The 273,648-nt window shown below is 41.9% G+C and overlaps 2 protein-coding genes across 5 annotated transcripts; both read right to left on the minus strand.

Moving 5' to 3' along the window:
• Nucleotides 1-77,840: 77,840 nt before the first annotated feature.
• ATE1 (arginyltransferase 1) lies at nt 77,841-243,053 on the minus strand. 4 transcript variants are annotated; one of them, XM_040254903.1, is made up of 12 exons: nt 242,429-242,613; nt 239,684-239,747; nt 237,056-237,118; nt 232,323-232,426; nt 229,792-230,037; nt 226,916-227,145; nt 224,786-224,914; nt 198,221-198,253; nt 171,217-171,398; nt 163,184-163,283; nt 124,425-124,545; nt 77,841-81,924 (listed from the first exon to the last, which is right to left on the minus strand). In XM_040254903.1, the coding sequence occupies exons 1-12, from the start codon at nt 242,532-242,534 to the stop codon at nt 81,746-81,748; spliced, it is 1,557 nt and encodes a 518-aa protein (XP_040110837.1). In that variant the 5' UTR covers nt 242,535-242,613; the 3' UTR covers nt 77,841-81,745. The 4 variants fall into 4 exon arrangements, with proteins under 4 accessions (XP_040110837.1, XP_040110839.1, XP_040110840.1 ...); XM_040254905.1 differs by lacking the exon at nt 242,429-242,613 and adding an exon at nt 242,928-243,053 and having other exon boundaries at nt 78,691-81,924; XM_040254906.1 differs by lacking the exons at nt 224,786-224,914; nt 242,429-242,613 and adding exons at nt 223,735-223,863; nt 242,928-243,052 and having other exon boundaries at nt 78,691-81,924.
• Nucleotides 243,054-258,391: 15,338 nt separating this feature from the next.
• NSMCE4A (NSE4 homolog A, SMC5-SMC6 complex component) lies at nt 258,392-271,996 on the minus strand. The gene is made up of 11 exons (XM_040254907.1): nt 271,603-271,996; nt 270,837-270,914; nt 268,195-268,325; nt 265,879-266,030; nt 263,752-263,851; nt 262,911-263,001; nt 261,912-262,006; nt 260,548-260,596; nt 259,586-259,674; nt 259,409-259,495; nt 258,392-258,552 (listed from the first exon to the last, which is right to left on the minus strand). Exons 1-10 carry the CDS (start codon nt 271,892-271,894, stop codon nt 259,421-259,423), a joined length of 1,152 nt encoding a protein of 383 aa, XP_040110841.1. The 5' UTR covers nt 271,895-271,996; the 3' UTR covers nt 258,392-258,552; nt 259,409-259,420.
• Between the last annotated feature and the right edge of the window lie 1,652 nt (nt 271,997-273,648).

Here is a 273,648-nt window from a genome sequence, read left to right on the forward strand (position 1 = left end):
AGCGACTAAACCACAACCATAAGGGCCAGAAGAACGTGGTACACGACACCACAAAGACATAAACAGCAAAATCCAGAATATGCTACCAATAAATGACATGAGAAGGGGAGCGGGCAATGGTTACAGGTTAGAAGGCAAGAAACATCAACCAAATTGCAGTGCTTGGTGGTCACACCAAGATTCAAACAGACCAACTGCAAAAGGAGGCTTCCCGGGTGGCTCAGTGGTAAAGTATCCACCTGCCAATCCAGGAGCCACAGAGACACAAAGAGTCAGACACGACGAAGCAACTGAGTACACACATGACTCCAAGGACGTCCTGGGGGGAATCGGGGGAAACTGAAACTGGACTGAGCGTTAGATGATATGAAGGAGTTATGGGGGCGTGTTATAGTATTATTGTCACATAAAAAACGAGAAGTCCTTACCTGTTACATAAACCCACTAAAGTATTTACAGGTGAAATGATGTGATACCCAGGAATGAAATATTCCAGAAAACAACAACAAATGTGGGGAAGAAAGATAAGATGGCAGACTGTTGATCATGGTCGAAGCGGGTGAGCGACACAGAGGGGTTCATTGTGCAATTCTCTCTACTTTTCTATGTGTTTGAAATTTTCTGAAATAGTTTCAAAAAGCAAACCAACCAATCTGTCTGGGTTCATAGCTTGGCTGCAGCACTTCCTGGCTGTGTGAGCCTCTCTGGGCCTCAGTGTCCCCATGCATAAAGTAACCATAAAGACAGTCCCGGCCTCATAGGCTCGTTGTGAGGATTTGGGAGGCAAAACACGTAAACCACGTTCAAAAAATCTCTGGCACATAGTAAGCACTCAATAAACAATCCACATTGATTCAATATTTATGTTCTAGCTCAAGTTCTGTATAGCAATACGTCCAGATGAGGAATCTCTGAAAGCCTTGAGTCAATAAACTCTTTTACAGACAAAGGTCTTCATGGGAATATTAGCCAGTCAGCTTGTCCTGATTCTGCCTGAAAGCAGGGGGACCTGATACACCATCCACTGTCAACAAGAAGATAATGGGCACCGTCTCCACGTGCTAATTCCAAGCAGTTGTAAAACTCTTCCGGTCCCTACTCCGTGCTGAGAAATTGGGCGCCCGCAGAATCCACAGGATACTTCTAGAAGGTCACCGTGTGCTATTTTTCTCTACTGAACGTTCACAGATGCTATGTCGCTGCTCTGAAAGCCAATATGGTCCTTTCTAGAGAAACGGTCACCACCACACAACCCCGGCCACATGGCTCTCATCCAGTGTGCCCCTGAATCAGCTGGATGCCTTGGTACACTGTGGCCCGCTTACAGATGTGTGCCTGGGGAGGCACGCACACATCTCTGTCTTCTGGAGGCCCCCACCATGGCTTTTAATGTCTGCGTCTGTTAAAGGAGCCTCCGCTTCTGCATCTGTAACACAGGCATAAAACATCTCCACTGCGTGATCCTTTGAGGATTAACTGAGTCTGCAGGCCTGTGAAGCCCTCACTCCAGAGAGGAGTCTTGGTGACAACTAGTATCTTCTCAGAGGCGATTCCTCCTACTCCTCACCCTCCTCTCTTGCTCTGAGAAGAAACCCCTCACTTCGTTCCCCATCGGCCTTCCCTTGGGTGCCTCCTTCTCTCTCCCCCAGCAACCAAGGAGGCACCGTGGGGGCCAGCATTTCCCCCAGCATGTCCGCTCGGCCGTGTCCTGGAATCCGCACACTGTCCCAACAGCCTGGCAGCCCCTGGCCCTGTCCCGTCTGCCAAGTTTGAAGAACAGAAACTTTGAAAGAGGCTTCAAAGCGGTTCTCTCCACCGCTGACCACTAGCCACTCCCACCTCCACTCACACTTTAAACTTTCCAGTTGCAGCCTGGTCACATCTCGCCCTACGAGGTGTGTCTGAAATCTATGAAACCCATATGGGACACACGTTGATTCCTTTTCCAATAGCATTCCTCTTCCCCTTGAAAGAAAGGGAAAGAACAAAATATATGATTTCTGGCTCTCTTCCCTGTGTCCTGTAGGAAACTGGTGCCCCATAAACTACGAGACAGCCCTGAGGTCCAAGGCTTGGTGGCTGCCAATGGTGCCGAGGCGGAGGGGGTGACAGAGTGACAGAGTGTCACCGCTGCTGGGCCAGGAGCGGTGGGGCGCTCCTGCCCTTCTTCTCTCAGGATTGGGGCGCACATTCTCTTCTGTGTGGAGAATATTCCAGATGCCTTAATGTAGCCATGGTCTCAGCAATGCATCTGCCCTCCAGGAGACGCTGGAGCCTCAGCTGGGGAACCAGATGGTGTGGGAGCTGGTCCCTGTCCTTGCCCCCTGCAGCACAGTGCAGCCCATGTGGCAGTCACGTGACACCCAAAGTCACACGGACCGCTGACATCTGACTGAGAGCTGAAACCAAAGGCAGCGTAAGAGAGCCCCAAAGTCCCACGGTCCCGGTCCACCCCTTTGGAGCTCAGGGCTCAACCCCCATGCCAAGTGGCTGAGCACCCCAAGCAGCCTGCCTGTGCCCAGGGTGGGCAAGAGAGGTGGCCTCAGGCTGAGACCAGCAGGCTGAATTGACCACAGAGCATTTTGCACGCTGAGTCGCTGGCCGTTAGCACAGCAAGGCCATGGCCCTTCCTCTTGTCAGCCAGGCTGGTCTCTACTGCCGAGGCTCCCTCTCCTAATGTCATCAAGGAATAAGGCTTTCATACCAAAGGAATGGTGGAGAAACCCTGTTAGGAATTTTCTAGAAGCTCCTGTGAATGCCTAGCCTAGCACACACACACACAGAGACCAGGCAGGGAATTAAACACATAGGGCCTCACTACCCCAGGGGTGGCCCAAGGCCCTGCACCCCAACCTGGGAGATTGTTAGAAACACAGAAGCCCAGGCTCCACCCACATTTGCCAAATGGGCCTCTAATAGCTCACAAGGTTGGTTAGCGGGCACATTAAAGTTCAAGAAACGCCAGTTTATGACACTTTTTGGGTTCCAGCCAAACCATCCAAGGTTGCAGTCAGCTCCTGGTGTGATATCGTTTGAGAAGTTGGCTCCGTCCTCAAAGCCACTGGGGAACAGGATGTGGGGGGAGGGGTGCAGAGGAAGCTCTGTCTCTGGTATGAATCTTGTTAAATCTGGACCCCAAACCGGTGAGCAGAGCCCAACTGCTCTTCGTGTCTGGGGCTGACAAGGAGGTGCGAACGCTGTGATTTGCATCCAAGCAGCTGCATGTCGTGATGCTTAACTCCATACAAGACAGGTGCCTGGTTCCTATCTCCAACCCATGCAAGGAAACTGGGACAGTCCACCCAGCAGACAAAACAAGCTGGTCACGTTTCTGTACTGCTTTTCCCAAAGCACTAAATTATAATATAAATCAGCATCATAGTCTTTATAACTATGTCTTCACAGCTTTAGTTATTGAAAATTTACCATTAACCAGAAACTTTATGCAATTAACTCACAGAATTGCCCCAGGAACTCTCATTTGTGAACCCATGACCCCAAGATGGGTCGTGCTAAAGTCAGTGCATAGAACATGGGTATTAAGTCGCTTCAGTTGTGTCCGACTCTTTGCGACCCTATGGACTGTAGTCTGCCAGGCTCCTCTGTCCATGGGATTCTCCAGGCAAGAATACTGGAGTGTTGCCATTCCCGCCTCCAGGGGAATCTTCCCAACCCCGGGATCAAACATCTCCTGCATTGGCAGGTGAGTTCTTTAGCACTAGTTCCACCTGGAAAGCTCATGCCTAGAACCTAAGGAAGCTTCTAAGGAACACCGAAGAGTTCCCCGTGGCAGGTACTGGTAAAAACAACCTGGGACTCAAAGCTGGACACTAACCATGGAGAACAGATTAGAACCTTGAATGAGGGACTTCCAAAGAAGGTGGTCTAATGGCTAAGACTCCACACCCCCAATGCAGGGAGCTGGGTTCAACCTCTGGTCAGGGAACCAGATCCCACAAGCCACAACTAAGAGCTTACACACCACAACCAAAGATCCTGTATTTTACAACAAAGATAGATGATCCCAAGTACTACAGCTGAGACTTGGCAGAGCCAAAATAAATAAATAAATATTAAAAATAAGAACCTCGGATGTGAAAGGCAGCAGGGACCCAGGCCGCATTTCCTCTGCAAAGGGAGGGGCGTGTGAAGCCCTGTGAGAAAAGGTCTCCCCCGGTTGAATCTGTAGGCAGGCTGAGCAGAAAACTGCCTCCTCCTCCATCCCTGGGGCTGACCCCCCACTGGCCTCTTAGGTCCAGTTTCATTTGGGTTCACTGGGCGTGTGGTCAGAAGGGATCTTCACCCACTCCTGACACTCACTTTTTCTCCTCGGGGGCTTCTCAGTGCCCCTGAGGGAAGTGACCATTCACTGGGCTCCCTGCAGAGGGAAAGGAGCTTCAACCAGACCAAGGTCAAGAGCCACATCTCAGGGCATCTGCACGGAATGTGATGTTCCAGGAAAGTGAAACTTCTTCACACAACCTTTCTAAAATGCCGCTAGACTGGATAACCGGAATGTGGTGGTCCATACAGAGGAATATTAGTCATAGAAAGAAAGGGAGTCCCAACACCTGCTCTGAAGGTTTGGAAACATTATACTAAGTGAAAGAAGCCAGGCACAAAAGACTGAAAATTAAATGATCCTATTTATACAACAGATCCCCTGCAGAAGGAAATGGCAACCCTCTCCAGTATTCTTGCCTGGGAAATCCCATGGACAGAGGAGCCTAGCGGCTACAGTCCACGGGGTCACAAAAGAGTCAGACACCACTTAGCAACTAAATAATAACAACAACAAACAATATACAAACACCCAGATAAATCCATAGAGATGGAAAGCCAATTACCCGTTGTCGGGAGCCAGGGGAGGGGAATGGGACTGACCACTCATGGGGGCAGGGTTTTCTTTGGGGATGATGAAAATACCTTGGAACTTAAATAGCACAACATTGCAAATGTATTGAAGGCTGCTGAAATATACTTTTTCAAAAGCAGTTATTTTTATGTGACTTTCATCAATAGAAAAAGAAAATGAAATAAAAAAGGGCCAGAGGCCAGCATTGTAATTGAAAAGGGTGTTTGTCTTTTTTGGATGAAAAGGCTTCCTGGCTTTGGCTCCTAAGAGCCTCTCCCTAAGCCCCTTACCAACACCCTCCTTAGTAATTCACGACCTTGTGTTCGGACACCCCTGAGGCAGGAAAGATGGAGGAAAGGCGGCGGACTTGAGGGTGTAACCTTGAGAAGATATCTCGTGTCCCCAAGCCTCAGTTTCCCCCTGTATAGAGTGAGGGTAATAGCGTTGGTTCCATGTCCTTCCCAGGTGTTTATAAGGATCAAATGCCACAGGAACTATGTAAGGCACCCGAACGCTCTGTGTAATGACAATAGAAGGTTTGCCGTAAAGCAGAGAACCAACAGCGATCCTATTGACTGTAGGAGGAAACCTACACAAGTGGACCTCAGCCCTTAGTGGACCCTAAGAAGCCATTTGGTCGACCCCCCAGCCTCCCGTGCAGGTTCTGGGACTCTGATGCATTCACTAACTCAAAAAGCATCCAGGGTGCCAGTCCTGGGCCACAGACTCTCGCAGAAGATGCAGAAGAAAGTGCACAGAAATCTCTCCCCTTGTGGAACTTACCTTCTGATCTCAGGGATGAGCAGCTGATACACACGTGCGAACACGCGGCTTCATCACTCTGCGCTTCCCCACTCACACCTTCACTGGCGAACAAGCAGGAGAGACCACTCTATGCTAATTAAAGAAGAAAGGGCCCTGCTGGGGGCAGCGCAGGGTATTCACATGGAGCCACTCAACCCACCTGCCCATGCCCCTGAAGTGCCGCTCTTTTGAGACCTGCATTGTTCCCTCAGGTGGTGTCACTTAAAATGTAGAGGCTCTGCCAATGGACACTCAGGTTGCTTTCGTGTCCTGGCTGTTGTAAGTATTGCTGCAATGAACCCTGGCGTGTAAGTACTCCATGTGTATGGAGTCACATCCGTCAGGTCCTACTCTTTGCAACCCTATGGACTGGAGCCTGCCAGGCTCCCTGTCCATGGGATTCTCCAGGGATTGATACTGTAGTGGGTTGCCATGCCCTCCTCCAGCAGATCTTCCCGACCCAGGGATTGAACCCATGTCTCTTATGTCTCCTGCATCAGCAGGCGAGATCTTTACCATTAGCACCACCTGGGAAGCCCGCATGTACACTCCTATGTATAAAATTGATAACTAATGAGAACCTATCGTATACCACAGGGGACTCTACTCAGGGCTCTGTGGTGACCTAAAGGGGAAGGAAATCAAAAAAAGAGAGGACATATATATACATCTATGACAAACCTAGACATGTATTAAAAAGCAAAGACATCACTTTGCCAATAAAAGTCTGTATAGGCAAAGCTATGGTTTTTTTCAGTAGTCATGTACAGATGTGAGAGTTGAACCATACGAACCATAAAAAAGGCTGAGTGCCGAAGAACTGATGCTTCTGTATTATGGTTCTGGAGAAGACTCATGAGAGCCCCTTAGACTGCAAGGAGATCAAACCAGTCAATCCTAAAGGAAACCAAACCGGTTAACCCTAAAGGAAATCAACCCTGAGTATTCATTGGAAGGACTGATGCTAAAGCTGAAGCACCAATCCTTTGGCCACCAGATATGAAGAGCTAGCTCTTTGGAAAAGACCCTGAAGCTGGCAAAGATTGAAGGCGAGAGGAGGAGAGGGTGGCAGAGGCTGGGATAGTTAGATAGCATCACTGAGTCAATAGACATGAACTTGAGCAAACTCCAGAATATAGTGGAGGACAGGCAAGCCTGGCGTGCTACAGTCCATGGGGCTGCAAAGAGCTGGACATGACTTAGCAACTGAACAATAGCAGCAATAGGTATCCGTGTGGCTGATTCACTTTGCTGTACAGCAGAAACTGACACAGCAGCGTAAAGCAACTACTCCAATAAAAAGTTTTTAAAAATGAACAGACTTCATGAAACTAGGAGCCATAGCCTTGGTGTGAACTTGTTTATCAGACTATTGATTAACCCAGGAAAATGGAAAGGGGTTGGTAGGTAAGAGACACACACAGGTGTGAGGCAGAGGCAGGGCCCAGAACAAGAGGTCTGGGCCAGAGTATAATGTCCATCCCTTCCTGGCCAACTGGGCTCAACGATCCAGACTCGCTGGATCTCCACGAAAGCCAGGATGCTCAGCCTGGAGAGGATCAGGGTAGACAGAAAAGCACGGGGCATCCTCCTCCAGCAGGAATAAGGGCAATAAAGACCCCTGATTATGCCAACGTGACATGAGGGAGAAGACAAGAAGTCACCAGCTCCGGTGGCTGCATCGGCCCAGATGAGCTCAGCTCAGCCAGATAACTTGTTCAGTAAACAAGTTCTTGGGCCAAGCCCCAAGCCCATCCATCTCCTCAGCAGGATGCTAAGGGTGCTGGGAAGCAAAACAGGTACATTTTGATGAGGAGAGGGAGGGAAAGCAGAGGAGGCAGGGATGCATCCGAGGACAAGGCGTGCAGGGTGCTAGGCTATGAGCACCGGCCAGAGAGGAGTCGGTGTGAGGGCTCAGGGCTCTTGAGCCGGGGACACGGGGCAGTAGGCATCTGCTGTACAGGCTGGAAGGTTGCAGATACCAGGAGAAGAAGGCAAGCGGGGCGAGACGGCGGGAGAGAAAGAGAGAAGGGGAAGGGAGGCAGGAAGGACTGGGATGACGACAGGACCAAAGTCCAGAGAAGCAGCCTGTGCCAGCCCGGTGAAGTCCGGCTCTGTCCTAGGCCTCCCCACCCGCCCCAAAGCCCATCAATGCCTTGTCTGTTTCAGGTACAAGCTCCGGCCCCTCCTCTGCTGCTACTGGGGCGCTCAGAGGCCTCGTGTCAGCTGGTACCCCACGCGGCGGGATACAGGGCAAGGAGACAGCCTCTCCCACTGGCACCAGTCACTGCAAAAAAAAAAAAAACGACTGGTCACTGCCCCTTTGTGTGGGAACAATAGGGCCCCTCCGGCCAGAGAGAGGAAGTCTCGGGACAATGACCTCCCTTCCCCCACTTCCTAGTCTGCGTGGAAACGTGGGGGTGGAAGTAATCTAGTGTCGTGCAGTCTCAGCGGCTTAGTGGCCCGGGCCAGGCCAGGTTCTTGCTGTACATAGTCATCACCTCTGACACCTGCCCGCCCGCCCACCTCCTTACGCTGCGTCCACGCCACTCCCCAGCCCGATGTACTCCTTAACAGTCCCCTCATCACCACGGGTACCACCTCCCTCTTCTGGAGGCTGAAGTCCAGGGTCAGGGCATAGACAGGTTGGGTCTCCCCTGGGCTGCAGATGGCACTTTCTCTCTGTGTCCTCTGAGCTCATCCTTGGTGTCCCTTCCTCTGCTCATAGGGACACCAGTTCTCTCGGATTAGGGCCCCACCCTTACCCATAATTATTATCAACGGTGGCTCAGGGGTAAAGAATCTACCTTCAGTGGGTCGGGAAGATCCCCTAGAGGAGGAAAAGGCAACCCATTCCAGTATTCTCACAGGGAAAATCTTACGGACAGAGGAGCCTGGTGGGCTACGGTCTGTGTGGTCCCGATGAAGAGTCAAGAGTCGGACATGTCTGAGCGCAAGCACTTAACCATATTTACATTTTTAAAGGCCCATCTTTAAACACAGTCACACTGGGAGTAAGGGCCTCAACATAGGGATTTGGGGGAGAAATAGTTCGGTTGTAGCAACATCTGTCTGCAGCACCGGTGTCTCCCATCACCTCCCCAAGCTTCTGAGTGTGGCTTACAGAGTTCCCTCCTAACGGGCACCTTAGCCTTGCCTCCTGTTCTGTTCTCCTCAGAACTTGGCACTGCTCTGACTCTCTTTAGAATACAACCTCACTGGAAATGGAGAGTGTATCTCGTGGAGCACAGAATTCCCAGTTCCTGGAACAGGCCTTGGGGCTTAGCAGGTGCTCAATAAATATCTGTGGAAGGAAGGAAGGACTCTCCCCCTTCTTTCCATATGGATCTTGCTCTTGCATGCCCCCCACCTCCTCAGAACTCTGAACTCCACTCATGCTGTTCCCTGGGGCCAGAAGACACTTCCGACCCCTCCTTTGTCTATAGCATTCAGCCCAGGAATTGCTCTCTCCGCAGCCCCTGCGTGGACTCAGAGCCTTGGTGCAGGGTGTTGGATGGACCATGCTGTTTTGAAGTTTTCTGCTTATGCACCATTGTTTTGTCCAACTAGACTGGGAACTTCTCATGGGTGGGGCTGTGTCTTCCCTATCTCCACTGATGGAGTTTCCACGCTAGGTGTACCCAGTACCTAGCTCAGAGTCTGGCTCCCCAAAGCAATATAAATCTTTTCTGATGTGTATTAAGCGTAGACATCATGCTTATCTGCTCCAAACCTTTATCCTCTTGTCTATTTGTTTCTCCAACAAATTGTTCTTTAGTACCTACTACAGAGTGTCTAGTCCTGGGGTCTCTGAATTCAGAAAGTGTGTGAACTTAGATTGGAAAAAATGGAATCTTTCATTTCACGAACCTAGAGGTGATAGTTAGCACTTCCGTCAATGATGAATGACGAAAACAGTAGTAGTATCAGACAATTGTCACCAGTAGAAATCTCAGTTTCATATCAGATTATAATTGTTGCAGATGTTGTAAAATAGCATTTACCCTCATCAGTACCTTGAAATGTATTAATTACAGTAGTTAATACACTCATATTGAATTTCCTTATTTAATAGATTCATAAAGAAGCATGTATGTTATACACAGTTTTACTGCTGGGATACGTTTTTGTATACATTTTTACTATCCTATACAGTTTTGGCTTCCCTGGTGGCCCAGTGGTAAAGAATCTGCCTCCCAATGCAGGAGACGCGGGTTCAGTCCCTGGGTTGGGAAGTTACCCTGCAGAAGGAAATGGCAACCCATTCCAGTAATTCTGCCCCGAGAATCGTATGAACGGAGTAGTCTAGCGGGCTACAGTCCATGGGGTCACAAAGAGTTACACCCGACTGAGCACTCACGCATACATTTTTAACACTGGGATAACTATTTCAATTATATTTTAATATTCTTATTATTGGTTGTGTGTTTGGCCACATAGCTTGTGGGGTCTTAGTTCCCCACCAGGAACTGAACCCAAGGCCACGGCAGTGAAAGTGCCCAGCCCGAACCACTGGTTTGCCAGGGAACTTCCAATATTCTTGGTTTTCTTTGTAATCTTCTGTGGGGGTTCTTTATGCATTTAAAAACATCCTTCTGAGAAGGTCACCAAACAGCCCAAGGAGCCCCTGGGGTTGGCCCACCTCTAGGATGTAGGTGTCCAGCAGTGAACAAGACCAAACAAACACCCCACAGAGCTACACTCCTGGGAACAAGACAGAAGGAACATGCGCACAAATGAATAATAGTGTAATTTCACATCGTGACAGCTACTACGAAGAAAGTAACTGGGGTGGGGGAGGAGGGTTGGTGGTGCAATCAGGAAGGGCTCCTGGGGGTGGGCGAGGCAAGATACTTGAACAGAGACCTCAGTGAACCTATGGGCAGTACAAAGAGCTGTGGGAAGAATGACCTGGGCACAGGCCACTGCCAGTGAAAAGGCCCCGAGGTTAGGCCCGAGACGGGCCTGTTGAAGTGAGGCTGGAGGAGGCCAGGGCAGGGATAGACGTGGAGAAAGGGGACTGGCCAGGCCACAGGACTCTGTGAGCTGGGTAAGGAGCTGGGCAGATGGAAGTTAGTGAAGGAGCCATTGTATGCCTGCAGCCAAGAAACAATGGAGGCTGGGAACAGAGGGAGAGCCGGAGAGGGCATGAAAGGTGGTTGGATTTGGAACAGCTTTTGAAAGCAAAGATGACGGGACTTCTGATGGACTGCAGAAGGCAAAGCAGGGCTGGGAAGGCTGAGAGAGAGGAATTCAGGCTACTTCTTGGTTTGGGGCCTTAGCAACTGGGTAGATAGCAGTACCAAGATGGAAAAAACCAAGGAGAGGAGCAAGTAGGAGCAGGGTGGCCCCTAGAACCCTGCTCCGTCTGCACCCCAGACAAAAATCCAAATCCCGTCGCCTGGTTTTAAATCCCCCACAACTGGGACTTCTCTGGTGGTTCAGTGGTTAAGAATCCTGCTGCCAGTGCAGAGGCACAGGTTCAGTCCCTGGTCCAGGAAGATTCCACGCGCCCCGGGGGCAAGCAAGCCCACGTGCCATGCAGCTGTTGAGCCCACGCTCCACAACTAGAGAGGCCGCCACAATGAGAAGCCCACGCGCCGCAACTAGAGAGTGACCCTCGCTTGACATAACTAGAGAAAGCCACGCCCTGCAATGAAAGCCCAGCACTGCCAAACAAAATTAATTAGGTACATAAAAATTTTCAAAAATCCCGCACAACCTGAGCCCCACTTACACGTCCATCCTCACCCTGATTTGCTCTTCAGGCAAATACGCTGCAGCATCCAAGTCTGTCTGCCCACCATATGCCTCACAAGGGCCACTGTGATCCCGTCCACTCTCATCCTATCTCCCCCAGTCCTCTGCCTCCCACGTGAAAGTCCAGATCCGGCAATTGCTCACTGCTCTGAAACACTGCCCTGTCGAGTTCTCCCCACTGGGTACCAGCCTTTGCTGATCCTGTTTCTTCCGTTCCCCTTCCAAGTGGGGTCAGACCTGAGAGGGGGGGCCAGAGCAGCGGACTCCCTGTCCTGTGCTCCCCACAAAGCACTCCAGTTCCAGGGCTAGTCTCCACGTGTCCTTGTCCTTAATCTCTGAGTGTCCTTGGCTCTGCCAACAGCTGGAGTCATTGGTTTTGAAATCTTTGCTTGAGATTGAATAACATGAACAGTTAGTTTAGAACGACTGATTTATTATGAAATGTGACATTTTAAAGTATCTGTGAATTTCTGGAATTCTATTAAGGACATTCCAGAGCCACTTTCATCAGAAAATTTACCGTTGATGTCTTCTCAAAGCACAGGCAGATGCCAAATGAACACAAACTTGGTTAGAGTTTCATAACTAGCTTTCAAGTCAGGTTGGTAAGATGGAATAGAGGTGTGTCCTTATAAAGCCACGCTTGCACTTCTACGGCTCCCTCAAGGTAAGGGACAGGATGGATGGTTTCCCGTGTCTCTAAAGTTGGTTTCGTTGGCTCTGCTCCAACCACAGCAAGTCATTCAGCAGTTAGCACCGTGTGCTGTGCTGTGCTAAGTCACTTCAGTCGTGTCTGACTCTTTACGACCCCATGGACTATAGCCCCCCAGGCTCCTCTGTCTATGGGATTCTCCAGGCAATAATAGCAGTGCGTAATCACAAATGTGTCTCTGTTTCCCATAAGCAAAGCAACAGGCTTTGCATTCTCTGCGTGGACATTTCCACTTGCCCGCCAGATTAGAAATGTGCAGCTTGGGCTTCCCTGGTAGTCCAGTGGTTAAGAATCCACCTTGCAAGGCAGGAGGCATGGGTTCAATCCCAGGTCTGGGAAAATCCCAGATACCAAGGAGCAACTAAGGCCAATCATCACAACTACTGAGCCCGCGTGCCACAAGCACTGAAGCCCACGGGCCTAGGGCCCCAGCCCCACAGCTAGAGGAAGCCTGAGCACAGCAACGAAGACCCAGTACAGGCAAAAGTGCATCAATAAATCTCTTTAAAACTGAGAGCAGCTTTACCTGGTGACACGCATTTGTCTTTGATGGGGGTCAGGAGGGGGGGCGCTTCTAATGAGAAACAGTCCTGGGAATATGGCAGAGGCCACGTTTCTAACAACACAGTGGTTCCGACTGGCTTTCAAACTCTGTAGGCTTGCAGGCCACACCCATGGAGTCACAGTCAGACACGAGTTATCGACTAAACGCAGCAGCATGAGAAAATGGGAGAGGAAGAAACGGTTCTGACGTTCAGAGAACCATGCAGCTGCTTGGTAAATGATGACTATTAATAATATAAAGCACAGCCCAGACGGCCTTTGGTAGACGGTCAGCACTCCAGGGCCATATCCGAAGAGGTGAAGGCAGGGTCCCCGTTAGGGCAGCCATGGGAATAAGAGTGCCAGGAACTTTTCCCACGGAGAGGCACTAGGTTGGTCTTTTTTTGCCACTCACTCCTGGAATATTTCACAGGCCCCTGTGTTTGCAGCTGTGACCTGACATGCCAGCCCCGCAAGGCCTGTCCTGCCTGCCCAGCAGTGCCAGGGTCGGGGGGCGGTGGGGCAGGGGAGGAAAGTGCGTATGTGGAGAGAAGGAGGCACTGATGAGTGTCAAGGAGACCAAGGGAGAGTTTGCAGGCTGGATAGATTTTTGCGGATTATTGATTCTGGAAGCCCGTTTGCAGATTTCATTTGACGGCTGGTCCAGGAGGGCTGTCCGCAGCGCGGAGCTTGAAAGAATGAAGCAGAACACTCGCTAATTCCTTCTGTGGCTCTGGGGCCATCGGGCCATGCCAGCCCCTGATTCATCGACCACAGGGCTCCTGTGGTTGATTCATCTCCACATCTCTGCCCCCCGAGGCCTCCAGGGGCAACCAATTCCCTGCCCGTGTTACAAGAGTGTGTGAACAGACCAGGCTGAGGCCAGTTACGTGTATGATAAGTCTTAATGCTATGCGTGTTACCTGCATTTTTCTCGTCTGCATAAAAATGTACTTCTTGGTATCAAGAGCTGGATAGGGCAGTAAGCTGATCACTCTTAGGAACATTTTTGTTATTGTTCAGTCGCTCAGTCGTGTCCGACTCTTTGCAACCCCATGGACTGCAGCACGCCAGGCCTCCCTGTCCATCACCATCTCCCGGAGTTTACTCAAACTCCTGTCCACTGAGTCGGTGATGCCATCCAACCATGTCATCCTCTGTCGTCCCCTTCTCCTCCTGCCTTCAATCTTTCCCAGCATCAGGGTCTTTTCAAATGAGTCAGTTCTTCGCATCAGGTTGGCCAAAGCTTTGGAGTTTCAGCTTCAGCATCAGTCCTTCCAGTGAATATTCAGGGTTGATTTCCTTTAGGACTGACTGGTTTGATCTCCTTGCTGTCCACCCCTCCAAAATAGGTGTCAGTCATGGCACGAGGCCATCAGCCGCCAGTCAGAAAAATGAACTGCATGGCCAGTCATGCTGTGGTCAACCCAAAATCTAGACCCAGATTCCCATGATCTCCTGTATGTATGAAGCAGGTTCAGATGAAAGGCAGCCAGAGTCACGAGATCCATTCCAGGTTTTACCTGCAGACTTAATGTCAGTTAGAACATCTGACTTGCCATCATTAAAGAAGTTTTTTTTTTTCTTTAGTTAACCAGACCAACCCTGCCACCTACTAGCTGCTTGATCTTGAGCAACGAAACCTCTCCTTGGCTTGTTGTCACCATCTGGGAATGTCCCCTACTTCATAGGATTGCTGAAAATCTTATGTAACTGACTCTAAGGTAATGATTACTGAACCATAAGTGAGCTAAGGAAAAATGTCATTCAATGCATGACACAAAACTTTCTCATTGCTAACAACAGGGGTGGGCAAACTGTCAACCTGCCATCTATGTCTGTACCATCCATGAACTAAGGATGGCTTTGATGTTTGTAAATAGTTCCCCAAAACACAATAAAACACAATAAAAGTGTCATTTTTCATGACACTGGGAAATCTTTTGAAATTCAGTTTTCAGCGTCCACAAATAATAATAGGATATTGACACATATAGGAACACAGTTTGCCCATTGGTTTGCATGTTGTTGGTAATGGCTTTTGTGCTACAACAATTGATTCGTTGTAACAGAGACTGGCCCACAAAGCCTAAAATATTTATGATCTTGTCCTTTGTAGAAAAGTGTTGCCAATTCCTGGCTTAGAATGTTTATTTTATACTTATTGAGAGAATTCTTTTAGACTTATTTGAAAGAAGAGTTTTTAAAATCGAATACTGCATTCTTGACGAAATGAGAAGTTTAAGTTAGAGAATTGAACAGGCCCAAAAATTCCTAAATCTTCTCATTCAGAGTCTTATTCTTCTCAATTATCTTCTAACCAGGAGTTGTCTGCCTATGTTTTTCCATACTGCATTATTCTCTGTGCTTATTGGAGACACAGTATTTCTCAAAGTCTTCATCCTGGTAAAAGGCAGCTTTTCCTAAAAGACTGCTCCTTGTTATCTCAGGGATTTCTGTCTAAGCCGCTGACCCTACAAGGATTGATATTCACGTAGCTTCAGTTGGCTCTGTGATTGATTGACAGGTAAGGTCAAATCATGCCAATTTTTTTTCATGTTAACCATGTTTATGTTGAGGGAATGTGCACATTTGAATCTACACAATACGAGCTTTGCCACATTTCCAGGCCTGGAGGACTCTTCAGTATACAAAAGGTTTCCTTACCCTATGTCATCCCTTGTCCCTGTCCACGAAGAAAAGTCAATCAGATTCCTTGGTTGCAGGACTTCCCTGGTGATCCCGTGGTTATGAATCCGCCTGCCAATGCAGGGGACAAGGGTTCGATCCCTGGCTGGGAAACCAGGAGCCCATATGCTGTGCGGCCACTGAGCCCACGTGCCCCAACTACTGAGCCTGTGTACTCTGGAGCACCACATCTGGAGAGAAGCTGGCACACCCCCACGAAGACCCAAGGCAGCCAAGTAAGTTAATTAATTAAATATTTTTAAAAAGGATTCTTTGGCTGTAAGCAACAGAACTCAGCTCCAAGTGATTTAAGGGGTTATCTGGAAGGATGGAGTTGTTCACAGGACTGAAGCCAAGACTGAAGATTCATATCTTGGGACAGACTGGAAGCAGCTCATACCTAGGCAAGATAGCAAGGTGTTCCTCTGGACTTGGCTTGGAGTTCCTTCCCTGTGAAGCTGGTCCCTGACTCCCAGCTGGGTCAGGGGGTCCTCTTCTCTGAAGGGACTTTGTATTGTCCCTACTTTTCACATTGGGCCATTTCTGCTGATTGACCCAGTTCCTTCATTGTATTAGTCAGGGTTCTCTAGAGAACCAATAAGATATGTGTGTGTGTGTGTGTGTGTGTGTGTGTGTGTGTGTGTGTAGAGAGAGAGAGAGAGAGATACCTTAAGAAACTGGCTCACAAAATAATGGAAACTTGCAAGTCTAAAATTTGTATGGTGGGCCCTCAGGCTGGAGACCTAGGATGAGCTAACATTGCAGTTCACATCTGAAAGTTGTCTGCTGGCAGAATCCCTCTTGTACCAGGGAAGTAATCTTTGTTCTCTTTAGGTCTTCAGCTGATTGGATGAGATCCCTCTGCATTGTGGAGGGCAATCTGCTTTACCCAGAAAATGAAGTGAAAGTCTATCAGTTGTGTCCTACTCTTTGTGACCCCATGGGGGTCGACAGTCTCCTCTGTCCATGGGATTCTCCAGGCAAGAATACTGGAGCGGGTAGCCATGCCCTTCTCCAGGGAATCTTCCCGAATCAGAGATCAAACCTGGGTCTCCTGCACTTCTGGCAGACTCTTTACCATCTGAGCCACCAGGGAAGCCCACTTTACCCATTGTCCACCAATTAAATATAAAGCTCATTAAAAAAAAAAAACTCTCAGAAACCTCTAGAATAATGTTGGACCACATATCTAGGCACTGTGACCCAACCAAGTTAACACTAAATTAACCATCACTCTATACTCTTGTTGTGGGCACTTCTCTGAAAGCAGAAACCGGGAAAATTTCTCACTTCATTGCTCTGGTAATTGTGAGCCAACTACGTGTTTGCTAAAAATAATGAATGAGAAGAAGTGCTGTGTGGCAGACCAAGGGTTCAGACGTCTGTGTCTGGGTGTCAAAACAGGGAACAGTTCCTGCGAGAAGAACTTGGAGAAATCTTCACGTGAGGGGAGGGCTGGATCTGGACTTCAAAGGATCCTTGGGGCTTGGAGGGGCAGGAAGCATCCATCCTAGCTGGAAGGGGCGGATGGATGTACTCAACAGCTACATATCAGCTACATGCCTGCCGTGTGTGTGGGCTGTGCAGGCAGGACCCCTGGGGAGGCTCTTGGGCAGAGGGGAGAGAGATACAGGAACAGTGGAGGTCAGTTTCTGGAAGGCCTTCACGTAGGCTGGGAAAAGTCCCTAGCTTTTATAAACAAAATCCTGTCCAAGGCTCTTGAAGGTCTGTTTGGTTACTCTGGCCCCAGCTTTTCACAAACTGGGGGTGGCCAGTTTACAGAGTGGATATCCAGGAGCTGGTGGTCTCAGCCCTCTGGGTGGTTCCTGCCCTGGGATGAGACTTTCAGGCCTGGACAAGGAGAGCACGGATGCCCACTCCCACTGCAGCCTTGGAGAAAGCAAAGGCGAAGGAACAGCTCCCGACACGAAGGGCTCCCTGGGCAGGAAGGTGCTGTGCTGGGCAGCCCGGCGGGCAGCCAGCCTGCCTGCTGCTCTGAAGTAGCCGGGAATTTCCATGGGGAGAGCCAAGAGTGGGAGCAGCCCTCCGAGAGTCTCCTCCAATGGTTTGGGCAGCCAGAATGCGTGGTGCCAGGGCAACACTGATGGCGTGACCCAGAGGAGTCTCAGCATCAACACTTGGCCCAGGTGGGGGTCCTGGCCACAGGTCAGCAACAACATCGGCGGGCGCAATATAGCAGGAAGGCAGAGCTGAGTTCCGGAGCGGAGAGGGGAAACCCACATCCGCTGGGCCAGCGGTTCGTGCGGGCGGAGAGATGGGGGCTCCAGCTCCTTTCTCTGAGAACAGCACCATCTTTGTGCTCCTTCCAGAGTCCTGCTGTTCATTAGGGGGCACAGGGGTCAGGGAGCACAGGTACGGATCCCTGGCTCTCCAGGGAAAAAGTTTATTTTCAAGGGAAATGTGGTTTTATGGAACAAAATGTTACACCTGCTGGTCCAATTCAAACGAGAAATGACTTTTTTCAGCAATGGGTAACATTAAAACTCTCCTCCTTGGATGCCCTTACTCTGATGGCCGCACTAGCTAAGGTCTTTCTGTGTAAGGTGGAGGCAATCCAAACTCATGGGACACACGGCACCCATGTGTGTAGCATCTTGGCCCTGGGGAGCCCCGCAGAGCCAAGCTCAACAGAGAAATGGTGGGAGGCTTTATAATCTGCACCAGCTAGAAAGTCACAGAACTCGTCTCTTTGGCCTTGAAATATCACCCCAGCCAACACTGACTAAATCTCTCCTCTGCTCAAGACATCGAGCCATTCTGTTTTCAAAGTTTTGGTTTTGAAATGATTTCAAGCTTGCAGTTGAAAGTTACAAGAATACAGAGGACTTCCACACACGCTTTACCCCTAATTATCCGTTTTTAACATTTTGGAAGTCTTTTCTTACCAGCATCTTTTTTGTTTTCTCTGAATAACTTGAGAAAGGTTGCGGGCATCCATTCCTCTATCCTTTATACTTCCCCTTGTATTTTCCAAGAACGAGGATATTCTCTTAGGCACCATAGCACAGTTCTCAAATTTGGGAATTTAACATTGATAGAATACTATCATCTAATCTACAGTCCATATTCCAGTTTTGTCCATTGTTCCAACTGTATCTTGTATAGAGCTTTTCCCTCTAGTTCAGAATCCAGTCCCAAACCATGCACTACCTTTAGCTGTCATGTGTGCTTAGGAACTGGTGACTCAACCACAGACAGGATGCGGGGTCCTGTCTCTAACATTCATAGGACCTGGTCAAGACACTAGAAAGTGAAAGTCGCTCAGTCGTGTCTGACTCTGCGACTCCATGGGCAATATACAGTTCATGGAATTCTCCAGGACAGAATACTGGAGTGGGTAGCCTTTCCCTTCTCCAGGAGATCTTCCCAATCCAGGGATCAAAACCCAGGTCTCCCACATTGCAGGCAGATTCTTTACCAGCTGAGCCACAAGGGTAGACTCACAATCTATAGCCCTAAACATTTAAAGGTTGTTCCTTTTTAAAAGATGTTTTTGATTGAACTTCATGGCATGCGTGATCTTAGTTCCCTGACCAGGGATTGAACTCGTGGCCCCTGCAGTGAAAACATGGAGTCTCAACCACTGGACCACCAGGGAAGTCCTTAAAGGTTATTCTTGTAAAACACTGTTAGTTAAAATACATTCTCTCCTCCTTCCTTGACTTCTGGAGCAACCTGGAGGTCTGTGTTTCAGTGCAAAATTCTTGGACACCTTAGGGCTCTGTGCTGGAACTGATGACTTGGGAAGAGCAGACTCGTATCTCTGCCCTGTAGCCTGTCTCTGCCCTGTAGCCTGTCGCCTTCTCATACACTCCAACTCTATTCTACACTATTAGGAACCTTGTGGGCACATGAGTGTGGTCAGCCCAGCCTGCATGTCCAAGTTCCATCCACACCCCACAAATGCTGCCCTTGGACCATGACTTTAGCTCAGGGCAGCACTGAAACCACCCCCTCTCGGGAGGGTCCACACAGAGAAGAGGCCTCCTCAGGTCCATCTGGGCCTGGCCACCTGGGCCGTGACCCAAAAGGTGGGGGAGGCATGGGCTCCGAATGGGCTTGTCCCCAGACTCCTCGCCCTGTGGAGAGGGGCACAGATCAAAGAGCATCAGAGCAGGGCCCTGGAATAGGGACCCCAGGACAGGGCTCCCTCTTCCCTGGGTCTAAGGGTGGTGCTGAAAATAATAGAACCTGTGTTTCTGAGCTTTGAGTTGAACAGAAAAGATACACAGACGATTGTAACCCTATGAAGTCAACGCTCGGGCAGAGGTGAGTCTGCACTGTTATCATTCACTTGGGGCTCTCTTTTCCCTTTGACCCAGCAGTCTTTACCTACTGCTGTCTTATGGAAGCAACTTTGTCATTTGAGTTTGAATACTTGTGTATGTATCATTGCCATCTTTGATGGTAAAAATCATGCTTTTTTTCCCTTCGCATTTCTCAGCACTTGGTGACTCGGTGACTGTCACAGAGTAGGTCCTTAGAAAATGAGGAGTGGATGAATGAACATGTGCACAGCTGATTTACTGGAAGGACAGATAAATGGATGGTGGATGGGTGGGTGGGTGAATGGATGGACTGATTGGTTTACCCAGAGGTGGATGACAGCACAAGAAGATGGGTGAATGGACAGCTAGATGGACAATGAGTGGATGGAGAGGTGCATTATTGGATGCCGTATGTATTTATGGATAGACAGATGCGTGGATAAATGGATGGACAGACAGATGGATGTTTGAATGCATGGATGATGGATGAAGGGTCAACCTCTGATCTTTCTTGAACGGCAGATCAAGGGAAGGACAGCGACAAGTATTGTCAGTCCTAGGAGGAGTCCTGAGGTGGTTATGGGACTGGCCAAAGTCATCAGAGGATGTCTGCAGCAGAGGTGGAAGGAGAACCTAACGGTCCTGTCTCCTAGAATCATCACTTTTGACGTGAGATGGGGCAGCTTCCATCCTGCATGCATTGTAAAGCCTGACACCCCTCTCTGGGCTCGTACGGAACATGCTGCCAGTTACTGGCTGGTAACTGTAACGAGCCTATTCTTTTTGTTCAGCCCAAGTAGCCTCCTCCTCTGCGATCTTTTCTGATCACCCCCTACTCTCCTGGACACCCACAGTGGCATTGAGGTCTGTTACCTTGCTCTCCTGAACTTCCATTTAACACACACGACCTTGTCATCTTTATTCTCTCTGTCTACCTGTGCCCTGTGTTTTATTTCCTCAATTAAACAGGGGCTGTGATGTCTGTCCCTGCAGCGCCTCCCAGGAACCAATCACGTGCCCTGGGCAGAGTGACCCCTCGATAAATCTTTGATGATTGAGCTGCGGAACCAGTCACGCTGAAGCACTTTATAATGCCATGAAATTGGGTCATCTACAGTTAATCTCTCCAAGTTTTCATGCGAAACCTCTTGCTTACATGCCTAAGAGTTATAGCACTTGAAAAAAAAATTTATTTCTCATTAGCCATCCCTGCCGTCTCAGCTTTCAGCAAAAACTTAGGGCGTAAAAGCCAATTTACCACATGCTCCCAAACGATTCACAGATTTGAAAGAGCAACAAAGGCTGGGACCTGGCCACATGCAAGGGAGAAAAAAAAGACGGCAAAGAAGATTAATTGCCTTTGGAAATAAAAGATAATCGCTGAGAGCACAATGATAGTACGTGCAAGTGGGCCAGCATTTGCAGAAATACCATATTAGTGAGAGCTGGGCAGAAGCCGCCACTGTGACATCAAAGGGTTGAGTCATGTGGCTGGTGACTGGGATGGTGGGGGAAGCCTAATAATAGTCCTGTTCTTGCTAGCTCTGCACATTTTGGCATCAAAATGTCCCCACCACAGGTTGCCCCTGGGGAGGGTGGCAAATAGCCAGGTGTCTCTTACCCGGAGATTTGCTCAGTTGATGGGGTTTCTTGAGGGTTGGGGAGGGCCTTTGGGCCTGGCAGGGAGGGGTGGCTAGTGGCTGGGCATTTGACTCTGAAAGAGAGCAAGAGAAATCGAAGGAGAGAGAGGGAGAGAGAACACACTCCACACCCTCCGGATTTCTCCCAGATCTCCGGGCCAGGTGCCCTGGCCCTCCCACGCCTTCCCTCCTGCGGGGACTGGCAGCCAGCTCTCCAAAGAACAACCAGGACAGGAAATGCAGCAGGCCCGCAGCTGGGTGCTGGAAAGCTGGCCCACAGGAGGCTGAGGACTGGAGGAAATTTGTTTTGGATGTGGGACCCAGATGGGGTAGGGGTGGGAGGGGATGGAGCGGAGAGTGAGGCCAGATAAGAAGATGCTGTGATTTAACTAGAAAGGGAGCGAGGGGCCGTCTGGGGCTGAGAGTGTTAGATCTCTCTCATCATGGCTGCAGAGGCACCTTTCCTTCTGCCGGGATGGTGTGCACGTGCTCTGCAGACCAGCTCTGCAGGGAACATCAGGATTCTATCGGTCTCTGGTCTCTGACTGCTCCATGGCAGTGGCTAGCTGCACACGGCTATTGAGCCCTTGAAATGTGGCTCACCCTAACAGAGATGAACCATAAGTAAGTGTAAAATATACATCAGATTTTGAAGAACTAGTACGAAAAAAAGAATGTACAATGTTGGTGGTGGTGTTCAGTCGCCCAGTTGTGTCCGACTCTTTGCAACTCCACACGGTCTGCAGCATACCAGGCTTTCCTGTCCCTCACCATAGCCCGAAGTTTGCCCACGTTCATGTCCATTGCATTGGTGATGCCATCCAGCCATCTCATCCTCTGATGCTCTCTTCTCCTTCTGCCCTCAATCTTTCCCAGCATCAGGGTCTTTTCCAATGAGCTGACTGTTCAGATGACCAAAATACTAGAGCTTCAGCTTCAGCATCAGTCCTTCCAATGAATATTCAGGGTTGATTTCCTTTAAGATTGACTGGCTTAATCTTGCTCTCCAATGGACTCTCAGAAGTCTTCTCCAGAAGCACAGTTCGAAGGCATCAATTCTTTGGCACTCTGCCTTCTTTATGGTCCAGCTCTCACAACTGTACCTGACCACTGGGAAAACCATAGCCTTGACTATACAGACCTTCGTTGGTAAAGTGATGTCTCTATTCTTTAACACACCATTTAGGTTTGTCATCCCTTTCCTGCCGAGAAGCAATTATCTTCTGATTTCATGGCTGCAGCCACCATCCGCAGCAATAATAATTTTTGTATTGATTATATATTGAAATGATACTTTTGCATGTGTGTGTCCATGCTAAGTCACTTTAGTCGTGTCCAGCTGTTTGTGACCTCATGGACTGTAGCCCACCAGGTTCCTCTACCCAAGTGATTCTCCAGGCAAAGAATACTGGAATGGGTTGCCATGCCCTCCTCCGGGGATCTTCCCAACCCAGGGACTGAACCCAAGTTTCTTATGTCTCCTACATTGGCAGGTGGGTTCTTTACCACTAGCACCATCTGGGAAGCCTGATGCTTTTACATACATGGATTTAATAAAAGATATATTAATTTCACTGTTTCTTTTGACTTTGTTACATGTAGTGACAAGAAGTTGGAAATTTACATATATTTCCATTGGGCAGTGCTGGTCTACAGCCTGTTCACCACCTCTGCCCCCTCCGTTGATTCTGTTGATTCACCTCTGATGATTCTGTTGAATGCAATGAATACCTGAGATGCAGGAGACTGCTGAAGATAAAAGCAATGCTCTCAGAATGTGACTGCATTTAGAATCACCTGTTGAGTTCTTAAAAATCCTACCTCTCGGTGTTACACTGGACGAAATTAGAGAAGAACAACTAGTGTAGGCTATCAGTTATATTCAGAGTCTAAAAAAGTACAACAGACTAGTGAATATAAAGTGGTGGGGAGAGGGAGGCGGGGAGGGGCAATACAGAGGTAAGGGCATAAGAGCTACAAACTAATATGTGGGAAATAAATGACAAGGACAGATTGTATAACATGGGGGAATGCAGCCAATGTTTTATACTAACTATAAATGGAGTATAACCTTTAAAAAGGGTAAATCACTCTATTGTACATCTATAACATAATATTGTATATCAACTATACTTCAGTTAAAAAAATTAAGTTTAAAAATAAAAAACCCTCTTGGCTGCAGCCAGACCAACTCTATCAGAATCTGTAAACCTGATACCCCAGGCATCAGGGTTCTTTTAAAGCCCCTTAGAGGGTTCCAACATGCAGTCAGATTGAGAACCAGGGGCTTACTATAGGGCCACTGCCCTGTAGGGGCTCAACATCAAGGGGGACAAAGGGCTCTGAAATGCTATTGTGGAAATCTGCCTGAGATAATTAGTCAAGGCAGGAGCTGCCAGGGCCGTGGAAGAAAGGGGAAGACCAGCAGCATGTGTCGTGGGGGCTGAGAGGGACTCAGAGATGGCGTTGGCTTGGGAGTTCGAGGTTTGAGGGGAATGAAGGGTGTGGGCGGGTGTCCAGGCAGAGAAGATGCCTTGGCCAAGTCACAGAACAGGAGAGACCCCGAGAAGAGGGGGTCAGCTGGAAAGACAGAGAGAACTTCCAGCCGTCTAGAGCTCCCAGAGGAGGGGAGGATGAAAGCTGCAGAGGCTGGAGGACCAGACGCCGTGAGCCCTGGAGACCCAGGGTTCAGGAGTGGGTATCCAGGAGAGGCTCTGGGTGAGGGAGTCGTGTGCTCAAACCGTGATTTCCAAGGCAACAGATTTGGTGACAGGTTTTGTTGGGAAGAGAAGAAGGCTGGGAGGGCCACACCCGGCCTCTGCCTCTCCATGGCCCCTGCTGAGGCGTGGCTGGCCAGCCTGGCTGTCCAACTAGACGGTCACCGCTTGTGGGTGGCCCTGCCCAGGCCCGATCGTAGACAGGCCCACGGCCAGCATTTGCTTAATGAACCAAATGGTCAGCGCTTCCGAGCCTGCTAGCCGTCTGCTCCCACCTGGCTGCCAGAGGAGCCAGGGAGGTAAGGGCTTCCCTTCAGTTTGCCGAATTCTCCATCTTCTCCCTCCAGGAAGCAGCTCTTGAAGGCACTGGGGTTTCCATGGGGTCATCTGCAGGGGCCAGCAAAGGGTCCAGGCAGTTCCAAAAGCCAGCCTTACGACGGCCTTCTTGCCCTTCCATGCTGTGGTCCCCAGCCCGCTGCACTCGGCCCGGCTGGGGAACTTCCATTTCCATTTTCCAAGGCTTCGCCGCTGGTCCCCACAGGTAGCAGGCCTGGGCGCGCTCACCCCACCTCTCTCTCTCTCAAATTCTTGTTACTAATATGTAACAGTAGCTCATCCTGCCACAAAATAACCTCTTAGAGTCTTCTGTGCTTGATTTTTAGGTAGTTAAGACATGAAGCTGCTGAAGGCACCTACCTCTCTGCTTCGAGTCATGGAAAAATTTGGAATGGCATCGAATGGGTCTCCACTTCGGGATAAGTAAGGACCATTACAAATAGACAGTGGGCTCCTTGGGCTGCCTCAGTGTCCTGCAGCCTGGTGGCTCTGGGCTGGCCCAAGGAAGCAAATGCCAAATACCGGAGTCAACATGATCTTTAATGAAAGCTTGTAGCTGTAATGCATGGGCTGGGTTCAAAGAAACATCTATTAATTGTGGATCTTCTGCTAAAGCAACCACTCCCCCTTGCAACAGGCTTTCTGCCAAGGAGACGCTGATCATTTCTTGAATGGCAGAGTTCCTCCAAGAACACCTGGTTTTCTTTCAGAACGAGCCTCAGCCTTTCCCTCCAAAGCTGGTCCCTCTGCCAAGCTGTCATCTCCTTCCCTGGGCCTCCAGGGGCTGAGCAGATACCAGCCCAGGGAATTAAGTCCTGGGGGATGCTCATAGGATGTGGCTTAAAGACTTAAGTCCTTGCTGACAATGCTAAAACTGCCTGCCTCTCTTGCTCTCTGCCAGCCAGGCCTCTGGCTTTTCTTTCTTCCTTCTCCGTCCTTTCAATGCAATGACTGCTGTAAGCAACGTAGCAGGCTGCAGGGAAGAACTGAACTTGAACCCACTAAGCTGTGGGAAAGAGGAAAGGCATCAGTGGGAAGGTTGGGATGGTCAGTTACAACAGGGTCGGGGCGGTCTGCAATTCCACATGTCCGTGGTCTACAGAAACCTAGAGGTGGAAGGAGTCAGTCGTGCTGTCTGAGGGCCAAGACACAGTGTGATAAATAACCAATTGAATGTCAGGTCCCACTTGCCCCAGGGAAGGAATTTAAGTCAGAGAGAATATAGTTAATTTAGTGAATTTCCCTTGACGAGATTTGCATATGTAGCTGATAAGTGAGGAGTTAGCTTGGAGAGCTGTAAGTGGTTAACGGAATTCACGCAACAAATAGCAGCCCCCTCATCCAAAGCCACGCATACACCACCCCCTCCCCCCTCCAAAGCCAGGCATACGTGCAAACTGAAGGGATGCAAAATTCTCCCTTTGGTTTCAGTTCCCTCACGTGTCTTGCTTCCTGCTCTGTCAATTCAGAGGTATCTGAGAGTATCAGTTATGTTCCCTGCTACAGGACACAGTGTCTGGCAGACAGCGAGTGCTTAGTCGCTCAGCAAGTCTGACACTTCGTAATCCTCCAGGCTCCTCTGTCCACAGGGATTCTCCAGACAAGAATACTGGAGTGGGTGGCCATGTGGTTCTCCAGGGGTTCTTCCCAACCTAGGGATCGATCCCAAGTTTCCCACATTGCAGGTGGATTCTTTACCAATTGAGTCACCAGGACCAGGAACGCCCCTGGCAGACAGTAGTTGCTCAATAAACATTTTTGAATGAATGAGAGAGGTGAGCTGTTATTCTCAAGGGACTCCCAGACCCGTGCATATAAATAAAGCACAGCAACGCTGCCTGGGAAGTTCGGGACTAAGGATGTGATAGCAGCAGCCTCTGAAGGACGCTGCGTGCGCCATGGCTCTCCAGGTCTGCGTTGTCAGATTGGGCTCCTGTTCCTTTCCCACTGGGATCTGCTCATTCTCTGAGCAATGTGGAAGGCTGCCTGGAGGAAGAGGTAGCTTGTGGCCGGGACCAAAGTCACAGATAACAAAGGAACATCAGAAACAAGAAGGATGTCTAGGGGAGGGAAGGGGATGAGCCAAGGCACAGAGGTGCGAAAGAAAGGGTCAAGGAAGGAACCTGGTTAAGGTTTCAACACGGTTCCAGCACAGGGTAGTGAGATAGAAAGTCAAGGCAAACCAGGACAGCCCCGGCCCTCCCATGCTGGAGACAGCAACCTGGGCACTTACAGGGCCAGCTTGACCTAAATTCTGATTCCACCGTTTGCCAAAGAACTACCTTCTGCCACGTGTCTGAGCCTGACAACTTGTTCAGTCTCTTAGCTCTCCCCGTGTATCCTGGGGTGAATGGGGTAGGGAGGTTGGAGGGAACATGGCCTTGTTTGCTATAAAAGTCCTGAAGATGCATATTTGGGAGAAAGAGAGGGAATATTCTATGGAAATAGTCTCTATTGACTTTATGACCCTCTACCCTTCCCCCATCTCTCTCTCTCTCTCTCTCTCCACACACACACACACACACACACTTTTGATGACTTTGCACACAGAAGGTGACTTTTGCTGGCCTCCATGCAGACCGATTGCCCACTCTTGCCAGCTTTCTTGGAGCTGAGCCCACAGCAGTAATTTACAGCAGGAATTGTGGGAAGTGCAGATGACACCACCCTTATGGCAGAAAGTGAAGAGGAACTAAAAAACCTCTTGATGAAAGTGAAAGAGGAAAGTGAAAAAGTTGGCTTAAAGCTCAACATTCAGAAAACGAAGATCATGGCATCTGGTCCCATCACTTCATGGGAAATAGATGGGAAAACAGTGGAAACTGTTAGACTTCATTTTTGGGGGGCTCCAAATCACTGCAGATGGTGATTGCAGCCATGAAATTAAAAGACCTCCTTGGAAGGAAAGTTATGACCATCCTAGATAGCATATTGAAAAGCAGAGATATTACTTTGCCAACAAAGGTCCATCTAGTCAAGGCTATATGGCTTTTCCAGGGGTCATGTATGGATGTGAGAGTTGGACTGTGAAGAAAGCTGAGCACCAAAGAATTGATGCTTTTGAACTGTGGTGTTAGAGTAGACTCTTGAGAGTCCCTTGGACTGCAAGGAGATCCAACCAGTCCAACCTAAAGGAGATCAGTCCTGGGTGTTCATTGGAAGGACTAATGCTGAAGCTGAAACTCCAATACTTTGGCCACCTGATGCAAAGAGTTGACTCACTGGAAAAGACCCTGATGCTGGGAGGGATTGGGAGCAGGAGGAGAAGGGGATGACAGAGGATGAGATGGCTGGGTGGCATCACCAACTCGATGGACATGAGTTTGAGTGAACTCCGGGAGTTGGTGATGGACAGAGAGGCCTGGCGTGCTGTGATTCATGGGGTCGCAAAGGGTCAGACACGACGGAGCGACTGAACTGAACTGAAGACAGACACATAATGCACCGCTCCCAGGCAGGGGGGACAGACTCCCCGTCCCAGCTCAGGGGTGGGCCAGAAGCAGGTGGGTAACATCAGGAGGGAGTGAGATGACAGCCCCGGCCATCTCCCTGCGGACCCCAGCCTGAGGGGAGCCGGCCAGGCAGGACGCACATCTGAAAAGGAGAGGATGATGCCAGCCACAGCTCTGAACTAGAGGCGCACACTGAGGCCACCTGTCCTCAGGCTCTGGGCTTGTCCCACCGTGTTGGGAGCCCAGAGCGGAAGCAGGCCCCTGGGCCATGCCCCGAACAGGGCTGAGCAGAGACTTAAGTCCTTGTGTAGTTGGGTGGGGTCGGAAAGTTTCCTGGGATGCGGCCAAAGGCATGGGCAGGTGTAGAGGCTCCCTCCTCCCCTATCCTTCCCCCTCCTCAAATGCTGTGAGTCAGGCTTGTCCAGGGAGGGGCCAAGGGAGCTTCTCTTCCCAGACCCGCTGCTCCGAGCAGCTAGGAGCTCCTACGCTGTTTTGGAAGGACACCAGGGTGCCGGAGGGGCAGAAGGGGAAAACAACCCCCCTTCGTGGGTACCGCTTTGACTTTTATAGAACAGCCCAGCTGCCAGGCTGCTCCTGCAAAAACAGGTCTAAGGGAGTGGAAGCAAATCTGAGCCTGGAGCAAAGGGGCTTCTTATCATCCCTAATGTGACAGGCCCTGCAGTCACTGAGCAAGATGTAACCATTCCTTGAAGAACATCGGTGGCAAGGGTGACATTAACCAGGGAGAAGCCAGGATGCTTTTCCTGGCGGGGTTCTTCAAATGGCCCATATTCCAGCATCAAGGCTGCTCACATGCTCGCCGGCCCGAGATGCATTTGCCTACCCATGTGAGAGGATGTCTGGCATGAAAGGTACAGCCTGGGTTCAAATCCTGACCATTGCTGCGTGACCCTAGACTACTTACTTGACCTCTCTGTGCCTTGATTTCCTTATGTGTATAACAGGAACAATAGTTCTGGCCTGATAGGGTATTACGTGAGTTAAAGGAAATAAGCATTTAATAGGCTCAGCATACTGTCTGGCACATGCTGGGTTCTCCCAAAAAACCACCTTGGGAGCACACAAGCTTCAGACCAGGGTCTTCCTGCTGCTTCCTAAAGCAGCACTGGGGTCACCTTCCTCCATCAAGGCCAGAGAGTATGTGTCTTAGCTCCTATCAGAAGTACTGCCCTCCCTGTGCTCAGGGAGCTTAGGGTCCAAGACAGGAGCCCTTCAGGAGGAAGATTACAGCATCCACCTTAGGCCCTAACGCAGCCGCACCACTTGAGAACCAGTCAGTCAGACTGGAGGTTAAAATTCAGAGGCACAGCCTGCAAAAGCTGCCCAGCCATCTGTGGGGAAGGAATTACAAAAAGTAGATTTTTTAACATCTGAGCCACCAGGGAAGTGTTGGACTTTCCTTGTGGCTCAGATGGTGTAGAATCTGCCTGCAGTGGAGACCTGGGTTCCATCCCTGGGTCGGGAAGGTCCCATGGAGAAGGGAGTGGCCACCCACTCAAGTATTCTTGCCTGGAGAATTCCATGGACAGAGGAGTCTGGTGGGCTATACAGTCCATGGGGTCGCAAAGAGTCAGACACGATTGAGCGACTGACATACGTAACACACAGAGGCTGGGGCTGGGCTGTGGGGAGGACCTCGGTTATCAGCGGATCAAAGGACAGAGAGGAGCCAAAGACCGGGGATCAGGCTCCAATGGAGAAAGTGGGGGTGTTGGGGGAGATCCGCAGATTCTTTTGCGGAGAAAGTCATTCTGGCCCCTCAGGACAACAGGGGATGAAGCCACAAGAACTTGGGGTGTCATGTTTCCAGAAGCAACAGCAGACCCTAAACTCTGAAGCCAAATATGAGTGAGACGGAGGGAAAGGGACACCCGAGAGGTGACACGGTGCCTCCTGACCCCCGGCCCCCAGCTTTGGAATTTTTAGACTCATCCTCTTGACCCCTGGGGATTTAATTCCAGAGTGGCCTGTGACAAATCGCCTCTGATTCCAAGGCTTTCTAGCCAGATCTAATCCCCATGGAATCTCTATGCCCCATGTTCAGGGATTTCATGATTGGAGTCCCAGGAAGAAGAGATCTAACTCAAAATGCCAGGCTTTGGGGACAGAAATCAATTCAGATCCAGAGTCTTAGGTAGTTAATGTCTGTAAGCGGAAGGTTATAAATACACCTCCTGCAGCCTGGCCACAGAAATAGGAGAAGGCTATTCACAGGCTTCTCAGAACCCCTGGAAGATAACAGCCCCTTGTGCTTGAAGCATGGAGAAGGCGGGCAGGCCGTTTTACTGCTGCCTGAGAATTCCGTTTCCATGTTTACCACGAGGCTCATGACTCTGGGCCTCGGAATACTTACTAGAACCCCAGTCTGAGCATGACAGTCCAATTTCAGTGTCCCCTGGAAAGAATTTTCTAATACTGGCCTGTAAATGGTCTGTTGTTCACCCCAGCTCCCACGGTCCCACCTCCTGGGACTCCCCCAGACATCCATACTTCCCAGTCAAGCTCCTTTCTTGGGGTTGAGAGAAATGAATGAAATGAATGAAACAGCACATGTCAGATGCCCAACAGGGGATTGTAGGTATGGGAGGTGCAGCAGGCTCTGTGTGGGGGAGAGGAGGGAAGGGGAGACATAGGGCTGACAGCCTGAGATTTATCGGAAAGCGCTGCAAGCTCCTGGTGGCACCCAGAGATGCAGTTAACAATGTCCTGGCCTCCAGAGCAAAAAGGGGATCCCTCAGCTAGGGAAACGAGGAACTGGTGCCAAGCAGGGGGTCAGCCTCTGAAAGAGGTGAGCTCCGCCCAGAGACTGACAATAGGTCCATCACAGAGATCAGCTTGTTGTGAGCTCACAGCTCTGGGAAACAGCACAAGCCTGGAGAAGTAGCTACAGTTCCCTGGCTTCTTAAACAATGGTATTTTAAAAAAAGACCTTATTTTGAAATAATTATAGATATACAGGAAGCTGCAAGAATAGCGCAGAGAGGGCCCAGGTACCCTTCACCCTACTTCCCCCACGATAACATCCTGTATCACTCAAGTGCAACATGCAAACCAGGAAACCCAGCATGGGGACAATCCACAGCCCTGATTCAGATCTAAAACAATGGCATTGTGATCGCCTCTTGAAATGGCTCTCAGATACTGGAATTACCGGGAATTTCAGCGCTGCTCTGAAAACCGGTAGGACCCCCAAGTTGATAGTACCAATACCGGGTTTGTTCTGAAAACTCTCATTTCCCCTCTGCCATCTTTTCCTGACAAACGCCCGCTAGGGCAGGTGGAGACACTAGCCCCTCCCTCTCTTCCTTCCCTCAATTTCCCTGGAAACCAGGGAGACAAGGGGAAATCAAAGACAGAGCCAGGCAGCAGACCTATTTTTGCCTTGTCCTTTAGTGGACTGTCCTGGGCCTTATATGAACATAATCAACAGGAGGAAATGGGGTGCAGAACCTCCCAAAGAGTAGGTTGTTCGGTATCTTACCTGCCACCTTACGAGATGTCCTTGCAGTCTGCACCATCACTATTAGAGAGGCCTGGGCCTTGGTTTTCTCATCTGCACAATGGGGGGAAATAACAGAACCTGTCTTACAGCATTGTTGAGAGAAATCAGTGAAGTGATACTAGTGAAAAATTTTGGAACATTCTTGGCATGTAATAAATCTACATATGCCCTTGATAAACTAATAATAAAAATTAAAACGAAACATCTGTACATGACTTTACAGGAAACCCAAGCTAGCGTTAAGTTTTTTCCAAAGAGCCTGAAGTGAGCGCCTGAAGCTTTTTGGAAGCGTGGAGGGCTTTGATAGAGCATTTAATTTATATGAGAGATGCTTTTTGCATGTAAAATCGATTTGACATGCAAATAAACAAGAGCTGATTGAAGATTATTAAGCACATGCTCCGAATAGCGGTTGTATTTCAGAACACCTAGTAACCTTACCACCGGCCTTGTTGCCCGGTAATGACTTTCCCCAGCCCTGGTCCCTGCCCTCCCTGCTTGTGGGATGTGTAAGACTGAGCCACGGCAGGTGTGCAGAGTCATCACAGGTGTATTCCCAAGGCTGGAGTAGACTTGGATATTTCTTTAATACTTCCTCATTTCATCGTTAAAATTTCCATAGGTCCTGAAAGGACACCGGCTAAAGGTTGCTGGGGGAACTTCTAACAATGAAATGAGGATCCATGTTAGTGGTCATCACAGGACAGCCAGCCAGAACTCTGATCCCAGGACAGGAGATGCTCTGGGATCCTTGTGCAGATGGAGACCCTCGGGAAGGTCTGCGGGGGCAGGGGCTGCCCTCTTGGCTGGGCAGCACTCTCCCTTGGGCCATTCAAAGGAAGCCAGAGGATTTCTCTCCAGACCACAGCAGCCGGGGCAGGGGAATAGGAGGTTAAACAGATTATGATTTCAACAGCAGGGAGCTCCTAATAGACCCTACTCAAAGAGGACCTAGACACAAGGACCCTGTAACAAAGTCTGTCAAATCCACAGTTCTTTATTTTATTAGAGTAGCTGGAAAGGAAAGCTGAGGTTTTTTTCAGTTTTTTTTTTTCTTTTGTAAAATAAAAGTAACATAAGGGCTTCTCCAGTGACTCAGCAATAAAGAATTTGCCTGCAATGCAGAAGACACAGTTTTGATCCCAGGGTCAGGAAGATCCCCTGGAGAAGGAAATGACAACCCACTCCAGTATTCATGCCTGGGAAATGCCATGGACAATCTCTGGTGGGCCACAGTCCATGGGGTTGCAAAAGAGTCAAATGCAACTGGGCGACTAACCAACAACAACAACAAGTTACATAAAGTCTACCATTTTAATCATATGTTAAATGCGCCGTTCAGTGGCATTAATTACATTCACAATGTTAGGCAAACGTCACCATTATTTCTAAAATTTTTTCCATCACCTCAGACAGAAGCTCTGTACCCATTAAGCAATAGCGCTGCGTTCCTCCTTCCCACAGGTAAAGTAGGTAAATTTTTTATCTACTTTCTCTTTATGAACTTTCCCTCCTCTAGATTTTTCACCTAAGTGAAATCATACAATATTTGTCTTTTTGTGTCTGACTTATTTCATGTAGCATCATGTTTCCAAGATTCAGCCACGTTATAGCAGTGGCGATGCTTTTAAGGCTGAGTTACATTCCATTCTCTGGATTCGGCACATTCTGTTTGTCTGTTCATAAAGGACACTCAGGTGGTTACCACCTTTTGACTATTGTGAATGGCACGGTTGCTATGGACACAGATGTACTAGCATCTGTTTGAGTCCCAGTTTCCAGTTCTTTGTGGGACATACCTGGGAGTGGAGGTGCTGGCTCATGTGGGAAGAAAAGCTGCCATTTTTCTTCAAAGCTTTACTTGCTTGGCCCAGGTTAAGCCCTGTGCTAGTCCAACTGTGCAGGAGCCATGTCACACGGGCCATGCTGCTGGAGCTCCATGGATTAACCTGTGCTTTTTTCATAGTGAATGGCGCATACCTTGGGCTTTGAGCACAGGATGATTGAAGCGTGGATAAGATGAGGCAGGAAGGAAGTTGCATGCCTTCCATGTAGGAAGCCTCGGGCATAGAGAAAACCACTCGGGCTTGGGGGAGGCACAGAGTGGGGTTGGGGATGAAAGCACGGACACGTCTTTTCCTTAGATGTTACTTTTGTGTGCTGTGCTGCAATCAGCCTCTTCAGCCATGGCCAACTCTTTGCAACCCTGTGGAATGCAGCCCGCCAGGTTTCTCTGTCCGTGGAACTCTTCGGGCAAGAATACTGGAGGGGGTGGTCATGCCCTCCTCCAGGGGATCTTCCTGACCCAGGGATTGAACCCGCGTCTCTTATGTCTCCTGCACTGGCAGGAGGGTTCTTTACCACTAGTGCCACCTGGGAAGCCCAGACATTAACTAATTCTTGTTTTTAAATGATTGTCCTACCAGCACCATCTGACAGCTTTTTATTCCCTGTGAGTTTAAGACATGCTTTTTCACAGGCTTCGCCCACTGGTGCTCCCCTCCATGATTTAGGCTGAGGGGTTCATCTCTGCCTGCCACTAAGCAGAAACACTCTGGCATTTCCTGGGAATGGTAGTTCTTCGAGGTTGGGGATAATGACACTACCTTTGCTGGTACCCTGTGAAGAGTAAATTGGGCAATTGTTTAGAGGCACCCAGGATAGTGCCATGTGGAAGGACTCATTGAGTGTTCTTCAAGGGATGCCTGTTATTCAAGGGATAGGAAGAGAAGCCTGGATTCTGTTTCAGGGAGCTCACGGTCTAGGAGAGATGGCTTCAAGTCAAGAGTTGAGGAAAGTTTCCTGAATCACAGGAGGTGTGGCCGTTGAGCTGGATTTCCAGTGGGTGTAGATGGAGATGAAACCCAGCCATTGCAGTTGACTAAGGGATCCTGGGCTGGGGTTTGGGGGGAGCTGGCCAGCCCTGTGTCACAGCCCTGGTGCTCACACGTGTACATCAGAGTGACCAGAACTTATTAGAAATGTTGGTCCTCTATCTCCATTCCCAAAGAGTGCGCTTAGTGGGTGTAGATGGCACTGGAAGCTACTATTTTGACTGGCCCTTCAGGGGGCCCTGGTATACGTGATCCTCAGGAGTGGTTGTGGGCACTGCTGGACAAGTTGGAGGGAAGTGAGTTGGAAGAAATCCAGTTCAGTTGTGTCAAGACATCAGAAGTTCTCAAGAAAAAGTGAAGATGGGAGTGGAAATGGAGATTCAAGGGAGAGAAAATAACTTGAGACCCAAACACAGGGTAAACATTCAGGCACAAAAGGGAATGAAATTCTGACACGTGCCACAACATGGATAAACTTGGGAACATTATTATGCTCAGTGAAAGAAGTCACGCACCGCAAGGTACATCTCTACACGAAGTATCTAGAAGAGGGTCATCCATGGAGACAGAGGCGACTAGGGGTTGCCAGGAGGTGGGGGTAGGAAGGATGGAGGGATAATGGCTTAATGGGTACCACCCTGCCTCTAGGGGTGATAAAAAGTGTTCTGGAAGTAGATACTGATGATGGTGGCATTAAATGCCACAGAATCATTCAGTGTAAAATAATTAAGATGGTAAATTTTAAGAGTATATGTATTTCTCCATAGTAAAATTAAAAGGCAGCCAAGCGTATATTCACATTGATCCATTTTCTAATGAGTAAAAGGTGACTTTTTCCCATTCCAACGTGGAACATGCAATCAGTGGTCCCAATCCAACAGTGATGCATTGTATTTTTAATATATTATTTTGAAGGTAGTTGCTCGGGTCCTCTGCAGGGGACTTCTGCAAAAAAAAAAAAAAAAAAAAAGAAAGAAAATCAAGAGAACTGAGGCCTAAGCTGTAAAAGATATGCTGAAATGCACGGACACAATCTCTCTCTTTCCCAGCACACACTTGCCTTGAGGGAGGTCCAGCGTCTAAGTCGTTTCACTCTCTTATTTTTACTGGCAGGAGAGAGCGGGAGGTGGGAAGGAATAACAGCAGGCTTCAGGGCCTTCTGAGCCCAGCCAGCTCTCTGGTTCTGGTTTGCACCAAAGAGAACAGAATCCCAGGCGAAGGAGACCGGCCCCCATACCTCCTGGATGTGGTTTACAGAACTCAGGCTCGCCAACACCCCAGAGTCTCAGGGGCTGTGTCCCCTCTTTGAAGGGAGCAGAGCAACTGAATTCACCCCAAACCAAGACGGAAGGCTGAGGAACAAAACCAACATCCTGGCCGGCTCTCGTGGAAGATGCCCAGGTGCCCACGGACTCAGCCAAGACAAACATGTGGGCTTTCAGGGCAGTCTCTGAAAGCCTTGGGCACCCAGCCCTCTGTTCAACCTCGGCGCACCATCTGCATGGACGCCGCTCACCCCACGTCCCCCCGTCCCCTCTTCCCAGAGGTGGGCTTCTTCAGGAAGGACCATTGTCAGAAACACTAGGGTGGCTGTGGGCATGGACTCTGTCTTCTTTTTCTTTCCTCACCATCAGTTGCAAGCTCTCACGACAGGGTAGACTCTGATCCCGCTCTCTCCCAGCCATCCTTGGGAAAGAAAGAGCCAAGGAGAGCCAGCGAAGCCAGGAAGCGTCCATGGATGGTGCAGACTCAGCAGAAAATGGTCTCCCTGGATGTGGCAAGAAATTGTTGGTTGGGACTTACTGAGCCTTCCAGAAGGTCCATTTTAAGAACCACCATGCCTGAGCGTTTTGCTTTGGCTCCAGAAACCAAGAGAAACTCTGGCTCCTATTCATTTCAGAGGTTCTCAAGCACTCTTGAAATGGCTCGATTTAACCCTAATGCATTAACTCATTCATTCTTCACCAAGTATGCACTCCCTGTGTAGGTCCAAGTGTGGTGGGAGCCTTAGCTCAACACCAGTCTTGGTGATCCATCAAATGAAGACGCATAACATGTGTCTGGGGGAACAAATAAATGAGAGAATGAATGAAGGGATCTTCATCTTCAGGAACTTCACAATCCAGGCTGGATGGCAAAACATACACATGAAAGGTTAATGGTGTGAAATAAGTAAAATTGCAAGACGGAGTTTAGGTTTCAAGTGTTGTTGCTGTGTCGCTTCAGTCGTGTCCAACTCTGTGCGACCCTGTGGACTGCAGCCCCCCAGGCTCCTCTGTCCATGGGGATTCTCCAGGCAAGAATCCTGGAGTGGGTTGCCATGCCCTCCTGCAGGGGACCTTCCCAACCCAGGGATCAAACCCACGTCTCTTGTGTCTTCTGCATTGGCAGGCAGGTTCTTTACCACTACCGCTATCCGGGAAGCCCGTTCTATGCAATATGGTGGAGCTATTCAGATTCCAAACTTCTACCGAGAACAATCCAAATCCCAAACTTCCCAAATGGCCTCCTGAGCAGTACTGGAAAACCCAGGCTGAAGTTTCTGGAGGCCTCAGTGATTATATTCAGATGATGCAAACTTATGGACAGGAGTGAGGCTGTTGGTTGAGCGAAGAGAGTTTTAGAGGGACAGTCTGACTTTAAAGGAGTTGCAGGATTGAAATGTGGGGAAGGGATGAGATAAGGTAAGTGAGTGAGGCTGCAAAGACCATGTGCAAGTTGGGGAAATAATGAGTAGAATAGCCCAGAGGAAAAGCTGTGGAGAAGAACAGTGGGAGATGGAATCAAGAGGGCAGCCAGGGCAAGAGAGTATATCATCCTGCAGGTAAGGGAGCCTTGGAAGCTTTGGGTTGGGGTACAAGACACACAAAGCAGGTTTTAGATGTTGCACTAATGTAATATACAGGATAGACTGGAAAGAGTATGAAATTGGAGGCGGGAGACCAGCGAGAGTGACGGCCGTGAACTTTTGGCAGGACTCAGACTCCTCTGAGAACCCACTGAGACCTACAAGCTCCCAACCCCAGAAGAATCTCTGCACATACAAAAATGTGTAGATCTCACAGGATGATTTGCAACTGTAAAGCCCATTCATGGACGTTTTGGGTCCAGGGACCACAGGTTAAGTATCCCTCTGTTAGGGGAACTCGCCTTTCCGGAATGCCTGTGTGAGCCAAGCTGGGGGTTTTGAGGATGATTTTACATGAGGGTTAAGAGAGGAGAAACAGACCCTGATCGCTGAGGATTAAGCAAGGAGAGTTCGGAGAAGAGTCCACAGCAGCAGCACTGGCCCAGACCATCCGTACGTGCTGGCCAGGGGGTGGTATAAACCAAAACACCTCACAAGTGATGACACTAAGCGACCAGCCGTGGGTGTCACCCATAGCACAAAACTGTGCTAGGCACATTCTGTGGAGCTGAGTCAGGGCATGTTTCTTTAATAAACATGATGAGAGTTTGGCATTTCAAAAAGTAAAACTATCGCGCACATTGTCTTTATGTCATTAAAAGAGACATTAAAATCAGTATCACTCTAGATAAATGCTTTTCCTCAAATGTGGTACATATATTGCCCAGGGGAAAAGTGCTGTCTTGTTTTTCTGAAGAGACAAAAAATACCTACCTGGATCTTCGGTCATCGTTTCGTGTGTCCCCGAAAGATTGATGGTTTGGGGGGATATGTCTGGCGTGCATTGTGCCCAGACATTAATTAGTATATAAGAATTCATTCTAAAAGGAAGAATGACTTTAAGGTTACGTGGTTTATAGGCAAGCCCGCAAAAATGTGATAAAAGAAGACCAATAAACTAGAATCACACACACAAACACGATCAAACAGACTGGGGTCTCACTTTTAAATCTGATTTTCCCATTTTCTCCTGTTTCAGAGGCTTGGAGCACATCATTTCATAGAGAAAGAAAAACTCCTACAGAGTTTCAATCTACCAGCAAGAATCTATTTCAGTTTCATCTTCCATGAAGACCTATGTGGTCTCAGCCCACCTGAAAGGGTAAAGAAGGAGCAAGTTGTAACAAACAGCCCTGGGAGTCCCAGGAAAGGGGTAACAAGGGAACCTCAGGGCCTCCAAACTTTGAGAAGAGGAGGCCACCACCAGCTTTCTACCACGTCACTGCGAAGCCGCACAACACTGCAAGGGGAAGATTTAAAGTCGGTTCTTAAGAGAAAGTCCCCACTGAGAGAGGAGGCACAAAATGTGTCCTAGCAGCCCATTGCATTGAAGACCCAGCTCCTTTTTAAATCCAGCTTATTCAGCCAGCAGAGCATTGTGTAGGAGAAAGCCTAGGAGGCCTTTGAAGTTGGTCATGTTTCTCTAGGTGGCTCAGATTTTTCCGGGTGACCGCTTTCCGCATATCCATCATCTGCTTCTAACTTGGCCTCCAGCAAACCCTTGACTTGGGATCTACCTTGTTGCTCATTAACTAGAAGGAATGCAGAGGGGGCTTTTAGGTGCTTTCAAGAACTTCACCATTGTATCAGAGCTGATTTATGGTCCTGCTTTTACAGCTCCAACTTGGTTCAGTTTGCCCAAAGAAGCGGAGGTCACTCCCTGCACACCGATCACACATGGATCCCCAGTGAAGCACAAAGGAAGGGGAAAATCGGTCCCCATGAGGGCCATGGCTTCTCCTCCCCGCTCAAGAGTCCTGGATAAACCTGGCAAACTGGGGTTCTGCAGAGGCCGTCGCCCCAGAAGAGCCTTTTCCCTTTGTGCATTTCTTTACCTGGGCTGTGGACAGTCTGTGCAAATGCACGGTCTCCACTTGGGTGCATTGCTAAAAGAGTTTAGGGAGACACCATGCGTGACCACTCAGACACTTACACGCTCAGGCAATTGCATAATACTGAGTGGGCCAAAAAGTTTGTTCGGGTTTATCCAACTGGCACATCCAAGACAACGAACAGGTAAAGGGTACTTTGTGCTGTTGTTCAGTCGCTAAGTTGTGTCTGACTCTTTTCGACTGTAGCACGCCAGGCTTCCCTGTCCTTCACTATCTCTTGATGCTCAAACTCATGCCCACTGAGTCCGTGAAGCCATCCAACCATCTCATCCTCTGTCGTCCCTTTCTCCTCCTGCCCTCAATCTTTCCCAGCATCAGGGTCTTTTCCAATCAGTCAGCTCTTCGTACCAGGTGGCCAAAGTATTGGAGCTTCAGCTTCAGCATTATTTAGCTATTACTAATTCTTCAATAAAAAAATGAAATCACCTCCCCATCAACAGGAGGGAGTCATTTCACACTTACGAATGTTTTCTTTTCAGACGGCCTCATCCCCAGTACCTCATCTGTTAATCTCCTAACCAATATTTGCCTAGGGAGGAGTAAACAGGAGTGGTTTCTGAGAATGGGGGAAAGCAAATCTTCCCATCATCTGTCCAGGTTTCTTCTGGGTAAAATGAAAAGCTCAAGCATAGAAATCAAGTGACAGTCGAGTCGGGAAGACAGCCTATAACTGCGTGGCAGGGGGAGGGGTTGGCTGGGTTTGCAGAGGCTGAGTCTATGCTAGACTCATCTTGTTTCCCGCCATGGCTGGCACTATTCATTCCCTGACTGAAAGGTGCTTGGGATCTTCCAAAGGCATTGTAAGGAGTCACGCTTGCTCTTCTATTCCATCCATGGGAGCAGGGGAGACGCATGCCTTGTGCTTCTACTACTTTCTCTTCAAATCTAGATTTTAAACATTTGCATTTTTAAGATATGCACCACCTCTTAGCTTTATGTATTGGAGTTATTAAAAATGGCTTCCTCCTTTTTTTTTTTTTGTTGCTTTTTAATGTTTACTTTTAATTTTTAAAATTGGGTTAATTAAAACAATTTTTTAAAGCACAGCATCCGTCTCAGCCTTGGACCCTGAAGGAAAAGCGATCCCACACGCAGGACCAATTCTGCCACAACCAGCGCTCCCCCACCCCTCCATCCTAAGGCGGCAGACCAGAGCCAGCGCTGCTTATCACAGCCTTTACCTCCAGGTATGAACATCTTGAACAACTGCCCTTGTAGGCAAGTCTGAAAACTGCCTGAGCTTGCCACGTGTTGAAGGGGAAGCCAAGGGGCTGCCAGGGCCCTCCTGGAGGGCATTAAGGCACAGAGGCCAGCACAAAGAGGGCTTTGCTTGGAGAACAGACCCCAGTTCGCTTATGTTATGCCATATGCTGCAGACCCCTGACTATTTTAGATTTTTAAAATAAATAGCCCTGAGGGGAAAGCTGGCTTTACATCAACACACAGAAATTTAATTTTAACTCCCATGAATGCAGCTATTAAGAAGCGGTCCCTTTCGGGTAGGAAGGGCTCCTACCAGGCAGGGACCTTGGCTATGACTTGAGCTCATATGTTTCCAGAACGGTCCACTGTGTGGGTCTGAGAGTGTATGTTTTTAAAGGCAAAAATAGCACCTCACAACGTAGTATTTTTCACCTCTCTCTCTCTCTCTCATTCAAAAAATTCTTTCCAGACCCTCTCATCTTAAATAAGGGGACCGTGAAGGGAAACTTCCAAATGGAAAAGCATATGGCCGCCCACTCTGGGGGGAGGTGGGGCAGCAATCCCAGACCAATTGCACTGAACGCAGGGTTTGATTAAGGAGCCACGGTGCTCATCCAAACGAAACAATCACTCGGAGAGGAGTTTGGGTGGAAAAACAGTTAAAATCCACGGAGAGGAGTGGATTTAGCAACATCAATAGCTCGAGTGTCAGAGAGGGCACAAGGCATTTTTAAAGACATCTGCATGGTGGACGAGACATTCCTTCTCAGCTATGTCTTTCTGCAACATTCCCCCATTTTCGATGTTAGTGCAAGTTCGATGCTTGAAGCAGGGCACCCAAGGCTGGTGCTCTTGGACAACCCAAAGGGATGGGGTGGGGTGGGAGTGGGGGTTCAGGATGAGACAACACACATTACCCATGGCTGACTCATGTCGCTGTATGGCAAAAACCACCACAGTGTTGTAATTATTCTCCAATTAAAATAAATTAATTTTTAAAAATTAAAGCAACTAAAAGGAGATTTCCTTGCAGTATCTTTGATTTGTTTGCTTTCTGTTGAAAATACTATTTTTCCACAAGAACCTGATCTCTTATCCCATATCCCCCGTATTGCCATCTTCTCCCACACCATCCTCCAGTTTTTCAGAAATCAACAAGACATGTTTGGCTGGAGGAGCCGTATCTACTCTACTATCAGAAATCCTAGAGTCTAGACCAACCTATGAAATAACATACCCTGAATGGGTTTGGAACTTGGCTCAACCACCAAAGTATTCGTTGCAGAATACCTGTGATAAACACATTGCCAACAGGCAGAAGGGGCCCCCCTGATTTATGCAATCTCCACCAACTTCTTCTGTAACACCCACCAGGACAGGCAGAAAAAAACAGTTGGTTAAGCTAAGACTTGGAATAGCATGACTTTCATCCTAATTCACCATCTTTCTTTATGAGCCTGGACAAGCTAATTGACATCTTTGGGGCCTGACTTAACTTCTCTGCAAAACGGAGGCATTAGATGTTTTCGGTCACAGACTGAAATAATTATAACGCAAATATAACCCTTCCGTGTACATCAAGATCAAGCTTAGGAACTTGTGAGAATTATTTCCTTGTTCCCAAAACTGCCTGGCTCCAACCTGCCTCCCTTGCCCTCCCTCTTAGCAGAAAACTCCAATCTTGCCTTTGAGGTTCAAAAAGGACCTCCTTTTTTTACCCTCCCCTCTATTCACATACTTCAAAACTGGGGATATATCCAAACGCTTTCACTAACTCCTGTACGGACATCTCACTTATGACCACACTAACCCTACCCCTGGCATGGCCATGGCCTGCCTGTAAGAAAAGCTGTCTAAGCTAGATGCCTTCAAAAAATTATGTAAATAAAATCAAAATGGTACTTTCCTAGAAGTCCAGCGGTTAAGGCTCTGCGCTTGCACTGTAGGGCATGGTTTCAATCCCTGGTTGGGTAACCAAGAGCCCACATGCCATGTGGCCAAAAAATATGAATAAAGAAAAATGTTTCTTGGAAGTAATTTTTTAAAAAAGCTTCCCAGGTGGCACTAGTGGTAAAGAATTTGCCTGCCAATGCAGGAGACCTAAGACACGTGGGTTCAATACCTGGGTCAGGGGAGCCCCTGGAGAAGGAAATGGCAGCCCACCCACTCCAGTGTTCTTGCCTGGAAAAGTTGATAGACAGGGGAGTCTGGTGGGCTCCAGTCCATGGGGCTGCAAAGAGTTGGACTCAACTGAGCAACTATCGGAAAGACCCTCTGCTCAGCTGCCCCCCTGTGAGGATGTGTACAGTAACCCCTTTGTGTGTGTCTGTCTGTCTGCATGGATGCAGTCATTCCTACACCGGCTCTGAATTCCTTGGGAGATTCTAGTCTCTAACATATTTTTAAATTTCGTGTTACAGGTGTCATTGCAGAAGAGGGGTAGGGGTAGGATTAATGAGAACAACAGAAGTTGAGGGTAAGGTTGTAAAGAAAATAACACCAATTACAGCGTCTCCAGATCACAGCTCTGAAAGAGTGGCCAGAATTAAGTTGATGAAGCTTTTTAAGTCTCTTAAGTACAACTCTTTGAAACCCACTATCTTTCAAAAACATCGTAATGATCTTGCCATCATGACTTCAAACAGTCTTAATGAAACCCACAGAGAAAGGCACACACAGCTTCTCAGTGACGAGAGGAAGAGATTCCTTTAGAAAATTAACAGAAAAGTAGACAAGTCTTTGCATGTAGCCATCCTATTGCTACAATAAATTATTGCACTGTTGAAGGCTTTCATAAAATTAAATACCTCGGTAGCAGAGAAAAAAAAATGAAACCCTATCTCATTTATCGGAAGCATCAGTGGCAACTGAAATAACTCTATCCTGGGAGAGGATTAAATCTGAAACTTTCCCCAAAAATGTCACTGAAATGAAAAAAAAAAAAAAAATCTAACCTAGTGCTTCGTGCTGGAGTCCGAGCCTGCCTCGGAGATGAGCGCCCCTGATAGGCACCCCACTTGCCTGTTCCTGCAGGTCCTAACGAGATGATGTCTCTCTTATCCACCTGCTTGTCTCACATCCAGGCTGGATGACAGCTAATAGCCAGCAGTTCAGAGCAGGGAGCAGCCTAGCTGGTTTGAACTAGTTCAAAATGACACATGTAACTTCCTTATCACACATTTTGATAGGGTTGGGGGTCCCCTTACAGAGACCTGGGAAAAAAGATCTTTGCTCTAATGTTAAATGCTCAGCTTCCCCCACCCCTCCTTAAGGAGCAGATCGACCATCTCAATCTAATTAAGTTCTAAAGAAAACTTCTATTCTGATTCCCACCCCCACCCCCCGACCCCAGACTAACGAACATCAGGTAATACTAGCTCACTGGAATTTGGTTTTATTTGCTGGTCTTGTCTGGACTCGAGGAACTGTGCCTTCTGGAATTCTTTGATGACTGGTAGTCCTTTTTTGCTCAAAAGAGGCTTCACTTAAACATCTGCCTTTCATATCCATTGTGTGAAGTGTTGTGCTTGATGATGAGGCTCACAAAACAGCCTGGAGAATGGACCGAGGACTCCTTCTTTAACAAGTTTGTGTCTTGTCTCATAAGGCATTCAGGAAGACTTCTGCTTCTCGTTCTACAGGTAAGACAGTGCAGTGGAGAGGCCCAAATCTGGAAACTGCACTGCCGAAGGGCTGGTTCTCTTTTGGGAAAAATTAGCTGAAAGAGACCTTAGAGGTGAAACAGGTAGGCCTCTCCTTTTGTGAATGAAAAGACCAAGGCACAGAGCGATTTTGCCATTACCCAATCAGGTTGCGTCCCTCCCCTTCCTGGACCCCTTTGCTGGTTTCCCATCCCTCTTGCTTCTCATCTTAGCTCACTCCCTCGCCGACCTCAGCCGCCACACTGTGAAAACGCCAACCCAACACCATGGAGAGGTCGCCTGGAGGAAAACTAAGCCCCTGGCCAACAACCTCAGCTGAGCCGCAAGCCAACAGCCAGCAACAGCTGGCCAGCCAAAGGAGTGAGCCAGCCGCTGCCACGCGGAGCAAAGAGGAGCTGTCCCCACCAGCCCCTGTCCCAGTGGCAGAATCCTGAGCAAACAAATGATGGTTTTAAGCTATTTTGCTTTAGATCATTTGCTGCACAGCAATGAATAACTAACCACTCTCTGAAATGAACTTGTTCATATATTTGTTTTCTTCCATGACCTGCCTCCCCTTCCCCTGCAATCTTTCCCTTAGGACATAAGCACCATGAATTTATCTATGTTCATCATGGCATCCCCAGGACTCTCCACAGTCCCTGACCCCCAGTATGCACTCTCAAGATGTTTGTTGTATAAGTGAATAAGTAATGAATGAATGAGTGAGAGAAGTCATACAGTTTTTGACCGGTTAAGCCTCAAATCTGTGTCCTGCTCCTTTGGTCCTTAGTGGGAATGAAGTCCTAGATTTTGCCTGATTTACTCAATCATCTGTCCTTAATTCGTGAGGAAACATGCTCAAGGCTAAACATATCTCTAGTGAATCAATCAGACCTTGATTTCCTATGGATTCTCAGAATAATCATAATGGATAGTTACTGAGCCAGGCACTGCACTCAGCCCTTTCATATGCATCAACTCGTTTAATCCTGTTGGCAACCCTATTAGATGGGTACTATTGATTTTACAGGGCGAGACAGAAGAGAGCCATTAACTTGCCCCATGTCACTCAGCTAGTGATTGGCAAAGCTGGGCAGTGGGGTGGGGCAGCGAACTCTGCAGGGAGCAGGAAATGGTTCTCCATCCTGCCTGGGAGACTGAATGGGCCCTTCGCTGGTTTCACCAGCCCTGAGCATGATCATGCATCTTCCCTGGTCTTGCTCATAAAGGGCTTTAGCCTGGACTGGAGATGATGCTATCAGGGAACTCCCAGAATAGGGACAAAAGCTGGGAACGTAATGGAGCAAATACGTCATCTTCGTCTGAAGCCAAACGTTTCCAGCAGAAATCCAGCCCAACTCTTCAGACACACTTGCCTTTGGGCAGAAGCTGGCATCCAGGTGGAGGGGGCAATGTCTAGAATCCCACCCAGAGAAACTCAAGAAATTTGAGGCAGATTCAGCCCGAATGAAGCCACCTGGCTGTCTTCCATGGGCACAGCCTGCCCTGGACCACTGCCTCCTCAGTTCAGGGCTACTGGGCATCCAGCAGAATGGGGGTGCTGTGCTAGGTAACAGCATCACCCTGATTGTCATAAACACAGGGTCTAAGAATAGGAGATGACTGAAACTAAGGGGCACTGAGGGGTCCTCAGAGCCTGGATGATTTTATTTCCTAAAGGGCATCTGAAAAACCCGTGGGCTCCCATGCCCAGAAAGCAAAGATAAATTCTTTTCTTTGTCTTGTTTTCCTGCACATGCATGCACGCTCAGTTGCTTCAGTTGTGTCTCTTTGCGACCCTAAGAACTATAGGCTCCTTTGTCCACAGGATTCTCTAGGCAAGAATACTGGAGTGGGTGGCCGTGCCCTCCTCCAGGGCATCTTCTTCATTCAGGAATCTAACCCCTGTCTCCTGTGTCTCCTGCATTGCAAGCGGATTCTTGACCCACCAAGCCACCTGGGAAGCCCCTTGTTTTCCTGTATTCAAGCAGAAAGCCTAGCGAAAGGGCACCAGATAAGACGGTTTTTCCTCGGAATCCCTCGGCCTGTGGGGCTCAGCATCTTCGAACAGACGGGAAACGACCATCTGGCCTGGCACAAGCAAGAAGTTTCTGCTTCAGAGACTCACTCGTGCCAACTTGGGTGCCTTTTATCTTTCCTCCCGGGCTTTGCCCCAGGGGCCCACGTGCTCTACCTGCAGCCAGCTTTCTGAGATAGGACAGACGGACGTGCCTGGACAGAGAATGGGTTGCTCTGGGGCTTTGGGTTGCAGCAAGATATCAGTGATCAGATAAGGGAGATGTCTTGGTATGTCTGAGTCCGAGGAATAGCACCCTGTCGGGAAGGAGTGCCTGCCGCAGAGGGTAGAGTGTAGGACAGCAGGCTCTGTAGGCCGGGTTGCTCACAGATAGATGCCTGGGGACCGTGGCCCATTCAGGTGGATTCCTGAGGGTCATGAGAAAATCCTGAATTCTCTATCAATGGAGAATCTTCAGGGGAGCTGAAAAAAAAAGCATCAGACCTAGGTTCTCTTTAGAACGGCTCCATACCCTTAATTAGTAGTTTAAAGCACAAACAAAAGGAAGCAGTGATGATCCTTGTCTATCCCTGATGTCACATTTATAAACACACCATCCCGAGCCATTAACAGGTCTTGCCACATGCTCTGGAAGGACGTCAGACTCTCTTCTTTATCTCCTCCAAGCTGAGCTCAGAAAATGGTGAAAGTTTTGAAATTTTTTAGAGGTTTGAAAAGTGAAAGGAGGCTTTTAACCTGAGCTTGTTATTCTTAGCCCAGCAGAAAACTTCAGCTCTTGGGCTCCAGAAATCATCTGAATTAGGCTGAGGTCCTGGCCGCCACTGCCCAGCTGGGTGGTTCAAGCATCTCCCTTCCTCTCTCACCTGTAATCTTTTCCATCAAAGCGGACCACCATGTGGGCTACGGGGCAGGCTTCCTACAGAGCCTGCTCGGAGGGTCCGGGGTTTACTGTTATTATCAGCTCTGCATGCATTAGGTTGAGAGTGACATGCGGGCTCAGAGCACAGAATAACCTCATTCACCACGGGCCCTTGGGTGTGCTTGAAAATTCACCACTGAGGTTGGCATTACTGTGAAATTTCTAGTCAAGAGGAAACTGAGGTTCGAACAGCAAGGAGGGCTGGCCCAAGGCCGCAGTGCAAGCCAGGGGCTGACGGGAGCTGCCGAGAATAGAGGCCATTGATTTCTAGTCCCTGTTGGGGCAGATCTGCCAAGGACGGGTGGAAGGCGGGCACAGAAGTCAGCCATTTGTAGGATTATTTGCAGTTCTCAAAGCCATTCCCTCTGCCTAAGTGAAACTGAGTCCATTACTAATAATTGTTATTAACCTCAAATTTTAACTAAATGTACTCTAGTATGGCTATAATTTACAGATAAATTTAATAAATGTACTCATAACCCTAACCCTTGGACTGCAAGGAGATCCAACCAGTCCATCCTAAAGGAGACCAGTCCTGGGTGTTCATTGGAAGGACTGATGCTGACGCTGAAACTCCAATACTTTGGCCATCTGATGCAAAGAGCTGACTCATTGGAAAAGACCCTGATGCTGGGAGGGGTTGGGGGCAGGAGGAGAAGGAGACGACAGAGGATGAGATGGCTGGATGGCATCACCGACTCGATGGACGTGAGTCTGAGTGAATTCTGGGAGTTGATGATGGACAGGGAGGTCTGGTGTGCTGCGATTCATGGGGTCGCAAAGAGTCGGACACAACTGAGCGGCTGAACTGAATTTACATAAATTAGGTAAATTTCAGGAATTCTCTGTAAGAACACGTGTCTAGACTATCTCTTGTCCCCCATTTTAAAAATGGAACTTCATCCTGATTTTCACCTGGGCACATGAATACTCAGGATAGAAATTATATCTCCCTGATTCTCTTGCAATCAGGTATAGCTATGAACTTCTGGCAGATAGGACATAAGAAGTAATGTGTTGCTTTCTTCTCCTTCCTGCTTATTGGTAGGTAAATGTGATGGCTGGAGCCTGAGCAGCTATTCTGGACCATGAGGTGCAAGCTAAGGTTGGCAGAGAGGCAGAATAGAAAGAGCCAGGATGATCTTCAAGTCATCATCTTAACCTAGACTGCCTATCCTTGGACCTTAATAGGAAAGAGAAGTAAATATCTATGTCATATTAGTTCACATTACTTTGAGTTTTCTGTCACTCACAGCTAAATCTAATCTTCTCCCAACATTCTATTATTCTTGATAGAACCATCTCCAACCACCATAACTTCTCTTCGCCTGTGTGATTGTTCATCTCTCTTCATGACTTTGTGTTTGCCTTTCTCTCACACGCCTTTATTATAAGATGTCAAATAGCACGTAAATGGCATGTAAACCCATGTGGCAGTACTGTAATCCTTTACCAAGTGCACCAAAGTAATTCTCCTTCAGAAATTTTTGTGGTCTTAAAAGAAAGTAGCACTGGAGGTACCTAAATGAACAGGCAAGAAGAATCCATTTACTTTGATTCTTGGGTTCAAGAGTAGTAGCCCGAAGGTTTCCATAGTACTTTCAGAAGAAATGAGCAGAGCCTGTTAAGAATATTCACTATGTCCCCAGTCAGAACCAAATCATCTTTGCCAAGAAGTCTGGACAGTTTTCGTAGGTTTAATGTTTGTGCTTTAAAGACTTCTGATGAGTTGAGTGAGAAATCATCAAATTTCTTAGAAGAATTTTAATCTAGTTTTTATAAACCCTGTAGAAAATGTCCACTCATACCTTGTACTATGAGCTGAGAGTGAAAGATGGATGTGTCAGGTCATTTTACTGATGGGACTGAAATTCCCAACCTTCTCTCAGTCTTACCCTGCTCCCCCGAGAACCATATATCTGGATGTACCTGCAAAAGGAATAAAGCTATCGGCATTCCCCCTTTATTTCTGGATTACTGAAAAAGAAATGTTGTACTTCTGAAAGTCCATACAAACATCGAGGGTATTTCATGCTGCCATTTTACCCCTCCCCCAGCCCTCGGGCCAGTGGGTGGGGGGAACAGCTCTTACTGACCTCACTGTCTCCTTTATAGGGACAGGCTGCTTGGCCCTCACCCCGATGTATGCCTAGAATTTTCCTCTAAAGTATTGCCAAGAAGGTGTTTGCAATTTTCCAAAAGGGAACCCTGACAGGAATTACCAGAAGACACTCACCAAAGTAAACTAAAGGAAAAATAGAATTCAAGAGCTTAAGACATTTCAAGTGCTGTGACCATTTATCATGAGCTGACTGTGCCTGGAAGGAGCAAGCACATAAATACATAAATAGCTCCTTGGGCATCACAATCTCGCCACAATCCTTGAATGTGTGTGTGTGTGTGTGTGATAATTTGTTGATAACAATTTAGATGAATGCTTTAAAAGACCCAAAAACTTTCCTGGGAGCTAAGTTCTACCTTGGACTCAAAATTTAATTTTAGAGTTCAGTTTTTAAGCTGACACTTACTCATCTGGTGACTGTGTTTATGTCTCAGAGAGCAGTCTTTGGAGCCTCTTGGAGAAAATGACAAGGCTGATAAAAGGGTAAGAAAATATGACCTAAGAAGAAAGGCTCACGGTCTGCTTGATTTATTTAGATCAGAGAAGACAGTGTGAAGGAAACCTTGACCACAACCCACAGGCTTCTGAAGCCTTCCCAAAAGACAGCGTTCTCGTGCATTCTCTACTTTGGGAAAAGAAGTGAAAGTGTTAGTCGCGCCATCATGTCTGACTCTTTGTGACCCCATGGACTGCAGTCCACCAGGCTCCTCTGTCCGTGGAATTTTCCAGGCAAGAAATACTGGAGTGGGTGGCCATGTCCTTCTCCGGGGAATCTTCCTGACCCAGGAATCAAACCTGGGTCTCTCGCATTGCAGACAGATAAAGGATTTGGAGCAAGAATGAAAAGTTAAAGCAACAATGAAGGCATAATGTCCTAACCTGTGGAATCATTAGTCAAGGAACAGGCTACCAAAAAGGCAGCCATTTCTCATTTTCTGCCCACCTTCTAAAGAATGGAGGCACTCCCCCAGGCACAGGGTCTTGTGAGATCCAAGCTGAGGGTCTTAAAGGGTCTTGTGGCAGAAGACCAGTTTACCACCAAGCCTAAGATTTCATGCCCATCTCCTCGGTGGCTTCTTCTTGAGGTAACACTGTGAAGTCTCTGCAGGAGTAGAGGACAGGGGCTGAATGGGCACCTGGCATTATTACAGTCTGGGCGTGTGTCGTAAGTTACTTCAGTCGTGTTCCACTCTGCGACTCTATGCACCATAGCCCACCAGGCTCCTCTGTCCCTGCGGTTCTCCAGGCAAGAATACTAGAGTGGGTTGCTGTGCCCACCTCCAGAGGATCTTCCTGACCCAGGGATTGAACCTGCATTGGCAGGTGGGTTCTCTACCACTAGCGCCACCTGGGAAGCCCACGGTCTGTACCACCCCAATTTTTATCCAAGCTCAGAGCTCCCTCCTCCAGCTATGTGGCTGTCATCAACCACCACCAAGATGGTGCAGCCTTTGTCTGAAAGCATTTATTTTAATGGAAAAGAAATACTATTTGGTAAATGCAAGCAAAATGCACTGTTAAGCTGAAAATATTCCATTTACTCCAATATCTTTCTGGAAAATGATCACTTGGATAACTCGCCTCAAGCCCTATAAACCCCAGAGAACAGGGCAGTTTCAGGGCCTTGCAAATGGCAGCTTCTTTCCCTTTTATTCCAAGTATAAATACAACTTGGGTTTGAAGAGCAAGCCGGGCTGGGAAAGCACAGTAACAGCTGATACTATTACGAATACCTAAAAGTGAGGAAATTCAAGGTTATGATTCCCACTGTCACAGTAACTCAGCCACATCGTGCAATCTGTTTGTAACGTGTACTACTGAACGTCGTGTTAACTTTTATAGCCACTATTACATATGTGTAATGTGAAAGGGTTACAGCGGGAACGGGAGCCATAATTCTGAATTTTCTGATATTTATGACTTTCAAGCGAGTTTAAAATGGCTACTCTTTCTCATTTGGGTTTCTAGTTCTGGTTGTATCTGTTTTTCATTGGCTCTTGGATTCTCAGAACCACTCTGGCAGAGTCTTCATTTCAACACAGATATTGATGATTTAACTTCTGTTCAAAGAATCATCGTTCTACTCATTAAGTCCCTATCATGGGCAGAGATGCAGGAGACGCAAAGGTGTGTGCCCTGCCTGTTAGTGGTTTCTCCATCGCTTGAGGAGTTACTCCACAAAAAGTCATCATAGCAAACAGCAGGGCCGTGATACGTGCACAAAAGGAAGACAGGATTTTCTGAAAAGGGCTTTAGACTTCATGTAGGCTGAGAAAGGGGAGGGAATGAAAGAGTATTAACCCCCACAGCGCAGCAACATGCTAAGCAGTTTATGGAGAGGATATTTTATCCCGCACATGTTTAAAAAAAAGGCATTATCCCACTTCACAGATGTATATGCTGAGGCTCACACAGCTACCTAGTGGAAGCAGGGTCTGAACTTAAGTTGGAATAACTAAAATCTCATGGTCTTTTCTACCATCACAAGCAGAATTTCCTACCACCCCAAACTAGGTCTTAAAGAATATGTAGGGTTTTTTAAAAAATTCTTTCTTTCCATTTATTTAAGCGCAATGTATTTGATATTAAAAATTCAGGATACACAGAAAATAGAAAGCAGAAAAAAAAAAGCTGTGCATGACCCAACTACCCAGAAACTGCCACTCTGAATATTTTAGTGTCTTTCCCTCAAAAATTATTTTCTGAACAAGAACTTTTTGTTTGCTTACTGTTTATCAAACAAGTATTGTTTTTTTTCTATGAATGTGTGTTCCTTTGTTATTTATCATACACTGTTCCAGGTGGGGAAAATACAGTAGGTGGGTGAGAGGTGAGAGCTGTGGTAGCATCAGCTACAGGTATTGTGTGTGCATGTAATCACATGTATGTATGTATGTATGTATGTATGGGTCTGCATGTATACATAGATCTGTGTGTACATATTTATCTACAGATGAATGTATAGATGTGTATGTATATTCATGTGTGTATATATTCATCTGTTAAGCTGCACTTGCTTTCCAGTTTGACTGTATTACCCCCACTCCTGACCAAAAGCAGCTTAAGAAAGCAATCTTCGTACTCATCAGTGTCTTCTCTTACTAAGCAAGCATTCTGAAAGAAATTCCATAGGAATCAGATTTTTCCACATTGAATCCAACTCTGAACGCACCAAGAGAGTCTGCTATTTGATGTATCTTTCACATAGACTTCAGCAATGTATACTTTGTAGAAACACAAATCATCATCCTTAAACTGTCTGTTTTCAAGTCCAAGTTTGCTACATCTGGTCTGCTTACCGTTGGGGCATGCCTACCCCCTTGCACTTCAAACTTTGCTCACTCTTCAGAGCAGGTGGAGCTAGGGTTTCCCTTGTTTACGTGTGCAGGTGGGAGTGGCTGGGCAGAAGATAGTAAAGGACCCACGGCGGGATGTTCCTGAGCCCTCAACCACTGGGACTCCCAGGATGCAGAATGAGAATGAGTCCATCGATGCAGTGCTGCTCAGCCAGAACAAAGAATGAAATAATGCCGTGCAGCAACATGGACGGACCTAGAGATGATCACACTGAGTGAGTCAGAGAAAAAGACAAACACCCATGTGCTATCACGACATGCGGAATCTAAAATAGGAGACAGATGAGCCTTATCTATGAAACAGACAGACTCACAGACGCAGAGAACAGACTCGTGGTTGCCAAGGGGGGGGGGCGTGGGGAAGGGATGAAGTGGGGGTCTGAGGTTAGCAGATGTAAACCATTATATACGCTGCTGCTGCTGCTGACTTGCTTCAGTCGTGTCGGATTCTGTGCAACCCCATAGACGGCAGCCCACCAGGCTCCCCCGTCCCTGGGATCCTCCAGGCAAGAACACTGGAGCGGGTTGCCATTGCCTTCTCCAATGCACGAAAGTGAAAAGTGAAAGGAAAGTCGCTCAGTCGTGTCCAACTCTTAGCGACCCCATGGACTGCAGCCTACCACGCTCCTACGTCCATGGGATTTTCCAGGCAAGAGTACTGGAGTGGAAACCATTATATACAGAAGGGGTAGATAACAGGTTCTACTGTATGGCACAGGAAACTATATCCCATACTCTGCAATAAACTATAATGGAAAAGAATGTGAAAAATAATATAGATATGAAAATACGTATTTGGAAAAGAACATATGTATATATCTATATATTTGAATCACTTTGCTGTACACCAGAAACTAATGCATTGTCAATCAACTATACTTCAATAAAATAAATTTTAAAAAGAAAAAAATGAATGTATCATTTTGATATTTAGCACAGAAGTTTTACAAAATAAGGCAAACAATTCATAATATCTGCTCCATTAAACTTGCCAATAACATGTATCATTGAAGAAGGATAGTAGGATGGGGGAAAAGGTAGGCCACTCGCAAGGGAGTTGACAGAGACCCATGCTAAATTTTCTTTAACGACAGGGTCTTTGGTTAATGAGCGTGACTTTTGTTTCCTGTCCAGAGAGAGAAAGGGAGAGATTTTGGCCTGTGATCCAGGTTGGCTTTGCTGGGTTGTCATACCTACTTCTTCTAAAACATGCGTCAACAGCTTTAGTAGAACTGGAAAATAGTTTGAGGTGGGATGGAGAGTCGGCTAGTGCTGTTAGAATGACACAGATTGGGCAGCTTAAGCAACGTGGTCCTGGAGGCTGAAAGTCCAGGGTCAAAGTGCGGGCAGACTTGGTTCCCTTGAGGTCCCTCTCCTGGGCAGATGGCCGCGTCCTCACATGGCCCCGCGTTTTCAGCACCCTAATGATCTCATTTTAATTTCATCACTTGTTTGAAAAAGGTCCTATCTTCAAATTCCCGAGCAGCTCAGCTGGTAAAAAAAAAAAAAAGCTGCCTGCAATGGAGGAGACCCCAGTTTGATTCCTGGGTCGGGAAGTTCCCCTGGAGAAGGGATAGGTTACCCACTCCGGTGTTCTTGCCTGGAGAATCCCATGGACAGAGTAGCCTGGCGGGTTACAGTCCATGGGGTCGCAAAGATTTGGGCACAACTGAGCGACGATGCACAGCATGGCATCTCCGAATAGAGTGGTGTGCTGAGGTGCTAGGGGTTCGGGCTTCAGCCTATGTATATGGACGGTACACATTTCAGCGCATAACAAGGACATACTGTTCGCAGTCCTGAACACAACATCCTTTGCAACTCAATTAGTTTGAGGACCAGGAGACAGAAACATCTACCTCCCAGTTCTTTCCTTCTCCCATAATAATCAACTGGCCAGAAAAAAAGGCTTGCCCTTCACATCATCCTTACCCCAGGAGCAGGGCTATGAGCCCGAAACCTGTCTCCAAGATACAGTGTCCACCCAGGGAGAAAAGCATCTCCCCTCACCCCATGTAATTAATTCTCCACACTGAAGCTACTCCCGGGTGTGGATTCCCACTGCCTTCTCCCCCCACCCACCTCTGGTCCTGGGCAGACACAGTCAAAAGCAGGTTGATGCTGATGGGTGATTATGCAGACCCATGAATTCATAATTCAAAATAAACCCATCAAAACATTTGCTCTCACTTGTAACCCCATTGTACCCTGAGTGAAAATGTTAAGACACAACAGCAGAAGAGATAAATATGGCAGACAAAAGTTTTCCCACAGCCTTTAGCCCCTTAAACATTCTAATCCCATTGAGGATATTTATGCCTGGCCAAACACGGCCACTGGGGGCTGGACTCCTGCCGTCGCCCCCTCGCAGCGCCCGCCAGGCTTTGTAGAGACCAGCTGCCTGTTGCTATGGCGATCTGGTTGCGGAAGGGCAACGCAGGGCACCCAACCCAAGTGCTTTTATAACCAAACCACATGCTTATTAAAAGAAAGGAGAAAGTTTCCATTAAAATATCTAGGCTGATTACATTCGGAAACTTAATAACATGTGTTGACTCAAATAACTCCCATTGAACTGAACCCCAGCAGGACTTAAGAGTTCACCAGGGGAACAAATATCACTGATGAAACTTGGCATCTTAACCCTGTTTAACATTTTAATTAAGAAGGGAAAATTCGGTGTCATTTGCTTTTCTGCGGTCTCTAGGAGCGGCAGGGGACACGCTTGAGAATTCCTCCAAGAGTCCGCATAAAGAAATACATCAGCTAATTAGGGATGATGCAAAACATCTATATATTGAGTCTATATGCCTTGACTTTGATTTGTCGGCCAACTTTTCTACCGCCCTTCTTTTTCCAGATGGGTTTCCGAGTGCACCTTCTTCTTTTTAATTGAGAGTTAAATTGTCGCTTGAGTCTTTTACTCCATACAGAGAGAGAAAAGTGAATACGAGAACAAACCTACAGCACTGCTCTGGGGAAATGTCCAGAATTTAGTAACTTTAGAAAGCTCTCCCCCAAGCGCTCATCTCATAGCCCTCAAAACTCATCATTTTTATTAGCATTTCCTTTTTGTTTTAGCCGGGCAGGCACCCCGGGGAAAGTTTCTTATCCAGTTAAGTAGAAAATACTGTCTTCCCTGTTTGCAAATGAGTTTGTGAAAGGAAGTTTAAAACAGCAGCCAGGCAGAGGGTCAGGCTCAAGGGCAGCGTTCATGGCTACACACACTCAACCACGCTACTGATTTGTCCTGGTGCTGGGGGAATAAAACCAAATTGAAATAAGAAAGAGCAGAGAAATCAGTTTCACCAGAAAATATGGGGAGATTTTCAGTACATTTCCAAAATCAAAAAGTAGCCAGTGGAGACCTTTTCTTCGCTTACTTTGTTTTGTTTGGCTCTGAAACAGAGTCAGTCCTCATTTTGAGTTTTTTGTTCATTTTAAGCCGGATCCTCCTTTGGACATTCCTTAATCTACAAGCCAGTCCAGAGCGTCCCCAGTTTACTTCCTGGGACCCCTCCCTGCCCCGTTTGGCCTGCTGGTTCCTGCAGGGTCCCCAGGGAAAGCAATACCTCAGCACCCCCTCCATCCCAGGGCCCAGAAGGGATGGGGAACAACTGAACTATGTGTTAATTGCGTTAAGGCGCTTTCTCTAATGAAATAGTGGCTTTCTCCATAGCAACGGTGATTAAAAGATGCAGAACGGCGGGTCCTCCAGGGCCTGTCTGTCTGGGAAGTGATTGCCACTTCACAGAAGAATTCAGTCCAGATAGAAGTTTATTGTGCACATTTCACCCAAGCTGACCACTCAGGTCACTCCCCAAAGCTGCTTTCTCTCGCCCTGAGTGCTGATTTGCGGGAGGGAACCAGAGGATATTTGCCGCCTGGTGAGGGGGTGGTGGATAGGAACTGTTCAGAGCTGGGGGTAGGGTGGAGAGAGAGATGAGATGGGGGAGGAAATAAACCCAAAGCTTGCAGCTTAAATGCACGTCTGCTCTAAAGAAGCCCCATGCTTCATTAAGCATCTTTAAAAATGCTCACTGAGATGCCCAGAGGGGGTAAGGTAAATTCCCTTTCCGTTTTTGTGCATCTTTCTAAAGCATACAGTATCCCTGTTTAATACTCTATAGGGCAAGTGATTTTCAAAGTTAGAGGGAGGAGGGAGAAATAAACATTATCTGGACTGAAACACAGAGAACAGGATGAGATAATAGTCTGGACAGAATTCAGGACCTCGGACGGATGGGCAGGGGGCATCTCTAGTCTGCACTTCTTGACCTTTCTTCTCCGCCCTAGTTCCTGGTCTCCTCTCCTCCCCATAGGTGAACCAAAAATATAGATTAAGGCTTAGATCCGCCACCAATAAGGTGCCAAGACACAAAGCTTCTACACAGCTGCGTGCTTCTGATGCACATACAAGGAAAGATGATAAAGATATGAACTAAAAGGAGCCAGGAGGCATGTCCAGAAGGCAAAGGCACACGCTGGAATATATGAAAAGAAATGAGATACAGCGGTGATTTAAAAATTCCAGACTCAAGCCTGAACTCATCCCAAAATATGTTCTCACCTTATAATGGAATCAGATTTAAGTGAATCCACGTTAATAGCATAGGCTCTGGAGATAGCCTGGGTGGGAGTCCTGGCTCTGCCCGTTCAGCTCAGTAACCTCAGCCCAATCACTGAATCCTCAGTTTCTCCATTTGTGAAATGAGATGATAATTAAAGGAGAGAATTATGTATAGCACTTACTTCCTGGCATGCAGCAAATGCTCAGAAATTATAATAATATATCATTATTACCCAGAGTAATGCTCTACTGCGTTTGCGAAACATGCTGTGATTCACAAAGTGCTTCCACTTACCTTCCCTCTTGTAATCTTCCTAACGACCCTGAGCTAGCCTGATAAGCCCTGGTTGTGCTTCGCTGGAGAAAGATCAAAGCCCTTGAACCAGGCACTGCCAGGTCAAGCAGAAAAGGCCAGATGCTGGGGACAAAACAAACCGAGAGATCCAAACTTCTAAATCTAGCCCCGGGGACTGGGAATGTTCTAGGCTAGGGGACCCAGAGGTGAACAAGAGTGAGGCAGGCCTGCCATCCTGGGTCTGACCATTTTCACAGGCCACGTCGGCAAGCTGGAGGGTGCAGGGGAGGCAGGGCAGTGGGGACTTGGCCAGGTCTAGGGAGGCAAGAAACACTTCCAGGGATGCTCCTATTTTTATTCACGAAATGTAAGAGATAACATAATCCAAGGGCCCTGAAGTGCTTAGATTTCTCTAGGAAATAAAGATGATATTTATACTGGCATAAAGTACAATTATTCACACTTTCAAAAGTGTTTGAAGAAAACTGGATGAAGGCCACAAATCTAAATATTTATAATGCCAAGAAATCTGTGCTACTGTGATTTGTTTTCTACTTAGAAAATAACTCACTTTAAAAATTACTATGCTAGTAATGCTAATGCCCAAAGTTGATAATCCTATGGGAAAATTCAAATTCTAAACAAAAGCTAACACACAAATTACTTCAGGCAAAGAAACTTCTGATTATATTCTGCACACTGACCCATTATCTGGGTATTTAATGTAAATACTCAACATCTTCCAAAGATATTTACCCAAATAGCTACAGGAGCAGAAGTGACAGATCAGTCCCTCCTGTGTGGTCATCAGCACCCCTGAAGCGTGGTCCTTCAGTGTGATCCGAGAACCCATGGCATTGCTCCATCTGTTGGAAATGCAAAATTCCAACACCCCCACCCACCGAATCAGAGTCTTCATTTTAACAAGATCCTCAGGTGATTCATATAGAGACTAAACTTGGAGAGCTGATGGTCTACACAGCGATTGCACGCGGTAAAGTGAACAAACACACGGTCACCCAGATAAAGGCTACATTTCCCAGCCTCCCTGGTGGCTGGGTGTGGCCATTGGTAGGTGAGTGGAAGTGATAAGTACAGTGTTCAGGTGCTGACCTTGGAAGGTAGGAACCTGCCTTTCCCTTCCCTCTCCATCTTTCTTGCTGGCTGGACATGTGCCGTGAGGCAGGAGATGGAGCAGCCATCCTCGATCACAAAATAGAATCTGATGCTGAGGACATCAGAGCAAAGAAGAGGACTGCATGGCTGACACTTATGCCACAGCTCTCTGCAACACGTCCGTATTTCTGCATCTTTTACAATACCACCTTCTAGCTGCAGTCAGCCTACATGTGATTTCTCATGGTTTGACTGTAAGCTTTAGCACACAAGAGCCAGATCTTACTTAGTTTTATACTCTTTACATCATCTAGTTCTATGTCTTGCCTATAACAGGGACACAAAACTCTAAGTTAAATGAATAAGCAGATGAACTGGCGAACGACGGAATGGTTTATTACCAAGAGGAACTTGCTTCCACTGGCCAAAGAAATATCTTCCACTGGCCAAAGATGGTGCTCTTGGAGCTTCAAAAAGAGTAACAACTGCAAAAGATTGAAAGTCATCAAATATGTTCAAACATGTTAAATATGTTTAAATTCAAATTTCATAATCGATATACAGAGGTATATATGGGTTAGAGGAAATACTGACTGAACCCACCTGCCCTGGCCAGGCAAGACAGTAGCCACTTGCAGGAGTTATCTTAAGAGGAGGTCCTGGAAAGGAATGTAGAACTAATAAGCTACTACCAACTGGAAGAATTCAGGGAAAGTCAAAAGGAGAGAGGAGACGCCAGCCCATATGTCTTATTAAACTCCCAGAATCCTTCTCGCTGGAATCCATCTTGGCTGAGTGGTGTGCACACTGCCAGGAAGGACCCTGAGTCAGAATGATTGGCCAGACAACCTGGAAACTAACCCTGTCATCATAAAACCCGAGACTGTGAGCCACATGGCAGAGTGGTCCTCCTGGGCTCCCCTACCCTCCTGCTCTCCCCTGGGCGCCCCTTCCCAATAGAGTCTCTTGCCCTGTCAGCATGTATCTCCTTGGACAGTTCATTCAGAGTGTTAGATAAGCCCAGTCTTGGGCCCTGGAATGGGTCTCCTTTCCTGCAAAATACGTGTGTGTGTGTGTGTGCGTGTGTGTGTGTGTTTTCATTACCTTCAGAGAAAAAGGAGCAAATTTATTACCCTGAAAACTGTAAATTAAAGACCAAACATTTATCCCTCATTTCCTGCATGACCTGTACCACAAGTACAGGGGAAAGAAGAACATGCTAAACAACACTATGGGGATGCAGTCAATAAAATCTGGACTGTGGAAAATTCTGCAGGACAAATGACCAGGTTTCCACAAAAAATAACTTGCAAGGGAAAAGATATGCAGAGAAGACGTACAGATTAAAATAAACTTAAGAGACATGTGAACTGATTGCAATGTATGGACCTAATTTGGATCCTTAGCGTTTGATTTGATTTTGAATGATTTGTAAAAAAAAAATTATAAGATAATTGAGGAAATGTGAACACTGAAGAGACATTCAGTGATGTAAAGGAATTATGGATGATTACAAAAATGGAGATATAATGAGGAATGCTAGTGGGTTGTGATCAATTATTTTAAGAGCTTATATCTTTTAAACACACATACTTATTGATGGAGTGATAAATGTCAAGTTTTACTAAAAATAATTTAGGATAGGGAGGTGATTTGGGATAAAGGGGAGAGATGAGACACTATGAGATGACAGCTGGTGAGGCCACGTGATAGGTACACGGAGATTCATTATATTATTCTAATTCATATGATTGAAATTTTCCATAGTAAAAGTTCTTTTCTTTTTTTAACGCAATAACCCATATTTTCCAAGCTAGCACATCTCTACTTTTCTATCTGATACCGAGCACCCTGAAGGACCCCTTTCCAACAGTATTGTTAAATTAATAACATTTGAATTTTTTAAGCACAATGCTCATAAGGTCAGCATTCCTACAGGGTGATAGACTACTGCCATTCCCTCTTATATGAAAGACTCTTTTACCTAAAGAAGTACCTCCTGACCAGAGATACCCTGGGAAGAATCTCCCTACACACATCCATGCACAAATGCCCGCACACACGCTCCTGGGACAGGGGTGGCGGGTGGGCGCAGAGAAGGGCAGGACAGTTCTCAAAGTCCAGCTCCTGCCTTCCAATCATCAGTTTCTGAAAACTCAACATTTCCTCCACTGAGAAACTTCATTCCTAGAGAAATGAGTGTATGTTTCACAGCAACGCTCCAGGCAATGTTTCCCAAGAGGTTTAATCCAGCCTCCACTTGGAGTGTAGACAAGGAATGGTGGTCCTCAGAGCTTCATCAGAGGCCTCCCTCCGGCCTCCAGTCTATGAGCTTCTTATGACCATTTTCTCTATTCCCTGTTTTTCCCGTTCAGTTTCCTGTGAGCTTTTGGTTAGTGCAGTCATTTTAGCCTAGGGACAAGACAGTCTTCACACCTCTAAAGTGGTGCATCTTAATTGCCCTGTTCCCTCAAAGGAACAATTTCTTGGTCACTGTGAAGCTATATGAGTTAAATAGTTTGCAACAGAGGATCAAATGAACATTCTCATTTACCTTAGGGTATTTTCAATTATACAGCTTCACCGGGGGCTCAGTGGTAAAGAATCCGCCTGCAAGGCAGGAGACACAGGAGACATGGGTTTGATCCCTGGGTCAGGAAGATCCCTTGGAGGAGGGGATGGCAACTCACTCCAGCATTCTTGCCTGAAGAATCATGTGGACAGAGGATCCTGGCAGGCTGCAGTCCATAGGGTTGCAGAGAGGTGGACACGATTGAAGCGGCTGATCACACATGCGTTTCTAATTATTGATTGGTTGTTTGGTCATTAAGTCCTGTCTGACTCTTTTTGCATCCCTATGAACTGTAGTCTGCCAGGCTCCTCTGTCCATGGGATTTTCCAGGCAATACTGGAGTGGGTTGCCATTTCCTTCTCCAGGAGATCTCCCCAGTGCAGAGATCAAACCTGTATCTCCTGCCTTGACAGGCAGATTCTTACCACTGAGGCGCCAGGGAAGCCCTTCAATTATGACAAGTTCAGTAAAGACTTTTCAATGGTCCACACCAAAAAAATATCTTTAAAAAAATGAATGAGTCTTTACCGTCTTTGTTGAGTTCTATCACTAAGTGGTGTCCAACTCCAGCAGTTTAGGAGAATGGATTTGATCCCTGGGTCAGGAAGATCCCCTGTACAAGGGAATGGCTACCCTCTCCACTTGCCTGGAGAATTCCATGGATAAAGGAGCCTGGCAGGCTACAGTCCATGGGGTCCCAAAGAGTCAGGCACGACTGAGTGACTAACATTTCACTGCCTAAATGGGCTTAATGATCAGTCTTAGACTGGAGAAAGAAGACAATAATAGAAGACATTATTGGGAAGATTGGTGAAATTAGAGCTGCTGTAGACAATACTATCGTGTCAGTTTACTTTCCTGATTCTGATCATGCTTCTCTGATTATATGAGACACACACAGAGAGAAACGCAAAATATTAGCATTTGAGGAACATGGGTAAAAGGTTTGCAGGGTTTCTTTGTTCTATTCTTACAAAATTTCCACCAGCTTGAAATTACTTAGAAAATCTTGAGAAAGGATGAGAAGTGTGAGCCCCAGGCTGGCTGGTACTAGAACCCAGTGCTTCAGCATGGCAGCCTAGCACTGTCCATGAGCTATGCTGAGTGTATGATTCCAGGAAAGGAGAATATTATTCAGCCAAGAAAGAAATAATTTCTTTTAAGGGGCAGGAGAGGAGGGTATCAAAAGCTAGAGCCATCCGCACTCTCTTAGGCCAGATGCTGGGGACTTCTATTACCAAAACAAAATAACAGCAATCAGAACAAAACAAATACTCTGCACGGTTTAATCTTTATTTTTACAGGATTTGGCAGGAGCCGTGAGGTCTGGAATGGTGGGCCTTTTGGGGAACTTTGTATTTATTAAAATGGTCTGGACACTGGTTCTTATTATTCTTTCTCTCCCTTTGAAATGGGAATGGAAAATCTCCCGATAAATGGTCAAAGGCATGGTCCAGATTTGTGTAACTGCTCTCCTAGCCTTTTGTGCTTCAACATCAGCATGTATGCCTGCAATTTACCCTCCTGAGATTCAAGATCCTCAGCTACCTACGCTTGCTGAAAATGCTGGGCTAAGTAGAAACACGGACCCTCGGTCATGTCCATAGCGAAACAAAGTTTCCATTGGAAAGCTTTGTCTAAAGGAATCTTCTAAATAGTATACATTTCCTGCATGAATCTAATTCACCCTTCTTGGAAGAGAGGATTGGTTGCCCTTAGAATTTAACATTTTGTTACTCTACAAATTCCACACAGTTTTCAGAGTTAACCTTCCTCAATTACTGAAATCCATCTTTGTGAAACACAAAAGACAACCAGGCTGCTACGTCATAATGTAAACAATTAAATTGTTTTAAATTGTGGTAAAGTACATATAAAATTCAGCATCTTAACCAATTTTAAGTATGCAGTTCTGTAGTATTAGGTATATCCACTTTGTGGTGCAGCCAATTTTGAGAACTTTTTCATCTTTTGAAATTGAAACTCTGTACCCACAAAGCCACAACTCCTCATTTCTCCTCCCCTCACTTCTTACAGCTACTATTCTACTCCCCGTCTTCCAGAATTTGATTCACAGATATCCGCATAGAATCAGATAGCATTTTGTCTTTTTGTGATTGGCCTATTTCACTCAATATAACGTCCTTAAGCTTCATTCACGTTGTAGCATGTGTCAGAATTTCCTTCCTTCCTCCTTAAGGTTGAATAATATTCCATTGTATGCATTCACATTTTTAAAAATTCATTCATCTGTGTTGGACACCTGAGCTGCCCTCACTTTCTGGCTATTGTGAATAATGCCGTAAACATGAGTGTACAAACATCTCTTTGAGCTTCTGCTTTCAGTTCTCTTGGCTATATACCCAGGAGTGGTCACTTTACCCACAAAGGTCCATATAGTCAAAGCTATGGTTTTTCCAGTAGTCATGTACGGATGTGAGAGCTGGATCATAAAAAAAGGCTGAGCACCGAAGAATTGATGCTTTTGAATTGTGGTGCTAGAGAAGACTCTTGAGAGTCCTTTGGACAGCAAGGAGATCAAACCAGTCAATCTTAAAGGGAATCAACCATGAATATTCATTGGAAAGACTGATGCTCAGGCTCCAATACTTTGGCCACTTGATGTGAAGAGCCCACTCATTGGAAAAGACCTAGAAAGACAGAGGGAAAAAGAAGAGAGTGGCAGAGGATGAGACGGTTAGATAGCATCCCTGACTTAATGGACATGTACTGTGAGCTTAGTCTCCAGTCTTGTCTGATTCTTGTGACCCCATAGACTGCAGCCTGCCAGGCTCCTCTGTCCATGGGATTCTCCAGGCAAGAATACTGGAGTGGGCTGCCATTTCCTTCTCCAGGGGATCTTCCCAACCCAGGGATCAAATCCAGGTCTCCTGCATTGTAGGCAGACTCTTTACTGACTGAGCTATGAGGGAAGTCCTAGCAGACAGGAGTTGGAGCAAACTCCGGCAGATAGTGAAGGAGAGGGACGCCTGGCGTGCAGAAGTTCAGTGCTGAAGTTCACGGGGTCACAAAGAGTCAGACGCGACTTAGTGACTGGACAACAGCAGCAACAACGTGGTTTTATTTTAAATTTTTTGAGGAACCACCATACTGTTTTCCACAGTGGTTTCACCATTCCCACCAACAGTGCACAGAGTTCCAATTTTCTCCACGTTCTCACCAAACACTTTTATTTTGTTTGTTTTATATATATATATATATATAGTAGCCATCCTAACAGGTGTGGCGTTAGAAGGTTAGCATTTAATTGAACAATAAAAGGTTGACTCAGGCAAGGAAATAACAGGAATCAATGAAAAAGCATAGAAGGCATTATCTTATCCTATTTTAGGAAGAAATGTCCCTTGCCTGTTATTCAGCAAGACAGCAGCTAGACTGGGAGACTGAAGCCAGCCAGCCCAGTAAGGGGCTACTACTGAGCTAGAAGAGCTGAGAGCAAACGGAACCCAGCGTCAAGGATAAAGATGCTAGAACTGCATCGGAGCTGGAATTGACAAGGCTTTCAAGTGATTCTGTGTTGGACACATGGGTGATCGGTCATGGAGGCTGCAAGAGGGACCACGGGGGAATTGATGCCATTTGGGGACCACGAGTGAAGGAGCAGGAGCCGGTGGAGGACCAAGTGACATGAAGGTATGGAGGTGTTAGCAAGCAGAACTGGGGCTGGAGGAGAGGATGACAGGCGACCCCATGAGCACAGATGAGGCCGCTGGAGGAGGTAAACCAGAAAGCAGGGGCTGCTGCTGGAATAAAGGACATTTATTAAGCTGCCCCACATGGAGGGTACTACCAACTACTTCACCCTGACTGGGGCCAAAAAGCCTCCCCAGCTGGCTGAAACGTTCCAGGGAAGGCATGGGGTCCTGGCTGAAGAGCAGGTGTCACCACCTGGCCACAGCAGGGATGGGGACGCTCAGGTCTTCATTGTGCAAGGTGAAACCTGCTTGTCACAGCGGGGCTGGGGACCAGGGCCCATCTTAGAACAGCAATACCAGTCCCCTGCCTCTGCCGGGGGCTCAGTGACACCTCCTGATGGTGGGGGACATGCAAAGCCCTGCACCTACTCCAACAGTGGAACAAAGATGCCAAGTCCTACAGGTGAGATGTAGGAAAATGGGAGGAATATTTACAGAGTTGAAAATACACACAACCTGAGACGCAGACAGCATTTTGTCAGCCGCATACAGAGGCAGCTGTTCTCCTTCAGAATACGCTTTGGTGACATAGACAGTGTTTCTCAGCTGTAACAGGAGGAAAGAACACGGTGAACCGAATGACCCTAATCCTGAGATTCTGCCTTCTACAGACCCATCGGCAGTTCACACTTCAGCTGCAGAAACTACCCTCGACCTGCACACGTAATAAGTATTTGCAAAGCATGTGTGTGTGTGAATATGTCTGTGTAGGCTTGCATGCAAAGCAGACACATTTGGTTTTCATTGTCCCTGGCTGACTCGAGGAGTTGTAAAAGACCCCCTTTCCCCAGAGACGGTATGCGGGCAGCTCAGACTTTTTCCGAGCAAGGCATGTGGTTTCGGTCGCTTATCCCTTATTAAAGTCCATAGGAGCTGTGTGGGGGTCTCGAACACGTGGCCCCACGTCTCCTGAGGAAATGGGGCGCTAGTACTCGATTTCGTGGCCAGGACAACACATAGCAAGGTGTCTTATTTCAGATTGGGCCCCGGGAGTCCTGATGTTGGCGACTTCCTAGATTACTCACTCCCCTGAGACCTTGCTGTCGAGGATTATGTAATGGGAGCACACAAAAGAGCTGAGTGGGGAGTGGGCAGAGCACTTCTCTGGGGTCTTAGAGCTGCTGGGCCCTTCTTGGGAGGGAGACAGAGGCCCTATCCAAACAGGATTCAGGGACAGTCAACACTGGCAGGAGCCAAGTCATCTTATACATAAGAAACGTGTAGGTGGGGATTTTCCAGCTTCACTCTTACAAAGGGGAAGAAAAACCCAGTGACACAATTTAAATAAAACAAGTATTTGCTTTATCATCTGAGACACGAATCAGTCACCTTGAATAGCATGTTTCCATACTTTGAGAGGAAGAAAGAAACGATCTAAAACGGATATTCACATATATTCTCAAAGAAAAGTACTATGAAGAGACCTTAGCTGAGAATACCTATATTATAAACGCCAGGTATATGTAGAATTTCAGATTTCTTCTTTCCCATCTTTGTTTTTCTTTCCCTCTGGCAAATCCTATGTGTTGGCCTCACCATCAGCCAGTTACGCCCCCGCAGGGCTTGTTCTTGTGTGTGTGGGAGGGGTCCTCTGGCTTTCTGCCCTGCCGCCCCCTCACACAGGGTACCCCCTTTAGGAGAGGTATGCATGCCCGCTCAGTCGTGTCTGACTCTTTGCGACCCCATGGACTGTAGCCCTCCAAGTTCCTCTGTCCGTGGGATTTCCTCGGCAAGAATACTGGAGTGGGTTGCCATTTCCTCCTGCGAGGGATATTCCTGACCCCGGGATCGAACTCGCATCTCCTGCATTGGCAGGCGGATTCATTACCACTGAGCCACCTGGGAAGCCCATAGGAGAGATTTAGGAGTCCAAGTATTCCAGCCTCCTGGTGGAAACAGCAAGCCAGTTTAGCGGATGGTAAGAGAGCATCCAGGTGTGCGGGTTCTGTGCGGGCGTGCTCCATTTCTATCTTGGGAGACGAGGATGTGGCTTCCTCTCCTCTGCTGGGGAGACTCCTCACAGGCCATCCGTCCACCCAGCGATGGCCACTCTCACCTCGTTGAAAGCGAGTCCCGGGCTTGCACACAACAGCCCGTCCGAGCCCGCCCACCGTGAGATGCCCCCTAGGCCTGTGCGGCTGTATTGCCATGACTTTCTTTCAAGTTATCTGGATTTCAGCAGAATTAAACCATGTGCTGATCCCGTGTATTGCCGCCTCCACTTGGGGTCTCAAACCGTTCCTTCTGTGGGGACCTCCTTGACCTCCTTTCCCAAAATCAACCATAGGGCAAATAAATATCAACTCTCTCAAGAAACCACTTTGCTAGCCTTTGATTTTCTTCCTAAGCATGTCCGCTGGGTTTCATCTGTGCTCTTAGCCCAACTTGCTTTCCATCTCCTGGCTTTTAGTTTATCCCCCAAGACTCTTGCCCTGGTGGCTCAGAAGGTAAAGAATTCGCCTGCAATGCAGTAGACCCAGGTTCAATCCCTGGGTCGGGAAGATCCAATGGAGAAAGGAATGGCTACTCATTCCAGTATTCTTGCCTGGAGAATCCCAATTCTTCCTGGACAGAAAAACCTGGCTGGCTACAGTCCACGGGCTCATAAAGGGTCGGATACAACTGAGCAACTAACACTTTAGCTTTTTTTTTTTCCCCCCAAAGACTGAACTGTGACTGTCTATGAACTCCAGGTGTGCACGTAGTCATAGCTTTATACACTCAACACACTATTGACCGGGGGGGGAAAAAAAGCACAATGTGAGAGTCATGGGTTGAGTTTTATTTGGGGCAAAATGAAGACTACAGCCCAGGAGACAGCCTCTCAGAGAGCTCAGAGGTGGGGGGAGGTCTGTATGTGTGTGCTTTTGGTGGAGGGGTTATGTGCAGTGAAGCACACATTTCTGTAGAAGGTTGCTGCTAGTTGCTGGGAGCAGTTGTCTCCATGACTGATTTTAGTTCTTTTCTAGCCATAAGGATACAAGAATTGGGCTCATAAAACCTTCTCCTGAAAGATCTGCTCTTCCAGTTTCCCCCAGGGCACAGAGTGCCTCATTCCTGACCGCTGCCCTGAGCTCCTGCGGGGTGTGTTGAAGGTCAGCGACTGCTGGGGTTTGTGACACTGTAGAAGCAGATGCCAACTGACAATTTTTCGTCTATGACACATTTATTGTCACTGCTTCAAAAAGCCCTTCCCTTTCACCCCATTTCAAGGGGCCTTCTGTACAACGGGGCACAACCCAGCATTCTTGCCTATCTGTTCACCTGTCAGCTGTCTGTCTCTCTCTAGCCCGTGATTCCAGGAAGACGGGGGCTCCCTCTCTCGTGTTCACTCAGTAGCAAGCACAACGCCTGGCCCAGGACAGGCGCGCCCTAGTTGTTGGATGGATATGTCCACCGAGAAGTCAATGAATGAATGAACTGTATGTGTGTGGTGTTGGGTTTGCACTGGGCTTTTCAAGAGCAAGCTGGTGGAGAGCCCTGGGCTTCCAGGAGAGACACGGGTCTGCAGTCCCAGGACGTGCTGGGTTAGTATTAGGGCTGCTTGCCCTGGAAGCACCCCTCCTGGCCACCCAGGGGTAAGGGGCATGTTCTGCTACCGAGAGACATGGTGATTTTCGGCAAATGGCACTGTGAGTGGCTCATGGTTCAAATGTCTTGAGTGACACTGCTCACACAATCAGGAGGCCTGTCCTTGAGGGCCTCAGGAGCTTCAAGGGAAAGCAGTGCCTCATCCAACGCAGGAAGACTCCATGTGTTTAGGGCAAAGTAAAGTGAATAGCAATGACATCTTCACAGGTTATGTTTCACTGCACCTCAGCCCCCCACCCACACGCTATGGAGGAATCCATGGATGCGTGGGATCTAAAGAGAAGGAGACGCTGCATTCCAAAGGCCACTTGGCCGGTGGCGGGAGCTCCTTTCTGTACTTGCAGAGCTGTGTTCGCAAGGTTTGCCTCCCATCAGGATCTCAATTAGGGGCAAGGACATCTCCCAGGGCCAAGAGTGTTCAGCATGTGTAAAAATACCCTTGTGTCCATTGCACGAATGTCTTCCCATATGCGAAAAGAATTTAAGAGGAAAAGACCAAACTAAAGAGGGATTACACTGATCTCCTTTAAGAATTTTCAACTCATGTTGTGCATTCTGTAATTTTTTTTTTCTTTTTGGTGTGTGAGCTCTAAACCAAAAACAGGCCTGCCCTCAGTACTGGGATCCATGTGCCCATTAGGCTAGGAATTCATAACACACAGCAAGCACTCTACCAACAGCCAATGTGCCCCCATATGCCCTTCCCTACTGAGACGCGACAACCCCCAGTTGTTCATGGGGCCGTTTGTGCGTTCCTTTCTCTCACTGTTCACACATGTTAAGACCCCGCAAAGTTCAATACGTTCCATCTTGGACTCTCTTCTGAGAGTGCTTCCTACATGTCTGCACGCCATGCTAAGAAACTAACTGTGAGGAGCCGATCCCACCTGGGGTCGTAGAGGCTGATCTCAGGTCCCCATGACACCTGCATGCGTTCTCCAGGGTTAAGACTAGTGTTAAGACTAATAGTAAGATGCCTAGCATGTCTTTAATGGTGTAGTAGGGTCGGAGAAGGCAATGGCAACCCACTCCAGTACTCTTGCCTGGAAAATTCCATGGGTGGAGGAGCCTGGTAGGCTGCAGTCCATGGGGTCACTAAGAGTCGGACAAGACTGAGCGACTTCACTTTCACTTTTCACTTTCATGCATTGGAGAAGGAAATGGCAGCCCACTCCAGTGTTCTTGCCTGGAGAATCCCAGGGATGAGGGAGCCTGGTGGGTTGCTGTCTATGGGGTCACACACAGTCGGACACGACTGATGCGACTTAGCAGCAGCAGCAGCAGCAGCAGGGGTGGAATGGGATTTTGTCCTCATCTAATGGGAGGTTTTTCCAAGGAGGCCAGTCCATGGCTGCCTCTACTGAAAACACATGCATCGTTCCTAGGACCCCAGTTGTCTGGGTTTTCTTCGGTCTTAAGAAAGAATTGCTGGACTTCCCTGGTCGTCCAGTGGTTAAGAATCCACCTACGGGAGGTTTAAGAGGGAGGGGACATGTGTATACCTACGGCTGATTCATGGTGTTGTGTGGCAGAAACCAACACTACACTGCAAAGCAATTATCCTCCAATTAAAAAAATTGTTTTTAATATATATAACATTCAAAAAAAGAAAAGAAAAGAATCTGCCTGCCAACGCACGGGACGTGGGTTCGATGTCCCAGTCCAGGTTGATCGATGGATCTGGTTCAGGTTCGATGTCCTTCCCTGGTCCAGGAAGATCCCACGTGCCGGGGGCCATAACCACTGAAGCTCATGTGCCCAGAGCCCGTGGTCCACAGCAAGAGAAGCCGCCACAGTGAGAGGCCCGTGCAATGAAGAGTAGCCCCTGCTCTCCAGGACCAGAGAAAGCCTGCGTGCCACAACGAAGACCCAGCTCAGCCCAAAACTTAATTTAATAAAAAAAAAGATTAAATTGCTAATCAACTATACGCCAATACAAATTTAAGAAAGAAAAGAATTGCTATTACGAAGACGAAATTCAGACACTGTAGGCGAGGTGCTGGTGAGGAGGCGGTACCAGGTCTGGACCCCGGAGATCTGACCATGTGTTGCTGGAAGGGATTGGCCATGACTGACGAGGGAGCAGACCCAGGAATCGAGACACAGGAAAGAAAGAGCTGGGGTTGGAGTTGATGGAAGGGAGATGCAGGAGGAAAGTTGGAGAAGCTGGGGCAGGTGGGGAAGCTTAGGCTTCACGCAGAAAGGAATGAGGCGCTGTCTGATGTGGGACCAGGAGGGTGGGATCAAATGGGTGGTACATGGGGCTGTTAAACTGGCTGGAGGAAGCTGGGTGGACACTGGCTTTTGCAATAATCCCAATAAGAAGTACTAAGGGCCTGCACTAGCCCCATGAGGCTGGAAACGTGGAGGGTAACACAGAAGAGACTGGGATGCTGGTGAGGCCTGAGGGTTGTGTAACGAAACCTTCAGTTCAGTTCAGTCGCTCAGTCGTGTCCACCTCTTTGCGACTCCATGAACCACAGCATGCCAGGCCTCCCTGTCCATCACCAACTCCCAGAGTCCACCCAAACCCTGTCCATCGAGTTGGTGATGCCATCCAACCATCTCATCCTCTGCTGCCCCCTTCTCTTCCTACCCTCAATCTTTCCCAGCATCAGGGTCTTTTCCAATGAGTCAGCTCTCCGCATCAGGTGGCCAGAGTACTGGAGTTTCAGCTAACAGGTATAAAATGCTGTGTATATGCCGTTTTCCCTCTTACAATCTGCCTTAGTTGCAGAAGTGTAGGGCAGTGCTTAGTAGCTCAATTGGGTTCGACCCTTTGCAATCTTTTGGATTGTAGTATGCCAGGCTTCTCTGTCCATGGGATTTTTTTCAGATAAGAATACTGGAGTGGGTTGCCATTTCCTCCTCCAGGGGATCTTCCTGACCCCGGGATCAAAACTGAGCCTCTGTGTCTTCTTCATTGCAGGCAGATTCTTTACCAAAGACAACCCAGATCTGAAAAAAGTTAAAGACATGAGAAGCATAGTTTATATAAAAAACATTGGTCTTCATGGACCATAAAAAGAAAAAAATTCACCTTTCCCCATATAATCAAAAAGGGGGGTGGGGGAAAGGCAAGGAAGTTTCTTTCTGCCCCCTGGTGGCTTTTGGAAAACTTAACGGCAAGGGCAGAAAGAGGAAAGACTGTTCCACTTTAGGTTCACCATCAACTGTGCAAACAGTACTCTAAACAAGGACAAAGACGTTCCAGACATTCAGACATTTCAGACCTTCCCCAGCACCGCTCACTTTCTGCCTGAGTCTGGCGAGTCGAGGTGGGGCCTCGGCCAGCATCACCTCTGCTAAGCGTGAGCAGGTGCTTCTCCCACCTCCTCATGGGATGGGAGATTTGGCCACTGAGATGCTGCCCCGCTTCCACTGGGGCGCTCGCAGCAGTTGCTGGAACGTGACTTGCGAGCAGAGGGCTTCTGACAAAGCCCAGGAAACAGCTCGGCTGGCCTCCGTGTCAAATCGTGCTGGCCCAGGGGTTGGGTTCACAGCTCCACACACAACAGAAGCCACTTTTAATTAGGCTGGAGAAAACGGCCATTTAATATAGAGACACTTTTTGAGGAGGGAGTCGTGGTAAAAGCTAACAAATTATTTCTGGCTCTCATCTCACTTTCCCCGACCCAGGCAGCACGCTGCAGTCCTATGCAACATCACCACTTTTCCATTCTCAAAAAAATGTGCTTTTGCTTTACCGACCTCGTTGATGATGCTTTTCGGCTCACTGTGGCTCTTTGATAAGCTGATCGGAAGAGGGAATGCCTCCTCCCAAATTTGCCTTCATGCATAGGGATAATGCAGAGGAGGGGAAAAAAAGCAGGAGCCCGTGGGGGTGAGATGAAAACAACCCCGGTCATTATCAGTTAGGCTGTAACTGGATATGGCAGCCCGCTGTGCAGAGGGGATAGGCGGAGAAGGCTGCTGGCCTTCCAGATATCCTGTTGTTTAGTTTTGTCTCCACGAGAACAAACAAAAGTGAGCATAATTGTCCCAGGCCTCAAAACCCACTTTATTCTCCCATTATACCAAGGAAGTCCTGAATAGTGGCCCCACCGGAGTGAGGTTCTCTTCGTGGGTTCCTGTGAATAACTGTTTACAATTATTTCTCCACATTCTATTGGAGAAAGGCGGCCATTAGGAAGCCTTTATCCTCTGAACATTAAGAGTATCTTTTGAGCAGACGTTGTAAGTGGATTCTAATTCCACGGTCCTGAAGACGTGTTCTCAATATCATGAATTTGGCAGATGACTGTAATTTACCCGGCAATAGAGTCTTTTCATTGCTTTAAAACAATTTTGAATGGAAATGTTTAAAATGGATTCTACATTTTCCTGTATTAGAGTATGCTGTTGTTGTTTTAGGCGCGAAGTTGTGTCTGACTCTTTTGCAACCCCATGGGCTGCAGCCTGCCAGGCTCCTCTGTCCGTGGGACTTCCCAGGCAGGAATACTGGAGTGGGTTGCCATTTCCTTCTCCAGGAGGATCTTTCTGACCCAGGGTTCAAACCCGGGTCTCCTGCATTGGCAGGTGGATTCTTTGCCACTGAGCCACCAGGAAGCACCTATTAGAGTATAATGAATGACTTTTAACTGTTTCCTTGACAACTCAGCACTGCAATCACCAAAGTCAACAATGACTGGCCTGAAACTATGTGTGCTCAGGGACTGTTGAGATGCTTAGGGTTCTCTGCCTTGGATTAGTAGGATTTACTCTCTTTATTTAAAAAATTTTTTTTTGTTTAAATCTTCTTTCTATGACCTTTCTTTTTGGTGACGTCTGCCTTGGCAAGGTGCGATGGGCAGGACAGCTGAGCAGCACACTCAGTCTTCTCTGTGGCCCCAGCGCACTCACCTGATGACGAAGGTGAGCACTGCTGAACTCAGGGCTTTGCCCAAGGCCATGCAATGAGTTAAAGTGATCCCGGAAGCTGAAACTGCTTGCCAGTAGAGTCCAGGTTCCCCTGCATGGTTTGCTTTTTTTTTTTTTTTTAACCTATTAAGGCTTCTAAAATGATCCAGGTGCTGGTGGAATAGGGTCAGAAGGTTGCTCTAGGCCTGACATAAGCACCTCCCTACCCTTCCCTGTGTCTGGACGCCCTGTCCATGGGGCCGGTGCTGGACACCCGCTGCACCTTCAGCACCGTCGTGTGCCCCTTCCACCCACTTGTCATTTCCAGATGGCGCTATCCCTTCACTGTGACAGCCCAAATTTCTTCTCCTTATGCCACATGGTCCGAGTGGCTTTCCCCGTGAGTAAAGCATGAGCCCATTTTAGCTAACAGGCAAGCCTGTTTTTTTTTCTCCTTGCTCTTTGATTCTTCACATATGATCCAGATGTTGAAGTGGCTAGATAAGCAACCAGCAGATAAGCAAGCCCCACGACCATCACTCACTGATGAGGCTGACATGTAACAGTTTCTGTACCTTAATGAAGGCAGTAAAGGCTAATAGAGACTTGGTACAATAAGTTCAAACTGTTCTCCAGATTTCTTCTCTAGACTTGGTTTCTTTATTTCTAGACTTTCCCAACAGAATCTTTGGTGACGTTAGCAGAAATACTAACAACCTCGAGCATGAGTCACCAGCTGTTGTAGGTGCCGACTGGCCATGCCTGGATGTTTCTTTGGCCTCTTAATAAATTAGGGGATGCAACAGTATTCAGTGAGTCACAAGATGGCTCTCAAGAATAGGCAGAAAACCAGGGAGACTAGAGACAGTATTTCTTCATTTCTGTAGAAATCGCCACTCACACTGTGTGGAGCTTCCAGGGGCCACTGACCAATCTCGAAGGCTCCTCTGACCTCCCTCCCCACCAGCTCTGCTCACAGTTTTGGTGAAGTGAGTCCAGATTAACTTATCTGTATCTAAGTAACATGCCTCTAGTGAAATTCTGTAAGGTCTCCAGGTTGAGAACATTGACACACAGTTTTGGCTAGAAGTAGGCTGTACTAGGGGGAAAAACTGGTAATTAAATTATCCTTAAAAATACAGTAATAAAGGAGTAAAAAATTCTTTAAAAAGCAGAGCTATAAATCAATCTAATCTGTCTTCTCAGTCCACTTACTCATGTGAGGTAACTACCAGCTGTAGATTAAACAGTACAAGAGAGATGAAAGAGCATTTATTTTTCCCACTTTTCTTTTGTCAGTCACTGCATTTTTTTTTTTTTTTTTGGTAAACTGCTTCTGGGAGATGCATTTAGATCATTTTATTACTATAGATTCTGATAAGTTTATAAATTTTTTCTATTTGAACAAAATTAACACGTAACCAAAAAACTAGAAAGATGCAAAAATGGAAATAATAAATAGCAGAAATCCTGTACATTTCTAAATTAATCTTCCATTCAAATTGTTCTTTAAAGAGACACTATCTCTGTAAATTATTGTTGTTCAGTGGTGTCTGGCTCTTTGGGACCCCCAAGGACTGTAGCATGCCAGGCTTCCCTGTCTCTCAACATTTCCCAGAATCTGCTCAAACTCATGTCCATTGAGTCAATGATGCCATCCAACCATCTCATCCTCTATTGTCCCCTTCTCCTCCCGCCTTCAATCTTTCCCAGCATCAGGGTCTTTTCCAATGAGTTGGCTTTTCACATCAGGTGGCCAAAGTATTGAGGCTTCAGCTTCAGCATCAGTCCTTCCAGTGAACATTCAGGGTTGATTTCCTGTATATAGTTTACCTTTAAATCATGACATGGTAGTTCTTAGGAAACTGACACAGCCCCAGGGTAATGAGATACCACAAATCCATACATATATACAAATGTGCTTTAGTCAAAGATGGAATAGATGGCACAGTGGAAATGAGAAACTAGGAAGTGTCAAAATACGTTGCCCCAAACAGTTAATTGTAGTCATTCCATGGTGTTTTGCCATATAGACACTTTAAACAACTATCAAATCTTAACAGTTTAAAAAAATCACCTTGCAGTAGTGCCATCCAATGGAACCTGCTTCCCTAAAGCAGGCTGTAGCGCTGTGCCCAACAGGCAGCTCCTGTGGGCTGCACTGTGACTTCCCCTCACCCCAAAACTGTACTCAAGTCCTCACTCCAGGTGCTTGAGAAAGCGACCCAAACTTATTTGGAATTAGGATCTTTGCAGATGTATTAAGGGCTTCCCTGGTGGCTCAGAGAGTAAAGAATCCCCCTGCAGTGCAGGAGACCCAGGTTCAACCCCTGGGTTGGGAAGATCCCCTGGAGAAGGGAATGGCTACCCACTCCAGTATTCCTGCCTGGAGAATCCCATGGACAGAGGAGCCTGGGGGGGTACAGTCCACAGGGCTGCAAAGAGTTGGACACGACTGAGCAACTAACACACACACACAAGATGGGGTCCTACTGGATTGTGGACCCTAAATCTGACTGGCGTTCTAAGAAACGAGAAGACACAGAGATGAGAAGACATAAAATAACATCAGAAAACGTACATGCAGGGAAGATGGCCATGTGAACCCAAAGGAAGAAACTGGGACGCGGCTGCCAGCCGAGCACACATAGGACTGCCGGCATGGGCACGGGAAGGTTCACCTGGATCCATCAGAGGGAGCATGGTCCTGCTGATACCTTGATTCAGGACTTCTATCCTCCAAACTGTGAGAAAATAAATTCTTGTTGTTTTAAGATAGCCAGGTTGTGGTGACCTGTTACAGCCGCTCCAGGAAACTAATAGGAGAGCCAGGGCCACGTGTGGCTACTGGGCATTTGAGATGTGGTTGGTGAGGCTAAGGAACGAAATTTTTATTAATTAAATAGACACCATGTGACTAGACTATTATCGGACAGAGCAGCTTTATCAGTCGAAAGACTTTTACAAATCTTAAGTATCCAAATCCTTTATCAAATTGATTCTTTGAAAACTGAGAATAAATCATACTATTACCAGCAAGCCTTAGTTAAGCAGATACTCTGTGTATATACATATATACACACACACATATATAATCTTTGCGTTAGTCAATAAAATAACATCAGACAATGAATGGTCAATAAAACAGCATCAATAAAGGTCAGCTTCCAAATTACAAACTGGTATCTCTCTGTATTTTAAAATGAGCTGGAAAACTGCATAGAACTGTCCACATACAACTGAGCTAAGAGTCTTAAGCTCTGAATCCCCCAACCTAAAATGCTGTTTTTCTTGTTTCATGATCAAAAAGCTCCATTAGTTGAGAGATGCTATTCAGACTCACTGAATACTGAATTAACAAAGTGATGAATTGGACTTCATGAAGTATTCATGAGTTCTAATTTAATGCTAATTAAAAAAAAAAAAGACCTGTGTTCAATGATTTTAAGACCCTGGCACAGACTGACAAAAGTATTAAAAATTAAGGTTCAGGGGAAAGCATGACCCCAAACCCCAGTGTTGAATTATGAAGGCTGGGAGTCCAACATTTATACTTTTCTGGAATAACTGCTCTAGCATGCAACATATAAATAATAAATAAATGTTTAAAAATTATTTTTTGCATACCGAGTATGCAAAAAAATAAAATCTAACAATGAAAGAAACAAGATATCTGTGCTAGTCACAAACAGTCTGCTTTATGCATGCCAGATGAGTGAAGAATCTCTCTTCCCCCGATATGGCTGAAATACTGACTGCCATATTGACAGGTAATTAACTATTAAAAATCACAAATGCCATGTAACATTAAGATTTGCTCTGCTAGGTTTTTTTTAAAGAAAAACATTTCTATTTGGAATCGTTTCTTCATATTGCAGGTGAAAAGATGTAATGAAGAAACCAAGCTATACAAACCTGCAAGCTACTTTGAAAGTCTAAACAATAAAAGTTTGGCATGCAAATAATACTCAACAACTTTAATTCCTGGTTTAATTGCATCAGTTAGTTTGAAAATATTTTCTGGATAGGACGGAAGACATGAATTTGACCACCAACTAGACATTCTCTGATGGTAAAGAATCTGCCTGCAATGCAGAAGAACTAGGTTCGATCCCCAGGTTGGGAAGATCTCCTGGAGAAGGGCATGGGCAACCCACTCCAGTATCTTGTCTGGAGAATCCCCCTGGACAGAGAAACCTGGCAGGCTACACACGGGGTCACAAAGAGTTGGACATGACTGAGCGACGACTAAGCACAACACAGGTATGAAAAATGCAATTTTATCTCCCTTAGAATTAAATCTTAACCAATGTACTTTTAAAAAGTAAAATACTTAGCTAAATTAAAATAGTATGGTTTCCACTCTTTCTAGGTAACCATTTTAAAGATCTCTGCTCTACAAAGAATCAATGAATTAGAACCTTAACTGGCTTTAAATAACTTTAAGTTTTTAAACAAGACATTTTATAACTGGAAATTTTTAGAGGCATGCAGACTGTAAGAATAAGAGCGTAGATCTTCCAGAAAATATTTAGCTGAGGGACAATCAGAGGAGGGGCACTAAGCTTTAAAAGCTACACATTTTCTGAACCTGCCAGTAAAGAGAAAATTCCTATCCTTCAGTGAAAGGTCAAGGGAATCAGGCAATGAGGAGTAAGAACCATGTTGCCAAGGGTTACAAAGAACTGAGAAAAGTAATTAATGTCACTCAATTACAACTCCATCCATGAGGAGCTGAAGTATTAAACTTTCTTTCTCAAAACAGTACAGACACAGTGGAATATTATGCAGCCATTTAAATGATTATTCTTCCTATCTATTTTCATTTTCACAGTAAATTAGGATGCTCAAAAATATAGATGAAAAAATTATGAAACAATATACATGCCATAATTCCAATTTCAAAATAAAACAAAATATATACATACATGTAGGTAGAAAAAAGTATGAAAGGACATACACCAAAATGTGAATGACAGAACTAACAGTGATAGGATTATGAGTGATTTTCATTTTCTTTGGTATATTTTTCTATATTGTCTAAATGTTTTCTGGTGAACACTGTCCATTTCAAATAAGAAAAACAATAAAGCTATTTTCATTCCAGAGAAAATATTAGCAGGAATTTAATAGTTAAATTGCCTGGGAAACAGGATTCTTTTTATCATAAACCTACCAGGATCCCCTTTACTGTAAAAAGACTTAAAATGTATTCTATAAATATACTGGGGACTCTTACGAACAATGAAAGCACACCTCGCTTTATGAGATATTTGTGAAAATTCCTCTGAAAACTGAAGTTTTTAAGAGAAATTAATACTTGAATTGGCTACTTAAATCTTATTTCAAATTCTTCTGCATAGAAGAACATCTACTCCCTAATTTATCTTGTGAAAATCCAGACTCTTTGCTTAAAGCAAGATTCACTCTACTTTTTATTCCTGAGAGAGAAATCCATCATGCTTTGATTTAGGAAACCAAGTGGTCTGGAATTCTAATTACTGAAAATTAAACACTATCATTCATATACAGTCAATGTCTTACCTCTGTTTTCCACATATTCACTATAGGTAAAATGTATCTAAGAATCTCAATGATGAAAACACAGGCCTTTTAAGTAATGACCAGCAAGAGCCATTGCAGATAGAAAGTTTTATTCAAGCTTTATCAAATGGACTGTTCAAAAAGCATATACAAGTGCAAAAAATGTCACATGCAATCAAACTTGTTTTGCCTTTTATAGTCACTGGTTCTCTTTTGGAAAATAACACACATTTGAGTGACTTCTAATTCAAACATTTCCCAATTGTTTCTATTTATTTCCTTCTTTAAAGTAAGCAACAATAGATACATTTTAAGTAACTGATCATCTTTCTCATCTTTATCCTACTAAAAAAAAAAGCCTATAAAATCAAACCATAGACTGTCCAGAAATCTGAAAAGGTTCATTTACATAATAAATTCCCATACATAAGAAGTCATATACAAATGATATTTGCAAAATGGATAAAAATTAGAATAAGCAGTTTGAAAGTAAACATACAGTAATAATTTCTTATCTAAATAATCAATCAAATGAATAATATATTCATCTGATAATACCCTTTCACAATATAAAAGAAAAGTGCTCAGAATACATTTTAAAAAATAAAGACAAAAGTCTCACAAAACTGAAATACTTTAAATAAAGATGGTATCATGGAGAATCTTTGCTACATTTCTGTTCCCAAGACAGGGAGGCAGGTGTTAAGCTTAATCTGAAACCAGAAACAGACTACAACATGAAGCTTGCAATTGCAAAGCTTCCAGCCTCGGGAAGATATAAACTGTCTTGGAAATGTCCCCACATGTCCTTCTTTAGATATAAGCCATGAACATAAAATCTGATTCCTCAGCTAGACTGTCAACTGACCGAGTCAAGTCACTTTCCTTGACTGTACTTTCCTAGCCCACTATCAACATTCACTCAGTGAGGGCTCCAAGGAACAAATAATTGTCCTTTGAAGATAATTTGTTCATTAGGATTGATACGGTACCTACTCAAGAAACCGACACAAGAATAGAAGACAGCCACTGAGTAGTAGTGTCGTCACGCTCTCTGGAGCCTCACCGGGGCCAACCTGGAAGGCCACCTCGGCAGCACCCCGTTCCTAGGGAGGGGGCTGAATTCTGCAGGAAGAAGCCTGAGTCATGGGAAAAAGGAAGACTCAAGCTCTCTCTTCATTTGGTACTCGAGTTGTGATCTTAATGAATTCCATCCTACGTGCTAATCACTATGGTAAGAGTAGTTTAACACAGCTGATGACGTCACCCTGGGCATTCCAATGCCCAGGGCACCAGGTGTGCACTTTACTATGTACTTTAATACTGAAATTACTTAAAATACTTCAAAAGTCCTATTTCCAAGTTTCTTTCAACTCAATAAGATTTCAGATCACTCTTACTTTCTTATGTATGCTTTTCTTCAAGTTTATTTGCTTAACAGTATCCTTTTCATGAAAGGATATGAAAAAATTAAGCTAACTTCACTTTAGAGGGAATTTTTTTTTTTTTGAATGTTCTATAGATTCTGAAGGCAGTTCTAAATAAGAGCCTATCAAATGCTCTTGGGAGACTATTTTGAAGGACAAAATTCCTTCAAAAGTATGCAAAATCCCTCACTACTCTGTCCCCCATTAGCTAAGCACCTGCCCTCGGTAGGTGTTACCCTCACACACATTCTCTGTGTGAATGAACAAATACAATTTATTTGGATCTTGAACTTCTAGACATTTGATTTTAAAAATCATTCTCTTGGGATCCTTCTTTTTAGTCTAGCTAGCTGGAATTATTTTCTAATATTTTATATCTCAATTCAGTGCATTTAGGAGAAAAGTTTAAAATCAAGCCACCAAGTTTAATAAAATGGTTTTTTTAAAAAAAGATCAGTAGAAAATGGGAAAATGGACAAAACAGGAAATGAAAAGGACTCAGTGGCCAGGCAGGTGGCAGCAGATGGTGGCCAGCTGCAAAGATGCACAGGAGAGTAAGTGTCTCTGTCTGTCCGTCACTGTCTCCAGCACAGCTCAACTATGAGGGGACGTGCCTCCTCCTTCCCCTGCCTCCCGGCACAGTGCCTACCACCTTCAAGGTGGGGGAGAGAGACTGGTGAATGAGAGAAGGACCAGAGAGACAAGACAGAGGGACACAGGGCCCACCTTTGCTGAGATTACTACGTGTGGCATCTCCTCTCTGGCTGCCAAATCAAAGAGCAGGCAATGGATGCTTTTGCCTCCTGCCCTGGAACAGAGTTCACAATGCATCCTATGTCACTAAATGCAATGCGTAGAACAAGTAGTCAGAGAAACTAATTTTTAACCAATAACCAAAGACCAGTGTCCTGAGTTCTAAGAAAATAAAAACTAGTGTGTATGTATCCTTCAAGGGGCTTAGGTCAAGGCAGGAGGCACTAATTTTCTAAAAAAAAACTCTTCCTTGTTAGATTTTGAGAAATAAAGCAGACTGCCCCAGTTTGGACAATATATAACTAGGGTAATCACATATTTTATAGTCCAAAATGGGGTATTTTGCAGAGTAAAAAGGAACATGAGAAATAATTATTCTAGGAAAAATAATCACGCCAAGACAGCAGACATGAATAAGACTGTCCTCGGTAAACAGACATTCGATGTTAACACAGCATCCTTTTTTGTAAGTTTGTACTGTTTCCTTTTCTCCAGTTTTCTGTGAAACCACGTAATGTAACATTCAGCAGTAAAGTGATACTGAACACTGAACAGCATCCCAGTTCTGATCCCTTGAGAAGATGTTTTCTAAGTGACCAAACAGAATTCCAACCTTCTTCCCCACACTTGAGGTTTTTTCAGCAGAAACTGATGTTTTAAGTGGATCTGAAGAAAAAGTCTCTTTTAATTTCTCTAACAGAACAAAAAAAGAGTACAACTGTGATTTAAATTACTTAAGGTTCACTTATACATTTTTACCTCCCAAAATATTAACAAGAGAAGTTAATCATCTCTTGTTCATGAAGCAGACATCTGAAACGATAAAACCCAATTATGAGTCGATGTCATAACAGTTTTAAAATCTTTATCATTAACCATGAGATTTTCACAAACACATATGCCACAAAATATTTTAGAAAAGCTACAGAGCCATCAAAATTAGAAAGTCTAATCTGTGGAGGGCTAGAGAGTTTCCCCAGGTGATGAACTCGCACCCTGGCACACGTCAGCAGGGCAGCGCAGGAGCGCCCAGGGGCTCGGGGGGCCGGGCAGGCGAACAGGCTGATCAGTTTCGGAACAGCAGCATCCGCTCGGAGCACGCCTGCCCCACCAGCCTCGCGTACTGCAGCACGGCCGCCTCCTCGCTCGGGCCTCTCTGCTGCTTCTTGTAAACACCGTAAGGCATTATGGCTTTCTTGTAGAACACCCGCAGGCGGTCAGGCTCCTTGCTTCGACCTTCGTCCACTGCAAGAACAAAAACTACTGATTAAATACAGTCACCTACCAGACCACTTTTCACGTCCTAATTTAAGAATACTGAAGCATATATAAGTTACGTATTAAGAAGTCCTCTCTGAGCGGCACGTTCAAACGAGGGTGTGCACTATTCAGATCAATGTGCGTATGTTAATAAATAACAAATGCCTTGCTTTCGCTGTTGCTGTTGTTCAGTCACAGAGTCGTGTCCGACTCTTTGCGACCCCATGGACTGCAGCATGCCAGGCTTCCTCATCCTCCACCATCTACTGGAGTTTGCTCAAACTCATGTTCATTGAGTCTGTGATGCCATCCAAACTTTAGGGAGAGAGAAGGAATTGTATGTAATTTAAAAAGTAGCCTTCAATCTCTTATTAGTTTATTATACATAATGAAGTTTGCAGCTTTCCAAAACCTTTCCTGAATCTGATTTAAATTTATTTTGCTTCCCAAGTCAACATGTAACTTTGCAGTGCGGGCTTCTGCTGACTCAGCAGTTTGGGCTGACTTGAGCTGGTCAGGTTGGAGCCATGGGCACTCATCTTGTGGGCAAGCGGGCAGATGCTTACAGCTTTCACAGAGATGGCCACTGTCAGTTCTCCTCTTCTTCCATAGAGAAGAATTCCTGGTTTTCAGCAGAGCAGACTGTGTCCCAGCCTCCCTTGCAGCTGGGTGTGGTTTTGTGACTAAGTTCTGGCCCATAAAACAAAAGCAGACAGGTCTGGTAGGACAGCTGGTCCAGGCCTTTGCCTCTTGAATTTTTCAGCCCTTCCTTCATTCTGCCTCTTGGAGTAAGAGTGGCACGGTAGGAGCTCTAACCTCTATCTTGAGCTTGAGGTTAAGAGCTTTCCCTCAGTCTGGCAAAAACAAAAGCTAGAAGGAACTATCTTATTTAAGACAAATTATTTTGAGTTTCTATTACTGGCAGTTGCTCTGAAGCCTAATACAGAAAACAGTGTTACAGTTATCTTTAAAATATATGTTTTTTTAAAAAATAAAATCACTGTCAGCAAGACCAGTTCTCAGAATCATTCCATGGCTGACTAAATATCAGAACCATCTAAAGAGTTTTTTTTTTTTTTTTTTTTAAATGAATCCTATCCTCAGAGATCTTGATCTGAAAACTGACTGGAATGCACCTGCACATCAGTGTCTTCTTAAGCCTGAAAGGTGGACTGAGAACCACTCTCCTAGAAAACACACACACACCAGGGTTTATGTATGCACTATGGTCAACTCAATATAAGGATATTTGCAATGCTCCATCACACTGAAAAACTGGAAGCAACACGGATGCCCACCAGTGGAGAACTGGGCAAACATGTCAGCGCACATCCACACGGCAGAACGCTATATGGCTGCTAAAAAGACAGAGGAAGATAGACAGCTATGTAAAAAAAAAGAGATGAGTTCAATATAAACAACTCTTCTTTCTATGAAAAGCCTAGTATACGCATAGAAAAAATTTGGACAAACATAGGTCAACCTGTTAACAGTCAAAGTGAAGTTGCTCAGTCATGTCTGACTCTTTGCAACCCCATGAATTGTAGCCCATGGAATTTTATAGGCAAGAGTACTGGAGTGGGTTGCCATTTCCTTCTCCAGGGGATCTTCCTGACCCAGGGATCAAACCTGGGTCTTCTGCATCACAGGCAGAGGCTTTTACCTCTGAGCCACCAGGGAAGCATAGAAAAAATCTGGACAAACATAGGTCAACCTGTAATAGTACTTATCTCTAACTATTCCCTTTGCCGAGAACCACCCCAGTTTCTACTATCACCCTCCCTGAGTCCTGGGCCCCTTTTCTCTTCAGCCGAGGGCTGGTAGTGGTTTCCTGCTACTGCTATTCTCTGGATCAACTCTCTGTGCCTTGCTTGGCTTTCAGCAATACCATTGCCTGTTATCACCAATCTCCTGAATTAAATGTTCAGTTCAGTTCAGTCGCTCAGTTGTGTCCGACTCTTTGCGACTCCATGAACCGCAGCACGCCAGGCCTCCCTGTCCATCACCAAATCCCAGAGTCCTCCCAAACCCATGTCCATCGAGCCGGTGATGCCATCCAACCATCTTATCCTCTGTCGTCCCCTTCTCCTCCTGCCTTCAATCTTTCCCAGCATCAGGGTCTTTTCAAATGAGCCAGCTCTTCGCATCAGGTGGCCAAAGTATTGGAGTTTCAGCTTCAGCGTCAGTGGCTGTGGTATACCTGGCTGGACACACTACGGTCAAAGTATGTGCTTTTCCTTACAAATATCCAACTGAAGCAGAAAACCCACATACTTTAAACCAACTAAATATTTAACATTTACTAGGCTGCCGCATCCTTTAGCATGGATTGCAATACAGGAATCTCCATCACTCAGCAATAGATGCTACTTGCACGGAAAGACCAGATTCAAACATGCTTAATGTGCTCAGTTGTGACTTTTTATGGCCCCATGGACTGAAGCCTGCCAGGCTCCTCTGCCCAGGGAATTTTCTGGGCAAGAATATTGGAGTGGATTGCCATTCCCTCCTCCTGGGGATCTTCCCAACCCCAGGGATCGAACCTAAGTCTCTTGACTCTCAAGCACTGGCAGGCAGATTCTTTACCACCAGTGCCCCCTGGGAAGCCCCCAAGTATGCTTAGAAACTAATACAAATGGAAAACTAGTAGAGATAAGTAAGACAGCAAAGGCGAGAAGAACACTGACAAAATTGCACAAAATCTTCTAAATCTAAAACCTTGAATTTTTAAAATGGAATTTTAAAGCATGTTTATATTTAACTATGTAGAATGATGTTTAATAGTTTAAACCCTTATCCTAAAATATCTTAAGACAGACATCTTTTAAGATTCAAATGTATGGAACACACTAACAAATAAGAACTTAAAAGTTTGACATGCCATTATCTTATTTTATCTAAAATGAAATGCTACCCTCTAATTTTTATCCTTTTCCAGTCTGACATATAAACATGAAAACAGAAGCTTAGGAAAAACCCACCATTATGTATAATTTACATCAACTATTTTAAAGTGCATACTCCTAGAGAACAGGAAATTTTGTGTTGTTTTATTTGTCAAAAATATATTTCATTTCTATTTACTAAGATTACAGGAAAAGCTTTAAAATTATATGTGTATAAAATTTGGGGGAAAACACTATGATATACAAGTTTTAACTACTGAATTCTAAACAGTTCTGTGATGCTGCTGAATCTATTTTTAACTTATATATCTAATTTAACTTCATTGCTGGTGTTCAGTCTCTCAGTTCTATCTGACTCTTTGCAACCCCATGGACAACAAGCATGCCAGGCTTCTCTGTCCTTCTCCATCTCCCAGAGGTGGCTCAAACTCATGTCCATTGAGTCGGTGATGCCGTCCAACCATCTCGTCCTCTGTTGTCCCCTTCTCCTCCCACCTTCAATCTTTCCCAGCATCAGGGTCTTTTCCAGTGAGTCAGCTCTTTGCATCAGTTGACCAAAGTATTGGAGCTTCAGCTTCATGATGCCCATCCAATGAGTATTCAGGGTTGATTTTTCTTTAGGATTGACTCATCTCCTTACAGTCCAAGGACCTCTCAAAAGGCTTCTCCAACACCAGAGTTCGAAAGCATCAATTCTTCAGTGCTCAGCCTTCTTATGGTCCAGCTCTCACACCCATACATGACTACTGGAAAACCCATAGCTTTGATGAGACACACCTTTGTCAGCAAAGTAATATCTCTGCTTTGTAATATGCTGTCTAGGTTGATCATAGCTTTTTCCCCAAGGAGCAAGCATCTTTTAATTTCATGGCTATAGTCACCATCTGCAGTGATTTTGGATCCCAAGAAAATTAAGTCTGTCACTGTTTCCACTGCTTCCCCATCTATATGAAATGAAGTGATGGGACTGGATACCATGATCTTAGTTTTCTGAATGCTGAGTTTTAAGCTAGCTTTTCACTCTCCTCTTTCACCTCCATCGAGACTTCTAAATTAATTTATAGCATTTTGGAGAGCCCTACAGCATAGAAATCAAATTCAATAGTTCTTTTTATTCCAAATACTTTCAAGGCCTTTGTTCTGGATTAAAGCAGTCAAATGCTCAAGATACTTAAAAAGTAGGTGTCAACTAGATGTTGGCTTCTTAATATCCTATATAATTACCACAAAAAGTGGTAATCATGAATTTTAAAATCATCTCCTAATTCCCTTCAATGTTAATATATCCAAGTCATTGGAGATGCAAATATATTTGACCTCAGTGTTCAAACACTTCGGAAGTTCATGGCATTGTGGTTACTGTTACTGTTGCTTAATATTCCAAATGCTGTATTCCTGGTGCTCTATCAATGATTCACCAGAAATAATGAGACTTAATTGAAACTTTTTATAAAGTTATTGAAATTAGTTTTCTTAATTGTCCCATATTCTCTAATTTTCTCATCACACTTTGTAAAAAAGGGCACTAAAACATACACATAAAAAGTAGCACTAAAGTGTATCTTTCTCCATGTAAAAAACAACTTAGACTGCAACTCAAATCTAGAATGTAAACTTGGAATTCAATCTACCCAGTGGTGCCAAAATATCAACCTAAGACTGCCAGTAGTTTTGAAACAGAGATCAACAAGACACACAGTAAGAGAAACAAAGAAATGATACATTATGAACATTTTAAAGCCTGATACTTCAGTAACTTGAGCAAGCTCCAGGAGCTGAAGGACAGGGAAGCCTGGTATGCTGCAGTTGACAGGGTCACAAAGAGTGGGACACAACTGAGTGAGTGAACTGACTGATTTCAGTAACTTGAACTAATTTGACATTTTCTAGGAATTAGCCATCAATGAAATTACAGAATATTCAATATATGCACATTAGTTTCTTATTTTGTATCTTTTTAATTCATGAAAACAATGCTTTTTTAGGAACTCAAATAATACAGAAACAGAGAGAGTGATGTCAGCTCTCATATACAATCCTTTCTCCTACCACTCTCCACTTTAACTCAGTAAGTTATCAATGTGTAACAATTCCAAGACCTGTATTTAAATACTTAAATACAGATTGGGGGGGGTGGTCACATTGTAGCCACATCTTGTATTAAGGCCAGAAAATCAGATCAAATACCCTCTTAATGGGTACTCTTTTTATCTCCAGAAACCACCGATGATTATTATACAAAACATTGCTTTCTGGATTTAATGGTCTGCAGTTTTATAATCATTAGTTACATCTGCAACAAAGGCAGAAAATATACTGTGATTCTCAGTATATTGTGTATAACTGTATTAAAATCTAAATTTAATACCTAAATAAGAAAAATTCTACCAGATACTTAAAACACTGAATATTAGTTGGTCTACTTACTAAACTTAAAAAGAAAATGCATCCCAAGTCCTTAGGAAACCCTCTTGTGAATCATATTTGTTGCCTGCCTGACAGATGTTAGTGTTTGTAGACAACGGTCTACATAACTAAACCCACACAATACAACAGGTCTCTTCTTAAGAGGACCTTGAAGATACAGAAAAACAAAACCATCCTGAGATTAAAGGCCATCTACCATGACCTAGTCACTCAGTCGTGTCCGACTCTTTGCGACCCCATGGACTGTAGCCTACCAGGTTCCTCTGTCCATGGGATTTTCCAGGTAATAGTACTGGAGTGGATTGCCATTTCCTTCTCCAAGGGATCTTCCTAACCCAGGGATCGAACCCGGGTCTCCCGCATCATAGACAGACGGTTTACCGCCTGAGCCACCAGGGAAGTCCAAGATAAACTGCCATCTTGTTTTGAGATGTCTTAAAAAATGTGTGCCAACAAGAACTTCTTCCATCTTTTCTTTCTCTAATGCATCACTATTTAATTCCATAAAATAAAAACCAAAAGCAATTTTGCAAACCCTTTTCTGAAATGAGTGTTTGATCGCGAGTGATACAAACATGCTGTCAACTCTGTGATGTTTTAATCTTCAAGGAAAACTCTGGTGGGCAACAAGTGCTTGATTTCCTCCCAACTTTTTATTCACAGGAGATGAACTGTGCATCTCAGGCGCTTTCAAAGGAAAAGAATCTAGAGATCAAAGCTCTACTTTTACTTCTTATGGGAATATACCTCATTCATTATTCTTAAAGAGACTTTATAACTTCTAGGCTTTCCAGAAAGTGATAAGACAGTCTATTTTCTGAACTTCACTATTTATTGTTATAGCATTGCATGAACGTGACAACATAAACATAAAAACAAGTTCCATACTTTGCAGATTTTCCTAAAGATAGTGGGCTAAATGGCAGACTCGGCAACATTAACAAAACGGAATACAGATGGGCAAGACTCTGACATGATGGAATCTGAAAATCTGAACAAATAAATACGTGACAGAATTCAATGGTGAAACCAAATTCAACTCTGTGAAGTCTGAAGTCAAATATGATTTAGAACTTTTTAAAGTGACAAGAGGTTTAAATTGCTACGGTTGAGTATGTGGGGGATGGTTGAGTACAGTTGAGTGTGTGGGGAGAGAAATTTGAGGAAGCTTTTTAGTATGGGACAGCAAAGGGCCAGGCAAGGGAATGCACAGCAGTTAAGACAGAAATCAATTGAGCTCAGTCAGCAAAGTCTTCAAGCCCATTTCGCGGGAGGCTCAAAAATCGATTTGGGAATCCATCAGGGAGAATTACACATTTTCAAATTCTATAAGGAACACTGTTGCCAGTCATTTCACTCATAATTTTTTATAAAAATGAAAACTAAGAAAACAAATCTAAACTTAGTTTATTTGTAAAAGATTATGTAATGACAGTTTCAAATATGGGAGACCTGGGTTCAATCCCTGGGTTGGGAAGCTCCCCTGGAGAAGGGCATGACAACCCACTCCAGTATTCTTGCCTGGAGAGTTCCATGGACAGAGGAGCCTGGCGGGCTATAGTCTACGGAGTTGCAAAGAGTCAGACTCGACTGAGCAACGAACACTTTCACTTTATGGAGACAGTTCTCCTATCAGACAATTCACCCATTCAGGGTGTATGAATCGATGGTTTTCCCTAGTGGCTCACACGGTGAAGACTCTGCCTGCAATGTGGGAGACCTGGGTTTGATCTGTGGGTCAGGAAGATCCCTTGGCGAAGGGAATGGCTGCCCACTCAGGTATTCTTGCCTGGAGAATCCCACGGGCAGAGGAGCCTGGAGGGCGACAGTGCACAGGGTCGCAGCCCTGGACATGACTGAGTGACTAGCACTTCCACTTTCACACCACACACTTCGCCTGTTTAGAATGCATGAACCAGTGGCGTTTAGTGTGGTTACAGGGAGGCGCAATCACCACAACAGTCCATTTCAGAGCATTTTTAGCAGCCTACAAAGAAACCCCATACCTATTAGTGGTCACTCCTCATTTCCCCCAATTTCCTTAGCCCTAAGCAATACCAATCTGCTTTCTTTCTCTATGGAATCAGACAATATGTGACCTTTTGTGACTGGTTTCTTTCATTTAGCATGGTGTTTTCAAGGTTTGCCCACATTACAGCAGTATTAGCACGTCATTCCTTTTCACTGTGAAATAATAACAGTTTTGTGGGGATATACACTGGTCCCCCTCAACTGCGGTTTTGCTGTCCTCGGTTTCAGTTACCCATGGTCAAACCACAGTGCAAAAATACTAAATGGAAAATTCCAGAAATAAATCATTCATAAATTTTCAGTTGGGCACTCTTTTAGGTTGTGTGTTGAGACCTCGCACCATCCACCCCACCCCTCCAGTCATCCATTTGTCAGGTGTATTCCACCAGCTAGTCACTTAGTAGCTATCTTGGTGCTCAGTAACCAGTCAATCCTAAAGGAAGTCAACCCTGAATATTCACTGGAAGGACTGAGGCTGAAGTTGAAGCTCCAATGCTTTGGCTACCTGATGTCTCACTGACTCATTGGAAAAGACCCTGATGCTGGAAAAGATTGAAGGCAGCAGGAGAAGAGGACAGCAGAGGATAAGATGGTTGGATGGCATCACCGACTCAATGGATGCGAGTCTGAGCAAACTCTGGGAGACAGTGAAAGACAGGGAAGCCTGGCATGCTGCAGTCCATGGGGTCACAAAGAGTTGGACACGACTGAGCAACTGAACTGAACTCTTACTTAATAATGGCTCCAACATGCAAGAGTAGTGATAGTGGCAATTTGGAGATTCTCTTACCATGGCTAGTTTATAAATTAAACATAGGCATGTACACATAGGAAAACACATGTATGCAGGGCTCAGTATACCCATGGTTTCAGGCATCCACTGCAGGTTTAGAACACCCCCCTGAGGGTTAAGGGGGAATGACTATATCCATTTTTATTTATCTGTTCAGCAGTTGATGGACATATGGGGTTATGTACACTTTTAAACTAGCAATATTATAAGTACTATTGTATGGACATTTGTATATAAATTTTTGTGCGTTTTCATTTTTCTTGAATATATACCTAGAAGTGAAGTCGCTGGATCATGTAACAAACAGTGCTCAGTCTTCTGAAGAACTGCCAGATGTTTTCCAAAGTGGCTGAACCATTTTTCATCCCTACCTGCAGGGTATGGAAGTTCTAATTTCTTTACATCCTCGTCAACTCTTCTTTTTTTCAATTGCAGCCATTCTAGTGGGTATGAAGTGCCATCTTATTGTGATTTTCATTTGCACTGGGTCAAACAAAGCAAATGACATTTTCTTTTCATGTGTTTATTGGTCGTTCATATATTCTCTTTGTATTCAAATTATTTGCTTCTAAACTGGGTTTTTTATTTAGCTCTTAGAGTTGTTTATATATTGTGGATATTAGATCTCTGTCAGATAATATGATCTGCAAATATATCTTCCCATTCTACGAACTGCCTTTTTACTTTGTTGATTATGTCTTTGGAAGTATATAAGTTTTTAATTTTGATGAAATCTAGTTAGTTTTTCTTTGGTTGCTGTGCTTCTGATGTCATATATAAGAACCATCACTGAATCCATGGTCATGAAAATTTACTATTTTTGTTCCCTAAGAGTTTTATGATTTTAGCTCTTACATTTAGGTCCATTTTGAGTTAATTTTTGTATATAGTGTGAAATGGAGAAGGCAATGGCAACCCACTCCAGTACTCTTGCCTGGCAAATCCCATGGATGGAGGAGCCTGGTAGGCTGCAGTCCGTGGGGTCGAGGAGTTGGACACAACTGAGCGACTTCATTTCCACTTTTCATTTTCATGCACTGGAGAAGGAAATGGCAACCCACTCCAGTGTTCTTGCCTGGAGAATCCCAAGGACAGAGGAGCCTGGTGGGCTGCCGTCTATGGGGTCACACAGAGTCGGACACGACTGAAGTGACTTAGCAGCAGAAGCAGCAGCAGCAGTGTGAAATAGGGGATCAATCCCATTCTTTAGCATGTGGATATCCAGTTGACCCAGGACCATCTGTTGAAAGATTATTATTTTTTGCCCACTGAACTGTTTTGGTATCATTTTTGAAAATCAATTGATCATAAATATGAGTTTCTTTTCAGACTCACAATTCTAGTCCATTAATATATATGTCTATCTATATGCTAGAACCACACAGTCTTTATTTTATTCTTTGTCAAGATTGCTTTGGCTATTTTGAGTTCCTTTAACTTTGGGGTGACTTTTAGGATTACAATAAATTTCTGCAAAAAAAGCCAGCTGTTACTTTAACAGGGACTGCATTTATTCTGTAGACCAATTTGAGGGGTATTTCCATCTTAATATTAACTCTTCTAATCTATGAACATGGAGTTCCCCTCCCCCCATTTAAGTGATTTTTTCAACATTTTGTATTTTTCAGACTATAAATTTTTTTACTCCTGTTAAAAACCTGTTCCTAACAATTCTATTCTTTTTGATATTGTCATAAATAAAATTGTCTACCTAATTTCATTTTGAGATTGCTCACTGCAAGTATACAGAAATGAAACTGAGTTTTTGTATGTTGATCTCTTATCCAGAAACTTTGTTGAACTCATTTATTGGTTCTGAGAGTTTTTTTTATTACATTCTTTAAGATTTTCTATACACAAGATCAAGTCATCTGCAAATAACGATGGTTTTATGTCTTCCTTTCCAAACTGGATGCCTTTTATTTCATTTTCTTGCCTAACTGTCTTGGGGGAAGTATTTTTTAAGGGGAAAAAACCTGCATAATCAAACTCATGATATTATTAGTTCAGTTCAGTCGCTCAGTCGTGTCCGACTCTTTGGGACCCCATGAATCTCAGCACGCCAGGCCTCCCTGTCCATCAGCACCTCCTGGAGTTCACTCAGACTCACGTCCATCGAGTCAGTGATGCCATCCAGCCATCTCATCCTCTGTCGTCCCCTTCTTCTCCTGCCCCCAATCCCTCCCAGCATCAAAGTCTTTTCCAATGAGTCAACTCTTCGCATGAGGTGGCCAAAGTACTGGAGTTTCAGCTTTAGCATCATTCCTTCCAAACAATACCCAGGGCTGATCTCCTTCAGAATGGACTGGTTGGATCTCCCTGCAGTCCAAGGGACTCTCAAGAGTCTTCGCTTACCACAGTTCCAAAGCATCAATTCTTTGGCACTCAGCCTTCTTCACAGTCCAACTCTCACATCCATACATGACCACTGGAAAACCATAGCCTTGACTAGACGGACCTTAGTCGGCAAAGTAATGTCTCTGCTTTTGAATATGCTATCTAGGTTGGTCGTAACTGTTCTTCCAAGGAGTAAACGTCTTTTAATTTCATGGCTGCAGTCACCATCTGCAGTGATTTTGGAGTCCAAAAAGATAAAGTCTGACACTGTTTCCACTGTTTCCCCATCTATTTCCCATGAAGTGATGGGACTGGATGCCATGATCTTTGTTTTCTGAATGTTGAGCTTTAAGCCAAGTCTTTCACTCTCCTCTTTCACTTTCATCAATTATAGTGACTAGAAAAACCTCTTGACTCCCAGAAACAATATAAAACTTAATGCATCAAAATGATTTTAATGAGAATGAACTCCAGATTAGTTCTGATATTACAGCATCAAAGCCCTGTAGAAGGTCGCCAGAGGAAAACAGGACAGTGCTGGATCCACAGTCAACGGTATACGAAAATCACACCAATTTTACCTCCTGCTCATTGCCATGAGGACTTTACTTATATACTGGTTACTGGTTATCTAAGTAAAATGCTAATAAAAACCTCTTCTGATGCTGAATAAAGGTTGCATTCTTTCAAATTTCTATTTATGTGTTTTGATCCTTAAATACATTCTTTAATACTTCCTTTTCCACCAATGTTTACCCTTATAAAGGCTAGACTTAAGAACTGACAAAATAATAAATGTCAATCAAAACATGTAAAATGTGCCATTACAGAATTTCTCAAAGACAAAGGGGAAGTTGGTTTGTGCAGCTGCAGATGGGTATTGAGTCAGAGCCAAAGAGGCTGCAAGTTCAGGGCTGACAGGCCCAAGCCATTTCTGGCTTGTGTGGTCAAGAGATTAGTTATGTAAAAGGAATTAAATAATATTATATAATAAACATATTGAGAAAAATGAGAGTTGGATTTCTCTGTCCAGAGCGGGGCTAGTACAGAAGAAGACTAGAACAAATTCTGCTGGGTTGGATTAGAATTGGAGGATTAGGTGAAAACTCGTGGCATTTATACACTGTACCGACATATAGACACGAAAGCGGATAGAAGTGTGTGTGTACGCATGTGTATTTCCTCGTCTGCTGAGAGGGCTTGGAAGCAATGAAACCCCAGTAGCAATGAGCATACATATTGCCCAGATCTTATTTCCCTACTTGTACTCTCTACAAAAGGTAACTAGAATTCCTTGGAGAAGTGCCTGAATGCAGAGCTGGGTCAGATAAAGTACAAGATGAGCCTGGAATACTTTGTGCCAGAAAGTAAATGCTCAAAAAATATTGGAGATATGTCAAAAGAATACAGGAGTCACCTTGAAAGAGGCGCTTGCTGGCCAAGTCTGAGACAATCTGAGCATTCAAAGTAAACAATGAAAGGAGTGGGTTATATAATGGTGGTGGTGGTTTAGTCGCTAAGTCGCATCCGATTCTTTGCGACCCCATGGACTGCCAGGCTCCTCTGTCCATGGGATTCTCCAGGCAAGAATACTGGAGTGCGTTGCCATTTCCTTCTCCAGGGGATCTTCCCAACCCAGGAATCAAACCCGGGTCTCCTGCATTGCAGGCATATTCTTTACCACCTGAGCTAAGAGGGTTATATAGTACATTGACCAAAATGTTAGGATTCCTTGAGTCCACATTGATATAAACAAGCAAATAGGGAGAAGGGACAGCTCTTTCTTATAGTAGAATAGCAACTAAGAAAAGTAGAAGTGATGACTGAAGGAGAAAAATCATATGGCAGCTATTTCAAATAAGAATCATCAATGAATGTAAAATTTGATAAAGTAAAATATTTACATTGTCCCAGAGCAACTCCCTATAAATAGTTATTTACTAAAATATACAAAATAACTTATCAAGTTTACAGAGATGGCACCTACATACTTTACAAAGTGATACAAATTCAAGCTGTGGGCTGCGAGGTGAATCAACAGTAGATGAACCCACAGCAGGTGCCCCCCCTCAGATGACACAAGAGAAACACACTATCACTCCTAGGGTATTCTTGCCGAAACTAGGGAACCTGAACCCAGTTATAAACATTTGATGAACACAAATTATGGGAGAGTCAACAAAGTAACTGGGCTGAATTCTTCAAAAATGTCAAGGTAATAAAAAAACAAGAGTACACACTAAGGAACTGTTCCAGAGAAAAGGAGACGAACGAGACATGACAATAAACACAGCACGTGCCCTCAACCTGCACTCTGGATCAGAAAGAAAAAGCAAAGTAGGTTTGTGAGTGTGTGTTCTGTGTTGCAGAGGACATCACTGGAAAGACCGGTGACATCTGAATAGGGACTGTGGGTTGGATGGTAGGAACATACCAATGCTGTTTTCCCGGCTCCGATGGTTGTACTCTATGTATGGAAGTGTACCTGTTTTCAGGCAATACACACTGCAGTATTTAAGGATAACAGCTCAATAGACTATAACTTACCCTCAAATAATTCAGAAAAAAATACAGACTATAAGGAAGGAAATGATAAGAAAAATGTGGAAACACATTAACAACTGGGGAATCTGGGTGAAGCATATGCAGAAATTCTTCATATTAGTCTTAAAATTTTCCCATAAATTTGCAATTATTTCAAATTTAAAAATTAACAAATACTAAGCTATATTATATTCTTCAGCCTCCCATCATAATCCCTCATATCTGTCTTTTTGAAATCTAAGCATTAAATTTATACTTCTTTCATTGTTAAGTTTTGTTCTAATATATTCTCATCACTCCAGCTTACTGAGGCATTTTCATATTGTCTCTTTTTTGGCAAGTTAGAGATCCTTACCAGCCTCATAGTATCTGGAAATTTAGCTATCAAGAATAACAATCTTAAGTAGAGTTCGGAAACAGGGCAAAGCAAAAGTTAATACTATTTTTAATATGTCAATATATGAATAATAGCTAATAATTTTTTTTTTTAGTTTTCAAATACACAGAATTAGTTCATTAAGGATCCATGCTGCTCACTTGGTCGGACAAATTAAGTTTTTTCTAAATCAATACCTTTAAATTCCACCATATTTGATAGCCCATGAAAGCTATTACCATGACAGTAATGACCTCACTGGTTACAAAGTCAAATTCTCAATTACTAGCTATAATAAAGTTAGCTATAATATTAATTTCAAGTGAATCTGGCATTGGGCTGATTTCAATTCCTTGCCAGGGAATTACATTAGAGACTTCTTAAAGCAGCTTCAAGCAGCAAAAACTTTTAAGAATTTCCTGGGGCATAAAATCAAATATGAAATTACAATATTTACCACGAGGGCAAACACAAATTCACTTCTCTTTGCCGAAGGTCTCAATCCAGAAATCCGCCCTCACCCTCCTTCTTGATCTCAGCTCCATCTCTGAGTCGTCCCTTAGCCTCCATGGAGGACTGGTTCCAAGACCCTCAGTAGACACGCAACTGCAAGGGTGCACGTGTTCCTTATACAAGGCATGGCAGCACCTGCACATAAGCCACGCAACCCTCCTGTATACTTCAGATCATCTCTAGATTATTTATAAATCCCACTGAGTATAGATGCTATATAAATAGCTGCCGGCGAGTAGCAAATTCAAGTGTTATTTTTTGGAACTTTCTGGAACTTTTCTACTGATTCCTTTATCCTAACTTTCAGAAAAGCTAAAGGCTCTGCCATCTGGCAAAAACAAAACTCTCTGTGACTCCTGCCTTTTCTTACAGTTACTTTAGTCCACCTTTTTTTAAAGAACGTTTATATTACTGGCCATTTCCTCACCTCCCACTCACTCCACGGGTTATTTCAACGTGTACCTTAAGTTTAGTCACCTCGCCTCTATTCACCAAGGTCAAAAGGTCTCCCCTGACCTTGAACACAAAAAACACAGGCAGTCTTCATCATCCTCAGAAAAATGTAAACTCAGAGGACTGCTTCCTCCTCCTTGAAACCCACTCTGCCTTCTGCTTTCCTGACACCACTGGCCCTGGTTATTCTCTGACCTCCAAGGAAATTCTTCACTTGACTGTTAAATGTGGGCAGTTACGCAGTGCTCTGTTCTAGATCACTCTTTCTTCTTGCTCTGTATTTTCTCCCTAGGAAATTTCATCCATGTTCATGGATTCAACTACCACTTCCAAGTTTGACCTCCAAATCCTCAGGTCCAGCCAAAACTTCCTGTGAGCCGTGGGAGACTTGATAATATTAAGTGCGGCTGAGGGCAAATTCACATTGATCAAAGCAATCCTACTTCTAGGAGTCTATCCTACATAAATATCAGCATGTGTGCAAAAAAGATGTATAAACTCTGTTGTAGTACTGTTACTTAAATTTAAAAAATAAACAAATGTTCATCAGTGGGGGAGGGGAGTTATTATCAATAATACATATCACAGTATGCAACCATTAAAAAAGAATGGGTAAATATACTTATACCATATAATTCAGCAGTTGTACTTGGTATTTGCCCAAAGGAGCTGAAAACTTATATCCACACAAAACTTGCACATAAATGTTTACAGTAGCTTTATTCATTAACTGCAAAGTGAAAGTGAAAGTCACCCAGTCTTGTCTGACTCTTTGTGACCCCATGGACTGTACAGTCCATGGAAATCTCCAGGCCAGAATCCTGGAGTGGGTAGCCTTTTCCTTCTCCAGGGGATCTTCCCAACCCAGGGATCGAACTCAGGTCTCCCGCATTGCAGGCAGATCCTTTATCAGCTAAGCCACAGGGACGCCCATTAACTGCAAAATGTGGAAGCAAATGTGTGCCAAGATTTCTTTCAACAGGTGCATGGATAAACAAACTGTGGTACATTTATACAATGGATTATCATTCAGTGATGAAAAGAAATGCATTATCAAGTTATGAAAAGGCATGAAGGACACTTACATGCATATTACTAAGTCAAAGAAGCCAAGCTACATACCATATATGATTCCATTACTACATGATATTCTGGAAAAGGCAAAACTATGGAGATAGTAAAGTCATCACTGGCTCCCAAGGGACTGGGAGGGGAGGGAGAGACAAATGAGGAAGCACAGGGGCTCTTCAGGGCAATGAAACTGCTCTGCACAGTAACACAATGATAGATACATGTCATTATACATTCTTCAGAATCCAGAAAATGTACACCACCAAGACTGAACCCCAATGTAAACTCTGCACTTCAGTTGATAATAATGTTATAATTGATAAGCCAATATTGATCCAATGTATCATACTAATGCAAGATGTTAATAACAGGGGAAACAGGAGTGGGGGACTGGAGAGCATACAGTCTCTGTACTTCACACTCAGTTTTTCTGCAGACCTAAAATAGACTTTTTTAAAAGTCTATTAATAAAAAAAAATTTTTTTTTAATGTTAAGATTTAACAATAGGGGACATTTCAGACTCTCAACAGAACACATTAAATACAGTAAGCTAAATTCTAGCACAGTGGTTCTCAACCTTGTCTCCATGCTAGAATCACATGGGGAGCTTTAAGAAATGCTGATGCCCAAAGATCATCCGGAAGCGAGGCCTACAGATAATGGTGCAGAATGACCCCTCCCCAAGTAGTCAGATATACATGACCCCTAAAAAATATCACTGCATGGATATAAGGGTATAGTAACAATCTCTTGCTACTTGGTTTTAAAAATATTATTCAGCACAGAGAATTACTTGGAAAAAAAAAAAAGAATTCACAAGGATGTAGCAGTAAAAATCCTTTATGGCCACGTTCATAAGGCCATTTTTCATCTCCGCTTCCATTAAAATTTCAGAATGGAGAGACTAACACTCAGGTGGTGCCTTAATAACAGCACAAATAAGCACAGAGAAAACAACCTCAGTGGTCATTTTATATCACAGTACAATAATGTTTTGATTCACTATTTTTACATTAGAAGATAGCAGGTTTCTATTTAACTTCATTTGTTCATATGATAAAATGAATCTGGGGAGACTAAAAGCCAGTATATTAATGATAGATGAGAGAAAGAGAGCAATTGAGAGTCCCTTAGAAGCCCATCTAACATTTAAGACCATCAAAAGCTCAACAGTAAAGACCGTCACAGTGGAACCATCTATATCATAACTGTGCCTTGTTACTATCACAGATCTACTCTTTTAAAACTTGATTTTAAATCCTTTTTTGAAGTTTTAGACTTAAAACTGGCAGCTCTAATCTTTCTGTAAGTTAATATAGGAAGTAATAGTACAGTGATCTAAAAAGTCCATTATAACATTTGGCTCAGATTTTATTAAGTTCAGTTTTGACCCCAGGTAATACATGAACAGATTTTTCTCAATTATCTATTTGCTGCAGATGAGCTACCTATAAAGTTTAATATTTTTCAAGATACAGTCAGAAATGCACAGCTAAAACAAGAGTGATAGTTTAAAAATTCCTAACTAGTAAAAAATAGTCCTTTGGACTTTTCAAAAATTAAATAGAAGACAAGAGCTTCCACTCGCAGGAAGGTGAAACAAATCTACTTTTCCCTATTGTCCCACTAAGTACTACAGAAAGGCCTGGACATCATACATAACATAAACACAGAAGACACTAAAAGTGAGAGAAGGTGACAGGCAAGCAGGGACTCTGACACAAGGAAGGACATGGTTGTGAACTCCCTGAGTGTTCTTTTTTTTGCCCTTTTATTCCAGATGGCATACTGGAAAAGCTGGTAAACCTCAAACAGCAACATACAGACAAAAAGAAAAAAAAACACAAAGTAAGAAGGAAAGCCATCTCTATCTAACCAGATGACCAGGAAAGAGACAAGCCCAGCAAGAAACTTTTAGACAAAAACCTCAAAAATCACAAACTGTGACAACTTATGCAATATGAAATAGATAATTATTTCTATAATTAGTGAAGAAACTGAACCTGCAATTAGTTCCTGAAAAAGAAATATCTAGACCCAGATGGTTTCACTGGAGAACTCTACCAAACAAAAAAGAATTAATATTAATTTTATCAACCTCTTTCAGAAAACAAAGTAGAGTGGATCCCAATCAAAGACAGTACAAAAAAGAAAGCTACAAATTAGTATCTTATATGAATACAGCTGCAAAAATCCTCTCCAAAATGTCAATAAACAGAATTTAGCAGTTTGGTTTATTCCAGGGATGCCAGGCTGTTGCATCCTGGATTCGAAAACCAATCAATACAATCTACCTCAGAGAAGAAAAATCACATGACGACATCAACTGATGATGTAACAGAGAATTCAGAAAGTCCCATACAAGTATAGCCAATCAATTTTTCACTAAAAAAAAAAAAAAAAAAAAAAAGGCGATTAAATGGAAGAAGAACTTTTCAACAGTGTTGGAATACCTGAACATCCATAAACAAAAAATTAAATCTTGACCTATACTTCACACCTTATACAAAAATTATTTGAAATTCTAGTCTCTAGTGTATGCTCAGTCACATCTGACTGTGTATGACCCCACTGACTGTAGCCTGCCAGGCTTCTCTGTCCATGAGATTTCCCAGGCAAGAATACTGGAGTGGGTTGCCATTTCCTCCTCCAGGGGACCTTCCTGATATTCAAGGATCGAACCCTCGTCTCCTGCATTGGCAGGCAGATTCTTTACCACCAAGCCACCTGGGAATCCTGAACTCAAATGGATCATAGATTTAAATGCTATATGTAAACCTATAAAAGTTTCAGAAGATATTTGAGACCTAGGACTTAGTGAAGCGTTCTCAGACATAACACCAAAAGCATGACACACAAAAGAAAAAACTGGACTGCATCAGAATTAAGACTTTTGCTCTGTGAAACCTTTTAAAGGGATGAAAAGACAAGTTGGTAAGGACTTGTATCTAGAGCATATAAAGAACTCTTGTAACTCAACAATATAAAAGCAAACAAATCCATTTAGAAAATGCACAAAAGACAGAAGGATACATTTCACCTAAGGGGATGTTTGGATGGTAAATAAGTACATGAAAAAGCATTCAAGGTCAACACTCATAAGGAAACACAAAGACCACAGTGAGATACCATGACCCAACTATTAGACCAGCTAAATTTAAAAACAGTAACAAAACCAAATGCTGGCAAGGATGTGGACAACCTATATCTCTGATATTTTGTTAGTGGTAATATAAAATGGTACAGCCACTTTAAAAATGTCTGGCATTTAGTTTGGCAATGACTAAATGGAAAATAGTTTGGCAGCTTCTTAAAAACATACAACTTACCATACAACACTGCATTTGTACTCCCAGGCATTTTGCCCAGAGAAACAAAAACTAAAGTCTAAGACAAAAACGTGAATAACAAATGTTTATAGCATTTTTTGGCGGGGGGTGGGCGCGGGTAACAGTCCTAAATTGGAGACAATCTTGCTATTGCTGCTGTTTAGTCACTAAGTCGTGTCCAACTCTTTGCAACCCCATGGACTATAACCTACCAGGCTCCTCTGTCCATGGGATTTCCCAGGCAAGAACACTAGAGTGGGTTGCCATTTCCTTTTCCAGGGGATCTTCTCGACCCAGGAATGGAACCAGCATCTCCTGCACTGCAGGTGGATTCTTTATCTCTGAGCCACCAAGGAAGACCTATTTTAGCATAAAAGTTCCTAATAACCACTGAGATTAGCTGTCAAAATTTACTGATTTTCATCAGTTCAGTTCAGTTGCTCAGTCACGTCCGACTCCTTGCGACCCCATGGACTACTGATTTTCATAAGCAAAAGCAAAGCTGTAGTGCCTTATATACTAATTTAATATATTTCAGGTTTCATTATGTATCTATCATGTTGTTTAAGAATGCTTGCTTTTGAACCTAAAGATCAATTACTTCTTTGTGGTTTAAAATTCAAACAATGCTATAATGGACAGCAGGGAGATGAATCCAATCAATCCTAAAGGAAATCAACACTGTATTCACTAGGAAATCAACACTGTGTATTCACTAGAAGGACTGATGCTGAAGCTGAAGCTCTAATACTTTGGCCACTTGATGTGAAGAGCCAACTCATTGGAAAAGACCCTGATGCTGGGAAAGATTGAGGACAGGAAGAGAAGGGGGGAGACAGAGGATGAGACAGCATCTCTGACTCTATCGACAGGAGTTTGAGCAGACTCCAGGAGATAGTGAAGGACACAGAAGCCTGGAGTGTTGCAGGGGTCGCAAAGAATCAGACACAACTTAGCAACTGAACAACAACAACAATGCTATAAAATAAATACTTTAATCAATAGAGCCAATTTTTAACAAGTCTGATCTGATTTAATAACTTATTGTGTTTGATTTTCTTAAGTAATTTATTATTCAAGATGAGTAGGGGAATAAGATACTTTCTTGACTAAAAAAACAGTCTTATTGGTACCAGGACTCTCCATTTATCTACTGCAGTTAAGATCTATCTCAAAATGAAATTTGAGTATTTTTTCAATAAATGAATGAATGTATGTCTAAAATTTCTTATACATACAAACACTCAAATCATTAAAGCAAACCTGGATATCTACAAGAATGGCACTTAACTAGATTAAGCTTACAAAAAAATTTAAAAAATAAAGTAATATTTAACATGAGCAAATGATACCAAGGCTGTCAGGGGGGAAAAAAAGCCAATAGACAAAACAAAACATCGAATTAGATCCCTCAAAAACCTTAACAAAAGGTTGAGCTAAGTGAAGCCAAGTTACACACAACCATCTCTCCCCAGTGTGAATTCTGTGATCCTCTGAATGCCAAAATAATAATGACCTGCTGGGTTAAGTTACGAACCATGCTTAACACAAACACAGGTATGCTTATCCAGGAAGAGAGACTGCAGGGAGCTCCTCTTTTAGGCCCAGAGTCACCAGCCACAATCCAGCTTACCCCAGGATTCTATAGCTTTTCCTTCTCAAGACACGCAACTGTACTTCAGGGTTTTACTTTTAATCTCAAGCAACAGTAGGAGTGCAAAGGTCAATGAACAGAGGTAATCGCTATAGCAACAGTTTCCAAAATCTTTTATGCAAACAAATTAGAGAAAGCACAACTCATGTTCTTTGTAAAAGACGCAGAGATTTTACGTGTCTATCTATTCATTTCTAACTGTTCTCACAATTTAGAAGCCAAAATGGAATGGGCAATAAGCTCAATACATGAAAACAATTAGCAAGGAAAACGCATGCAGTACTCATTTATTCTTCTGTCACCTTTGCTTGGGAAAACAGTTAAGATTTTCAGCAATTTGTTCCTGCAAACCATCTTAATGTCACCTTACGTCTTCTTTTCAATTATGACCAGTTAAAAGTGGTGCATCTCCTCCCAGTTTTATTAAGTTGTATTTGAGAAATAAAAATTAAAATTGTATATACAGTTGCCCTAAAAGAAAGCGGGATTAGGGGTACCAACCCTCTCTGCACAGTCAAAAGTACAAGTGTGGATTATAATTGTCCCTTTGTATACAAAGGTTCCCTTGTACCCAAGGTTCTGTATCTTATTAGTTCTGTATTTATTTGTGTTCTGTTTGTTCTAATTCAACTAACCTTGGACAGTGCAATACTGCACTATTAACTGCTGAAAAAAACACGTATATAAGTAGACACTCTCAGTTCAAATTTGAGTTAAGGGTCAACTGCACTTAATGTGTACAACACAAAGTTTTGATATATGCATACGTTGTGTAAGGATTACCATAATCAGCCACTTGACACATCCATCAAAAACAGTGCTTTTTAATATAGAAAAAAAAAAAAAACCCTTTCACTTATAGGAACAATCATCTAGCTGCTCCTTAGCGTTATGTTTGCAGATGGTTTTTCCAACCTGACAGTGAACTCCTCAAGGGTGGGAACTGAACCAGAGCCAGACACCACATGCCCTGGGCTTTGAGGATACACAGACATATGTCTGTCATTCATGGTGCTGATCCTAATCTCATACTCTTCAGAGACAAGCAACAGAGACCTATCTTCAGAGCAGCTACCCGACTTTCATCAGCTCTCTCGTTAATTAGTACCACATGTTGATTACTCAATGTCTGAATTCTCAAATCACTTTTGGATTGTTTTCCTTCATTTCTGAATGTGTAATAAATGTTAAAATTAATCAGGTCACAACAGCTTTAAATTGGGCTTTGGGTTGATCCATTTTTAGAATGAGAGTGGTATCCGAAATCTTCGTCAAACTCTGGCTGATTAACCACACTAAAATGGAGGGAAATGATGCTAATGCAAGCAAGCTATCAAAAATGCCTCTGGCTCACTGGGAATGAAAGGCTCCGTCTCCTGCCTCACATTCTGGACGCATCTGTCTGCATCTCCAAAGAGGCCGAGAATTCCAGAGACAAGTAGAGAACACCCATGCTCCAGATTTTTCAGAACCTGCAAAGCTAAAGCGATGATGTGGCTGAAGAGAGGAATTTGGGCCCAAACCCAACAGTGACTCATATCCAAAGTCAGCTGCTTGACCAGAATTTAGATTCTTTGGAGAAAGCCATGAGCTACAGGCTGTTCTGTTGCCGCTCAAAAGCTTGGTTACGGAGTCCCATCATCACCTGTCTCTTTTAATTCTATTACCTCTGGATACTAGTAGTTGCTAGAATACGCAACTACTTCCATAAAGCAAGCTCCCCTCTCCGAGGTGAAAAACAAAAAGTATGGAACGGAATAAGCTTTGCCACATGTCTTCCGGTATACTACCCTCTTGCTCAAAGGAAATATATTTTCTTTTAACCTCTTATAGCTACCCAGGTCTTTGATGTTTTTGCTTTAACCTTTATGAGGCTCTTTCAGCCCTTTTTTGTGCCACCCATCCAGTTCCATGCACTTCAGACCTTCTGATGGATTTGCACTAGTTCACATTTGCTCAGGATGGAATCCATTTGTTACCTGCTAACTCAAATCTTCCCAAATGATCTAATGCCCCAGGTTTTTTTTTCATTTCATTCCACTGAAAATGTCTACTTTGAAGCAAAATGTTCTAACAATGAAAAGGTGGAGGGGGTACTGTAATAAAAACATTAAAACTCCTTTCTTGTCATTACATAAGCAAGCTAACCAGTAGTCAGTTACTGCAAAATATTACCATCAAGACATAAAACCTATGGACAACAAGAGGATAAGAAGAGACTCTGCTTTGTTCTAGGACATTCCTGGGTCTATTTCCTGTGTGCCCCACACCCCTAGCTTCTGACCTGGACTCCAAGTCTTGTCTTCATGTCGCTCAGCTACAGTCACAAGCCCCTAAAAGTTGAGACTTTCTAAAGTTAATTCCAGTTTCTTAAAAGTTTAAAATAAATCTTTAAGAGCTTTTCCTATAACTCAGGTATTTCTTCAAAGTCTTGAATCAGTTATACATTTAAATAGTTATGAAAGAAATGGCTACAGCTTGCCATTTAAGGCCAGGACTATCTCCCAAAGCAAATTCTAGCACTAGTTCCAAATTCAGAAAGTACAAATAAACTAAATGGTCAGCCCTCTTCGGCTTTTACTTGCCTTCTTGAATGCACTTTTAAGTGCTTCAAGAAAACATGTTCAAAATTCTAATTTTTAAAATGACAATATAACATGGTGACTAACTGCACTGCAAACAGCCTTTGTTTTATCAAAGGATTCACAAAATGAATTTAACATTTGGTGTCTTTTAAAAGAGACATTTTTTAAAAAAATTCAATTTGTAATCACTAGACTCCATGAGACTTTTCTTGAAAACATTATTCATTATTTTAAAGGACAAGGATATCACAAATTAAGGAAAATAGTTCAAATATACTTACTAACATTTAGTCAGTATATCATAGTATCACATCTAATTCTCTCCCTCCTCATACCAACTTTACTGACCCGGAAAATTTTCCTTTGGTTTTATTCAGAGATTGGAGGAATTGCCTGGTATTATATTATCCTCAATGGTGAAAAATTGAAAGCATTTCCCCTAAAGTCAGGAACAAGACAAGGGTGCCCACTTCCACCACTACTATTCAACGTAGTTTTGGAAGTTTTGGCCACAGCAATCAGAGCAGAAAAAGAAATAAAAGGAATCCAGATTGGAAAAGAAGAAGTAGAACTCTCACTGTTAGCAGATGACATGATACTCTACATAGAAAACCCTAAAGACTCCACCAGAAAATTACTAGAGCTAATCAATGAATATAGTAAAGTGGCAGGATATAAAACCAACACACAGAAATCCGTTGCATTCCTATACACTAATAATGAGAAAACAGAAAGAGAAATTAAGGAAACAATTCCATTCACCATTGCAATGAAAAGAATAAAATACTTAGGAATATATCTACGTAAAGAAACAAAAGATCTATATATAGAAAACTATAAAACACTGGTGAAAGAAATCAAAGAGTTCACTAATAGATGGAGGAATATACCATGTTTATGGATTGGAAGAATCAATATAGTGAAAATGAGTATACTACCCAAAACAATGTATAGATTCAATGCAATCCCTATCAAGCTCCCAATGGTATTTTTCACAGAGCTAGAACAAATAATTTCACAATTTGTATGGAAATACAAAAAACCTCGAATAGCCAAAGCAATCTTGAGAAAGAAGAATGGAACTGGAGGAATCAACTTGCCTGACTTCAGGCTCTACTACAAAGCCACAGTCATCAAGACAGTATGATACTGGCACAAAGACAGAAATATAGGTCAGTGAAACAAAGTAGAAAGCCCAGAGAGAAATCCATACACCTATGGACACCTTATCTTTGACAAAGGAGGCAAGAATATACAATGGAGAAAAGACAATCTCTTTAACAAGTGGTGCTGGGAAAACTGGTCAACCACTTGTAAAAGAATGAAACTAGGACACTTTCTAACACCATACACAAAAATAAACTCAAAATGGATTAAAGATCTAAATGTAAGATCATGAACTATAAAACTCCTAGAGGAGAACATAGGCAAAACACTCTTTAACATAAATCACAGCAGGATCCTCTAAGACCCACCTCCCAGAATACTGGAAATAAAAGCAAAAATAAACAAATGGGACCTAATTAAAATTAAAACCTTCTGCACAACAAACATATACACAATGGAGTATTACTCAGCCATTAAAAAGAATACATTTGAATCAGTTCTGATGAGATGGATGAAACTGGAGCCGATTATACAGAGTGAAGTAAGCCAGAAAGAAAAACACCAATACAGTATACTAACACATATATATGGAATTTAGAAAGATGGCAATGATGACCCTATATGCAGGACAGCAAAAAAGACACAGATGTGTATAGCGGACTTTTGGACTCAGAGGGAGAGGGTGAGATGATTTGGGAGAATGGCATTGAAACATGTATAATATCATGTAAGAATCGAATTGCCAGTCTATGTCCGATGCAGGATATGGCACGCTTGGGGCTGGTACACAGGGATAACCCAGAGAGATGTTGTGGGGAGGGGGGTGGGAAGGGGGTTCCTGTTTGGAAACTCATGTACACCCGTGGTGGATTCATGTCAATGTATGGCAAAACCAATACAGAATTGTAAAGTAAAATTTAAAAAAAAAGAAAAAAAAAAAAGGAAACTATAAGGTGAAAAGACAGCCTTGAGAATGGGAGAAAATAATAGCAAATGAAGTAACTGACAAATAATTAATCTCAAAATTACACAAGCAACTCCTGCAGCTCAATTTCAGAAAAATAAACGACCCAATCAAAAAATGGGCCAAAGAACTAAAGAGACATTTCTCCAAAGAAGACACAGATAGCTAACAAACACATGAAAAGATGCTCAACATCACTATCAAAGAATGCAAATCAAAACCACAATGAGGTACCATTTCACGCCAGTCAGAATGGCTGCGATGCAAAATTCTACAAGCAATAAATGCTGGAGAGGGTGTGGAGAAACCTCTTACACGGTTGGTGGGAATGCAAACTAGTACAGGCACTATGGAAAACCGTGTGGAGATTCCTTAAAAAACTGGAAATAGAACTGCCATATGACCTAGCAATTCCACTGCTGGGCATACACACTGAGGAAACCAGAATTGAAAGAGACACGTGTACCCCAATGTTCATCGCAGCACTGTTTATAATAGCCAGGACATGGAAGCAACCTAGATGCCCATCAGCAGACGAATGGATAAGAAAGCTGTGGTACATATACACAATGGAGTATTCACTTCAGTTCAGTTCAGTCGCTCAGTCGTGTCCGACTCTTTGCGACCCCATGAATTGCAACATGCCAGGCCGCCCTGTCCATCACCAACTCCCAGAGTTCACTCAGACTCACGTCCATCGAGTCAGTGATGCCATCCAGCCATTTCATCCTCTGTCATCCCCTTCTCCTCCTGCCCCATCATCAGAGTCCTTTCCAATGAGTCAACTCTTCCCATGAGTGGCCAAAGTACTGGAGTTTCAGCTTTAGCATCATTCCTTCCAAAGAAATCCCAGGGCTGACCTCCTTCAGAATAGACTGGTTGGATCTCCTTGCAGTCCAAGGGATTCTCAAGAGTCTTCTCCAGCACCACAATTCAAAAGCATCAATTCTTCGGTGCTGAGTTTTCTTCACAGTCCAACTCTCACATCCATACATGAACACAGGAAAAACCATAGCCTTGACTAGACAGACCTTAGTCGGCAAAGTAATATCTCTGCTTTTCAATATGCTATCTAGGTTAGTCATAACTTTTCTTCCAAGGAGTAAGCGTCTTTTAATTTCATGGCTGCAGTCACCATCTGCAGTGATTTTGGAGCCCAAAAAGATAAAGTCTGCCACTGTTTCCACTGTTTCCCCATTTATTTCCCATGAAGTGATGGGACCTGATCTTTGTTTTCTGAATGTTGAGCTTTAAGCCAACGTTTTCACTCTCCTCTTTCACGTTCATCAAGAGGCTTTTTAGTTCCTCTTCACTTTCTACCATAAGGGTGGTGTCATCTGCATATCTGAGGTTATTGATATTTCTCCCGGCAATCTTGATTCCAACTTGTGTTTCTTCCAGTCCAGCGTTTCTCATGATGCACTCTGCATATAATAAGCAGGGTGACAATATACAGCCTTGACGTACTCCTTTTCCTATGTGGAACTGGTCTGTTGTTCCATGTCCAGTTCTAACTGTTGCTTCCTGACCTGCATATAGGTTTCTCAAGAGGCAGGTCAGGTGCTCTGGTATTCCCATCTCTTTCAGAATTTTCCACAGTTTATTGTGATCCATACAGTCAAAGGCTTTGGTGTAGTCAATAAAGCAGAAATAGATGTTTTTCTGGAACTCTCTTGCTTTTTCCATGATCCAGAGGATATTGGCATTTGATCTCTAGTTCCTCTGCCTTTTCTAAAACCAGCTTGAACATCTGGAAGTTCACGGTTCAGATATTGCTGAAGCCTGGCCTGGAGAATTTTAAGCATTATTTTACTAGTGTGTGAGATGAGTGCAATTGTGTGGTAGTTTGAGCATTCTCTGGCATTGACTTTCTTTGAATTTGGAATGAAAACTGACCTTTTCCAGTCCTGTGGCCATTGCTGAGTTTTCCAAATTTGCTGGCATACTGAGTGCAGCACTTTGACAGCATCATCTTTCAGGATTTGAAATAGCTCAACTGGAACTCCATCACCTCCACTAGCTTTGTTCATAGTGATGCTTTCTAAGGCCCACTTGACTTCACATTCCAGGATGTCTGGCTCCAGGTGAGTGATCACACCATCGTGATTAGTCATGAAGATCTTTTTTGTACAGTTCTTCTGTGTATTCTTGCCACCTCTTCTTAATATCTTCTGCTTCTGTTAGGTCCAGACCATTTCTGTCCTTTATCGAGCCCATCTTTGCATGCAATGCTCCCTTGCTATCTCTAATTTTCTTGAAGAGATCTCTAGTCTTTCCCATTCTGTTGTTTTCCTCTATTTCTTTGCATTGATCGCTGAGGAAGGCTTTCTTATCTCTCCTTGCTGTTCTTTGGAACTCTGCATTCAGATGCTTGTATCTTTCCTTTTCTCCTTTGCTTTTCGCTTCTCTTCTTTTCACAGCTATTTTTAAGGCCTCCCCAGACAGCCATTTTGCTTTTTTGCATTTCTTTTCCATGGGGATGGTCTTGATCCCTGTCTCCTGTACAATGTCATGAACCTCATTCCATAGTTCATCAGGCACTCTATCAGATCTAGTCCCTTAAATCTATTTCTCACTTCCACTGGATAATCATAAGGGATTTGATTTAGGTCATACCTGAATGGTCTAGCGGTTTTCCCCACTTTCTTCAATTTAAGTCTGAATTTGGCAATAAGGAGTTCATGATCTGAGCCACAGTCAGCTCCTGGTCTTGTTTTTGTTGACTGTATAGAGCTTCTCCATCTGTGGCTGCAAAGAATATAATCAATCTGATTTCAGTGTTGACTATCCGGTGATGTCCATGAGTAGTAGAGTCTTCTCTCTGGTGTTGTTAGAAGAGGGTGTTTGCTATGACCAGTGCATTTTCTTGGCAAAACTCTATTAGCCTTTGCCCTGCTTCATTCTGTATTCCAAGGCCAAATTTGCCTGTTACTCCAGGTGTTTCTTGACTTCCTACTTTTGCATTCCAGTCCCCTATAATGAAAAGGACATCTTTTTTGGGTGTTAGTTCTAAAAGGTCTTGTAGGTCTTCATAGAACCATTCAACTTCAGCTTCTTCAGCATTACTGGTTGGGGCACAGACTTGGATTACTCTGATATTGAATGGTTTGCCTTGGAAACAAACAGAGATCATTCTGTCATTTTTGAGACTGCATCCAAGTACTGCATTTTGGACTCTTTTGTTGACCATGATGGCTACTCCATTTCTTCTAAGAGATTCCTGCCCACAGTAGTAGATATAATGGTCATCTGAGTTAAATTCACCCGTTCCAGTCCATTTTAGTTCGCTGATTCCTAGAATGTCGATGTTCACTCTTGCCATCTCCTGTTTGACCACTTCCAATTTGTGTTGATTCATGGACCTAACATTCCAGGTTCCTATGCAATATTGCTCTTTACAGCATCGGACCTTGCTTCTATCACCAGTCACATCCACAACTGGGTATTGTTTTTCCTCTGGCTCCATCCCTTCATTCTTTCTGGAGTTATTTCTCCACTGATCTTCAGTAGCATCTTGGGTACCTACTGACCTGGGGAGTTCCTCTTCCAGTATCCTATCATTTTGCCTTTTCATACTGTTTATGACGTTCTCAAGGCAAGAATACTGAAGTGGTTTGCCATTCCCTTCTCCAGTGGACCACATTCTGTCATCAGAATGGAGTATTACTCAGTCATTAAAAAGAATACATTTGAATCAGTTCTAATGAGGTGGATGAAACTGGAGCCTATTATACAGAGTGAAGTAAGCCAGAAAGAAAAACACCAATACAGTATACTAACGCATATAAATGGAATTGAGAAAGATCATAACGATAACCCTGTATGCGAGACAGCAAAAGAGAAACAGATGTACAGAACAGTCTTTTGGACTCTGTGGGAGAGGGCGAGGATGGGATGATTTGAGAGAATGGCATTGAAACATGTATAATATCATATGTGAAACGAACCGCCAGTCCAGGTTTGATGCATGATACAGGATGCTCAGGGCTGGTGCACTGGGATGACCCAGAGGGATGGTACGGGGAGGGGGGACGGTTCAGGATGGGGAACACGTGTACACCTGTGGTGGATTCCTGTTGATGTATGGCAAAACCAATACAATATTGTAAAGTAATTAGCCTCCAATTAAAATAAATAAATTAAAAAATAAATAAAACGAAGAACAAAGTTCCCATAAGAGCAATAATCTGCTTTGCATTGTTAAGGCTGGTACAGATGGCAGGTGAGAAAAATGCAAATGAGAAAGTTGAAACTGCATAAGCCCTTTGGAGTACTTTCATTACGTTCTTTCATAAGCATTGTCACACTTCACCACCTACTCTTCGGAGGAGAGAGAGATTTTAAGAAGAGAACTTAACTTAGATCTGTGAAATCAGAACTCAGAGTTCTTGACACTAAGCTCAGACTGCATTAAATGACTGCTGTGGTCTGCAAAGAAATTATCTATGCAACTTGAGACTGAGTGACCTAGAAAGGAATTAAGAGAAGAAAACACAAATTATCCTTATTTAAATTTTCTCTAGCATATTCAAATAATAGCTATTTAGAGTAAAATATTTTTTAACAAGCATCTTTGTGTATAGAGTCATCATGCATAGTATTTCAGTCCAAAGTCTGTCCAAGGAGACACATCTGCAGAAAGCATCCATTTGGAAGACAAAGACAGTTACACTGCAAATAGAAGTGGAGAGTTGTTTTAAAAATAAGGCATATGACTATGTGGTTTGCTAGATCATACATGATAAAACAATGATATTATTGTGTGATACCACAGAACAGAATTTTGTTTAGCTCTAGCCAGTTTTCAGTTAAGTAGCTAGCTAGTTAGGGACAGAATATTTGGAGTATTGGATCAATAAAATTACAAATTAGACCCCAGTAAAATATAAAAATATTAAAATCTTGACCATGATTGACAGAAGACTCCTTTAAAGGAACATAAAAATCTGTGCTGCAGTCCTCAGTCTAAATGTATTGTTACAGAGGCAATGGGGAAAGAACCAATCAGACACTTATCAATAAAAAAGCTATATTTCCTACCCAAAGCCCATGTATGTGCACAAACCTAAGAGTAAACGATGACATGAAAACATGAGAAAAATCGGTATTTTAGTTATTATCACTAGAATTAAGAAACAGAGAAGAGGCCTGTTAGCAACAGATAAGCAAAGCCCAGAGAGGTACAACTATAGTGAAATAAAGTGGCTCTAAACATGTACATTTTCCCCCCTTGCCTATGTAGTCCTTGGCTAGAGCCAAAACTTTCCTCGGGCTTTTAATGAGTGAGTACATTATTTCCAATACCTGAATATCATCAGCCAGACCCCAAACATCCCATCCGGAAGCCCTCCACTGAAGCTATCCAGGGTAGTAACTGGTCACTCAAAGATGGCATCTCAAGAGAGTAACTGGGTTGTGTGAGCACATTCCTTGGTCTGACCCCAGCTCTTAGGGCCATGGACTGGGTGTACCCACCAGGGACAATCTCCAGCTCTTCGTAGAGGCCTCTAATGAACTACAGCAGTGAGGTGTGAAGTCAGTCATCTATACAGATCTTTTCTGGGACAGGAATATTCTAATATGTGCTCTTCATCCAGACCCCTTTCTACCTCTAACCAGATGTTTGTCTCATGAATGCAGGTTTAAAAAAAAAAAAACAAGACAGGCATTGTGAGGATGAAGGAAGATGATACATGTTAGGGGTTTAGCACAGTGACTGGACTGAGAAATATGAGTTACAAGAGTCTTAGCTACCATTACTGCTGCTGCTGCTGCTGCTAAGTCGCTTCAGCCGTGTCCAACTCTGTGCGACCCCATAGATGGCAGCCCACCAGGCTCCCCCGTCTCTGGGATTCTCCAGGCAAGAACACTGGAGTGGGTTGCCATTTCCTTCTCCAATGCAGGAAAGTGAAAAGTGAAAGTGAAGTCACTCAGTCGTGTCCGACTCTTAGGGACCCCATGGACTGCAGCCCACCAGGATCCTCCGCCCATGGGATTTGCCAGACTGGTAGCAGAGATGGAGTGACACCTAGGCCCCTCCATCTTTTGGTTCTCCCAGAATAGTGTTTTTCAAATTTTGAGTGGCATTTACAGTTACGGAATCAATGTAATGGACTGTGAATGGCATTTCCTAGAGCATGAAAAAAACTACAAATTAAAAATGTGGGACTTCCCTGGCTGTCCAATGGTTAAGACTTTGCCTTCAAATGCAGAGGGTATGGGTCTGATCCCTGGTCAGGGAGCTGGGATCCCACATGCCTCTTGGCTAAAGGACCAAAACATAGAACAGAAGCAGTATTATAACAAAGTCAATAAAGATTTAAAAAACTTAAAAACAAAATGCTACAGAGCATCAAATGAGAAAGGATGCATATTGTTCAGCATATTTTTGTTTCAGCCGTGTGTGTGTGTATGTGTGCGTGTGTGTAAGAGAGACAGAGATACAGAAGGCAAACAGGTGTTAAGGAAATGTGTATTATGTCACAATGTAAAAGGACATTTCTAACAGTGGCCTAGGGTGCATGCATGCGTGCATGCTCGGCTGCGTCTGATTCTTTGAGATCTCAGGGCCCATCAGGCCCCTCTGTCCATGGGATTCTCCAGGCAAGAATACTGGAGTGGATTGCCATTTCCTTCTCCAAGGGATCTTCCCAACCCAGGGAGCAAACCTGTGTTGGCAGGCGAATTCTTTACCGATGAGCCATCTGAGTAAGTTCACTATCTCAAACTGCTTGGCTGCACCTAAAACTATGGTGGAATTTCAATCTTCTGATCACAACAGTGAGGAAGATTTGGGCTGGCACCTCCCGACACCTCTACTGGATGTCTACAAACACCTTTAATTTATCAGGTCCAAAGTAAAACCGATTATTCTTTTCCTTCTGTGAAAAATCTGCTCAACTTCATGCTTCTCACTTCAGAAATGAAGTCAACATGAACCCAGTTCCTGTCAGAACCCATAACTCTCTTGACAACTTTCTCCCCTCCCCATCATCATCAACAATGAACCAGCCAGTCCTGTACATTCCACTTTTGAAGAGCTTTGCTAGTCTCTCTCTCCCTCTCTATTACCAACCATTCCCACCCTCTCTCAGCCACCAACACCTTTTGCTTAAAGTGCTATATGCAAAACCATTCTGGTTGGTCTTCCTACCTCCAATCTTCACCAAGTCCCATTCATTCTCCACTTGTGAAGTAGAAATGACACTCTGTTGATGTCACTCAGGGCTGAAAACCCTTTCATGGCCTTCCAGTGTTTTCAGGAGAAAAAGCTGAACTCCGGATAATGATTCACAGAGTCCTGCACTGGCAGCTTCCTCTCCTTGCTCGAAGCCCATGGCCATCTCAACTCTAGCAGTGCCCTCTGCTCCTCAGATCTTCTAAATATGTTCTTCTTTGCCTAGAGCTCTTGGATTCTGTTCCTTTTAAAATTCTAACTTAGATCACTTCATCAATTAGTGTTCCATCTCCCACCCCCTGTCCAAATCGGAGCTGAAGACCCTGCTATGTTAACTAACTGCATCATCCATTACCCCCAATATACTATTTTTTTCATTTTACCAAAACAGCTGCAGTCTCCTTTGCTAAATTCCTGAGGGCCAGGATGAGTCATTTACACCCAGTCATAAAGCACAACACCGGACTCAATACTTGTTTGTGGTCCTTACTCTCTCTGCTCTAATGTACCTGGCATGTTCAGCTGACATCAGAGACATGTCACCTCCTTCTGCATCTTTCAGTGTCCCACACGGACCTCTCTGAGGATTGCCTCTTACAGCCCTTGGCCTCACCTGACTCACACTACAACTGTGGCGTGTAGTTCCATGAAGGACAAAAGGTCTGTCTCTAGCTTTCTGTCTTTCAGAGACAGCAGCCTGTTGGGCCACAGAAGCCCGCTCTGTATTTGTACAAGTACAAACTGAAAGTGCAGATGCGTTAACACCCAATGAGACAACCATCAGCCAGGGGACAGGCCTCGATCCCTCAGGTGGCCAACTCTGAGACACGTACCAGAAGGGCTCTCAGAAGGACTGACGTCCAGTCCTTAAAGTGGTAGCTCACACAGTAACAGAACCTACTAGCCTTTCCCTCCTTCCCTAGTTCACTCTCTCTAGTCCTCTACTCCCGTTCTCTAAGACAATTTCTCAAATGAATCATCTGAGTGCAAACCCATGTGTCGGATCTGCTTCTGGAAAGAAATCAGACTAAGACAGTCTCTCTCTTTAGCACTAGAAGCGCTCCGATTTCTATTCCTGTTTTCTTACTGTGCTAGGAGGCAGGTAACTTTATTCTTTCCCTATGTGTCAAAACTGTCTTTCCTATTTTCAGCAAATTTTATTTTATTATTGGTGAACACGCCACAGAAGCATGAACAAGTCAAGTCTGCTCTAAATGAGGTCTATTTCAAATGAATGGCAACTAGGAAAATACATTTCTTACAAGAACAGGAATTCTACCCCAGTTTCCATGTTTACATTAAAAACATTTTGCCAGCATCACATGAAAGAACATTCATAAAATAAACAGACCTCTTCATACCTTCACGTTACAGCTTGCTTATTTTTCTGCAGAGAGAATGTATATTAAACATCCACAAAACAGAATCTAAACAGTTTAAAAGTACCTTGCAGGCAAATGCAGAGACTCCTTCTCACACTGAAGTTGGGTATGAATGATTTCAGAAATTCAGGCTGCTACACTTGCCATTTGGGTCAGTTTCTCCAACAGCCAACAGGCACTGGATTGAGTATCACATGATGCAGGCTCCACAAGGCAGAGTATTCACCGATAATGCGCAAGGCAGGAAGGTGTTCAGTCAACTGCAAATGATTTTAGGGCTGATGACATTCTGGGATATCATCGTTTGCCCTTTCTTTACTTATTTAATCTTTAAGGATTCCATTAATTGTCAGAGATCACTAAATTTCCTGGCTAAGCAAAGTTTTTAAATTCTCTCCTTTCATTGCTGCTTTCCAACATCAAACAAAGTTTAAAAATTTGTTTCTAAATTTGTTTACAACCAGAATGTATGGAGATGGGCAGTGCTTACAGCATTTCAATAATTTTCTAAAGTACCTAGATGAGAGTATTAAAAGAACTCTATTATCACCAGTGACAATAAACTTATTTTTATACAAAAGCACCTGATATCAACATCTTCCAACTCTGGTATGTGTGTATACTCCATGTATAACATATCTAATATCTAGAATTAAGATGCCACAAAGCTCCCTAACAGCTAGAAACAAGCCTCCTTGACACTCCACGGCTTTGTCAGCTACTAGAGGGCACAGACTGAATCCCATTTCCTCTGTTAAGATACACATTTTTACACATTCTAATGTTTCTGAAAACCAAATGCATCTTATAATTCATGGAGTCACAGTCTAATTGGCAACATTGTTTCTTAGTGGTATCTAAAATAAAGGACTAAAACTTGAAGATGTCTCAGTCAACAGAATACAGTTCATCCAGCATTTAAACAGCAGGTATGGGCTTTATTTTTATTCTTTAACTGACATATTGGACAATCCCTTCATGATACAAAAAATGTCAGTTTTCATTCAAACAATAAACAAAATAGCATAGCAAGGTGTCACACATTAGAACCACTAGCATTTATATTCTGAAGTATCATGATATTTTTAAGCCCTTTTAAAATTATACTGAAATAATTTTTATTATTATAGAATTATATATTGAAAACTAGGTGACTATCAAAAGGATTATTTTAAAAATGATTTCTATTACATAAGCAAAAAGAAAGAAATCAGAGAAATACTTCCTTAATAGCTAAATTGAAATTTTAAGTCTGCTTTTCAAACCTTTTCAGACGTATTTCAGTTTCCCTCTGGCCAAGGCTCTAACAATTTTCACTGACTTACTGCTCACACTTACATGCCTTATTGAGTAAAGACTGGCTGGTAAAAATTTGTAAAACAGTATTTTAAAAATTTCTCTGTAAGACTGGCTTTTAAAAAACGCTCTTAAAAATGAGAACAGTCGTTTACAACTGTTGAATTTTACCTTAATGAGTCTTGGCTTCACATTTTAATAGAAAATGCAAATATTAAAACACTATAATACTTTACTCTTATGCATAAATATTGCAGGAAAGACTTGTTTTGCTCCTTAAGTGTCCTCATTAAAAGATCATGCAAACTAGGGAAATGTAGCTTCTAATTTTTAAATCAGGAGTCATGTTAGTGCTATACTAACATTTGAATAAAGAAGGCATATCTTTGAAAAGGAGTTAAGTGGGAAAATACACTAATAATAAAGTGATATATTTAAGTGGAAGGGGATAAACTGGAAAAAATTAGGAGAACGTAACTTTCTACATTTTCCACATCAAAACACATTCCGCAGATTCACCAAATATAAGAGCCAAATTTCCAAAGATATTTTCTTGGTTTGATGCCTGATTTCTTTAAGGGGCTTCCCTGGTGGCTCAAACAATCAAGAATCTGCTGGCAATGCAGGAGACCCGGGTTTGATCCCCGGGTCAGGAAGAATCCCTGGAGAAGGAAATGGCTACCCGTTCCAGTATTCTTGCCTAGAGAATTCCATGGACAGAGAAACCTGACAGGCTACAGTCCACCGGGTCACAAAGAATCGGACACAACTGAGTGACTAACACATGGCTGCTTACACGGTTCTTTATGACATGTAGTAGGCAACAATAAATTCTATCTCCAGCTGGCTACATCTAACAGCACCGTCTTTACTGGCAACAAAGAATTTATGCTTATTAAGTACCTAACAGGGATTCCCTTGTGGCTCAGCTGGTAAAGAATCTGCCTGCAATGCAGGAGACCTGGGTTCAATCCTTGGGCTGGAAAGATCCCCTGGAGAAGGGAAAGGCTACTCACTCCAGTATTCTGGCCTAGAGAATTTCATGGACTGTATAGTCCATGGGGTCACAAAGAGTCAGACATGACTGAGCGACTTTCACTTTCACTTTTTCAATTATCCAACAATCAACATTATTCATTTTGCAACTTCAAATGGGTAGTTCAGTTCAGTTCAGTTCAGTTCAGTCGTTCAGTCGTGTCCAACTCTTTGCAACCCCATGAACTGCAGCACACCAGGCCTCCCTGTCCATCACCAACTCCCGGAGTTCACTCAGACTCACGTCCATCAAGTCGGTGATGCCATCCAGCCATCTCATCCTCTGTCGTCCCCTTCTCCTCCTGCCCCCAATCCCTCCCAGCATCAGAGTCTTGTCCAGTGAGTCAACTCTTCGCGTGAGGTGGCCAAAGTACTGGAGTTGCAGCTTTAGCATCATTCCTTCCAAAGAACACCCAGGGCTGATCTCCTGCAGAATGGACTGGTTGGATCTCCTTGCAGTCCAAGGGACTCTCAAGAGTCTTCTCTAACACCACAGTTCAAAAGCATCAATTCTTCGGTGCTCAGCCTTCTTCACAGTCCAACTCTCACATCCATACATGACCACTGGAAAAACCATAGCCTTGACTAGACGGACCTTAGTTGGCAAAGTAACGTCTCTGCTTTTGAATATGCTATCTAGGTTGGTCGTAACTGTTCTTCCAAGGAGTAAACGTCTTTTAATTTCATGGCTGCAGTCACCATCTGCAGTGATTTTGGAGTCCAAAAAGATAAAGTCTGACACTGTTTCCACTGTTTCCCCATCTATTTCCCATGAAGTGATGGGACCGGATGCCATGATCTTCGTTTTCTGAATGTTAAGCTTTAAGCCAACTTTTTCACTCTCCTCTTTCACTTTCATCAAGAGGCTTTTTAGTTCCTCTTCACTTTCTGCCATAAGGGTGGTATCATCTGCATATCTGAGGTAATTGATATTTCTCCCGGCAATCTTGATTCTAGCTTGTGCTTCTTCCAGCCCAGCGTTTCTCATGATGTACTCCACATATAAGTTAAATAAGCAGGGTGACAATATACAGCCTTGACGTACTCCTTTTCCTATTTGGAACCAGTCTGATGTTCCATGTCCAGTTCTAACTGTTGCTTCCTGACCTGCATACAGGTTTCTCAGGAGGCAGGTCAGGTGGTCTGGTATTCCCATCTCTTTCAGAATTTTCCACAGTTTATTGTGAAATCTGAACTTGAAAAAATTTTACCCAGAGGAGAATGATAAGAATAACAACTTAATTCCAAATCTAAAATGATTTAGAAAGCCACTGTCTACTTAACTATAAGTTATCACTGCAGCACATTTTTAGGGACCCTAGGAAGTTTCAGTACATTTGCTTTTTCACAGGCATTGTTTTCCAGCTGAGGTACATCCTCGAGGGACCATAAGCACAACATTCAGGACGTGATATCAGGCTTGGAGGAAACAAGCAAGCTGGTATGAGCCTGAGCTGTTTCTGAACCTGGCAACTTCACACACAAAGAAAGTCAGAGGGGGACTTGCTTTTTCCTATGGGCATACATGACAGAAACTGCAGAGCTATAGATAGAAAAGGTGCCAGGGAAAAAGGGGGATGGAGTAAAGACAGAAAAGAGACAAATGAAACAACATAAAATCTGGAGGCTCTGAGTTTCAGGGGATGGGGATCAAATTAGGAAAAAGCTTCTTGTACTAGTTTAGATTTCTGGCAGTGCTGGGAAGACTTTAGGTGTCCTAGAAATTCTCTAACCTGGCTAAATGCATAAATGCGCTAAGAATTTAATTCTGCATAAATGCGCTAAGAATTTAATTCTGCATAAATGCAGAATTACGTGCTATTATTTTTTATGGTAAATTTAAATTTGATATCCTAATAATTTACTAGTTACCTTATAGAAAAATTAAGAAATTTCTTGCAAATATTTCAAAACGTGTACAAAAAAAGAGAGTGAAAGCTAATCTGTGATAAAATATATGCTTCTGTAACTATAAGTGGAAAGAGAAATAAAGCTGATTCTCATCAGCACCTCTGAAATACAGAAAGTACTTATACAAATATTACACTGTAACATTTGAATTCAAATTATATTTCTGATTAAAAGACATCATTTTTGTAATAATATCCGAGGGGTCAGTGGTGAAGCATTCAGTTACGTTCTGAGCATAAAATAAGGTAACAGGGAAACACAGAGTAGAATAGTGCTTGGGAAAAAGCATATGCTCAATAAAGTTTTAATTTTTTTAATAAATCTGGAACCAAAAGGATTTTACTACCAACAAAAATAGTACTCTCAACTGAGGGGAAAAAAAGCACAACGTCAGAGCTGTGAGTTAAGTTTTATTCGGGGCAAAACAAGGAATACAGCCCAAGAGACAGTATCTCAGAGAGGTTGGGGAGCGGTCAGTAGTAGGTGTGATTCTAGTGAAAGGGGTATGCACAGTCAAGCACACATCTTGTAGAGGTTTGTTGCTAGTCGCAATGAGGAGATGTCTCTGTTACTGATTTTAGTGCTTTTCTAGATTTGAGGAGATGCAAAAATTGGGCTCCATTGGGATCATAAAAATATTCTCCTAAAAATATCTAACTATCTGAAAAGCCTGTTCTGCCCATTTTTCGTAGAGCACAGAATGCCTCATTCCTGATCCTGAACTCCTTTCAGGAGTGTTGAAAGTCAGTGGCTACAGAATTTTGTAACTTAATCCTTGTAGAGGCAGTTGGCAAATGCCAATTTTCAGTTGGCAGTACAATACTCTGCAACATTAAGAATCAAATCAAATCACAGCTTATCATGGTTCTCAAACCGACTCCAAACCACTTGGTTGACTCTTTCAGTGATGCTTGTGAAGTATCTGTGTTAGATACTGTCTATCACGAAAGCAGCGGCATCTGTTTGGTGAATCATCAACCATATTAGTGGTCAAGTGGTTTTTACTAAAAGTAAGAAGCAACACAAAGTATTAAGAATAACTAAAATAAAAGTGTGAAGCATGATTTGTTTTTTTTTTTAAATACAAATAGCTAAGTACACAGAAAAAAAAAAGATCAGAAGATCATAAAAAAATTAACAATGATTGTTGCTATACTATGGATCATTTTATTTTCCTTCTTAGTAGTGGTTTTATGCATTTGAACAATTTTTCTACTAGTGTTTCCAGTAAACATTTTTAAAAGTAAGTTAATCCAAAAAAGTAACAGGTAACTATGATGCAAAAATTCTGGTCTATACATATCCAACTATTAATTTAAAACAACCTACCATGTTTACTTAAAAATCATTTGAGGAACTTTGGAAATTCCTTGTTTAGAGGAGACAGAGATCTATTTATGAACAAAAGAACCTCTTAAAAATTTTCCAAGTTACTTTACTTTGCCAGCCCCTCCCCCCACGGTACTGTAAAGCAGTGAATACAATAGGTTTTTATCAATGAGTAGGCTTCTTAGCTGAGCAGATAACCAAAGAACCCAAATCCCCAAAACGTGTGGGGTTGGAGGAGGGTGGGTTGAGGGCAGGGAAGAACAGAATTTCCAGACATTCTCAGCAATTCAGAGTTGAGGAAATGCAATTTTTCTTGCAAGTAGCCACTGATGCACTTGTAGCCAAAGACTGTCCCTCAGACACCCATGGTGATCAGCTGTGCCTTTTGCAGAGAACTTTACTGAAACAGCTCAAAGGGGGAACAAGATTTTAGCGAAAAAAGCTCCACGCCGACCAACAATATTGCCCATGTTTAGCTCTGTATTTTCTGAGTCAAGGTTTGGGTCATGTAAAAGTAAAGCTGGCTCCAGAGAAGAGAGCAGTTTTTCACAGATTGCCATTTAAATCTCAAATGACCATGTTTCACAGCATGCTCAATACATTCCAGCATGTAACTGCATTTTAATTTCCTAAAACCACAGGTTATAAGTCTGATTTCAAATAGTGTCTGGACTGTGATATTCAATACTGATAAAATTATACAGTGTTCTTCAGAAAGTCCCAAAGATTCGGCATATGGAAAAGGATCTTCATTTTCTTTGAAGCACTACTATCAAAGAAATTAACTCTTCTAACTTTTGTGAATGAATCCTAAAGAGTGAATATTAAGAGCTGAAGCTACTACCATAGAAATGGAACTCAGATTACAGGAAAGGAACATGCTGTATATTCCTCACTCACCAGGGTACAGTACATATCACGTGACAAACCCGCATATGTGAGACTTTACATTTTCTTTGCCATGAAATGTTTATCGGTGCTTACTTTGGAAAATGAATTCAAAATATACTGACATGAATGAATCATTATATTTGATTGTCCATTTGGTACACAGAAATCATTCAGTCACCTTTTCAATTTTATAGAACAGGGAGAGCCTTTTGACTGCTTTAACCTCCCAAGTATATGTAAGAAGAGAAACAGTCTTTAGAATAGATCAAGAGAGAAAAAGGGAAGGTGAAGTTGTGTCATGAGTTTGGGAGTCAGAACCAATTTAAGATGATACTATTATTCAGTTGGAAGGAATTTATAAAGACAAATTTTTACATGTAAACATGAAACAACGCATTAAGATGGTCAGCAATTTTCACCACAGAGACTGGCTCTGACCTGCCCTTGAGAAAAGATAGGGAAAAATTTTTTATAAGAGGATAGAGTGGTTAAGTACAGTTGACTTTGAACAACATGGGTTTGAACTTCTTGAGTCCACGTACACTCAGAATTTTTTCAATACTGAAGTACAACACAATTCAAGGTTGGTTAAATCCAAGAATGCAGATAGAAAGGACCAAGTCTAAGTTATATGTGGATTTTCAACTGGGTGGAGGGCTGGTGCCTGCCCCTGGGTTGTTCAAGGGTCAGCTGTATATGCTTTCCTCTAAAATACTATTGGCTTTTATTTTGAGCCTGATTCCAAAACTAATTGACAAATTCAGTACATTTGTTTTTAAGCAACAAATCTATTTCATCAATGAGGTAGAACTTAGAATGAAATTCTGATCAGTAATTTAAGCTGAAGGAACTACAAAGCTTTGGGTGCTCCACAAAACTAAACGTCTAGAAAACACGGAGCTAACCGTATGGTGCCTAGCAAATGGGTCCCTCCAGCTGTTCTTGTGTAAGAAGTGCCCACTCTTGAATTTATAACAGCTTTTTCCACGAGTTAACAAAATACACGGGTACATAAATCGATTTTTTTAATGAAACCTAGTATGTAAATTAAAAAAAAAGACTGCATTTCTCTCCTTGTCCTCTATCTTTATATTTATTTCATCCAATTACTTTCTTCTTTTCCCCTGACCTCTCTCTCCATTTCTCTTTCCTTCTTTTTCCCTAAACTTAGACTAGACCACAGGTGGCTAGTGGGAACATGTGTGTATTTTTAAGAAGTAAGCACAGGGCATCTCCTCTGGTGGGCTATATTGACAGAAAGGTCAATGAAGCACACACTGAAATATCTGGGAACTTCAGTCGGGGGGGAAGACACAGACAGCAACTGAATGGATCCATCACAGAGCAAGAGAGCATCACGACCACAGCGAACACACAGCGAGGGTAGGGAGGGCTGTGGGGAGGGGAACTGCTGTGAACGGGAGGTGGTACTCAGAACCCGGAAGTGAACAGACCTCCATATCTTTTCTCTGAGAGAGGCTTCAGGGCAAAAAAAGGCAAACGCAGAAGCAGCATGTGGCATACACAGGATGAGGCATGTTAATTGGCCTAACAATCACCAACACAACAAGAGGGGGGCTTTGTTCTCAATGTGACTGTTTTAATCTCTATTACAGTCCAATATGAAAGATCTTATTATCTTGATTGTGAAGGCCAGGAATCTGGGGCCAGAGAGATGATGAAATTCCTGAAGAATACCCAGTTTACCAGCTGATGATGGAGTTAGGTGAGAAAACAGGAAGTTTGGCTCCCGGGCTGTACTCTTAGTGACTTTACCTGCTACCAGTGCACAGTATCCAAAGGAGAATATTGAGAGAGAAAATACGGCTGGGGTTATTCTGGGCAGGAGTAAGAAGAAAGGACAGAAAAGAAGACCCACCAAAGATGGCAAGAAGTCAAGAAAGTATCATCACAAAAACCATCGCAGCTGCCTGGGCCCCTGTGAAACCATTCCACAATGATATTCAGTCCAACTGGGCAATACTTCTATCTTCTTGACACTGGCTAAATAATCCAGTGAACAATTCATACGCACTGTGATAGTGGTCAAAGTAATGGATAATGGTGTCAGGCCTCAAAGCACGTGAAAACTAACCAAAATGGAAGAAGCTGGGTCAGTAAGCAGCACAAGCACAGGAGGCTTCTGCATTTCTTTGCAAAACCATGACTGTGAATGTTTGACTGCTTTGTGTATGTACGCACATGTAGTGTCTCTTATTTTAGAAACACACACACACATGTCTGTGCACAGGCACTCACACACTCTCTGTAATGTTTATATCAAAAGTTATTGGACCCCATCAAGGGCCACAGTCACACATGAGGACTGAAACAGAGCCAGTGATTTCTGGCTGAGCTCCATTTCAAACATACCTGCTTCCGGGTCCTGGTTGAAACGGCAGTACTTGGATTTCTCAAGTGAAGGCAGGCATTGCTCAATGGGAACCCAAACATACGTCTCAGGACACAGCAAATCTGACGGTCTGTACTGACCCTAAAGAGAAGTGAAGAAAAAAGGCACTGACATCACTAACACGGTGACTTCCTAGTCGCAAGGCTCCAGAATTCCAGGGGAAGTATTACTCACAAGTTTAAATGAAGTCAACCAGGAACAGCTTTACTGTAAACACTAAACAACCCTATTAGTAATTGTTTTCCTAGCTCAAGAATGCACATTTGAAGGCTCTCAAACTCATGTATCACCCTTTGGGATGCCTGTGTTGACTCAGAAGATCTGAATTTCTACTTTCTTTTGGGATAAATATATGATTCCTGCTGAGTTGACTGCTAAGAATACCCACTTCCAAATTCAAGTGGATACAAGTGCTAGTTGATAAGTGACATTTTGTATTTGAGAGCATCCGGTTTATACATGAAATAAATTTATTTTCCAAAGTAGAATTTCACTACCCTTAGTCAAAATTCTTAAATTCATAAGCTCAGCTGATAATACTGATACCATTCTAATGCACTGAAAAGTACTGTCTGGTCAACATGCTTCCATGAGACTCATAAATAGACTATATAACAGATACTAAAGAAAAAAAAAAATCATTCCTTTAAGGGTAGTTTGGTAGCCAATTAACAGAGGATAGTACAAATTATATGAAATCATTCAGTCAAAATTTTCAGAAATATTAAAGTTAATTAAAATTCCAAACATCTCTTCTCTAAATTTTAACATTCAAAATTCATCATAGAGGTTAAATCTAAACATTGGTTTTCCATTTTTTTTAACTACAGCCCATAGCAAGAAATACATTTTACATTATAACCTAGAGTAAACCTATATGAAAATATAAAACCATTAATAGGAACAAATCTTTTACTATATAATGCTTACCCATGTTATGTAATCCTCTGTTTTCTATTCTATTTCATTTTTTTTTAAAAAATGATGCTCTTGGACCATTTAACCACCAAAACTGCTTTCATAAACAGCAAATGGGTCACAAGCTCAGAGTCTGAAAAACACTACCTAGTGCAAACCTCATGACAAAGACTACTGCTGCTAAGGGCACACACTGTTACACAGCTTTGAGTCAGAAAGGTGCTCTATAACTTAGATTTAAAATGAACACCACACCCTCCCAGCATTCAAAACACTCAGCAGTCTGTAAGATAATGGAGAGATTATACATAAAATGTACACAAACAGATTAATTACTGCTTTTGAGATGTTGGAAGAGAATTCAAGGAGGATATGAAGTTTTAATGGGGACTTAGATTGACTGGCTAAGTCTGGGACAGGCTGAAAAGGAATGACAACAATCTAAACAAATATAACGCTGGGAAACAGAGAGCTGCAGAAATAGAAAGGTAGGTCGTGGATCAGCTTCAGAAATCATGTTCTAGACTTTATTCTAGATGAAATGGGAATGCTTGCTGGCTAGGACAGAAGGCAGAGAGTATGAAGACCAGACTCAGGTCTCTGATTCTGATCTTCCTGCAGTGTTCACAGTATTGCTGATGCCTTACTGCCTCAGAGCAGTAAAGGTCACCCAGACAGGGCAGGTCCAGGTGGACACACTCACCTGATATTAAAATTCATAACACATGGTTATTTAGAAATGAATTAATGATATACTTAGGAAGTACAGTAAAGCCAGTTATTCAATTGATACCTACCTTATCAAAAGTAATGTCATTCTCTCCACCAATTCACAGTTTTATTGTGGAGGGACAGTATGACGCAGCACTGTCCACGTGAACAAATGTGAACACTAGACAGCAGTCTACAGCAGTGGTTCTAGAGCTGCCCCCTTCCCTTTTTTGCTTATAGACTATTTCGAGAACCTACTGGCACTAGGGGGGAGCCGAACATATAAGCTAAAGAAATTTTTTTAAAAGGATGAACTTTTCTTGACTTTGGAGTACACAAAGATTCCTTGCACAAAAAGCTTATAATAAGTATAAAAGAAAAAACTGATGAATTCGATTGCATCAAAATTATACCGCCTTCAAAAACTTATTAATAAATAGGCAAGCCAAAGATTGGGGAAAATATTAACAAAACTTGTATAGACAACATATTTGTATCCACACATATAAAGAATTTAACAAGTCATTAATAAGAACAATCCAAGTTTTTTAAAAGGCAAAAAGACTTAAACATTTTGCCAAAGATATATGAATGTCTAAGAAATCTTACATCAGTTACCAGAAATGCAACTCAAAACTACAATAAGATTCCACTGAATTCCCACTGCAATGGCTCACCACAATTCCCACTACAATATTTAGAAGACCAAGTTCTGTCAAGGTTCTGGATCATCTAGAACTTGAACATTGTTGGTTCAAAGTGGCATAACCATTCTTATAAACACATTATCTCTGCCTATGTCCAGGATAAATTCCTTGAATTGGAATTGCTGGGTATAAGGGTTTTAAGTTTTATAGCACAAAACGATTTCCCACAGAAGTTGTGTTGACTTATACTTCCATCAGCAATGGTATGCATGCAAGTGCTAATTTCCCCATATCCTTATCAACAGTGTACTATTGAAACTTTCCATATCTGCCAATATGAGAAGTGGCATTTCACTGCGGTTTTAATTTGCATTATGAATCATTCCACATGTTTAAAGGAATTGGTATTTCCTTCTCTATAAAGCTGGCTCATTTTGTTGTTAGATTTACGGTCCTAGAAATCAAAAAACTCTTTATATATTAAGGAAATTAACCCTTCATTTGTTAACTATGTTGTATTTTCCACCTTTGTCTTTTGACTGTGTGTGCTATGCTCTTCTGTCATGCAGAAATCTAGTAAATGGTCAAATGTATAATTTTCTTTTAAATGGCATCTGGGTTTTGTAATATAAATAAAAAGGCCTCTATCATTCCAAGACTATAAAAACATTTTCATGGTTTTTCTCTAGTACTTTTATGGTTTCACAATTTTACATTTACATTTATGCTCCACCTGGAATTTATTCTGGTGTAAGGTAGAAGACAATTCAACCTAATTTCTTTCAGATGTTTACCAAGTGGCCTCAAGAGCATTTTTTAAATAATTATCATTTTCCCTGATGATTTAGAATTTAAAATGTCTTTGATAACGTACTGAATTTCCAATTATATTTAAATCTCTTTCTGGACTTTCCACTTATTCTGTTATACTTGTCTGTGTACTCATATACCAGGGCCATATAGTTTTAAATATTAAAGTTCTATATTATATTTTAATATAATATCTGGTAGAAATAATCCCCTCTTATTGTTCTTCATTTGCACAATTTCCTAGTTCTTCTTGCTTAATTATTCGAGGATTGTTTAGTACAAAAGACCACCAATATGAATAAGGAAACTAATAAAAATGGATGGTATATCTTGCCTATTGTGATGGCACAATATAAAAGAGAACCCCAAGAGAATTCCTAGTAAGAGGAAAATATATCATTCTAAGTTAAAAAAGAAACAAGAAAAAAAGAAACCCAAAATATACAAATGACACCATTTTCTAATTTAAGGCAGAACTAAATGCTGACTAAGATGCACAGATGAAATTCTAGGGGGAAATCAGCCATCAACTGTGAGTCTTTAAGACAAAAACAGACATATTCCATGCAGATATGCTGATTCAATAGCAGCCACCTGAACCCAGTGCCTGGATTTAACAATGATGCTGACAATAAAAAATATTCAGTCAATGAATGCTAAATGACTCCTGACTTTGTGACAGGCACCAGATGCTGGGAACAAAAAGATGAACAAATTGGCACATCTCTAGATAATTCACAGTCTACTGGGAGTTACTGACCTGGAGAAAGATAAAGCACACATAAGAATGTATTAAGTGTGATCAGGCACAACTGTCCAAAGTTCCTAAATTTTTACAATGTTCTTTTAAGGCAACACTTGCTTATAATAGATATTTTATTTTTAACTCTTTAAATACTCAGGTTATCTCACTGAAAAGCCATAAATGTATACATTGTAACTTCTGATTATTTAAAATCAAAATTTTAGATTAGGTAAAAACATTATTTTTCTCCTAAGTACAGGCTTATTTCAGTGTTTCAAATATTGTCTCAAGCCATCAAAGAATGCCAAGAATTTTATGAAATAAACCACTTTGAAATGTTATGCTTTCTAAACTTAAGACAGTAGAGAGTTACGTGACTGAACTGCTTAAAGTTCAATCTAAAGTTGCCATCACACAAATGGAAAATGCAGAGGCTTGAAAGCTGCCCTGACTTTCCAGCTAGTGTAAGAAAATGAGAAAGGTCTGTATTAAGAATGCAATTACTTAAGGATTTGGACATACTTCCCCATGGTCAGAAGGAAAAATATTTAATCAACCTCTAAGTACATTCATTCATATTGGAACAATGAGGCAAAAGCAGATTAATCTTCTCCTAGGGTGCTGACTTTCTGTAAATAAGAAATCTGAGTTACCACGGATTTTCTAAAGTACTCAAAATTTTGAAAATGTAATTGGTCTGACAGGGCTTATCTTACAATTTTTTAGAACACCCTTTCCGTTTGATCTACAGGTAAGAAGATGAACTCAAGATTTCTCCTTACCCCTACTCCTCCCCCAACCCCCTCCACCCCAAAACAACCCCAGTCAACAAGGACAGCACCACATGAAATCTTACCAAGCAAGGGTCCCTAAGAGCAAAGGTTACAGGAGAGGATGATGCAGTTCAAGACAAGAAGCCTGGAAAAGGCAAGAGCTGTCTGCTAAAAAGCCTCAACACAGACAAGGAAATGCATGGTTTTCTTTATTAAACACTTCTTGTGAGGGGTAATTACCCAATCCAAAGTCCTCAAAGAGAAATAAGTTCAGCAAACTGTGATTTATAACTTCTGGAGCAGTCCACAAACTGGCATTGTGTCAGCACTAGAAAGCAAGCAAACAAGGTGGCCCTGCAGTGTGAGCCGCCAGAGAAGAGGGCATTCTACTTGGAGCACAACTGGGATTCAATGACTTTATTTTATTAAAAGAAAACTACATAGACTATTTGTTAAAACACAAATGATACTACACCTCCCCCCTGAGAAAAAGAAAAAAGTAAGATACTGTTATAGTATTTCAATCAACTTTACTAGGTGGCACAGATTAAAACTCGAGGAAATGCCAAAGTCAAATCTAAAACACAAGGGGGAAAAACATTTCTTGATCCATTTCTATTAAAAATAATTGGTTCTTCTGGAAGAGGACAGCACACAATTTTGGGTTTTGGTTAATGGAATGAATGGACATTCTTTTTACTTCCATGCTCTAGACTATAGTGTGAAGAACGTTTTATCATGCTGATCTAATTTGCTACACTATTACAGAATCACAAAATAAATTATATGTCAAATATCTTAGTTTACAAAAATATAATAGTCAGAATTTTGGCCTAAAAATTACATTCACTTGATAGCCAGAGGTTAAAAACATCTATCATATCTTACTGAATAATAGTGAATATGGGTAAAGAGCACATAAAAGGTATATTTAGAAAATTTTGATTTCACAATCATTAACAATTTCAGCAAAGATGTTTTAAAATAGATTAAAATACTTTAACTTCTAATGAAAACCCAGTCAATAACATGAGATTTTTCCCTCAGTTAAGCTATAGTTAGAAATCTGAATTTTCAAAGGCAACAGTTACATTAATTAGCTGAAAGAGAAGCATAAAAACAAAAACAGAAACATGGTTCCAGTAAGCCCTGACAACTTTCTGCAGCATTTTTACTGATATGTATTCACAAGCCATAAAAATCTACCCTTTTAAAGTGCAGTTTTTAGAGTATCCATAACATTGTACTATGTGCTTAGTCACTCAGTCGTGTCTGACTCTTTGCAACCCCATGGACTGTAGCCCGCCAGGCTCCTCTGTTCATAGGGATTCTCCAGGCAAGAATACTGAAGTGGGTTGCCATGCCCTCCTCCAGGGGATCTTCCCAACCCAGGGATCAAACCCATGTCTCCCACATTGCAAGCGGATTCTTTACCATCTGAGCCACCAGGGAAGCCCCCACTACTATCTAATTCCATAATATTTTCATCATTCCAAAAAGAAACCCTGTACCCATTGGCAGTTGCTCGCCACTTCCTCTCCCCAAAAGTCCCAGCAACCACAAAATCTACTGACAATATTTTACTATTTTTAAAGTTTTTATTTTATACTGGAATATGGCTGATGAGGATGAAAAGAGCCTTTTGATGAGGGTGAAGGAGGAGAATGAAAGAGCTGGCTTAAGATTAAATATTAAAAAAGCTAAGATCATGGCATCCGACCCCATTACTGCATGGCAAATAGAAGGGGAAAAGGTGGAAGTGGTGACAAATGTCCTCTTCTTGGGCTCCAAAATCACCGTGGATGGTGACTGCAGCCATGAAATCAGAAGACGACTGATTGCTTCTTGGCAGGAAAATGATGACAAACCTAGACAGTGTGTTGACAAGCAGAGACATTACTCTGCCGACAAAGTTCCATATAGTCAAGGCTATGGTCTTCCCAGTAGTCATGTATGGCTGTGAAAGCTGGACTATAGAGGCAGAACGCCAAAGAATCGATGCCTTCAAACTGTGGTGTTGGAGAAGATTTCTGAAAGTCCTTTGGACAGCAAGGAGATCCAACCAGTTCATCCTAAAGGAAATCAGTCATGAATATTCATTGGAAGGACTGATGCTAAAGCTGAAACTCCAATACTTTGGCCATCTGATGCAAAGAGCTGACTCATTTGAAATGACCCTGATGCTGGGCAAGATTAAAGGCAGGAGGAGAAGGGGACAGAGGATGAGATGGTTGCATGGCATCACAGACTCAACGGACACGAGTTTGAGTAAACTCCAGGAGTTGGTGATGGACAGGGAAGTCTGGTGTGCTGCAGTCCATGGGGTCGCAGAGAGTCAGACACAACTGAGTGACTGAAGTGAACTGAACTGGAAAAGTCCCTGAAGCTGGGAAAGACCAAATGCAGAAGGAGAAAAAGGCATCAGAGGGTAAGATGGCTGGACGGCATCACCAACGCAATGAACATGAACTCGGACAAACTGTGGGAGATGGTGAAGGACACAGAGGCCTGGCGTGCTGCAGTCCATGGGGTTGCAAAGAGCTGGACACAACTAAGTGACTGAACCACATGGGCAATGAACAATGCCATGACGGTTTCAGGTGGACCGCAAAGGGACTCAGCCATACATATCCATGTATCCATTCTCCCCCAAGCTCCCCTCCCATAAAGGCTGCCACATAACATTAAGCAGGTCCCTGTGCTATACAGAAGGTCCTGGCTGGCTATCCATTTTAAGTATAGCAGTTTAAAACGGAGTATTTGCATTCCCATCCTCCCTATTGGAGGCAGAGTACAGGCTAAACCCAAGACACAGCCGAGGCAGCCCTACGTGATGCGGCCCTCATTACCTTCCTGGCCTGTCTTCTACATCCTTCTCCATCACTCTGTCCTGGCCGCACAGGGTTCCCTGCTGGTCCTGGAACACTTCAGGCCTGCTCCCACCTCAGGGTGTCTCACTGACTGTCCTCTCTTCCGGTCCTACGGGTATTCCTGTGGCCAATTCTGTCACCCACTTTAAGGTTTTGCTCAGCTGTCACCTTCTCAGTGAAGCTCAACTACCCGCTTCTCCTGTTTTTCTTCCCTGGGACTCCCACCATTCTTGTTCACTTTCTTTACTGTATCTACAGGAAACTCCTGGCTAGAATGACGCATCAGGGCTTTCAGTCTGATTTGTTCACAGACGTATCCCCAAACCTACTGCAAGTGACAGCAGGATGAACAACGAACCTAATATGTATTGCCCGGCCCTTCCCTCTCCTTTTCTCTAAACACAGCAAGTGCTTTTTTAACACACTTTTGTACCTTTAATGTGGCACACACAAATCAATCAGTATTTGCTGAATTTGTATTTATGAGGCACCTCCACCACACTGCCACTGTTTATGACTAGTTCTCAACCTTTGGGAAAACACTAAAAGTGTAAAAACATAAAAAAGTATGAGAACATTACCATGACAGGGTATGTAAGAACTGCGTGCGTGCTAAGTCACTTCCATTGTGTCTGACTCTGCGATCTCATGGACTGTAGCCCACCAGGCTCCTCTGTCCACGGGGATTCTCCAGGCAAGAATACTGGAGTGGGTTGCCATGCCCTCCTCCAGGGGATCTTCCTGACCCAGGGATCAAACTTGTGTCTCTTATGTCTCCTGCACTGGCAGGCAGGTTCTTTATCACTCGCGCCACCTGGGAAGCCCTTGCCTTACTCAAGAAGGTTAGGAACTACTAGTTCAAGTCAATTTGTTTTGTTTCCCCCCGCAAAATATTTTTCCTTATTTCACTGGCATACACTCTCCTTTAAAGATACATACAGCTTTTCATATTAAGCATCATATTAAGAAAAGGAGGGGGAAGCATGACTTGCTTGGGGAGAGGCCTCTTCCTCTGCTTAGAGCTGAGCTGTGTCACTTTGGTTGGTAAGGACAATAACAGTAATAATGAGTCCTTCCTGTGTTTGTTAGGAATACAGCCCTCATCATGATACTGCATACCATGAGTTAAATCTTATAATGACTTCAAAAGTAATGGACATAATTACTATTACACAGAGAAAACCTAAGATCATTAAATGGGCATGATGAACTCAGAGCCAAACCCTTGATTCTCATTCTCTTCCTATACCTAATTTTAAAATATTCAACACATCTTTAAAGTATTTTCAAAATAATTTCAAAAAAAATCTTTAAAATCCCAAGAGTCCAATATGCACGGGGACTCTGCTCAGCATGGAGGATGGTGAGATGAAATGAGGCCGGTGAGGCACCACCGTCTGCTGGGGAAAAGGAGGCAGCTGTGCCCCAATGCTTTTCACAACAAGTGGTAAATGTAGGGTGGAGGGCACAAGATGCTATGGAAGCACCAAGATGCAGCCAGAGAAGCACAGCTCAGGCCACACCTCTGAGAAGAGCACCAAGGACTCCAAGCAACACGTGCTTGGAGCACCAAGGTAAAACCAGCAGCTTTCTCCAGAGTCTCCTCAGAAGGGGTCTCCTCGGAAGAGTCTGAAGATCTGAGTAGCACCATGTTTGGAAAGAAAAATCAAGACACCACAGCAAGTGTGGGCAGACCTAAGACCTACACAGACCATGTCTGCCCTCGAGTTCCCAAACACAGGTCTGCTGAAACTTCACCAGATGGAAAATGAAATTAGAAAGAACTATTTCAGCTCTACAGACAGTACATGGTCCTGTGTCTATGGGTTGGGAAGGTTCAAAAATAAATGCACATTTTGCTTTACATTCAGAATGTTAACATCAGGTTAGTCATAAAGAATAACTCCATCTTCTCTCTGAACAAATGCCAATTTCCATAAATTCACATTTATTACCAGTAGGTATCTTTCTTTTTAATACAGAATGTGTTCAAAGCAACTTTCAAGTTCATGAATGGATCTTACTGTAACCTGGCATTATCCTGAGAAATATTATGAAACACATGGTTTTCAAATTACATTCTGGTTTCTTTTGTCTCATCCTATCTAGATTCGTATAGAAGTACTTCTTACAACTGAATGCACAACTGATCAAAAATAAAAGATAAGCATTATTTACATTATAAGTGGAAAATTCCCTGTAACAATCCTGAAAAAAAGCAATGAAATTACTAAATACGCCTTTTAAAACAAATTCACAATGTTAGCAGGTCCACTTCTTGATTACAATGAATCCAGAAGTACATGATTTTAATTTCTAAAGGGCTTTAATCTCTTTCAAAAATCTTTTTTTTTTGGAAGGGTACTTTTAAAGGATATATGTGAACCCCAATGCATTCAGGACTACATATGACATATAAAAATTCTCTTTGAATATTACATGTGTCTTTGTATGAGTTTAAAAAACATGCAAATGATAAGTTATTTCATTAAGTTAAAGGATTTGAGACTTATTTTTCATAGAAAAAAATCAGAATAGTAAAGAAATGCTTTCATATGACATTCACCCAAGTTAGCATTCTTGCCTTTTAACTGGAAACATCTGGGGATGGGCCTGGCCGATTGCAATAAAATTGAAGTTACCAATTCACACCCTGCCATTTTGAGGGTATTTTGTTTTTACAGTTTTCAAATTAAAACCAAACCAACTTTCCTTTGAACTCTGGTCCTGAAGCAAAGATCTTTATGAGATTTCACTCTCAAGAATACTTATAAATATTTTGAAAAATAGGGAGGATTTTGAGTACTTGAGGATAAACCAGCAGAGTTTGTTTTAAAAGTTCAAGTTAAATTAAAATGTAAGAACACTAGAAAGACAATATTATTTAAATACACACATACACATACACTCACAGTGACCACCAGTAGCACTGGAAAAAAAACAAGAGCGTTTAACTAGACATTTAGGTCTTTTATCAGGTAACGTTGTTATCAGTATCCCATTTTCCTGCAATAAACCTATTGATTTTACTAAAACCAATTGCTTAAAGAGAGGCTCTAATACTACATAAACAAAAATAGTTCAAAATAATCCATCAGAGTGGGCTGTGCCTCCAAAGAAAGCGGGTAAGAACAGGGCTTATTAAATCCAGTCTTTTCCCTGAAAGACAACACCAATGGAATCCCATCCACAAAGTACTACAGCAGACCCCTTGCTCCCTGATTTCATTACATAAACAGAGATTGACTTTATCAGTCCCCAAGAGAGTGCTTGAGAAGTAACTCGAGCTGCTCTGTTTTCAGAAACTGTGTTTGGACTGTGCCACGCTCAGCTGGCGAGGTGAACTGAGCCAGTGAAGACAAAGGGCCTAAACATCTGAATCCATTTGTGTTCCCCAAATTCTCAAAGCCAACAGATGTACTCCATGTGCTGCTGGGCTAAGCTTTGAAAATTTAAAAATACATATTTTTTCCACTGACGAACAGAAAGTGATGGTATTCTGTGTTTCTTTAATTAAAATCCAAGGGTTTGCAAAGGCTCCAAGACTTACTTTAAATCTTCCTTAAGACTGGGCTATTTATTTTACTATTAGCAAATAATAGGGCATAGCGAGTCTAATTCAGTTTTAATCACAATCTTTGCTTTTATTTTGGAAACCCTGGGTTAATCTTTTTTCTTCTAGAAAATACAAAGAAAGCTTGTGAAGAAAAGATTCAGGGAGTCAACTTACAGCCCAAATTTAATTTCAACCCGAAGGGTCATAAGTTGAAAAGCATGAAGGGAAAAAAAAAAGAAATATAATGAAAGATGAAGACAAAGACAATAATGTATGAAAAAAAGAAAAAGTAAAATCCAAAACTTCTTTAATATGTTATAAAATGAAATATTCATATAAATGTTCATATATGTATATGTACATGTAAACTAAATTTGGCCTTCACCATATTGGTCAGAACAATCAGTTCAGGGGTTTGCCTTTTTAGGCTACTGCTTGCAAAACAGCCCTTGGAATCACTGGTTCTGCACCAGCAGAGGTAAAGTAATCCTCACCTGCATGACAGTGAGAAAGGTTGATTTCAAGCTCTGCCTCCTGAAACTGTCCTCCTAATGACACCAAGAAGAAATGATTGTGTACATTTACTGGCTCTCCAAATCTACAGGGAAGTAGGATGACCCTTTTAAAGCAAGTAAACAAACAAAAAATTCAAAGACCTTTATAAGATAACATAATTTTAGTTTCACTTGATGAGAAATTATACAAGATAAAAATCCATTACAAATTCATTCATGCTTTTAAATGAGTTTGGATTTTACTAATCACAACAGAACCTACATACGTTTGTAGAAAATTAGCACCGTACTCACGTTTATTAATCTCTATCCACACTATGCATATGGATTCACAGACCTCTTGTGAAAGCTCCCTGGTTTACAGACATCAGGTATCTTGCGTGTACAGTACAAAGCCTGCCGTCAGCCTACTCTCTTGCCCTGCATACTCGTACTGGGGGACTCCCATCTAGGCACAGATGTTTTGCCTGGTGTGACTTCCCATCTGGTCTACATGCCTACTGCACGTTTGAGGCCAAACCTAAACACTGTCTACTCCTTCCTTACCAAGCTTTCCTTGGACTCTGCTTGACTTCACCACCAACTGAGCTCTCATTCCTACAGTCAGCAGGTAATTATGAAATGCCATCCATGCCAGGCTGCATGTTTAGGTCGTGGGCATGCCACAGCACACAGTAACATTGCCAGTTCAACAGTAACATTTTAGCTCTCAGGGACCACTGAGTCTAGAAAGGGAGATGACTTTAAGGAAATAATCATAGGGAAACATTATTAAAGAGTATGGCAAATACTGTGAAGAAAAAGCAACCTGAAATAGCACAACAGGAAATCTTATTTAGATTAGGAGGGTCAGGGTTGGGGTCTTTTGGGTTTCTAGAGAAATCTACCCTACAACACCATACGATCTCCTTGAGCTGTCTGCTCACATGCTGTGCTTCTCACACTTTGGACCACCACTCCTCTACCTCTCATAATCTCAACTTGGGAGTTTCCCAACAGCTGGAAGTACATCATTTCTTTGCATGCCTTGTGCCTTGGCAGAATTCCCTCAATGAACTGAGTTCTCAAAGAATACTTATTGAGTATTTACTGAATTAAACTGTCAAATTACATTTCTTAAAAATAGAGAATCAGACCATTTGAAAACCAGAAGAGCCTTAAGTCAATATACTCCTTAGACAACATCCAGTTTCATTATCCTATTTAAAAGGTGTGGTAGTTCTAGCAACTTAAGGTTAATTACTGGTAACACCAAGATTAGAAACTCAAACTCTTTTCTGTTAAAATTCCCAAGCTAAAACCAGACATAAGTATGAATACCTCAAATGTGTCAACAACATCCTATGTACCCCTTTATGAAAATTTGCCTAATTAAAATTATTTTGGATCTGGACCTTTTAAAACACCTTTTATTGGCTTTTATCCCCCTGATATTCTTTTTTAAGTTGATATACCGAGTCAACCAAATACTCAAAACACTTCACAGCAAATCCACAGCTTTAATAAACTCGGTAAGCTGTGTCTGATTGATCATGTCTCTAACTGGCGCTATTATTTTTTGCCAGTAAACATTTTTCAATGCCTAAAACCTTTAATCGTAAAAGTCTGTTTAATTACACCCCTGAGGGAAATAAGAAGTTAGCTATAACCTCATATTTATCCCAGGGGTGTGATCTTTGGTAATCATTCCTTTTTTTCTGCCTGATGGAAAATTCATCACAAATGACTTAAATGCTTCAAGTTAAGGATAACCTTTTCCCTCTCAACTGTGTAGCAGTAGGAGTCCTGGTAGAATTTACATCCTACCCCTTGAATGTCATCAGTATTCTGTGTGTCTCTGCAAGAAAGGGCTTGGTAGAAGGTTAGTGGAACAGTTTTGTGCAGGGCCTACACTTCAGCAAGCCAAAAAGATATCTAACACATTACTTCCTTTCTAAATGATCAGTTACACAATTATGAAGGACACATCACTTTAAATTTAAACACAGTTATTTACAGGGTGAGCAAATCAAGTCTGCTCACAGAATTTTAGATAAATTATTGAGAAAAATTTAGTCTTATAAACACCAAATCATCCTGGATGATGACTTGAGAAACCTCGCTTCTTCATTCCATCTAAGACGTCTACCTTAAAATACCATTATTGATCCAAGCCCAATTAATGTTGTTAGAATTTTGAATTACAAAGATCCTTGGGAACATAGTGACATCAATGTCTTTGTAAATGTCATAGTTTTATCTATTTTCAGCCCATTACAAAACCACATATGCACCAAACACAAAAAATCTTTATGACATGAGGATTTTTAATATATTTATGCATGGTTTTAAAGTGTTATTTTGGACTTAATTTTTAAATGTTGTTGTTCAGCTGCTCAGTCGTGTCCCACTCTCTGCGACTGCATGCACTGTAGCATGCCAGGCTTCCCTGTTCATCACCAGCTCCCCAAGCTTGCTCAAACTCTTGTCCATTGAATTGGTGATGCCATCCAACCATCTCATCCTCTGTCATTCCCTTTTCCTCCTGCCTTCAATCTTTCCCAGCATCAGGGTATCTTCCAATGAGTCAGCTCTTCGCATCAGGTTGCCAAAATACTGGAGTTTCAGCATCAGCCCTTCCAATGAATATTCAGAGTTGATTTCCTTTAGAGTTGACTGATTTGATCTCCTTGCAGTCCAAGGGACTCTCAAAAGTCTTCTCCAACACCACAGCTTGAATGCATCAATTTTTTGGCCTCAGCCTTTTTTTAAACATATATATTTTTAAAATTTAAATATACAAAATTTTCAGTAGCTACACTATTAAAATAAAGTTCTTCTGTAACAGTAGTGTCTCTGACCTACACAAAAAGTATATTATCTTAAAATTTTAAGCAAGCAATTACTACCTTTCCACCCAATAAGAGTTTGGATAAGTCAAAACATCATAATTACCTTGTCAGCTTACTATATCACAACTCTCTAGAAATAATATAAATAAGATTGAAGTTGAAATCTACAACTTTCTGGTGTAGGAAAGTATAATTTTGAGAAGTTACTATTATGCAGAGCCTGAAACTATGGTGTCTCTATGGTTTTGAGCCTAAAAGTGTGGAGCACTGAGTATGTGTGGAAGCTACTGGTCTACAAGCTATCTACAGGCTTCGGGTGATGTAACAGCTAAGTGCTACAATGCGGTACGTAGCACAAACTCCAGCAACTTGACTTCAGTATCATTACTAGCTCATAGGTTTAAAGATATTTAATGGGTTTCAGTTCACTACAGTTATCCTTTTTGATGCTCAAATTGTTAATATTTTGACCAGTGGGAGTCAATTTTACTTGGTTCCAGAATTTCCAACACAACTCTAATAGTTTATGACAGTTCCCATGCTTGCTAACTTCATTTTATCTTCATGTAGACTGTTTATTAAAGGAATTTTAACTATCCCCAATCTTCACTGTGTGTTTCTGAGCAATGGATTTGGAAATCTATCATAAATAAATTAAGCCTTCATCCAGTTACCTAACTTTAGTCTTGGGAAATAGTACAATCTATGAGAATCTGAGTCTCCTTCTTGTAACGACAGCATGAAGAATTTACCAGATGACTGCAAAGAATCACACAAGACAGAATGAAATGTAAGCTTTCCAAAGCACTTTAAGCAAATATCTAGCCTTAACTGAAGGGTGTATAAAAAATATCAAAAAACCAGAATTAATCAAATGTATTGGGAGCAATAAAGAAAATTCATATTTTCAGATAGAATTCAAATAAAGAACTAAATAAATGTTCAATATTTTTTCTTTCAATAAGCCAAAGTCACCTATTTTTAGTAAAAATTATGCCTCTATGTAATTAAATAAACAACTTTAATATTATTAAGGAGTGGTGATTATCCCCATTTTGCAGATAAAAGACACTGAGGCTTAGAAAGTCTATACATATAATAAGGCATGAAACCAAGATTTTAACTCAGCTTTTTCATCTTCGGGAGTTTTATCTTAACTCTGTTTTCTTCTGATGAAATGGTAATTAATGTTTAAGTTCAATAAGAAAATGTATTTGTAGTCCAACTTTCAACAACATTTCATTAAAGGAATGCATACATAACTAAATTTTAAATATCTGCAAACAATTGGGGTTATGAAATATGTTTTTACAGTCCTAATGTTCAGATGAAATTGTGAAAAAGAAAAAATTCTACCACTGGGTAAAAGGTTGGGGGAACAATTATTCACAGTCTCAAAGGATGACCCCACAGACTACTTACTAATTACAAAGGGAAAAACACCAGCTCTACAGTGGAGCAACCTAGGAGAGTCCACCTGAACCATCACTCATAATGGAACAAACTGACTTCAACGGACTCTGGAAGTGATATCCTGAGACTGCCCAGCATCACCTGGGTACTATTCTGACCAAAAATGTTCTACCTGAATACAATTATGAAAAAATTAATGGATAAAATCAAATCATGAGTCATTAAACTCCTCAAAAGTAATGTTGTAAAGGCAAATAAAGCAAAGTTATAGTTCTAGACTAAATGATACTTTTACAACCCATAAACTAAATGGAATATATAAAGATCTCAGATTGAGGGGAAAAAAATGAAAGACATTACTGAGATAACTGGGAACTCTGAATACTGACTATATATTTGATTGTATTATTTTAGAAATATTAAGTTTCTTGAGCATAATAATGGTATCATATCATAGTTAAGTATGAGAATATCCTTGTTCTTAGAAGATCCACGCTGAAGTACTTTAGCATGAAATGTCAATCTCTGAAACTTACTTTCAAATGGTTAGGAAGAAAAAACACAAACATACATAAAACTATATATGCATGCATACAGAGAGTTAAAAGTGCTAAGAGGTTGATAGTTGGTGACTAGTTGAAGGTATGTGTGTGTTTATTGTACTATTCTTTCAACTTTTGTGTAGGTTTAGAATTTTTAAAATTTTGGGGAAAACTCATATTTAATAAAATACATACTTCTCACTACCATGCATCTGTGCTCCCACATTTCCTTACTTCTAGAAGTTACCACACTCCATCTTACAGGATAGTTCTGTGATGCTTATCCTGTCCAAGGGCCCCTTGCAGACAGGACCTATGTCTCATTCAGCAGCAGCAGCAGCAGCAGCAGAGGAGGCTCTCAAAGTGCCTCATTTACTAGCAGATCTAGTGAGTGACGGCTTCGTAGGTGGTTCAATGGTAAAGAATCTACCTGCCAATGTAGGAGACACAAGAGATGTGAGTTCAATCCCTAGGTCAGGAAGATCCCCTGGAGGAGGAAATGGCAACCCACTCCAGTATTCTTGCCTGGAAGATTCCATGGATAGAGGAGCCTGGCAGGCTACAGTCCAGGGAGTCACGAAGAGTCGGACACAAATGAGCACACAGGAACACCACAAGCCCTGGTGGATGCTGGCTCAATTAAATATTTGCTTCTTTCAAGACACCACCATGTGGGTGACAATCAGTTTCAGTGAAAGTTGCTCAGTTGTGGCCAACTCTTTGCGACCCCATGGACTATACAGTTCATGGATTCTCCAAGCCAGAATACTGGAGTGGGTAGCTTTTCCCTTCTCCAGGGGATCTTCCCAACCCAGGGATCAAACCTAGGCCTCCTGCATTGCAGGTGGATTCTTTACCAGCTGAGCCACAGTGAGAACAAATGGTTTTTAACAATACTATAAAGCACTCAGAGTTATTTCATGCCTGACAAACTATACTATATAATCATTTAAACTTTAAACAATTTTTAAATTGTCCTAAATTTTAAAAAAAAGAAAGGAAAAGTAAAGGTAATCAAACCACCACCATTAGTCTATAAACCACTATGAAATAAGTCATGGTTTATTACCTCATAGAGTTATACATGTTTCAATTTATGTAGATAAAAATTCATTTTAAAATTTGTATCCCAATCAGTAGGTGTATTCTAGAGACACAGGGCAATTTAATCACTGAACTTCACCCAGCCAATTGTTCTGACAGTGGGTTTCCTCACTGGAGAAGAACGGCTCTAATGTGCTGTATGATGAAGACGATGGTGGTGATGCCACCTTAGAGGAACACAGGCTGTTTCCACAGGGAGGGAGCTAAAAGGTTAATGGCATCTGCAGAGTAGATGTCAGCAAACCACGGCAATGGGCCGGATCTGGTCTGCTGCTTTTCCACAACCAGCCCACGACCTAAGAACGGTTTTTACATTTTTTAATGGTTGCAAATAAATCAAAAGAAGAGTAATAGCTTATGACATGTGAACATTATATGACATTTAAATCTCAGAGTCCATAAATAAGGTTTTACTGGAGCCCAGCCACGCCCATCTGTTGACATATCTTCCATGGCTGCTTTCACTACGACGGCAGACCATATGGCCTGGAAACCTACAAGATTTACAGCCTAGTCCTTCACAGAATGACTGCCAGGCAGAGAAATTTCAATTTCCAGTAGACAATAAGGATCATGGGTGTGTTTATCTTGTGATTTTCATAGGGGCTCCACACTTTGGTTCATTTTTCACTATGTATAATATGCCTCAATAAAAACGTTTCTTTCAAAAAAAAAAGTCCTATTATTGTGAATTGAAGGATGTTAAGAAAGATGCAAGACATTCATGTTTCAAAAACTGAACATGTAGAACACTGGTTTTTGAAAAGCCATCATCAGAACCAGGGTTTGATTTGTGACAAAGAGTCCAGATTATGGCTGGCCAGAGATGGAACCTACAGAGATGAACCTGAGCAAGTCATTCAGAGAAGGTTCCAGAGAACTAAAAAGAGCAAGGAGGCAGGTAACTGTAGAGCCTGCCTTCAGTAACAGACACCAACATAGATTAAGGTTCAAGAGCAAAATTCCAGGATCTAGGAGAACTGAAAGAGTGAGGCAAATTTAATAAGGCTTTGATGTAACACTTGAGTGGCAAGTATGGAGGGGTAAGCACAAAGTCACACTCAGTGACTCTCAAATTCTACTAATACACCAAGACTGAAGGCTTGTACGTGGCAATATGGCAATATTTACTTGTTAGATCTACTTAGTCACAATTTGAGTATCTTCCAGCAAAGATATATTTATACAGATAAAAAAGTCTATAAATATTATAGAATACTTTATAGCAAAAGGCATCTTATCCAAAGTGAACAAGATTAGTAGTGGTGCATCAATTAAACTGCCCTTTACACTATATATGTGTACAAACATACATACCTTTAACAGCTAAAATATGTAACTGTACGTTCATTAGCCATTCTCTGATTTAGGACCAAGCCTCTTCTCTGAGGATGCATCATCACTGGGACTTTCAGTTACTGGTTCTTTAAACTGCACTGAGCACTTATTCTTAGGAAAGTGTAGAATCTTTCCAGATTATTATGGGCTTTTTTTTTTTTTTAAACTCTAAATGCTTTTATTTATCTCATCCACAACAAATGCAGCAGGAATTTTTTATGACTCAGCTTTGAGTCTATGTACATCATTCAAATTAAGCTTAATGCAAATAACTAAAGCGTCTTTCACCAGTTTACTTAGAAATAAACTGTATCATTACCATAACTAGTAAAATAGGCATAAAAAACTGACAAAAACAGATATGCATGCATATATTTAACTGAAGTTTGCCAGCCATAAGCATTCAGACTGCCATGGCACTGGATAAGTTTTATGGAAGGAATGAAAGGGCACCAACAGATAAGCTGAACACAAATGGAACAGATTCAAGGCACTGCACAGAGAGGAACCAAAGACAGTCCCAGCAATTATACCTGGACACAATGCTGACCCACCACAGCCCAGTTCCAGGATTCTCCTGCTTTGGGAGCTGAGAGTGAAAGTTGAAAAGGTGCATCTACAGGAAGATTAGGTGACCCTACTTAGGTGTTAAAAGAAAAAAGTAGAATAAAGTCAGGACAGAGCCACTGTTGCACTGTATATGGCCTAAAAAAATAAAGCTAAAGAAGGGGGAAAAACAAAAAAGAACAAAAATGGCAAAAGACAACTATCCATTTTTATATTGTTTGAGGTATCCCTCATTTTTTCCTGTTAAACTGTCCTCTTAAGAGAAATAAAATTAAAGAGAGAACTTTTATTTCCCCTATTACAAAGGGGACTGACATCACTGAGTTATTCCATTTTCCTTATAATCCTCTTGAGAACTTACAAACTAAGGCTGGGAAGTACTAAAAGAACAGAAGTAACCTTTTAGTACTTCAACTTAAAATTAAAACAGCCACAAGAGAACAGTACTATTGACTCCTAAAAAGCAGGATAAATCTATCAGTACCTAAATAAATCCAAAACACTGTACAAACAGAAATAAACTTATATTTCATCAGTTTATAAGAACTAAAGGCAGTCATGAGACTTGTTAGTCTAACATTTTAGGTAATAAAGAAAAAAGGAAAATCAACTGGGTTGTTTTTCCTAAAACAAGAGGTTTCCTGTTATATTCCTGCATGTGTTTCCTGGCCTAATTTTCAGTAGCTTCTAGTATATGATGTCCGTCTACTCATCCTTCCCTAGTGGCTCAGACAGTAAAGAATCTGCCTGCAATGCAAGAGCCCTGGGTTCAATCCCTGGGCTGGGAAGGGGAAGATCCCCTGGAGAAGGGAATGGCTAACCACTCCAGTATTCTTGCCTGGAGAATTCCAAGGACAGAGGACTCTGGCGGGGATATAGTCCATGGGGTCGCAAAGAGTCGGGGTGGCAAAGAGTCGGACACAACTGAGCAACTTTCACTTTACTTCACGTCACTTCACTATTCTTCCTGGAAGAAAATGTACCAAATGAACACACACACAAAATGGGTGAATTTCTTATGTACAGCATGAATGCTCAAAAGAACAAACTTTGTGACAATGTCTCAAAAAGAAATATACAAAAAGATGTTATTTATCACAAAGAATTAGAAGAACTTAGACATACAGTAAGAGCTTGAAAAATCATGGCGCATTATTAGAACGTTTACAGCCACTTAAAATCCAAGGGATATGAAAGGCTTAAGAACAACAGGAAAATACTCATGAACAAGTATAAAAAGGTAGAAAAGAGTACTGCATATATCATAACAACTGTGAGGAAAAAAGAAATGCATGTATATTTACAAAATACAGAAAAATGTCAACAGTGATTAGTCCTGGGTGACAGAGTTGTAGGCAATTTTCATTTTTAATATTCCCTTAAACAGGGAAAGGGCAGAACAGAAAGAAGAAAATAGTCATCTCAAAGCAAGGTAATTCTGCAACTGCACAAATTATTCCACCCAATCAATGCTAATAATTCTCACACCACAAGTAATACAAATCCAAACAGCTCTGGAGGTTTCAGTTGCCTTTCAGAAATATTTATACATTTTACTTGTAAAGATTCAGCATGTCTGATCTTTCAGTAAATCTACAATATTAAATAAAATGCAATAGCTCCTCCACGCCTTGTAGCTGGTAACCTAGAATATCATTTTCCCTTTCAAGTGGGAAACAGAAAACACATATACCCACACACCCAGAAGCTACCTCTGACTCAGTGCCAAGAAGCATACCACCAAAATGAACATAGTGTGCACACACACATTTATAATGTCAACATCATCATTATCCATTGTAAGATACACATCCACGTTTTTCTAATGTGAAAAAGAGAAAAGAAAATGCATGTTTTAAAATAGATGAAATCCGGACTTAAACGGCCTGTGAGATCAAGAGTGCTTTTAAAACCTACATGAAAGTCTTCACACTGGAAATATCCTCCAAGAGAAGCAATACAACACAGCTTTAGCCTCGATCTAGGTAAAGGCAAATCCTCTAACAGTAACTAGTTGTAGGTTAGTTACAGACTTATCCATAAATGAGGAAAAAAATAACACCTATGTCTAAAATTGTATTATCTGAGCTAACAATTACAGAACACTTGTTTATAAAATGTATCTGGCATATAATAATCATACAGCATAAGCAATTTACTTTCAAACAGCTTTAAAAACTGTGTGTGTACATGTATAAACACACACACGTATCTATGTATATACAAGGCTGTAGGGCAGACAAGGAGGTAAATCTGAGGGAAGGGTATATACTGTTTCTTTGCATCCTTACAACTTTTCTGAAAGCTCGAAAATACTTCCCAAAAACGGTTAAATAAATAAAAAGAATGTCTACCACTGGGCCAATAATTATAATACAATAACAGAACTGAGCCCTCTGCTTTTAACATCTCACTTAGAATACTAATTGAGGGCCTCAGGCCATGTCTGGAAATGGCAGGGTTTCCAAAGCAGAGCCCTGGGTTAACAAAACTATCACTCCCCATGCTCAGAACACAAGTAGAACTGTTTGCCAGACTCTTATCTAAGAGTCACTCAACAATCCTACTAAGCTGACTCCAACAAAGAATTTAGCAAAGCCTCCGGGAATTAGTTTATTAGGCTTAGTCTGAATTAACGCAATAAGAATACTTATCGCTCTAGATTCTTCTTTAAGATTCAGTATCCAAAAGTAACAGAATATTTTTACCATTCTCATGATGTTTTCCTTAAGAGCCAGGAGCAATGCAACTACAAGGTGCTCGACTGGAATATGAGACCTTAAACATGGACAGGACAGAAATTTCCCCTCTAGTGAGTCTGAGTGAACTCCAGGAGTTGGTGATGGACAGGGAGGCCTGGCGTGCTGCGATTCATGGGGTCGCAAAGAGTCAGACACGACTGAGCGACTGAACTGAACTGAACTGAGGAGCCTTACTCTAAATTCTTACTAAGGTGACTACAGACTCTGTGACTCCATGATAAAACCAGAGGCATATAAACAAACAGTTCTAAGACACTCTGATTTTTCCTCGGTTCACCTAAAACTGATAGAAAGAGAATTAAAAAGTAAACAAACAAACAAACAAAAAAATCCCCCCAAAAACAATAAATGATGATGATAAGAGGGAAGAAAAAACTTTTTAAAGTTGCCTTTTTTTTAAACAGGGACCACTTTTAAAGTCTTTATTGAACTTGTTATAAGACTGCCTCTGTTGTTTACCCGTTCTACTTTTTTAGCCACGAGGCATGTGGGATCTTAGCTCCCACCAGGGATTGAAACCACACCCTCTACTTTTGAAGGCGAAGTCTTACCCACTGAACTGCCAGGGAAGTTCCAGAAATGGATCTTATTTTTTTTAAAAATTCTTATTTTCCTAAGTCTGCTTCTGAGTATTTATGATTTCTGACCCATCAAGGTGGCTGAGTAGCTCTCAAAACTTCCCATCAAGGTGGCTGAGTAGCTCTCAAAACTTTTCTCACCTTGAAATTCAAAGAAATGCAGCTAGTTAGTTTAAATGAGTTATACATTTCTGATTTTTACTGCATGAACTATTTGTCCTGTAATAGAATTATTAATGAAAAGAATTAAAAGCTTTATTGGGGAATTAGTGAAAAAAGAAAACACACATTTTCTGTCTCATACCCCTTCCCTTCAATCCTTTATCATAATTTGGTTTGAAAAACAAGTTCAAAACTTTGTCTAGCCAAATATGCAATAAAAAGCAGCAAAACTCTGTAAACATTAAATATAGTAAACTCGGGTAGTTCTAAGTTACAAAAGCAACTATTACATTTCCTAGGAAAAACTATAAACTCATTATCACCACCATCTTGGTCTCAGTTTTCATAGATTTAGGCCAAAAGACCTGAGACGACCCTCTCTGTGTCTCTAAGGTATGAAAGCCATACGTCTCTTTAACGACGACAAAGATGTCTGCCATCACTGTTTCTCAGAATTCTCAATGAAGAAAATTCTCAACCCCAGCAATCTGTTTCAATATGTTAAAACTTCAGATAGCATAATATTCTCTTCCATCTGTTCACATTAATTTTTGAGTCAATGTTTTCCGTGTAGCATTTATCTCACTAAATAACAACATCAAGCCCAGACACAAACACAGTTAATCAACCACTCTTTGAACCCTCCATCACATCCCTAAGAACAACGTCTTGGAAACAGAAAATAACATGTTTCACTGGCTGGAAAGAGTAAAAACTCCTTATGGAATTTTATTAAGTGTTGTTTATACATAATACTTAACCAGTTCTTTCTCTCCTTATTCTCCATCTCAACCTTGGATGGGTGAGTGCTTCACTTATGTGGACATGCCTATAAAGATACTGCTCATTAGAACTAGCACAACTGTTGCCTTTTCTAACACATCCATGCTGTTGACAGACAAGCTTATTTGTTTGGTTCTTTAGGTTAAAGAAACAAAGGAATTCACTCAGGTGATCCACTAAGTGGCTAGTACTAATGGTGGAGGGGAACAGAGCATTTTAGGGAGGAACGTACGAGAATGAGGGCAGAAATATTACCCATCTAGGGTCAGGCTCCAGAGAATTCCAGGCTATCCAGGGACAGAAGGAAACCTAGGCTACATGAAGGCCTTGTGGATAAAAGATTGTAATTCAAGATCTGGCAAGTAGGTCTAGCAAGAGGCCAGCCACGTGCCTTCAGCAGCAGGAGACCCCAATCTGTGTTTTCATCTGCTATTTGCTGTCTCAGCTTCTATTCCCCCCACCACCTCTCTGTTCTCTCATCTTGCTATCTTCTGATTCACAGGCCCCTTCGAAAACCAGATGAAAGAAATCCATGAACTCTATTCTCAAGATAAATGTGCATGCGTACAATGGTCTGCCTATAATTCAGACTTTACAGACCTGTGCTTACAAAGCCCTAATCTAACTCTGAGCCTTTGTTACTGTTCTCTACGTTACTATTCTCTATGCCTACTCCCACTAACTACCGATCCTTCCTACTGTCTTAATTCAAACTTCCTTAAAAGAACAGATCTGAATGGTTTGGTCATCTACTATTCAGTAGGCAAAGCTTTGTATTACAAAATACATGTCTTACATAATATTAATATTACTCTACCCTAGATTGACCACCTTTGGGTTAGGCACTCATGCTTAACCCACTGGAGTGGAAATGGCAACTCACTCCAGTATTCTTGCCTGGAGCATCCCCATGGAAAGGAGCCTGGTGGGCTACAGACCACGGGGTCACAAAGAGTCAGACACAACTGAATGACTAAGCATCCATGCTTAGTTCAGTTAACAGAGTTACATGGTGTTAAGCATGGTAACTTAAACTCAAAGACTGCATTTCCTTGGGCAGACACTGTAGGAATAGGAATTTCCATCAGAAGCGAGGTATGGGCATGGCAGACATCTGAGTGCAGTGGATTTCTCTGCATAGGACAAACATAATAGAAAAATGCGGGCAAAGGTATGTCTACAGGCAGACTGTGAAGAAACAGGAAGAAAAGGGAACCCCCGAAGACCAAGCAAAGAAAGGTGGATCTAAGAGAACCGTGTGAGAGACCATGGATTTCCTAGCAAAAGAGTCCTCACACAACATAAACCATCCTCAAACAATTGCATGGTTGAGGCTGAGCACGAGACCGAAGGCAGTGGGGCGGCTGCTGGGAAGGTCCTCCAGCAGGGGACCCTGGGCTTCCTCTGCCTCTCACCATTGTCACTGTCGCCCCACTGCTCGCCGTCTAAGATAATTACACTCCTCGAGGCTGCTTCCCTTTATCTACTGCCATTTATTTAGACAAGAAGGCTTCTGAAAGAAAAGGGCCAAGCGTAAAAATCTTACAGTTGCCTTATTTTCTTCAGAAGGAAGATATGAGACCCAGGAGAAGATGTATAAATCTAAGAAGGAAAAAAGACCTGAGCTGTGCTAGGGAGTCCTGGAGGCATGGGGGAAGGAAGGGTGAGAACTGGCTTTATTCTCCCATCAACACCAAGGTAGAATACTAGGCAAGAAAAACAACAAACACTTCTGTGTGTGTGCGTCTCTGTAACAGCTTAGCTCCAACCAGACCAGGGTGCAGTCCAGGAGCAAGGGATGCGCCAACAGCCCTGCCACTAAAGCTGCTAAAGGACTATAACTGCCCATCCGAAAATGTATAAGCCAACGCTGTGCTCTTTGTACTAAAAAAGATGAACTAAATTTAGCTGCCAGGGACAGCAATTCACTTGGCTATTATGAAGACGCCAAGTTCCTCTCTTTTTCTACAAAGCAAGAAAAACAAAACAATTTATAAATACTTAAGACAGACCTTACCATGCATATCAGAACTAAAACAACAAAGTGACGCATTTTGGAAATTTTAACCTTACTTGTTTCTGTTGCTCCTTGTAAGAGACCTCAAGATTTGCTAGATAAATAGCATTGTACAGAAACATTAAATTACCTTTAAGCTGACATAAAGGCCACACATAAGCCCCCAAAGAAAATTTAAGACAGTCCTGGGGTCATCAATAAGCTTATGGCTGCACAGGGTCATGAATTAGACACGAGAAACTTCTCTCTGGTGTGTCATACAGGATAGTTTATTTCAAGACTGTTATGGTGAACCCAAAATTAATCTTTCTGGCAGTTCCTTTTTGACAGCAGTAGTCAAATTACCTGCGGTAACTCAGTAACTGTAAAGCCCTACAGACTTCAATGGCGAGTAGGTAACCCCCGAAAACAGGGTTTCTCAAGCCTTAGCACTACTAATATTTTGAGCAGAGAATTCTTTTTTGCTGGGGACTGTGTGTTGTAGAATGTTTAGAGGCATCCCTAGCCTTACAATACACAGTCCACATCAAAAAAGAATTCTCTGGCTCAAAATACCAGTAGCATATATACCCCTCCCCCACTAGCTCAACTGCGACAATCAAAGTTTTCAGAAATGAGATGAGGTGGGGACAGGGGCACAAATCGCCCCTGATAAGAGAACCACTATTTTAGGATAAGCGGAAATAGGAACTCAGTCAAAGGTAGGTCATGAAACAAATTAATGTTAATTAAAATAGTATTTAGGTTATACACTTATATAACTATCAAAATCTATAATTCTACTTCCTAGAAAAAATTCTTTATACTGTATTCTGTTATTTGAAGGATTTTACAAGTTATTAACTTTATTCAAGTAGATAAATTTCTAAATCAATTTAAAAATAAACTTTTAATTCAAATATAAACCACATAGTATACAGCACTATCACTGCAGAATCACAGATGTTTTAAATTATTTGCAATGCTTTGTCAATTTAAAGAAAAAAGCAAATTCAAGAGTACCTTCACTGATCACCTGACAATTCAAACAAAGCAACTTTCTCATTATTCTAAAAGTAAACATTTTAATAAACTTACATTTCACTAACCTTGCCAAAGTTATAAAAACTTCTATCCTGTAGAAATCCCAGATGGGGCCACTTTATTTGGCGTAGATATGTACTTTCCCTCTAACCCATAATCAAATTATTCAATATTCTTTTATCTCCATCCAGCCATTTAAAGATATACTGAACATTTGCTATTAATCAGGGGTAGCTGCTACAGTAAGTAATAAATGAGCTCAAACTCCATCTTTCAAGAAGCTTAGAGTCAAAAGAGACAGGAAAACAAGCAGTTATAGCACAGAAAGTTAGATGGCACCATCGACTCAATGGACATGTGTTTGAGCAAACTCTGGATAGAGCGAGGGACAGGGAAGCTTGGAGCGCTGCAGGCCGTGGGGTCGCAGAGTTGGACACAACCGAGTGACTGAACAGCAACAACAGCGTGACACAGCACAGTGCATGTCAGGCATCAACACGTAAGCTGCAATGAAAACACAAACTTGCATGCAGGAGAGTCAGGCAGTGTTTCAGAGTGGAAACAACCCTAAGAGGAGGAGGAAATAACAGTTTTAATACATGGGAGAGGAAAAGGTTTTTTTAAAGCATGATACTGAAGCCAGAAGCCATAGAGGAAAAGGATTAGTAAATCAGGCTACATAAAAATTTAAAACTTTTGTATGATCACAGATACACACACACATATATATACCTATACATACCATAAACAATAATAAAGGCAAATGATAAAATGGGATGTGACTACCAAATGATGTTTGATATTACAACTATTAATAAAGAGCTTTTCATTGTGTTTTAATCATTCAAACTGAATTTCCATACAATGTATCATCCTGTTTAAATTAAAGAGATTCTCCACAGCTTTTATTTTTAAGTGTTATTTGGAAGAAACGTACAAGTGGATTTACCTGCACATCATTCATACTTAAGTCAAGTATTCCCTGTAGGACTGACCAATATAATTCCAAGTGAGGAATTTGGTTATTTAATGGAATCAATGCTAAGTTTGAAAAGGTAATGCTGGGATACTTTGCCGTAAACACAAATATAATGATGGATGTTTATTAAACTAGTATGTGCTGGACAGTACCCTTAAGAAACTAAAAGTAATTATACAGTTGGAAAAAAAATTCAGTCTTGACCTCTGACCCAACCATACACAAAAATCAATTTCAGATAGATTACTGAATTGTGAAAGGTAAAAGAAGAAAATACAAAAAAAAAAAAAAAATGTCCATGGCCACAGGGTGGGCAGATTTCCACTGAACAAGACAAAAAAGCAATAAAGATAAACCAGTCTACATGAAAATTAGAAATTTCTGCTCATCAGAAAAAGAAAAGGTAAGCATTGAGTGGAAGAAGATATTTGTAAAATATTTATGCAACAAAGGATTATACCCAGAATATATAAAGAATGTCTACAAGTACAAGAGATCAACATCCCGGGAGATAAATGGGCAAAAGGCACAAACAGATGCTTTACACGTGGCCAACAGAAAAATGACAAGATGCTCAGCATCGCCAGTCAACAGCAATGCAAATTAAACCCACAACACACCATCCTTGCTACACAGCTATCAGAAGGTCTGCTGCTGGTGAAGAGTATAAATTAGTATCAATTCAGTTCAGTTCAGCCGCTCAGTCGTGTCCGACTCTTTGTGACCCCATGAATTGCAGCACGCCAGGCCTCCCTGTTCATCACCATCTCCCGGAGTTCACCCAGACTCACGTCCATCGAGTCCATGTTGCCATCCAGCCATCTCATCTTCAGTCGTCCCCTTCTCCTCTTGCCCCCAATCCCTCCCAGCATCACAGTTTTTTCCAATGAGTCAACTCTTCTCATGAGGTGGCCAAAGTACTGGAGTTTCAGCTTTAGCATCATTCCTTCCAAAGAACACCCAGGACTGATCTCCTTGCAGTCCAAGGGACTCTCAAGAGTCTTCTCCAACACCACAGTTCAAAAGCATCAATTCTTTGGCGCTCAGCCTTCTTCACACTCCAACTCTCACATCCATACATGACCACTGGAAAAACCATAGCCTTGACTAGACGGACCTTAGTCGGCAAAGTAATGTCTCTGCTTTTCAACATGCTATCTAGGTTGGTCATAACTTTTCTTCCAAGGAGTAAGCATCTTTTAATTTCATGACTGCAGTCACCATCTGCAGTGATTCTGGAGCCCAAAAAAATAAGTCTGACACTGTTTCTACTGTTTCCCCATCTATTTCCCATGAAGTGATGGGACCAGATGCCATGATCTTCGTTTTCTGAATGTTGAGCTTTAGGCCAACTTTTTCACTCTCCTCTTTCACTTTCATCAAGAGGCTTTTTAGCTCCTCTTCACTTTCTGCCATAAGGGTGGTGTCATCTGCATATCTGAGGTTATTGATATTTCTCCTAGCAATCTTGATTCCAGCTTGTGTTTCTTCCAGTCCAGCGTTTCTCATGATGTACTCTGCATATAAGTTAAATAAGCAGGGTGACAATATACAGCCTTGATGCACTCTTTTTCCTATTTGGAACCAGTCTGTTGTTCCATGTCCAGTTCTAACTGTTGCTTCCTGACCTGCATACAGATTTCTCAAGAGGCAGGTCAGGTGGTCTGGTATTCCCATCTCTTGAAAAATCTTCCACAGTTTATTGTGATCCACACAGTCAAAGGCTTTGGCATAGTCAATAAGCAGAAATAGATGTTTTTCTGGAACTCTCTTGCTTTTTCCATGATCCAGCGGATGTTGGCAATTTGATCTCTGGTTCCTCTGCCTTTTCTAAAACCAGCTTAAACACCTGGAAGTTCACGGTTCACGTATTGCTGAAGCCTGGCTTGGAGAATTTTGAGCATTACTTTACTAGCATGTGAGATGAGTGCAATTGTGTGGTAGTTTGAGCATTCTTTGGCATTGCCTTTCTTTGGGATAGGAATGAAAACTGACCTTTTCCAGTCCTGTGGCCACTGCTGAGTTTTCCAAATTTGCTGGCATATTGAGTGCAGCACTTTCACAGCATCATCTTTCAGGATTTGAAACAGCTCAACTGGAATTCCATCACCTCCACTAGCTTTGTTCGTAGTGATGCTTTCTAAGGCCCACTTGACTTCACATTCCAAGATGTCTGGTTCTAGATTACAGATCACATCAGCATGACTATCTGGGTGGTGAAGATCTTTTTTGTACAGTTCTTCCGTGTATTCTTACCACCTCTTCTTAATATCTTCTGCTTCTGTTAGGTCCATACCAGTTCTGTCCTTTATCAAGCCCATCTTTAAATGAAATGTTCCTTTGGTATCTCTAATTTTCTTGAAGAGATCTCTAGTCTTTCCCAATCTGTTGTTTTCCTCTATTTCTTTGTATTGATCGCTGAAGAAGGCTTTCTTATCTCTTCTTGCTATTCTTTGGAACTCTGCATTTAGATGCCTATATCTTTCCTTTTCTCCTTTGCTTTCTGCCTCTCTTCTCTTCACAGCTATTTGTAAGGCCTCCCCAGACAGCCATTTTGCTTTTTTGCATTTCTTTTCCATGGGGATGGTCTTGATCCCTGTCTCCTGTACAATATCACGAACTTCATTCCATAGTTCATCAGGCACTCTATCTATCAGATCTAGGCCCTTAAATCTATTTCTCACTTCCACTGGATAATCATAAGGGATTTGATTTAGGTCATACCTGAATGGTCTAGCAGTTTTCCCTACTTTCTTCAATTTAAGTCTGAATTTGGTAATAAGGAGTTCATGATCTGAGCCACAGTCAGCTCCTGGTCTTGTTTTTGTTGACTGTATAGAGCTTCTCCATCTTTGGCTGCATAGAATATAATCATCGGTTAAAAACATGCTAGGCAATATGAACTAAACCTGAATATTCCCTCAGTCTTCAATCTGGTAATTCCACACTTAGGTCTATACATGTGAGAAATGCAGACATATGTTAATGAAGGGACATGTAAGAAATGTTCAAAGTTGCACTTATATATTAGCCAAAACCTGAAACAGTCCAACCACAGAAGAATGAGCATAAAGGCATGAAAAGCAACCACACACTGTACACACAAGAATGTGGGTAAATCTCACAAACGTACTGCTGAGTGAAACAAGCCAATCACAAACTAAAATACACCAAGTGATTCCACTCCTGTCAAGCATAAAAACAGGCATGACTGGTCTTTTGCGATTGCCTTTGGGGGTGAGGTCACGATCAAGGGGGACATGAAAGAGGTCTGTGGGGGACTAGCATGTTCTGTCGATCTTGGTGCTGGCTGCCAAGTGTGGTAACCATGGGAACGTCTGTCAAGCTGTACACTTAAGAACGGTACACTTTTCCGTATAAACATCACACTTAGATGACAAGCTGACTTAGAAAAGAAACAACTACAGACAGGAAATTCATGGAAAGTATAAACTGTACTCTGAGATGGGACTCAGATTTTCCCGAAGCTCAGTGTCTCTGTGAGAACGGCCTGCAGAGAAAGCCAGCCCTCACTGTAGTTCCTCCACTTCTTGGTTTTAACCGTGCAGGTGGGTGCCTGCCTTCCACATGTCATGCGTGTCAGCAAACTCACTGAGCACCTTCTCTTTGCCAATGGATTTGGTAGGCCCTGGGGACACTGACAGGTAAGATACAGTTTGCTCAAGGAACTGACAAGCAGGGACCACATGTGATCACCTTCCTCTTGCCCTGGCATCTAGCGTGATGTTTTATACAGAGCAGGCCTTCCATGAAGGCTGGCTGTGAGCACACCTGCAACAGCAGAGCACAAGGGGAGCCACAGATGAAGCACTGAGCAAAGACCACCGAGGTGGTTCTCCACAGGTGGAATGGGCGGGGCCCAGCTGGGAGACAGAGAAGGCTTCCCTGAAGAGTAGGTGCCCATGCTGGGTCTGGAAAGGGAGGAGGGATGAGTGAGATCCCTTTCAGATCCAAGAAACGCAGGGTCAAGTGGGAAGGAAGGGCAGTTCAAAGGTACCTAAAACAGCACGGGGAGTCAGAGAACATGGCTCTGTTAAAGAAGATGGCAAACAAGTAGGTTAGGGCAGAACTTGAGCTTGAGGATTTTTTAAAAGCTTCAAAGATGATTCAGCTTTTTCAAAGGTTAGGACTCCGGTCCTGTACCAAGCTTTCCATTTCACTGTGGAAATGGCCATGAGGAGAAGGATGGGGAAGATCAGGTACTGATCCACAGCGTTCTTATTCCCCAATTAATGCTTGTCACTGCTTCCACTGTGTAGTGGTTTAGTCACTAAGCTGTGTCTGACTCCTGCGACCCCAAGGACTGTAGCCCGCCAGGCTCCTCTGTCCATAGGATTTTCCAGGCAAAAATACTGGAGAGGGTTGCCAATTCCTTCTCCAGAGGATCTTTCCAACCCAAGGATCGAACCCAGGCCTCCCACTGCAGGCAGATTCTTCACCAACTGTGCTACCAGGGAAGCACCAGTTAAAGTTTACTTTAATATGCAAGCATTTTAGGTTTCTCCAAAATAAAAAGTTATATATACCTCACTGTAAGTCTGATAAACAATGCCATTTATACAAATTTCAATTCTTACAACTCTCCTTCAAGTTGCTAAAATTATAAAATGTGAATTAAAGCAAACTCTGGGCAGGAATCACACTAAGCGTTAATTTTCTCATCTGCAATAAGCAGCTTAGAACACATGACCATGCTTTTGACTCTAATGTGGCAAACTTCCACGTGTGACAACTTCAAAAACAAGAATACATGATGAGTGTGTCATTCTTTTACCTCCTAGTGCCTGGAGGAGCCATCAGAAATCCCTTAGTACAGTTACTCTGTGGTCATTTTTTCTGACCACGTCTAGTTCACTGGACACTTATTTTAACATCAAGAAAAATAGATGCTGAATCAAAAATTTGAGTGGTTTGTTCTGTGCTGTGGGTAACTGATGAGATCATCTGTATTTCTTTCAAACCTGCAGTAGCAAAGTCACTACCACAACCACTCAAATACATTGGCCTGGGTTACAAAATTGCAGTAAAAGAACATTTGCTAATTTGTCTGGTCAGGAAACTTTGAAAAGCTTGGGAGCTTGGGGATCTCAGCGGTACAGGATTCTGCAGATGCAGCTCTGTAAATGCCAATTTTTTAAATTTTAGGTGCTTTTATAACAATAATAACCTTCTTTTAGGCAAACTCCTACAGAATTCCAGAAGTGCTGTTTGACCACAGTCAAGCCAAGGCACTGAGTTTAGGAATGATTAATCAGTGATGAATTAGCCTTTTGTTCCTTTTCTGACACTTCTGAACCCCTTCTGATGTTTCAACTATCTGATGTCTGGCCATGTCATGATACCAAAGCAGACTGCCTGAATCACTGTTTACGTTGGCCTGCACGCAAATCTGGATAAAGAGCTCAGTCAAACCACCTCCTTCAGATCACAGAATGGCCTTACGTTTGCAGTCTGAGGAACAACATAGAGAAAAAATTTTGAATAGATATTTGTACATTCACGTTCACAGAAGCATTAGTCACAACATCCAAAGGGTGGAAGCACACCAAGTGTGCATCAATGGATGCACGCATATACAAAATGCTGCATATACATACAATGGAATATTATCCAGCCTTAAAAAGGAACGAAATCCCGACACCTGCTACAACATGGATGAACCTTAAGCACATGCTAAGTGAAATAAGCCAGTCACGAAAAGACAGACAATGTGTGATTCCACTTACATGAAGCACCTAGAGGAGTCAAATTCAGAAATACAATGGTGGTTACAGGGTCTGGGGGAGAGAGGAATGCGGAGCTATCAGTAATAAATAATATAGCTAGGGGAATGGGGAGCTATTGCTTAATGGGATCAGTCTCAGTTCTGCAAGGTAAAAGGAGTTCTAGAGATGGATGGTGGTGATGGCTGTACAAACAGCATGAATATACTTAATACTTCTGAACTGTGCACTTAAAAATACTTAAGATAAATTTTTTTATATACATTTTATCAATTAAAAGTCATATTAAAACAAAAAAAGACACAGGAAACTATATCATCTCTTCTGATTCTAGACACCACTGATGGCTTATGACGTCGGAAGGCCAGCAACCAGCCTGGGACTGTGAAAGGAGCCGACGAAAAAGACCAGCATTCTCTGAAGACAGAGGCCAGACAACCGTCCCATCCACCCCCACTCCGCAGGGCAGTTCCTCCCAGGAGAGACTCTCCTAAGTTGGAGATATAACTTCCATTCATTTCAGCCAAATCCTGAGTCTCCAGATCAGGACTGACTTATGCTAAAACAGTACCAACTCCCATTACAACAGTCTCAATTATGGTAACAGTTAAAGTGAGCAATGGCAACACAACAAATCAAGACAATTTTCTTTTCTATTTTCCAGCCCTCATTAAATTCCTCTGTGACTATTCTGTGCCTTCTTCTAAGACTATGGCCATAGACAAAACCTATATGACCAGGTACTGTTTACATAAATCAATCTTTATTTAAAATATACACACAGAGAGAACAATAAAACCAAAATAATTCAGTAACAATGCATTTCAGAGAATCTTACGCACAAGAATAGAACTGCTATCACCTAGCAAACCATGAGTGCTCTGAGAGGAGGCTCTACAGCCACACGTCATCTACGTTACTACAAAAATGACCACATGGTGATTTTCATCTTGCAGTGCTTAACAGTAGCAAGACAAGCAAACTCAAAATGTGTCATCATGTTAACAAATGCCTTGTAAGCCCAAGTCTGGGTATTAAATGAAATGCTGTATGAAGATGAATTCTCATAAGCCAAGTGGGGGGCACATCCAAGGTATGACCACACATATGAATTCAGTAACTTTGCCAAAACTCTCTCACGTTGAGCTGTCAGCAACTTCACAGATCAGTTCAGCTCAACTCAGGACACAAGTCTGCACAGCTCAACATAGAATGACTTTCATCTACGTGGAAATCTACAACTCCATCTCCTCATTTCCACCCTACATCACATGTTTCAGCCATCTGCTGCTGAACAAGAAAACCACCCCAAACTTAAGAGGCTTAAAACAACAATTAATTATACCTCATGATTCTGTGAGTTGGCTACAGCTCAGCTAGGTGGTTCTTCTGCCCCTGTCTGTTCAGCTCAATCAGGCAGTGGCATTCAGCTAGTTGCTTGGCATTCAGCTAGTTGCCTGGCTGGAGCTGAAACATTCAAGAGGCTTGAGGCTTCCCAAGTGGCCTCTCACGCCAGTAGGGTATTTGGACCTTATACATGATGACTGGCTTCAAAGACCAAGGAAGCAAAAGCTGTCTGTCTTCCCCTTCTTAAAGGGGCCTGAAATCTCAGATAGTTACTTGTGTGCTCTCCTCGTCAGCGCAGGTCACAAGGCTGGATCAATCCATGGTGAGGAAAACGGAAGGTACCTCTGACGGATGGAGTGACACACACAAACAGGGTGCAGGGTAAGAGGGACCAGGACAGAAAGCTCTGGAAACCGTCCGTCAAACGATGGTCGTTCCTACACGTAAAGACAGGCTCTCCATTCCAACATGTCTTCAGGACAGCACATTATTCAATAAAAGGGAACAGGTAAAACCAGCTCTTGGTGTATTTCAAGCCTATTAAATACTTTAATTTGCCCTACATTATAAATGCATTATATGGTGAAGATTATAACTTAATATGTCTAAATCTATACCAGAAAACCCAAATGAAACACTATCCTAGTTTCAGGTACAGTCGCTCGGTGCCACCTTATGTCCTGGATTACAAGCATGCACCCCCTCGAATGCCACCTCAGATCAGAGCCCACATCTATACTGTATTAACAACTGTATTCCCAGCATCTAGTGTATACCAAGTACCTAAGAGACTACTCTTTCTTAGTTATTAAAATACTCCTATTTTAAAATATATTCCTTCTTTCTTTAGTATCAGGTAAAAACCACTTCTGTATACTTTCCACCATATACTTTACAATGTGGCTAAAAACATGTCACTACTAATCCCTGAACACTTAGTTATGCTCTAAGAAAGAAGATAATTTTAGCTATTATAGTAACATGCTAAATCTACCCTCAATTCAATCTTATAAGTGAGAAAAATTTTAATAGTCATTTAGTCATTTAACAGTCATTTAACTAGTCATTTTCTGTGAGTTATCTTTTATTGGTCTTTAGTTTTACACATTCAACTTGAAATGAGAAATATTCATGCTTAGACCAATACCCATCTTACAATTTCAAACAGTACATTTTCTGGTTGAAAATTCCCATCTGTGTTTTTCTCTCAAAATGGAGGGTTCTGATCTGCTCAAAATATAATAAAATATCCTTAACTGAAATGAAAATATTCTTACTCTTCACAGTTACTTAAAATGACTTATTTTCAATCACGATGTATTTTCTTAAAACAATAAAAAAATTTTAAATACCATGTTTTTAATGTTGAAGACCAAAAAGTGTTCAAACCACCATGCCAAGAAAATACTGGCTTTACAAAATTAACTTAACATTCAATATTTTATCATTATGATATTATCTCACAAATATTTACAAAGTCACTAAATATAGTACAAATTTTCAGAACTGTCTTTCCCAAGATACAATGTGAATATAATATAATATATTGGGAAAATTTAGTTTTGCTTTGAATGGTTACAGTGAGTGTTCCCATTACCTGCCTTTTCTACTCAGAGCTGCACTCTAGTTTTACAGGTTTTAATACTGTTCCCAAACTTCCAACAGATATTAATATTGGGGCTGTGGAAAAGCAAAGGTGAGATTCCTAAAAAGTTATTCTTAAAATACTCTCAGTATCTTCATATTTTTTACTCACTAGTATGAGTAATTAAAAATGGTTTAATAATTAAGAAATATCAAGTTTAGTAATACAAACATACTCCATTCTATTGCACTTTGCTTTACTGCTTTTTGCAGATATTGTGCTTTTTTATAATTGAAGTTTGAGGAAACCCTGAGTCAAAAAAAGCAAGTCCATCAGCACTGTTTTTCCGACAGCATTTGCTCACTTCGTGTCTGTGTGTCACATTTTGCTATTTCAAACCTTCTACCAGTGAAAAGATCACGACTTGATGAAGACTCAGATGATGGCTAGCATTTTCAGCAATAAATATTTTTTAATTAAGGCATATACATTGTATTTTTAGATATACTGCTACTGCACACTTTACAGCATGGTGTGACTTTTACGTGCACTGGGAAATCAGAAAATTCATGTGACCTGATTTATTGCAATACTCGCTTGACTGTGGTGGTCTGGAACTAAACCTGCAGTATCACTGAGGTGTGCCTGTATTTACAAAGAACTTTAGCCTGGAAGAGAAGATTAAAACAGTGGGAACTGCTAGCAAACATTACTAGGTACTATTTCTAATAACCTAACATTTGCATCTCTTACCATGTTAAAAGCATTATACAGAACCACAAACTAAAATTACCAATTCATTAACTTATTTTGCTTCTGAGTTATTCCTTGAAACACTGTTAACATACTTTATATATAAACCAATTAACATTTATTATATTTACACTGTTATGTACATTGTTAACAGCAGATAGGGCCCCAAAACACTCATAACAGCTACAGCTACAAAAGACACTGACTGACTGGCTGGTGACTGCCCTCCCCCTCCTTTTTTATATGAATATATATGGCACTGTCACCTATTAATTCTTACTTAAATGCTCCGTCTCCATGAAATGTGCTTCCCCGTCACACCTACTCTCTTTGTTGGGGGCGGGGGCGGGTCTCTCTTCCCTTTTAGTTAAACCCTTCCCTATTCCATATCTTATGCAGTAAACCCTACAGGCTCCTAGGCCACTTACCAGAGCACTGTACTGATCTGATTTTACATAAAATACCTGCAATCTTCATCTATATTACAAGTTTTAAGAGGAAGGTTCACATTCAAATCTTTTTGGATCTTCAGAGCTTAAAGCAGTGCTCCAAGTAGAGCAGAGATATTTGGTTACTGTTATTATGGTGGGCAAGATGGCTGTTCCTTTATACTGTTCTATACTTTCCAGAGCTTTTACAGTGGACTATTAATACTTAAAAAACATCAAAGAGTTTCATTAAAGAGAGTCATAAAACTTAACATCAAAAAACAAACAGCTCAATTAAAAAATGGGCAGAGGACCTGAACAGACATTTTTCTAAAGAAGACATACAAATGGTCAACAGGCACATGAAAAGATACTCAACATCACTGATGAGTGGAGACATGTGAATCAAACTCACAATGACATATCACTTCACACCTGTCAGAATGGCTGTTATCAAAAAGACAACAAATTAAGTGTTGAGCAGGATGTAAAGAAAAGGGAACCCTCATACACTATAGGTGGAAATGCAAACTGGTACAGTCACTATGGAAAACAGTATGGAACTTCCTCAAAAAATTAAAAATATAGCCATCATACAAATCTGGCTATTTCACTTCTGAGTATTTTTCCAAATAAAAGTACTAATTCAAATAGATACATGCACCCCTATGTTGACTGCAATATTATTGGCAATAGCCAAGATACAGAAGCAACCTCAGTGCCCATCAAGAATGGATAAAGACAGGTACACACACACACACACACACACACACACACACTTACATAACTTGAGGATGTACCTTAAGAAGGTAGATTTCTTAATGGGTATTACTGTCACACACACACACACACACACACACACACACACTTACATAACTTGAGGATGTACCTTAAGAAGGTAGATTTCTTAATGGGTATTACTGTGCTATCCCAAGTAAGCAGGGTCTTACTGAAGTTCTAGAATAGCTGGGATTGTTATATCTTCAGTGAACTTCTACAGATTAACCTATATTAAACAAATACTAAGTGCCTATTTGTCAGGCATGGCTATATGCAATGAAGAAGCTAGATTCTATGAAAAGTTTAAGACACAGTTAAAAATAACTCATGATTTACATTAAAATATATAATCATGTTAAACTAACATGATAAAAAATTACAAAGCACTAATTTTCATAACTTGAATCTACAGAAGACACATATGAAAATCAACTTTACCTTATATTTCATCTTGGGACACGAATGAATGTAGAAACCCATATAGTAATAGCTGAGTTGAGGTGTTTTCTCATGAAGTTGCCTAGTAAAAGCAATTTCTCTGCCAAAAGAAGAAGATGAAAGTACAGTTAAATCTAGTTCCAATTTCAAAGTACTATTTAATTTGGTAATATATTTGATCAAATCTGACATTAAGCTATCAAAAAAACCCAAGTGTTCCAAGAAAAACAATTTTAAAAACACTTTAAGACGATTTTTACTAAAGAGACACCAAAAAAACTGTATTATTTTGAGCAAACGCACCAAAGTTCTGGTTTGCCCTTTACTGGACACAGCAGTGTATAAAAACTCAAACGGCATAAAAGTACAAAGATCTATTTAATACAATTTCATGTCATTACTCATTATCACTTGGAGTTCTCAAAGACTGGGTGTATCAGGTTAAAAACAGTACAATAAATTTTAGAAAACTCAAAACCCAACAAATTTCAGTAAGAATGTCATTATGACCGTTTACATGCAAACACTTTCAACTACATATAACATGTTACTCTCTCCTGTGTCCAGATGCTACTCTTTTATTTTCTCTAAAACTAAAGAGCGGGAAAACACGTTATCTCACTGCTTTTTCTCTACTTGTTGGCACAGGCAAGGATTAATTGAACAAATACGTTGTCAGCAATGCCTACGCTTAATGTGGTTTTAATTTGTATCCCGATAAATCTGGGCACAGAATTCCATCCTATTTGCCCAACTGAATGACTGCTTGCATTGGAGAAGTTTAAGCAAAATTTCAGTACATTTCTGAAGTATGAGAACAGCTGTTTGTTTTTATGTTTGTTTCCCAAAGGTTTTAATTGCTTTTTCTTTGCTTTTAGTAGCAATGGATGCTTGAAATCCAAGGAGAGGTTTATTTTTTAAGGGAATAGTCTGTGCATTTTGCAAGCTCTAATTTAAATCACTGAAGGGCTGATACTCTAGAAGTTCATCTTTACAACAAAAGTATTTCTAAATCCAAACAGACTTAACATTATGAGGCTAAATCAGAAGAGATCCTATTATTCCTAAAAGAATTCTCTCTCAAAGTTCAAACCAGGGAAGAATGCACTGATACTGAAATGCAGGACCACCCAGCTCTGAAAAGGACTGCCCAGCGCTCCTTCACTCAGCCCTGTTCATCTCAGCGAACTGCATCACCACTCCACCCCTAAGCTGTTCAGGCCCTAAGCCTATGAGCCATCCTTAAAGATTCACCTCCTGCATCCACCCATCAGCAAGTCCAGCTGGCTCTATCTCCAAATACCCTGAATTGGACCACTTCTCACCACCCCCACCTCAGATACTTTGGTCTAAGCCACCATTATGGCTCCCTTGGACAATTCTAACAACCTCCAAACAGATTTCCAGTTTCTACCATTGCCCTCCATAACCCCAGAGAGCAACCTAAGCAGTCTTTTATTATTAATCAGGTGAGGTAACTTCACACTAGGCTGGTGTCACACTCACATAAAATGGTGGAGCGTTCTGACAAAACGTGGTCCACTGGAGAAGGGAGTGGCAAACCACTTCAGTATTGTTGCCTTGACAGCCCCATGAGTAGTATGAAAAAGCAAAAAGATAGGACAATGAAAGATGAACTCCCCAGGTCCGTAGGTGCCCAATATGCTACTAGGTATCAGTGGAGAAATAGCTCCAGAAAGAATGGAGGGAGCCAAAGCAAAAACAACACCCAGCTGTGGATGTGACTGGTGATGGAAGTAAAGTCCAATACTGTAAAGAGCAATACTGCACTGGAACCTGGAATGTTAAGTCCGTGAATCAAGGCAAATTGGAAGTGGTCAAACAAGTAAATGTCGACATTTTAGGAATCAAAAGAGCTAAAATGGACTGGAATGGGTGAATTTAACTCAATGACCATTATATCTACTACTGTGGGGAAGAATCCCTTAGAAGAAATGGAGTAGCCACCATAGTCAACAAGAGTCAGAAATGCAGTACTTGGATGCAATCTCAAAAATGGCAGAACAATCTCTGTTCATTTCCAAGACAAACCATTCAATATCATAGTAATCCAAGCCTATGCCCCTATAAGTAAGGCTGAAGAAGCTGAAGTAGAACAGTTCTACGAAGACCTACAGGACTTTTTAGAACTCACACCCAAAAAAGATGTCCTTTTCATTACAGGGGACTGGAATGCAAAAGTATGAAGTCAAGAAATACCTGGAGTAACTGGCAAATTTGGCCTTGGAGTACACAATGAAGCAGGGCAAAGGCTAATAGAGTTTTGCCAAGAGAACATACTGGTCATAGCAAACACCCTCTTCCAACAACACAAGAGAAGATTCTACACATGGACATCACCAGATGGTCAACACCAAAATCAGACTGATTATATTCTTTACAGCCAAAGATGGAGAAGCTCTATGTAGTCAGCAAAAACAAGGCTGGGAGCTGACAGTGGCTCAGATCATGAACTTCTTATTGCCAAATTTGGACTTAAATTGAAGAAAGTAGGGAAGACCATTAGACCATTCAGGTATGACCTACATCAAACCCCTTTTGATTATACAGTAGAAGTGAGAAATAGATTCAAGGGGTTAGATCTGATACACAGATGGACAGAGGTCCATGACATTGTACAGGAGGCAGTGATCAAGACCAACCCCAAGAAAAAGAAATGCAAAAAGGCAAAATGGTTTTCTGACGAGGCCTTACAAATAGCTGTGAAAAGAAAAGAAGCGAAAGGCAAAGGACAAAAGGAAAGATATACTCGTTTGAATGCAGAGTTCCAAAGAATAGCAAGGAGAGATAAGAAAGCCTTCCTCAGTGATCAGTGCAAAGAAATAGAGGAAAACAAGAATGGGAAAGACTAGAGATCGCTTCAAGAAAATCAGAGATACCAAAGGAACTTTTCATGCAAAGATGGGCTTGATAAAGGACAGAAATGGTATGGACCTAACAGAAGCAGAAGATATTAGGAAGAGGTGGCAAGAATACACAGAAGAACTATGCAAAAAACATCTTCACGACCAAGATAATCACAATGGTGTGATCACTCACCTAGAGCCAGACATCCTGGAATGTGAAGTCAAGTGGGCCTTAGAAAGCATCACTACGAACAAAGCTAGTGGAGGTGATGGAATTCCAGTTGAGCTGTTTCAAATCCTGAAAGATGATGCTGTGAAAGTGCTGCACTCAATATGCCAGCAAATTTGGAAAACTCAGCAGTGGCCACAGGACTGGAAAAGGTCAGTTTTCATTCCAGTCCCAAAGAAAGGCAATGCCAAAGAATGCTCAAACTACCACACAATTGCACTCATCTCACACGCTAGTAAAGTAATGCTCAAAATTCTCCAAGCCAGGCTTCAACAATACATGAACCATGAACTTCCATTCCAGATGTTCATGCTGGATTTAGAACAGGCAGAGGAACCAGGGATCAAACTGCCAATATCTGTCGGATCACCAAAAAACAAGAGAGTTCCAGAAAAAACAACTACTTCTGCTTTACTGACTATGCCAAAGCCTTTGACTGTGTGGATCACAATAAACTGTGGAAAATTCTGAAAGAGATGGGAATACAGACCACCTGACCTGCCTCCTAAGAAATCTGTATGCAGATCAAGAAGCAACAGTTAGAACTGGACATGAAACAACAGACTGCTTCCAAACTGGGAAAGGAGTGCGTCAAGGCTGTATATTGTCACCTGGCTTAAGTTAAATGCAGAGTACATCATGAGAAATGCTGGACTGTATGAAGCACAAGTAGAATCAAAACTGGTGGGAGAAATATCAGTAACCTCAGATACACAGATGACACCACCCTTGTGGCAGAAAGTGAAAAACTAAAGAGGTTCTTGATGAAAGTAAAAGAGGAAACTGAAAAAGTTGGCTTAAAACTCAACATTCAGAAAACTTAAGATCATGGCATCTGGTCCCACCATTTCATGGCAAATAGATGGGGAAGCAGTGACAGACTTTAATTTTGGGGGCTCCAAAATCACTGCAGATGGTTAACTGCAACCATGAAATTAAAAGACGCTTAGTCCTTGGAAGAAAAGCTATGACCAACCTAGATAGCTTATTAAAAAGAAGAGACATTACTTTACCAACAAAGGTCCGTCTAGTCAAAGCTATGGTTTTCCCAGTGGTCATGTATGGATGTGAGAGTTGGACTATAAAGAAAACTTAGCACCAAAGAATTGATGCTTTTGAACGGTGGTGTTGGAGAAGACTCTTGAGAGTCCCTTGGACTTCGAGGAGATCCAACCAGTCCATCCTAAAGGAGATCAGTCCTAATATTCAATGGAAGGACTGATGCTGAAGCTGAAACTCCAATACTTTGGCCACCTGATGCTAAGAACTGACTCATTCGAAAAGACCCTGATGCTGGGAAAGATTGAGGGTGGGAGGAGAAGGGGACGACAGAGGATGAGATGGTTGGATGGCATCACCAACTCAATGGACATGAGTCTGAGTAAACTCCAGAAGTTGGTGATGGACAGGGAGGCCTGGCGTGCTGCAGTCCATAAGGTCACAAAGAGTCAGACACAACTGTGCAGCTGAACTGAACTGAACCTCCTTACTGTCGCCTGTAAGCCCTTCTCCATCTGCCCCTCATCAACACCACTGCCTGGCTGCCCTCCTTACACAGCACTGTCTAGATCCTACGCTGCATCCCAGCCCGTAAGGCCTGCCTTCTCTTCATTCCAGCGCCTCAGGACACTTGCACTTCGTGCCTTTGACCTGGACTTCTATCCTCAGATTTTCACAGAGCTGGCTCCTTTTTGTTCTTTCCTGGCAAGAGAGGTCTTTCCTGACCACCCTACATAAAAAGGGCCTCGTGCCCACTACCACAATTTTATTTTTGTTATAATACAAAGGCAAAGTGAAAGTGAAGTTGCTCCGTCATGTCCGACTCTTTGCGGCCCCATGGACTGTAGCCTACCAGGCTCCTCTGTCCATGGAATTCTCCAGGCAAGAATACTGAAGTGGGTTGCCATTCCCTTCTCCATGGGATCTTCCCAAGCCAGGGATCAAAGCCTGGTCTCCAGCATTGCAGGCATACGCTTTACCATCTGAGCTACCAGGGAAGCCAAACATGAACTCCTTTGAGGAGGATAGACAAAGGAGTCTAAAATTTTGCTATCCGTTTTTAAATTTACTGTCTGCCTTAACAAAGCTGGAAGTGTCTGATTCACATCTACGTACTTCCAGGACACAGACTGTGCTCAAACATCTGTTAAGCAAATTAATTACACTTCTAAAATTCATCTTGCCAAAAAAAAAAAGGTAAATAAATTCCATCCTCACGAACCCCAATTCAAACAGTTTTAAAATCTGCAGACCAGTTTACATACAAATCTATACTTGATTACAACTTAAAATATAGAAACTCTATACTGACTATTCGATTGCTTAAGAAACTGAAGAAATGGAGGAAAAATTAAACAGGTTTCACTGAAATACATTGAAATCAAAAATGGAATTGGTAACTTGTAACCTACTCTCCCCAGCCTTGCTTCATAATGTCAATCTGCTGGCTGCCTCTCCTCTTCTATAAACTCAGCAACTGAGATTCTCCAAAGCACTGAAAGGCTGCAATGCAGTGGCAGTCTCCTCACCCTCCACTGGCCCCAATTTTCATGCTCCGCAGACTCCTCTGCTACTTCCTCAAAGCTCTACAGATCCAGAATTTTCAACAGCTTAATCAGCAGCAAATAGACTGCTGGAAACAGTTTTTTTCCGGGAATTGATAATTTGCTATCTCAAATGCAATAGGATTTCTGTATCTCTTTGTTCATTGAGAAATAAAATATTTCATACAGAGGCTGGGATTTATTCTGTAAGAATAAATATTCTTAATATTGATCTGAGAAGTCTAGACAAATCCACAGCTACACATTGTAAAGTCAGAGATACAAAAAATAAAGGAAGAAGAAAATGGCAATAATTTTGAAGTACTGAATAATTCTGGTACAAAGAAAAAGTAACTTTTCTGAAATATGCACTTCCAAAGTTACTCCTTGCTTTTAAACAATCAGTTCTAATTTCACAGAATCACAAAGATACCACAGAGTCCTGAATAGTTTTTAATTAGTTTTATACAAAATGCAATTAAATAAATAAGACAAATAAAAGATTATAATAGGGATCAGTTGTAAACACTGTATTTTTAAAATTTCCTATATAACGTGGTATTGAGAGACAGGTCAGGTCATGTTGAAAACATCAGTATGTAGGCCACCGAAAAACATAAAAAATCAGCTATGGACCGTATTTCTTTTTCAATCAACTAATGACTAAAAAAAAAAATCAACCCTGATACTTTTATAATTCAAAGAAAAGCACATATACAATAAATAAAATAATCTCAAAGTATGTTTTACCTTGATGTGAAAATCATGACCATCAGAGAAAACAATGGGAAAAACAAAGAGAAAAAAGTGATTCAATGACAAACAAGGAGAAAAAAGAGATAAGCTCCCAGACAAACTCTCAATCTTCCTCCTTCCTCTACCACATACACACACAGACAGGCAAGAATAAAAATAAAAGTAAATTATTTTCATGAGACAAGACCCCACTCTTTTTATCATCAGGATAATGCACCTGAAAACATGTGTGCTATGTTGCATACATTTGCAGCAATGGACATAAAAACGAAACCATCTTTGGATGAGGTCATAGAGTCAATGGACAGTCAGGGACTTCCTGGTCCTGTTCTATATACTTTATATAATTGTACATTTCTTCCAACAGACTCAGAGGGCTTTAGTTCATTTATGTCAGATTCATGTAATGTTTAAGTAATTATAATATGTATATATACACATCTGGTCCTATCACTTCATGGGAAATAGATGGGGAAACAGTATCAGACTTTATTTTGGGGGACTCCAAAATCACTGCAGATGGTGACTGCAGCCTTGAAATTAAAAGACGCTTACTCCTTGGAAGGAAAGTTATGACCAACCTAGACAGCATATTAAAAAACAGAGACATTACTTTGCCAACAAAGGTCCATCTAGTCAAGGCTATGATTTTTCCAGTGGTCATGTACGGATGTGAGAGTTGGACTGTGAAGAAAGCTGAGCACTGAAGAATTGATGCTTTTGAACTGTGGTGTTGGAGAAGACTCTTGAGAGTCCCTTGGACTGCAAGGAAATCCAACCAGTCCATCCTAAAGGAGAGCAGTCTTGGGTGTTCACTGGAAGGACTGACGCTGAACCTGAAACTCCAATACTTTGGCCACCTCATGCGAAGAGTTGACTCATTGGAAAAGACCCTAATGCTGGGAGGGATTGGGAACAGGAGGAGAAGGGGACAATAGAGGATGAGGTGTCTGGATGGCATTACCAACTCAATGGACATGAGTTTGGGTAAACTCTGGGAGTTGGTGATGGACAGAGAGACCTGGCGTGCTGCAATTCATGGCGTTGCAAAGAGTTGGACACGACTGAGCGAATGAACTGAACTGATATATACACACAAAATAGGGATGACAAAAAATATATATAAATAATGTAACATTTAAAAACCACTGAGTGGCTCTGACAGGGGAGCTTAAATAAATGCATAAACTAAACAGCAAAAGCATCACAATGACTTCTCAAATACTAGATAAGATGGATACCTTAAAAAGTGAATTACCAGCAGACAAAAGCCAATGTAGGGGCTGTGGGTTTGATCCCTGGGTCAGAAAGACCCCCTGGTGGAGGCAAAGGAGAATCCCATGGACAGAGGAACCTACTGGGCTAAGTCCATGGGGTCGCACAGAGTCAGACACTACTGAAGCACCACACACACACACACACACACAGAGTCAGACACTACTGAAGCACCACACACACACACACACACGCCTCAGTTCTAAAAGCATTATATCTAAATACGAATATACAAGAGACTACAAGAGCAACCAATTATGTGCTATCTAACAGAATTTCTACTGTTATATAATAAAATATAATCAAATGAAGAAATATTAGAAGTTCTATATGACCCATTACAAATGTCAAAAGCAATCTTACCGGAGCGCAGAGTAGACACCCAAAGAGAGAAATGAGTAATCGGGATCGTAGTACAAATACACAGATGACACACAGAATGGAAGAACGTCAATCACCCCCACAGCAATGATCTTCCCATCAAGCCAGTACTGCTGGTGAAAGGAGCCATAACCACAGTCTGGTCCACTAGGGGAATTCTCTGTCTGTGAAAAAGTAGACATAGAAACAGCTTGTCACTTTTATCTTTATATTAAAAAATATTAATAATTAACTTTTTCTATTTGTATTTTACTCAGCTGAGTAACTCCTAAAATTTCTTCTTTTTTGCCACTATCTTCTGACTCTCAGAAGAGTCATATCCTGCAAAACTTTTTAGTTGTAGAAACACTGATGTAACAAAACAACAGAGAACGATCAAGTTAACATTTTTTTCAACTTATTTTTTTCTGTTCCATGCAAAAGCTGGGAAAGAAATGATGAATGAGAGAAAGATGGATAACATAAAAGTGAGGGCTAAGTGCGAACAGGAGAACTATCCTCAGCTGCCAGCCAGGCCTGGTCTGTGACCACTCTTGCGTTCATAAGGCATATGAGCTCATAATATTTTCTAGGTACAAGTTCCTGCATAAGCACAAAGAGCTATGACATTTCTCCCTATAAGCCAAAGGATAGTGAAAGTTATCCCCTTACCATTATTTTAATGTACCTATAATCCCACAGAAGAAAATGTCACAAATTTTTCTAGAGATTGCAAAATATAACTATTTTCTGTAAATAATTTATGACATTTCTCATTTTAAAATTCAACATGAATTTAAATGTAACTGTTATTAAATGAAAACCATACAGTGAAAATTATGGAGCACCACAGGAAAATGCTTTGTCAGAAACTGAATGATGTTAGAAATGAACAATTTGTGAACAAATATATTAATAAGAAAACTTGTGTAACATATTCACACACTCAAAGTCACAGAGACTGTATATGGAAAAAGGCTAGAAGGGAATGAAGGAGAATGAAAAAAGCAGGTTTGTTAACAATAAAACCAGAAAAAGACATTACAAGACAGGAAAACTACATAACAGTATCTCATAAACACAGAAGGAAAAATCTTCACAAAATATTAGCAAATCAAACCCAACAATGTATATAAAGAATTACACACTATGACAGAGTAGGATTAACCCCAGATATGCAAGGTTGGTTCAAATATTAGAGAATTTAAAAAAGAAAAGCAATTAATGTAATCCAACCATCAAAATAGGCTAAAAGAAAAGTATGATCATATTGATTGATAGAGAAAACACATCTGACAAAATCCAACACCCACTCATGACTAAAAGTTCTCAGCAAACTATGAATACAGAAACTTCATCAACTCTGTAAAGAACATATACAAAAAAATCTACAGCTAACATCATACTCAATTGTAAGAAACTGGACCATCTCCCCCTAAAACGGGGAACAAGACAATGATATCCGCCTTCATTACTTCTATTCAACATCATACGGGATATCTTAGTCAGTGTAATAATATGAGAAAAGGAAATAAAAGATATTCATACTCACTGAAAAGGAAAAAAAAAGCTGTTTCACAAATGGCATGACATACTATGTAGAGAATTTCAAAAAATCAACAACAAAAACTGAAACTAATAAGCAATTACAAGCAGATTACAGGACACAAGGTTGATATGCAAGGCAACTGCTCCCCTATATACAAGCAGTGACTGAAATTTGAAATTAAAAACACAACACCGTTTACAAAACGACCAAGAAAACTTACACACCTAAGTATAAATCTAACAATGTATTCAGAATCCATATGCAAAACACTACAAAACTATGACAAAAGGAATCAAAAAAGACATAAACAAATGGAAAATATTATATGTTCATTCTGACTGAGATGTCCATTCTTCCCAAGTCAAGTCTTCAGACTGAATGCAATTTCAATCAAAACCCCAGCAACTTATTTTGTGAATACTGGCAAATTAATTCTAATGCTTATCTGGAAAGGAAAAAGAGTCAGAATACCAACACAATACTGAAGAACAACAAAGTCGGAAGACTGAAACCACTTGACATCAAGACTTACTATAAAGCCACAATAATCAAGCTTGTGTGATACTGGTGAGAACAAATGAAACAACAGAACAGAATACAAAATCCACATAAATATAGTCAACTGCCCCCTGGCAAAGAAGCAAAGATAATTCAAGAGAGAAAGATCGGTCTGTACAACAAAAGGTACTGCACCAACTGGACAACCGGAGGCAAAAAAAAAAAAAAGCAGTATCTAGTCACATACCTCACACCTTTCAAAAAAACTAACTCACAATGGATCACAGACTACGTAAAATGTGAAACTTCTAGGTGATAACGTAGGTGAAAATCTAGGAGACCCGGGGTATGGTGATGAGTTTTTAGATAAAACACCAAAAAGCACAATCCATGAAGGAAATAAATGTCAAGGTGGAAATCACTAAAATTAAAAACCTCGAGTCTGTGAAATACATTGTTATGAGAATAAAAAGGCAAGCCACTGACTGGAGAAAATCTTGCAAAATATCTCCGGGTCTCCCGCATTCCAGGCAGATGCTTTAACCTCTGAGCCACCAGGGAAGCCCCCAAAAGTACTAGTATTCAAAAAATAAAAATAAAAAAGGCACTCTTAAAATTCACCAATGAGAAAACAACCCAATTAAAAATCAGGCAAAGTATCTAGTGAGACACTTCACCAATGATGTACAGATGCCAAACATGAATACAAAAAGATAGTCAAAAAATAAAAAGATGCTCAATATCATTTGTTGTTAGGAAACTGAAACTTTTTTTAAAAAACAGAGTATTACATAGCTATTAGAATAGCTGAAATCCAATAACCTGAATATCAAATGCTGGTGAGAATGCAGAGTAACAGAATTCTCATTCACTAAAGGTGGGAATGCAAAATGGTACAGACACTTTGATACAGACACTGGACATCCAGATGCAAAAAAAAGCAATATCTAGTCACAGGCCTTACATCTTTCAAAAAAAATTAACTCACAATGGATCACAGACTATGCAAAATGCAAAACTTCTAGATGATAACATGTTTGGTGGCCAAATGCACAAAATGGAGAAACGTTAAGTATTTATTGCTAAGTGAATGAAATCAGTGTGAAAATGCGACAGATTATACGATTTCAATTACATTCTATAAAAGGCAAAACTGTTGAGAATGTAAAAGATCAGTGGTTGCCAAGAAATTGGGGGTGTGGGGAAGGATGAACAGATGTAGTACCGGGGACTTACAGGATGAAACTGTTCTATATAATAGTGTAGTAGCACAAACATGACATTATGCACTTGTCAAAACTCAACAGAATTTTACAACACGAAGGTTGAGCTTTAATATAAGCAAATTAAATGGCTGATTCACTTTGCTATACAGCAGAAACTGTCCATGAGTCCATCCTGATATAAATGATTGAATACACTAATACATGAGGAGGAAGACACCAATCTCCCATGCAGAATTGCAAAGAGCTTATGTAGATACTCTGCCTAAAGTGAGGGAAGCATAATTCACTACTATGTCAGTGGGGGCTGCACACAGTGACTTCCTTCAGAAAAGCACAGTTTGGGAAAGGGGTGGGAGAGTAACTGTGCAAATAAGAGAACATCCACCATGGTGCTAGCAACATCAGTGATTTCTAAAACTTCCAGTGCTGTACTTAAAATGATGCTTGGACAGTGAACACATCTTTAACCTTTTAAGAGCTTCTACCAACTATAATAATAAATGTCAAACCCTGGTTTTAGCATTCGCTGTCACATATGGCATCGCTCTTTTAAAAAATCATTACTATTTCTCTAGAAACAGATACAGGTCGAAGAGCAGAAGAGATAAGCAAACAAAAGTATTATACAAAAGGAAAACAGAAAGGATATTAACCTATTTTATCTGCAACATCTGAATTAATGCCAATCCTCTAAATTGTTAATAGACTTGAGGCCTAATCACCTGTCTTAGAAAATAGAATGTTCCAACTATGTAATAAAAAATAAACTCTTACATATCATAGCATTTTATGAAAACCATCTTTTAACTATAAGCCCCAAGGCTCACAGGAATGAACTCTCTGTCTTTAGAAACACTCGGGCAGGAGAGCAACCAGTGCAGCGACACAGACAGGAACAAACTGTCAGCTCATGATGGGGAAGGTGGGGAGCCTGCCCAACGTGAGAAAGCCTTCAAGGCAAAGCTAACTGGATGGACTCTGAAGTGAGTCTAAATCCTTCCATGAGTTCAGTTTAGTGTGTCATTCCAGGGCTCATTAAATGAAATGAGTGTGTTCATTCATTCATTTAAAAACATATTTATTAAGGACATAGTAAGTACGGACTCAATAAGCACATTCTCAATAAATAAATAATCGATATATGCTGTTAGCCCTAAACATGAATAAGCCCCGCTATATGTTGTTCTAGCCTGAAAATTTTTTTTTCAAACTGCAATTACCTTCTCAGTTTCTAAAGTTCATCACTTCTCTCATCTCGTGGATCTCCTACTGGTTCATTCTTCTATGAGTCCAGTCGTGACCAAGTTGTCCTACCACCGGCATTATTCCCACCTCTCAGTTCCACGTTGAGAATTAGGTATCTTCCCTATCTGCAAAGCACTGCATATAGATAGGGGTTGTTTTATAATTACTTAGCAAAAAACTACCTACTCTGACTCCCATCACATCACCTGAGGAAACCGGAAATCCAGGAGTCAACTAACAAATAAACTGGTCATAAAACCACAGAGTTATTAAATGACACACAAACTGGCCTCTGAGCCCCTAAGTCAATGCTAAAAAAGAAAACCAGCTATTTTTAAATGCTTTTAAATAAGCTCACTTCTCAAATATCCTTCATCTATCCAAGCTGGCATCTGGTCCCATCACTTCATGGGAAATAGATGGGCAAACAGTGGAAACAGTGTCAGACTTTATTTTTTTGGGCTCCAAAATCACTGCAGATGGTGATTGCAGCCATGAAATTAAAAGATGCTTACTCCTTGGAAGAAAAGTTATGACCAACCTAGATAGTATATTCAAAAGCAGAGACATTACTTTGCCAACTAAAGTCTGTCTAGTCCAGGCTATGGTTTTTCCTGTGGTCATGTATGGATGTGAGAGTTGGACTGTGAAGAAGGCTGAGCACCGAAGAATTGATGCTTTTGAACTGTGGTGTTGGAGAAGACTCTTGAGAGTCCCTTGGACTGCAAGGAAATCCAACCAGTCCATTCTGAAGGAGATCAACCCTGGGATTTCTTTGGAAGGAATGATGCTGAAGCTGAAACTCCAACACTTCGGCCACTTCATGCAAAGAGTTGACTCATTGGAAAAGACTCTGATGCTGGGAGGGATTGGGGGCAGGAGAAGGGGACGGCCGAGGATGAGATGGCTGGATGGCATCACGGACTCAAAGGATGTGAGTCTGAGTGAACTCCGGGAGTTGGTGATGGACAGGGAGGCCTGGCGTACTGCGATTCATGGGGTCGAAAAGAGTCAGACACGACTGAGCGACTGAACTGAACTGATCCAAGCTGGTAAACAATGCAGCATGAAATACAAAGTGCTTCAATGCAGGGTTAAAAAAAATTTTTTTTTTCTTAAAATCTGCTTTGCTGTACTCCTTTTCTTTCCATAATGCTTTCTGACAATTAAAACATGAGTGATTTCCTTTTCTCCTCGTGGGGTCTTCACTGACCTAATTTTAAAAAACAGATTTCAAAAACGGAACACACTCCAAGTAAAGACAGATACGAAGCTATTTTTCTAAAACTATATCTGAGACCTCAGCACTACTGTTAACAATGATCTACTAGTCTCAACTTGCTAAGTTAATCAATACTTTCAAGCTTTTCAACAAGTACTTGGCAGCTGAAAAAATGGATTGGAAGTGAACCTGAAATATCGATTCCCTCAGCCCTCTTTGCAGCTGGAACAGCCAGAGACCCCAGATCACTCACTTCTGGCTGGGGAAGTCTGAAAAATAGCAGTGTCCAACACCATATACTGAGCTGATCTAACTAACATACTTGATTTCTGTCTGTGCACATACATGTGCTGAATCAGCTACTTTTAAACACTTTTAAATAAACTTGCTTCTCAAATATGCCTCATTTATCCAGGTCAGTAAACAAAGCAGCATGAAAAACAAAATGTTCCAATGCATGGTTAAAGAAAAAATTTTTTTAATCTGCTTTGCTCTACTCCTTCTATTATTCCACTTGAAATAAAACCGCCGTAATAGAACCTCTTCCCCTCAAACACAACCCCTTAATTCAAATTAATTAATACTTTAAAACATGGAAAGCGCACAAAGAGTTTGAGGGACAGAGTGAAGGAGGTAATAACAGAAAGAACAATACTTAGATCTGTGAAATCAGAAATCGGCAGAACGCTTGGACTTGATCTCCAATCTTTCAACAATATCCTTAAACCCCAGACTCACTGAACTTGATCAAGCCACAGGCTTCACCATGCTGTGACTTGGACACTTATTGATTACAACTTTGTTAATAAGCTGAGTTCAGTTCAGTTGCTCAGTCGTGTTCGACTCTTTGTGACCCCATGGACTGCAGCATGCCAGGCCACCCTGTCCATCACCAACTCCCAGATTTCACTCAAACTCATGTCCATTGAGTCCATGATGCCATCCAGCCATCTCATCCTCTGTCGTCCCCTTCTTCTGCCCTCAATCTTTTCTAGCATCACGGTCTTTTCAAATGAATCAGCCCTTCACATCAGGTGGCCAAAGTATTGGAGTTTCAGGTTCAGCATCAGTCCTTCCAATAAACACCCAGGACTGATCGCCTTCAGGATGGACTGGTTGGATCTCCTTGCAATTCAAGGGATTCTCAAGAGTCTTCTCCAACATCACAGTTCAAAAGCATCAATTCTTCGGTGCTCAGCTTTCTTCACAGTCCAATTCTCACATCCATACATGACCACAGGAAAAACCATAGCCTTGACTAGATGGACCTTTATTGGCAAAGTAATGTCTCTGCTTTTTAATATGTTGTCTAGATTGGTCATAACTTTCCCTCCAAGGAGCAAGCGTCTTTTAATTTCAAGGCTGCAATCACCATCTGCAGTGATTTTGGAGCCCAAAAAATAAAGTCTGACACTGTTTCCCCATCTATTTCCCATGAAGTGATGGGACTGGATGCCATGATCTTCGTTTTCTGAATGTTGAGCTTTAAGCCAACTTTGTCACTCTCCTGTTTCACTTTCATCAAGAGGCTCTTTAGTTCCTCTTCACTCTCTGCCATAAGGGTGGTGTCATCTGCATATCTGAGGTTATTGATATTTCTCCTAGCAATCTTGATTCCAGCTTGTGTTTCTTCCAGTCCAGTGTTTCTCATGATGTACTCTGCATATAAATTAAATAAGCAGGGTGACAATATACAGCCATGACGTACTCCTTTTCCTATTTGGAACCAGTCTATTGTTCCATGTCCAGTTCTAAGCTGTTGCTTCCTGACCTGCATATAGGTTTCTCAGGAGGCAGGTCAGGTGGTCTGGTATTCCTGTCTCTTTCAGAATTTTGCACAGTTTGTTGTGATCCACACAGTCAAAGGTTTTGGCACAATCAATAAAGCAGAAATAGATGTTCTTCTGGAACTCTCTTGCTTTTTTGATGATCCAGTGGATGTTGGAAATTTAATCTCTGGTTGCTCTGCCTTTTCTAAAACCAGCTTGAACATCTGGAAGTTCACAGTTCACATATTGCTGAAGTCTGGCTTGGAGAATTTTGAGCATTACTTTGCTAGCGTGTGAGATGGGTGCAATTGTGCACTCCTGACCTTGGACATAGGATATCTCCTCTCGGCTGCTCCTGCGCCACACTGTGCAGCCGTGTTAATGAGTAGCAACTAGAAATCATCTTTATTGTAAATTTAAACCATCAGCTAACATAGATTTGTCACCTTTACCTTCACTAGGTTACAAAGAGCCAAATCATTCTGTCCCTTCCATTAACTCCCCAAGGGGTTCAGTCCCCCAGTATTAGATAGGCCTCCCAAGTCACTGACTGGTCTCTACTGAGTGTTTTGAGAATTCTACTTCAATTCTTGGGATCTCTGCATTTCTTTAATCCCTTACTTAGTTAAGGCATTTTAATGGTTAATACTCTTGAAAACCCAGCAGATGAGATAATGGCAGATCGTGCAGGAAAACACACTATTTGGGAAAGGGAACGTAACGGCGGTGCTGCCTCAATGAAACAGCATCATGAACTCAGCAACGCACAAACTTCTCAGCCTCAAAGAGAACTTTTACTTATTGAACTGTGTCTGTATACACTTACTGTATTAAATACAAAGACTAAAATATGTTCCAAAAATATGTTCCTATTAATTCACTTAAAACAACAATAAATCAAATACATGTTAATTAAACATACTTTAAGAATTACTGTATTTTCCAAAACCAAAAAAAGTCTAGTTAGGGGAATGGCACCATTCAACACTTCCGCACAGCCTGTGCAGATGCCTGTGTGCTCAGTCACGTCCAGGTCTTCGCAACCCCCTGGACTGTAGCCCAGCAGGCTCCTCTGTTCATGGGATTCTCCAAGAGTACTGGAGTGGGTTGCCATTTCCTCCTCCAGGGGATCTTCCTGACCCAGGGACCAAACCCACACCTCTTGCACTGGCAGGCAGATTCTTCGCCACCGAGCCACCAGGGAAGTCCCCATTCATACTTTTCAAATGCAGATGGAGAAGGAGTCTATAAACTGTAGACTGCAAACAGAAAGGAAGCAGGCCATAGTGACTGACTCCGGGATTCATAATCAAGATACCTGAATTTGAGCCCTAACTCCCCGCACTGTACAATTTCTGGCTATTTTATCTTAGCAAGACAATAACTTCTTTTAAAAGTATCCATTTCTGCATTATAAAACAGGAATACTACTAGGCACCTTCAAAGGTAGCTGTGAGAAATAAATGACAAGGCACAAACACTCTGCAGGCTGAGCAAATTTAAGTACGTTTTGGTGTCAGCGTTAAGGGGTCTGAATGACACATCCTAAAAGATTGTGTCTAAGAAATTACATCAGTAACTCATTGAATAGCAAACTTATACAAGCTAACAGAACCTGTCTTCAATTTCCTTACAAACAGCTCAGTAATGTGATTAGCAATATGCAATAGTTTATCTTTCTCATGCTCCCAGTTTATCACAGTTTCAGATAAGTGAAAGAATAAGCAAAGTTATTTTTAGCAGTTCCTCAATTTCAAGAATTTAGCTGATAACAGGAAAAATACAACAATAAAGCTCACGGCTAGCTATACAAAAGAAAAAACACGACTTAAACGTTGGGGAGGATGGTATGGCTTCGGTGATTAATGAGCTATGCAGTACAATACCAAAGGTGCTCTGTAGGAACGACATCAATATTAATGGGCAAACTCAGGCTTTCAGCTAAATGGTTCCCAAAATGCATGTATATTTACGCTGATAAAGTACACCTGTCTCCTTACCCACCTGCTTCGATGTGCCTCAGTTATGTTTAAAACAGACACTGTTACAACTTAAAGAAACAGGCAAATGAGAAGTCATACTCATGTGCACTAGAAACAGCACTGGGAGGACTGACTCAGGGGTTCAAAGACTGGAAGAGCAGACGTCTTCAGGTGCTACGCAAGGCAGGACCTGGGTTCTCCTCCCTGCCAAAGCATCCAAAAGTAACACTGCAACCACACCTGTTCACATACAGATCTGTGATTTGCCAACTGATGTCCTGAACTTTTTAAACAACAGTTTACTGAGGCTTCCCAAGGTAAGCATATTAAGCACCTGATTAAAAGTGCACTGCTTGAAAATAACAGTAATGCTGAAGAAGCTGAAGTTGAACGGTTCTATGAAAACCTACAAGACCTTTTAGAACTAACACCCAAAAAAGATGTCCTTTTCATTATAGGGGACAGGAATGCAAAAGTAGGAAGTCAAGAAATACCTGGAGTAACTGGCAAATTTGGCCTTGGAGTACACAATGAAGCAGGGCAAAGGCTAACAGAGTTTTGCCAAGAGAACGTACTGGTCATAGCAAACACCCTCTTCCAACAACACAAGAGACAACTCTACACATGGACATCACCAGATGGACAACACTGAAATCAGGCTGATTATATTCTTTGTAGCCAAAGATGGAGAAGCTCTATACAGTCAACCAAAACAAGACCAGGAGGTGACTGTGGCTCAGATCATAAACTCTTTATTGCCAAACTCAGATTTAAATTAAAGAAACTAGGGAAATCCACTAGACCAATCAGGTATGGTCTAAATCCCTAAATCAAATCCCTTATGATTATACAGTGGAACTGAGAAATAGATTTAAGGGACTAGATCTGATAGAGTGCCTGATGAACTATGGACTGAGGTTCGTGACACTGTACAGAGACAGGGATCAAGACCATCCCCATGGAAAAGAAATGCAAAAAAGCAAAATGGCTGTCTGGGGAGGCCTTAAAAATAGCTGTGAAAAGAAGAGAAGCAAAAAGCAAAGAAGAAAAGGAAAGTCATTCCCATTTGAATGCAGAGTTCCAAAGAACAGCAAGGAGAGATAAGAGAGCCTTCCTCAGCGATCAATGCAAAGAAATAGAGGAAAGTAACAGAATGGTAAAGACTAGAATCTTCAAGAAAATTAGAGCTATCAAGGGAACATTTCTTGCAAAGATGGGCTCGATAAAGGACAGAAATGGTATGGACCTAACAGAAGCAGAAGATATTAAGAAGAGGTGGTAAGAATACACAGAAGAACTGTACAAGAAAGATCTTCATGACCAAGATAATCACGATGGTGTGATCACTCACCTAGAGCCAGACATCCTGGAATGTGAAGTCAGGTGGGCCTTAGAAAGCATCACTACGAACAAAGCTAGTGGAGGTGATGGAATTCCAGTTGAGCTGTTTCAAATCCTAAAAGATCATGCTGTGAAAGTCCGGCACTCAATATGCCAGCAAATTTGGAAAACTCAGCAGTGGCCACAGGACTGGAAAAAGTCAGTTTTCATTCCAGTCCCAAAGAAAGGCAATGCCAAGGAATGCTCAAACTACCACACAATTGCACTCATTTCACACGCTAGTAAAGTAATGCTCAAAATTCTCTAAGCCAGACTTTAGCAATATGTGAACCATGAACTTCCTGATGTTCAAGCTGGTTTTAGAAAAGGCAGAGGAACCAGAGATCAAATTGCCAACATCCGCTGGATCATCGAAAAAGCAAGAGAGTTCCAGAAAAACATCTATTTCTGCTTTATTGACTATGCCAAAGCCTTTGACTGTGTGGATCGCAAGAAACTGTGGAAAATTCTGAAAGAGATGGGAATACCAGACCACCTGACCTGCCTCCTGAGAAACCTATATGCAGGTCAGGAACCAACAGTTAGAACTGGACATAGAACAACAGATTGGTTCCAAATAGGAAAAGGAGTACCTCAAGGCTGTATATTGTCACCCTGCTTATTTAACTTATACGCAGAGTACACCATGAGAAATGCTGGACTGGAAGAAGCACAAGCTGGAATCAAGATTGCCGGGAGAAATATCAGTAACCTCAGATATGCAGATGACACCACCCTTATGGCAGAAAGTGAAGAGGAACTCAAAAGCCTCTTGATGAAAGTGAAAGAGGAGAGTGACAAAGTTGGCTTAGAGCTCAACATTCAGAAAACGAAGATCATGGCATCCAGTCCCATCACTTCATGGGAAATAAATGGGGAAACAGTGGAAACAGTGTCAGACTTTATTTTGGGGGGCTCCAAAATCACTGCAGATAGTGACTGCAGCCATGAAATTAAAAGACGCTTACTCCTTGAAAGAAAGTTATGACGAACTAGATAGCATATTCAAAAGCAGAGACATTACTTTGCCAACAAAGGTCCATCTAGTCAAGGCTATGGTTTTTCCAGTGGTCATGTATGGATGTGAGAGTTGGACTGTGAAGAAAACTGAGCACCAAAGAATTGATGCTTTGGAACTGTGGTGTTGGAGAAGACTCGAGAGTCCCCTGGACCGCAAGGAAATCCAACCAGTCCATTCTGAAGGAGATCAGTCCTGGGTGTTCATCGGAAGGACTGATACTGAAGCTGAAATTCCAATACTCTGGCCACCTCATGCGAAGAGCTGACTCACTAGAAAAGACCCTGATACTGGGAGGGATTGAGGGCAGGAGGAGAAGGGGATGACAGAGGATGAGATGGCTGGATGGCATCACCAACTCGATGGACATGAGTTTGAGTAGACTCCGGGTGTTGATGATGGACAAGGAGGCCTGGCGTGTTGTGATTCATGGGGTCGCAAAGAGTCGGACACGAATGAGCCACTGAACTGAACTGCTTGAAAATAACTTATTCCTACAACTGTTTTGTTTTTTGTTAACAGTTCAGGAAACACTACAAATAATCTTCAGATTCATTTTAAGAACAGAAACTCATGAAGATATTCAAATGGCCAAAAAGCACATGAAAAGATGTTCAATATCATTAATTATTAGAGAAATACAAATTAAAACTACAATGAGGTATCACCTCACATTGGTCAGAATGACCATCATCAAAAAAGTCTACCAAAAATAGAAAAATCTACAAACAATAAATGCTGGAGAGGATGTGAAGAAAAGGTAACCCTTCTATACTGTTGGCAGGAATGTAAACTAGTACAACCATTTACAGAGAACAGTACAGAGGTTCCTTAAGAAAACTAAAAATAGAGCTACCATATGATCCTGCAATCCCACTTCTGGGTATATACTCAGAGAAAACCAGTAATTTAGAGATATGTGCACCCCGAAGTTCACTGCTACACTATTTACAACAGCCAGGACGTGGAAGCAACTTTAATGTCCATCAACAGAGGAATGGATTAAAAAAAAATGCAGTACATGTACACAATGGAATATTACTCAGCCATAAAAAAAGAATGAAATAATTTCATTTTCAGCAACCTGGATGGCTCTAGAGACTGTCATACTGAGTGAAGTAAGTCAGAGAAAAATAAGCATCATTATATCACTTATATGTGGAATATTAAAAAAAATGTTTCAAATGAACTTATTTACAGAACAGAAATAGAGTCACAGATGTAGAAAAATGGTTACCTGGGAGAGGGATAAACTAGGAAACTGAGATATTTCAATAGAATTTAAAAAAAAAAAAAAAGAAACTTAAAGGTGTGCTAAACCAGTATGACGTCAAAATTTACATACTTTCTTAAAAAGACCCAAAAATGAAATTGGAAATAATATAGTCTATAAATAAGAAACTAAAAATAATAAATTTACCTTGGAAAATGCAAACAGCAGTACCCATGGTTAATACATCACACAGCTTTGCATAAGCAATTTCAAATTGAATGCAACCAATTCTTAATTTTCTGGAGACAATCAGTACACTATAGATGGCTACCAAAACTAACACACTTCTCACTTCATAGCTGTACTGTAAGTAGATATAATGACAGTCTACCTAGAGAAAAGACTCCAACCTTATTTCCAGTTAATCTCCAAACTATTTGAAATTAAGATATTTTAAGGGATAGTTCTGAGAAAGTATGTGGTGGCTGGACATGAAGTTCCCACCAAGGAACATTCCATTAGAACAGATCTGCTTTCAAAGAGTTTTTGTTCCCTGGGCAAAATCCCCCCTGCTGAAAAGACAACTATAGCCTTGAAATAGTTGGGAATATTATCAATAGTTAACCAATATTCCTTGTAATCTCCACCAGCAAAAAAAAAATTGTTTGCATTCTGAAGTTACCTTGCCTTTTTCTTAGCTGATTCTGACAGTTAACACAAATTAAACCTACTCTGATCCGATATTACATTAGACATCAATGTTTCACGTTCATGTGTGTGTGCTGTCATATCCAACTCTGTGTGACCCCATGGACTGTAGATCACCAGGCTCTCTGTCCATGGGATTCCAGCCAAGAATATTGGAGTGGGTTGCCATTTCCCCATTTCCTTCTCCAGGTGATCTTCCTGACCCAGGGATCAAACCCACATGTCCTGCTTGGCAGGCGGGTTCTTTACAACTGAGCCACCAAGGAAGCCATCAGTGTTTTATAGCCCATTTGATATTCTAGGAGCCAAATTTTTTTATATTAATCTTTCAAGTATGAAATTATCTTACGTACGTTTAACAAATAATGCTAACTCTATACAACTTAGCAACTGAAGAACAACTCTGTAACAGGGCTGCACCAAAAACTTTAGTCTATGCAAGCTTATTCTAAGCTGATTATTTCCAATTATCACCTATATTTCAAGCCAAAGACAACCAAGTTTAAATGATCCTTAAAAAAGAAATAGTTCATGTAACAGTATTTGTTATTCTACTTTAAGAAACATTTTCTCTGTTCACAAAGGAAATATATAAAAGTAAATTTTACTAATATAAATGACATCATTTTTATAGCCTGCAGATTAGAAAGAACTAATTCAGTCTTCCTATTCACACAACTCTCTTAGGATATACTACACTACTTTATGATAGGTGAGCATCTAAAGGCCTTAATTTTACCAGAATCCCTGAGTCAGTGAAGATTATCCATTCTTTAGAGAGAAACGTACTCTTTATATCATCTACCTCAATTTCTGGTGGTAATCTCAATAAAAAATACTCAGTAGCATCTAACCTAAAAACTTTATTCAGCACATATTAAATAAGACCATGACATTGATAGCATAACAACTTCTATTCACTTCTAAACTGGGGAGAATGAGCCAGATTAAAATAAAATCATAAAATAAAATAATCATGGTAATTCATATAAAGAACTATTATGCAGCAATTTAAGAATATGTTTAGTGAGATTTTTAATAACATTATCAACATTTCTCCAAATTAAGTAAAAAAAAAAAAAACATAAAATGAGATATGATCCCAAGCACATGAAAAATTTCTGTAGGACACACACAAAAACTTTTAAAGATGGGGAAAATATCTGATATTGTCAGTAGAGAGTTTAAGTGATTTTTTTCTTATTCTTTTATCATCTATATTTTTAAAAGTCTTATTTTTAATAACATATATTAATATAGAATCAAAAAAGTTTTAAAAATCCAAGGTTGAAGAATTACCAGCAAGTGTTAAATAGGTGGTTAATAGGGGATTATTGAGATTACCACCAGAAATTGAGGTAGATGATATAAAGGTGAAATTTGACAAAGGTCAAAGAAATTACTGGGTGTTCTTTCACTGCGGTTCTGGGCTTGACTGTCTATTAATTATTTTTCAATTTGGTTGGAGTACAGGTTAACTTACAGACTTCTGTCTAGTGGAACAAATAATCCAAAAGTTTACCATTTAATGCCTTATAATACAATAACCAGTTGTATTTATCTAACTCAGCAATCTCATCTCAATCTTTTATTAAACTGTTTGCAGATATGTATCAGATATATATACATATAAATATATCAATATTTTCATAAATGCTCCTGGCATCAGTTCTAATGTCTTAAATGGTTCCTGCATTAATTAATGAGTCAAATTAAAATTTGATATGTGTTCATGCCCTACTGCATGAAGATCATGAGTTCAGCTTTTGGAAAATTATAGTTTAACAGTTTTGGAGGCCATCCATCAAGAAGCTCAAGTGCACTAATTCACCCGATGGAACTAAGTAAATTTTTAAGTGCCCTCACAGTGCCTTACACCTAACATGCCTTTTCTTGACTCTCAAAGAGATTCCTGTGCAGCAAAAGAGTTCGATCTAACTTTACTCTGTTTCTCTTTTTCTCTCTACTAAGCCTGTGCTTCTGTTTGTCTTATGACTAGTAAGTTATCCCCATTACTGGCAGCAATGGCTGACTTTGGTTCATAGTTCCTGTTGGACGGATGATGAGATCTATTCTCTACTGGATGAGAGAAGACAGAGAATCTGGTTTGTTAGTTTTTGTGTATTTATAAGTTCAATCAGTTAAAGAGAACAACTCTTTGAGTACTCAACCAATGAGTTTCTGTATTTTTAACCTGAAGCTGAAGTTGCAGAACTGAAGCTAAAAGCTCTCTATATGTTTTGAATCTATAAATCAGAAAAGCTGTTTCTTCCTGTTGTACATAGAACATTTTCCTATATCCAGAGAGTATTAATAAATCATACAGTTGCATCTCTTAGTTAGAGGAGCTCTGTAAATTTGACTGGATTATTTTACTTGGCATCATGTCCTCCAGGTCTGTCCACACTGCAGCATGTGCCAAAATTTCCTCCCTTTTTAGGGATAAATAATATTTTACTCCTGTGTACTTATCATATTTTGTTTATACGTTCATCTGTCCATAGACACATGGGCTGTTTATACTTTTTGGCTGTTATGAATAATGCTTCTATGAACACTGATATACAATAACTGTTTGAGTCCCTACGTTCAATTCTTTTGTGTATATACCCAGAAGAGGACTAGCTAGATGACACAGTAATTCTACTTTTAATTCTTTGAGAAACCGCCATACTCGTTGCCATAGAGGCTGTACCATTTTACATGCCCACCAGCAATGCACAAGGGTTCCAATTTCTCCATATCCATGCCAGTATTTATTATTGTCTGTTTTTTTGATAACCGCCATCCTAATAGGTGTGAAGGTGATATGTCTTTGTGGTTTCGATTTGCTTTTCCCTAATGACTGTTAATGTTGAAGAACCAATATTATTTTTATGTTTTGTGCTGTCTTAATTTCTAAGATACTTATATAATTTTAAAATGTGGATTAATGTAAATCAACAAATTTAATGAATAACCTTTGGATGCCTCAGCAGTTTCTAAGTAAGAACAAACACTAAATCAATGTGCATAATTTTAAGTTTATATACTTTTATTTCGTAGGTCCATCTAGTCAAAGCTATGGTTTTTCCAATAGTCGTGTAAGAAAGTAAGAGTTGAACCATAAAGAAGGCTAAGCGTCAAAGAATTGATGGTTTTGAACTATGGTGTTGGAGACAACTCTTGAGAGTCCCTTGGACTACAAGGAAATCAAACCAGTCAATCCTAAAGGAAATCAATCCTGAATATTCACTGGAAGGACTGATGCTAAAGATGAAGCTCCAATACTTCGGTCACCTGATGCCATGAGCCAACTCATTAGAAAACACCCTGATGCTGAGAAAGATTGAGGGCAGGAGGAGAAGGCAATGACAGAGGATGAGATGGTTGGATGGCATCACCGACTCAATGGACATGAGTCTGAGCAAGCTCCAGGATGGTGAAGGACAGTCCATGGGGTCCCAAAGAGTCGGACATGACTGAGTGACAACTGAACAACAACAATTGCTACAGAATGGTCCTATCTTTGGGTCATGTCGTCATGTCAATAAACATCTTCATCTTTGCCACAAAAGGGATGCGAAAGAAAACTGTGATATTTGTATTTCTGCACTGTCTCAGTCTTCTATAATGCTCACCTAGAATAGGTAATTCTCAATTTCCTACCTCCCAAGTCCTCTCTACAAAATGGAAGTTATCACTTTATTAAAAATATAATGAACATGTATAGTTGAGACCATATTAAGGACGAAAATAAGAGAAATAACATCTGTGTATGCAAGGTAAGGAGAATTTTTTATAGGAAAAAAAGAACAGGTGGAACTGTTCTAAGTAAAATGTCAACTTGCTTCAGAGCACAAAAAAGCACAGTGACAGTGGAAGTCCAAACCTGAAGGACTAGAGCAAGCTGTCGTTTGCAGAAAGTTTCTCTTATTTTCCCGGTTTAAATTACCCAAGCCTGAAAGGAAGCTATAAAACATGTTAAAATGTTAGCTAAGTTCACTCACTTTTGAAGGACATCATCATCTGGGATACTCTTCCTAAGTTTGCAAGTGAAAAAGTGAGGGTCAAGGCGCTTAAGAGACTTGCCCAAGGTCACACAGCCAACTTAGGAGAACACTAAGAAGGACCTGGAATTCCCAACTTTCAGTTCAGTGTTTTTCTCAGTGGACACGGCTTATGTGGTACACCACATTAAAACACAATCAAAATATATTAACATGTTCTGTTCAAAATAATGAATGGAGATACTTCAGCAATTTACTAAACCAAAGTATGAGTCAAGAAATATATTTCTTGATGACCGAAATCTTAGGAACTAAAAAGCTTCAAAGAAAGCAAAAAAGTTTCCCCTAACATTTACAATTTCAAACTAGGAACACTATAATTACCAAAATTTGAACTTTAAACATAGGAAACTGAGAAAAGATTTACAGCAAATGTTTTTAATAAATATGACAGAAGTAAAAAAGGAATTTATTTCTTTGTTTTTACTGTAGAGCAAATAGATAAAAATTAAGATGTGAATATATTGTTTAGTTCGACATTTCCTTTTATTTTTATTTTCCTTTACATTTTCATGGACAGAGGAGCCTGGTAGGCTACAGTCCATGGGGTCGCAAAGAGTCAAACACGACTGAGAGACTTCAGCCCTCATCATCAAACAAAAAGACATTTATGAGGCACTATCTAAATGCTCAAAAGTAACAGGATCCCAAACTTCTCAGTTCTACATATCTATCGGTATTTATTGAGTACTACAACACACCAGAAACAAGAATGACTGTCCTAGTGTGAGCACTTACTTAATGTCAGCTCAATTTGAGACCCCTGCTTTTCCAATCTTTCTTACAGAAGAGAAAAACATCCCATGGTGACAACCCAAACAGGTATTTTTATTTAGAACTCAATGACTGCCAACATCAAACAAGACTGACATCCCCATGGAAACTAATCCACGCCAGGATTTACCATTCAAACATTTTCTGAAGCATTCATGCACATCTAATAGGTAATGAAAATCATCAAGGCAGATCACCTTAAGTGTGAGCACAACTGAAGATGCTCAGAGTAATGATGAATACCACTAATTGCTAAAGGAAGGCTTGCCTGGCAACAAGATATCTTGAAGGAACTTAGATGGCCTAAACTAATTGACATCCCATACAGAAAAATCTGTAACAAGGAAAACTTAGCAGCATTTTTCTATTTGATGTCTGGTTTTCCATTCTAGTGTGCTTTCTTTTATTCTCTGAATCAATTTTTTTTTTTTTTCCACATGAGATCAGTTTCTGGGCAAAGACTTTCAGTGGATATAATTTCACTGAGAAATATAGTTTCAGCTACCACTGATTCAACTATGATGTGACATTCAGAGACTAACTAGGAATAAGTTCATTTCTGAACTCAACCCAAATCTGCCGAGTACCACTGTAAGCCCGGGGAATACTGTTCTGACTACCACATGGATGTTCAAGCATTACTGCAGAGAGCTGAGAGCAAGGAGTGGTGTCTTCAGTTCAATCGGATCTTTGTCAGCAGCCGTACCCCACACAGAACTGCCCAACAGTCCTCAGACTCAACTGAAAGGGAGAGCAATCAATTACAATCCAAATGATTTGGGGGATTTGGCTTCAGAATTCTAACTGTTGCCTCAGCCAACACGCCCTTGCCTATTCAACCTCTGATTCTAAGCGTAGCGTTCAGCCCCTGGAAACTCCAAGACTGTTTCCCAACCCAGGTAACTAGAAAAGCAGCCGTCTTCACTCTTCCTTCCACTTTTGACCGGAGGCTCAAGTGTTCCATTTCTGATTAGTAAGTAACAAACAGCAGACTGACAACCACTCTCTTGAGAAGGTCCAGCCCCTCTTTAGTTACCTGTCTGCCCTGGCCTCAGCTCCTTCAAAGCAGCTGGTCCTCCCAAGCACTGTATCAACTCACCAGTTCAATCCTTATCTCCACAGCGCTCCAGTTCAGGCCAGCTCTCTGGCTACCACGCTAGGTATGTCCTCTTCATATGGTAAAGCTGTTTGAACTCTCTTCTCATGATTAGTAACTCAACCTTCTGCCCACCTCGCCCTCCCCGCTACTACCTCTGCAAGCTCCCTTCACTTCTACAGGACTGAGTTTAGGTAAGAGCCAGTCCCTCTTTCAAAATCTGATTACTGGTGACATCATGATACCTGCCACAGCCATCCCGAGGTCAATGCTATTATGCTGAGTGAAAAGATGGTTAGGTTCTCACGGTCCTTTATTTTCCTGACAGCAAAATGAATGAATGTCACCACAGGCTACAAAGCCAGATCCCGACCCACGCTACCTGCAGTCTGCAATCAGCACACAAATGTGCACACACACACACCCTAATATACACATATGACCCCAGTGTACAAGAGTTTCAAGTAAGAAACAAAGAAGTTCCCAACTTCAAAAAAATTTGTAAAGTTGTTTCTGCGAACTACCAAAAAAATGCTAATGTCTAACATTACTTAATACTGGGTGTCTGACTCTTTGCGACCCCGTGGACTGTAGCCCACCAGGCTCCTCCATCCATAGGATTCTCCAGGCAAGAATACTGGAGTGGGTTGCCATTTCCTTCTCCAGGGGATCTTCCCAACTCAGGGATTGAACCCAGGTCTCCCACATTGCAAGCAGATGCTTTAACCTCTGAGCCACCAGGGAAGCCCATAATATTGGGTACAACTAGTTAATATTTAAATGTTAAGGAAAACATCCATCTATTTCAATACACAATACTATCCTGGCAAATGTTTACACCATATAAACATTTTACATTCCCATCAGCAATGTTTGAGGGTTCCAATTTCTCCACATCTCACCATTACTTGGTGTTGTCTTCTGATGACAGGCATCCCAGTGAGTTTATGTCGGTATCTCATTGTGGCATTAATCTACATTTCCCTAATGGATTGTGAGCATCCTTTCATGTGCTTATTAGTGATTTATATGTCTTCATGGCAAATCTGTTTTTTAACCAGGCTGCTTGTCCTTATTATTGCTAAGCTAAAACAGTTCTTTCTGTTACTGATTCTAATTTAATTTCACTTAGAACAGAGATTATTTCAATCCCTTTAAATTTACTGAGATGTGTATAATGTTATAGCATATAATCTGTCCTGGAGAATATTCCCTATATATACTTGAAAAAATATGTGTTTTTTCACTGTTGGGTACAGCTTTCAACAGGTATCAATTAAGTAGAAGTGTATTAATAATTTTGTCCAAATCTTCTATATTGCTTGTAATTTTCTATTTGTCTTATCAGTTACTGAGAAAGTTGTTCTAAAGTCTCCAATTATAAGCAATGAATGTGACTACCTCTCTTTTCAGTTCCATTAGTTTTTGCTTCATGTATTCTGAGGTTCTGTTTTCAAGTGTATCCCATTTTGGATTACTGTCCTCATTTGATGAACTGACCATTTTATCATTATGAAATGTCCATTTTCCTTCTGCTAAGAGCCATCGCCCTGAAGTCTATTTTGTCAGGTATGAAGATAGCCACTCCTAACATAACATAATCATAATTTACTATGATAAGTATTTACATGGTATAGTTTACTCTGGCCTTTTAACCTACTCATGCTTTCATATTTAAGTTGGATTTTCGTTTTCTTCTTTTATCTAGTCTGATTTTCTGCCTTTCAAATGGAATGTTTAGACCTGTATTGCCCAATAGGATAGCCAATGGCCACATGTGGCTACATAAGTTAAATAAAATCTAAAAAAATTTTTAAATCAGCGCCTAACGAGCACAGTGGCTATGTATGACCACTGGCTGCATACATGTTTCCAACCGTACAGAAATAAAGCACTTCCACAGAGCAGACTTTTGGTTTTGATCACTAACATTTACTGTGATAACTGCTATGGTTGGGTACAAGTGTACCTGTTTGCTATTTGTTTTCTATTCAACTCACTTGTCCTTTTTTTCACCTGTGTTTTTTCTCACCTTTTGGGAGACTGAAAACGTGTTACCATTGCTACTATCACTATTGGATTATTAACTCTCTTTGCTCTTTTTTTGTTAAGACTATTCTAGGGCAATAGTTTTTAACAGGGAGTCATTTTATTCCCTAGGGACACTTAGCAAAGTCTGGAGACATTTTGTTTCAACTCAGGGGAGGGTGCTACTGGCATCTCTAGGGTAAAGGCCAGAGACGCTGCTGAGCATCACACAATGCACAAGGCAGGGCCCAGAAAAAAGATTTACCCAACCCAAAATGTCAACAGTGCCACGCTGGCATATCTCAAATTTTTCACTATTTTCCTTCAAATAATATTATCATCACTTCATAAGACACATTGCTGTTGGTCACTAGTAGATCTTGAACTCAACTAAACCACCTCTCCAGGTTCAATTTTCTTCATAAGGAAACTGGAAATAACTGCTGCATAGATATTCTGTGAGAATAAAGTAACCCAAGGGTACCCCCATATACTACAGGTGCTAACTTCTGGAAAAATTATTATGATAACTGCTAACGAAGAAGATCTGAAGCTATCTGGAATGAAGAAATAGGACATTCTTGAAGAGAATCCTAAGTGACCCACATTCCCACGTGGCTTAACTTTTCTTACAAGTGCCTCTTCCGGTAGTTCTCTACCTTCAGGATGACGGCGAGACTGCACCCTATTGGACTGGCTGGCAAAGTCTGACTTAGAATTTCAAGAATCTCTCAGCCTCTGATACATAATCCCTTTTATTTACCTACATTTAATTGAAGACATCTGTAGGTGGTGCCACACAAATGTAATTCAGGCTTAGGAAATGTCAATAAAAATGTCTGTAAGGGAGAGATGCCATGTAAACCTAGCAGGGGAACGCACATCAGCAGCTACAGAGCCACACGAAATTAGGAATATAATGGAAATATGCTGCCTGACTTGACGAGGTGATAAAAGCTCTTTTCCCATAAAGCTTAATGAGCTCTATTAGTCTTCAGCTTACAGGAATGTAAAAGGGTCAGCCCCACAGAGGGAAGTAACTGACTCTCCACACATGGCTCCATTCAAATGACAGCAGATCAAATTACTGATGTGATTACTATAACCTGACAATTTCGTTAGATTCATGTGGCAGTTAACTGTTTAGGACTTCCAACAAAGGAACATGGTTCATTCATAGTAGTTTTTGTGGAGAGAATGAAATTTAAAGTCTCTTTCATTTTCAACTGCAAACCTTGTGTATTTTACTGCCTCTACTGAACTATTTTTCCTTTATTCAAAATAAGGTATTTGGGGATTAACCATATTTGCAATTTTCCTTCTCCAGCTAAAGCATAAGCTTAATGGCAAAATTAAACATTTAGAGATTCTCAGCATTCTTCTGCCTTGGCTTTGTTTTGGCTCTCCGGTTCTGTGCTGCAGCAAAGGAACAGATTCCTAAACTCAGCACTGCTGGAAACTTGGGGGGAGCAGTCACTAACTAGGCCATCAGGTGGCCCCTGGGAAATTCCAAGCTAGAAAATACCAAGAGAATGCTCTCAAAAAAAAAGGTAAAGTATTTCCCAAATGCTTCAAGAAAAGAAAGCACACTGGTCATCTTCAATTTTGCTTCTTTTGCCTTTTCCATGTCCGTAAGTCCAGTAAGAAAAAAAGATCAATTTAGTCAAGGTAAAATACAACTCCAGATCATTAAATGGAGAAAGCAGATTAGACAGAAAAGAACAGAAACTATCACTAAACTTTGATCATGTTGCTCTCCTTTCTACTTTTCACCAAAGACTGAAGCTTCTACATAAAGCTTCCCCAGCATTTAACCAGAATAATATGTAATTTTTATAATATTTGTTTGGTACAAATCTAGGTGTATGGTTGGTACCATTCCAAATCCTATGTATACTTGAGATCATCCAAAGGTGAAAAAAATAAAGATCTTGATCTTAAGTAGCTACAATCTAGCTGGGAAGAGAGACTGTTAACCATATTGACATAAATATTGACACGTGTGTACTCTGGCAGGCCTGAGATCTGCCAGATTATGCGGAAAAGCTTGCTACTCTCAGCCTTCGCGGTGCCTACTTACCTATTCCTTCATTCATTCATTCATTCAACAAATATGTTAGGGGAAGCACACTGATTGAAACCGTCCACCCTGGCCAGGCACCATAGTAACCATTTGCATAACTTGTTTTACAACAGGAGGTCCTGGTAAGGAACAAGGAACTAATAAGCCTCCACCAACTGGAAGAATTAGGAAAAGGTCAAAAGGAGACACCCCATGTCTGACCAAGAATCCTTCTCTCTGGCATCCATTTGGCTGAACAAGGCGTGCACCACCAGGAAGGACTCTGAGTCAGAATGATTGGCTAACGACAACCCAGCAACTAATCCCATCATCATAAAACTGGAGACTGCAAGCCTTGTGGCGAGCAGTTCTCCTGGGTTCCCTTACCCTACTGCTCTCCACCCAGGTGCCCTTTCCCAATAAAATCTCTTGCTTTGTCAGCGCATGTGTCTCCTCGGACAATGCATTTTCGAGTGTTAGACAAGAGCCCAGTTTCAGGCCCCGGAAGGGGTCCCCCACTTCCTACAACAAATACATATTCAGTGCTTCCTACGTATCAATGTGTGTACATCCTCAGTCGTGTCCAACTCTTCGTGACCCCATGGACTGGAGCACCCCCCCAGGCTCCTCTGTCCAAGGAATTCTCCAGGCAAGAATATTGGAGTGGCTTGCCATTTCCTACTCCAGGGCATCTTCCCAACCCAGGGATCAAATCCGCATCTCTTGCATTGGCAGGGGGGTTCTTTACCACTGCACCACCTGGGAAGCCCGTGTATCAATAGTACTTAACTATATATGTAAACACAAGGAAGCAAGAGAAGTAGGGCCCTCTCTTACCAAGCTTAAATTTGAGAGAAATCTACTAGTGAGGACTATTTAAAGTATCTCTGCTATTGTTCAGTAACATCTTCAAACTGGTAGTTTGTCCCAGTGAGGCAGACATCAAGCTCCAGCCTCCTCATTTACTCCCTGTGTAGGTAAATTCATCCAGCCCAAATGCCTTCTGCTCAAAACTCCTATTCCTGGCAACTCCTCTGAGCTCTTGCTTAAATGAGAGTCCAGCCTTAAGCATTATCAACATTATCTCTTCTAAGCTCCTGCCAGTCCCTTTTTTTAATCTAAGACTAGACCTTGTTTTGACATTAAAGATTTCCCTGATGTACATCTCAGTCAAAAGACAACATTATACTTAAAAACTGATTCTAAGAGATTATATTAAGTACAATAATAATTTTATGACACCTTCCCAAACTGCCTTTTAACTATGCATGTTTTCATGAACCAAATCATGGATTTTACAAAATCAAATTAAATTTTTCCATCTTTTCCTTTGTGATATTTCTCATTCTGTGTTTAGAAAGCACTTTATCAACTAAAGAGTAGACTATATAATTTATATTGTCTTCAAGTTTCTTATGATACAGTTTTAACTTTTATTGCTTTTACACCAAAATTCATTTAAAACTCTATGTGACAGGTATTACACTTAGCGTTTATCACACATTATCTCATTTCATTTTAATAACCCTGTAAGTATTATCTCCATTTTTTAGATTAATTGAAAGATGAAATGACTTGTTCATGGGTCACCCAAGGATCTCTCATTTCAAAGCCCAGAATCTTTCCAAGCTTTGTTTCCCCCTGGTTGCTGGAAGTAGAGAATGGAACCAAACCTGGATGGTCCTACGCCTCTAGTCTGCTCCGCTTCCCCTGAAACTCACTCAAGCTGGCCACCAGGAGGGCGGGCCACACCACATAACAACAGGAGCTTCAAGAATCAGAGAATATAATATGGAAACAGAGAAGGGAACAACTGCCTCTATGTGGAGCAGTCAGAGGGCCTCGCAGACAACACAGCATCTAGGCTCGGCCTGAGGCAGGGTGTGACCTGAAGAGGCTGGGGGCAGGGAAGGGAACACAGAGTGAGGTAAACAGAGGCAAAAGGAAGGACAAGTGAAAGGCAGGGGCAGTCTTACCTCACGAGGCCGAAGGCACAGCCTGAGAGGAGAACGCAAGTATCAGTAAGACTTGAATAGCACTTTGTAAACTGCTCCCACGTCCACGGGTTGTGCGGCTAGTAAATGAAGACCTGGCCTGAACCTCGGTTTGGTACTGAGTCCAGTGTCCCTCCACGTGCCCCGCTGCTTCCCCTCTCCGACTCCTTTCCCAAAGTCTCACCATCTTCTCCAATTAATTCCTTTTCAACCACAGCTCACACCCATATCTGGTTCTCTGATTATCTAAGAGTTTTCGTTATCTCACAATTTTATCACTGGATTTTCAGTTCTAAATTGCAGAACCATTATGAGAATTAGAGGAGAAAGTGAGTCGGGTACCTTGAAGTCTACCTGGGCTATAATGAAGCTCAATACAAGTAAGTCCTTTGCTCTCCCCTAACCAATTCACAGATTTTAAAAAGTTCTCTCAAACTAACTGAAACCTCCTTGCTGACAGCCTCTGCCCAGACTTCTCCAGCTCCCCTTTAACACCAGGGCAGTTTACAGAGGATAAAGTCAATGTAAGACCGTTATGGGAGGAAGGAGACAAAACAAGGCTCTATAATAGATTGATCTGGGCTTCTGTGATGGCTCAGTGGTAAAGACTCTGTCTGCCAGTGCAGGAGACACAGGTTCAATCCCTGATCTGGGAAGATCCCACATACTGCAGAGCAATTAAGCCCATGCACCACAACTATTGGGCCTGTGCTCTAGAGCCTGGGGGTGGCAACTGCTGAGTCCATGTGCCTCAACTCCTGAGTCCATGTGCCTCAACTCCTGAGTCCATGTGCCGCAATCACTGAAACCTGTGAGACCTAGAGCATGTGCTCAGCAACAAAAAAAGCCACTGCAATGAGAAGCCCGAGCACTGCAATCAGAGAGCAGCCCCTACTCACCACAATTAGAGAAAACCCGCACAGCACTGAAGACTCAGCACAGTGAAAAATAAATAAATAAAATAAATAAGTAAAATGGACTGATTTCACTCTACCTGATAAAATGAGGGCAATGATCTGTTGTGAAGGTGAATAGCTCTGTAACTACTGGAAGTCTTATAAAACAGTGTGCATTCATCTCAGTTATGGTATTGAAGAATATACATCCTGACAAAATGATCACTCCTAAACTATCAAATAAATGCCTCACAAAAGATACCAATAGCAATATTAAGGTCAATGAATAACCTCTTACCTCCAAAGGTGAGCTGCAAAGGAATCTTGTGAACTGTAGAATCACATTCGAATAGAATCAGGTTCATCCAACAAAGGAGCAGCAAAAGAGAACACACAAAAAAGGGAAAATTATTACAAAATTTTTCCAAAAGAGCACATCAAGTGAACCTAAATGTCTATATATATAATGCTTCATACACTATATAATTCATTTACAGAGCACAGAAAAGCTCAATCTAGACCACAGCATGAGTTTAAATATTTGTCAAAATCTGTATAAAAACAAATAAAACACATTAAATATTTTATTTTTTAAAGTTTTATGTCACAACCCTTATGCAATAAAACAATCCCTGTGTAATAAAGGAGGAATCAACAATATAAATGCCAGAGGCAAAGTTAGGTAAATGCCTAACTTCAGAGAAGAAAAAGATATAAACCAAAACGGAAAGCAAGAACAGAGGGAAATTAAAAACTCAAAACCAAGAGAGCAGGTTGGTTAAGTGATAGTGAACTAAAGGGGAAGTTATTTCTCTAGAACCCAGGCCTTTCTGCCCTTCCTCTTTTTTCAACCTCATACACATATTTTTTCTCTCTTCTCTTTGACTTATAAATTTCACAAATTATAAATTTATGGCTTATAAATTTCATCTGAAACTAAGTGTTACATGCTGTTTCTCAGCATTTAAATAAAGAAACAAATTTTGGAACTGGGGAGGAGCTTGAAAACTGACAAAGCAAACTGCGGGTTAGCTCTGAGATGAGGACTGTTACATACCTTTATACATATTCATGATGGTAATCATGTTTTCTTAGATGTTATTTACAAAATCAACACTCCAAATCCTTTGAGACTTATTATAATAATAAAAAAGCCAAATAATATAAACTCTGGATCTTACTAAATGTAAATTAACTACACAATGTGATGGCAGGCCAGTTAGCAAGCACTCTTGAACTTCCTCTCCACAACAGAGCTAGCTAGTACTCACTGGGAATATAGATGTTTTGATTCTCTTTTAGAGATACATACTGAAATATTTCTCTATGAAATTACATGATGTCTGAGATTTCCTTCAAAAGCATGGGGGGTTGGAGGGCAAGTTATGGTGGGCAATGTGCATATAAAACAAGCGACATTATATGAAACTAGTGAGGACAGGAGATGAATATATGAGGATTCATTATACAAGTCTCTCTACTTTATGAATGTTTATAATTTTCATAACAAAGTTTAAAAAACATACCAGACATTTCCTACCTCCAAATCTAAAGCAAATAAATTCCTAAAAGATGATTGCTGCTAGTGTACTCCAAAGCCACATAATTAACTAGGAAGTATCGTCTAGGCCTTAGATGAGAGGGTATAATAAAATGTAGGCACTATTCTGGCTTTTCTCTTAATTTAAATGATATTAATATGCAACTCAATTATGTTAACTGCTAAAAGAGAACTTTCTGAAAGTGCAAGATATACCAAAAGTTTTTACTTTCACAATGCTGATATGAAGGACATAATTCTAATGAAATTTAAATTGCAACCTTTATAGTCTTGGATTCTTTTTACATTAGCCCAGCATAAAATAATCTCTACCCTTCCTCCCAAGAGTAAAAAGTGATAGCTGAAAGACTACCCAGTTTTCACAGCAGAGGTAAATGAGGCACAGTGAGCTTTTATATTAAAGTTGAGGAAGTTGCTACTATAGGGTTTCCACGCTTTTCTCCAGTGTGTGCCTGTTAACTGTACTATACAAAGTTAGAATTTAAAAGTATTTCTGGTTCAGTTGTAATTAATGAATTAATTATGATGGAAGTGTAAAATAAAATTCATATTTTATGGGAAGACAAGAAAAACTTAAACATAAAAAGCAGTGCCATGCCCTTCGGCCTATCTCCCCTCTAAGATGCACGGTTCATCTGCATCACGCATCCGTCACACCTCCTCCATGAGCAGAAATACCTGCTCAGCCATGAAGAGCAACATCCTCCCAGCACCAGCAAGACAACTGCTTCACAGATAACATTCCTTCTTGATCCTGTAAGGGGTCACACGACCCATCACTTTGTACCTGCAGATCTGGATTGTGTATCATTTAATGCACAGGCCCCTCTGTCATAAAAGTTATATAACTGTGTTTTGACTTCCAACAGGCAGAATAGTTCTTGGAGCTTTCTGAATGGCTTCCAGGTTATAATCCTCATTTTAGCTCATTGAACAAAAGGTTCTATTTCTTTCTTAGATCAACTGGACTGATTAATTTTTTGTCTGACAGAAGTCACTTTAAATAACGAAAGAATAGCGTATACTCTCCAAGAAAACTACTGTCTCCTTGAAACTCAAATAATTTACATCTTTGTCATGTATATATGTAACATTCCTGTCAGTTTTTTTCAAAACAGACCTAAAAATTCTTTTCCTGTATGATGCTGCCAAAACATGAAATATATAAATTTCTCAATCAGCAAGGCTGTATAAACAGAATAACAAATCACAAGGCACACATTCACCATCCTATTCACAGGATGTGAGAAAGGATGAAAATGCTTCACCTACTTTAGTGCACCAGAAAAACCCATTGCTATTTTCCCAGTTAATTACTAATATTTAGTAAATTCATTCGTAATGAATGACACATAATATACTTAGTAGAAAAGAAGGTAATACTTTGAAAAACAACAATCATAAAAAGGCAGATATAATTTGTAAAGTATATTTTGTATATACACTAAAATTGATAACGAAAATAGACACCTTTTTAACAAATACCAGGAAGTTAGATCAGTATCAAAAATGGTTCAATTTTGCTGTGAATGTAAACGTCTCTGAAAACAGAGCCAGTTATAATGTAAGGGGAGCAGAATCTGCCACCCCAAAATGTGTCTGTTTGGAATATTATTTAAGCTTGTTATTTTTAAGATATAGCAGACTGGAGAAAACTCTGAAAACCAAGTAGGAGTTGCCTCTTTGCAAGAAAATATTTATTATACATTGGCAATGGCAATCTCCATTTGTAAGGGTGTCTCCCTTGCTATACCTGAGAGAGGAAGAATATGTGGCCACCCTACCAAATACACAGAAACAAAGATAGCAAATTAGGTGACAGAGGAATACGTTTCAAATAAAGGAATAAGATAAAACCCTAGAAGAAGAACAAAGTGAAGTGGAGACAGGCCATCTATCTGATAAAGAGGTCAAGGTGATGATCCTAAATATGCTCAAAGAACCTGGGACAGAACGGATGAACAGAGTGAGAAGTCATATGTTTTTAACAAGGAGAAAATGTCAAATACAGAAAAGAACTAAACAGAGATGAAGAATACAATAACTAAAATAAACAATAACACTACCAGGCATCAACAGTAGATTAGATGACAGAGAGGAAGAGATCGGCAAGCTGGACGGTAAACTGGAAATCACAGAAGGTAAACAGAAAAAAAGAGTAAGGACTTCCCTGGTGGCCCAGTGGTTAAGAATCCGTCTGCCAATGCAAGAGACACAGGTTCGCCATCCCTGCTCCGTCTGGGAAGATCCCACGTGCCGTGGAGCAACTAAGCCCGTGCGCCTCAACTACTGAGCCCACATTATAGAGTGCGAGGCGCCAACTACTGAGCCCAGGAAACCAGAGAAAGCCGCACGCAGCAACAAAGACCCAGTGCAGCCAAAAGTCAATCAATCAATCAATTTTTAAAAAAGAAAAAAGAAATGAGGACAGCTTAAGAGACCTCATGCAGCATTCCAGGTATTAACATTTTCATGTGCAGGGGTCCCAGGAGGAGGAGAGAGAGACAAAGGGTAGAGAGCATACACATACAATCAACAGCTGAAAGCTTCCCTAACCTGTAAGAGGAACCAGACATCTAAGTCCAGGAAGCACAGACAGCCCAAACAGGATCAACGGAAAGATCACACACAAGACACACCATACTTAAAACGGCAAAAATTAAAGATAAAGCTACAACAAAGGAGGCAAGAACACACAATGGGGGAAAGACAGTCTCCTCAATAAATGGTGTTGGGAAAACTGGACAGCTAAATGAAAAAGAATCAAACCGGACTACTCTCTCACATCAAGCACAAAAGTAAACTTTAAATGCATTAAAGACTTAAATTTGTTTTTTAAAAAAAATTTATTGAAGTACAGTTGATTTACACTGTTGTATTAATTTCTGTTGTACAGCAAAGTGACTCAGTCATACATATATATATAAATTCTTTTTCATACTCTTTCCCACAATGGTTTATCACAGGATATTGAGCACAGTTCTCTGTGCAACACAGTAGGCTAACCCTATTGTTTACCCATTCATATAAAATAGTTTGCACCTGCTAATTCCAAACTCCCAATCTTTTCCCCCCACCCTTCTTCTTCCTTGGCAACCACAAGTCTCTTCTCCATGTAAAGATTTCAATTTAAATGTAAGATGTGAAACCACAAAATTCTGGAAGAAAACAGAGGCAAGAAGTCTTTGACATCAGTCTTAGTAATATTTGGGGGGATGTCTCTTCAGGCAAGGGACATAAAAGCGAAAATAAACAAATATGACTACTTCAAACTAAAAAACCATTGTGCACAGAGAAGGAAATTATCAACATAATGAAAAGGTTATCTACTGAATAGGAGAAGATATTTGCAAACGATGTGTCTGGTACAGGGTTATTATCCAAAATATACAACTCAACATCAAAAAAACAAACACCTGGATTAAGAAATGGGCAGAGGAACTGACTAGACATTTTCCAAAGAAGATATACAGATGGCCAACAGGCACATGAAGAGATGCTCAACATTACTTATCATCAGAGAAATGCAAATCAAAACCACAATGAGGCAGCAACCTCACACCTGTTAAAATGGTTATTACCAAAAAGACAACAAACAAGTACTGGCAAGAATGTGGAAAAAGGAAACCCAGGTGCACTATTGGTAGGAATGTAAACTGGCACAGCCACTATGGAAAGCAGTATAGAGATTCCTCAAACAATTAAAAATAGATGTACTGTATGATCAAACAATCCCATTCCCATGTATCTAACCAAAGAATATGAAAGCACTAATTCAAAAAGATATATGCACCCATATGCTCACAGCAGTATTATTTATAATGCCTAAGAAACAAAAGCAACCTAAATGCCCACGGCCATGTAGTACACGTAGACACACACACACACACACACATACACACACACTCTCTCTCTCTCTCTCTCTCTCTCTAAATGGAACTTTCTTTTCCACACAGCATCTGGGATATCTGAATTCTCTGATCAGGGATTGAACCTGCACCCCCTACAGTGGAAGCGTGGAGTCTTAACTACTACACCACCAGGTAAGTCCTCACACAATGGAATATCACTTAGCCATAAAAAATGGAATCTTCTGATCCCTTTCAATCTTTCAATCTGAGATCCTACAAGTCATGTGGCCTTAAACAATTACTTAATTAATTAAAATGAAATCTTGCCATTTGCAACAAATGGATAGACCTAGAGGATATTATGATAAATGAAAGAAGTCAGAGAAAGAAAAATACAGTAGGATTTCACTCATAGTTGGAACTTAAAGAACAAAACAAATGATTAAACAGGAAAAGTTATAGACACAGAGAACAAACAAGTGGTTGCCAGAGGGGAAGAGGGTGAGGGGGGAGAGAATTAGCTGAGGGAAATTAAGAGGTACAAACTTCCAGTTGCAGAATAAATGAGTCACAGGTATGAGGTGTACAGTATGTGGAATACAGTCAGTAACAGCGCAACACTTCTGTATGGTGACAGATCATAATGACAATTATCACGGTGATCATTCTAAAATGCACAGAAATATCAAATCACATGTTGTGTAACAGGAACTAACATAGCCTTGTAGAAGAGTTATACTTCAAAAACAAAAACTCATAGAAAAAGAAATCAGATTTCCACAGGCAGCAGTAGGGGGAAGGAAAACTGGATAAAGGCAGTCCAAAAGTACAAACTTCTAGTTCTAAGATAATTAAATACGAGAGTTATACACACAGCATGATAAACATAATTAACACTGCTGTGCTATATATGAAAGTTTTTAACAGTAAATCCTAAGAGTTCTCACTGTAAGGAAAAAAAGTTTTTTGATTTCTTAAATGAGATGATGGATGCTTACTAAACTTATTAAGATCATCAGTTCATGGTGTCAGTCAAATCGTTACACTGTACATCTTAAACTTATACAGCTCTATGTCAATTATTTTTATTTTTCAATAAAACTAGAAAAAATAAAAAGAGGAAAGGGATACATACAGATCAATACTATCGCTACAAAGTCACTCACTAACCTTGCTTCTCTTGCAGCATTCCCACTCACCACTCCTAGTACCATTATTCTATTAACCATCAGCAGCCTATCTCATAACACCTCACTCCCTTCAGAGAAGCACTTAATGCTTACCAAAATTTTCTAAACAGTTTTCCAAGCACACAAAATTGCAGTTAAACCTCCTGTCACTTACAATTAGTAAATTCTTTCTTTTTCCAAGACTTGTTATTAACAATGTCAGTTTTGGGGGGCAGAGAGGAGTGGAGGAATAAAAAGAAGAATACACACTATTAATTTTGCCAGAATAGCCCAGGAAAACTATTAATATAATCAACTATTTATCTTTATAATGTTAAATATCCAACACATAAGTAATTTAAGCTAATATCTTCCTGAAATGCCTTTTTCTGTGTAATAAGAATCATGTTAAGTTCCTATATAAAGAAGCAGCAGCAAACAGCATATTTTATAAGGTAAGCCACGGTTTTTCCCCTAAACCAAAGAATATCAGTGAGGTGTGCCTATCTGTCGAAGTGGAATTCTGAATCTTAAAGCTGCTCCCACAAATCATCCAGAATTTTCTTGCATTAGCAAAACACTTCTGCTGCTCCTGTTTCTTGGCCTGTCGCCCTGGTACATGGTGTGCTGTGCTGTGCTCAGTCATGGCTAATTCTTAAAAAAGAAGTCTGACCATATTAGGCTATGATCTAATGAGATATTTCTTTAAAATTTTATAACAAGCAAGCTAAATCATACAAAATGTAAAATATTAAAGTTTTTCTATCAGGAATATGGAAGCTTTAATTAAGAGTCAATTATAATAAGCTAAACTCTCTCCCCACCCCATTTAAGAAGTCATCAACAGAATGAAAATTAAATCTGTACATAATAGGAAGTCAAAACTAAGGCTTGAGAACTAAGACCCTGTTTATCCTAATTTTAGTGGGGAGTAAAAAGAGCTGCTGCTGCTGCTGCTGCTGAGTCGCTTCAGTCGTGTCCGACTCTGTGCGACCCCATAGACGGCAGTCCACCAGGCTCCCCCGTCCCTGGGATTCTCCAGGCAAGAACACTGGAGTGGGTTGCCATTTCTTTCTCCAATGCATGAAAGTGAAAAGTGAAAGTGACATCACTCAGTCGTGTCCAACTCTTAGCGACCCCATGGACTGCAGCCCACCAGGCTCCTCCATTCATGGGATTTTCCAGGCAAGAGTACTGGAGTGGGGTGCCATTGCCTTCTCCAGTAAAAAGAGCAGATTTAGGTAATTCTGCAAATTCACCTATTCCGTTTGTGAGCAATGCAGCTGAAAGACATGACCACCTGTACTGCCGTTTCTGGTTAGACCTAGAACCTTGGACAGGACATGAAGCTTCAGTAAATCTTAAAAGATGACAATGAAAGCCTTATTTACAGTCTAACATATTTAAACCTATGTCTTCTGAGCCATTACATTTTTTTTTTTCTGACAGAAAGAACAGTGATCTAAGAATTAGTCTGGAATCTTACTAGCTCTAGCTACTAGAGTACTTAAATTATCTGTCTTAGTTTTCTATCCACAAAACGATTTCAGCCTAATCACCTTCACCGATGGTGTCCTCTGGCATGCCAAGTTCTAAAAAATGACTCCGTGGCCAAATATGTTTGAGAAACGCTGCATACTATTGCTGTCTCACCTCCCCTTCTTCATCTTACAGAAAGAAGTACAAGATATACAGACCAATTACAGGCCCTGAGAATCCCGGCCATCAAATGAAAAACTATACTGTATCCCAATATAGCTGGAAAAACAAAAAACCGTCCAGCTTCATTTAATCTTGTGCTTTGCAAAATTACATACCCAGAGTTCTGTTTGTTGGTTGGTTTTTAATTTCATGTAACATTTATTACCATTTCACAGAACCAATATTCCACAAAACTTATTCTAAGAAACACTGGTCACTGCCAGCTCTGAACCGTTTTTCCCCATCTATACTTCCAGCTCTGAACCGTTTTTCCCCATCTATACTTAGTAGAAATGCTTACTGAAAATATTCAGCATGGCTGTTTAGTGTCTGAAAAATCTAATATAAACTATCAATGAGTCAATGGCTCTTTCCCCCTACTTTAATTAAGAGTCATGGTCCCCAGCCAATAATATCTCTTAAGGGGATCCTTGTAATATTTAGCACTTTGGAATGGTGAAGGGACTAACGCTCAAGTCCACACCATGAAAAGAACTGTAATAAATGACTCTTAAAAGATTAATACCTGCCCAGAATTACAGAAGTCCATTAACACTAACACACAGAGTGAGCTATAAATGTTTTGCTCATAGGGTTGATTCCAGTTTGCTAATGCACATCCTAATTAGTGAGCTACTTCAGTGCATGTTCTTTTACTACTTGCAACTCTTCCCCCAATTTCTAAGAGCAACAGGGATTTGAACTATAATTAAGTCATTCACTAACACCTACCTCATGTGTTCACTCTAATAATTGAATATTTTATAAATAGTGGCTCTGTATCCATTAACACAAATAGTATACATCTGAACTTATTAAAACTTTATTATTTACTACCTCCAACTTTGGTGTTTGTTTCTAAAATTAAAAGGTTACATTTGAAACATGAGTCTATAAATCCAGGGAAGAAAGTCGTAATTCTATTGAAGAGGTACACTCAAAGAGAATGGAATCTAAAAGAATTTTGTTGCTTTTCAACACTACCAGCAGTGAAAAAAGCACCACAGAGTTCACATCAAAATGCAAAGAAAAGGAGTTCTTGGTAAAGTCACCAGAAGGAATACCCACTACAGACAGACACAAGTGCTGGCAACATCGTGTGCTGAGCGGCTTGCTTCTCTAGTGAGAGGATCATTCCACCCCAGGACCCTATCACCTGCTTGTCTGTAATATTAAGTAAGTTAAGAACCAGCACAAAATATTAAAAAAAAACTCTCACAAGAAGTGTGGAAGTAAGTTTAGAAGTGTGTTTAAGAGAAAAGGTACCTTAGCATTTCTTTAAAGTCAATGTTGGGACCAAATTTTGTATGTTGTAAGAGAAACCTTTAAATCTGTTACTTTCTTAATCTATAAATTAAGTGTACAAAAATGCAACAAAATGGGAAAGCTTTAAAATTCCATTCTTCTAAAAATACTTGCCTAGGTATTGAATATAGGCATTTCCAGACTGGGAAAAGATATTTAGAATATACATGTACAGGCAGCCCTCCATACTTTTCCATCCACAGATGGAAAAAAAAATATATATATATATATTGTTTTAATTTCAGAGAGGTGCAAAAAGAGCACATAATATGTAAAAATCCAATAAGTTGTACATCTAAGATTTATGCATCTCAATATATATAAACTTAAAAATTATCTTTAGGGTTTCCCTGGCAGTCCAATGGTTAGGAATCTGCCTTGCAATGCAGGGGACAGTGGTTTGATGACTGCTCCGGGAAGATCCCACGTGCTGCAGGGCAACTAAGCCCATGCATCACAACTACAGAGCTTGTGCTCTGGAGCCCACAGGCCACAGTTACTGAAGCCCACAGGCCCCGGAGCTTGCGCTGCACACTAAGAGAAGCCACCGCAGTGAAGAGCCCGCACACCGCAGCTAGAGAGCAGTCCCCGCTCCCGGCAACGAGAGAAGCCTGTGAGCAGCCAACCGAGACCCAGTGCAGCCAAATCAACCAATCAGTATTTTTAAAAACTATTTTTTAAAAAGGAAATAGAAAGTATTCAATTTCTCCTGGGGAATTTTTGTCAAAATCATTGAAATCACAGAATTTTACAACTAAGAGGAATCTTGGCAGTTATCTAATCCAACTCCTTTAGTTTATACCTAAACTGTGGTCCAGAAATGTTACATTATTTTACAGTCAGCATCAAAGCTAGGGTTAGAACCTAGATGCTTTTTCCAATCCATGATTCTCTTTGTTATACCCATGACTAAACAGCACTATTCATTAGAACTGACGAAGGAAGCAACAAAGCCCAGGGATACCAAGTCTGAGTGCTATAAAACAACAGTGAAATGTGATGATATGCAGGTGTTCAGGTAACAAGTCTACAACAAAACACGAACATTTTTATGATAATGAATATCAGTCAATGAACAGCAAAAATGGGAGATCAGAAAACAAAGCCTTCAGAAGCGACACAGCCGAGACGGGAGATGCCCTACTCCATTTTCCAGCCTCAGCAGTGCCCCGCTGTTCTGTGACCACATCAGGCCTGAGGTGCACCACCCAGAGATACACACAGGCGCACGCTCTTCATCCAGGGGTCTGCCAAGGAGCCCCTCTCCTCAGAGCCGCTCCTGACATCCTCATACAATTATCACCACCACCATTCTCCGTCTCTCACCTCCTCTTCCCTTTTCTTGTTAGCGCACATTCTCCTGACACTGTACAGCATACTTACTTGTTTATTCATCCTCCTCAGCTCAGTTCAGCCGCTCAGTCGTGTCCAATTCTTTGCGACCCCATGAACTGCAGCACGCCAGCCCTCCCTGTCTATCACCAACTCCCAGAATTTACTCATACTCGTGTTCATCGAGTCGGTGATGCCATCCAACCATCTCATCCTCTGTCGTCCTCTTCTCCTCCTGCCTTCCATCTTTCCCAGCATCAGGGTCTTTTCAAATGAGTCAGCTCTTCCCATCAGGTGGCCAAAGTACTGGGAGTTTCAGCTTCATCATCAGTCCTTCCAATGAACTCCTTTAGGACGGACTGGCTGGATCTCTTCGACCATAGCCTCGACTAGACGGACCTTTATTGGCAATGTCTCTGCTTTTTAATATGCTGTCTAGGTTGGTCATAACTTTCCTTCCAACCATCCTCCTCACTATCACATAATCTCCCCTAGGGAAAGAGCGTTTCTCTCCCATTCCCTGTGCTACATCCCCGGAGCCTAAAGTAACACCCGGCACACAGTAGGGACTCAGCAAATATTTGCGGCTTAACTGCCTAGATGCATTCATTCATTTGTAAATTGGATTAATCAATCCATAAACAAAAGTCAATGAATTTTCAACTCTTTTTGCCTATTATGTCTTCACGGCCACTGGTTACTTTGCAAAACTGGGTCATCTGCCCAAGGTGAGATGCCACAGAGATGCAGTCATTGGTAACGTAAAGCTGGTATCAAGTGAAGAAACACAAGTGTCCTTTTCGTCAGATCTCCCCAGGACCACCTATGTCCTCAATACAATCCTTTAATTTCCTACAGAGAAACTTCCAATATTATTTCTGACGAGCAACTACTCAACAGATTACTGAGGACAAAACTAGGTATCACTTAAGTGGCACTAAGTTAATAAAAGAATTCAAACTGACCTTGAAAAATGGGTATCTTTCAAAAATCTGAATGATATGAATTAGGGATAGCAGAAAATACCACAAAACCTAGAAATAAAAATTAGCAAGAAAGCACAGCCAAAATAAAATTTACTTTAAAAGCTCTCTAGCCACACACTAAGAAACTGAATATATTATCAGCAACTGAATTATTATTAAAAATACTTGACTATATTAACAACCATACCATTAACAATGGTTATAGGCACTACTTTACATACATATCAGACCAACCAATTCCAAGCAAGATCAAATATCTCCACATCATGCCAGGTACATATACTGGATTGACCAAAAAGTTCTGAACTTTCGGGGCAACCCCGTATTTCCAATACTCTTTAAATAGTATTGCTACTTTAACATTTTAAACATTAATGCAAACTTCTGAAAAGAAATCTTTAAAATACTGGTTAGCTAAAATGTGCAGAGGACCATGTCTTATTCATCTATGCATCCCCAGGACCTACCATGGTGACTGGAGCATGCTGGGAATCACACATTTATATGACTGGTTGAACAGAACAATCACACTCCTCCACAGACCAGGAGCCACTCTAAGTTTAAAACTTTGCGCTATTTCTAGAATGACTGTCATGGAAAAGCCAGTGTGTATGTTACTTTACAGACAATATTTATAGACCTAGACATATTCTGGATTTTAAAAATCACATATATAATGTATATGTTTTACTTTTATAATTAACTACTGACTGGAAGGAAATCAACTGCTTTTTAATCATGCAAGCAGTTAGCTAAGTTATTTGGCATATCAAATGAATTTCCACAGCAAAAACACAAACTTTCCTTGTTTAGGCCAGCCAGACCTCAATAGGTGGCATTGTTCACTTGTCAAGTCATTACCAGGAGGTCGTAAAACCAGAGGCTCCTCAGACTTAATGGAAAAAGCAGACCTGAAATACAAAAACTATAGACAAACGGCAATGGTGCTCCCAACAAGATGATCCCTTTCACGTGAGCTCTGCACACACTAAAACGTACTTAACTTTCTCAACACTCTCCCTCAGCTTTTACTTTGTACAAGACAACTGTCAAGAGCTTTGACATCATATGAATTTTCCTTTGGTTTCACATCACAGGTTTCAAGAACACATTTTCTTTCTTGTAGTTTTCCATTTGGCAACAGTGAGTTCTCTCTCCAGCTGTTTCTGAAAAATGGTCAACTCAGCTGCCCATTCAGAACGTTCCACTGGGCATCTACTCCATTCCTGGCACTCTGCACTGTGCATTTCTTTTGACTCTGGCAGAGAATTTTTATAAGTCAGTGTATGAACACAAATTATACCATAGATTATGGTGGTCTAATAAAACACAGCTTATTTTCCAAAGGAGGGATCTATTCGCAGAGTAAGCAAGAAGCTCCACCACCAGAGGCAAGGCACAGAAACACCCACAGTTCCTTTATTTCCAGTTCTAAGTAAAGCAATTAAGAAATATACACATGAATCTTCACCAAATGATATATTTTAGAAGTTGCAGGTGGTATAATAGGATTTTAAAGAGTAAAATTACATGTTGATGAACCAAACTGAACGGTTTGAGTATTACTACTTTTTTCTTGTGAAAGAACTAATTCTAATTTAATATTAAAATTTAAAACATATGACATCTTTTAATTCAAACAAACATAAGAATTAAAATGGAAGTACAAAACGAGGAAAACTATAATTTGCAAATGCTGGCTGGACGAACCAGAAGTTTCACTTGCTTGCCCTTGCGCTCGGTGTCTCTGATGCTTCCGAATGGCTTGTCATCGTCCACAGCCCAGCAACTCGTTTAGCTGATGATTATCTAGCCAAGCACCTTTGCCCTGACTTAGTTCTCACGAGCCCCATGTGCTGTTCTCCCCATGCTCACAAACAAGGAACCTGAAAAGTGGAAGCAGAAACCTGCTCCAAGCCACACAGGTACTAAGTGGGGAAGACGAGACTTAAGGCAAGTGTCTGATCAGAGTCCACACTGTTACCCGTGATGCTCCTCAGACTATCTGATATCAATATTCTCATCCAAAATGTCCAGAACGATAAACACACCAAGGCTGTCTACTAGTACGGGTATCATCTTCACACTATTCAAGCCAGATCATTTATCACAGGGCACGTCTCTCCTCCTGCAGGTGGTTAAGAATCAGCATCCACTCAGTGCCACGCGTTAAATTTGACACCAAACATCCTGCTCAAAATCTCATTCTTCAGCTTCCAGAAGACAGTATAAGTAGCTACATATTAACTATAAACTATAAAAGTATACCTCAAGAGATCAATTAGCAAACTACTCTAGAATTTCAGACATTCAAACCCCAGAAGAAAGCAATAAAGGTTAAAATGAGGACTCAAAAAGGCATGGCCTAGTGCTTCTGTCCCCAGCGTGAAGAGGAAACCCTCCAGCTCCCTTTCCCATCTCCCCCTGACTGTTAGTTAACTTCACCAACAATTAACTTGGTGATCCACTCTTCTCCGACACCTGTTCTGCCTTCCTTTAGTTACTCGCTGCTGACCTACTGGGTAATTTGCTCATTTAGTACAGCTACTCTCAAATGACTACCTCTGACCACTCCCTCCCACCCTAGGATGTGAGCGCCACAGGAGCAAGGGATCACTGATCTGACTTACTCACTCATTTGCTGACCAGAGCAAATGCCTCTCAGACACCACAAGGCACACAGCATGTGCTCAATAAATATTTTTACAAACACATCAAGAAACCACAAATTAGGAAGGGCAAGAATGCCAAACTAGACAAACACCGCAAAAACCAAGCGCAAAAAGAGAAGGGAAACAGGATGAAACAGAGTAACTTTAGGGGAAAAAAAGCAGTTAGTGTGAGGGCAGGCGGTACCCAGCAATGCTGAGATGGCAGAGCATGCCTGGGGATGTGAGTGCCACGGTCACAGGTCCTGCTCAGTGTTCTGGGACAGAAGGCAGGGAAGAGCAAGACACATTTGGAAAAGACTCATTTCAAATGGTCAGAACACATAAAATCTTAACAACGAAAATGTTTCAATTGTCTGGAAATTTTGCTTTATGTTGAACAGTTCGTTCACTGGTGTCGGTTATTTGAGGTTAATTATTTCAGCCCACTTTCATGCTTTCACATAGCAACACCATGGTCTAGTGCAAAAAGCTCTTAAATTTGGAGACACTGCTCTGCCACTCACCACCTGTGTTACCCTGGACAAATTAATTCTCTAAGTAAGAGGAGTGAATCCATATCCTATCCATATGCTCTATACAATCATGAAGGTCCTATCTCTAATGCTTTATGATGCTATGATTTTATGATCTGGGACAAGTTTTGGAAATTCTTGACCTAAAGAAAGAACTTTTAGAGAAAAATGTTCCCACTGCTGGTTTAACTCTGCCCCTATGCATCTTCCTCAGAATTAACAGTATGACATGGGGATAGAACCATGGCCTCTGCTCTAATTTAAGTAAGTGATTTTAAAACTTTGATAATTTAACTATTATTAATAAAAAATGTCATGCAGCACACCTCAAGAGAGATTATGACACAAAACTGTCCTGACTTAGGGGCTGCTCACAGAACGTGGATTTTTTGACTAAATTGTACAAATGTTGCCCTCTACTTCAAGCCCTCTACTTTACTCCAAAAGTAGCCTGAAAAAATATCTTAAGATTTCAAAATGCTCACCCTTTGCCATCACTCAAATTCTATTCTATGACAGTTAGGTATTTGTAAAATAGTATATACCTATCCTATACAAAATTGTCTGGTTTCTCTGCATAATTGAAGGAAAATGTCAGTACAATACACTGAATAAGTTTCTAAACATAGGCTGTTGTTATTATTTTCATATACATAGAGTAAGGCTGGGACATAGATAGGGAAACAGTGGAAACAGTGTCAGACTTTATTTTTGGGGGGCTCCAAAATCACTGCAGATGGTGACTGCAGCCATGAAATTAAAAGACACTTACTCCTTGGAAGAAAAGTTATGACCAACCTAGATAGTATATTCAAAAGCAGAGACATTACTTTGCCGACTAAGGTCTGTCTAGTCAAGGCTATGGTTTTTCCTGTGGTCACGTATGGATGTGAGAGTTGGACTGTGAAGAAGGCTGAGCGCCAAAGAATTGATGCGTTTGAACTGTGGTGTTGGAGAAGACTCTTGAGAGTCCCTTGGACTGCAAGGAGATCCAACCAGTCCATTCTGAAGGAGATCAGCCCTGGGATTTCTTTGGAAGGAATGATGCTGAAGCTGAAGCTCCAATACTTTGGCCACCTCATGCAAAGAGTTGACTCATTGGAAGAGACTCTGATGCTGGGGGGGGGATTGGGGGCAGGAGGAGAAGGAGACGACAGAGGATGAGATGGCTGGATGGCATCACTGACTCAATGGACATGAGTCTGAGTCAACTCTGGGAGTTGGTGATGGACAGGGAGGCCTGGCATGCTGCCATTCATGGGGTCGCAAAGAGTTGGACACAACTGAGCGACTGAACTGAACTGAACTGAAGGCTATTAAGGGAAAACAAATCTGAAAGCTCCTCTCTAGGTTAAGTTCTGGAAAATACTTACATCTTTAACAAGCAAAGAATCATTTGTAATTATCATGTTCAATGCCTCAATGCAAAGTAAGTCTTATAAATGGCAGGAAAAAAAACATTATCCATACTTCTTAGGCTGTAAACACACACCCCATAGGGACTGAGCCTGATGTTCAGAGCAAACCTGTTCTGTATCTACAGCACCACCTGGTGGCTGGAGTGAGACAACAGTCTGGTGTTCTCAATACACTACTGCTTCCTCTCAGTTCTCCACCGAGTCAGAAGAGACCCATGGCAACCTTCTCTTTTACCACGCTTACCGTCTTATCACTCATGCCTGACTCTAAGACAACTTTCCCCAAAATAAATATCCCTTAGAAGCAGAGGTCTCCTGATGTGTGAGTCTCTCACAGTAAGTCCTCTGAACTAATTTTAGAAAACAAGGCTTTCTGAGAAAGCAGGATAGCATGAAATGACCTCAATCACTGTAATTTTTAAAGTTATGTAAGATTGCCTGATGGAATAAGCAGAAAAAAAAAGTATAGATGAAAGAGCATAATTTCAGGGACAACAAACAAAAGGTGGCAAGCGGAAATAAGGCTAAGTGCTGACAGTGTTGAAGCTGGGCAATGGGCATACGGAGTTCACTGTACTATTATCTCTACACACGCCTGAAATTTTCCATTTTAAGGTTCTTTATAAAATTAAGGTAAAAATACATAATTCAGATTTATTAATCCTAGTGATATGTCTCTCAAATAATATGTCAACTTCTTTCCAAAAAGGCTTCTTAATCTAAAACTACTGTAAAAAACAAACTTTGTTCTTTTTTTTCTTTTAAAAAAGCCTGTTTTAAAGATTTCTTTAAAAAAACAATAAATGGTAAGTAACACTGTTGATGTCATGGCTATCTACAAACAAATAGAGAGTAACTGTCTGGTGTTATTCAATTGTGTACTTGTGGCTAGGAAAATATTTCCACTATCTTCATCCATAGATTCAAAGAGCGCTGTGTTTCAAACAATCTGAACAGAAACAAAGATGATGGGCTCTGTGACCTATGCCAGAGAAGTGACTTTACTGTTGACAAAGACATCGAGCAAGTGATAAACTACTTTCATCTCCCACTATCGTATTTTCTTGTCGCTAACTTGTGAATGTGTGACACAATAAAAGGGAAAATGAAGACATGGTACGGGGTGACCATGAAGCCTGAGAACCTCCTCTGTTTAATTAGATAGAGAACAGCATGCTTATAGGAGGAAGTTCTCTGTAGTACAGACCTGTGAAAGTGAAAATGAAAGTCGCTCAGTCCTGTCTGACTCTGCGACCCCATGGACTTATACAGTCCACGGAATTCTCCAGGCCAGAATACTGGAGTGGGTAGCCGTTCCCTTCTCCAGGGGATTTTCCCAACCCAGGGATCGAACCCAGGTCTCCCGCATTGCAGGTGGATTCTTTACCAGCTGAGCCACAAGGGAAGCCCAGTATAGACCTGTAACAGGGACTTATTAAAAGGAGGCAGGTGTCCACTACAGATAACAAAGCCACAGGACAAGCAGTTCAAGAAAAATCCTTGTGAACACAATGGAAGAAGAATAAAGTCAGAGGAGTCACAACCCAAAGGCAGTATCTGCCCAGCCCCTCACCCCAACCAAGGAGTGGTCGGCAATGAAGAGGGGGCAGATAGCAACGGTGCCACCAGAGGGCCCTCCCCGCGTGACACCAGACACGCCCAATACACTGCCACACAGTGACTTACGAGCAAATCACACAGGCCAGGTTTACTTTCCATACTAACCCCAACTATATCCCAGGCAATATACAAAGCTGGTTTATGTCACATGAGCAGAGAATCACAAGTTTGGTTTTGATACCTTTCATTCCTCTTTGTATTCAGTTGTATATATAGTACCTCCAAATTCAAAATGAGAAGAAAAGTTGTTCTGTATCAAACTATCTAAGCACTAAGCGATATATATATTTTTTTTTAAAAAAAAGGAGAGATAGGAATATATACTGCTCTTAAAATTTTAAATTCCCTTTAATTCTATTCAACTATGATATGATATATACACATATAAACACAAAATCACATCACATGATTATCCTACAATGAGGACAGAAGGGGACACAGTGTATGCCAACCTCTTGAGTACAGACTTCTTATAGACCAGACAAGGTCTAATCTATTGCTGCTTAAGAGTTTGATTAAGGAAATAACCCGGATTCACTCATTAAATTTAATACAGCAGATCCCTATTGTAATTGAGAAAAATGTTGAGTCATTAAAGACACTCTTAGAAAGATTATTTTTAAACCTCATCGTTAAAAATATTTCTAGTTAGTCAGGACAACGGTCCTGTCGACTTCATGATCCCTTAGAATGCTTCTGCTTACTTCTTTCCACTTTTCTGTTCCTTTTAGCATCAGTCTCTCATCTGTTTCATTAAACTGTATAAAGTATAAATACAAAATTCTTTATATACATTTCAGCTTATGATCACAGAGGTCACCCAAAATAAGACACTTCTTCCTAACATCCTTTCCATACTCTAAAAACTAACTAAGGATACAAAAAAAAAAAAAAAATTCCACAAAGTCTGAGACCAACTCGTTTGGGAGTGCTATGGAGAAAGACATTCTCATACTCTGGAGCAAAGACAGTACAACCATGGAGGGAATTTGGCAATAACTAGCAAAATTCTATGAGCTCTTGTCCTTTGATGCACAGGTCAGATCAAGCAAAAAGTATACCTCGACCCAAAGGCACAATGGCAAAAGTATGCTATCTAAAACAGCAGAAGATTAGAAACAAGTCCCATGTCTATTAACTAGGGATTGCTTGAATAAACTACAGTACATCCAATCAAGAAAAAATAAAAACAACAAAGAATGATTCAACACACAAAAAGAGATAAAGCAAACACAGAAAACTAACCCGTGTTGAATCTAGATGATGGAAACAAGGTAGTCAGTATACCATTCTCTCAATTTCCCTTTGTCTGAAAGTCCATAATAAAATCTGGAAAACCATTCAGCCAATGCCTCAGAAATGTAATGCGACTACTGGAGCTATGGCTACAGCCTGCTCATCACACAGTTTAGAAGAGCTGAGATCTACTGGCACTGAATACTATTAGATAATGGTATTATCTATAACATTGTAAAATTTTAGCTAAAAATCCCATATTTGTATCCTATGGAATTACTTGTATTTTGAAAACCACATATTCTTAAATGCTGGCTTTATATTGTATTATACAAAAGATAGGTCACAAATTACTCCTGCTTTATTTTATCTAGATAGTATTATTTTCTGAAAATCTGATATCTACCTGCATGATTGAAAACAGTAATGGAAACAAACGTACAGAATCATTTATGAAGTCTCATACAATCTCACCCTCTGCAATTATGTGCTACTTTTTTAAAGATGTTACTAAAAAGAATTGACTTGCTATTCTGGATATCAAAGCAATCTATATTTATTTATAGCCTCATCAAATCTCTCAAAAAATAACCTACTTCTTGGGGTGCCTAAGTGATTTTATTTTACAGTTACCAACAGAGTTAAAAATGGATTTTCTGCATTGATATGGTTGCTTAAAGTTCCCAAGTTAGTATGCTGACTGTTATTTACTTCAAATGTTTTACAACAACAAAAGCAAAAATGTATTTTCTTGAACATAATTAAATTAGTTTGGCCCATTATATGGACAAAACCACAAAACAGAGAGCTGCTGCCTGGAGCCAAGAAAGCAGGTCCGATCATTTGAACTTTCCAGAGCAGAACTTTTCTGGCTTTTCTTTCTGTCTCTGAGCACTGGAACACTAGCTGGTTACTCACGTAGAAAACTGTAGCCAAGTACAAGGAAAACTCCTGCTCCACGAGAGGAACGCCACACCTGGAGACTGAGAAGCCGAGCAGCACGTCCACATCAGTCTCTCTAGGCAGCCAGCACCACAGAGAGCTGACTCTATCTGTGAGCAAGGATTTGCCAAGTGAAAGAAGAATTTCTAGGATAAAAAGCCAGCAAGTACAGGAGTCACCTGCAGCAGTGACCATCTCCCTACACAGAACTACCATTAGGGCAGCTCACAGGTCTTAAAATTCCCTCTTAATGAGCCCAAGTTTAATAATCTACCTAAAAAAGATCAGAACTAGGACCGAGCTCCTGACCAGTGCCCTGTTCATAAAGCGGAAAGGAACTCTCCCTGCTTGCAGCTCAAAGCATGGACACAAGGGGGCGCAGGAGGGCCGTAAGAACAGAGACAAACACAATCTCTCTCTCTCTCCACTCCTCTCTCAAGCTACTGTAGGCCAGCTGGCTTACCAGAAGGAAAGTGGAAAGAAAAGAGACAGTGAAGAAGAGCCCTGATGGCTCAGCAGGTAAAGAATCCAGCTGCAACACAGGAGACACAGGTTCAGTCTCTAGGTTGGAAGATGCCCTGGAGAAGGCAACAGCGACCCCCTCCAGTATTCTTGCCTGAAAAACCCCATGCACAGAGATGTCTAGTGGGCTATAGTCCGAAGGGTTACAAAGAGCTGGACATGGCTTGAGCAACTAAGCAGGGGATCAGGAAAAAACCTCAGAGACTGGCCTCAAGAACTGAAGCTGCAAAGGCAACTAAATTTAATAAATCAAACTATAGAGCAATTTATGCTCCAGGACACTGTTGAAAATACAGCAACCAGTCAGCAAATGGTGGAGCCTAAGACCTAGACGTGAAACAACAAACACTTTAACTGAGAGATCAGGGAAAGAGACAAAGAGACCACTACTAAAACCACTGTCATTGTGGGGTGACTGTGCAATGCCCAAGGCTGAGACTCCAGGGAGTATCATCAGAGGCTTCTCGAATACAAATGCATAGTCTCCTTTCTTCTCTGATTTTAAAACCAAATGCATCAAACGATACATATATAATTGCATTGTTGGGACAGTAACATATAGAAAAGTAATATATCTGACAACATTGTAAAGAAGGTGGATGGAAACAAAGGTAAACTACAGTAAGAAAATTATATTAGATGGTAACTTGAATACACAGGAATAGATGAACAGAACCAGAAATGGAAGTTAAGGTTAATTTTAACCAACCATAAATAAATACTTGTTTCTATTTCTCCTCTCAGCTTTATAAAAGACATAAAGTCATATAAGGTAATAACTAAACAACATATATTGAGATCACAACATATATAAATTATAAATAGCACACAAAGTGGGAGGAGGGACTGGAGCTCAACAGCAATAGCATTTTATTCCTCACTGGACTCAAGCTGGCATAAATCTGAAGTCACTCCTGTAAGTCAATAGATATATGGTAAGCCTAGAGCAGCTGCTAAGAGAACATCTCAAAAATACATAGTGAAAAAATTAGAGTTGAAATCCTAACAGTAGAAAATATTTGTTTAGTACAAAAGAAAACAGTAAAGAAATAAAAGAAGAAAGACATGAAACATAAAACAAATGTGAAATGAAGACGTAAATCCAACTCCATCATTAACAACATTAAATATGGATTGATTAAACTTCAGCTAAGTGGAAGAGACTGCTCTCCCTCCAAATTAAAACAAACAAAAAAACAAGACCCAAATACACAGTGACTAAAAGAGACATACTTGAAACTCAAAGACCCAAACAGACTGACAATAAAACAGTATAGATATATCATGCAAACAGGAACCACAAGAAGATGGAATGGCTAAACCAATTTCAAACAAATGGATTTTAAAATAAAAAATCCTACTAGAGATACAGATAATCCACAGAATGGGAGATATTTTCTAACCTTTTAAAAATATCTTTATTACTTTAAAATATCTAATGTTTTCCTAATATTTTTTTAAATGGGCAAAAAATTTTAAATGGTCAAAATATGTAAGCAGACATTTACTCAAAGGAAATATATAAACTGCCCCAAAAAGCATGTGAAAAAATGCTCAGTATCATTAGCTATTGGTGGTGGTGGTTTAGTCAATAAGTTGTGTCTGACTCTTGCGACCCCATGGACTGTAGCCTGCCAGGCTCCTCTGTCCATGGGATTCTCCAACCAAGAATACTGGAGTGGGATGCCATTTCCTTTGCAAATCGAAACTTCAATGAAGGGACTTCCCTAGTGGTCCAGTGCTTAAGACCCTGCACTTCCAACACAGGGGGTTAGGTTCAGTTCCTAGTTGGGGAACGTGCTGAGGTGCGGCCAAAAAAATAAACACACCCTCAATGAGACACCACTTCACATCAACTCGGATGACAAAGAATTTAAAAAGGGTAGCACTTTGAAAAACAGTATGGCAGTTCCTCAAAAGGTAAACACAGAGTTTTTATTTATTTATATTTATTTGTTCCTATGACCTAGCAATTGCACTCCTAGGTATATACCCAAGAGAAATGAAAACATATGCCTATTAATACATAAAAACCTGTTCATGAATATCCATAGCAAAGCTTTCTATATAAGCCCCAAATGAAAACAACCCAAATGGCCATCAATGGATGAAGAGAGAAACAGAATCTGGTATACCCATACAACGAAATATTATTCAGCCACAAAATGGAATGAAGTACTGACACACGCTACAACATGGATGAAGCCTGCAAACATGCTAAGTGAAAGAAGCCAGTCAACAAGAGACCAGTATGATACAATTTCATCTACCTAAATTGTCCAGATTAAAGAAATCCAGGAAGAGAAAGTGGAATACGGTCGCCTAGAGCTGTGATGTCTGAAGGATAATGAGGAGTGACCGCTCTGGGGATGAGGTTTCTTTTCTGGATGATGAAAACCTTCTGGCGTTAGTGATAATGGCTGCATGACTGAATATACTAAAAACGATTCAGTCATATACTTTAAATGGTAAATTGTATAGTATGTGAATTATACAACCAAGGTCCATATAGTCAAAGCACAATTTTTCCAGTAGTCATGTACAGATATGAGAGCTGGACCATAAAGAACGCTGACTGCTGAAGAAGTGATGCTTTCGAACTGTGGTGCTGGAGAAGACATTTGACAATTCCCTGGACAGCAAGGAGATCAAACCAATCAATCCTAAAGGAAATCAACCCTGACTATCCATTGAAAGGACTGAGGCTGAAGCTGAAGCTCCAATAACTGAGCCACCTGATGCACAAGAACCAACTCACTGGAAAAGATCCCAATACTGAGAAAGACTGAGGACAGGAGGAGAAGGGGATGACAGAGGATGACAAGATTAGATGGCATCATCGACCCAATGGACATGAGTCTGAGCAAACCCCAATGAGACAATGAAGGACAGGGAAGTCTGGTGTGCTGCAGTCCATGGGGTCACAGAGAGTCAGACACGACTTAAGTGACTAAACAACAACAAAACTGTTATAAAGAAATAAAAACACAGCACAGTCTTGACTTACAAAATACTATTTCATGCTACTTCTTAGAAACTACATTCAGAGACATGACAAACTGACCCATATGAAAAACATCATTTCAAATATCTCTGAAAACTCCATATGAATTCAGTTAGATGCAAGATAAATAAAACACTATGAATGAAGTTAAAAAACTTATCAAAGCCAAATATACTCACTTGTATGAAATCAAAGCACTAAACGATCACAAACTTTCCCACCAGTATGAATTTTCTCTAAGTATGTGATCCTATAAAAGGAATCATTAAGGCAAACCTATGAAAGACTGAAGGCAGGAGAAGGGGACGACAGAGGATGAGACGGTTGGATGGCATCACCAATTCTACTGACATGAGTTTCAGCAAGCTCCGGAGCTGGTGATGGACTGGGAATGCTGGCGTGCTGCAGTCCATGGGGTCGCCGAGTCGGACACGACTGAGTGACTGAACTGATTTGGTTATAACAAAGAAATCCACTATGTATTTCAATGTAAACACAAGATCAAATCACATATTCAGAGTTCCGTACTGCTGATGGCAGTGAATGTAAATGTAAGCTATTTTTAAAAACCTCAAATAAACCTTGAGCCTAAATACAACACTGCCCTAGAGCCTGCCTGGATGTTAAGTGGCCCTCATCTTTTTGGACTTGACTCAGATGTCACTTCCTTCAGAAAACCCTCCCTCACTCCAGTCTCACACTAAGGTGGCTTTCCTTACTAATCCACCAGCTAACCCGAACGGCACTGGAACTGCTTACCCATCTGTCTCCCCAATGGAATGGACTCCATAGAGGCCTGAAGCCCAAAAATGGGAGTTGGGGCAGGGGGGAGCAGTCGAAGTTTAGCGGAAACACATCAGATGTGTTCTGGCCCAACTATCCATACCTGGGAAGCAGGCAGGCACAAGGCCAGAATCTCAAGGGTAGTAGGAAAGAGTAATGTGCAGAAAGGAATTAAGACCTCCTGAGAATATCAAAGGAGACCTTCTTGCACCGGGCAGAATCCGTTATCTATAAATGTTACCACACACTGCTACAGGTCTCAAAAGGGAATCTGTGGGAGCACGTCTCAAATCGGAATGTGCATGTGAAATTACCTGGAGACCTAGTTCATAATGCAGACTTTGACTCCGTAGGTCTGAAAGGAAACCTGAGATTCTGTGTTCCCAGTGACACTGATGCTGCTGGTCTGCAGACTGCACTTTAACTAGAAAGGCTCTGGGAGACCAGAGTCAGCCTTCTCACAGGGAACATGCAGCACTACCTCCTGCCCTATCAACCATCTTTTTTAAGCTAACACATTCTGTGGTATTAAAAAGACACAAAAATCCAAACTTCAATCCTTCTGCATCTGTTGGCATCTTTCTTCCAAGACATCACCATCCAACTCTGAAAAGTAAGCAATCTCTCACTCACCTACACATCTGCAGCTGGAAAACATGAGCCCTCAATAAAGGCTTGTCAGATGATGCTCTACACAAACAACCTCAACCCTGGGTGATGGACAGGGAAGCCTGGCACGCTGCAGTCCGTGAGGCCACAGAGTCGGACACGACTGAGCGACTGAACTGAACCGATACAAGCTCAAAGTATTCAGTTTTTTCCACGTGCTTCTTGTTAAGCTATATTTGTTCACTGGTTCATCTTTCCCGTGTGAACATCAATCCCTCAAAGACAGAGACGCCTCCCTGTGGGCTGTGGCACACAGTGCATCTGGTGACGTCGGCTGACAGCCCAACGACTGATCTACAAACACGCGACACTCTGGCTCCTGGAGAGAACACTAAGTAAGAACACATCCTTTTTTTCTGAGGGATTTAAAATGATCACATGTATGACTCGTTTTCACAAAAGTTCAGGAATACACCCTGCAAGGACCATCAGCTCCACTTAAGAGATAAGAAAATGGCATAAGAAGGTTATACAGTATGCTCCTTCACAGACAACCTCAGCATAGGAAAAAACGTTTAGTGAACGGTACCTCGGTCTTCCCACATTCATCAGGCGGATCCTGGTGTATGGCCATTTGATACTTGACATACAAAGAAAACGACTGGCTGAAGGACGACTTGAACTCTGGGTCCTCAAAGGAGACAGGTACTAACCTCACCTTCAGAGCAAGGAAAATACAAGCAAATGCTATTGAAACATCTCTAACTGATGATATGCTTCTGAAGGTGAGGCTAGAGTAAGATCTCCGCAAATCCACTGCCAAAGCTCAGCACTGGCATTGTTTATAAAATGAGTAAACCTTGGAACAGGCTGACGACCATAGAGCCTGATGCATGAACTTTACACCGATATTTATGAAAAATTTAAACTCACAAGGGCCGGGACAGTGTATTTGGTTTAATTTTTCCCTTTACCCATGTAATTCTCTGCATATAGCGGAGTCAATATTGTTGCTCATGTAACTGACACTAGCTCTGTCACTTCTACTTATATTAAGGGCTTTTTCCCCTTCCATATTTTTCTTGGGTAATTTGATTTATAAATTATAAATCAAGGACTTCATATGAGAACTTCAATTAAAACATGCTACTATCCATTCTAGTCCTACTCAGTTGTATATGGCCTGTACATCAACAAAGAGTAATTTAGCTATTAGGAACTCTCTCTACTCACGGCTTCTAGATGGAGATAAAGCATGTCAACTGTGCTGGGCAAAGTGTGGCTACCATAAAAACCGGGATTTTTTTTAAAAACTTTTTTTCCTCATAAATATTTTAATTTAGAGGTCTGTTTTCACTGAGTCTTAAGTAAATGCATCTAAACATGGTGATTTTTAAACAGAGATACTTCATTTCACGTGCTACTTTCCACGTGGAAATTATACATAAAAGGCCTTAACATGGCCTGTGGTAAAATCTGCACTTTCAGAATGTCCATTATTCCATAGTCCTATCTCTTTGCAGATATACTGCAAATTGAACATAAATAAAATGCACCACAAATAAACCAGGAATTCACACAGTGATATCAAATAGAGGGGAAGTTTCATTGTTCAGAAACATTACACTTGCCCTGCTGACCTGGCTCACGGTTGGTTTATCAGGCGGGTCCCTGTGAACAACCATCTGGTAACGTTTATAGACCTGGTAAGACTCCTGAAATGTGGCTTTGAACTGTGAACTTGGTGGAGATGATCTCACCACCCTCACCTTCAGAAGGAGGTAAAAAACAATGTTCATTAATTCATTTATTTATTCCATGGAATATGCATTAACAGTTACTCCCACCCTCAAAGATCCAAAAGTTTCAATACAAATATTAAAGCAGAAACATGTAACAGCAATATTTTAACTCTAAAGATCAACTGTTAATAAATAGAGAAAAATGCTATTTCTCCAAATTATAGACTCATTAACAGAGTCTATATATAACTCATTAAAGGCAGAGGCTCCCGCCCAAATTCTAAGATTAAGCTCTTTGAATTATGTAAGACTGCCTCAGCTATAAAACAACAGATTAGTTCTGGCATTCAAAGCACAGACACAAACAAATACTCTTTAATATTAGCTGTACACAACTGCCCTTTAGTAAAACAATTCAAAAGACTGAAAATGTGAATATATTTTTTGGACACTCATTCATACATCATTAACTCTGAACTTACAACTTTTTAATGTAAGTATAAAAGACAACTTTCAAAAACTGTTCCTATTCCATAGCATACTTTAAAAAGACTCTAAAGTCAGGTTCCCTGTCCGTAAAACTCAAAGTTATCATTTTAGTCAAGTAAATAAATTAACCTCTCAGTGCCTTAGTTTCCTCATATGTAAAATGAGGATGCATTACAAGTGGTAACTGTACATAGTAATGAATGACATTTCTTTAATCTTATTTACTAACCAGTTAAAATATGTTAGCAAAACAGAATAGTAAAATACAAAATCAAATGTAATGTAATAGAAAGGCTTAACTGGAAACTTCTTGTTTGTGCCATGAGTTTTTCTCATGAAAGAGTGACACCTAGTGGATTAAAAAATCCATCCATTCTGGGTATTATATTAAAAAAATAAAAGCTTATAACACAAGGAACTTAACCCAGTGATTTATGATAACCTGCAGGGGTGGGAGGGAGGCTCAAGAGGTTGGGGACACAGGTGTCCTTTCGGCTGATTCACACTGTCGTATGGCAGAAACCAATACAACACTGTAAAGCAATTATCCTCCAATTAATTAGGAAACTAAATGCTGCCCACTGGAGAAGTGTTGTATTAGGTGAAACCTGCTGTGCCGAACACATTACTAATAAAGCTAAAAAACTCTTCATAAAGTATTTTAAGTGGTAAGTTCCATTCTTTTTACAATTTGGGAAGGAGAAAGTTAATACCAAAACAGAGCAGCCAAGGAATTATAATAATCAAAATTGTCAAAACTTATGTCTAAGAATATACACTGTCCTAAGGTTTAAACTGCACCAAAGTAAATTTTTAACATCAGGTTTTCAGTGATAAGTGATATTCTTAGATGATATTAAGCTATAAATTCAAAGGCTGACCAGTTTCTAATCAAGTAGGAGAATATAATGAAGTCATTATAGCAAGTGTTATAGAAAAAAATTTTTATAAATATACCAAACTAATACTGAAAAACCTAGACTTAACCTAGAATGTAAATCGACTTGGGAAAAATAAGAGGAATACTGTAAAACTATTCATATTATGTCTAAACTGTCTAAATTCAGACATATTTATAATATGTCTAAACTGGTGGCTTGCATGGGTAATAACCATTTTGTTCCCTTGATCAACACCAGAAAATCAAAATCAATGAGACAGTGATTTGCCTACTGTAATCTATTTCTTTCACTCCCTAAACCAAAACTGCCAAAAATGAAATTTTAAATAAGTTTATTTAAAAATTTTTCACACTAATGAATAAATTTCAATTAAGGTGTACGAAAAGCCAGAGTACATCGAATAATAATAACACTAAAACTGGAATTTTCACAACTTTAGTAGCCACCTTTTTAAACCTTACAAAAAAGAAAAAAAGTTTTCCTCAAGAGGCAATTAACTTAGTTACTATTAAGTGCCTCTCCATGCCAGGTCACTTTAATTTCCCATTATATAAAAACAGCAAAACATCAACTGTATAATCCTCAAGTGAAAAGAAACAAGGTAATCAACAACAACAAAAAATGTCCTCCAAGGTACCTCTAACTTGTGTGATGCATTCTCTGGTAAAGATTCAAAAATTAAATCTTCAAGCGACTTGGGTTGGTTGGATTTAGTCTTTGGTGGGAGCAAAGATGAGGGCTGACACTGAGCCTGGAAGCCCTCGTGTTCTCCAGCTGGGTTCTGCTGCATGAGTTTCAACCTTTTCCTTTCTTTCCTGATCTCCTTTGCTTTTCGACATGGAGGCTTACTCAAATCTGCCCCTCTCCCTAAAAAGGAATTTTAAAACAGTAAATCAATCACATTTGGCTCCAGAAATATTTTTCAAAAATCTCAAAGGTTCTACAGAATCAGTCCAAAGAGTTCCAATTGTTAGGTTAGCTTTGACTGGAGGTTTCAGAGGTTTCATGGTGCAGGCCTCTAAGTTGATCTTTAAATTTATTTTAGAAGAACTGCCAGAGAAAGGAAATAGTAACAGAAACTTCTCAAGCAGCTCTTTGAGACCCCATGGACTATAGCCCACCAGGCTCCTCTGTCCATGAGATTATCCTGGCAGGAATACTGGAGTTGGTTGCCATCTCCTTTTCCAGGGTATGTTCCAGACTCAGGGATTGAACTCGTGTCTCCTGAACTGGCTGGCAGATTCCAAACCACTGAGCCACCTGGGAAGCCCCTTATTTTAATTAAAAAGAGCAAATATCAAGCTGACAACCCTTTAAAATATAGAAAAAGTTTACTATTAAAAACTACAAAATTGAGTCAATACCATTTAACCTAGGAAGCTATTTTCAAGGAATCTATTCCAAGAAAATCACAAGAGATAAAGGCTAACAATGAACACAAACGAAAACTTCAAAATAATCAAGATGCCCAGTTACAGAACTGCATAATTTTTAAAATAAGCAACAGAATATCCCATTTTAATTAAAATTAAAGTCATTTTAATTGCTTTAGAAATTTTAGGGGTTCTGTCATTATTCACTGTTAGAACACTACATATTATACAATTAAATACTTAGGAAAAAATCTGAAATATACCACCACATTAACAATCATTTTAACTGTTAAAAATGTTTAACAGTTTAAAAATAAAGGATTTCCCTCTTTTTTTGTAGTGTTCTCTTTTCTCCCAATTTTCTAACATTACACATAATTTTTAATTTTTAAAAATCTATTAATAAAGAAAAATGGTTTTATAAAAATTTAGGATCCTGAAACGCAGTATTCACAAATCATATAAAAATCAATTTTATACAGAAGAAAATTAAGACCAAGAGTGTTAAGAGACAGTCAGAGACCAAGACTTGGTCAAAAGAAAACTAGTTTAATGAGAAAATAGTGATAATGAGACGAAAGTACAACTTCATTAACTCAACTAAAAACAAAATGTACCTTTAAAAAAATGACTTTTAATAAACCAGTAACAAAAACCTAACTCTATAATTAGCCATCACTCTATTGCCTTAGAAAATTCATTTTCTTTGGCCAGAGAAATGTGTCATTTCTCAAATTTATATGTCAACCATATCCCAATAAAACTAGAAGAAAAAAAAAAAAAAAAGACTGCCATTATGAGTCAATAATGTTTAAAATGAGGGTAGGCTCCATGGAAATCCATTATAATATTCAGTCTATATTTGCCTCCAAAATTCTCCAAAATGAAGATTTTTCAAATTATGTAAGCAATTATTGTAATAAACAACAAAAATAGTAAACAAACTGACCCTAATGACCAAGAGAGTAAGAGTTGAAAGAAATTATCTAGATCATTCAAAACATTTTACTGGACCATTCTAATTAAGACAAAATCTCAGACCAGCAATTTAAATGCCATGAAACCTTAAAAAAAAAAAAAAAAACAATAAAAATGCAGCATTTACTGTGTTTTAACACATATAATTTAAACAAAAAACTAAAAAAATACTAAAAAATCTCTCCCTTGCATTACTTTGTACAATGAACTTAAGAACTGAAGTATAATAACTATGCAAATTGACATTTAATGAAATTTTTTGAAAGAGTCATATATACATGCAAACATATATATAATAAACCCATTTAATGTTGTATATATTTTCCAAGCCTAATTCTTTTATAAGTGGTAATACAGAAAGAAGTCTCACCTTATTAAAGGTGAAATTAAATATCAAAATGTAGAATTATTTTTCTTGGCTGCACGATCTCAGTTCCCTGACCAGGGACTGGACCCAGGCCATGGCAGTGAAAGCCTAGAATCCTAACCACTAGGCCACCAGGGAACTACCTGGAAATTTTTTGTTAATTTGGAAATTTTTAAACTAAAATCAATTATGATTACATAAAGAAATCTAGTGGGCTTCCCTGATGGCTCAGACGATAAAGAATCTGCCTGCAAGGAGACCCGTGTTCCATCCCTTGGGCAGGAAGATCCTGCGGAGAAGGAAATGGCAACCCCCTCTAGTATTCTTGCCTGGAGAATCCCATGAACAGAGGCTACAGTCCACGGGGTCACAGTTGGGCACAACTGAGCAACTAACACACATAAAGAAATCTAATGGCAAATTGAAGAATTTCACAATGTCTGTATTTCAGACATAGTATCTACTGTGTCTCAGTTAACACTAAAAATAAAAATGTTTAATACCCTACCTTCTCACAGACGAAAGTTTGATTCTCAAACCTCAAGGGCCTTAAGATAATAAAAAGAAATGCAACTCTTAAAATGTCTGTTAGGGGATGATAAGGCTATTATTTTAGGCTTTTTAAACAATCTGTTCATCTAAATTCAGGTAATAAGGTGTACAAAACAGGGATCCATGTTACAGATTTCCTGAGTGTTTCACTTTTTTAGCTCATGAGAAGGCTCATGGATTATGATGTCTCAAGCACAAAGACAATCTTGACTTTAATATGGCCTGATGGCAAACTTCCACTACCTGGCTGAGGAGCTGTATGCACTTTAACAGAACACGATGGTTCACCAGAGCCCAACTTCTCTTCCACATCTTGTGAATGGGTTATCTCATTAGATTCTTCCCTCTTTGCTTTCTTCTTCTCTTCACTCTCTAAGCTCTTCTTGAGGTCATCATTGAATGTTTTAAGGTCACAGTGTATATCCAATTTATTTATTAACCCAAAGTCACTGGAAACGGCATCCTCCATGGTGGGCTCCATGGGCTCATCTACAAATCAAAGAGAAATCACAGTCCCTCAGCCAGGCCATCTGACACAACCAAGAGACATATACGGAAAACACGCCCTCTTCTACCCAATGCGGCAGAGACTAGTGAGTGTCCACCAAGTCCACTCTCCATCTTGCGGAGTCAGGGCTGTGGTGGAGACAGTGGGCCCTGGAAAGGGAACGCGCCAGGCCCTTCACGAGTTATAACCAAGCTCCCACCAGTGGGACAGAACCAAAGCGACAGGTTCAATTTTGCTCACTTTTTTAAAGGAAATCTGTGACCCTGAACTTCCACCCTTACCCCTCCCCGCTGGCTAGGTTAGTAAAAACCAGAGGGACCTCAGAAATCACATGAAGAGACACCCAGAATGGCAGGGGGTAGGCAAAGGAGGATGGGGGTTGCGGGGGGTTGGGGAGGAGAAAGTGGGGCGGCGGGCTGCAGACCAACCTGGAAAACCCGCCCTGGACTATGATGCAAGGACAGAAACAGACTTCTATCTATTTTTAGTCATTGCATTTTGGTGTCTCCTCCTTACAGTTATTTAGTTTTATCCTAATGAATACATCACTCCTATGAATTAAGTTGCAGACATAAATAATTCAAAAGCCTACAAGTCAAATAAAAAACCAAATGTAAAAACTACACAAAAGGACAAGTAATCCTCAATTTATAAATGGACAGTATCCTCAAAACATATCTGAATATTAATCTTTGAAACCCAGAATGTGATTCCTACCGACAATACCAAGGAGAACTACACCAAAATTCTGATGTTTTCAGTATGACCTGGAGTCTTCTGGCCTTTTGTTGCCCCCAGCTCTGCCAAGTTTGCTCCAAGTTGTCCTGAATCCTGCTCTGTAAAGGGCAGTACATGAGGGCAAAGAACGTACCTGTTTTGGTGGCCACTGTATCTCCAGTGCTTAAAAGAGGGACCGAGACATTATAAGCATTCAAAACATACTTGAGGGATGTATTAACAAGCTAACACTGGGGTGGGAGGCTCCCAGGGTAGGCCATTTCTTATGGCAGAAATGAGAAAGAGTTATAAGGATGGGCAGCATTCCCAATTCTTATGGTCATGTGGTAGGGAGTGCCTATGGGAAAATACTAAGATAAAAAAGATAAAACAGCAAAACACTGAAAAAACTAAAAAGCAAAGAAACCCAAATTAATTAAATGTTACTAGGAAATTTGAGGAAATTTACCCAAATTCAAAATTCATTAAGAAAAAAAAAATAAAGCTTCAGGCAATTTAAGAATTCTTATTATCAGGGCTTCCCTGATAGCTCAGTTGGTAAAGAATCCGCCTGCAATGCAGGAGACCCTGGTTTGATTCCTGGGTTGGGAAGATCCTCCAGAGAAAGGGATAGGCTACCTACTCTAGTATTCTTGGGCTTCCCCTGTGGCTTAGCTAGTAAAGAATCCACCTCCAATGCGGGAGACCTGGGTTCAATCCCTGGGCTGGGAAGATCCCCTGGAAAAGAGAAAGGCTACCCACTCCCGTATTCTGGCCTGGAGAATGCCATGGCTGTACAGCCCACCGGGTCACAAAGAGTTGGATACGATTGAGCGACTTTCATTTTTCACTTTCAGACAATATAATTTACTGAAGACCTTACTCAAACATGGAAAATCTCAGCTTTACTCTGTATTATAAGTAATTGTGTAATCTTATGTAAGTTGTATACAAGCATTTATTTCTCCAGAGACAGTGCTGTTGCTGCTGTTTAGTCACCTCAGTCGTGTCTGACTCTGTGCTACCCTATGGAATGTAGCATGCCAGGCTCCTCTGTCCATGGGATTCCAGGCAAGAGTACTGGAGTAGTTGCCATTCCCTCCTCCAAGGGATCTTTCCAACCGAGAGATCAAACCTGGGTTTCCTGCACTGTAGGCAGATTATTTACCACTGAGCTACCAGGGAAGCCCAGAGACAGAATCACTTTCTGTTTACGTCATAAGGTATCATTAGGATCAAAGAAAATGAAAAATTCTCAAAGAATCAGGAAAACTAAAATTTCAATGAATTCCAGGAAATGAATCTTTAAAATGGTCCTGTCTCCTCCCAAGCTAGACTCTCCCTCGTATATATTCCCCATCTCCCTGATTTGGGGGCCAGTGGAAGCAGTGCAGCAGCAGAGCTAAGAGTGGCCATCACCATCACAGTAACAGGAGTTCCTGACTGTAGTGGGACCTCCTTCCGCTACCTAAGAAATGAGTGAAAGTGAAAACCTTGGAAAGAAACATCTATTTAAAATAAATAGTTTTTAGCCGCCATCTCATCTTACCCTCACAATTTCCTTTTGAAATTTCCCCTTTAGCCAGAAACTTCAACATTTTTTTCAAAACCTTCTTGTGAGATTTTGATGGCTGAAACTGTAAAGGTCGGCACCTAGGAAAGCAAAATAAGTATTTAAAAAGTGAACTAAAACTGTGAAGAAATAAAATCAGTTCTAGATAACAGTACAATGAAGAAAAGCTCATGACTGGGATTTCTGGATAAAGACAGGGCTTAAAGTAGTCTCTAATCCCATCTCAACACTCACTAAAATACAGTTAAGGGATTATTAAAAAAAAAAAAAAGGCAAAAGACATAAACCACTAGGAAAAAAAATAATGGGAGAAACGCTGGAAGCTAGAAAGCAGAGGTACAAGTGCTAACTGACTTAGCAGACCAGAGAAACTGAATCCTAAGCCAACAGTGGGAAAAGCCAAAAAGATACCCAATTTTCTCCACATTACCCCTAAAAGTCTTAGGGACTGGCGATACCTGATATCGCGGGAGAAAAGAGTGAAAGCAGGTGTAGAACTAGGAAGATTCCTTGAAAGTCTGTTTTGCAAGAAGTTATTATCTCATATTCTCCCCCACTCAGCACAGATGAGTCTCTAAACCCAGCAGAAAATTGTAAACTTTTCAGAAAGGGTAAAAAAAAAAAAAAAAAAAAAAGGGCCTCTTCTGTGAGGAATACAGGCACAGCTGAAAACAGTAAGTTCACAGCCAACAACAATAAGCTTAAATGAAAGCCTTCATGCTAACTGCTGAGACCTCTGTCACACACATCCCCAACCCAGTCCCAGAACATCAGCAGATAATACTTTCTCTCCAGAAATTGATCAGAACGAAAAATACTGACCCAGAGATTCCCCCAAAGAAGAGGTTAGCCAGACCACCCTACTTAACGCCCAGAGTAAACAAGACCCACCAAGGTACATAAAATTTCCAATGGGACACTAGAAGGTTGGAATCACCAGACACTTGAGGAGGGCCTCTAAAGCAAAGAAAGGTGCCAAAAGGTTGAAGAAAGTAACTTGCAGGATATCAAGTATACAGGAAGAAGGAAACCTTAAAAAACTTAAGAACAAAAATCTCTCTTAGAAGTAAAAATAGAGTAGAAGAAATTAAAAGTTAAATAGAAAACTGAAGACTTGGAAAATAAAGTTGAGAAAATCTCCCAAAAGACATGGAAAATCAAAGAGAAAAATAAGAGAACCAGTCTAAAAGGACCAATGTCTAAATAAAGACATGAGAAAAGAGAAAGAAGAAAATGATAAGGAGAGGATCAACAAAATAACACAAGAAAATTTCCCTGGGACATGATGGGAGGAGGCCCTAGACAAGAGGGGTGTCTCAAGCACATATGTAAGGAATGAAAACAGATGCACTGCCAAACATATTGTGAAACATCAAAACACTGAAGACAAAAAAAAAAAAAAACTTCCAAAGAAAGAAAACACTTTGGACAAAGGAACAAGAATCAGAATGCCACTGAACTGCTCAACAGCAATAAGACAACAATGGAGCAAAGCTTTCAAAATTCTAAAGGAAAATTATTTTCAATCTACACTGCTATACCCAGCCAAACTGTAAGTTAAGTTTGAGCAGTCAATGAAAACATATCCAAAGTCTAAAAAAATTTACCTCTTATGCACTTTTTCTCAAGAAACTGTTAGAAAAGGTGCTTCACTAATAAAGGAATAATACAAGAAAGAGAGTAGAAAAGACAAGATGCAAACCAAGACCCAAAGGAATCCTCAAGATGAGGGTCAAAAAGAGACTCCAGTGACCTATCAGGCAGAGAGGCAATCTGTTCAGATCCCAGCAGATCAAAAGATTCCCATTAAGATTTTCATCAAGAAGATAAGAATGATACAGTACCTAAAGCATCTAAACATAGTAAGAGGAAATTTACACCTCTGGGGGAGCACTTCTAGATAAATTGGTAATAGGTGCCTCAAAGACTAGGTAAACAAAAATGACAATGAGCAACACCAGGCAAAGTAAAAACTTGTGCAGGAAAGATAAAGTAATACTTTGGCCACCTGATGCTAAAAGGGTTGATTCACTGGAAAAGACCTTGATACTGGGAAAGATTGAGGGAAGGAGAAGGGGGTGGCAGAGGATGAGATGGTTGGATAGCATGTCTCAATGAACATGAGTTTGAGCAAACTCCAGAAGATAGTGAAGAACAGGGAAGCCTGGCATGCTGCAGTCCACAGGCTTGCAAGGAGTTGGACACGACTTAAAGACTGAACAACAACTACATGGCTGAGCTGTGCAGTCTATTTACACAGCCATAATGAGATGACTACATCCATCCAAAATTTGGGGAAGTTGGGGATGAAGACAAATAGGAGTTTGAATGTGACAAAGGAAAGTGGGGTAAAATAAAGTTAAACCCTTATCTTTCAGTGAGAGAAGCCCAGAGATAATGGAGAAAAGCAACCTTTTAGTAATGAAGTATTACTATATAAAAATGGAAGTGAAAGTTGTTCAGTCATGTCCAACTCTTTGCAACCTCATTGACTGTAACCTGCCAGGCTCCTCTGTCCATGGAATTTCCCAGGCAAGAACACTGGAGTGGGGAACCATTCCCTGAAACCTGGTCTCCTGCATTGCAGGCAGATTCTTTACCACCTGAGCTACCACTGAAGCCCTATAATTATATAAGCATGTTACTTAAAGACACAGAGATGAAAAAACAAAAGAATCAGTTAAAAGATTTGAAAGTGACTGCAATAAGAAACAGAAAATAGGAACTGGAGGGGAGAAAGGTGGTTCAGAGGACTGCCATTTTGCAAGATAAGCTTTACGGGAACTATTTGATTCTTTAAAGTGTTAGCAAATACGCTATTAATAAAAATTAAAATTGAAAAAAAAAATTCATAGACAGGGGAGTTCATCCTCATTTTTACTCACATACTGGACAGGCCCCAGCATCTGCCTAACAAAAAGCAAAGTTGTAGGCTAGACCACATTGCCTTTACCTAAGGCCTCACTGCATAACCACTGCAGTAAACAGCAAAATAACCCAAAGAATATGCAGAATGAGTCCAAAAAAGATCAACGTGTAAAAACGAAGTTGTATAAAGAATAACAATTCAGGAAATTTCTTTTTTTAATTTGGCTTCACTAGGTATTAGTCATGACAGTCAGGATCTTTTGTTGCAGGATATGGGATTAGGTCCCCGGACCACAGATCAAACTGGGGCCACCTGCATTGGGAGCTTGGAGTCTTAGGCACTGGATCACCAGGGAGGTCCCTTCAGGAAATGTTTGATCCCATGTAAATTATAAAATGCAAAAAAAAAGAAAAAAAGCACATTTTGCAAACACTTTGTCTTGCAATGTTCATTGAGTCCCTTTTCATAAAAGCAACACACCTGGAACAGTGCTTTATATGAGACAAGAACCCAAGATGTTATAGATGCTTCTATCTTTTTTTAACCCACTGAAATGGGCCTTTTCTGAATAGAGATTCTCAGGGTTCAGGCCAATCAACTTCAGACTTATTTGAACAGAATCCTAGCCATAATCCAATGAGAAATTGTTATCGGAAGGAAAAACGATTTCTGTCTTTGAAGACGTTACCACTTCATAACAGCTAAAGCTGAAAGAGGTACTCTGTCATTTTATACTAAATGAGATGATGTCAACAAACGAGATAGTCATATTTTTTCTTTGTTGTAGCAGTCCCTTGACTAGTTAGAAAGGAATAAGGATTAACCAGGAATCAGTGAATTTTGAAAGTCAGTGATCATCCTAAACTTAAATGTTACATTATTTTTGTCTATATGTTCCCTGTCTTGTTTTGTTATCAAATTCTCAAATCGGTCTATAACCTCAAAACAAGTTAAGAGTAACTAAGGGAAACAGATGTGAGGACCCATCGAGCATGATGGACACAACCGTGTTTGCTTTACCTAGAGTATATATACACGTTCAAACTGTAGACATATTCTTCACAATGTTAACAAACGTTCCCTATTTTTGCTACCAGAAGAAGGGGAGGAGGGAGGGGAAAGGGAAGAGGCAGGGGGAGGGGCAGATGATGATGAGGGAGAAGAGGAGGGACCTTCCTAATCAGAGAAGAAGGGAAAAATCCTTCCATGTTAGGGTGGAGTAAGCGAGGGCACAAGAGAAACACAAAGTATTATGAAAAACCAAGCAAACTCTCTGTAGGAAACCAGACTTTTTAGTTTGAGTTTTCTGGTGAAGACGACTAGATTCCACACAGATGCATGTTAAGTGCCAGCCTCCTCTTCCTTATTCCTTATACAGGATTCTGCAGCACTGTCTGAATGAACCCACTGTGTCAAATAATACGCAAGGGAATTGGAATTGCTGCTGTTGTTTTCAGTCGCTAAATCGTGTGCAACTCTTGCGACTCCAACCTAACGTGATAAAAATTTGATACCTAAAAGTAATTTAAGTATTTACCAATATTCTCCCAATAATATTCATGTATTATTGACTAGATTGCTAAATATATATTTTTATATCACATTAATATTTACATCTAAACTAATCAAACCATATTATTAAAACCTATTGATTAGCATATGAATACAGCATAAGTACACAGAAAAAACTTGTCTGCTTTTTTTGTAAAGAATGTGTACCTAAAAAAAAAAAAAAAAAAAAGAATGTGTACCTAGAACAGAAATACACTTAAAAAAGCAGGATTCTACTAAAAAATTTTATATAATCTTCATATTAATAGAAAATAATCAAAATTCTTACCTTATGGTATACTGAGGACAACATGTTTGATGCATGACAGGTTTGTACACATATTTCCCGCTTCTAAAATTATAGAATAGCTTTGTTAATTTCATACATATTTCTCATAGGCAGCAAAGTAGATTAGTACAGGAATATGAAATTAATTAAGGTAAAAATCTAATCAATAGGGTAAAAACTGAGGTTGAGTTACTCTTCACAAGCTAAATGATCTTACATGGTGGGTAATCCAAGGACCAGGGTCCAAGTTTTCCTTTCCTAAACCCTGGCATATGTACTCCACAGCTGATAACGGAGGTAACCTCAGTTACCCTCTCATCAAGCATCTGCAATCCCTTCCATGCCTCCATCCACCGCCCATCTTGATACTGAAAAGGCTGCCCAGGATGCTGTGGGGCTGGTGCATGTTGCTGCCTATGACACCCACATTCGGGGGTTCCACGGGCACCAGCATAATGTACTCCCAAGCCAACCTGACCCTTTCCATGCTTTCCAGATCTCAGCTCATACAGAGCCATGACACCACAAGCTCAATTTTGTCCAGATTTGGAAATGCCCTAATCCACTGGACTGCTGTTCTTATCACAAAAGGAAATTGAACATAAAAAGAAACACCAGGGCTTCCCTTGGGGTTCAGTGATAAAGAATCCTCCTGACAATGCAGGAGACACGGATTCGATCCCTGATCCGGGAAGACCCCACATGCCCAGAGCAACTAAGCCCACGCACCACAACTACTGAGTCTCTGCTCTAGAGCCTAGGAGCCCCAACTACTGAAGGCTGAGGGCCTCAGGGCCTGAACTCCACAAGAGAAGCCATCGCCGTGAGAAGCCACGCACTGCAGCAAGAGGTGCCCCTGGTGACCGCAGCTAGAGAAAAGCCTGCGCACCAATGAAGACCCAGCACAGCCAAAAATAAATAAATAATTTTTTTAAAAGACACATTAAACAGTAGATATGCACACACAGAGAAAGGACCACGTGAGGACACAGCAAAAAGGCAACCAGGTATAAGGGAAGGAGAGAAGCTGCAGGAAAAACCAAAGCTGTGGACACCTGGATTCTGGACTTCCAGCCTACGGAAGCATGAGAATATACATTTCTCTCGCTCCAGCGGCCCAAACTGTGGTGCTCTGTTATGGCAGTCCTAGCAATCACACAGGAGTTCAGTTCCCGAGCTGAAAATCTGGGAGTCCTCCTAGGTTCTTCCCTCCCTTGCACCTCCATATGCTGCCAGCAAGCATTCTACTTCCGAAACGTCTCGTGAGTCTGCCCCACCCCCCGCCCAATCCAGCTCCTAATCTAGTCACCACTCCTGACTAGGACAGCAGCTCCTCACCACCTCCCATCTGCACGCTGCAGTAATCGCTGGGACTCATTTTCCTGCCTTCAGAACCACTCCCTCAGACACCTCTCTGCTATCTGAATCATCATTTCCAGATCTCAAATTCCATCACTTTTCCTCTCTGACATAAAAGCCTTCAATAGCTCCCCCGTACCATTAAAAAAATAAAAATAAATTTCCTTATTATGGCACACAAAGTCCTGCCACATCTGACCTACATGTATCCATATTTTGGGCCTCATTATTATGTTTAAGGAAAGCTGTGAAGTTTCATTTGCTGTGCTCAATACATGTCTTCTGGGCAGTACTGGTACAGGACACTTAATACTGCTCATACTTATGTAAGGAACTTTACTTAACAGTTATTCTAAAATCATCTACATAAAAATAGCTGCCAAAAAAACATAGCCATCAAAGGTAATGTGTGGACCTTAAGGAAATCCAATTCAAATAAACCAATTGTAAAAGAAAATTTTTGAGACAAGCAGAAAATCTCAAAACTAGGTAACAGGTGACATCAAATTATCATTAAATTGGAAAGCATGGTAATGATATTGTGGATATGTTAAGAAAGAGAAAAAAATCCTTCTCTCTTAGAAACACATATTTAGTACAAGTATAATGACATGATAATGAAATTTGCTTTAAATAATTTGTGGGGGGGGGAATATCTCATCCCACTGAAGCTGCTATAACAAAATATCACAGACCGAGTGACTTAAAAACAACAGAAATATATTCCTGGTAGTGCTGGGGCTGGGAAGTCCAAGATCAAGGTGCCAACAGAAATGATGTCCAGTGAAGCTTTCTGGTTCATCTTTTCTACATGTCCTCACATGGCAGAAGGGGCAAGGGAACTCTCTGTGGTCTCTTCTATAAAGGCACTAGCATCCCATTCACGATTCCATCCATCTTCATGACCTAACCACCTCCCAAAAGCCCTACCTCCATATAGGACTTAACATATGAACTCTGGGGGGAGACACATTCAGTCCATTGAAGGGAGCAAGGAAAACTGATGAAACAAGATTGACAAAATGTTAACAACTTTTGAAGTCTGGTGATTAGTACATAAAGTTCATTATAACGTTCTCTCTATATCCGTGAAATTTTCCTAATAAACATCCTTAAAAGGAGAAAACAATCTCTACACACAAAATATAATAAAATTTTTATTAAACCTATTTCCAACCACAGGAAAACATTTTAAAGGCAAATAATATGTTTCAATTATAAGAAGAACCTGAGTACCATAAGAAGGATCTTTATATTAAGGGCATTTACCTTCGCCATCCTCGGTCTATGAGATCCTGATAATCTTGCACAGTCATTGAATGGGCCCACATGCCTGAAAAATAAGTGCCATGTTCACAACAACGGGTGGAACTTTTTACTTTTCTAAATTCAAAGCATTATTTTTAAAGTGTGAATACTGAAGCAAAAAAAAATCCAGCTCACACTGAAGAAATCAAAGTCTGCACATACTTTGTACCTTTTAGTTTAACACAATACACAACACAAACGAAGCACATGATGTATTTTACCTCAATTTTAAAAATAAAACACAGAAAGTGACCACATGCACTTAAGAATGAGTCAATAGTCTCTGTGACATCATAAATTTAAGACCCCACTGCAAATTACATCACACCTTTAAGCCATAATAATGACCCCAATAGTTTAATAAGCTGGTCTCTTCAGAAGAACTAGAAAGCAGATATTTTCTTGTGCATATAAATTCTCCTTATTTTAATTGGCTTACAGCATAGTCTCACACACTGAAAATAAGACAAAAGTATACATACAGCAATATTCCTTTTAAGCATAAAAAAATGAAAGTAATCCAACAGACATTAATTTGTTATTAACATGATGAAAAAAATTATGCAACCATAAAAAAATGAAGATTATGAGAAAACACTGAATTAATGGTAAAGAAAAAGGAATTTTACTCTTGGAAACAGTAAACCCATCAAAAGTATGGAAAGACAGAGATAGGCTTGACAGAACAGGATGTAGTGAGAAAAGCAAGGGCATAAATACAACAGAAATGTCAGAAGCCTGGGTGGTGTTCATTAACACCAACAAGTTACTCTATGAGGCTCAATTTCCTCATCTGTAAAATGGAAATAATAAAACCTTCCTAATAGGTGGAGTGCCCTATAGTAAAGATTATTATTAAAATTAAAAACAAGATGATAGAAGTGATAAGAAATTTACAGGTATCTCTTTAGGTGAAATGGAAACCCACTCCAGTACTCTTGCCTGGAGAATCCCATGGAGGGAGGAGCCTGGTAGGCTCCACGGGGTAGCAAAGAGTCAGAGGCAACTGAGCAACTTCACTTCACTTTAGATGAAAAGGGTGAAAGTAGGTTTTTTCCATAAAACTAAACAAAGGACATCTATATTAATCGATTTTCTCTTACTAAAATTACTAGGAAAATAGCTAAAGACCTAATATTAATTTTAGACCAGTATAACATAAATTATCATTACATACGGGATTCCCTGGTAGCTCAGCTGGTAAAGAATCCGCCTGCAATTCACGAGACCCGGGGCCGATTCCTGGGTCGGCGAGATCAGCTGGAAAAAGGACAGGCTACCCACTCCAGTATTCTTGGGTTTCCCTGGCAGCTGGTAAAGAACCCGCCTGCAATGCGGGAGACCCGGGTTTGATTCCTGGATTGGGAAAATCCCCTGGATTAGGGAACGGCTACCGACTCCAGTACTCTGGCCAGGAGAATTGCATAGACTGTACTGTTATAATATATAATAAATCTATATTATAATCTATACTATAAATTTCTTATATATTATAATCATAATACTAAAATTTGAAACAGAGAAGAGAAGAAATCTGTAATACCCTAAGGCAGTCACTGTCACCGTATGGGTTTTTCCCTCCCTGGGCTGTAATCATCTCACCTGTTATTTGCATCCTCCTTATTTCCTCCGTTTAACCCAAGACTATTTTCACTTTAATGCATCTTTATTACTGTCGCTAACAACTGCGTTATACTGCATTCTACCGCCTCTCACCCACAAGAAGTTAATCGACATTTAATTTTTTTAAGTTATTACACATTTTTAATTAATGAGTACACGGACACACCATTATCACCCAAATCACTGCCCCAGGGCAGGACAAAACAGTTGTTTTTTTTTAAATATGGAAACCACCCAAATTTAAGTCTCCATGGATATCCCATTACCCACAATGCCAGATTCTTCTTTAAAATAAGTGTATATACTTTTGCCAAAGCATGACACTGCAGGAAATAAACATGACGTTCCGTTTACAAACGAACAAAAATCCTTCCAAAAGAAACTTGAATTACGGGCAGGGGCACTGTAGGCTGGCTCTGTCGTCGTCACCGAGGTGGGTGGCGAAATGACAAGCACCTGGTACCATTTCCAAGCACAACAGTACTAACAGGGGCCCCTCGCGAGCAGCGACTACCGTCAGTTTCTTGTATATTTTTCCAGACATTTTATGCACGGATATCCGCGCACGTGTGTTTTCCACACACACAGCTGTCTACACAGACAGCAGCCGACACTCACTGTCCCGCAACCCCGCGTCCTGCGCTGACCACCGGGGACACCCCGACAGCAGCATCTGAAATCCCAGGTCAGCCCTGTAACTGACCACGCCACAGCGCTCCCCGACAGGCGGGTGCTTAACGGTCTCCCACTGACGACGCACACCTGTTTCCACACTTGGCTCCTGCGAAACACACATTATCTCGCAAGTCCGACCGCCTGTGTGAAAAATGAGCCTCTAAAAGCTTCCCTGCTCCACCAGTGGTGAGGGCCGTTTTCAAATTCTGACAGCCACGGCACTCGGGGCGAACCGCATTCCGTGTTCCGCATTCGCTCCACACGGGCCGGACGGCGCAGGGGCTACGCCTGGGCCGCAACCTGGACACGACCCTCCAGCCACTCGGCCCGAGACGCCGCGACCCCACGAGGACACCCGCCCGCCGAGCCACCGGCGCCCTTCCCTGCCCACCAGCCCGGCCCGCTCACCATTGGAGCGACTGCCCGACTCGTTCTTGCAGTAGCCGCAGCGGTAGAAGTCCTCGCCCTCGAAATATTCCACGATGCTGGGCGAAAGCGCGGCCCAGGACGCCATGGCCCCGGCCCCTCAAACGCGACGTGCGGCCCAGCCCAACCCCACCGCTGCCGCCGCCACCCCACAATGCACCGCGCCGCCCGGGCGCCAGCAGGCCGAGCCTTGCCGGGAGCGCCCTCGGCGCTGAAGCCGCCTGCGCCATCTTGACCGAGGGCAGCCTTCCGCTATTTCCGCTCTTTCTCCGAAAGAGACCGCCATCTCGGTAAGGATGAAACCGAGAGACAGAATGTGAAGGGCAACGGTCTGGGAAGAAACGCGTGGGGAAGGGAAGCGGAAGCTGGGGAGTGGGGCCTGGGTGCTGCCCCCCGCGAGGGCCTGGCCTGGAGCGCGGCGGGCGGTGTCGGGGTTTGGACGCCAGGCCGCCGCGCCGACCCCGTTAGCCCGACCACTCACCACAGGACGCCTTGCCGTCCTCCGAGTCGCAGTAGCCGCAGCGGTAGCCGGCCTTGAGTCCCTTGTACTCCACCATCGAGGCCATGGCTGCCTCCAGGTTCGCGCGGGCCGGCCACGCCTCTCGGCGCCCCGGGGCCGACCTCGGCGGAGCGCGGGGGCCCGCGGCGCGGAGGTGTGGAGAGCGAGGCTGGTGCGGTGGGCCCCAGCGCCTAGGGGCCCCCCGTCGGTGTTGGGTCGGGGGGCTTCCCAGGATGAGCGTGGGTTGTAGCGGTGCCCCCCCCCCCCCGCCGGGACCCCGAGTTCAAGCCAGCCCTTTGCAGTTACTCCATCGCCGATCCTTCCCACAACTGCAGGTTGTCAGCCGCAGTTGACACATAAGGAAACTGAGGCACAGAGGTTGTGATCACTGTTTCTAGATCCTGCAAATCTCCGTTTAAAAGTTAACATCTCAGACTGTCCTCGCCAATTCTAGCGTCTTCTAAACTAGCTGCTGCTGCTAAGTCGCTTCAGTCGTGTCCGACTCTGTGCGACCCCATAGACGGCAGCCCGCCAGGCTCCGCCGTCCCTGGGATTCTCCAGGCTAGAACACTGGAGTGGGCTGCCATTTCCTTCTCCAGTGCATTAAAGTGAAAGTGAAGTCGCTCAGTCGTGTCCAACTCTTTGAGACCCCATGGACTGCAGCCCACTAGGCTCCTCTGCCCATGAGATTTTCCAGGCAAGAGTACTGGAGTGGGTTGCCATAGCAGGTACTTACTAAATATCCCCTGGGTTGGAGTACACATGTAGGTGTTCTGTGGATTGGCAGGGTAGGCAAATTGAACACTTCCCTCTTTTAAAGAAGACAAATGTCAGAGCCAGTTCCTGTCTTGTGCCCAGTGCCACCGTATCTTGCAACTTTCAAACAGAAGCTGAAAGTCAGATTTTTTTTTTTCCCTAGTACAGCTTTTAAATGTTATTTTAAAAGAACTTTTTAACTGTACAGGCCAAACACAACATGTATATAAGCTGAATTCAGTGCACCAGTCTCCAGTTGGCAACCACTATTTTAAAGGGGATTTTTCAAAGAGTAACAATCCAGGAGTAAAGTGTAAAAATGAGTGACTGCTTTCAACGAAGTAGTATTCCTTAATCTTTAACTCTGTATAGGCAAATAATTTAAACCAGTCTGTCCTTATGTTTTCCCCGTGTTGGTAATAAAGTTGATCATCTTTTTACAATGTTTAAAAAGGTGAAATCATGAAACTTGGAGAAACAGGTAAACTTCTGAAGTCAGTTTCAACATTCTTGACCCCAAGGCCCACTGTGCTGGCTATGTGCCTGTTAAGACGTCATATTGCTAAGCATCACCTGTGCCTCACACAATGAGAAAAAAAAAAGCCTAAGGATAGCTATGTAGTATGCAGGAGGACCCTAGCTTTATCCAGCTCCTCCCAACTTCTTAAAGGCTCCTTACCAGATCTCAGTACCCATGTTCTTAAACACAGACCTTGTCCATCTTATTACAGCAGATGTGATTATTTCTTGTCCTTTCCTGGACTACAAAGGAAACAAAGGCCAGAGAGGCCATATAACTCGCCCAAGATCATACAACTAGTAAAAGACAAATAGGAGGAAAAGGTGATTTTTAAAAAATTAATTGAAGAAGAAAAGAAATCAACAAATACTAGGTTTGGACTTGTGTCATACAACAGACCCAGGTTCAATCCCTGGGTCGGGAAGATCCCTGGAGGATGAAATGGCAACCCACTCCACTACTCTTGCCTGGAAAATCCCAGGGATGGAGGAGCCTGGTAGGCTACAGTCCCTGAGGTTGCAAAGAGTCAGACACAACTGAGCAACTTCACTAGACACAAAGTTTTCATCTTTCAGGCCCCAATGAGAAAAACAATGCAAAGTTTCATTTAGTTTCCATCTTGGGGCAGAGGTTTGGGGAGTTGGAAGAGGGCACTATTAGAATGTCCTTTTATTTATGAAACTGCCAATTATAGATAGCTGTCTTTGTTTTTAACTTTCATACTTGACAATAAAATGCTGACAACACTAGCATGTTTGATTCCATTAACAGTTTACATAAACTTGAGTGTGAAATTGAGTTTACAAAACTTAGTGTGAGGTTCGATCCTATCCTAGGCACTAATGATGTAAAGGACTCTGCATGGTGATAGACCCATGATTCTTGCATTAAAGTGAAATGTGGGACTTCACTGGTGGTCCAGTGGTTAAGAATCCACCTGCCTGTGCAGGGCACACGGGTTCAGTCCTTCATCCACATGCCATGGGGCAACGAAGCCCATGTGCCACAACTGCTGAGGCTCTCTAGAGCCTGAGAGCCACCTGCGTGCCCTAGAGTCCATGCTCTGCAACAGGAGAAGTCACTGCAATGAGAAGCCCGTGCATCACAACTAGAGTAGCCACTGCTCTCCAGAACTAGAGAAAGCCCTTGAACAGCAGCAAAGACCCAGCACAGCCAAAATAAAAGTTAACTGATTTAACTAAAATTTTAAAAAATAAAGTGAAATGTGTTTCTTTGAATAAAGTGTTGTTGAGTAGATAGCAAGTTTGGGAGGGGTGTGCAGTTAAATACAGAGAAGAGGGACATGCTAGGAAAGAGCTGTGTTATGAGCAGAGGCAAGGAGCTAGATATGACACCAAGTGTCTCAGGTAAGAGTGGGATCCTAGAAGACACTCACTACCAGGAGACCTCAGATTAGACCCCTTCCCTCCTCTGTCTAGATGTTTCTGCTCCAGTCAGTATTCTTGCCTGGAGAATTCCATGGACAGAGGAGCCTGGCAGGCTGCAGTCCATGGGGTCACACAGTCAGACACGACTGAAGCAACTTAGCATACGTGCATGTACACACTGGTAGCCACTAGCCACATGTCCCTACTGAGCACCTAAAATGTGGATAGTGTGACAGGGAAACAACTTTTATTTAAATTTATGTGGATTTTTAAATTGAGGCAGTACAGACAAGCAGGATAAATGCCCCAAAACCAAAAACCTGCGTGTAAATGTATGATGTTCAAACTGCAGAAAATCTTCAAAACAGATTTCAAAGACAAAAAGAAATTTTCAAGCCAGAGAGAGGAAAAATTTTCATCTGTAGAGGAGCAAGGATAAAAATTACGTCAGTCGTCTTGTTAGAAACGATGCAAGCAAGAAGAAAGGGAAGTGAAATATTTCAAGTATTGAAAAAAACCAGCAGCCTAGAATTCTGTATCCAGCACAATTATCCTTCAAATGTGAAAGAGAAGACTTTCTCAAAGAAAAATGGAGGGCATTTGTCACCACTAGATCTGATTTGCAAGACATGTTTAAGAAATTCTCCAGAAAGACAGAAAATAATACAGGTCAGAAACTCAGACCTACTTTTAAAAGAGCATTAGAGAAGGAATAAATGGAGAGGTAAAATCAATTTTTAATCTTTCAAAATCTTAGTTGATCTGACAGATAACAGATTTTTTAGTTAATAATACAGGGTGCAAGATTATAGATAAGTGAAATGAGCGATAGTAGTGTTTTATGGGATGGGAGGCAAGAAATACGAGGGCTTCCTTCATAGCTTAGTCGGTAAAGAATCCACCTGCAATGCAGGAGACCAGGGTTTGATTCCTGAGTCAGGAAGATCCCCTGGAGAAGGAAATGGCAACCCACTCCAGTATTCCTGCCTGGAGAATCCCATTGACAGAGGAGGCTGGCGGGCTAGAGTCCATGGGGTCACAAGAGTAGGACACGACTTGGTGACTAAACCACAACCAGCTAGGAACTGTGAATACTGTTATAAAAAAGTTCCTGCACTGCCTGTGTAGTAGCTATTTGAAAAAGAACTTGGATTAGTTGTAAATATATTCTGCAAACTCAATGGCAACCATTTAAAAAAGCAAATATAATTGTTATGCTGGGAGAGGAGAAAAAATAGAATCATAAAATGTTTAATTAATACCAGATACGGCAAAATACAACAAGGATGACAAGATGGTTGGATGGCATCCCCAACTTGATGGACATGAGTTTGAGCAAGCTCTGGGAGTTGGTCATGGAAGGGAAGCCTGGTGTGCTGCAGTCCATGAGGTTGCTCAGAGTTAGGTACAACTGAGTGGCTGAACTGAAGGCAAAGTAAGAGTGGAAGACAAAAGTAAGGTAAAGCAAGAGCAATGAGTAGAAAACAGCAACAAATATGGTAGATACTAATCCAATTAGATCAATGATCACTTTAAACACTAATGGTCTAAATACAGCAATTAAAAAAGACTATCAGACTGGATAAAAAATGAGACCCAACAATGTTATCTATAGGAAATGCCACTTTAAATATAAAAACACAGATTAAAGGGACAGAGAAAGATAAACAGTAATAAAATACTTTCATGACTTGATATTTGAAATTCTTTTATATTTTTTCATCATAAAATTCCCATATTTACTTTTTTAACTCATTTACTACTGAATGAGTTGGAGACTATGGTTTCAAGCGCATCTCTACAAACAGCACATTTTAGAAGGGGTAGGTTTTATTTCTACTGAACAAAAAGCCAGGTTGTAATTAATCACTGTATTTTCTCCTTTTCACTGTTTTTATTTCCTTTTTAAGAACTAGAGGCATCAAAATGGGCTACATGAGGACTTTGAATGGACGCCGCTCACATGTATGGTGAAGGGTATCGTGATGTGACTATGCAGAGTCATTTTCATTAATGTTATTTCAACATTGGTGTCTTTTCTGCTTCTTCAGTGACCAGTTATGAACATATTAATAATTAAATAGTATATGACTAGAAGTATATTAAACAGTATCAAAGCTCAAAACTTCATTGCAGCAACAGTATTTAGGTGACAGCCAGCTAAATAATAATGAGACCACGCCACTTGCCCACCTGCGTACTTGTCCAACCTCCTCCTGCTACTGTGAGTGTGCCTACAGTATCCATTCCAGGGTTCTCCACCGACCACAATTCCATTCCCATGGACGGGACACAATATATATTCCGAAAGGAGAAAGATGCTCCTGTTACCTCGAAAGATGCTTTCTCTAACTGCCCTAAACTGGGACACTTCTCTGTGTAAAACAGGCCCTTCCACTTTCTGTCTGTGGCCATTTACCCCAGCTCTCCCTAAAGCTCCTGTCCTGCCAAGCAGATGCTGTCTCCACCTACCACCTCACAGTAGTTTCAATCTAGGATAGTGATGACACACAAAAAAAGCTTGTGACTGCTTCTGGTTGCCCTGGAAATCAGACCAAGGCATCCCAAAGGATCAACAGTAGGTAGCTGAAAAGTCTGCAAGAGGGCCAGAAACTTTAATGGCTGGAAAACAGGAATTTGCAGAATTGAGAATGGGAGATTAGAGCTGAGAGAAGACACCAAGAGAGGAAGAGTGAAGAGCAGAGATGTTGCTCGTAAAGCTAGTGGTTGATAGGGCAATGGCTGAGGCAGAAGACACCAAAGATAAACAGCCTGGGGCCCTAGGAACAGCGGAAGTAACCAGTGATGCTCAGAGAAGGTACAATTCGGGGCTGAGGAAGGAGCAGCTGGCAGTGCAGACCCAACCTTCCCAGCCTCCTTTGCTGACCGACTCAGAATGGTTGGCTCTGAGTGCAGAAGAACAGTAGGTATTACCGTCCTTACTTGTTGAGTAAAGGCAGGAGAGTATTGTTTGTGTGGGGGTGGGTGCAGCACAGGAGAAAAGACATGGTCTGGAGTCACACAGACACATCCCACCTCTGAAACAAACTGTGGGACTCTTAACAAGTCCCTGAACCTCTCTTTACCTCAGTCCACTTGGCCGTGAAATGGGGAGAATGAGGCTGTTTGGAAGACTAAGTAAAGGAATCTAATTCCGTTCTTAGTACTATGCCGAGAGTATGATAAACTCTAAAATGTTGCTATGGAGATAATATAAGAATTGCTTAAAAAATATGAAAGCAGAAATGAGTCTTTGAGAAATTAAATAGCAAATAGTGGTTTTTTTTTCTAGTTCTGTGTTATAAAATCCTTCTCTTTTGCTAAGAGAAGTCAGAAAAACAATATTTACAACCCAGATTGCTACACAGAGAACCCTGTTTGCTAACTGAGCAGGTTAAGAAGCAAGGTCTTGAGGATGCCTAAATATGACTGTGCTCTATCATCAGTGGTAAATGTCTCTGCTTTATTTTTCTGCATTAAATTAAAAACACAACCCTTTCTTGCTGTCAGATTGTTTTATTATCTATTTAAAACCTAAATCTTTCACAAGATTAGTGAAATAGTGGTTATTGAAAATTAATGATAGCTTATAGATTAAATTTATTGTTCATCACCTCATGCATAAGTGAACTTAAAATGGACTTAACTTTGAAAACTCAACTTCTCATCAAAGGCAAGTTCTCTGTTCTACTAACAATATACACCGTGGTTTGTGGAAGTTGAAATCGTAACTCAGCTTCTCCTCTGGTAAATATACTATTGACAGCTTCAACCTCAGACACAATTTGGCTCTTTGTTTATGCTTTTACCAAAGAGCATTTCTTCCTTGATTCAAGAAAAGAAAAAAATTAAACATATTGTAGAGCCCTGCCTATTGACACACAGAAACACCTTTTGCTACATAATAAGAGTGAATCCCCAAATCAACTCACATTACCTTTCTACCAGAGTATGTTTCCCAAAACCTTCCTCCAAGTCTTAGTATAATTTCTCTTTTTGCTCTTCTAGATTGGCCTGGGCCAAAAATATTCAAGACCCTCGGATTGCAGTAGGTTCCCACTCCCCATTAGAAAAGAAGATTAAGGTGAGGAAATACGTTTACCGTGAACATTGGAGCCAGTCATAGAATCATAAAAATGTGCCACCAGGTAGAAAGGGCCCAGGAATTTCAAGGGACCAAGCTCTGCTTGTGCTGTTTGATTCACTGAGCACCAGGGGTGCTGGCTGGACAACACTAAAAAGAAACACCCTGCCCTCATAAGGGCTTAGTCCAGTGAGGGATGCGCACATTAAACAGATAGTGGCTGCAGACTGTGAGAGGTGTCATGAAAGGAATTTTGTTTTATTTGAATGAGTTTATAGGTCTGAGGGAGTGACACTTAGGCTAAAAACCTAAAAACTATAATATATACATGTGTGCCCTAGTGAGAGTTGCTATATTTTGTGTTTGGGAGTATATTAAGGAAGAATACCTGAAAAGACTCAGATGGGAAAGTTTTTGTGGAACAGAAGAGTCAGTGTGGCTGCAGCAGAGGGAGCAAGGAGTCCGCCTGAGAGACTTGTTTGGAGCCATAATCGGGAACCAGTTTACGGATGCCACTCTGGACTCTGAATTTTCTCCCAAAGCAGTAAGGTGCTATCCCAGGTTTCTGTGCAGGAAAAGTGGTGTGTTCAGATTTATGTAACACAGAGACCATGCTGGCTGCTGTGTGACTGGTCTGATGGGGCTGGAGACAGAGGGAGAGAAGTGGATTCAGGGAAGCTAATCAGAGGCTGCTGCCCTCTAGGGTGGGGGCATTTTGAAGTTAGAAGGGACAGATCTGAGAGGGGAAGACTGAAGGAAGCACTGTGACGGAAGAGACACGTAGGGCTGTGAAGTAGGCATATCCAGGTGAAGCAGAGGTGAGCTCCGAGCAGCCTGTGTGCCCCGACTGTCTCTCTCACCCCTCACTCCCACTCCAGTGCCGGACGCACACGGTACATCACTTGTTGAATGATCAAGACTGTCTTGGTCCAAGGAAGCCCGAGTGTGACTGTGCTTTGTCCTAAGTTGAGTTTCTCTGCTACACTTTCCTCCATTACATGTAGAAAGCAACCAGTGAAGCAGGTGGAGGGGGTGGCCATGAGGTAGGAAGAGGAGGAGGGACCTTTCAGTTGCCTGGGGACGTTCAGCTAATGGCTGGAGTAGCACAGGGGCCCAGCGTAGCCTTAGTCACATGCCCTTGGCTACAGCCTGGAAATAAAGTATTCCAAGGAGGAGAGAGCGGTCCCCTCTGGAGAATGCTGCTGAGAGGCCCATGTGACAGCCACAAAAATGAGATCACTGGTGACCGAGACGAGAGCAGGCTCAAATGAGGGGGTGGGGGTAGATGGAAGCCAAACTTAAGAGGTAACTGCTTCAAGTTACACAGCGAAGGGGAGCAAAAGAGGGGACGGGCTGTAGAGGAAGCGTTTTCCTTTTTTGTTTGAAGATGATATATACTAAAGCATAATTTTATGCTGATGGATTGATCCAGTAGACAGGAAATTTTGAAGCAGGGAAGGTAATTTGATCGTTGTAAACTGAAGTTCTCGAAGCTCAACAAACAGAGGTGGAAGAACTGACATTTATTTTTGTGCCTGCTCTGGGCCTTCATCACTGCACGTGGGCTTCCTGGTTGCGGCGAGCAGGGGCTACGCTTGCTGCAGTGCGTGGACTTCTCATTGTGGTGGCGTCTCTTGTTGCACAGCACAGGCTCTAGGGCGCACGGGCTTAGCTGCCCCACAGCATGTGGGGGTCTTACCAGACCAGGGATTGAACCTGTGTCCGCTGCGTTGGCAGATGGATTCATAACCACTGGACCACCAGCAAAGTCCCAGAACTGGCTTTTGATAGGTGAAAGGGCAGGAAGGCAGAGTCCAGGATAGATGTATGGGGTTGTTCCTGCAGTGGGAGGAGTTCCTGAGGGCCTGCTTCTGGTTTTTGGGGGATGTAAGGAAATGCAGGGGGAAGGGAGGGGAGGGGAGGGGGCTTGAAGAGGAAGACAGGAAATAGTTACAAGACCCTAACCAGGCCATAGTGTGAGGGTGCCAGGCGGGGCTGAGGGTGCCAGGCGGGGCTGTGGCTGCCTGAGAACTGTGCCATGGCCCGTATAGAGAATAAAGCACAGCCAACTGAAAAGAGCTCTGATACTTCCCTTGACAAGAGTTTAGGTGGTGTCCATTCTTCAGAGGTGAGGAAGTTGCTAGCCCAAAAGACTCAACAGGAGAATGAAAGACTGGATCAACTTAAGGCCGTGTCTTTTGACTTCCGGTTCGCCCAAGCAGAGGCATACTACTATCAACGCTACCAGGAAATGCTGGAAAAAGCATGCAAGCACAAAATGGTTCCAGAAGGGGAAATTAAAACAGAGGAAAAGGAAAGGAGACCACAAAACGAAAAAAAAGAAGATGCTAAAAAATGGCACTATTTAGTGTCTGAGAGAGAGCTGAACCAGGTACAGAAACACATATACCGAGCCGAACAAGCCAGAGGCCTCAGAGACCACAATTATCAACTGCTCCCTCAAAGCATCTCAAGTGAAATTCCTTCCCACGAAGTATTAAACCTGAAGAAGGATGTTTCAACTGAAAACATCCAGAAAACACACAAAGCTAAGGCCAAGCAGTACAAAGTGGCCTGGGCAAAGAAACAGATAAAGGGACATCAAGACCGAATGATTCGAGGGAGAGAACTCACGGAGCAAAGAAATGATCAACGACGTGCTCAAAAAATACCTGCACAAGCTCCCCCTTTCCTGAAACCTCAAGTGAAGAAAAGGGAAGTAAAAGAATATGAATGGGTCACCGCCTATCCCATTGTCCAGCCTTATGCGGAAGCACTTTTAGAAGTGACCATTCTGATGGAAAAGTCCAAAAAAGAGAGTAAAATTGGAAAACCACTCCGAAGAGAGCTCTTGAGTATACCATCATTTTTGAGAAGTCAACTACAAAAACATAAAGTTTAAATTATTTTCTAGATTATTTTATTTCTTTTTCAGGTGAGCATACCTCCATAGATGTTGGTGCAGTAAAATCTAATATCTTCTAATATTGTTTCTAAATGCATCACACTGAAAAAAAAGAGAGGTTAAACCACAAGCTCAGCATTCCCAGTGTTTCAGCTCTCTGTATAGCTAACCCAAAACCTTGTGAATTAAAACCACCACCATTTTATTTTATCTCAATTCTGTAGCAGGCATTCCAGCAGAGCTCAGCTGGGCCATTTTTCTGCCCTCATGTAGCACCACTGGCAATGCTTGGAAACATTCAGGTGATGGCTGGGCTAGTCCGTAGGTCCCAGATGGCTTAGCATGGATAGCTAGAAGGCTGAACCTACCTGGTCCCTCTCCCTGGCTTCCCTTGCCACGTAGTAATTGGACTTATTACCTGGTGATTCAGGCCCCCAGGCGGCCTGTCAGATGCTACAAAGGCTTCTTATGACCTAGCCCCAGAAGTCCCAGAACATCACTTCTGCTTACCCTACTACAAAGAAGCCACTACAGCCTACATTCAAGGGGGGAGAAGCAGACTTTTTGTCTCAAAAAAACATGGACTTTTTATTTCAACCTACCACTCCAAACCTCTAAAGTCTGTCACACACCTCTATTCTTTATTATACTTTTCATTTTTCTTTTATGTGAACACTGCTCATAGGAACAAATATTTTTATACAAAGAAATCTGCAATTCCACAGCTTCTGCATTGACCTTGACTAAAGAACCCTGGCTCCCTCTCTAAAGACAGTGTAAAAGTTAGAATTATGATGCAGACAACACACTGTCTTGTGTTTTCCAATGCACCTAAAATTTAATTGGATATCATGTACCTGGGCCCAGGGCTTCCCTGATGGCTAGTTGGTAAAGAATTTGCCTGCCAACGCAGGGACATGGGTTCAGTCCCTGGGTCGGGAAGATCCTCTGGAGTAGGAAATGGCAACTCAATTCAGTATTCTTGCCTGGGACATCCCATGGAGCCTGGCAGGCTAGTCCATGAGGTCACAAAAGAGTTGGACATGACTTAGCGACTAAACAACAACCTGGGTCTAAACCCTAGACCTGCCCAGAGACTCTAGAACATAGCCCCTTAAGGGGCTTACAGTCTATTAGGGGAAGGGAACAGCACATGAAATAAAACAAAGCTATGTCCAATTCTATGGTATAAAAAGGTATACTGACCATAAGGACTAGAGGAGGGTAGCAGTTGGTGGGGGATATGGGGTGTGAGAATGCGTTTTGGATGACAACTCCTTGGGTGGGCAGTTCAACACTGATGCCCGCCTCCTGCCAGCCACCGTCAGCACAGGAATGAGGCACAGACTCACTCAATTCCCCTGGGGGATCTCCACTGGAAACAAACAGAAGGCAATGGCACCCCACTCCAGTCCTCTTGCCTGGAAAATCCCACGGACAGAGGAGCCTGCTGGGCTGCAGTCCATGGGATCGCTGAGGGTCAGACACGACTGAGCAGCTTCACTTTCACTTTTCACTTTCATGCATTGGAGGAGGAAATGGCAACCCACTCCAGTGTTCTTGCCTGGAGAATCCCAGGGACGGGGGAGCCTGGTGGGCTGCCGTCTATGGGGTCGCACAGAGTCGGACACGACTGAAGCGACTTAGCAGCAGTAGCAGCAGCAGAGGAGCACAGAGTGAGGTAAGCGCAATGTGCTTTTAGAACACAGAGTTCTAGAGCAGCGGTGCCCAACCTTTTTGGCACCCGGGACTGGTTTAACAGAAGACAATTTTCCACAAGCCCGGGGGAAGGGAAGCAGGAAGGTTTCAGGATGATTCAAGCACATTACATTCATTGTGCACTTTACTTCTATTATTATTACATCAGCTCCTCCTCAGATCGCCAAGTGTGAGATCCCAGAGGTTGGGGACTCCTATTCTAGAGGAAAAGATGTTTTGGGAATGTTTATGACTTTGATTTTTGAGAACAGATGAGTTTGGTTTTTTTTTCTTCTCTTCAGAGAGTTGAAGAATTAAGTGGCCGATAGTCTCACTGTCCAGATAACTTCTGTTGATAATTTTTTTAAATAATGATAAAGTACATGGAAAACTACAGAAAGATATAAAATGCAAAGGAACAGCTTTGCCACCTTAGTTTGCAAAAGGTAACCACTTTTAGGATTCTTAATGATGAGAGTCTGAAACAAGTGGAATACAGATGGAGGAAAAATTGACTCTAAACATACATGCTTGAAGAAAATAAAATGTTAAGACCACATGTTATGTGATCGATTTATGCAAAATGTCCAGAATAGGCAAATTTATGAAGACAAGAGATTTATAGACAGAGTGCAGGTTAGTGGTTGGATAGGGCTTAGGGTTTAGAGTGGATGGAGGGGGCAGGGACTGCTACTGGGTTGTGAGGACAAAAATGTTCTAAAACCAGATTGTGGTGATGGTCGCACAACCCTGAAAATGGACTAAAAAACAACGGATTAATTACACACTTTAAGTGGGTGAACAGCATGATATGTAAAATATATCTCAGTAAAGCTGTTTTACCAAAATGAAACCAACAGCAGGAATTCAGAGAGGAGGAAGCAAGCCTGGAAATGCAGGTAAAAGGCCTGGTCCCCTGAGGCTTTGAACATTGGTAAAGAGCTCAGGGTATCAGATCTCGAAGGCAGTGGAGAGATGACTGAGAAATGGACAAGTGGTCTTGAAGACATGGAAGAGATCTGAAGGAGAGACTGAAGTGGGGACACAGACAGGCGCCTGTAGCAGAAAGCTGGGCAAGATGCAGAGAGTCAAGAGGCCAGATGGTGATCAGTGACTGATGAAGGCAGAGCCTGTGGGGGTAAAAGAGAAGAGAAACCCTAGGTTTCTTCCTGATTAGTAAAGGTGCCATCCAGGAATTACATGGACAATAATTTTAGGAGCTGTTTTCAGTTCAGTTCAGTTCAGTCGATCAGTCGTGTCTGACTCCTTGAGACCCCATGGACTGCAGTACGCCAGGCCTCCCTGTCCATCACCAACTCCCGGAATTTAGTTTACTCAAACTCCTGTCCATCGAGTTGGTGATGCCATCCAACCATTTCATCCTCTGTCATCCCCTTCTCCTCTTGCCCTCAATCTTTCCCAGCATCAGGGTCTTTTCAGATGAGTTATTTCTTTGCATCAAGTGGCCAAAGTATTGGAGTTTCAGCTTCAACATCAGTCCGTCCAATGAACACTCAGGACTGATCTCCTTTAGGATGGACTGGTTGGATCTCTTTGCAGTCCAAGAGACTCTCAAGAGTCTTCTCCAACACTACAGTTTAAAAGCATCAATTCTTCGGCATTCAGCTTTATGATCCAACTCTCAAATGCATACATGACTACTGGAAAAACTATAGCCTTGACTAGACGGACCTTTGTTGGCAAAATAATGTCTCTGCTTTTTAACATGCTGTCTAGGTTGGTCATAACTTTCCTTCCAAGGAGTAAGCATCTTTTAATTTCATGGCTGCAGTCACCATCTGCAGTGAATTTTGGAGCCCCGAAAAATAAAGTCTCCCACTGTTTCCCCATCTATTTGCCATGAAATGATGGGAACAGATGCCATGAACTTAGTTTTCTGAATGTTGAGTTTTAAGCCCACCTTTTCACTCTCCTCTTTCACTTTCATCAAGAGGCTCTTTAGTTCCTCTTCACTTTCTGCCATAAGGGTGGTGTCATCTGCATATATGAGGTTATTGATATTTCTCCCGGCAATCCTGATTCCAGCTTATACTTCACCAGCCCAGCGTTTCTCATGATGTACTCTGCATATAAGTTAAGTGAGCAGGGTGACAATATACAGCCTTGACGTACTCCTTTTCCTATTTGGAACTAGTCTGTCGTTCCATGTCCAGTTCTAACTGTTGCTTCCTGACCTGCATACAGGTTTCTCAAGAGGCAGGTCAGGTGGTCTGGTATTCCCATCTCTCAGAATTTTCCAGTTTATTGTGATCCACACAAAGGCTTTGGCAATCAATAAAGCAGAAATAGATGTTTTTCTGGAACTCTGTTGCTTTTTCCATGATCCAGCGGATGTTGGCAATTTGATCTCTGGTTTCTCTGCCTTTTCTAAAACCAGCTTGAACATCTGGAAGTTCACGGTTCACGTATTGCTGAAGCCTGGCTTGGAGAATTTTGAGCATTACTTTACTAGCATGTGAGATGAGTGCAATTGTGCGATAGTTGGAGCATTCTTTGGCATTGCCTTTCTTTGGGATTGGAATGAAAACTGACCTTTTCCAGGCTTGTGGCCACTGCTGAGTTTTCCAAATTTGCTGGCATATTGAGTGCAGCACTTTGACAGCATCATCTTTCAGGATTTGAAATAGCTCAACTGGAATTCCATCACCTCCACTAGCTTTGTTCGTAGTGATGCTTTCTAAGGCCCACTTGACTTTACATTCCATGATGTCTGGCTCTAGGTAAGTGATCACACCATCATGATCATGAAGATCTCTTTTGTACAGTTCTTCTGTGTATTCTTGTCACCTCTCTGTAATATCTTCTGCTTCTGTTAGGTCCATACCATTTCTGTCCTTTATTGAGCCCATCTTTGCATGAAATATTCCCTTGGTATCTCTAATTTTCTTGAAGAGATCTCTAGTCTTTCCCATTCTGTTGTTTTCCTCCATTTCTTAGCATTGATCACTGAGGAAGTCTTTCTTATCTCTCCTTGCTATTCTTACTCTGCATTCAGATGCTTATATCTTTCCTTTTCTCCTTTGCTTTGGGAGCTGTTTTACACATATGTTTAAAACAGGCCCATATGCTGTCCAACAAGCCACTGGTTATGTGCATCTGTGGCTTTTCAGGGAAGTTTAGTCCAAGAAACTTGGGGGAATGTTCAGGATACAGATGAACTACAAATCATGAGATTCCTAAACTGGTAGAAAGGGACCAGGGAGAGGACCAAGTAAAAGGATGTACAGTTTTCAGAAAGTAAAGTTTTCAGGTGTCAAATGCATAGTATTTATCCATTGGATTCAACAATTTTGGAAGAGTCACCAACAGCAAGCCTTTCAGGATGGTGGGAAAGGAGGTGCCCCACAGTGTGGTGGGAGGGCTCATGAGGAGACAGCAAGTGATTGTTACTTTAAAAGGAGGTAACTTGAGAAGGGTCACAGTAATTTTTTGAAGACGCAAGATGAACAGGGTTGAAGGGCAAGTGCTGGGTATGGAGAAGGGCTGACTGACAACAGAGACCCGGGGATAGGGACGCAGGAGACCAGAGCCTCTGCAGATGAGACAACTTTACCTCTGACATCAGAGGGAAGGAGTGAGAAAGGACGGGTGGAGAAGGGCAGGAAGAGGAACCAACTAGGACTCAGAACATCAAGGACGGACCTGACGGCCCAGCACCCATGGGAGCAGCATCACTTGACCCAAAGCTGCACAGGTTTTCTCTGTGGCAGTCAGCAGCCCTCAGGTACAGAGAAAGGACTGCTGCTAAGATAAATCCAGGGTTGGCGTTGCCCCAGAAAGTGGTCTGGCTTGGCTTGAAAGAGGATTGAATAGTTCCTTGTGTGTAAATCACAGGCTGAAGCACATAAAATTGCTGATATTTGACTATATCTTACCTACGAAAAGAGTTTTATATGGTACAACCTAATAAGTGTTGACCTGACTGGCTAACTTTACAGCTAAAAAAGATGCAGAGAACCATAATGATCTTTAAGCCATTAACAACCTAACTAAAACTTTCAATGGGACAGGGCTAGATAAAGCAGAAACTCTCCCAAGAACAGAAAATACAGAATAACTGCAATTATCTGTACATATGGCAATGAGTTTCCTTTAATCCAAGACAAACATGGCAAATTCATTAACTATCAAAAGCTACATTTTATTAAAAACAATCTGTCTTTAAAAATGTTTCATCATACAGTATATACAATACATGCTGCTTTCCTTTTTGGATTTCAGCATCCACATGAGTCCTAAAAAACAAAGGAGGGAAATAGCTGGTTAACAGTTTATAAATGGTAAATCAAAAGTTCATTTAAGAAGATGCATAAAGGAAACCTACCAACCAGCTCCTCCTCAGTGAGGAGGGCCCAAGTAAACCTACAGGATAGATCTTATGCCAGTTCTCCTCTTTCCTTCAATTACTTTGGAACAAAAGCTCAAATAATTGAAGCATATATTACGAGTTTACACTAAGTACTGAAAAGCTAATTTTAACTTTAACTCAGAATCCCATTTTACAGATTTACAGAGAAGGAAAACAAAGCAGAGTAAGACTAAAGGGGCAGAGCCAACAGGATCCCATCTCCTGATCCCCACCCACAGTTGTGTGCAGTACAGAATACCAGGTCATTTCTAAGATCCCTTTCCTCATCTCCTTTATAAAAATGGAGAATTATTTCATAAACAAAACACAGGTTTCAGAAATGCCCATTACCAACATCATTCCAAGGTAGTTCTATCTTAATTTTCCTTTTCTACTTTGTCTGCATAAAGTAAGCAAACCTAATGGGACAGTGAACAAAACTGATGGGAGGATTCAATATTCCATTATTTCATTTATCCATTTGTTGAGGGGGTGGGGAGAATGCCAAACCAAGAACAATCTCTGCTCTGTCTCTTTCAACTGCACATCTTAAGACCACCAAAGTAATCAATCCAAAGGTGGGAACTTGCAACCACTAGGTCATGTTCTGCCCTTCTCACCAGTGACACACAATTTTAAGAATGGGGCACTAGAGGGAAGCAAAATCCAAATTTCACCAGAAGATGAAAAAGTGAGACAGAAACTATGATAAATACATGCAGCTGTCCCATGGGAAATGTTACCTTCAGCTGGTGTCAAGCACTTAGCCTCTGCCGGCTCTGACTTGAAGTAATCACAGGCTCTGAGATCTCAAAGGTCCTCACAATCTCCTGGTAGAGAACAGAGAGCACGTGGGCACTGGGTTTACAGCAAAGGAATTCTTGGAAACAAACTGCCCGGGGGAACATGCAGGGCTTTACCTCCCAGTCTCGATAACTCAAAGCTATAATTGCTTGATTCCTAATTTGAGTGTTTTGGTCAGTTCCTCGACTGTCTTCATTAACAGGCTCTGTTTGAGAGGCAAAGTTTTCAAATCAGAAGAGGTAATCTGAACAGATGCCAATGAATAATAGGAGAGACACCTGTACCAAGCAGACGCTTCGAATATTGTATTTTTATTAGGAATTCATGCATTAGTGTTGTATTATTACAATAGAAAGTGACCCCGCTTGCTTCCATTAAAAAAAATATATATGGTAAAATAACACATTCCAATCATTGGAAAAACTCTGCATATCTATGAACCAAACACAGATTAGGTCTAGTGCGTCCGGTGTGAAAGTAAGAACTTTTTAAAGGAATCGGTAAATGCAATGAAAACACTTCATTCTGTACAGGCCTTAGAAGGCAAAGAGTAGTGGAGAATGTGAATCATTCAACAAAATTAAGATTCTCTCTGTATTAACCATGCTCTTTAATATTTACTGACATTTGTAAATTGTATGCAGTGTTCTTTTTTGACATCAATTTTCTAACTGTGAGAGATATTTAAATGAAACTTGTATATAAAAGAGGCAAAAAAATGAGAAAGAAAAAAAAAACAGATTCTGGAGAGGAAGAGCTGGCATTAGGGATAAAATAGAAAGAAGGAAACTACAAAAATAACTGTAATTACAGACTTTCTAAATTAAAATTTAAGGGAAACTATATCATTTCTTGTTATTCTTAACAGCAGTAGATGTTGAATCAATGACAGAACTGAATCCATCAGTTTTAAACTATGATCAAGTTTTCAGTATTTTCAGTTAGTTGAGGAAGACATTGTAAAAGTTCGTCACCTAAAATAAAAACTCAATTTACACTTAATAAAATATATTTCACACCCTCCAGTAACAAGTACATTTTCTTTAAAACTAACTTTTCTGGACATAGAATCATTTACCTATTATTGGCAGTCGGTCTTGGTCAAGTCTTATTCTTGCAAAACCATCCTGTAACACAAAGACTAAAATTTAGATTCAAAACCTTCAGCCATTGGATGAAAAAATTACTCAGAAAATTCTAAACCTTAGACAATCAAAATATACCATAACAATAACGAGGAGTGTATACAGACAAGCCTTCTCTAACATCTCCCTCTACATGGGGTATCTTTCAGGTTCTAATCAGCTCGCTTACCCAGGCACAACCTCATCCCCAAGATCTCTTAAATAAAACTACAACCGTCTTGGCCCTTTGACTGATTCATACTTTTTGAGCACTGCACATTTTATTATTAGGATTATTTTTTTGGCTGAGCCATGCAGCTGGTGGGATCTTAGGTCCTCCACCAGGGACTGAACCCAGGCCCTCAGCAGTGAGAGTGCAGAGTCCTAACCATTGGACTGCCAGGGAGTTCCTGAATACAACACATTTTATGAGGCATAATACTATCACTGACCGAATATCGTTGACAGAATATGTTTTAGTTACCATTTCTGAAAAAACACTTTTGTCAAAAAAACAACAACTTTTTGTCAACACAAGATTCGATTTTGTTAAAATCAAATTAATCTTAGAAGTGCAGGATTGCAACTGGACATAAGACTGAAGACAGCCTGGAGAAAATTCTCAAGGTACACTTCTGAGAATTTTTCTTTTCTTTTCTCCTAAACCATCTGTTTTGAAATTACTTCAAACCTGAGTTACAAGACTACTGCAAAGACCTCCCATACATTCTTTACCCAGGGTCACCAACTGTTCGTGTTTTGCCATATTTATATTACTGCTTTCTCTCTCTGAAAGTGAAAGTGTAGTCACTCAGTCGAGTCCGACTCTTTGCGACCCCATGGACTGGCTTCTCTGCCCATAGAATTCTCCAGGCAAGAATACTGGAGTGATTTGCCATTTCCTTCTCCAGGGGATCTTCCAAACCAGGGATTAAACCTGCATCTCTTGCATCTCCTGAACTGGCTGGCGAATTCTTTACCACTGTGCCACCTGGGAAGCCCTTTTCCCTATAACTTCGGTGTATGTTTCTTGAAAACCAAGGGTATTTTCTTACATAACAACTAACAAATTTGGGAAATTTAACATGTATATCACATAGTTACCTAATCTGTAAGCTCCAAAAATGTCTACAATGTAAAAGCAAGCACTTAAGTTTTTTAGCTAGTTTTTTTGGCCTGTGACTCATCAGTGTTTTGCTACAATGGGTCTAAAACACATACTGGTTAGTACAGATTCCTTAGCCACCTCTCATCTATACCTGTTATTATTTACTCTTTTAAAAGCAAAGAAAAACAGAGAAATAATCTTAAATCTTACCCTTATAATAAAAGAAACATGAAAGATGTTTTCCACTGTCCGGGGGAAAGAATGTGGATCAACCACAAAGTCAAAGAAGGACATTGGAGTATCAGCTAAAGACAAAAGAGGAAAAAATTCTTCAATAGAGGGAAAATTACTTTTGCTCATCAATTAAGACCAATATTCTCTAGTGTTAACCAAAGAAAGGAAGTGGGCATTCAACCTGTTATGGGATGGAAATCAATACAACCCCGCTGGAGGACAACCTGGTATATCTATTAAAAATCTGCATGCCCACTTCCCTGGCAATCCTCCTTTAAAAAGCTGTCCTACAGAAATATTAGCACACGTGCACGAAGTGGTGTGCCCAGATTTTTCACTCCAGCAGCTTATACAAGAGAAAAATGCTATAAAGAACTTGTCCACTAAATAGAGGATTTGTTAAATGTATGATACAGTCACCCAATGGGAATCACTGAAAAGAGTAAGTAGGATCTGCATTATCAATATGGGAAAATGTCCAAATGGACAAGTCATCTTGCAGAAAAATGTGTATATTATTTTGCTTTGAAAAAAGCAAAACACCACCATCATCAACAACAACAAAAATCCCAACTACTTAGTTGCATATTTATTATGACTGACATAGACATAAAAAAGTCTGAAAATACACACATCACATTTTATAAGTGGCGACCTCAAGGGAGTGAGGTCAGGTAGAACAGGTACTTGACTTTTTACTTTTCTCACATCTTTGGCATGTATTATTTTGTAACAGAAAAAATATCCCATCTTTGAAAAATAAAAATGAGAATTTCTTTCACCACTATGGTGGGATGGAAATGTTCTCATGGGATTTCTTAGAGAGAAGTCTCATAAAAGACATGTCAAGAAAAATCAAAATGATTCAAGCATTACATATATGCCTTTTAAATAAAAATAGCTTCTCACTGCAAGTGACAGAGGCCTAACTGACAAATACAGATTGTTCCATTTTAAGCCTGGTATCGCACTTACGATCTTCTTGAAAGTAAGTTTGCAACAATCCCAAGATTCTTTCTACTTCTTTTTCTGTTGCTTCTTGATGAGACTCTTCCATTCTTTTTAACTGAAAATATAAAGCTGTTATCAAGCAGACTGACCTACTTGCCTGCCTGTTAACCTTTTCTGCTGTCTTCCCCAGCCAGACTCCTCGAAATATCTTTTACTTAGGATTTCTAACAGTTTTTATTCCTGTCTTAAAATTGATAGTTAAAAAAGATTTTTCTAGCTTTAGTAACATTTTCATATGAATTATCTAAGAGAGGAGTAACATGACCAAATCCATCATTTTTAGGTTGAATGTAAAATAGCAAATTATAAAAGGGGCAGTTTAGAACAGTGGTTCTCACCTGGGAGTGATTTTTCTGCAGCGCCCCCCACCCCCCATGAGACATTTTCTAACACTTGGTTGTCATACCTGGGACGGGAGGGGGGAACATGAGAGGAGGCTGTTAGCATCTAGTGGGAAGAGGCCAAGGATGCTGCTGAACATCCTACAATGCACAGGAGAGCCTCTCACAGCAAAGAATTATCCAGCCCCAAATGCCGAAAGTGCCGAAGTTAAGAAACCTGTTTTGGGAGGACTAATCCATACTACAGAAATGAGGTAAGAACTAAGACAAGTGGGCCATCCAATAAAATGTTTAAAGACTTACACATATCAAAAATGATTCAAACATTAAATGACTACTTTTTAAGTGACAGAACCTGACTCCAGACCCAAATGCTGAGAAAAGACGGCCAAATTACATGTATATGATACTAATGGCTATTTTACATTAAGTGTTTTTAAAAAGTAACATTTGAACAAACAAACCTGGGCAGGCATTGCCTGCTGCTCTTCTATCATACGAACTTTTCTTGGACGTTCAATTCGTGGCTTTGGCACAGGGCACTCTCCTTGTATTGAACCCAACCTAATGAAAAATATGCTTTCATGTCTTTGTTTTTAAAACAAACTAATTGCACTAACTGAAAGCAGTTCCCACAGCATCCTCAAATTCAGACCAGGCATCAGTGGTATATGAGTGACATCAGACCAAGATTCTGCCCGGTTTGTGACAGCCTTTCTGCTCCTTCTGTGTTTCTCAAAGAATTCAACCAGATTCCTCAATACCTTCGTATTTTACTCTCAGTACTAAGTTAGTCAATATGCCTGTGGTCCTCCCAGCTAGCCTGTTGTCTGTTTCACAGAGCCAGCTTCAGAGATCAGGGGAAGGACGAACGTGTGTCGGGGATGGGGATGAATAACCCCACTGAAGTTAAAAAAGCCTTTTGTTCTGGGGGTGCCAGAGCAGAGCCCCACTGCCTGAGATTCCAGAACACACCTGTCTTACAAGGTAACAGGTAAGGCAGAGGCCATGGGATTCCTTTCCCTTTTGGACTCCTTCCACCTCCCAAAAAAGCCCTACAGCAACAGACATACCAGGCAGAAACAACCAGGGCCTAGAGAATTTAGTCCCCTGTGGTCCCTGCACTGGAGGAAATCAAAGTATACAGTAGAGATCCCATGTGTGCACTGAGTTGCTTCATTCATGTCTGACTCTTTGCAGCCCACCAGGTTCCTCTGTCCACTGGATTCCCCAGGCAATAATTCTGGAGTGGGTTGCAGGGATTGAACCCGAGTCTCTCACATCTCCTGCATCAGCAGGCGGCTTCTTTACCACTAGGGTCAACCAAGAAGCCCAAGCAAATCTTACCAGATGGAAAGAAAACATGGGGGAAAGGACACTGCAGGCCAAGGCAACAGCAAGTACAAGGCTGCAAAGTTGTAAGTAAATCACTGTGGCCACAAATTGGGCTAGATGATGACAAAAGGTTTAAGTTATGTAACCCAAGGCTATCTTTCTTTCATTTTTTTTGGACATGCCTCGAGGCTTGGGGGATCTTAGTTCCCCAAGCAGGGATTGAACCCACACCCTCACCAGTGAGAGCTTGGAGTCCTAACCACTGGACCACCAGGGAATTCCCAAAAGGCTATCCTTAGATCCTGCATTTATGGTGGAGCCTAATTCAACAGCAAAAAAAAAAAAAAAAAAAAAGATTTAGACTTTTCCTATAATAAAGAAGTTTGATCTTTTTGCTGTAATATACAGTGATTCTGGGCACCTGAATTAAGGTAAGTCTTGTTAAAAACAGATGCCTTGGGAAATACAAAGAAAACCCAGGTGCCTGGCCCTGCACCACAGACTTACTAAATCTCCATCTCCAAAGCCTTCTGAGGCACGACCAATCTCAGGAGGTTTAGAAGGGCACTCAGAATAGACAAATGCCCTAAGCTATCCACTTAAGGAAGAAACCACTTGAGTGGTTGCCCTGGAGAAATTATCTCCTGGATATTTTAAAGGCTGTCTTACAAAAGAACCAGTAAGAGTTGTTCTTAGCCTCTTCATAAGACTAAGCTAGGAAATTAAGACAGAAGCCAATTCCATTTGAGTATAAAGAAAAGCTTTTCAAAATCAAAGCTGTATCCAAAAAAGATGAAGTGGGCAGTTTATGTGACAGTGACTCAACGAGTCTTCAAATATAGGACAGCGATCATCTAACAGGGAATTATATATAATAAATGGCACTTTACATATATTGGTAGAATCTTAAGATACGTTTCATAGGAGGTATCATCCTCCTACGTAATAAGGACTTTTAAAGATGATAAAGCCAGACATTATGTCACAGACCTAAAGTCTCCCACGCTAGAAAGCAAAGATGCCAGCAGAGTGCCCTGCTAAGGAGGTCGCAGCCCACGGCCTTTCCTGCTCCAGTTAAGCTGGATGAGGATCCATCCACAAGATACTATGGGCTTTTAAATCAAACTTTAGAAAGTCTCCGAGCAATGGCATCATGACTGTCTGCTCTACAATACCAAATAATTGTTGTCCCTACAATAAAATACAATTTAAGGTTTACAAATGGCTGGTCTGTCGGATTTTCAAAATAATCTTACAGAAAGTGGAATGTATGGGTTTTATTAAAGGTGTTTTCTGCTGTTTTGCCTGATATTTTCCAGGAGTCATAGACTATGAGTTCAAAATCAGAACTATCTTCATCACGGATGAGTTCTTCAGCTTCTAGCGGATTTACACCCATATGAGTCAGCTACAAAAACGAAGGGAAACAGAAACCCCAGTTAAGCCACGAGCAATCATTCACAGCACTCAATTGTCTCTATCACTACACAACAGGCCAGAGGCAAAGTCTGTTTTCAGTGTCCTAACATGTTGGCTCAATTTCTAATTACAAATTTCCTGTTTCCAAAGGCACCTTCTTTTTGGCAGAAACTATTCTTCAAGGTACTCATGACTTTTCGGTGAGAAAGTGAGATGATCCAGACCAAAGGGTCTCAACCAGAGCAATTTTAAACTGCCTGCCCCCCCGGCCCCGGCATTCTATCTCGAGACACTTTTGATCGTCACAACTGGGTGGATGGCAGGGAGGGCCGTGTTACTGAATGCTGTAGAGGGCATTTAGTTGGTAGAGGCCAGGATAGTGCTCAACATCCTACAGCAGGTGCCCCCCACAACAGAGACTCAACCAGCCCAAAATGCACGTAGTGCCAAGGCTGAGAAGCCCTGCTTTAGCCCCCTGCAGGCTGAGGGGCGGGCATACCAGAACTTAGCTCGCTGGGCCTGATCACACACATCTCATTTTTAAACTATCAGCAATGCTGAATTAGCATAAAAATAGAAATTCACATCCCTAAGCAAACGCTCTGGGATAGAACATGGAAGTTTAGCTAGCTTTCAATTTTCATTTCTAGCCAACCTCCTGGAGACCCCTGATTAGCCTGCAGATTAGGATTTCCAGGGAGCAGCACCTAGCATCAGGGAGAGATTGACTCATCTTAAAGGTGACTTCCTGGGAAGAGTTGGCGGAAGTCTAATAATTCTCTTATCTCAAGCTATCTTGCAGAAAGTGCATTAAATTTGCTTCTATGAAAGTACATTTTTATAACATTATAAAATTATGAAATGCCTAGAAGTTATCAAATTAAAACAGCAATACCATATATAAACAGTAATCAAAAAGCTCTGAGAGCTTAACCCTTTAAAGGCAGTTAAACTTTGAAGAAAAGAGAGGCTGCCAGAACCCAGTCAGAGAGACACGGTCAGCTCTGTTCCATTCTCCTGCCAACCGTTCTACCACTGCACACTTGGAGGAAGACATTTCAGTTTTTATGTGGTCAAATCTACCAATTTTTTCTTTATAGTCCTTATATTTGGGGTAATACTTGAAAAAATCCTCCCGCCAGAGTCTAGACAGCTATTAAATTGGGGGTCAGCATGGACCGCTTTAAGACTTAACAGAATTTAAAGTACAAAGTTCACCCTGATAAATAAAAGTAATTTTTAAAAAGATTACCCAATATATAGTCAACTTTATTTATTGAGCATTTTCCAAAATGCACTACACTTCAAGTTTAAAAAAAAAAAATTTAAGGTTTAAAATTTAAGTTAAAAATTTTTTTTGTAAGTTAAATTTTTTAAAAAACCTAAGGTTTTGAAAACATCAAAAACCTCATCTGCCTCATGCCTTTACAAAATAATTTATCTTTTTGGATCTCACGGTACTAAATCATTTTAATAACCTTTTAACAAACAGAAAGTTAATGTCCTAACAGAAATGCTAGGACAGAGGTTGGCTCAAAGTAAAACCAAGATAAAGGAAAAAAAACAGTAAAATACAAAGTTCATCTCATTGTGCTTTTGGGGGGCAAAAAATTCATCAAGCCAAAGTTTCAAAATTTCAGGTAACCACCATTCAATCATTAAGAGGCAAAGACAGTTGAATAAAACAACAACAAAAAACAAAAGCAGAACCCCAGTCATATTCATATGGTTCTCATAATATTCTCAAAGACAAATCAAAACATGCCCCTCCCCCAGACGTAACTCATATCCAGCTGTGCTTTGCCTGCATGTGGACTTCTGCCAGCCTAGGACAAACCTCCGGGTCACTGAGAATGAACTCCTGAACTGACAACCGAGTGAGGGGAAAAATGGCCATTTGAAATAAACAGCACCCTGAGTCTTCGAAGGCTAGGAGGTTTTCAAACTGCTCTCAACTCCCAACCTAGATTCCACCACATAGTCCGACTGTCATGTGTTTAATCTGGTAAGATCTCTCTGGAGGAGTCTCAGGCCCAAACAAAAGGGAAAATGAAGTGAAAACCATCTGCATACGGATATAAGCAAAGTGGATAATTTTACAATATGTGACAGATGAAACATTTTTTATTACGATTCTGTAGCTTTGAACTTACCAGAGTTTCCACGTATCGTAACATATCAAACGAGTTCAGGTCAGAACGCAGCTGCTTTGCCTTCTCTTTGCCCAAATCTGAAGCCAGAACAAGAAAGTGGGCATCTAGGACTGCCTCTCTTGCTCGGGACACTATTCGAAAAAGAAGGAAAAGACATACATTACAACATACATGTTTATCCACAGGCATTTTCCCAAAACTTCCAACTGCACTTAACTCCCTATTTCCCATTGGACCAAAAGGAAAAAAATCTCAAACACACTCATCTCTGTGTAAAAACAGGTTCCCCTGGTCAGCTCACCAAAATCTGAAATCAAAGCTGACCAGTCTTCCTAAAAAGCCAGCTCTCTCTACTACACTGTTCCTGCTTCTGGGAACTGAATAAAAATCTCTTCATTAACAGCAGTTTAACAAAACCTCCATCATCTCTAACACTGGCTGTTCGACCCTCAGACTCCAGTAACCCATCCAGGCACTATTAACACCTGTGTTGATGATGGAAGCCAAGCTGAATGCCCATGTGTGTAAGGCGCTGTGCTTGGGCGTGGCCAAGACCAGTAGGTAATAGGTACGTTGTCGAAGAGCTTCAGGTGCAGTTCCGTGCTGGGCAGGTAGCGGGAGAGGCAAACTCTGCCTGGCAGCACAGGTCCCACCAAATGAACAGCCTACAGGCAGCAGGGCCATGACCGCCAAGGATGGATGATCCAAAAAGGTTCACCTTTTAACATTTAAGATAAGCTACAGACAAGAAAGGATTTAAATAAAAGGAGACAAGAAGGAAACAGGGCCAGGAAACAGGATGAGGTTTGGGGAGGTGAGGGGGAGGGTTCATTAGAGGAAGACACAGCAGGACTGAGGGGAATCAGTTTGACCAGACCCCGAAAGGGAACAGGCAGTGTGGAACCGTGCTCAGGAACACCAGCAAAGGCGAACTGAAAAAGTAGCCAAGAGACAAATCCGGCAGGCAGAGTTCAAACACACAAATGCCTCTGCCTGGCTTGCTCCTCAAGCCATTTCATTTGAATTTCTGATTGCCCAAACATTCCTCAGGCTGATGAACGCACTGACTCCAAATTTTGTATTCATATGCATAATTTTCTCCCCAGTTTTATTTCAGGAGAATTACTGTGACCATGACAATGAATGAGAGACAAGAGGCAAAAGCTAGGGACTAGTTCCTGGGCTGTTCTAGACCTCCCCTCCCCGCCGCCAGCCTGTCACTGCCACGAAAGCTGTGAGGAAAGTGCCCATCTCCCACGGATGGATTCACGCCTCTGAAGAGTTGCAGAACATGCAGTCTGTATATATGGAGGATACAGAATCCTCTGTTGGCTGACTGTCTCCTAGGGCCCTGGTTGAGTGAATAACTGCCTTAAAAAGGTGACCCAGCTAGCATAGTGGAACTGGCCAAGCAGGAAATGATCTGTTAATCAACAACTTTTCAGCGGTGGGTGAATAATAGGGGATAAAAGGGGTCAAGAGCAACCCTGAAGAGATAGCCTGGGCGGGGGGTTCCCAGCTCAGAAGAGAAGAAAAAGCTAGAGAGAGTGGAGGAGGGGTTGCACCAGGTGAAAAGAAAGAAATGTTCTGGTTCTCAGAGAACATGTGAAGTGGTGGTGTCCAGGCAGCGGCCAGCTCTGTTGACTTCTTCACCTGCATGGGTCTGCACTCTCCTCTTCTGCTCCCATAGAATTTAAAGAAAGGCCAGGAGGGAAAAGTAGTCTGAGGACTTGTCCCCGGGCTCTGTGACCCAGTGCCCATACCACGAGGGGCTGCCTGACCTGTCCTGTCTTCAAACACAGAGACCACTCTTAGCACTAACACTGCTGCTGCTTTTCATTCAAACCAAGCTTTTATTTCAGAGCCCCCTTCGCCCCCAACAATGCTAGAGTTCAGTGCTGAGATTCTTCTCTTTCTCAGGCCCCTCCCCTCACTGGAGACCAACAGGGCCACCTGTAGACCCGGCCATCCCCACTGGGTTACATTAGGTGGACCAAAAGCAAGGAGCTTAGGGACGGGGAGGTCGGGAGGAAGGCAGGAAAAGAAACAGGATGTCAGAAGCCAGCTCAGTTCTTTCTTTAATACATCCAATGCATCCTGGGTAGTCAATAGAGTAGAAAGATAAGACATAAAAATTCTCAGCAGTCAATACAATAGAAATATAATACACAGAAAGTTCTCAAACTTGAACAAGCAACAGAATCACCTGGGGCCCTGCTCCCCACCCGCAAATAAAGCCCTTACTACTTGTTTGTACTTGTGAAAGTGAAGTCGTATCCGACTCTTTGGGACTGTAGCCTACCAGGCTCCTCCGTCCATGGGATTCTCCAGGCAAGAATACTGGAGTGGGTTGCCATTTCCTTCTCCAGGGGATCGTCCCTGACCCAGGGATCGAACCCAGGTCTCCCGCATTGCGGGCAGACGCTTTAACCTCTGATCCATCAGGGAAGCAGTACTTAGGGACTGGTAAGTGCACAATCATAGTAGTGGTGCTACAAGGGAAAAGGTTCCAAAACTAGAAAGCATTCTTATAAATATGGGGGTTGTTTAGTGTCAAGCATTCGGTTCTCACGCAAAACTAATTAAAATTACCCTAAAATATATGATCACAGAAAGCTTCCTTTCATAAAATAATGAATTACCTTCATTAAAGAGAGTGTTGGCCTCTTCAAGGACCTCTGTTAACTTGTCGCTGGCATTCAATATATCCTCCCGGTTTTCTATTTTTAAAAAATACAAGTTTGGGGAAAGGTGCTCATCATAGGCTAACAAGTCATTGACAGAGTAACCAGCTGCAGCTGGAGAGCCAAGTCCCAGCCCCCACCCCCACCTCCGCTCCCCGGTGGAATTATTTTCAGCTGTATTTCTTTAACCAAAACGGCCTGACAACAGAAAAGAGGACTACCCCTTTAGCAGAATGAACTTGAAAAGGGGACCCACTTCGCTCCCCCTAACCTTCACCCATGGGCTTCCACGCCTTCTGCAGCCTCTGAGGAGCGCTCTTAACAGAAGGACTCTCCAGCTCTGCAAGCCATTGCAGAGCCGGGCCACCCAGAGTTTCAGAATAGGTAGGTCCAGGGTGCTCTGGGGAACTTTGCATTTCTGGCAGCTGCCGCGGGCGGGCGACTGCCGGCGGGGAACCGCTGGATGTAAGAAAATGCGCCCCAGCTCCTCGTGCCTCCTCTCCCCAGCTTCCAGACCGCGCCCGGCCTCGGGCGGTCCCGCCCCTGGGGGGCTCGCGCACCCCCGCCAAGGTCGTGCCTTGCGACCCGCACTACAGATGCGCGAGCGCCTCGTAAACCCCGAACCCGGGCGCGGCCGTGCGGCGCGGGGCTGGTCCCGGGCTCCACGAACCAGCCGGGCCGCGCAGGGCCTACGCGCGGTTCCCGCCTCGCTCCCCTGCCTTACGTTGGACCGAGTTGATAAGCGCCCGGTACTGATGGCGGATCTGGCGGCACAGGCTGGGGTCGGTCTCCTCCTCCAGGCTCGCCGGGTCTATCATCTCGTCCCCGGAATCCGACGGTTCGGTATCCTCCAAGCCCGGGCGCTCTGGGGCCTCCCTGCGCTCGGGCGCGGCGCCGCGGCGGGACCCGGGCGACAGCGGGGACCGCGAGCGGGAGCGGGAACGGGTGCGATCCCGGTGCGGGTCGCGGCCCCGGCCCCGGCCCTCGGGCCGGCGGCCGCTGCTGTCCCCGGACATCGCGCCAAGCCTCCCTGCAACTTTGGAACGGCGGAAGTTCGCGCCAGAAACTGAAAGCCCTGCACACCGTGAGCGCCTGCTCCCCGCGGAACGCGGCTCCCTTGCCGGCGCGAGCGCACAGCGACGCCTGTGGCTGGAGGCCGGCGGCAGGGGCCGAGGCCGGGGGCGCAGTGGTTACAGCGCCGCCAGGCGGGCACCGGGCGGCTCAGGCCCCTGACCTTGCACGCCCCTGACGTTGGATACCCTGTGATCCCACTTTAGATGCTTAGAATCTTCGTGGTCTGGTCCTCCGTGCCCACCCCATTAGACTTTCACCTTCCCCGGGGTCTCCCTGGCTCTCCCTGACCCAGCCACACCCTTAAAACAAATACTTAGCATTCTTCCAGATGGAAATTCATTTCAAGCTCCAGACAGAAATATCTGGGACATTGCCAGGTAATGGGCACGCAGACCGTGTTTGTTGATCGAGTCTCCTGCAGTTAAGCAGGATGCGCGGTGGATATGGAGACAAGAGATGAGATTCTGCCACTCACTATCTGTGACCTTAGTTTCTTGAACCATTATGGCAGGGACCCAATGGAGTTTATGAACAGCTGGTAATCCCCCCTCTACTTTTTTTTTTTTTTTTCGAAAGTGAAAAAGTGTTAATCACTCAGTCCTGTCCAACTGTTTGGGACTCCATGGACTCCAGTAGCCTACCAGGCTCCTCTGTCCATGGAATTCTCCAGGCAAGAATACTGAAGTGGGTTCTTCAGTATACTGAAGAATACTGAAGTGGAAACCCTCATTTCCTGCATTGCAGGCAGATTCTTTACCGTCTGAGTTTATTTTTGACTGCACTGGGCCCTTGTTGCTGGGCGGGCAGGCTTTCTCTAGTTGCCACCAGTGGGGGGCTTATCACTAGTTGTGGTTCTTGGGCTTCTCATTGCCTTGGCTTCTCTTGTTTTGGAGCATGGGTTATAGATTTCTGGGCTCAGTTGTGGCACAGGGGTTTGGTTGCCCTGTGGTATGTGGGATCCTCCCAGACCAGGGGTGGAACCTGTGTCCCCTGCATTAGCAGATGAATTCTTAACCACTGGACCACCAGGTAAGTCCCAATCCCACCTTTTTTGAGGACAGAACAACTGAACAAACAGAAAATTGACAAAGTTCCTTGATTTTCTTGGAGTAAACTCTGTTAACCATCATTTTTAAATATCTACACCTTGACAGTTTATGTTCATATTTGGTCCTCAAGCTGAAAGATTCTAAAATACTTTTAAATGGGTCTAAAAACGATGAAATTATATTAATACAGTTTTAAAGATAAGTATATGAATCTCCCATGTATTTTGGATTGTATTGCAAATGTTTCTCAAGAGTTCTTTTTGGTGCTGAGAACCCATTTTTTTCAAAGGAACAATGTCAGTTGAGTTACTACCCAAGTCTACAAAAATACCATGTTGTGAATCAGATGTACTCAGTTTGAGGTAAGCACTATTCTTTGCAGTATATATCACACCTCACTCCTGCTTAACCTGGATTTCAGGAAATGTATGCCCTGAAATGAATCATGGTAATCTCATCCCCGTTCCCCGAAGATTGGGCTAGGGAGAGGACGTGATTCTGTTCTGGACAGTGATATGGGAGGCAGATTCACATTTGGATCACTCACAAAGCCTGCAGAAAAGAAAGTCTTTATCACCATCCTCACTCTTCTTTATGATGCTGGCGTGAGGAAATGGAGTCTGGCATGATGACAACCATCTGTCTAC

This window comes from Oryx dammah, unplaced genomic scaffold (genome assembly GCF_014754425.2).
Source record: "Oryx dammah isolate SB20612 unplaced genomic scaffold, SCBI_Odam_1.1 HiC_scaffold_14, whole genome shotgun sequence".
NCBI classification, from domain to species: domain Eukaryota; kingdom Metazoa; phylum Chordata; class Mammalia; order Artiodactyla; family Bovidae; genus Oryx; species Oryx dammah.

Excerpts from the sequence above, each read along its gene's own strand:
- ATE1 (XM_040254903.1), bottom strand. The coding sequence starts at position 242,534 with ATGGCGTCCTGGGCCGCGCTTTCGCCCAGCATCGTGGAATATTTCGAG. Across the intron at positions 124,546-163,183 it reads GTCCCAAGATGAAATATAAG|GGTCAGTACAGACCGTCAGA; the intron begins GTAAAGTTGATT and ends ACTTCTCTTTAG. Across the intron at positions 81,925-124,424 it reads CAACCAGGACCCGGAAGCAG|TGGACGAAGGTCGAAGCAAG; the intron begins GTATGTTTGAAA and ends TTGTTCTTGCAG.
- NSMCE4A (XM_040254907.1), bottom strand. The coding sequence starts at position 271,894 with ATGTCCGGGGACAGCAGCGGCCGCCGGCCCGAGGGCCGGGGCCGGGGC. Across the intron at positions 270,915-271,602 it reads GCTTATCAACTCGGTCCAAC|AAAACCGGGAGGATATATTG; the intron begins GTAAGGCAGGGG and ends TTTTAAAAATAG. Across the intron at positions 266,031-268,194 it reads TACGATACGTGGAAACTCTG|CTGACTCATATGGGTGTAAA; the intron begins GTAAGTTCAAAG and ends TCGTTTTTGTAG.